The sequence below is a fragment of the Phodopus roborovskii genome, unplaced genomic scaffold (genome assembly GCF_943737965.1).
Source record: "Phodopus roborovskii unplaced genomic scaffold, PHOROB, whole genome shotgun sequence".
Taxonomy (NCBI): domain Eukaryota; kingdom Metazoa; phylum Chordata; class Mammalia; order Rodentia; family Cricetidae; genus Phodopus; species Phodopus roborovskii.
This window is the reverse complement of record NW_026126517.1, coordinates 21,638,514-21,917,836: the sequence shown is the minus strand read 5'-3', so window position 1 is coordinate 21,917,836 and position 279,323 is coordinate 21,638,514. Positions and strand designations below refer to the sequence as shown.

The 279,323-nt window shown below is 47.3% G+C and overlaps 15 protein-coding genes across 27 annotated transcripts; 9 read left to right on the top strand and 6 right to left on the bottom strand.

The window, feature by feature from the left end:
• The first annotated feature begins 64,738 nt into the window (after nt 1–64,738).
• Nucleotides 64,739–78,253, top strand: Cxcr5 (C-X-C motif chemokine receptor 5). Its single transcript, XM_051197256.1, has 2 exons — nt 64,739–64,863; nt 75,423–78,253. The coding sequence occupies exons 1-2, from the start codon at nt 64,807–64,809 to the stop codon at nt 76,488–76,490; spliced, it is 1,125 nt and encodes a 374-aa protein (XP_051053213.1). The 5' UTR covers nt 64,739–64,806; the 3' UTR covers nt 76,491–78,253.
• Nucleotides 78,254–80,084: 1,831 nt separating this feature from the next.
• Nucleotides 80,085–108,157, bottom strand: Bcl9l (BCL9 like). 4 transcript variants are annotated; one of them, XM_051197252.1, is made up of 10 exons: nt 107,288–108,157; nt 101,357–101,413; nt 91,885–91,986; nt 90,262–90,647; nt 89,502–89,621; nt 84,745–84,952; nt 84,528–84,612; nt 82,151–84,440; nt 81,528–81,809; nt 80,085–81,274 (listed from the first exon to the last, which is right to left on the bottom strand). In XM_051197252.1, the coding sequence occupies exons 3-10, from the start codon at nt 91,908–91,910 to the stop codon at nt 80,181–80,183; spliced, it is 4,491 nt and encodes a 1,496-aa protein (XP_051053209.1). In that variant the 5' UTR covers nt 91,911–91,986; nt 101,357–101,413; nt 107,288–108,157; the 3' UTR covers nt 80,085–80,180. The 4 variants fall into 4 exon arrangements, with proteins under 4 accessions (XP_051053209.1, XP_051053210.1, XP_051053211.1 ...); XM_051197253.1 differs by lacking the exon at nt 101,357–101,413; XM_051197254.1 differs by lacking the exons at nt 101,357–101,413; nt 107,288–108,157 and adding an exon at nt 92,879–93,145.
• A 26,372-nt stretch (nt 108,158–134,529) lies between these two features.
• Nucleotides 134,530–136,596, top strand: Upk2 (uroplakin 2). The gene is made up of 5 exons (XM_051196840.1): nt 134,530–134,984; nt 135,361–135,492; nt 135,615–135,753; nt 135,973–136,043; nt 136,383–136,596. The coding sequence occupies exons 1-5, from the start codon at nt 134,909–134,911 to the stop codon at nt 136,517–136,519; spliced, it is 555 nt and encodes a 184-aa protein (XP_051052797.1). The 5' UTR covers nt 134,530–134,908; the 3' UTR covers nt 136,520–136,596.
• A 6,606-nt stretch (nt 136,597–143,202) lies between these two features.
• Nucleotides 143,203–151,678, top strand: Foxr1 (forkhead box R1). Its single transcript, XM_051196926.1, has 6 exons — nt 143,203–143,338; nt 148,757–148,831; nt 148,939–149,198; nt 149,403–149,632; nt 150,986–151,224; nt 151,629–151,678. The coding sequence occupies exons 1-6, from the start codon at nt 143,203–143,205 to the stop codon at nt 151,676–151,678; spliced, it is 990 nt and encodes a 329-aa protein (XP_051052883.1).
• Nucleotides 151,679–165,970: 14,292 nt separating this feature from the next.
• On the top strand, nt 165,971–172,692 carry Cenatac (centrosomal AT-AC splicing factor). The gene is made up of 10 exons (XM_051197249.1): nt 165,971–166,195; nt 166,288–166,451; nt 166,835–166,933; nt 170,020–170,086; nt 170,160–170,222; nt 170,485–170,549; nt 170,664–170,772; nt 171,225–171,255; nt 172,050–172,139; nt 172,278–172,692. The coding sequence occupies exons 1-10, from the start codon at nt 166,076–166,078 to the stop codon at nt 172,466–172,468; spliced, it is 999 nt and encodes a 332-aa protein (XP_051053206.1). The 5' UTR covers nt 165,971–166,075; the 3' UTR covers nt 172,469–172,692.
• On the bottom strand, nt 172,617–174,720 carry Rps25 (ribosomal protein S25). Its single transcript, XM_051197250.1, has 5 exons — nt 174,597–174,720; nt 174,271–174,366; nt 173,414–173,597; nt 172,791–172,886; nt 172,617–172,705 (listed from the first exon to the last, which is right to left on the bottom strand). The coding sequence occupies exons 1-4, from the start codon at nt 174,597–174,599 to the stop codon at nt 172,795–172,797; spliced, it is 375 nt and encodes a 124-aa protein (XP_051053207.1). The 5' UTR covers nt 174,600–174,720; the 3' UTR covers nt 172,617–172,705; nt 172,791–172,794.
• Nucleotides 174,721–174,963: 243 nt separating this feature from the next.
• On the top strand, nt 174,964–178,154 carry Trappc4 (trafficking protein particle complex subunit 4). The gene is made up of 5 exons (XM_051197248.1): nt 174,964–175,201; nt 175,328–175,502; nt 176,754–176,857; nt 177,486–177,612; nt 177,818–178,154. The coding sequence occupies exons 1-5, from the start codon at nt 175,027–175,029 to the stop codon at nt 177,894–177,896; spliced, it is 660 nt and encodes a 219-aa protein (XP_051053205.1). The 5' UTR covers nt 174,964–175,026; the 3' UTR covers nt 177,897–178,154.
• Nucleotides 178,155–178,744: 590 nt separating this feature from the next.
• On the bottom strand, nt 178,745–184,810 carry Slc37a4 (solute carrier family 37 member 4). Of its 3 annotated transcripts, XM_051197247.1 has the most exons (10): nt 184,345–184,810; nt 183,186–183,525; nt 182,255–182,533; nt 181,736–181,979; nt 181,100–181,258; nt 180,798–180,883; nt 180,187–180,300; nt 179,975–180,040; nt 179,527–179,665; nt 178,745–179,418 (listed from the first exon to the last, which is right to left on the bottom strand). In XM_051197247.1, exons 2-10 carry the CDS (start codon nt 183,315–183,317, stop codon nt 179,252–179,254), a joined length of 1,386 nt encoding a protein of 461 aa, XP_051053204.1. In that variant the 5' UTR covers nt 183,318–183,525; nt 184,345–184,810; the 3' UTR covers nt 178,745–179,251. The 3 variants fall into 3 exon arrangements, with proteins under 3 accessions (XP_051053204.1, XP_051053202.1, XP_051053203.1); XM_051197245.1 differs by lacking the exon at nt 184,345–184,810 and having other exon boundaries at nt 182,255–182,487; nt 183,186–184,235; XM_051197246.1 differs by lacking the exons at nt 179,975–180,040; nt 184,345–184,810 and having other exon boundaries at nt 182,255–182,487; nt 183,186–184,235.
• A 3,129-nt stretch (nt 184,811–187,939) lies between these two features.
• Nucleotides 187,940–201,264, bottom strand: Hyou1 (hypoxia up-regulated 1). 5 transcript variants are annotated; one of them, XM_051197242.1, is made up of 26 exons: nt 201,106–201,264; nt 200,062–200,159; nt 199,766–199,859; nt 199,546–199,624; nt 199,270–199,424; nt 199,075–199,151; nt 198,608–198,789; nt 198,238–198,353; nt 196,745–196,937; nt 196,464–196,598; nt 196,258–196,340; nt 196,000–196,132; nt 195,653–195,840; nt 195,247–195,385; nt 193,499–193,559; nt 193,256–193,335; nt 192,671–192,856; nt 192,370–192,542; nt 192,182–192,269; nt 191,951–192,073; nt 191,654–191,787; nt 191,439–191,523; nt 191,038–191,278; nt 190,887–190,937; nt 189,412–189,462; nt 187,940–189,297 (listed from the first exon to the last, which is right to left on the bottom strand). In XM_051197242.1, exons 1-26 carry the CDS (start codon nt 201,225–201,227, stop codon nt 189,236–189,238), a joined length of 3,129 nt encoding a protein of 1,042 aa, XP_051053199.1. In that variant the 5' UTR covers nt 201,228–201,264; the 3' UTR covers nt 187,940–189,235. The 5 variants fall into 5 exon arrangements, with proteins under 5 accessions (XP_051053199.1, XP_051053197.1, XP_051053198.1 ...); XM_051197240.1 differs by having other exon boundaries at nt 201,025–201,242; XM_051197241.1 differs by having other exon boundaries at nt 192,370–192,539; nt 201,025–201,242.
• Nucleotides 201,265–213,947: 12,683 nt separating this feature from the next.
• Vps11 (VPS11 core subunit of CORVET and HOPS complexes) lies at nt 213,948–228,101 on the top strand. Its single transcript, XM_051197239.1, has 15 exons — nt 213,948–214,169; nt 215,465–215,609; nt 215,700–215,835; nt 216,374–216,537; nt 217,278–217,525; nt 218,810–219,011; nt 219,389–219,540; nt 220,024–220,210; nt 221,295–221,441; nt 221,536–221,724; nt 221,815–221,976; nt 222,468–222,810; nt 222,916–223,087; nt 227,087–227,309; nt 227,606–228,101. Exons 1-15 carry the CDS (start codon nt 213,979–213,981, stop codon nt 227,768–227,770), a joined length of 2,826 nt encoding a protein of 941 aa, XP_051053196.1. The 5' UTR covers nt 213,948–213,978; the 3' UTR covers nt 227,771–228,101.
• Nucleotides 228,102–232,138: 4,037 nt separating this feature from the next.
• On the top strand, nt 232,139–240,279 carry Hmbs (hydroxymethylbilane synthase). Of its 2 annotated transcripts, none has more exons than XM_051197236.1 (14): nt 232,139–232,325; nt 235,297–235,350; nt 235,665–235,737; nt 236,056–236,105; nt 236,196–236,251; nt 236,561–236,638; nt 237,505–237,582; nt 237,675–237,750; nt 238,562–238,675; nt 238,899–238,937; nt 239,140–239,259; nt 239,480–239,533; nt 239,623–239,709; nt 239,789–240,279. In XM_051197236.1, exons 1-14 carry the CDS (start codon nt 232,293–232,295, stop codon nt 239,960–239,962), a joined length of 1,086 nt encoding a protein of 361 aa, XP_051053193.1. In that variant the 5' UTR covers nt 232,139–232,292; the 3' UTR covers nt 239,963–240,279. The 2 variants fall into 2 exon arrangements, with proteins under 2 accessions (XP_051053193.1, XP_051053194.1); XM_051197237.1 differs by lacking the exon at nt 232,139–232,325 and adding an exon at nt 235,134–235,156.
• A 267-nt stretch (nt 240,280–240,546) lies between these two features.
• On the bottom strand, nt 240,547–241,868 carry LOC127231601 (histone H2AX). Its single transcript, XM_051197235.1, has one exon. The coding sequence runs from the start codon at nt 241,818–241,820 to the stop codon at nt 241,389–241,391; it is 432 nt and encodes a 143-aa protein (XP_051053192.1). The 5' UTR covers nt 241,821–241,868; the 3' UTR covers nt 240,547–241,388.
• A 685-nt stretch (nt 241,869–242,553) lies between these two features.
• On the bottom strand, nt 242,554–249,095 carry Dpagt1 (dolichyl-phosphate N-acetylglucosaminephosphotransferase 1). Of its 2 annotated transcripts, XM_051197232.1 has the most exons (9): nt 248,534–249,092; nt 248,077–248,197; nt 247,573–247,786; nt 246,653–246,799; nt 245,103–245,187; nt 244,139–244,327; nt 243,779–243,866; nt 243,462–243,617; nt 242,554–243,376 (listed from the first exon to the last, which is right to left on the bottom strand). In XM_051197232.1, exons 1-9 carry the CDS (start codon nt 248,692–248,694, stop codon nt 243,311–243,313), a joined length of 1,227 nt encoding a protein of 408 aa, XP_051053189.1. In that variant the 5' UTR covers nt 248,695–249,092; the 3' UTR covers nt 242,554–243,310. The 2 variants fall into 2 exon arrangements, with proteins under 2 accessions (XP_051053189.1, XP_051053190.1); XM_051197233.1 differs by lacking the exon at nt 242,554–243,376 and having other exon boundaries at nt 243,477–243,617; nt 243,760–243,866; nt 248,534–249,095.
• Nucleotides 249,096–255,149: 6,054 nt separating this feature from the next.
• On the top strand, nt 255,150–265,141 carry C2cd2l (C2CD2 like). 2 transcript variants are annotated; one of them, XM_051197230.1, is made up of 14 exons: nt 255,150–255,802; nt 257,742–257,837; nt 258,215–258,334; nt 258,489–258,599; nt 258,683–258,799; nt 258,894–259,005; nt 259,111–259,219; nt 259,894–259,958; nt 260,048–260,175; nt 260,271–260,445; nt 261,142–261,243; nt 261,379–261,515; nt 261,602–261,887; nt 264,080–265,141. In XM_051197230.1, exons 1-14 carry the CDS (start codon nt 255,449–255,451, stop codon nt 264,289–264,291), a joined length of 2,124 nt encoding a protein of 707 aa, XP_051053187.1. In that variant the 5' UTR covers nt 255,150–255,448; the 3' UTR covers nt 264,292–265,141. The 2 variants fall into 2 exon arrangements, with proteins under 2 accessions (XP_051053187.1, XP_051053188.1); XM_051197231.1 differs by having other exon boundaries at nt 255,151–255,802; nt 261,382–261,515.
• Nucleotides 265,142–269,686: 4,545 nt separating this feature from the next.
• On the top strand, nt 269,687–278,974 carry Hinfp (histone H4 transcription factor). The gene is made up of 11 exons (XM_051197229.1): nt 269,687–269,832; nt 272,025–272,199; nt 272,662–272,669; nt 274,339–274,629; nt 274,864–274,975; nt 275,149–275,301; nt 275,761–275,838; nt 275,923–276,043; nt 276,131–276,269; nt 276,345–276,469; nt 277,564–278,974. The coding sequence occupies exons 2-11, from the start codon at nt 272,034–272,036 to the stop codon at nt 277,973–277,975; spliced, it is 1,605 nt and encodes a 534-aa protein (XP_051053186.1). The 5' UTR covers nt 269,687–269,832; nt 272,025–272,033; the 3' UTR covers nt 277,976–278,974.
• Nucleotides 278,975–279,323: the final 349 nt, after the last annotated feature.

Sequence of the window (279,323 nt, the reverse complement as noted above, 5' to 3'; positions counted from 1 at the left end):
CAGAGACAAAATGGAGTCTGACAGGGTTGACATAAAGTGGTCCAGGTTGGATGGAGAACAGAGTTATAGGGAGAGAAAAGGCTGGAGAGAGGGAAGCAGCCTTGTGGGTCAGCTAAGGAGTTTGTTCTTTATCCAGTGGCTACAGAAAGTAATTAATGCAGATGGTCAAACTCAGGTGCCTTCAGGGACAAGACAGGTGACAAAAAGGAATATGATGCAAGGGGACTACAAGACTTCAAGAAGCACATGGTTCCTGGAAAACTTCACATTCAAATATTAAAACCTTTATCCTAGGAAAGGGCCTTAGGAGTGGCATATGAAAGGTTGGGAAGATGTCTCAGTGGATAAGACTGCTTGCTGTGAAATCAGAAGGACCTGAGTTGAAAGTCAATTAAGCCCACATGGCAGAGGCAGGTGGATCTCTGTGAGTTTTAATTGAGGCCAGTCTGATTTACATAGTGAATTCCAGGACAGGCAGGGCTACATAATAGAGCCCCTATCTCAAAAAGAAAGAAAAATCAGTCTATCATCTGTCATTCTTGTTCACACTTGTGATCCCCATATTTTGGGGGTAAAGGAAGGATGATCAAAAGTTCTAGGACAGCCTCAGCTCCATAGTGAGTTACATGAGATCCTGTCTCAGTAAAATAAACAAAAATAAAAAATAAGAAAGTTGGCCAGGTGGTGGTGGCACACACCTTTAATCCCAGCACTCAGGAGTCAAAGGGGGCCAACTTGGACTACAGGTTGAGTTCCAGAACAACTGGGGCTACACAGAGAAACAATGTCTTGAAAAAACAAACAAACAAACAAACAAATAAGTAAAAATTGGATTGCCATTAAGTTAGATTATAAAGTAAGAAGTTCAAACTCACTCCCAGGTTTTAAAATAATCCCACCAATTCCTGAGCTTGCCTCAAGATCAGGCCACAGAATCCCACCAATTCCTGAACTTGCTCCAAAATCAGGCTACAAAATCCCACCAATCCCAGGCCACCCTGGAAATCCCCACTCCACTCCCAAGAAACCTTATATATTAAGCCTGCCTCCCATTTAGTTCTTTGCTGCTTCTTGCCTGGACAGAGGCAGCCATCTTCTTGTGTCTTTCTCAATAAATCACTTGTGTGAGGTTTGTTGTGTGGTGTGACTTTGTGGTATTCCTTGGCTCCCAACTGCCTGATTACCCTTCCCCTCAGAGCTGTAAGACATACACAGATCTCCAGATGCCTTCATTACTCCAAGTAGCTGTTGCTTTGTAACTATCTCCAGACAAAGAGGTCTTCTGCCTCTGGATGTTTCCAAAAGTAACAATCCGGCAAGGTCTAATGACGCCCCAAATAATAAACAGTCCTTTCCCATACACAGCTACACTCAGGGATGAAGAGACAGCAAATAAGAAGACAGGAGGGAAAAGTGACAAAGAAACAGTAGGGGAAAAAACGACTTCCTGCCTGTCTTCCTTCTCCTTTCTCTGCTGATTTTGTCCTAAAGCAAAGAAGATATCAAGGTAGGCGTTAAGAGGGACAGAAAGGGCTAGAAGGGCTCCTGGGGCTGAGTGGGAGGAAGAGCAGTAGGGGAGTTAGCAGTGGCTGTTGGAGCAAGGCACACAGGTGCAGACACACTAATAAAGCTTAGAATCATTGTATAAAAATAGTCAACATTAACAACAAGAACAAAATATCACTTCTGGGCTGTTCCTGTCCAGCCCACAATACATAAGGAACCTGATCACCAGAAAACTCAAACAGGGGGATGTTGTACAAAACTTGTAAAACCAACCACAACCCTCCAAACTGTCACGATCATGAAAGTTAAGGAAACCCTAAGCAACTTTCCAAAGTGAAAAAATAAATTATATCTCATATTAAAATGTTATAAAAGTTGATACTATAACTAAAATGAGGAATGTACTAAACATACTTTACTATTAAGTTCTGGGGAGCAAAGAGACCTGCAGGAAAAGGAGGCTGTCATAGTGTACTGGGACCCACTTGAAGGAGTCACTGGCGTGGTCTCAGTGACTCAGTAACCTTAGTAAGACATTCTGAAACTGATAAATTTGTCCTGTGTGTTTCCACAGCTGAGTGATAAAATTTGGCTCAAGGTCACCTCTGTATGCAGCCAACTTCAGTTTAACTGTTAGTTCACCTGTCATTGCTTTCACAGATACCCGAGGAAAACACCTCACAGGGGGAAGGAGTTCAGTTCATGGATTCAGAGGTTTCGGCTCATAGTCACTTGGGCCCCATCGTTACGGGACTGAGGAGAACAAATGATAGAATTCACAAGCTGGGCAGTGGTGGCACACACCTTTAATCCAGCAGAGGCAGTGGATCTTTATGAATTTGAGGCCAGCCTGATTGTGAGTTCCAGGACAGCCAAGGATACATAGAGAAATCTTGTCTCAAAAAAAAAAAAAAAAAGGAACATAGAAGGCCTATGTGACAACCCCTACACATACTTCACCCCTACCCCAAAGTAGCAGACTAAACAGAAAGCCATTAAAGAGAATTCTTAAAAATTGTGAGAAGGTATCTGAGGGCCGTGCTAAGCTGGTACCACCTTTGGTGGCCCTGGGAGACCGTCCCTGGCCAGCTCTCCCCTGACCACTGCTGTAGAAGAGCTGGCTCCTGATGGGGGACATCCTTCTGTATATGTGTTTCTCTTATTGCTTGATGAACAAAACACTGTTTGGCCAATAGAGGCACGAAGATAGGCAGGACTAGGTGATGAGGAGATTTCTGGAAAGGACAGGCGGGGGCGGGGGATGGCAGAGAGATGCTATGTAGAGACTAGGAAGACAGGAAGTGCCAGGTGTTCTCTGGTAAGATAAGGCCATGTAGGAATACATAGATTAGTAGTTATGGATTAATAATTAAGACAAAGTCTGCCAATAAGAAGCCCTAGCCATCGGCCAACAGGTTAATGATTAATATAAGTCTCTGTGTGTTTATTGGGGCTGAAAAGGGAGGTGGAACCTGGCGGGACAAGAGAACCTCCAGTTACAGGCCCCATCCCTCACTGTGAGTGTGGATGAACTGCCTCTGCCTTTGCAGAGGGGACAAATGAGGGGACAGTCCCTGATGGGAGATGCCATTATGTGTATATGTTTCTCATACTGGTTAATGAATAAAGCACTGTTGGCCAATAGGAAAGGAAGATAGGAGGGACTAGGAGACAAAGGGGACTGGAGGAAGTAGTGAGGAGGAGTTAACATGGAGAGTCTGGAGAAAGCAGAATGCCGGCTGGTTCCCTGTAAGAGAAGACCACATGAAAATACATAGATCAGCAGAAATGGGTTAATACTTAAGACAGAGCTAGCCGATAAGAAACTAGTACCGGGCCAATAGCATTATATCAAATACAGAGTCTCTGTTAATTGGGGCTGGCACGGCGGCGGGACAAGACTGGAGGCGGTGGGGTGGGGGGGGGACGGGACGATGGGGGACCCCTTATTCCTTACAAGTCCCAGCAGCTTGGACTGACCAAATCAGCCACCACCCAGCTTCACATCCAGACCTTTGAGTTGGTGCACCTCAACATCAACCCCATCTATGACCTGCTGGTGTAACATGATAAATAAATGAACCAGAGACTGATACTGGAGTTCAAACTTCAAGATGAAGATCAGAAAAACAAAGCAGCCAGCCACTAGCTCTCACACTCTAGCTCAGGCTGAAACGGCTGATCCATGCATGAGCTCCTCACCAAGTCTCAAACTGCTGCCTCACCTCGGTGTGGCTGGAGAATGAATGTTTCTAATGAGACCTTGCTTCTGTCTTATATACTTCCTTAATGTTGGAATTAAAGGTGTGAGCTATAATTTTCTTTTAGATTGATTCGCTCTTATGTAGATCTGGGTAACCTTGAACTCAGAGAGATCTGTCTATCTCTTAATTCTGAGTCCTAGGACTAAAGGTGTGTGGCACCACCTCCTAGCTTCTGGCTGCTGGTATTAAAGGTGTGTGCCTGGCTTCTATGGTTTGTGGCTGACTTTGTTTTCTGAATCCTCAGGCAAACTTTAATAAATCATAAACAATATCTTACCACACACTGGAGTCATGAAGGGACTGGTCCTGTGGAACCATTGTTGCAGTGTCTCTATGTCTAGGGCAACAGCAGCACATCCAAGAGATGTTTCAGTGAGGGTCCAGTATTGATGGTATACCAGAAGCCAGAAGAGGTCTTGAACAAACTTATTGCAATGAACATTTGCAAGTAAAACTGAGTGGACAAAGGGTGTTGTTCTATGTGACATACCATAGGTTCAATGCCACTAAGATGAATGAAGGGATTTTTGGAGAAGGAAAGACAAAGAAGCAAAATATGTTTTTGTTTGTTTGCTTGTTTTGCTCCTAATTAATATTTTAATTTTTTCTTTTGGGGGGGGATACTATAGGGTGATGGGTATATATACAGGGACTGGGAAAGAAGCAGGACTGGGGTACATGATGTATAATCCCCAAAGAAACAATAAAAATTTATGTTAAAAAATTGTGTTGGAGCCGGATGGTGGTGGCACATGCCTTTACTCCCAGCACTTGAGAGGCAGAGGCAGAGGCAGAGGCAGGCGGATCTCAGTAAGTTCGAGGCCAGCCTGGTCTACAAGAGCTAGTTTCAGGACAGTCTCCAGCCTCCAAAGCCACAGAGAACCCTGTCTCAAAAAAAAATTTGTGGTGGGCTGGAGAGATGGTTCATCGGTTAAGAGCACTACCTGCTCTTCCAGATGACCCAGGTTCAATTCCCAGCACCCACTTGACAGTTCACAACTGTCTGTAGCTTCAGTTCCAGGGGATCTGACACCCTCACACAGACATACACACAGGCAAAACATCAATGCACATAAAACAAGAAATAACTTTTTAAAAAGTATGATAAGGAGGTTGAAGTGTAACTCTCCACAAGTGATGGCTTCTGGCAGGGGTACAGGTGGGGAAGGGCTCGGTTTTCTTTAAGAGGTTGGCCACCAGGAGTTTGACCATGGTTCAATTGAGTATATGGGCAACGTAAATTGAACTTGTTCTTTCTTTCTTTCTTTCTTTCTTTATTTCTTTCTTTATTTATTTATTTTGGGGAGTTGGGGGCAGGAAGAGATGACATGGGTGGAGGCTGGACCAGGGAGGACCAGGAAATGAGTGTGATCTGGGTTCATGACATGAAATTCCTAAATAATCAATTAAAATAGTATGAAAAAAAAAAAAAAACAAGATAGAAATCACAGAGGCAGGTTGATCTCCATGTGTTCGAGGCCAGCCTGGTCTATCTGCATAGTGATCTCCAGGCCAAACAAAACAGTTCAAGGGCTGGGGTGATTGCTTAGTGGGTGAAGTGCCTTCCATGCACATATCTGTATAAGAAAGGTCTTACTTGAATGAGCTGGTCTCTAACACCTCTATTCAAGTAATGTTCCTGCCTTCAGTCTGCCCACAAGCTGGCAAGCTACAGTGTTCTGCCTTCCAGTGCATTTTAGACAAGAGTGACCTTCCTGCTTACTGCTTCTTCTGGAGTTTTATTTGGTTGTTTTGTTTGTGGTGCTGGGTATTGAAATGAGCAAGTGTTTTCTTTACTGCTGAATCACATCTCCTACCCTGATTTTGCTTTTTCAAATATCACCTATTGGAGCATCTCTTAGGAAATATGGGGATTTGTTCCCTTTGCACTCGAACACACACACACACACACACACACACTGCCTCTGCAAGGATAATTACATCATAATTTTGGTTATTAAGCTGTTGAAAAATCTGAAATGAGTTAAATTTAATAAAGTTTATTTGAGAAATGAAAAGGTTTTAGGATAGGGCAGTATTCCTAACAAAGTTGGTTCCTTAAGTTGTCCCGCACATTTTTACATAGATTACATTTACAGAGAAGAGGAAATACACAAAAACCACCTGATTGGCTGCAATTACTGTTTGCCTAATATGAGCAGAATACAAGAGGCATTCATTTATCTTATATGGACAAGATCTCATCAGTTGGCAGACCGTGATTGGCTGGAGCTCAACATCTGTTTAATTGGCTGAATCACCTGAAACAAGACTATACCTGTTGAGACTAGGAGGCGGCTGGTTGAGTGCTCATTCTAAACAGGACATTTGAACCCTCCCCTCTAAGGCTCATGAACACTGTGCAAGGTGGGGTAACGGGAAGGAAGAGCCAGAAGTTGGGGGAAAGAGCTGTGATGTGCTGTCTTCCGGGTAGACACAGCCTGGGCAGTGAAGAACTCCCAGCAGCCTGCAGTGGATCTGCACAGGACTGGGCCTGTTAACTGGCAGTCACGGATTGGGAAAGGGCTTATGGGGCTCTGACTCTCCCTGCTAAACAATGAACTAGATATGGGACAGCCCTTGACCGAGGACTTCACCAAGCTCCCGTGGATAGTTCAAAACCCTCTGCCACACAGATGATCCTCGTGAAGTGGGTCTCAGGGCTAGGGAGTTGGCTCAGCTATTTAGAGCACTTATTGCTTTCTCCGAGGACCCAGCATCCCCACCGTGCCCCACAATCATCCATAACTTCAGTTCCGGGGATCTGATACCCTCTCTGGCCTCCATGAACACCACAGTGTACATACATAAATGTAGGCAAAACTCTCATACATATAAAATAAAATAAATAAATCTAAAAAGCTTCAGGGACACACACACACACACACACACACAAAAAGACAGTAACAACAACAATAGAAGTCGTGAAAGTGAGAAGGGAACTTGTAGGGAGGAGTGGGTAGGAGGCTGGGAAGGCGACTGGGAAGTTTCAGTAGTTAAAATGTACTTTATATATTGTGCTGGATACTTTATGCCATACATAAACTCATCCGAGAGGCAGGAACTTCAATTAAGAAAATGTCTTCATAAGACAGGGTTGTAGCCATAGTGAGTGGGCTGCTGGTCCTGGGTTCTATAAGAAAGCAGACTGATGTGGAGCACACCAGTGAGCAGCTTCCCTCTATGGTCTCTGCATCAGCTCCTGCTTCCAGGTTCCTGCCCTGTCTGAGTTTCTGTCCTGACTTCCTTTGATGATGATCAATGATATGGAAGTGTAAGCCAAGTAAACCCTTTCTTCTCTAACTTGCTTTTGGACATGTTATTCATCACAGCAATAGAAACCCTAAGACATATAGGTATGAAATTATCAAAGAGCAAAATCAATTGAAGGGGGTTTTCCACTATATTTGTATTTATGTGTGTGTGCACATGAGTATACATGTGCTCACGATGGTCAGAGACACCTTGAAGGAGTTGGTTTTTTCCTTCTACCATGTAGGTCCTAAAGATCTCACTCAGGTAGTCAGGCTTGACAGTGATTACCTTTACCTACTCAGCCATTAGATACATTAGGGGTGCTGTGTGTGTGTGTGTGTGTGTGTGTGTGTGTGTGCGTGCACAGGCGCATTCACCTGTGTACAAGTACATGATACATCATACATTTAGAGGTCAAAGGACAGCTTTGTGGAGTTGGCTCCCTCCCTCCACCATGCGAGTCTGGGGAATTGAATTCAGGTTGTTAGTCTTGGTGGCAAACACTTTTACTTGCTGAGCCACCTTGCTTTCCCTCAATGAGAAATTTTAGAAAACAATCAGGCCAGTTGGCTTACATCTCCCTCTCTGAGTATAAGAGGCTGAGGCAGGAGGACTGTCACTTATTTGCAGCTAGGTAAAAGGACTGAGACTCCCACCGTTACAGACTTACTTGTGTGTTATTTCCCTAGCAGAAATATACATGAACATAGCTGTTATCATCTATAAGAAACAAATACTCTATCCCAGCAGTCCAGAAGCAGGAGCAAGTGGATCTCTGAGTTCAAGCCCAGCATGGTCCATACAGCCAGTTCCAGGACAATGAGGGCTACATAGAGACTCTATGTCTCAATAAACAAAAAAGACCTTAATCATTAGGATAGTGAATAAAGGTGTATACTATTTTACTAATATTTTGAATAAATTCAGGGGACTGTATTAAAATATTTCTGGAATAAACTATGTAAAGCAGCAGTTCTCAACCTTCCCAATGCTTTGACCCTTAAATACAGTTCCTCATGTTGTAGTGATCTCCCAACCATAAAATTATTTTGTTACTACTTTATTTTGCTACTGTTATGAATCATAATGTAAATATCTGATATACAGGATATCTGATATGTGACCCCCAAAGGGTTAGTGACCCACAGGTTGGGAACCACTAATGTAGAGAGAACTGCTTTCTTTTCTTTTTTCTTTTCTTTCTTTCTTTTTTTTTTTTAATTTTTGTTGTTTTTTTTTCAAGACAGGGTTTCTTTGTGTACCTCTGGCTGTCCTGGAACTTGCTCCGTAGACCATGTTGGCCTGGAGATCTGCCTGCTTCTACCTCTAGAGGGCTAGTATTAAAGGCATGGCCCACCACTGCCCTGAGAGAGCGGCTCTCTTAGTGTGGGTTTATTTTTTATCTTTTTGGTTTTTTGAGATAGGGTTTCACTGTAGCTTTGGAGCCTGTCCTAAAAATCACTCAGTAGACCAGGCTGGCCTTGAACTCACAGAGATCTGCCTAACTCTGCCTCCTGAGTGCTGGGATTAAAGGTGTGTGCCACCATTGCCTGGCTCCAGAGCTGCTTTCTTGATCTGGCAAAAATCTCAGGATAGATTCTTACAGGTCAGCTGAGTCTATTCCTTGGACGTATTCCTGACCAAGTCTTTGGTAAAGGAGTTAGAATATTCTGATTGGCCAGGCTAATAGCAAAGTCCCAAGCCCTAGGGCTATGGCCCATAAATAATGATTACAAAAGTCAGGCCCAACATTTTAAATTTTATAATTGAGGAAATGTGATACAAAGGTGACAATTGTCATCCCCCACAAGAAGAAACTGGAGAAGGAGCCTTGTGTAGAGCTAGTCCACATCTGTAATTCCAGCAACCCAGAGGCTCAGACAGGAGGGTTGCCCTGAGTTTAAGGCCAGCTGTGATGTAGCTGTGTTACAGGGCCTCTAAAATAAAATAAATAAAATAAAATAAAAAAAAAAAAACTGCGAGGAGAGAGTTTGTCATAAATAAGCTCTACCTAAGAACAAAGAAAAGTGGGAGTGAACTACAGGGAATGTGGCAGGGGGAAAAACCACATGAAAATCCCACAGAAAAACTTTCTGTAATTGGGGGACTGGAAAGACCACTCAGAGGTTAGTAGTGAACACTGCTCTTGCTGAGAACCTGAGTTTGATGCCCGTCACCCAAATCACTTGTAATCCCAGCTTCAAGGGATCTAATTCAATGACCTCTGTGGGTAACTGCACTTGCATGCACACACCCATACACGCGGCATATAATTACAAGGGAAAGAACTTTTAGAAGTGGATGGAGAGATGACTCAGTGGATAAACACTCACTGTACAAGCTTGATGACCTGAGTTCTGATCCCCAGCACCCAGGCACACATTGGGCAAGTGTTGTGGTCCACCTAGAATCCTGATGCTTGGGAGACAGAGGCAGGATCCTTGGACTATGCCACTCAAATCAGCAAGCTCTGTATCCAACAGAAACACTCTGCCTCAATATATAAGATGGAGAATGACCTGGAAGCTACCAGATTTCAATCTCTGGCCTCCACATACATGGGTACCTGCACACATTCACACACACGTGAACCTGCATGCATGCATGCTCCCCTCCCCCATATACATATGCATGCCCCTTAAAGTTTAGAAGTATAAATTCTAAGCCAGGTGTTGGTGGTGCACACCTTTAATCCCAACACATGGGATGTGAGGCAGGTGATCTCTGTGAGTTCGAGGCCAGCTGGAGCTAGTTCCAGGACAGGCTCCACAGCAATACACAGAAACCATGCCTCGAAAAAAAAAAAAAAAAAATTCTGGGACATTTGGTGTTGAAACAAATGGTTTCAAAGCTTTATTCTATGCTATGGTTACCATTATCAATTTATAAAAGTTTCATATACAATATCTTTTCTTGTGTGTGGGGTTTTTTGTTTTGTTTTGTTTTTTCTTTTTGGACTTTCAAAACAGGGTTTCTCCGTGTATTGCGGACTGACCCTGAACTCACAGAGATCCTGCCTCTGCCTCCCAAGTGCTGGGATCAAAGGTGTGAGCCACCACTGCCCAGCATTGCTGGTGTTTTCATGTTAAGCTTGCTTGCTCAGAACATGCTACCCTAAAAATACACTTACACTACTCATGCAGATGTAAACACGTCCCTCATTGTAAATCCGCACTTCATCTCTTTAGTTCTCCTTTGCAGTTTCCTCTTTAGTAGGGTGTGTGTGTTGAAGAACAGGCAGCGTGACTGACAAGCAGGTGCCTGGCAAGCTGACTTCTGCTGCCAGTGACTGTCCCCGCAATCTTCACCCTTTGCCCCCCCCCCCCAGCACTGACATTAGAGACACCAGTTGCTTCAGCATCTTTCGGGATTCTGTTTAGAACAGTGGTCTTCAACGTTCCTGATGCTGCGACCCTTTAGTACAGCTCCTCATGTTGTGGTGACCCCTAACATAAGACTATTTTTATTGCTACTTCAGAACTAATTTTGCTACCGTTATGAATTCTAATGAAAATATCTGTATTTTCTGATGGCCTTAAGCGACCCCTGTGAAAGGTTCGTTTGACTCCCAAAGGGATCTCAATCCACAGGTTGAGAACTGCTGGTTTAGAGTCCCATCTACTCCCCCAGCTCTGTTGTGTATGAGCAAATCCTTCCCAAGTTAGGTAAAGAAGAGAGAGTGAAGAAGGAAAGACAGAAGATTGTTCATACACGAACTTTCCAGTTTTCACTAGCTTCATGGTGTTTCAAGACAACAGAATCCTAAGAGTTATTTGGCATGCATCATTTTGGACAACCACTCTGTACCAGTGTGTATCCCTCTCAGTACTTTTGTATGCTCTTTGCTATTTAGATACCCATGGACAAAAATTACTTTTCTTCATTTTTTAATGATTTATTTTTATTTTATGTGCATTGGTGTTTTGCCTGCATGTATGTCTGTGTGAGGGTGTCAGATGCCCTGGAACTGGAGTTACAGACAGTTGCTAGCTGCCATGTAGGTGCTGAGAATTGAACCCGGGTCCTCTGGAAGAGCAGCCAGTGCTCTTAACTGAGCCATCTCTGCAACCCCAAAATTATTATCTTCTTATACAGCTACCCAATAAGGAAACAAACAAACAAACAGGAATACCAATGTAGCCTTCATGCCAATGACCAATCAACATAGGTTCATAAAATATCTTGGGCTTTTGTAAGGCTTTTGTAGTCCCTAAATTGAGAGATTGGTTTGCACACTGAATGTGTGAGCTGAGGCAAATATTCACACAGCTCTCCACACTTTCAGGAGTGCAGCCAGACCAGGAGAGGGAGATGAGGAGACAAGGTTGGGGGAGGAGAGCAGTGAAAAGATGTAAAGGGTCACACAGATGTGCCTGCGGCAGAGCTCAGGGTGGAATCCAACAGCTCAATTAGAGGAAATTAGTTGTGTTTGTTTCTGTTCCTATGGCAATCAAGGTACCTTAGAGACAGGAAATAGGCCAGGTGGGGAAATAAAGAGACACACAAATCCCCAGGTTACAACATCCTTAATGGACCGTAAGAAAGCAGGTTGCAGACTTTCTTAGTTAACAGTAATAGAAGCTTCTGGTTTTATACACACCCTCAATTCCAGCATCAAAGAATTCTCAACTACAAAGCAAATTTGAGCCTAGCCTAAGCGACATGAGACTCAGAGTCTCAAGAAGGAGAAGACATGGAGGACCAGGAGGAGGCAACGGTGGCAGCTAGGCCACCAAAATGACTTAGTATATAGAGGTATTTGCTGCAAGCCTGACAACTTGAGTTCAATCCACAGGACTCCCATGGTCCTGCAAATTGTCCTCTGACTTGTCTCTGACTTCCTTGTGTGAGCCTTGGTATGAGAGTGTATGCATACACAATGAGTAAGTCTAAGACATTCGTATCTAATACTTTAAATATCTCTCTTCTGCAATACACCTTTAGTTTCTTCTAAATTTGATTTTTCAAGACAGGGTTTCTCTGTGTGTGGCTCTGGCTGTCCTGGAACTTGTTCTGTAGTTCAGGCTGGCCTTGAACTCACAAAGATCCACCTGTTTCTATCTCCTGAGTGATGGGATTAAACACACCACTGCCAGCCACCCCCTTTTTAGTCTTAGATTTATTTTATTTTATGTGTATGAGTATTTGCCTGCCTGTATAGATATGTACCAAGTGTGTGTTTGATGCCGTAGAGGTCAGAGAGGATGTCAAATCCCCTAGAACTGTAGTTGTGGATGGTTTGAGCCACCACGTAGGTGCTGGGAACCAAACTTGTGCCCTTAACCACTGAGCCATCATCTCCCTTGCCAAGTATACCTATTTTCTTTAAAGATCTGTTATTTTTAATTATGTGTATGTTCATGAGAGTGCAGGTAGGAGGCATCAGTTCCTCCTGGAGCTGAGTTATAGAAAGTTGTGAGTCGTCAAGTGTGGGTGCTGGGAATTGAATTGAAAGTTGTGAGTCGTCAAGTGTGGGTGCTGGGAATTGAACTTAGGTCCCCTGGAAGAGCAGTGTGTGCTTTCAACTCCACCTCCTGCAACACTTCTATATTGTCTGAAGAGGTTAAGAACAATCTTAGCCAGACATGGTGGCACACACCTTTAATCCCAGCACTCAAGAGGCAGAGGCAAGGAGAACTCTGTGAGTTCAAGGCTAGCCTGGTCTACATAGTCTACATAGTTCTAGGACTACCTAGTGAGACCTGTCTCACAAAAACAAAAAACTAACAAGCAACTGTCTCAAATGAAGGAGCCTATGCCATGATTTTATTTCTACAAAGTAGATATAAGTCAAAATGGAGAAGCTACTCTTTCCTTCTTGTTGTATTTACTTCCATTTTGAGTCTGTCTAGATCAATGAAAAGCAAGTCCCAGCCTCATCACTGCTGACATCAATGCAATGCTATCAACTCATAGTTGAACTGCACTCTCCTAATAGAGGATTATGTGTTTTCAATTGGCCCTTCCCCTTTTGGCGGCTACTCCTCCAACACACTGCCACCAGCATGCCTCATGGCTCTCCTTTGCCCACAGAAGACCCATACTACTGTCATTTTGCTTGAGTTGAGGGTCTCCCTTCTGGCAACTGGTTTTGATTTCTAGGCTCAAGGGCCCCTTGTGTGGCCGGGTCCCTGTGTTTGTAGCACTGCACCCAATAGCCTGCCAGGTTTAATTTCCAGCACCCACATGGTAGCTCACAACTGTCCCTGATATGCTTTGGGAATCCTCCCCAGTTTACCTTTATATTTATTTATTCATGTATTGGGGTGTTTTTTGGGGTGGGGGGTTAAAACAGGGTCTTATGGCCTCAGATTCACCATGTATCTAAGGACCACTTCAAACTTCTCATCGTCTTGCCTCTGTCCCCCAAATGGCTGGGTCATAGGCACACACCTCCATGCCTGGTTTATTGGGTGCTGGGGATAAACTTAGGATCACATGCCTTGTATACAATCACTGTAGCCCTCCACAGTGCATGTCCTCCTTCCTAGTTTTCACCATTCTCTTCCTTCTGTGTGGTCTCAAGGATGAGAGCAAAACAAAAACATGACCAGGAGCCTTATGTATACTTGTTGACATGTCTGTTTCCCCATTAGAAAAGAAGTTCTGGGGCTGGAGAGATGATGGCTCAGAGGTTAAGAACTGGCTGCTCTTGCAGAGGACCTAGGTTCAATTCCCAGCACACACATGGCAGCTTACAACTCTCTGGAACTCCAGTCCCAGGGAATCCAACACTCTCTTGTGACCTCTAAGGGCACTGCACTTACACACACACACACACACACACAGAGAGAGAGAGAGAGAGAGAAAGAGAGAGAGAGAGAGAGAGAGAGAGAGGAGGGGAGGGAGAGAGAGAGAGTTAAAATAAATACAATTTAAAAAAAGAAAGAAGTTTCATGAGAGCAACTGTCTGGGTGATGAATCTTTAAAACGACTGCTCTTCCATCTACCTTCCATCTTCCATTACTGATTAATTTTTTTCTTTCTTTCTTTGGTTTTTCAAGATGACAGGGTTTCTCTGTATTGCTTTGGAGCCTGCCTTGGAACTCGCTATGTACACCAGACTGGCCTCGAACTCACAGAGATCCACCTGCCTCTGCCTCCTGAGTGCTGGGATTAAAGGCATGCACTTCCCAGCTTTAATCCATAATTCTACAAATATTCATTAAGGGGACATGATCTGAAGAGAAGCCAAAGTATAATCAAAGTATATATTGACTGATTATGCAGTGTTAGACAAGAGTGGCTAAGTACTTCTGATAGTGCTGGGGCAATGACTCAGTTGGTGAAGTGCTTGCTTCAAACCTGAGTTTGACTCCTGCAGCCCACATAAAAAGATGGACATTGTGTCATGAACTTGTAAGCCTGTATTGGGAAGGCAAAGACAGGAGAATCCCTGGGACTCACTGGCCAGCCAGCATAGCCTAACTGGTGAGCCCTAGGTCCCTGTAGAGAGCCTGTCTCAAAAAACAAGTTGTAGCCAGTCAATAGTGGCTTATGTCTTTAATCCCAGCACTTGGGAGTCAGGCAGATTCCTGTGAGTTCGAGGCCAGCCTGGTCTACAGAGCTCAGGACAGGCTCCAAAGCAATACAGAGAAAACCTGTCTCAACCCTCCCCTCCAAAAAAACAACCAACCAACCAAACAAACAAACAACAAACCAAGGTGTATAGTTGGGTAGTGATGCACACCTTTAGTCCCAGCACTCGGGAAGCAGAGGCAGAAGGATCTCTGTGAGTTTGAGGCCAGCCTGGTCTACAAAGTGAATAAACTTGCCTATACCTACAGGAAATTTTGCTGGGTTCCTGACATTTATTCAAAAGATATTCATTCATTTGGATTCTACTGAACATTTCGGCACACTGTCACCAAACAATCCCACATACTATCTTTGCAAGTGTTCTTTAAACTTTATTGATCCTAACCACATACGAGGAAACTCAGGCATATATTCCATAATTTGTTTCATGTCACCTTGCTAGCAAGTGGCAGAGGTGGGATTTGAACTAAGGTAGCCTGATTCTAGAAAGCACACTCTTATCCTCCTTGCTACCTCTCTTTGAATATAATGATTTCACTGGAGAAATTTTTCTCATGTGGGTATAGTGGCACATGTCTGTAACTCTAACACACTGGAGGCTGAGACAGGAGGATCTGTAGAGAAATATCCTTGGCCTCAGGTCAGGTTAGCTAGGGTTACATGAGAACATGACTCAAAAGAAAAAAGTCTTCCTGGGAACCAGATTATTATGCACATATGACCAAATCCAAGAACCACACCACACACACCAATTCCCTGTGTGGCAAAGAAATGGTATGAAGAAACCCAATCACAAAGCTTTGTCTTGGAGTTCCTGAGGACCTTTTGTTTTGCCAAGAAGAGCAGGTAGGGCCCGAAGAAAAAATGCCAACAATGGCAATGGCAGGCCAGGCTGGTGTGACACCTCAGGAGTTGAATGAAGCCCAAGATGCCAAAGTCCCAGATGCAAGCCCTGCCAACTCGCTGTCAGAACCCACCCCAAGCTTGGGAAGCTGATTTCTGGCTAAGGGCCAAGGGCCACAGGCTCAGCCAACTGAACAACAAGGCTCAGTCTAAGGCTGCATTGGATCATTTCAGACTGCAGCTCCAACTTCAGTCAGGCTCCCAGGACTCTGAAGGCCCCATAGCAAAGTGCTCTCTCTGCCCATGTGACAATAAATGAACTGGGCAACAACACCCCCCCCCCCCCGACACACACAGTGCAGGCAACTGGTATCATATGCTGTTTTTATGAACTTGAGGCAAGAAAAAAAACTACAAAAATACATCTAGAAATTTTTATTAAGCCAAGTATGGTGGTGCAAGCTGTAAAGGGCAGAGGCTAGAGGGAGGATCAGGAGTTCAAGGCCATCCTCAGATGTGTATTGTGTTGAATGTAAGCTTGGGCTACATGAGGTTCTAGCTATAAAACAAAACAAAAACAAACAAAAAACAAGTTAACTCTATTTAGTTTGTTTAGTCTGGAGTGGTGGTTCACAATGTACTTGTAGCAAATGTTTGGCCACTAGTTCAAGGCCAGCTGGGGCAACAAACTAAAATCCTGGCTCAAAAAAGGGAAAATTTTATTGTTTGCCTCTCATATCCCAGGGACTGTTCTAAATGCTCACGGTATGGCAACCATGAATCAAATAAGATAAAGCAATGAATGAAACATGAAGCTCTCATGGGGCTTATGTCATGGAAGGTGGTGAAAAGTTTCTAGCCTGAGCGTAAGAAGTATTGTTTTGTTTAAACATTTTTCTTCGATTTATATGGGGAACACAGCTATTCTTAGTCATATATGCTGTGTTTTTACCCAAATGATGTGCCCATTCATTAGATAGAAATATGAGCCGCAGTTCTGTGACTGGAAAATCCCTTGGTTAGTAGACATGAACTGGGAAGACCCGGAAAATAGTGGGCCAGTCCTTCGAGGTGGCAGAGCTGTCTAGACATCAGCTCTTGTGTGGTTTGAAATCAGACCACACCTGTGCCCAGCAGGTATTCAAGGGACTGAGAAAAATAGGAACATATGCAAACTGCTTGAGCATTTACGCAGTCTCTGAGAATGGGCTCAAACCAAACTCAAGATTGGGTTGGTGATCAGATTGTTCTTACACTATCTTCTAAAAGACTTTTTAATTGAAATATGTTATCCACATAGAAAGTGTAGGACTGTAAGGGTGCCATGCCACAAATTTCTCTAGTGGAACCAGCACCCAATCAAAGAAACAGAGCATACTGATCTTCCAAGAGTCCTTGTGTCCTAGTCCATCATTAGCCTCAGTGACAGTCACTGTTGTTTTACTCAGATGCCATCTTCTAATGTGTCTCTGGTGCCTGGGTTCTCGACATGTGTTTCAGGCTGAGGCAACCATCCTGCTCCACTCCCCTAGTGTTGAGATTACAAGTGTAGACCACCATGGCCTGGGGTCTCAGTATCATAATGTCAGTCACCAGAGATTCATTGTAATGTTTGTGAATGTCAGGTAAATAGAACTGCATAGAGGATCTACTTTCCATGCCTCAGCATTATGTTGGTGAGATTCACCCTGTTGGCACACAAAGCTGCAGCTTGTTCACTCATGTTGAGCGTGCTGTCCCACTGTGTGAATTTTGTACCTGGGCTTAGAGGTTGTTTCCCGAAAGTAGTCCATGCAGATACATTGCTGAAATCATTCTGGCGTAGCTTGGTGGCAGTGGTGGCAGCAACGGCAGCACATGCCTTTAAATTCCAGCATTAGTGAGGCAGAGGCAGGCAGATCTCTGTGCATTCCAAGTCAGCCTGTTCTACAGAGCAGTTTCAGGACAGCCAAGACTACGCAGAGAAGCCCTATATTGAAAAGAAAATCAACAGAACAAAAGAACCTTCTGCCGCATACTTTGGAGGAACAAATGCATACAAAAATCCCATGTTGGATATAGTTCTAAGAATGAAATTGCTGGGTCTCAGGGATATATGTGATTTGACCACTTTTCATAGATATTATTAAATACTTTTCTAAAGTTATTTGATTGCTTTATATTGCTTTCAAAATATTCTTCTGGGAGATCCAGAGAGATGACTCAGTGATTAAATTTTTTTTAAATCTTAAAAACAAAATTTATGCTGGGTGGTGGTAGCTCATGTCTTTAATCCCGGCACTCAGGAGGCAGAAGCAAGCGAATCTCTGTGAGTTCGAGGTCAGCCAGGTCTACAGAACAAGTTCCAGGACAGCCTCCAAAGCTATGGAGAGACCCTGTCTCAAAAAAACCAAACCCAAAAGACAAAATTTATAATGTTCTTTTGTTCCCCTTTGTAAATGTAAATGGTTTTCAAAGTACTTTTAACGGTTTTTACTTTACTATTACTATGTGTAGGTGTACATGATGTCTGTGTGTGTGTAGTCAGAGGACAACTTTGTGGAGTTGGTATTCTTCTGCCTTAACATGGGTACTGAATTCAGACTCCATGGCAAGTTCCTTTATTATTTGGTCACGTTGCCAGCCCTCCACTGGTGACTGATCATCCACTATGAACAAGTGTGTCTCATTTACATGAAGTATCGTATTTAATGTTTGCAAGAGCCCTCTGGGACATATTTTTATCACATTCTCCCTATAAGTAAAGCAGATTAGAGAAGTGAAGCGAGCTGTCCGAGTGACCGGCACGGCCTCAGTTAAACTTAGGTCTAAGTCAAGACTGTGAGATTTTTGTCTCGCTTTTATGCAATCATAATTTTTAAACTAAATGGATCTCAGGAACACATAGTATCTTTGTATCTGATTCAATTAAGTCAAATAATCTGACGCTTGTTACATACTGGAAACATTTGTAAGGCTCAAGCTCATATTAATTGCTTTTTCTAAATATTCTACAAGTTTCCCTGAATAGGTGGCAACTAGGCTTCAATGAAAAAAGAAAAAAGTTTTTTTTTTTTTTTTTTTTTTTTGTTTTTTGGTTTTTTTTTTTTTTTGATACAGGATTTCCCTGTTGAGCCCTGGCTGTCCTGAAACTCACTTTGTAGACCAGGCTGGCCTCAAACTCAGAGATCTGCCTGCTTCTACCCTCTCCCAAGTGCTGGGATCAAAGGCATGTGCCACCATTGCCCGGCTTATCTTCTGTTTCTTTTTTTAAGGTTAATTTCTTTTGATTTTTATGTGTATAAGTATATGAGTGTTTGTCTGCATGTGTGTATGTGCACCACATGCATGTCTAGTGCCCACAGAAGCCAGAAGACACCAATGATTTCCTGGAACTGTAGCTAGAGATGGTTGTGAGCAGACATGTGAGTGCTGGGAAGTGAACCCAGGTCTTCGGCAAGAGCAGCAAGTACTTTTAACCACTGAGTCATCTCTCTATCCTGTTGAATGAAATCCGGCTGGGGACGACAATAGGAGAGACAATAGAAACTTGAGTGGGTAGATATTAGGGCACTAGTTTGGTTTAGGGGTTCTTTTAGGGGAGAGGTAAGAGGGCCAGGAGGGAGAGGAAAATGGCTTAGCCAGGGAGAGGCCGGGAAAGCCCTTTGATTTCTGTTGCTCTGATAAAACACTGACCCAAAGAAACTTGGGGAGGGCAGAGTTTATTTCAGCTTATACTTCCAGGCAACACTCCATCACTGAGGGAAGTCAGGGCAGGGACCTGGGGCCGAACTTTAGGAAAGACTGCCTACTTGCTGGTTCTCACTCACTCATGACTCAAGCAGCTAGCTTTTTTTATACAACCCAGACCCATCTGCCCTGGTGCCTTTAGTAGGCTGGGGCCTCACATGTCAATCATTAAAGACAATGGCTATAGTTCAACTTGACAGTTCTTCAGCTAAGGTTGCCCCTTCCTAGTGACTATAGGTTATGTCAAATTGACTATAAAAACTAACCAGTACATCCTTCAAGAGGGAAGCCTGCAAAGCCTTTCCAAAAACAAACAAACAAAAAACAAAAAACCCTACATTTTTATTAAAAAAAAACAAAAACAAAAACACAACATTTTTATTTTTATTTACTGTCCTATAGACCAGCCTGGCCTCGCACACACAGACATCCGCCTGCCTCCCAAGTGCTGGGGTTAAAGGTGTGCACCATGCACCACCACCACCACCTGGCTCTTTGGGTCTTTGTTTACTTATTTTGTGTGCCTGTGTGCATATGCACACAAGTACCATAATCTGTATGTGGAGGTCAGAAGACAACTTGCAGGAGTCGATTCCCAAAGATTAAACTCAGGTTGTCGGGCTTAGAGCAGGAGCCTTCTTCACTCACTGAGCCATCTCACAGCCTCTGCAAATTCTTCCCGGCAGAGCCACCCTGTTCTGGAAGGCCAAATACAACAGAAAAAATTTGAGGCACATTGGCCAACCTGGCATGGCTGGGACGTTGCGTATGTAAACACTCTGGGTGACTGATGACGATGTCTCAGCCACAGTCACTCTAGGTTGAGTGACACCAGCTCCCTGGCAGTCCCCAGTGCTGGGAATGGGAGGGACTAAACCCCAGGTGATGTGGCAGCACTGCCTCAAGAAACAGTTTGGTTCTGAGACTCCTGTCCTGGAATCCCTTGGCTGTGTGACCAAGGGGGCTGCAGGAAGAGGAGAGAGAATGGCTATGAATCACTGCTCTAGGCACGAACGGAATGCTCCAAAGTTCTGCCCTCTGGCCCAGCTCCCCGCATAGCCAGTGCCTAAGAGTGTCCAGTTATTGGACAGTTTCAACTCTTCATCACAGCCTGCTCATGGCCCAGTGTCCAGTTTCTTTTTGCCCCTGGGTTGCAGACTGCATGGTGGCCCTGCTCATGATTCAGACTGAAATAGCGGCCTGTTTTGCATGCCTGTTCAACCTGCATTTCGGTTCTCGTTTCTTTGAAAAGGATCTGTTAGAAAAGCAGCATGAAATGTCAGGTTCCGGTCTGGTATTCCCCACGCTTACCTTCAGCCTTAGAGCTTGACTTCTGTGGGGTTCCCGTTCATGCCAGGGCGCACTCCCTGCATGCTAAGAGGCTCTGATTTACAAGTGGCTGGGTGACTGGTGACATCATGGTGCTGTGAGGTCACACCTTTCCCCTTCCATGGTCTGGTTAGAAACTAAATCATTTAGCCCAGCCCAGCCTCACTTAAACATGCCTATTAAAGGCAAGAAACTACTTAGAACCATGAGCACATTTTCTCAATCATTTGTTTCAGAGCTGTCTAGCCTGTGCTAATATCTAACCCCTACCTGATTAAAACATCATAAATGTACTTTTTCTTTTCCTTGCATAAGTGGATGGTGACTGCTCATCTGCCTTCTACAGTCTTGAAGTCTTTTCCAAATACAAGACCATGTGAATCTTTATCACTACCTGGATGCTTAAGTTCACCAGGTACAATGCAGAGAATGACATTGGAAGTTGGTCTGTTTGTTTTGAGTCAGGACTTCAGGTATCCCAGGGTATTTGAGGATGGCTTGCCTCTGCCAGCCTCCACTCCCGAATGCTGAGATTATGTACGTACACTATCATACCTGGTTTGGGTGGTACTGGGGATCAAGCTTAGGGCTTCTTGCACTATGTTAAACAGGCACTCCCTCAAGAGAGTCATACCTCTTGCCCAACTTGCAGATTTATAAACACTTGATTTTTTTTTTTTTTTTTTTTTTTTTTTTTTTTTTTTTTTGAGACAGGGTTTCTCTGTGTAGCTTTGGAGCTCGTCCTTGAACTCATTCTGTAGATCAGGCTGGTCTCGAACTCAGAAATCTGCCTGCCTCTGCCTCCCAAGTGCTGGGATCAAAGATGTGTGCCACCAATGCCTGGCAAGCTTGAACATTCTTTCCTAGCTGTTGGAGCTGCTCAGAGAAGGCTGGTGTCCCTTTCAGAGTGGGTAGTTTTACCCTTCTTTTCTCTGAAGAGTCCCTTCCAATTACCTATATATTACTTATAGAGGTCTGTATGTGTCCACTTTATCCAGAAGGCCTCTTTCCATATGATGAGGTACAGACCCATATAAACTGAGTCAGGTGTGTGAGGGAAGTGACAGACTCCAGAGTAATTGGTCAGATTTGTAATATATAATGTATCAAAAACCCCACTAAAAAAAAAATAAAAAATAAATGAACCTGAACAGTTCACAAAAGAGGAAACATATTGTGCCAAAAGACACGTGGGAAAAAGTTCTACTTCAGTAGTAACAAAAGAAATGCAAATTTTAAGAAACCCAGGTACAATTTTCATCTGTAAAACTTGTACAAAAATTTTTTAAAAAGAAGAAGCAAGAAAAAAGAACACCCAGTAGCAGCAAGCATGCAGTGCAGTGGCCATCCTCATGCAGTACAGTGGCCGCTTTTATGCAGTGCAGTGACCATCCTCATGCAGTGCAGTGGCCATCCTCATGCAGTACAGTGGCCATCCTCATGCAGTACAGTGACCATCCTCATGCAGTACAGTGGCTAACATCATGCTGTGCAGTGGCCACCTTTGTGTAGTACAGTGGCCATCTTCATGCAGTACAGTGACCATCCTCATGCAGCAAATGGCCACCCTTCACACAGTGCAGTGACCATCCTCATGCAGTACAGTGACCATCCTCATGCAGTGCAGTGGCCATCCTCATGCAGTGCAGTGACCATCCTCATGCAGTGCAGTGGCCATCCTCATGCAGTGCAGTGGCCATCCTCATGCAGTGCAGTGGCCATCCTCATGCAGTGCAGTGGCCATCCTCATGCAGTGCAGTGGCCATCCTCATGCATAACAGTGGCCACCCTCACACAGTGCAGTGGCCATCCTCATGCAGTGCAGTGGCCATCCTCATGCAGTGCAGTGACCATCCTCATGCAGTACAGTGGCCATCCTCATGCAGTACAGTGGCCATCCTCATGCAGTACAGTGGCCATCCTCATGCAGTACAGTGGCCATCCTCATGCAGTGCAGTGACCATCCTCATGCAGTGCAGTGGCCACCCTTCACACAGTGCAGTGACCATCCTCATGCAGTGCAGTGGCCATCCTCATGCAGTGCAGTGGCCATCCTCATGCAGTGAGATGGCCATACTTACCCCTGCTAGCAGGATGGTGTGTTATGGTATAATCTTTTTGTACACTGTGAACATGTGTTTTTGACAAGTTGCCTTCTGATTGGTTTAATAAAGAACTGGCCAATAGCTAGGCAAGAGAGAATAGGCGGGACTTCCAGGGAGAGGGAAGAACTCGGGGTTAGAAGCTGGCATGGCAGGAGAAGCCAGCAAGACAAGGAGGGAGTTGGATATACAGAATAAAGGAAAGGTAAAGAGCCCTGTGGCAGAACACAGAGTATTAGAAACAGGTTAATTTCAGTTATAAGAGCTAGTTGAGAACAATTCCTAACCTAAAGACTAGGCTTTCGTAATTAATAATAAGTCTCTGTGTCATTATTTAGGAGTGGAAATAAGTTACATATGAAAATACTCTTATATTTTTTGGTTGTAAGCCTAGCCTAGCCATCCCTCTAGCATGACTCTTGTTCAAATAAGAGCATTATCTGAATTATTTAAACACTAATAATATTATTTTCATGTTCTGGTTAAATATGCTACAACATTCTCCCAGTAGAACATGAGTGAAATCATTAAGAAAGATGTTTTAGCTGTGTATGGGGACACACTCCCTTAATCCCAGCACTCAGGAGGCAGAGACAGTTGAATCTCCATGAGTTCAAGGCCAGCCTGGTCTACAAAGAGTTCCAGGACAGCCAGGGCTACATAAAGTTTTAACTTGGTATGGTGATACACTCCTAATGCCAACATGTGGGAGACAGAGGCTGGTGTATCTCTGTGAGTTCAAGACCAACTTCGTCTACAAAGTGAGACTCTATCTCAAAATAAAAAAGAGGAGGGTCCTGGGAGCAAATTCATGCTTCCAGCCTTGGTGACAGGCATGTTTACCCGATGAGCTGTCTCATCTGACTAAAGAACCATGTTTTTGAAGTTTCTAATACCATGAGAAAATGCTTTTTTGTTGTTTGTTTTTCTTGAGACAGGGTCTCACTATGTAGTACTTGGCTAGCCAGGAACTCACTATGTAGACCAAGCTGGCCACAAACTTCTAGAGATCCACTGGCCTCTATCTCCAAGTACTGGGAACAAAGACTACCCCATCTACTGAGAAAATGCTTTTATAATTTTTTTTTTTTCTGAGACAAGGTTTCTCTGTGTAACAGCTTCTGGCTGTCCTGCAACTTGCTCCATAGACCAGGCTGTCCTCAAGCTCACGGAGATCCACCTGCCTCTGCCTCCGGAGTGCTGGGATTAAAAGTGTGGGTACCTGACCTATGGTATCAAATTTTTATTCAATGTCTTCGTTGATTTTCTATTGTTGTAAAGAGACACCATGACCAAAGCAACTTATAAAAGAAAGTACTTAATTGGAGGCTTGCTTACAGTTTCAGAGGGTGAGTCCATGACCATCACTCACCATGGGGCCATCGCCATGGGGAGCATGGCTGCAGGAGGCAGGGCACAGAGCAGTAGCAGAGAGTTTCTATATCTGTATTTTGTTTTGGTTTTCGAGTACAGAGTTTATCTGTGTAACTCTGGCTGTCCTAGAACTCACTTTGTAGACCAGGCCGGCCTGGAACTCACAGAGATTTACTTGCCTCTGACTCTGGAGTGGTGGAATTAAAGGCACACTCTACCATGCCTATATAAGAGTGTGTATCTTATCAGAAAGTTGGAGGCAGAGATAGAGGGAGAGACTGGCCCTGGCATGGGCTTTTGAAACATTAAAGCCCATCCCCAGTGACACACCTCCTCCAACAAGACCACACCTCCAAGTCCTTCCCAAAACAGTTTCACAACTAGGATTCAAGCATTCAAATATATGAGCCAATGAGGGGTCATTGTCATTCAAACCACCCCATTCATATGAAGATATTTTGTTTATTGCTGTCCTTTTTCATGCCTATAGACTGATATAATGAAGTCTTTTTTTTAATTTGGACCAAAAGCTAAATGTTGGGATAACAGCTAAACTTGGCATTCTTGGCCAACAAGGCCCCACACTCTGCCCTGGGTTGCTGTATCTTTAGGTCCCCATATGAACGCCTTCCTCCATTGCGAAGCAAGGAAGGTCAGCTGCAGGTTTCACTCAGCCTATGAATCAGAAAGATGACACCAGAAACAATAAAAACAAGCTCCTCAGCAAATGTCAAGCTGCAGTTTAGGAACAATACCAAAAGCCCACCATCATAGCACTTGCCAGTGTTCACTGGGTACAACCACACTCAAGTCTAGTGAGGGAGAGGTCACCAAACCCACACAAGCAAGACAACTGTACCAGGACGAATGAGGACGAGGGCTGAAGGAATAATACAGGGCAGGAGAAGACTTTCCCAGGGGCCTAATTTTATATCTGGTGGAGGTCCAGGTGGTGGTTGGCCTAAGGAAAGCCTATAGGGTTCCTATTGAATTGAAAGATAGGTAAAGGTTAAGTGGCAAATCAGGGTTAGAATTCTGAGCTGACTAAAGCACGGCCTACATAAAAATATTACATAGATTCCCTTTCTTTTCTTTTAAGCATTTAGCAAAAGCCTTTGTTCACTGTTTAGGGAGTTCAAGGAAATAAAAGAATGCTAGTATCCCCAGCAGTGGAAAGATGAAGTCAGCTGTAATGTAAAGTGAGGAGTTGAAAGTTACCTAAGAGATGGGGAGTTAGTATAGCCAGGAAAGCCTGGGGGCTGGAGGTCAGACCCAGCACCCACCTCAATGAGGGGCAGTAGCAAACATGCACAGACAGGTAAGCACACCTCATACACACACAGGTTATGTCGTTTTAAGGGGAATGGAATGGTATACAGCTGGGCTGTGTTGGTTTTGTCCCACTGGAAAAAGAGTCCAGAGCCTGCGCTGCCAGATAGGTGGCTACCACTGAGCAGCCTGAGCTTGCCGTCTGTTTGTCCTTCAAGTCCCTAAAGGAGTTTGGGTAAGAGTATGAACATCTATATTTTCCCTTGGAGGAAAGGGGATTTTTTTTTAAACTCAAATTGTGAGAAATAATGCAGATATGGAAGAAGAAAGAAGCATTATTATAGAAATTTTGAACAAATACAACAATAGACACAATACAAGTATGGCTTGACATGTGCCTGTCACTGGAACAACAAAAGCATACACGCTAACATTGACATAGTAAGTATCACAGCATTTTCCTTCCTTCAGTCTTTAATTTTTTTTCTCTTAAGATGTGGTCTCAGCCAGGTGGTGGTGGCACACACCTTCAATCCCAGCATGAGGTGGCAGAGGCAGGTGGCTCTCTGAGTAGAAGGTCAATGTGGTCTATGAGTTCCGGGACACGTAAGACTATACAGAGAAGCCCTGTCTTGGAAAACAGAGAGAGAGAGAGAGAGAGAGAGAGAGAGAGAGAGAGAGAGAGAGAATGTTAAAGGGGAGGGGACTGAAGAGATGGCTTCAATGGAAGAAGTTTGGTGCCCAGCACCGACAGGCGACTCGCAGTTGTCTGTAACTCCAGGTCCGAGGAATCTGCTGCCTCTGCCTTCCACAGCCACCTGTATTCATGTACACATACCCACATGCACATCATTAAAAACAGTGAAGTTAAATCTTCACAAAGAGGGAAATGAAACTGGATGGTGTGGGCTGGTTAAGACCCTCAGAAAAGAGGGAGGGTGGGTGCCATAACCATGAGGCATGAGCAATGGATAAGAGCAATGGATGGGGAGAGGGAAAGTGGCGGTGGCAGCAAGAGATGACCAGCCTCAGAAACAAGAGTGACATCTCCTCTGTGTTTGCCTGTTGTCTGTAGGAAGTCAGTGGCACTTTCTCCTCTGAGATGAGCAGCACACACTTTGCCACTCTCCTTGCTCCTGAGGCTGTGACTGCGTGCAGTCTGCACTTGGCTGTTGGTGCAGGGACCATGTTAACACACTGGGAAGAACCTCAGGTCCAACAGTGAGGTATTTGGCGGGGTTCATGCCCGTCAGCGGGTTTGATCCAGTTCCACTCTAGGATCGTCTTGTCTATACTTTCAATTTGCTTCCTTGAACAGGCCAAGCCCTTCTTTAAGCTGGGACATCAGGACAGTCTCTTCCTGGCCAGCTGACTCTGCTGTCATGCCTGTAACACAAGGCTGAGCAGTTCGTACTTTGACCAATGAGTTGCCAAAGTTCCCTTTTGTTTCCTGCATGGATGGCTTCTCCACTTCCATGTTCATCCAATGCGGTCATTAAATAAATGAGTGCCCATCACACAACGGATTCCTGTGCCACTGGGTGGACAACGATGTCAATCTGTCTATGCACCAATTCAGTAATTCTCTGATATACCATTAGCCTTTGTAAAGGGGGGCTTGTGTGTAGCTCATCAGCAAGACATGTGCTTGGTGTGCAAGACACTGGGTCTGATACCCAGCACTGAAAAGGGGGAGGTCAGAAGGGAGAAAGTAGGTTATAACATTTGTAGCATATTGATAGGAATGTGTATCTGGGGTGGGGTCCAGATGTGGCATATACAGCTGAATTTATAATGGCATAGAAATAATTCTAGGTGAAATTTGAAACTAAATCTTTGCTCTTCATGTATTCATTTGAGCCTGAATTTGGTGGTAGCCCTGAGGAATATTCCTGAATTTGACCCTTTTCTGCTCTTCCCATCCCCAACTACTGGGAAATAAACTTAGGGTCCCCTGCACACCAGGCAAATGCTCCACAGTTAAACTGAACCTCTTGCTCCCTTTTAATTTTTTTCCCAGGCTAGCCTAGCATTTGCTTTGTAGACCAAGTAGCTGGGCTAACAGGCATGCGTTACCAGCTCTGTCTCCTTGGCCCCTGTGTGGCCTGAAAGAGGAAGAATAGGCTCTGGAGAAAGTGCTAAGGTCCAAGAGACAGCATACTATGTCTTCCAAAGACTTCAAGGCTTAGAAGAAGAGACCAGACAGCACAGGGCTAGTGCAGTGTGATGATTGATGCCTCAGAGCAGTGATGGGCTCAGGGAGGGAGGGAGGGATGGTGAGAAGCATCTTTGTGGGTACTGTAGAGGTTGTCTGGGAGGGGAACAAGAGAAATTGGTGTATTACAGAGAATGTCAAGCACACAAAGGTGACTAAGCCATTTAACAGGTGGTATGAATGAGTAAGAGTTGACCCCCTGAGAGTCCACCCTTAATTAACATTCAAGCACGTTATCTGTTTGTTTATTGTTAGTTAGTTTTTAAGATAGGATCTCAATATGCAGCCTCAGCTGGGCTGGAACTCACAATGTTGGCTCCAAACTCAGAGAGACCCCTATGCCCACACCCCAAGCGCTGGGATTCAAGGCAAGCAGCACCATGCCAGGCCTAAACATTTTTGTTTTGCTTTTTTCCTTCTTAGTAGTGGTGCTGGGGTTTGAACCCAGGACTTCCTAGGTGCTAGATAAGACTCTGCTACTGTACAACCTCCTAGCCCAAACTAGGAGGTTTCTAAAGATTATGTTCTCTTATACAACTACCAGGATATTGTCAAATACAGAATCACCCTTTTAAATCATCTCTTTAAAAGTAGTTCATGTAAAACTCATTGCAGAGCTGGGTGGTGGTGCACAACTTTCATCCCAGCACTCTTGAAACAGAGGCAGGCAGAGATCTCTATGAGTTCGAGGCCAGACTGGTCTACAGAGCTAGTTCTAGGACGGTCGGGGCAACACAAAGAAACCCTGTCTCCGGAGAGGGGAAAAATCCAATTTGATGAAAACAGCACCACCCCCCAACCCCAGCATACAGATGTGCTGACACCATAGAAGAGTTGAGGGGGATTCCTTACCCCTTAAAAAAACACAAACATCGACCTTTAGAACCACAAAAGACCCCTCCCATCTTTGTAGGTTTTTTTCTCACGATTCAGGATCCCCGTTCGGGTTCACATTTTACACAGCATTGTGGTTTGTAGTATTTGAACTTTGCTATGTTAGAGCTGTTTCCCCGAATGGTTTCAGGTGAGCGTTGACCTGAAGAGGAATATTCGTCAGATCGTGAAGGCAGAAATGAGGCAGCGGTTCTCTGAAGGTCGTCGTGGTTACCAAGGGGAGTTGTGCTGATGAGCTGACACTTGCTTTGCTCTGATTGGTATCAGAAGCCCTCAGATCCGTGACCCACCACTACTAGGTGCTCGGTGAGGACCCACCAGTGTGCAGCTTTCCCATCACAGTCCTCCCTCCAGAGCTGTGTGTGCTCCTTTCTGATCCTATGCCTCCTGGCCTTGTCCACTTCCTCACTCCTTCCATCAAAGCTTATAAAGAATTACCTCATGCCAGCCAGTGGTGGCTCGTGTGCACATTTTTAATCCTAGTACTGGGGAGACAGAGGCAGGGTGATCACTGTGAGTTCGAGGTCAACCTGGTCTACACAGTGAGTTCCAGGACAGTCAGGGCTACACAAAGAGACCCTGTCTTAAAAACAAAACAAACAAACAATCAAAAACCTCATGATTAGTTTAGCTCACCATTCAGTGGCTGTGCTGCCCTGACAATATACTTAGTAGTTCTGTGATCTTAGACACAGACCATTTTTGTTTGTAGGTATTTCTTTTGAGACAGTATTCCCAACCTGGGCTGACCTTGAACTTGCTGTGTAGCTGAGGATGATCTTGAACTTCTTATCTTCCTTTATCAGTGAAAGCCTGGATAAAGATGGAGCACCACCATGCCTGGTTTGTGTGTTGTGGAGGGATGAAACCCGTGGCTTCATGCAAACCAGACAAGCTCTCTACTAATTGAACCACTACTTTTTTTTTTTTTTTTTTTGAGACAGAACCCCTCTGGGTAGGGATGGCTGTCCTGGATCTCACAGAGATCCACCTGTCTCTGCCTCCCCAGTCCAGCATCCTTAAAAAAAAAAAAAAAAAAAAAAAAAAAAAACCCAAAACGAAACAATAAAATGCACGTACTTATTTATTTACTGAGTTGTGTCAGGTATGGATGTGGTTGTGCATGTCAGAGAAGGGCTTGTGGCTTGTGGGAGTCCCCTTCCACCACATGGGTCCTGGAGATGGAACCCAGGTGGTCAAGTTTGGTGGCAGGAGCCTTTACCTGCTGAGCCATTTTGCCAGTCCCCGACAAACATCCATTGTCTCTGAGCACCACATTTCGTTGATCCACTCTTTCATCGGGTGACGGGCAGCAGGACGGTTCCACTTCCAGCCATGGCAATGCGATGCCATATCCTGTGGTATCTCCATTGAGGTCTTTTTTGTATGTACCTGGAGTGGCATAGTTAGATCACTTGGAAGTTCAACTTGTAGCATTTTGAGGAACCTGCACACTCATTTCCTCAGGGGCCGCACCACTTTGATGCCTGGCAGCATACAAGGGCTCCTCTTTCCCCACATGATTGCCAACATTTGTTTTTGTTTTTTGTTGTTGTTTGAGTCAAAGTGTCACTATGTGTCCCTGGTTGGCCTGGAACCCACTTTATAGAGCAGGCTGGCCTCAAACTAACAGAGATCCCACTATCCCTGCTTCCTGAGTGCTGAATGAAAGATGTGCGCCACCCGTCTCAGATGTCATTTTCCAACGTTTGTTTCTGATACCGAAGGTGTGCTCTGCTGCACCGAACTTGAATAGCAAAAATTTTAAAATCAAGCAATCTACCAAAATACAATCCAAATATATATTAATTTGGTAATTATATGCAGAGCAATGACAGTCGGAAACTATTAACAGTCTTTGTGTTGCATAAGTAAAGCACTAAGTTACTATACGGGAGAACACTTTGTATGTACAGTAAGAACAGTGCAGTTTCTAACCAGGCTTGATGCTAACTAAGCCCAGGCGTTTTAAGCAGCATTGCTGGCATTGTGTGATGCGATGCACTCACAATGCAGAGTAAGTACATGTGTTGTGTGTTCAGAGCCACGGCTGCTGCACAGCTCTGCGATGGAGTACCAACCAGGACTGCCTCAGATGCGTCACACACTTGATTTTGAAATCATTTTGGGCAGGTGCACCTTTGGAAACTTTTAGTGGCTACTTATTTTTGACAACCTTCACATCCTTTGTTTCTTAGATTGAGACAGAGTCTCCCTACAAATCCCCAGCTGTCCTGGAATTTGATAGCTAGACCAGGCTGGCCTTGAACTCATGGAGATCAACCTGCATCTGCCTCTGAGTGCTGGGATGAAAAGTGTGGACTACCACACTATATCCTCACTTTTATTAATGAGAGTCATACCCATAACTTAAGACACTATGTCCTATTCTTTAAAAATATTATATTTCTTTATTATTAAAAAAGTTTCTGTATTCCATAAGCCTCTCTACCAACCAATGCAGCAATTCAAATCAAACAGAATTTTAAAAGCCCACATTTAATGGATACAAGCTCCCAGACCTTCCAGCTTCCCAGAGAGGAGATAGAAAAAAAGAGAGACTGGAAAACCACACATCTATTTTCTCGGGGTCAGTTTAAATACCCTGTGGGAGTGGTCTTAAGCATCTCTGGGGAAGGGGTCATCATTTGGCAGGCTTTCTGAGATGCAGCAGGGTTTGGAGGGAGATAGGGGAGGGAGACTTGGATGGGACCTCCACCATAACATCCCAGACTCTTTGAGTATGAATGCCAGGGGCTGGGGGCAAAGCCTCCACCATAACAAGTACCACATACAGACATGTGGCGGCACATGTAATCCCAGGCGGGATTCAGGAGGATCAGAATTGCATGGTAGTGGAAGGGGCTCACACCTGTACACCTAGCACTGGGGAGGCAGAAATAGGATTGCAGTGAGTTTGAGGCCAGCCTAGGCTGCATAGTTTGAGGCTAGTGTGGGTTAGTATGACTCAAAGGAACTGTGGCGCTCTCACCGATACATTTCTGAAGACCTTGGAAGAGAAGTGGACCCTGCCAAAACGGGCAGCTAGCTGATTTCACACTGTGAGTCCTCTCCAGCATTGTGTGCCATGTTGGTAGTTGTACCTCTTGGCCTCATTCCATCTTTGTGTATAACAGACTCTGGTCCAAGTGGTCAATCACCTTAACCTCAGAAACTCCACTTGGTCCACTGTCTTGTATTTTTCAGTGAGATAACCAATAGGTACAGCCAGAGAGGAGACAAGAAAGGCCTTGGCAGTCAGGTGGTGGAGTGTGAAAAAATGTTTTCCTTAGATCCTGGAGGCATGAGGCAGGGCATTCCAGACAAGGCGGCATGGGAAAGACAGGCAGGTGACTGGTGTGATGGTGTGTGTCTCTAAAGGTTTCTACCCAAAGCCAAGGGCAGGCTAAACAATGGAGGACAGGGTATATTGGAGAATCTCTGTGGTTTTTACCTGGGTGGGGGTAATGCTGACTGGCACTCCGACTCAGATATGGCAGAGGCATTTGGAGGTGAAGGAAGGCATCAAAGGAATAAACCCTACCAGGCCCTTTCTTAGATACCCAAAGATGCCAAAATGTCCCAATGGGACCAGTGATGCAGCCCAATATAAGGCTTTCCTTGTATGTCTGAGCTTGAGGAGGGGCACACACACCACACACACACACACACACACACACACACACACAAAATATTGAGTGAATTTATAACACAGTGCTCCCATTCTTAAGTTCAACCAAATCTGAAATTTTATTTCTTCTCGTATCTAACACTTTGGGACTCCCTTCTCATACACATTCCCCTAGTTTCCATTCATCGGCATTTCAGGGGTGAAAAATATTCACAAAACACACAGTTCTCATCTTAAAGCAGGGCCATTCATTCTGAGCCAAATATGAGTACATGGCTTGGGGATACAGACTCAGATCACATTGAGTAACACTCCCAGGTGGAATCGGGCCCACAAAGTTTTCCTACAGAACAAAAGGAGTCATAGACCAAGGCTTTCCCAATGGGAACAACCACAAGGCAGGACAATCTCTGTCATGAGTCTTGGATGCTGTCTGATCCAACCCTTAGCTGTTGGAAGAATGCACTCCAAAGATTTCACCTGATAGTCAAAAGGATATTAGGTTAGATACAAAGGTGGGCATGAACATCTGAAGTTAGCTCAAGATAATTTGACTTAACACCTGCAACATTCCAACTGTCCACAATCACCAACTTTGAATCAACCCTGGAGAATCTTTAATACATGTATAGCTGTTTTGTTTTTTTTTTTTTTTTTTTTCCCTTCTGTGAATTTCTGTTTAAGGGCTCCACCCCCATACTGGGAATTTCAGTTCACAAGCATAGAGAATTGTTAGTCCTGTTTACCTGACTTTTCCCTAAGAATAGAACTATGTCAAAACGAAAAGCAAAATGGTATTCTTACAAAAGGACCAGCTCTCAATAGTCTCTCGGTGTGTGTGGTGTCCTGCTGTGACTTGAATCTGAAAGCAGGTGACTGTGTAGGTTCCAAGCCTCCTGCCTCGCTAAGAACCCCCTGTAGGGGGCCATTGCAAGTTCTCCATGTAGGGCATCTAGCCAGAGAGAGAAAAGACCTTTTTTTTTTCTTTTTAAGTGATAGGGCCCCACAGAGCTCCCGGTCTGAGGGCTTCGGCACCCCTAGGTTCCCAGCTCACCCCTGTGTCTTATTTTAAAGAGGTCTTGCTGTTTTGAACATTAATCTGCTTTCTCTGGAGTTCAGCCTCAGGAAGGGGTGTAGGTTATGGTCTGGTTGTCTGAAGCCTTATTAACCCGAGGACACAGGGTTAGGACAGTAATTCAGGTGTTTATTTGTTTGTCTGGGGTCTCAAAGGATAGAAACGTAAAGTTCTAAACGCATTGTTTTCTTTGCCAAACTTTCCCCATAGTGAGACGCACCCTCACCCATCCCCATCACTCCCACCCCCACCCTCTCCAGGAGACACTGAGGACTGAACCCAGAGTTTGGCATACTAGACAAATATCATGCCACTAGCTTACACCCTGGTCTTGTGTCTTCCCAGCCCCATGCTGAGGCTTGAACCCAGGGCCTTGGGCATGGTAGGGAATGCTTTAACCACTGAACCACACCATACTACGTTTTCATTTCTACCAAAATGTCCTATGGCAGCAATTGTTTGGTCACCCAAAGCTTCACCTTCCATGAGCACCAACCACAGAAACTAGGTGAGACTAACCTCTCACCTGTGATATGGATTCATTTAAATTCAGCCAGATTCAGAGAATAAGATCCAAATTCTTACCTTTAAGAGCCTGTGGCTCAAGGTGCTTGCTGCTAGGACTGAGCACCTGAGTTCAGTTCCTGGAGTCCACAGGAGAAGAAGGAAAGAACCAACTCCTGAAAGTTCCTGAAAGTTGCCCTCCACCCTCCATACTGCCTGCCATGACACAAGTACACATGTACATACACACACACACACACACACACACACACACAGACTATAATAATAAGTCTGTGCCTTGTTGGGTCTGACACCACTAACCTTACTCAGAAGTCAGTGTTACTCTGATAACAAACCAGATGAGGGTATAACAGAAAAAGAAAACTATAGATTGTTTCCTCTGGTGAATATAGACACAACATTTTCAATAAAATAGTTACAAATTGATTTCAAGAGCACATTAACCTCCTGACATGGTGGGGGGGGGAACATGCAGGTAATTGCAATACATATGTGGAGGGAGTGGGGAGGCCAAAGAATTGGGAGTTCAAAGTCAACTTCAACCTTAGCCACATAATAAGTTTAAGGTTAGCACAGGCTATATGGACTCTATGTCAAAATAAACCTCATTAATTAATTAATTAAAAAACAAACTAAGACAATCATGCACCATGACATGGTTGCTTTCATCCTAAGGGATGTAGGCTTGGCTCAATGTAGACAAATGAAAGCATGTGGATAGACTTGAAGACAGAAATCATTTTGGTAGACACAGAAGAACCTTGGCAGAGTTCAACATCCTTTTCTGATTAAAAAAAAAATTGAAATCAAAAGGAATAGAAGAATTAGATCTCAACATAATAAAGATATAGAAAGCTGGGTGGTGGTGGCACAGGGCTTCAATTACAGCACTCAGAAGGCAGAGGCAGGAGGATCTCTGTGAGTTCCAGACCAGTCAAGGCTACACAGAGATACTGTCTCAAAAATCAAAAGGTTATCTATGATAGACTTCTAGACAACATTATAGTGAACATTTATTTGTTTGATTTGAGACAGGGTTTCTCTGTGTCGTTCTGGCTGTCCTGGAACTTGATTGAGATCCTCCTGCTACTGGAGAGTGCTAGGGTTAAAGGCCTGTGCTGCCACCACCCAGCCAACACACCATTTTTTAAAAAGCCCTTTTACAACAGCTTTAACATCAGCCCCACCCTACCCTGAAATGAGACCCTTAGGGATATGTCTAAAGGCCTCTGAGGTGAAAACAGCAAGACATTGAAGGAAGAAACTGGAATAGAGGCAAAGAGACAGAAATACACCTCCATGCCCAGTGCATGATAAAATTAATACTACGAAAATGGTTATGTAACTGAAAGTCATCTACAGAATCAATGTGATCCCCATCAAAACTCCACTGACACTCCTCACAGAACTAGAGAAAAAAATCCTAAAATTTAGGTGGAAACACAGTGATCTGAGTGACTGAAGCAAACCTAAGCAGAAGGTGCAGTTGGAGGTGTCACAATACCTGGTCTCAAATTATACCACAGGACTACAGTAACTGAAACTTCGATAGTGGCACAAAAACTCACCCAGACGACTAGGCTAGACTAGAATGGAACAAAGCACAGTGAGCTGCTGAGTTGGCTCAGAGTGTAGAGGTGGCAGCCACCAATTCCTGTGACTTGAGTTTGATTCCCTGGACTCCACAGGGTGAAAGTTATCCTCTGATCTCTACACACTCTCCATGGTACTTGCATGTTCATGGATGTGCACACACATACACACACAAATAATTGTTATGGTGGAGGCTTCATCCCAGCCCCTGGCTGGCATCCATATACCCAAAGAGCCTGGAATGTTATGGTGGAAGACCCACCCAAGCCCCCTCCTCCATCTCCCTCCAAACTCTGCTGCATCCCAGAAAGCCTGCCAGATGATGGTTCCTCCCCCAGAGATCCTCAAGACCACACCCACAGGGTATTTAAATTGCCCCCCAATAGATGTGTGGTTTTCTGGTCTCTCTTTCCCATCTCCTCTCTGAGGGGCTGGAAGGTCATCTGGGAGCTTGTATCCATTAAACACGGGCTTTTGAAATTCAGCTTGATTTGGTCTGATTTGGATTGCTACATCGGTGGAGATGCTTATTAAGGCACAGACACTTCAGTATTGCAGACAGTTTACAGGCTTGTCTGCATACCCTGGCCCTACAGAAGCATCTCTCTCTCTCTCTCTCTCTTTCTCTGTGTGTGTGTGTGTGAGAGAGAGAGAGAATGTGTGTGTATTGAGAGAGAATGTGTGTGAGAGAGAATATGTGTGTGAGAGAGAATGTGTGTGTGTGCGTGCGTGGGTACATGTATGTGTGTGCATGTATGTGCTCAAGCTTGTGTGTGATCATGTGTATGGAAGGTAGAGGATGATGTCAGATGTCTTAATTGCTCTGCACTTTAGTAGTTAAATCAAGGTCTCTCAACTGAACCTGAAACTCACCAATTCAGCTGGAGGCTGGCCAGCCTCAGAGAGCTCCTGTCTTTACTTCCCTGGTGCGGGGCTTGGACCACAGAAGCACACCTTCACACCCAGGTTATGGTGCTGGGAGAGATCACAGAACTTTGAGCATGCTAGGCAAGCACTGAACAAACTGAGCTACACGCCCAGCCCTGTATCAGCATCTTCCTTCCCCCCATTTCTTCCTCCCTCCCTCCCTTCCTCCTTCCTTTCTTCCCCCTCTCTCCTTCCTTTCTTTCTCTCTCTTCTTTCTTCCTTTCTCTCTCTCTCCCTTCTTTTCTCTCTCTCTCCTTCATTTCTTCCTTCTTTCTCTCTTTTCTTTCCTTTTCTTCTCTCTGTATAGGCCGGGCTGTCCTGGAACTCACTATTTAGAGCAGGCTGGCCTCAAACTCACAGAGATCTACCTGCCTCTGCCTCTTGAGTATGCATGCTTTTAATCTGTGGTGACTGTTCCTTGAGTGGGAAATTCAGTTATCAAAAGACTCCCTGAATTAATTCAGTGGGAATGATGGGCTATCAAAGGGTCAACAAGGAAGGTTATCATTACATAAGGCCCTTCAACCTCATACCTCGGAAAGAATAATCGAAAAGAAAACTTTTTCCTCACAAAGTAGCCTGCCTCTGGCATTTTATTATAGCAATAGAAATCAGAGTAATGCCAGCTGGTGGAGCATACCTTTAATCCCAGCACTCTAGAGGCAGGGTGTTAAGATTCTTTGAGTGAGGGACCTTGGCTGGTTGAGTCCATACACCACTCAGACAGAGCTTACATTGGGGGAAGGGAAGAAAAAAAGGGAGAGCAAAGGGGCTTCATGAGGAGAAAGAGAGAGTCAGGTAGACAGGGAGGGAGGGAGGGAGAGAGGGAGGGAGGGAGGGAGGGAGGGGAAAAAGAGGAAGGAATAAGCAGAGTTCTGCCTTTAAAAGGGACCACACAGAAAGCCTGTGTACTTAATGCCTGCCATGCACTAGGGGTGACACACTCTGCCAGGTCCCCAAGAGTCAGGGCGAGGTGTGCCTGGATGCTAACATAGGCAGGTAGATCTCTGAGTTCCAGGCCAGCCTGGTTTACAGAGTGAGTTTCTAGACAGCCAGGGTTACACAGAGAAACCCTGTCTCTGAAAACAAAAACACAAAACAAAACAAAAAAATCAAACAGACAAACAAAAATCAGGTTAATACTGTAAGTATTGGAGTAGCTAAAATATACTTCCCAGCTGGTGGAATCCCCACATTGATTTTCATACAAGGAAAAGCCAAGGGGAGACCATTAGAACAGTGCACATATTAAAATAGTGAATAAAACCACTCAACATTTCTGGAAGAGTTGAAGAGACTAGTGGTGACTATCATTGCAGATACTCGGTCAGCATGGTGTCCTTGCTAAAGCAAATCAGCATTCCCGTGGAATGTGGCATCCTGCTGGCCTGGTAAACACTTTGTACCCTGTACCTGTTGTTTAAAAAAAAAAAAAAAAAAAAAAGCCCATGCCATATTCTTACCCTTGGCAGAGTTACATTCCACTGTTACAAAGCTACCTCAGGCTACTACCACAGCACTACTTATGGGCCCTTCAATCTCTGTCTTTATCTAGCCCTCTAGGACCTTTTATCTCAACTAAAGGAACTCTGGTGGATGGCGCCTGGCGGCAGGTGACTTTCCCCAGGGACTGCCTTGTCAGTGCTGCTGGCTTTCCCCCAGAGGACTCAGATTGAGCAAGATGGAGGCTCCATATCTCTTATGACTCAGCCACCAAAGGAATGTGTCAGCTTTATCCCTTCCTTCACCAGACAGAGCACAGTGGAGGATGTGGGGGCGTCCACGGCTGTGGACCCTGGGACACAGGGGGCTGGGCCACCTTAGAGCCTGAAAGCTTTGGGGCTTATTTGCCTTTTTATTCTTGTTGTTTGTTTGATTTTGTTTTCCAAGACAGGGTTTCTCTACTTTGTAGACCTGCCTAGCCTCAACCTCACAGAGATCCAACTGCCTTTGCCTCTGCCTCTGGGATTAAAGGTATTTGCCACAATACCAAGCTGCTTTTTTTCTTTTTAAATCTTTTTTTAAACAGATCATCTGATTCATATGCATTATACATTTTGAAAATACAGGGTATCAGTGGTGTTCAGAAGACGTCATCAGAACCTCTGACATTGGACTTACAGATGGTTGTGAGCCACTGTGTGGATATTTGGAACTGAACCCCAGGCCTCAGTAAGAGCAACCAGCACTCTTAACCCAGAGCCATCTCTCCAGCCCACTTCTTACTCTCTTAAGCATGGGATTGTTTCAAAACCTAAATTTTTAAAAAGTGCTATGTATATACAAATGCTTTCTGGGACAGGGTCTAACCATGTATCCCTTGCTGGTCTGGAACTTGCTACTTGGACCAGAGCAGTCTTGGACCTCACCTCACAGAGATCTGCCTGCCTCTGCTAAGATCAGAGGAATGTACCAACGTGCCGAGCGCTTATTATTAACAAGCCCATTGTGAGGACTAAGCCCTAACCCAGGAGACAAAGGCCTTACTTCAGTTCCTGCCTCCAGAATTCACGTCAGCTAGACCTTGTGCAATTCTTCCTGTTCACACCTCTGGACCTTAACTTCCCTTTCTGTGAAATGAAGAACAAATCCCGCCCCCCTCTCCCTTCCTTCCCAGAAGAAATTTGTGCAAGTGACTTAGCCCTTCTAAACCTGAACCACACCCCAGGGATACAGCACTTAAACTCATTCCTTTTCCCGGGACAGAAGCTGGACTCTAGATGACAAAGAGTGTTCCCCTGATCCCACAGCTAGTTAGTAGCAGACCCAGGACTAACCTCTGCCTCCATAGCCTACACTGCCCCACTGTCAAGCCTCCACCTCAAAGGTACTGGAGAAAGACTGGGTAGGATTGTCACACTATTTACAACACCTTCTTAGCACCAGAACTAGAGGGACAGCTCTCCTGTCCCCATCCTTGAGCTTGGAGGATCTCTTTATAATCCTAACAGATACTGAGGGCACACCTCTTTTTTTTTTTTTTTTTTTTTTTTTTGCACTAGAAATGTAAAGTTTAGGGCCAATGGGATGGCTCTGTGGGTAACGGCACTTGCTGCGATGTCTGAGTCCTGAGTTTGATATCTGGGACCCACACTGTGGGAAGAGAGAAGCAACTCCTGCAGGTTGCCCTTTGACCTCCACACATGCACTGTGGCACATGTGCAAACATACACACAATGTAAATAAATAACTTTTCAAAAATCTGAAGCCAAACGTGGTGGCATACACCTGTAATTCCAGAACTCAGGAGGCAGAGGCAAGAGGATAAATGAAAATTTGAGGGTAGCCTCTGGTACATATGAAGATTCTATGTCAAAAAGTCAAAATAAGAAGAAAAGAAATTATAATTCGGTAAAAAATGAATGTTTTACTTATTAATTACTCTAATAACAACAAGACTATCAGCTGGGTATGGTGGCATACACCTTTAACCCCAGGACTAGAGAGGCAGGCCAATCTCTGTGCGTTTGAGGCCAGCCTGAGCTACATAGAGAGTTTCAGGACAGCTAGGACTGTAAAAAGAGACCCTCCCAAAATAGAAAATAATAATAATAATAATAGGTCTATCATCACTTAATATAAATGACATTTTGCTGTGGTCTGAATGTTGATGTCATTCCAAATTAATACACTAAAATTTAACACCAATCCAAGCAGTGGTAGTGCTCACCTTTAATCCCAGCACTTGAGAGGCAGAGGCAGGTGGATCTCTGTGAGTTCAGGGCCAGCCTGGTCTACAAAGCTAGTTCCAGGACAGCCAGGCTTACACAGAAAAACCTGTCTTGAAAACAAAAACAAAACGTAACCCTATCAGTTATGATGTGCACACCTACAATACCAGCATTTGAGACACTGAGGCAGGAAGATCCAGAGTTCAAAGTTAGCCCTGGCTACATACTAAGTCTCAGTCTCAAAATACAAAGGCTGAGATGTGTATGGGTGGTAGAGTGTGCTTAGCATGCTCAGGACACTGAGTTCTGCCCACTAGCATTGTAAAAAGAAACAAAAAGGAGGAGGGGACTAGAGGAGGAAGAAGAGAGAGAGCATGCTAAACCCCAAGGGGATGGTATTAAGAGGTATTTGAGAGGTAGTTATATCCAGAAGTGAAGGCTGAAGGAAACTTCTAGAATAAAATGGACACCCTCACAAATGAGGCTCCTGGGAGTTTGTTCTCCCCACCTCCACCACCATGTGAGGACACAAAGGATGCTATCTAGGATAAACAGGCTGAATCTGCTGGTCATCAGAAACTAAAACTCCAGGTGACTTGCTCTCAAGCTCCCCAGCCTCCAGAACTGTGAGCACTAAATTTGTTTCTAAGTTGCCCAGTCAGTCTAAGGTATTGTGTTAAAGCAATTTGAATGAACCAAGGCAACTTTTGATGAAAAATAACTATGTGACAGTCATAGTTAGCTTTCTGTTGTTGTGATAAACAGTGACCAAAAGCAACTTGGAGAAGAAAAGGGTTATTTGGCTTACAAGTCCTGATCACAGTCATTGCGAAGGGAACTCTAGGTAGAAGCTGAAACATCATCATCAGAGGAGTTCAGCCTGCGTTTTGTTTTTTGGGGTTTTTTGTTTTTTGTTTGTTTGTTGTTTTGTATGTTTTTGTTTTTTCGAGACAGGATTTCTCAGTAGGTTTTGGAGACTGTCCTAGAACTCTTTCTGAAGACCAGACTGGCCTGGAACTCAGAGATCTGCCTGCCTCTGCCTCCCAAGTGCTGGAATTAAAGGCATGTGCCACCACTGCCCAGCTTCAGTCTGCTTTTAAAATATAACCCAGGACCACAGTGGGAGGGGCCCTCTCATATCAGTCATTAATTAAGAGAATGCCCCACAGACACGCCCCACAGGCCAGTCTGGTCGAGGCAATTCCTCAAGTGTAGTTCTTTCTCAAGTGACTCTAGTTTACATCAAGTTGGCATAAACTAGCTAGCACAGGGATACACACCTCTAATCTCAATGTTAGGAAGCTGTCTCAGGTTTCTATTGCTGTGAAGAGGCACCATGACCACGGCAACTCTTATAAGAAAACATGAATTGGGGCTGGCTCACAGTTCAGAGGATCAGTCCATTACCATCATGGTGGGACATGGAGGCACTCAGGTTGATTAAGGTGCTGGAGAGGTAGCTGAGAGTTCTACATCCAGACTGACAGGCAGCAGGAAGAGAAAGTAAGCTAGTGCGTGAGCTTCTGAAACCTGAAAGCCTACCCTCAGTGACACACTTGCTCCAACAAGTCCACACCCAATAATGCCACTCCCTATAGGCCTTTGGGGACCATTTTCATTCAAACCGCCACAGATTGGTGATGGTGGCACACATTTTTGATCCCAGCACTTGGGAAGCAGAGGCAGGTCTACATAGTGAGTTCCGACAGCCAGGGCTGTTACACAGAGAAACCCTGTCTTGAAAAACAAACAGACAGTAAATAAATAAACAACAAAGCTATATTCAGACCACCACAGAGGCAGATCTCCATGTGCTCCTTGCTAAACTAATGTAGATAATCAATTCCAGGCAGCCAGAGTTACACAGTGAGAATGTCAAAATAAAATAAACAAAACAACAGCTAGGTTCACCCAACTACTCCTGAAGATATTTGTTGCCCTATCACACCATGCCACTTGTGGAAAACCTTACAGCTTATTCACAACAGGTGATTAATGAGAGTGCAATCAATCTTCATGATGAAAGTAGTTCTGACTGCAGATCTTCCTGTGTGTGTTTCATGTGCATGTATGCACTTGTAAATGTACACACATGTATTATGTATTTCATGTATGTGTTTTCACTTGTAAATGTGTGTACATGTGTGTGGAGGTCAGAGGACAACCTTGGGTATCAATTTTAGGGGTGCTGCCCACATCCTTGGAGACAAGGTCTCTCATGAGTGTCAGTATTCAGGCATCTGTACTGGCCTGTTCTTGGGGTTCTGATAGGATACGTCCTCAGCTGCAGGCACTAAGAGCACCACCTGTGCACATTCACTATGTTCTCTTTCAAAAGGACCCTGCCCACCTCCTCTTTCTCTCTCTCCCTCTCTCTCATCCATCACTTGTCCTCAGGGACCGGTCTCTGTCCCCCATCTTTGCCTCCCTCTCTGCCCCTTCTCTCCTCTTATGTGGGTTCTGTTGCATTACGTGACTTTTCTTCATGGGGTATTTTACATTACAACGAGACCTGATAATCACCCATTAGGCTGGGCAGGCAGGTCAAAGAGCCCCCGGGGCCCATCTGTTTCCATTTCCCTAGCTCTGGGATTACACGTATGCACTACCATGTCTGGCATTGTATGTGGCTTCTAGAGGTCGAACTCAGGTCCTAATGCTTCAGCCCCGAGCTGTCTCCAGCTCTGTTACCACAGACTCTGCAAAGGTATGAGGGATGGCCAGGAATCCCTGACTCACTTTGAGGGCTGCTGCTGGTGCATTGTCACACAAGACTCCCACCCCAATCAGCATTTTCATTGCCAACCAAGATGAAATAAGTCCTCAATGCTGATCACAAGTAATAAAATCTGATGGTCTTTTTTTTATTTAATATTTTTTCTTATTTTACATATCGATCCCTGTTCCCTCTCCCTCCCATCCTCCCATGTCCCCCACTGACCCCCCATCCCATCCCCCATCTACTCCCCATAGAGGGTGAGGCCTTCCATGAGGGATCAAGCCATTTGGGGTAGGGCCTAGGCCCTCCCCCATTAATGGGTAATTTTGAAAATAAAAGTCTCTTGAGTCAGCTTATGTTCAATTACAAACAGATGACATTGGGCCATGCTGCCAGTCTAGCCACCTGCCCACCCCAACTAGAAGCTTAGGGCAGAAAATGACTAACAGCCTAGGTTGCCTAATGAGTGACCTGCAGGCCAGACAAGGCTGTGCATCTGAAAGCTTTAAAATGAACAGGTTGTAAACAGTAGAGATCGACCCAAGCATGGCCTTTGTTTAAAAATAGACAAATGTACTAGGCAGGTTCAAGTTCTAGGACTCACACAGTGGCTCATAACTATCCACAGCTCCACTTCCAGGGGATTGGATGCTCTATTTTGACCCTGTGGGCACCAGGCATGCACGAATGTGCACACTCACGTGTTCGAGTAAAACACTCATACATGGAAAATAAAATTTAAAAACTCTAAAACAGTCGGGCAGTGGTGGTACAGGTCTTTAATCCCAGGCAGGTGGATCTCTGTGAGTTTGAAGCCAGCCTGTTCCACAGAGTGAGTTCCAGGAGAGCCAGAGCTGTTAAACAGAGAAACTCTATCTTGAAAAACAAAAACAAAACAAACAAACAAACAAAAAACTCAAAACCAAAATCAAAAACAACAACAACAAAAACCTAAAACATCACAAAAAAGGGGTGGAGAGTGATTGAGAAAGATCCCCAAAGTTCCATTGTTTATCTCTGGCCTCCACACATAAGTGAACAAAGACAAACAGTAAAAGCACCCAGCATCCACATGGTGGTGTCTTGCATTGACATTCCGCTATTACATATTTATTTATTTATTTATTTATGCAAGGTCTCGTGTATTCCAGATTGCTCTCAAACTTACTATGTAGCTGAAGATGGCCTTAAACTAACTTCTGAGTACTGGGATTATAGACAGAGGCTACCATCCCCAGGCCGTTTTACTCATTTTCACCCAGTTGCAGATGTACTAGAAGCAGAGATGGGAGGAACTGACCTGTGCCACAGTTTATTAGAGAAATATCTAGGAGTTTAGATCAACCACAAACTAAATATGAGCCAACTGTTTGTAACAAAATCTTAAAAATCATGAGTGAGCCAGCATGGTGGCCCACACCTTTAATCCCAGTACTTGGGAGGCAGAAGCAGGGGGATCTCTGTGAGTTCGAGGCCAGCCTGGTCTACAGAGTGAGTTCCAGGACAGGCTCCGCAGCTACAGAGAAACCCTGTCTCAAAAAACAAGAAACAAAAAAAGAAAACACACACACACACACACACACACACACACACATACAAAAAAACAAAAAACAAAAAAAAAACAAAACAAAACAAAACAAAAAAAAAAAACAAAAATGAGAGATAGTCTAAAGAGTTACCGGGGCCCCACCCTTCAGCTATCAGACTAAGAAATGGATCCCACCCCAGTTAAATTTCCCCAGAACCCTCATGCTAAGGCAGGGGAAAGGCTGAAGCCTTGTGCCAACCAGAGGAAGAACTTGCCACTCAGGGAGAGATTTTGCACAGTTCAGACAATTTATTGGATCACTTTGCAGGAGGAACAAGGGATTAGTAATGGGTGGGGCCAGCTCTCAACTAGGATGACTTGGGTATTTGTACCTCTTGCCTTCTATTTAAACCCAAACTTCTAGTCAATAATGTTGTTCTTTTGATGCAACTAATGCCTATAAAACACAAACATGAGACTCAGCGCCCACGTGGAATTTATTGAGAGAAGGGAGAGAAAGAGAGGGTAGCTGGTGGCCAACCGAAAGCAGGAGAGAGAGAAAGAGGGGGGGGGCGGGCAATAGGGGGCAAGAGAGAAACCAGAGAGGGCGCTTGGCGCGCTTGCTTTAAAAGGGGGTCTTGTGCATGCGGAACTGAGTCCTCTGGCAGCCAGGTAAAGCTTGAGCCGCCAGGTAAGGCTGACTTAGTGATGTGATGACATGGCCATGAGTGTCCTGCTGGCTGCTAGTTCCTAACAAATACTCTGAAGATGGACTTTGGGAGGTGGGTCTCAGCATTCACTCACTTCCTTCCCTTCATACTGTGGGCCACAGTGAACCAGTGTCCTCTTTTCTCTGTTACTCCTCTAACTGGTGGATTGTGGGTGGCAAGATAAATTTAGCTTTTTGGGGCCACCAGAGGCCAGGCTTTGCTTCCAGAAACCTGGTGACATTAGAACTTTTCCTTTCTTCCTCTTTTCTGATAACAGGGTCCTAGTATGCAGCCCTGTCTGGCCTGGAATTTGTTATGTACACCAGGCTGACCTCCAACACACAAAGATCCACCTGTCTTTGCCTCCCAAGAGCTGTGATTAAAGGCCACACCCAGCCCAAGCACATTTATTTATTTATTTATTTATTCATTTATGTTTTGGTTATTCAGACTGGGTTTCTCTGTGTAGCAGCCGTTATTAACAGAGCAGAGCCACTTCATAATTTTCAAAGGGAAAAAGGAGCTATGCTCATCTGTTTATTCTTTCACATCGTTCACAAATCTCTTGGACCCAACCCCTTTCTGTGAGTATCGATGTCTTCACTCTTTGAGTTTCCCCACCCTCATGGAAGCACACACAGTAAGCTGAGTGGATTCCCTTATGAGTCTCATGCGTCTCCCTATCAACGGCCACCTGAACCACATTATTTTAGTTCGGTGTTTCCACACTACAAAGCCCATGAAGACACCTTGGGTCTTTTTTATTTAGTTAAGTTTTGTTGTTGCTATTGGTTTTTGTTTTTGTTTTCTTTTGAGACAGGTTCTCACTATGTAGCCCAAGCTGGTACTTTACACACTGATCCCAGCCTGGTGAGTGCTAGAATCACAAACATGCACCCCATCCTGGAACTCTCTGAAAGCAGGTTCATTTAATAACTATGGTGGTGGGACCAGGGTTGGAGCGGCCGGCATCATGACCCTCAGCAGCTGATCTTGGGTGAACTGGGTCAGCAAGCTAGTGGATTTAGCCTCAGAACTAATAGAGTTGTCTAGAAAAGATTGTAATTAAAAAAAAAAAAAAACTAAAATTACATTATTCTAATAATTAACTTTTTTTTTCTTTTGGATTTTGAGACAGGGTTTCTCTGTAGCCCTGGCTGTCCTAGAATTCACTCTGTAGACCTTGAACTCAGAGATCCACCTGTCTCTGCCTCTCGAGTGCTGGGATTAAAGACATGAGCTGCCACCTGACTAACACAAATATTTTTCAGTGTGATGTTTTTATTTGTGAAAAGCTCGCAAAGTTTATTCTGCCAGTTTTGCATACAGTTCCCTTTCTGAACACAGGAGGTTTTCATGTTGTTGTGGAGATCAGCCACAGCTGCCAGGGGTGAGGAGGGAGTGTGGGGACAGAGCACTATCGTGCTAGTGTGAAGCAGGACCTACTGGCATCCATACAGGAAGTTTAAGTAATCAGCACCAGTTGCCTGGCAACAGCCCACTCCCACCCTGGCTCCTCAAATCTTACTCCTTAAGTTCATGTCAGCCTCAACCCTAGTGAACTCCAGAGCTTACCTGAGTAGGTGCTCAATAAATACTCAATAGGTGGCTGAGTGTGGACCACCACCAAGTCTTACAAAGAAGGAAATGGAGGTCTACAGGGAGGAAGTAGCTTGCTAGAATGAGAACTCAAGTTGCCCACCTTCTGCTAAGACTCCTATCCGGGCCCCAAGAGAGATAGCAGGAAAGTGTAGTCAAGGCAAGGTCCCAGAAACACAGCAGGTTAGAACTTAAAGGACTCCATGGTTGTCTTAGCAGGCATCTTAGCCACGCTACTGTCCTGCTCTTTCCAGAGCTTTAATAGTTCTGTGGTGGGCACTGTGGGAAGAAGTGGCAAGCGGCCATCCAGAAGCATTGGCTAGAGCTGGGGATGCAGCTCAGTTAGTAGCACACATACTTAGTATACGCTAGGCCTTGCATTACATCTGCAGAACACATAAACCAGTCAGTGGTATGATGTGCCTGTAATCCAACACTTGGGAGGTGAAGGCAGGGAGATCAGAACATCAGAAGTTCAAGGTCACCCATGGCTAGAGAGTTTGCCAGCAGTTTCTGGAAGTCAGGAGTCACATCCAATCAGGAGTCACATCCAACCATAGACCCCCTGCCCAGAAGAGGAGCCAAGAGTGAAGCATTGAAACTGACGGGACCTGCCAGTCCTGGATGTGGCGTGAGTGAGAGGCAGGAAGCTTCCATCCCATCTTTTTTGTTGTTTTGGGTATTGTTTTTTTTTTTTTTGTTTTGTTTTGTTTTTTGAGACAGGGTTTTTCTGTGGCTTAAGGGAAGCTGTCCTGGAACTAGCTCTTGCAGACCAGGCTGGTCTCGAACTCACAGAGATCCACCTGCCTCTGACTCCTGAGTGCTGGGCTTAAAGGCATGCGCCACCACCGCCTGGCTGCTTCCATCCCATCTTAAATGTCCTACAAGTCACAGAGTGATTTGAAAGAGCAGTGCTCTGCGGGGTGTGGTGGCCCATGCCTTTAAGTGAAGCACTTGAGAGGTAGAGGCAGGCAGATCTCTGCAAACTGGGGATCAACATGGTCTACATAACAAATTCCAGGCCAGCCAGGGCTACATGGTGAGATCCTGTCTCAATAATAATAATAATAATAATAATAATAATAATAATAAATAATAATAATAATAATAATAATAAACTCAGAGATCTCAGGCTGACAATATGGCTAATGCGTGGGTCAGAGGCAGTTGCCACCAAGCCTGACAACCCGAGATTGATCTCAGACGGTAGAAGAGAACAGATTGACAGATTGCACAAGTTGTTCTCTGACTGTCATAGCACATACCACCAATAGCACATGTGTCCCTACCACATACACACACATAAATAAGTGTAATGGAAGAAAAGTTTGACCGGACAATGGTGGTACACACCTTTAATCCTAGCACTTGGGAGACAGAGGCAGGTGGATCTTCATGAGTTCAAAACCAGCCTGGTCTACAAAGAGAGTTCCAGGACAGCCAGGGCTACACAGAAAAACCCTGCGCTGAAAACAAACAAACAAAAAGTTGAAAACAGAGATCCCTAGGTGGTAGAAGGCATGCTTAAGGCCTGGGATCAACTGTCCGCACAAAAGAAAACAGAAAAAGCAGAAGAGGGTTCCTACTATAGCCTTGCCACCGATATTAACAGATTACTAACCTTAAAACCCAGTTTCTCTACCTGGAAAAAGGGCCCACTGGACAGGGCACACCTCCATAACTCGGGGGCTGAGCTCATGATACTTGAGGCTTTATCAGTTCCAATCCCATTGACAGGTTTGTTTAAAACCCCTTTCACAGTGCAGTTTCATCACTTGTGAAGTGATGACATGAATAATGATTTCCGGAGACTGCAGAGATAGATGGCTCAGAAGTCAAGAGCACTGACTGATCTTTCAGAGGACCCAGGTTTAATTCCCAGCACCACATAGCAGCTCACAACTCTCTGTAACTCCAGGATCCAACACCCTCAACAGACATGCATACAGGCAAAACCTCAATAAAATAATAAAAACTTTTTCAAAGAATTTTGATTTCCACAGAAAGTAGTTAGGAGGATCTGGTGAATTTACATTATTCTGTCACCTCTGACCCCTGACTTGTCCTAGACCAAAATCTTTATTCTCTTCTTAGTGTAAAATCACCTTGTTGCCCTGAAATCCTGCTCATGTGCTGGCCAGGGCTCATTCTTGTCCTTGGAACTCTTCATTCCCATGTCCATCTGGATCTTCTTGATGGACTGCACCTCTACCTGGGGACCCACAAGACAAAAGCTGAACTGTGTATCCCTAACCTGCTTTTCCACATACCCGTCCCCATGCCATCTCCTACTTAAGGGCGATCCTTTCTTTCTAGATCCTGAGTTCAACACTCCTGAAGTGAGCCACCCTTCCAAAGTCCTTGGCTCAGTCTTCCCAAGTATCCTAGTTTTATTTCTACAATTGCAATAAAATTCCCTAACAAAAAGCAAGCATCATTCTCTTGCTGTAAAAGCAAGGGCTTCCCTGACCCCAGCTCCTTTCCCCTCCTCTCCGCTGTTACCTCTTTCTATTTCTTTCTGAGATGAAGCACCGGCTGGCCTGCAACTCATTTTTTAGACCAGGCTGACCTTGAATTCACAGAGATCATCCCACTTCTACTTTCCACATACTGGGATTAAAGGTGTGCACCTGCCTGTGTTACCTTTCCATTGATACTAATACCCTTCTGTTGGAAAACTAGTCCAGTACATTGTCCAGTTTATCTACCATCTGTCCGCTTAGAATCTAAGTTTCAGCAAGGCTTTGGAGATGGGATCTGGCATGTTCACTGCTACACCCTGGAAAATGAGAACAAAAAGTTCTTCATAATGAATTAAGTATAACTAAATACATATTAATTCTAACAATTAGTTTAATATTAATTCTAATTATTAGCTCTAATAATTATTTTAATTTTGGGAGGAATAGTGAGAAGGAGAAAAATGCTATTAAGTACTGACATTTCATTCAGAAAACCTCCAGTGTTTGAGTGGAAGCTTTACAAAATCACTTATAACTTATAATTAGTAACTTGCAAGATGTATATAGAAGAAAAAAAGTGAGGGCACTTGCTGCTCTTCCAGAGGTCCAGTTCAGCTCCCAGTACCCTTGTCAAGGATACAATTGTCAGGACCTCCCGCTCCCGGGGGTCTGATGTAGGCACCTGTATCACATGGATATAACACCCGCAGAAACATATATCTATGCATAATTTCAAAAACAACAAATTGAATATATTTTTAAAAGATGGTTGAGCAGGCATGGTGACACACAACTGTGTCTTCCTTCCTTCCTTCCTTCCTTCCTTTTTTCCTTTGTTTTTTTGAGACAGGGTTTCTCTGTGTAGCTCTGGTGGTCCTGGGACTTACTCTGTAGACCAGGCTGGACTTGAACTCACAGAGATCCTCCTGCCTCTGCCTCCCAAGTACTAGGATTAAAGGTGTGAGCCACCACCACTCTGCTGGTGGTACGTGCCTGTAAATCAACATTTAGGAGGCAGAGGCTCAAAGATTGGGAGTTAAAGGACAGATTTGGATGCAGAATGAGTCTAAGGCCAGCCTGGTCTACATGAGACCCTGTCTCAAGAAACCAAAACGGCCTCCAAAAACCAAAAATAAGAAAGATGGTTTCCAGGAGTTATGTTAGTGCTCACTGTAATATTATTTCTAGAGTTCGAGGCCAGCCTGGTCTACAGAGTGAGTTCCAGGACAGTCAGGGCTATACAGAGAAACCCTGTCTTGAAAAACAAAATTTTAAAAATTAAAATAATATGTAAATATTTCTTAAAAATCATATACTCTCAGGCTGGAAAGACAGATCAGTGGCTAACAGTGCTTACTGCTCTTACAGAGGACACAGGTTCAATTCCCAGCACTCTCACTGGGACTCACAACTGCCTGTAACTCCAGTCCAGGGGATCCAACACCCTCTTCTAATCTACAGGGGCTCCTGCACTCACCTGGTACACAGGCATACATATGAAAATAGATGCTCTCTCTCACACACATACATATAAAAAACAAATACATAAAGAGTTCTGGCTGATCTTCCAGGGGACCTGGGTTCGATTTCCAGTGTCTACCGGAGTCTGACAACCATCTGTAAATCCAGACCTGGAGGATCCAAGGCTCTCTCATGACATACTTATATGCATGTGGTGTGCACACAAGTATATGCAGGCAAAACACTCACGCACATCAAGTAATAAAATAAATCTTACTTTTTAAAAATGTCAATAACTTTAATGATGAAAAATAATGCGTGCTTATATTGAATAAGTTAGATTTCCCAGAAATAATTAGAAGAAGCCATTTGAAAGAAACAAAACAAATTAGAGTCTGTAACTAATAGCTCCCAAAGCAGCAAAATTCTTTCCCTACCGGGACTCTAGTTGCCTTCGCTTAAACACAAACGTGGAGCTCTCCGAGACCTGTGTCCTGCCCTTGAAGGGTATGGCTGAACTGACACTCCAATGCCCTTTGCCTCTTCTGAGAATACACCGAGTTCCCTTTGCCCTGTGCCCGGCGGCAGGGTTGTAGCAGCTACCGTCAGAGACCTCCAGATGATGGGCCTTCTGGAAGCCTCATGTACATGAGGCCAATGTACCTAGTGGGGGGAAGCCTGGAGTGAGATCGGCCTTCCCAGAGTCCCGCACTCATGACTGCAGTCGGTTTCCCTCAGCTCATCACTCGCATTTCACTAGCTGTGGATCTCAGAGATGCCCTACTTTATTGAGGCCACTGCAAAATTCTGAGACTTTCTCTTTGATGTCTTCCCAACTTAGCCTGCCTTAGAGAAGACAAAGCAGGGAGCTGGTGAGGACCACCCCAGGCTGCTTTCTCACCCTCGGGCACCCACCTCCCAGCCCCTTAACCCACCGTCTAGCTCAAGGAGCCCCTTCTGCAGCGGACCAGGGCTTGCCTCCTGGATAGCACGTTAATTTTCTAGGCACTGGGCTGGGTCATGGTGTTTAGTCCATTGTTTCTTCCTTTTCCCCATTCCACACTGGGGAAGTCTAAAGGGCTAGGCTGCACACACGGTTTATTCCCCGGCTCTGGCTGAGGACCCTGGAGGATTGTGGGACTGTCCCACTGCCTGAGGAATTCCTCTTGTTTATTTAGTTTCCTAGGCCCCTTGCTTAATTGGAAGTAAGGTGTCAAGTGTTTTTGTTTGTTTAGTTTTTTGTTTTTTTGTTTTATTTTTTCAAGCAGTTAGAGTTCAAACCCAGGGCTTCAAGCCTTCAAGGCAATGTTCAACCTCAGCCCCAGGATGGAAAGCCCAGAAATTCATTTACCAGACATGTGTTCATCCATCCATTCACCAAACTTTGTTGACTATTGAGTCTGCCTATGAGCCTGGCACTGTGATAATTGAGTAGAGTAGGAAGGCAGAGAGATGGCTCAGCTGGTAAAGGCACTTACCTACCACCAAGTCTGATGGCCAGAGTTTGCTCCTCAGGACCCCCATGGTGGAAGGAGAGAATCTACGCCTACAAGTTACCCTCTGACGTCCTCATACCCCAGTGTATTCACCCTCTTCCCACAATGACTTAGTGAATGTAACTTTTTAAAATGTTTTCAGTCAAGTAGGAAACAATTAGCAACTACACAGACATCTCTTCAACAAAAGTGAGTGAGGTCAATGCCCACCTTACCCCATCGGGGAAACTGGATAACTAACTGGATAACTCATGGACACACTTGCCCAGCAGTTAGTAGATACTGTCCGGGTGGGGACTGCACCACATACACATAAGGAAGAACGCAGACACTTGCCAAGCATCATCTGGGTACTGACTACCAAAGCCTCCATCCATGTGTTAAGTCCTAACTCCCAACCTTGCTGGGAGCTCTACAGGCCTTTCCTGGGCCTCCTGCCCCTCCTCCTTGGGTCCTACCTGCACCTCCCTTTCTCTCTCCACCCATCCATTCATCCTTTCACCCGTCCATCTATCCACTCAGTCAATCAAAAACAATCACTGAGTACCAATTAGATGGAAAGTGGGAAACACTGGCAAAGGTCTAGATCAAAGTAGGGCAGGTTCTCCTTAACTTTGGAGACTGTGGAGGAAGGGAGGAAAGACACTGGCAGAGGGAAAGTGATTTGTGTCCCGGTTGATAGACGGGATGTCGATACTTCCATTACCTGAAAAACAAAAGTGATACATCTGGGCCACATACAGAAGACCTAAAATGCCATGTCACAGAGCTGGCCACATCTGCCATTATTAACCTGAGCTGTCGACAGTATTTTCCACTGTGACCCTGTGTGAGGGAAGGCCAGACGGTCCTTCCATCTCTGCTGTCCCCGGAGCCAGTCTCACCGTGTCAGCAGCCCTGTCCCCCACTGCTGTGTCATCACTTACTCCCTTTCAAATGCCTGACCCACATGCATAGGCCCCCACTTGCAGCCCAGAACACTTCCTTCCTGGGGCAGCAGGGCCGAGTCATTTGGAAACCTCTCTCTCATGAGCCATGATCAAGGCACTGATAGCACAGGTGGCCCCTTCACCAGGTCCCGAAATGCGGTGAGGAGTTTCGCTGGCCTGTCACCTCCACCTGGGGCCAGCTTCACTTTCGCTGGAGGACAACCACATCAGGAAGCTGCTTTCAGCCATTTCCTGCCTTTGCTTCCAGGTCACCTCCTCCTCCTGCCCTACTCTGGGTTACCCAAGGCCCAAGCCTCCAACCACCCTGTCACTGGCCACAGTTCCGCTCACTAACTTCATGTGAAGGCTCTGAGGACTAAAAATGGGAAAGCCGAAGTGTGTACCCTCAAGTCGCTCTAAAAGCCCCAGGAGTCAGGCATGGTGGCACAAAATGTGATCTCAGAACTGAGGAGGCAGAGGCTGGAGAATCAGGTGGTCAAGGCAAGTTTGGCTATACATAGTAGACACTGTCTCAAATAAAAGAAATGTCGGTCAGCCCTTAGCTGCCTAGTTCAGCCAGGCCCAAAGAGGCCCACGTCAGAGCCAGCTGAGATTCCTCCTAGCTGGATAGACTTAAGTGTATAGGGGCTTCCTTCCCTCCTAAACAAAATATGCTAAGAACTCCCAGATGGCTTTCTCCACAGGCTGAGATGAGGTACTCTTGTGAGACAATGAATTCGAGAGAGAGTCAACCCCTAAATTAACCTGGGAGGGTTTTGTCTGGTTATTAGTTTATGAAGACTGAGTACATTGCTACTTCTCTTAGCATGCTGCCCTTTTTCTACACAGAATGTATAGGTTTTTACAACTACACCATGAGCTACTCTCAGCGCTAAGTGCATGGTTTATGTGTTTAATGCCATTTCCTCAGCAGGGAACAGGCTGAGCCAAATGTGGTTGTATTTCTCATTATTTTTCCAGTACCTGGTCAGCACCTGGAATAGTCAGGCCCAAGGAATAATTAATTGCCAGTTTATCAAAGGACCCACTGCCTAGGCTCACTAGAGACTGACTCGGGTGGACGGTTGAACCTGGCTTGTCATTGTCGATGAATAAATGGCTCTGGACATAAGAATGCATAAGCCTCCCTGAATCTCGGTGTCACCGGGAGACACTCAGTAGTCTCCTCTGTGATCCCATGGCCCTCAGTGTCTCTCAGTTCTGCCTTCCTCACCTTCTGGCCTCTCATGCCTGCTTCAGGCCATCCCAGCTGCTCTCTGTCCCCTCACTTTAGACATGTCCAGGCCTTCCCTCAGAACCGGGCTAACCTTCCTTCCCACCCCAGCCTTCTTTTCTTCCTTTAAAATTTTTTTTCACATAAGAGTGTCACTCTGTAACCTAGGTTGACCTAGAGTACTCATGGCAATCCTTCTGCCTCAGTCTCTTTAGTTCTGGGATTACAAGCGTACAAGTGAGAGGCACCATGCCAGGACCAAACCCTCTTTTAAAATTGTGTGTGTAAAGTGACTTGTACCTATGGAGGATTTCTATTTTGAAAAACAAAAAGACTCACACACATGATATTTCTCTCTGTGTAGGTCTGGCTGTCCTGGAACTCTCTGTGTAGAACATGTTGTCCTAAAATTCACAGAGATCCATCTGCTTTGTCTCTCAATATACAATACATATGTATTATTTTACTTTTTTCTCACAGTTTCAGACATACATAATCTGCTTTGATCCTATTTCCCCCAGTAGCCTCCCTTTCACCCCTGCCCTCTCTCCAAGCCCCTCTTCTTCCTAGAAAGTCCTTTTCCTGCTTTCAGGTTGTGTGTGTCTGTGTGTACATGCATACATATGTGAGTGTGTGTACATGCATACATATGTGAGTGTGTGCGTGCATACACACATGTGTGCACATGCACACCTGTGTGATCCCATTTAATTGGGGTCACTAGCATGAGCATGGGTGAAGTAGCTAAGTCAGCACTAAGGAATATAACACCTCTTTCCCCAGGAACCATCAACTGCTCCCTCATACATGACAGGATGTTGATGGGCCAATCTTGTAGAACTCTTCAATGAGTACATGCGTGCCATAGCCATGTCATTTCCCTGCACCCCTCCCCGCTCCCCACATCTCACAGTCTTTCCATCCTTTCTTCTGAGATGCTCCCAGAGCCTTGGAGGTGCTGATGCTGCTTACCCCACTGCTGCCCACCGATGGTGAGCTTACTTTCAGCTCTGTGACCGGTTAGTAGTTTCTGCATTAACCATCACCTACTACACACAAGAGCCAGAGTTGTATTTCTAAATTTGAACCCTAAGGATAACATCTTTTTGTTGTTGTTCTTGTTTTGTTTTTTGAGACAAGGTTTCTCTGTGGCTTTGGAGACTGTCCTGGAACTAACTCTGTAGACCGGGCTGGTCTCGAACTCGCAGAGATCAGCCTGACTCTGCTTCCCAAGTGCTGGGATTAAAGACAAATGATACCAAGCCCGGCAAGTATCTTATATGTGAATCTATAAAAGGAATTTGGTTGAGTGATCCTCATTTAAAAAGAACAGAAAAAATATAACTCACGGTAGCTTATGCCTTTAATCCCAGCACTTAGGAAGCAAGGAAGATTCTGAGTTGGAGTTCAGCTTGTCTACATAGTGAGTTCCAGGCCAACCATGGCTACATAGTAAAACTATGCCTCAAAAATAAATAAACAAACAAAAATAAAAAGCAAAAGAGTGAGGTGGAAGGAGTAGGAAGGAAGAAAATTATCTTATATGTACTGAGTATTATTCATAATGTTTATTACATGCTGTGTTGGATAGCTTTATGTCAACTTGATACAAGCTAGAGTCATCTGAGAAGAGAGAGCCTCAGATGAGGAAAAGTATCCGTAAGATTGGGCTGTAGCCAGGTGTTGGTGGTGCACGCCTTTAATCCCAGCACTACGGAGGCAGAGGCAGGCAGATCTCTGAGTTTGAGGCCAACCTGGTCTACAGAGTGAATTCCAGGACAGCCAGGACTACACAGAGAAACCCTGGGGCAGGGGGAGTGGGAGAAGAAAACAAAAAGAAACAAAGAAAGCAGGTTGAGCAAGCTATGAGGCTCAGTCCAGTAAGTAGCCCTCCTTCCTGGCTTCTGCATCAGTTCCTGCCTGGTTTGAGTTCCTCCCTCTGTTTCTCTCAGTGAACTATATATGACTCAGGATACCTAAGCCAAATAAACCCTCTCCTCCTCAAGTTGCTTTTAGTCATGGCTTTTCATCATAGCAATGGTAACCCTAAGACATAAGTACATGCATGACAAGTACATATTTCTGACTACAGGTCACAGGGTCAAAGTAACAGGATACATGGCATAGCTAGCCTTCAGTTAGAGCAGATGCTAAACTGCATAACGAGTGTCACACTCTGGTGACCTCAGCATATGGGAAGGTAAAGCAGGAAGAGTGCCATGAATTTGAGGCCAGCCCGGCAACAGGTTAAAACTGTGAGATATTGTCAAGCAAACAAACAAACAAATACAAAACAAGGTCAATGAGATGACTCAATGGGTAAAGGTGCTTGCTGCCAAGCTCGAGAAACCAAGTTCCACCCTCAGAACCCACACGGTGGAACAAAAGGACTCCTGCAAGTTGTCCTCTGACCTCCACACATGTACGTGTCATGTTCATGCCCATACATGTACATACAAATAAAGGAATAATACATAAATAAGACCACAGCAACAGAATGGAATAGAGACGAGGAAAGGCCAAAGAGGTGCCAGAGGTGTGGGCAGCCTGAGTCTGTGAACCCTGGTGAAAATCTCAGCAGCACCAGAGTGGGCCCCAGGGAAGCTTGATCTGGGGCAAGAAACTGGTGGGTTTCTGTGCTAGTAGTGGAAGATGCTGTCCTTGTTTTAGAAAGGTCTAAGCTGCAGTGATCTTTGGGTGGAGAGGCGGGAGCTCTGTGGGGATGGACTGGGAGCTCCAGCCTGGCACATTAGCTGTGTCAGAACAAGAGTGTCAACTGCTGTGTGAGTGAGGCGGTTCTGTGTGATCCAGGGTACCAGTTTTCTGAGCGCAGTTCTCAGGACAATAGTTCAGTTGGACACATACTAGACACATAGGATCTGAGGCCCACCCACACTGCCAAAGTCAGCCACTGGGCTAGGCCCCAGCCATGGTGTTTACCCAAGTCCTCCAGGCCACTGAGTCATCAAGTGTGAGAACCGTTGTCTGAGGAATGCTTTGTTTGGTGTTGAGTGTACATTAGAATATTGGGCAAAGCTGTGCCTTGCTGAGAAGCAGAAGTGCTGGGCCTTCCATCTGGGCCTTTGGATGCCATATCCACATTTTCCCATCAATCGTGTGGCCTCAAAGCTTACCTGGCACTTTCACACGCAGTTCTCCTGTGAGAGAAGGCTCCGTGTATCTTTCCCAAGCACCTTCCTTCCTGCTTGACTTAGCCATGCTGCTTTGACATGGTGCCATTGAAAATATTCTCATCATATGTATAGATACAAGTACAGATATGTCCACATGCCTGTCCTGCCCTCTCCATTAGACACACTGCCCCCAGTTTTATCTCGTCTCTCTCCAGGGCTCATTTTGCTACTTATCAGATAAACACCTGACCTAGGCATCTGCCCTGGGCTGAGGTGCCCAGACACACAGCCCCTGTAACCTTACGGTAACCTTGACATGCCTACCCAGCACCTGGACCAGGTTCCTCCCTGTTACCTAAAGGCAGAGAGTTGTGTGTGGGCGCTGGCTCGCAGCGATGACAACCTTTACCACCCACTTCCTGTGTTGATGGTGCTTTTGGGTCCTGGTACCTGAGTGAGCTGTTACCCTTCACACTGCTTCTTATTGCTGTCTGAAGCTCAGTTTCCATGTCTGTAATGTGGTGATAGAATTATTGCACTTAAAGGCTGCTTTGGAGGATGAAAGGAACTGAGAGTATGAAGAATTGAGCTCCGTGCATGGAACACAGCACTGAAAAAGTGCCCCTGGGAGGGGTAGCCATAGCTTTCCCCTGAGATAGTCAGGAAAGTACAAATTCTTTGCAAAGAGGAGTCTCTGATTTTGTGACCTTGTGTGGACTCATGTAGTCTCTGGTTGTGTGAACTCATGTGGTCTCTGGTTGTGTGAACTCATGTGGTCTCTGGTTGTGTGGACTCATGTGGTCTCTGTGTAGACTCATGTGGTCTGTGATTGTGTGGACTCATGTGGTCTCTGGTTGTGTGGACTCATATGTTTGAACAGTTTTATATAAAAAGTAAAGATTAAATGCTGGGGATACAACTCAGAGCACTTGCCTAGCTTATGGGGGGTGTCCTTGGTTTGACCTCTAGTACTAGAGGGGGAAAAAGAGTGAGCTGGGCTTAATGGCACATGCCTATTTTTCCAGCACTTGGGAGTCAGAAGTAAGTGGATCTCTCTGAGTTCAAAGCCAGCCTGATTTATGTAGTGAAAATAAAAACAAGAAAAAAGAAAGAGAGAGATTGGGTGAAATATAAAGATTAAGAAAAGCTCAATTTAGCCAAGTGGTACTGGTTCCCACTTTTAATCCCAGCACTGAAGTGGAGGACACCAGAGGCAGGCAGATCTCCAAGTTTGAGGCCAACCTGGTCTACAGAGTGAGTTGCAGGACAGCCATGCCTACATAGAGAAATACTCTCAGAAAAACAAAGCAAAACAAACAAAAAATAGCTAAATTTGTAGGACTGTGTAATTTGGTGAATGCTGTGAAAATGCTACTATGACCTCTTTTCTCTTGGGGACTTGAAGGGACACCTACTCTATCTGAGGCTGGTGAGCTATGAGGCTCTGTTGTTCACCATGGATGGGGCCCACAGGAGAAACAATGATGTCTCTACCCAGGAGAAGAAAACTCCAAGTTAATTAAAGGGCTGGGGTAGACAGGGACCTATCCCCTCCAGCAGCACTCTAAACCTCTGTGGAACGATTTAATTTTCCTGTGGATATAAGTGACTTATTTCTAGAAGGCGGAACAAATGGAAATGTAATATAATCCATTAACAGCAAGGCTTAATTACTGAGAAAAATCAACCTGAGCGAGGGGTTATGCAGCCACCCACACCTAACCCAGACACACAGCCAGCCCTGGTAAGACCAGTGCTGCTCATTTTAGTGAGAAACCTGGGATATTTTAATTCAGCCTCAGAGGCTGTCCACAGCAGAGGAATCACACACTTTCCTGATTTGTGGGAATCACACACAAACAGCAAATTGAAATATAATTTGGGCTGCCTTACCTGAAAGAGCCCCATCCCAGCTGATGGTGAAGCCTCTGTCAGCACACCTTTTAAGTCAAGGACTGTAGTGAGGTATTGCCTTCTCCATCCTGGGGAAGCTGGTCTGGTCCTATGGGTTTGAAGAACCTATGGTAACGTATCAGAAAGCTTCCTGCAATCGTCAGCTTATAAAGGCTCACAGTTTCCGAGGTTTCAGCTCATCACCAATTAACTTCATTGTTTTGGGCCTGTGGCAGCACTTTATGGCAGAACCATGGGGCAAAGGAGGCCTCACCTCTTTTTTTGTTTTGTTTTGGGCTTTGGTTTATGAGACAGTATCTTGCTAGGTGGCCCAGAATGTCCCTGAACTCACAGAAATCCTTCTGCCTCGACGCTCCATTCTCTGCATTAAGACTAGCTGGAGAGATGACTCAGTGCTTGAGAGCACTGACTGCTCTTCTAGAGGACCTGGGTTCAATTCCCAGCCCCCAGATGGCAGCTTGCAGCTGACTGTGATGCCAGCTCCAAGGGACCTGGCATCCTCACACACACATGCAAAATATCAATGCACATAAAATAAAAATAAAGTTAAAAACAAGATTGCAGATACATGCCCCTTCACAATCTGCTTTGGGCTGCACCTCTTTATTTTATCTATCTATATTTCTGCTTATTTATCTTTATTACTATATTAGTTTGCTTCTTTGGTGCTGTGATAAAGTGGAGGAAAGGGTTTATTTGACCTATACTTTTGTGTCACTGTCCATCATCCTGGGAAGCTGGGGCAAAAACTTGGAGGTGGGAACTGAAATAGAAACCAGGAGGGAATGCTGCTCTGTGGCTTGTTTCCTACCTCCGAGGACCACATGCCCGGGGGTGGGGGTGGGGGGTGTGGTACTGCCCACAGTGGGTTGGGCTTTTCCACATCAATCAACAATCAAGAAAATGTCCCTTGAGGCAGGAGAGTTGGCTAAGGGGTTAAGAGCACTTGTTCTTGCCAAGCACCCAGGTTTGATTCCCAGCACCCACATGTGGGCTAACCACCACCTTGGGCATCTGGCATGTGTGTGGTACATAGACTTACACATAGGCAAAACACTCATACACATAAAATAATAAAACTAAATATTAAAAAAAGAAAAAAAGAAAGAAAAAGAAAACACCCCACAGACTTGCTACAGGTAAACCTAATGGAGAAAATTCAATTGAGGTTCCCTCTTCCAAGTTATGTCAAGTTGACAACCAAGTGTGTGTGTGTGTGTGTGTGTGCGCGCGCGCGCGCACGCTCATATGCACTCAAGTGTGTACATGCATGCAACAGCACTTATATGGAGGGCAGAGGATGACTTGTGGGAGCCGGCTCTCTCCTACCATGAGATTCCTAAGGTTATAACTGGCAGCAAGAAACCTATGCCATCTTGCTGGCCCTAGCACTATATCTTAAAGGCATTCTACCACCTTTTTTACGAGACAGGATTGATATACCCCAGTCTGCACCCAAAGGATGACCTTGAATTCCAGATCTTGCTGCTTCTCCCTCCCAAGTACTAGGCTTGGTGATGTGTGTCACCACTCCCAGTTTATACAGTGCTGGGAATAGAAAATAGGACTCCATGCTTCCAGGCAAGCACTCCACCAACAGAACTACATCTTCCCCGTTCTACCACCTCTTAACAGTGGCACAGGCTAGGAATCAAGCCTTTGATACATGTGCCTTTGAGATCCACATAGGTTCCCACTACAGAGGCTGGAAATGTGGCTCTTCCTTCTTCCAAAGGATCAGGGTTCAGTTCCCAGCACTGAACTGGGAGCCACATGGTGGCTCATAATCCTCTGTAACTCCTAATCCAGGGTCTCTGACGCCCACTTCGAGCCTCCTCAGGCAGAGGCACACACAGGTACACAGTGCACATGTATGTATACATGCAGGGAAAACACACACATAAAATACAATTTAAATAAAATGCATCTTCAATGAGATCTAGCAGAGCCTTTTCCCAAACACAGATAGGGACCCCCTGCGGCTTCTGAAGCACTACCAAAGCCCGTGGATAGGTTGGTATTTATCCACTAGGGCTAACCATCAAAAGGGCTAAGATTAAAAGGCCTGGTAAGAGTAAATCCTTGTGAGGGCTAAAGGGATAGCTGAGCAGTTATGATTAGTAGCTGTTCTTCCAGAAGACTCAGGTTCAATTCCCAGCACCTACATAGCAACTCACAACTGTCTGAAACTCCAGTTCCAGGGGATCTGACACCTTCACACCAATGCACATATAATAATTTAAAAGAAAAAAATGTATCCTTGCATCAAAAGGGAGTAGAAGGGATGATATCTGAATGAATCCAGAGTGCGAGAAGCTTCGGGAAGTGGAAGGACCAGAGATGGGTCGGGTGACAGCCCAAGTACACCAGTTTCACAGGACTTGGCCCAGTCCTTGTGGAGATAACATGGGGACTGCTTTGCTGCAGCCAACACCACACCACAAGTAAATGTACTGGCAAGAGACTACAGCTGCTGCTACTAAGAAACAGTCCTGAGCCCTCTGACGTTTCCTCTGAGTCTACAACAGCATGGAAAGGGCCAGTGATTGAGAATAAGGGAGGAGACCACCCCAAGAGCAATTCCAGACTCTTCCTACCTCCTTACATTTTTGTCACCACACCACACCCCATTGCTGAGTCTACAGTGTGCCAGGCATGGCACAATTCCTTCCACACATTTGTTTGTTTGCTTTCGAGATAGGGTTTCTCCGTGTAGCTTTGGAGCCTGTCTTGGAACTCACTGATATCCACCTGCCTCTGCACCCACCTACCCCCACTCCCACCCCCAACCCCCACCTCCCACCCTGGAGTGCTGGGATTAAAGGCTTGTGCCACCACTGCCCGGCTCCACACTTTTTTTTATGCAACCCTCGGTCTTCATCATCAGCTTCCCATCACGCACCTCCCTAATGTCCAGCTTGGATCCTACTCCCATGAAGTCTCTGTGACCTTTGAGGTGCCTAGTGATAGGAAGCAGAATGCTGGCTTGAGCTGGACCCAAGGATGCCTTATTTATGTTGTCATCACAGCCACAGGCAACGAGTTCTTTTCTAAAATCAAATGATGTGTTAGAACCATCAGCATGAAACCCACTAAGAGGGTTTCATGAAGTCAAAGAGGAGAAGGAGCCCACAGGGATCATCATGATAGTTGCAACTAAGTATATGGAGCCTTGAACAAGGAAACTCAGTTTCCTAGAGTTTGTCTTAGTCACAGACTTCCTGGATCACTGACTGGAAACCACCCAGAGGTCAAAGAACAGGCTGATAAAGGATCCACAAATCAGTTCTTTGGAAAATAGTTGAAGACATTAGAATATGGGTTTGGGAAACGTGAGACTCGCAGCACATGATGTCTGTAGTCAGTGGCCACTTGGGAGACATGCTACACGGTCCTGTGTGAGGCCCTCGGACTGCTGGGACATCTCAAGAAGATACCTTTTGACTCAGCATGAAGCGTCAGTTTCTAACAGTAAACACCAAACTGTCCTACTCTAAAACAAGCTCCCTCCTCTTCTTTTTATTTTATTTTTGGATGAGTCTAGCCATGTAGCACTTTAATCTTAGACTCACAATCTTCCTGCCTCACCCCCCGAAGAGCTAGGGTTCACCCGCACATCTGAGGGAACAGGGTTTCACAGGTGACTCTCTTACCCCGTGAGTGGTGGTTTGATGAAGATGCAGTGGCCTCTATTCTTGCATTCCCTGGGGGTGGGGAGTGAGTGAGGGGTGACTGGCTTGTCTTTCAAAGTCTCTTTCTGGGCCTAGGAGATCTCATGGTCTGTCTTTTCTGAGCAGTGCGTTCAGGATAACAACTGACTTGTGTATGGGCCGGAGGGGTAAGATAGTGTGGGGTAGGGTTGGAAGGGGGAGCAGTGCTTAGTCATTTCAAGACCCAAGAAGAACCGTGTGTCCCAGAAGGGTACGGGACTAGAAGTGCTAAAGAGGCCCTCCAGCCCCTTGTCCTGGCCTTCTTCCTCCTCAAGAGCAGGTTTCAAGGTCAGCAAGATGGCTCAGCAGGTAAAGACACTTGTCTCCAAGCCTGACCACCTGAATTTGATCTCCGGGTCCCACATTTTGGAAGGAGAGAACCAACTTCCACAAATTGTCCTCTGACCTCCCTGTCTGTCCCTCTCTCCCTCCCTCTCTCTCTCTCTCATGTATGCACACACACACATACACACACAAACACTCACACACACACAAAATTTAAAATATTTTTAAAAAGCAGTTTCTGAAGATGGGAAATAGAGAATGGAGGGGAGAGACTGAGATAGCCCAAATAGAGCTTAAAAGTCTTCCCACTTTAAGCCTTGAGGAAGCTGTTTTTTATGTTGAGGACGAGAGGAGGCGATAAGCAAGGTGTGCAGGCTGGGAAAAGGGAGACTGGACTATGGAGGAGATGGTGAAGGAAAGCTCTGACCAGGGTAGGGTCCCCTTGAAAGGTAGTTTACCTAGAAGAGAAGGGTGATAACAATGGCAGAACAGGGAAAGGACATGTGTAGTGGTTTGGCTTGGAAGGGGAGGATGATTACAACACTGGGGCAAGACAACAAAACAAAACAAAACAAAAAAAATGAAAATGAACACACACAGGGACACACCAAAACAAAACAAAACAAAAAACCCAAAACCAAAACCAAAACAAAACACCCCAGTACACCATATGTAGGTGCCTTTTGGGTACAATCTTACACTGCTATGGACCAAGTCAGGAAATGGTCCCCCCCACACACATCATGGAAGAGAACCCACCAGAACGAGACCTGGAGGGGAGGGAAATGGATCAATGTCTACTACAGGTCTTCATGACAGAGGTGACACTCACGGTGGGGACAGAGCAGGGGGAAGAGCAGGTGCTGTGAGCCTGTAGGGCAGCTGCCTCAGGAAGCAGAGGATAAATATGGAGTCAGCACCCTTGGATGTAAGGTGGCTGCCATTGGTGTGTTACAGTTTCCTGGGTAAGTCTGTCTGTCTGTCTGTCTGTCTGTCTGTCTGTCTGTCTGTCTGTCTGTCTCTTGGCTATAGGGTCCTCTTGTGTAATACTGGAGGGAGGGGTGGTTTAGATGGCTGCCCATGTGCCTTCTAGCCAGGCTGTCGACAAGTTTACTTGTGGTTGAACACGTTATTTCTGAGTCATGGCGTTGGCTCTGTAGCTGTGTTTATGTTGTGCTTTCATTTGGAGTTTCGACGTTTGGTCTTCTGGTATTTTAGGGTTGTTCTCTTTGAAAAATTATAACTTATCTCTTTCAAACTTCAGCTGCAAAGGGAAGGGGGTACTCCTTCCTGGCTGGGCAAATGGATGGCAGTAACAAGTTGATCAAGTGTCCTGGTTTGCCTAGGACTGAGGGGTTTCCCAGGGCAGGGGACTTTCTTTTGGTTCTGGGCAAACTGGTATGGTTGGTCACCCTAGTGATGAGGAAAGTGAAGACCTAGAGGTGGCTGGAAGCACTCTGTTCTTGCCCCTTTCAATGAGGAGTTTCCCAAGGCTGTGTACATCCCTCATACAGCTCTAGTGAGCAGAAACGAAGGGCTGCCTTCACACCAGACCCTTGGCCCAGTTCAGACCACAATTGCCAGCAAAAGCTTGACTAATGCTGATGCTGTGGGGGAGTTTCCCTTTTTCTTAAAAAAAAAAAAAAAAGAAAAGAAAAAAGAAAGAAAGGAAGGAAGGAAAAAAAAAATACACACAACAGAAAAGACCCAGTGGAAAAAAAAAATTGATGAGTTGAGAGGCAAATGGCAAGCCCTACACAGCCTCAGGAGACAGCACACAGCTCATTTGTTTAAATTTGCAGCTGACGCCTGCCACCTCTCCATAGGCACCAGCAGAGTCTCAGCATCAGACAGTGGCCAGTCTAGTGGCGCAGAAGTGCAGCCATGAACTACCCTCTAACCCTGGACATGGATCTCATCACCTACAACCTGGATGACCTGGTGAGTAGAGACATGTGGCTCCCTGTTGTCTAGGTCCTGCTTGGAATTTTAAATATTCTGTATCAAGGGAGAGGGGACAGCTTGGGAGTCCATCTGCAAGGATTATAGACCATAGGTGAATGCATGGGTATCTGCACCTTTAGACTTTTATTGTCTACCCTATCTGCTTCCATTAACAGATAGCAGAGAGAGATGGCAGCCATAGAATCAGGCTCTGAATCCTGACTAGGTGACTAGGTGCGCACCTCCGCCTCTCAGTGCTTCAATACAGGCTCCTGTCTGTCTCTTTGGGTTAGAATGGCAAGACATTTTGGAAGTTCTCTGTCTGTTTGCCTTTCAAGACAGGGTTTCTCTGTATAGTTCTGAATGTCTTGAACATCAGGAACTTACAGAGATCCACCAGCCTCTGTTTCCCAGGTACTGTGATTAAAGGTGTACACCACCACGCCCAGTTGGAAGCTTTCTTAATGTCAGTATACCAGCCCTGCTAATCCAATCAGTCGATGTGTAGTTGTTCACTGGGGAAGAACTCAAATGGTAGAGTGCCAAGCAAGCATGAAGCCGGGTTTCGTCCCCAGCACACATACACTGAGTATGGTGGTACATGCCTATAAAGCATGTGGAGGACAGAAGCATCAGAAGTTCAAGATCACCCTCAGCTACATAACAAGTTTGAAGCTAGCCAGGACGTGTGAGATCTTGTCTCAAAAATATGTGTGTATTTGTTCATCTTGCTGTATGATTTTATCATCAAGGTAGAGCATTCTGTGTTGGATGGAGAAGTTGAGAACCTATCTTTGCCCTCAGATAGCTTATGGTCTAGACAAGAGGAAGGAATGAATCCTGACTGGAAGCTTTTAGACAGAAATAAAGATACAGGAAGTGTGAGAATAGATGGTTGTAGTAAGGAAGAGGATCCCAGTGGCCAGGGTCATGCAGCAGAGAATTCTAAACTGTGTAACTCTTAAAAGAGCATGTTATCATGTTGTCCAGGAAGGGACTAGAAACTTCACCATAGTCTTATTCTCTGTGAGCTGCTTTCTGGGCTAGGCCATGAAAACTCCAGACCCTGGGTGCTATCAGATCTGTCCTGAACACACCTTGAGGTGTTCTCCCGACTCCCTCAGCTCTCAAGAATCTATGGTCTTGCTGGGAGATGCTCCTTCATTCAGGTTTCAAGCTGAGAAGTGCCTGTGTCCTAGGGACAGATGTGAGTGCTAGGGTTCATCATAGTGGCTGTAGCCTCTACAGTCCAACCCTGGTTCAAATCTATCCATCTGTCTATTCAGGACCTGCTGTAGTTTGCAGGTCCAATGCAAAAAAATCAAAATATAAGGCCTCTTGTTGAAAAAAGAATGAAAGATGGGCATGGTAGCACACATCTGTAATCCCAGCACTCAAAAGATTAAGGCATGTGGATTGCGAATTTGAGGTCAGACAGCTACACAGGGAGACTGTTTCAAACAAACCAACAAACCAACAAATGAAAAACTCAATATGACAACAGAAAGCATTAAACCAATCCTGAGGTCCTTCTAAGTGCAGAATCCCCACGACTGCCCAAGGGGTACCTTCATGATGACAGCTGAGTGTAATCAGGATCTAGGCCAGAACACAGGTCAGATTTTAAGCTGCACTGTTCTGCAAGGCAGCATGCTCCACCCTCATCCTCCTCGCTACCACTGGCTGCCCCTGATTTGGTTAGTTGGTATCTTCAGCCCACAGCATCAAGCTGATCATCGGCTCTGACCCATTTGGATGCCTTTGTCACCACCTGGAGACCTGGCCGTTCCTGACTTCTGAGAAACCTCAAGAGTTTCCCCTAACTGCACGCCTCACCTCACTGGATGACCTACTAGAGACAGGTGGTAGTAGTGGGTGGAGGGACAGCAGAGGGTGTCCAAGGAGAGAAGCCTGGCAACTTTCTCTTGACACATATCAAACCAAAGGCCCTCAGCTATGTTCCTGGACATCAGCTGGGGTCTAACTAGAAGCCCAGGAATCCTAAGACAATCCTGGCTCTGGAACCCTTCAGTCAGGCACATCCTGCCTTCACCTACCTCCCATGCACTCTCTTCAGAAGGGCTGACGCTCTGGAACACAGATCCTCCTCTTTGGCCCTGCCCACCTTCCAAAAGGTCATGATTGGCCTTGGCACCCTGCCCCATTCTGTCATAGTGTAAGTATCCTAGACCTCAGAACAGGCAGAAAAGACTTGAATTAGTGTCCTCTGAATAAATTTGGGGGTTTCTCTTTTACTCAGTTTGTTTGTTATACTGGAATTGGACACCATGGCCTCATGTGTCCCCAGCTCTCCCAAGGATCATTTGCTGCCTTGTGGAAGGAAGTTGAGGTCTTAACTTGCACTGACTTTATTATCTGTTCCCACTCCTTGCCCTTGACCCAACTGACTACCTGCCTGCCTTCCTAGTTCACGAGGTTCGACACTCCAACTTTGGGTTCCAAAACAGGGATCATAATAAATCAAGCAACAACCATCCCTTTATCCTATTTTTAAAAAAAATTTTATTTGTTTATTTAGTGTGTGTGTGCACCTGTGTGCCTGTATGTGTGTGCATGTGCGTGTGTGTACACATGCACTTGTGGGATTTTGTTCTGTCTTTCCAGTGTGTGTGTCCCAAGGATTGAACTCTAGTGTTCAGGCTTGGTGGCAGGTGCCTTTAAGCCAATGAGCTGTCTCACCAACCTCTCTTTTTATTATTTTTAATTCATTAATTTTGAGACAGTATTTCTTTGTAGTCCTTACTGTCCAGGAACTTGCTATGTAGATGAGGGTCGCCTTGAACACATAGAGATCTGCCTGTCTCTGCTTCCCAAGTGCTTAGGTTAAAGGCTGTGCCACCATGCCCTGCCCATCTTTCATATTAATGAATTTTACTATTATTATTATTATTATTATTGTGTATGTGTATGAGGACACACATGTGCCATGACCTCTGCCTGGAGGTCAGAGGAGAAATTTGAGAATTCCTTCTCTCCTTCCACCATGGATTCCAGGTGTCAAACTCAGGTCATCAAGCTTGTATAACAGACACCTTTACCCACTGAGCCATGGCACCAGCCCCTTTTGTCTCCTTGAACTCAAAGATGACCTTTGACCTCTTGATAGCTTGCTTGATTAAGGTGGATAGCTAATCCTTATGAGTGCAAGATCTGAACAATACTTGTAGATGGCTAAGAACCAGGAAGGAGGTGCCTAAATCAGGTGTGTCAGGAAGTCACCCTACCAGCCATGGGTCTAGGTGGACCTGGGGGAGACCCTGCCTCAGAGAACCAGCATGGGTTGTTTCATTTCATACCTCAAACCAGAGATCCTCAGCTATGCCTGTCTGGAGACAGGGCCTTGGGTGGGCACCCACACAGGCCAGTGATGATGTAAGTCTCCAGCCCTCAGGGGGTGGGGCTGCCATAGAACAGGGTGGAGCTGCTCCAAGCTCCAAAGTTTGGCTGCTCTGACCCTTCCTCATAGACGATCACATGGAGCCATAAACTCAGGGTGACCAGAGCATCACCGGTCACAGTTTGTCTGCACACAACTGTCACATTTCACCAAGGGAATGAAAAAGAGGAACCAAAACTTGGTCAGGCTGTTTCTGGGCTTTACCTGGGGGGAGGGGAGGGAGGGTCCCCCTATTCTAACCACGTGAAAAGTCCCACAGAAGCCCCGGTAGAGGAAGCCTCAACTTGGGGGGTGGTTGGAGGGATCCGAAATGAGGGGAAACCTGAGGCCAGTCTGGGAGGAATTGCATTAGGGGGAATCAGAGACTGCGTTAGAAACACATGCCCTCCTACAGGACAGTCTGCCTGGTCCCATTCCTTTGGCAGATACCTAAAGAGCAATCACATATTTAGAATGCAGAGTCAGGACACAGGGATGAGTTTTCTTTTGGGAACGAAAACAAAATATTTCAAATTGACACTATCTCAGAAGGGCCAGCAGGGTGGCTCAGTGGGTAAAGGTGTTTGCTTTCCAAGCCTGAGGACCTGAGTTACTCTTGTGTCTCACAAGGTGAAAGGGGAGAACCAACTCCCCAAGATGTCCTCGGATGTGCTCACACACACACATAAATATAATCAAATTTCATTTTTAAAAACATTTAAAGCAGCTGGGCAGTGGTGACGCACGCCTTTAATTCCAGTGCTCTGGAAGCCGAGGCAGGTGGATCTCCGTGAGTTTGAGGCCAGCCTGGTCTACAAAGCTACACAGAGAAACCCATTTAAAGCAAGTGCTAACTCAGGAGGTGGTTTTAAGGGGTTACAGAGAGATACAGGCACGTGTACCTGACTATGTACCCATCTTTACAGTGTAGGAAAATGATGGAAGGTGAATACACCTTAAACCTAAAGATGTCACAAAGAGCTAGAGGTTGTTTAATATCTCCCCCAGAGCCAAGCATGAAGGTAATAATCCAAACCCCCAGGAGACTGAGGCAGCAGGGTCATGTGTCCCAGGTTAGCTTGAGTTCAAGGCTACACAGTGATATCCTATCTCAAAACTCTAAAACCTGGGGCTCAGTGGTTAAGAGTACTTGCTATTTTCCCAAGTTTAGCTTCCAACATGCACATCCAGTCAGATGCCTTCTTGTAGCCTCTGAGAACATGCAACATACACACTACACACACACACTAAAAAGAAATCTTTTAAAAAGAATACTAAAAAACCAAAAACACTGCACACTCTTAATGGCCAAAAACCTTAGGCAGAGATGGAAGAGGATTTGGTGGCCTTGCTCCTTTGGGAAAAAAGGATATAAGTCACATGTCACACCAGAGTCTTGGATGGTCTTCAGGGAGTTGGGACTTCTGAAGGAAGAATGTGTTGAGAGGAGAAGACCTGTACACCCACACCCAATCTCATTCCTCCAGACCATACCCCCCTCCCCCGTGAGCTGCCGAGGGCTGAAATGGGAGACAACCTCCCACCCCACTGCAGGATCAGATCCTCGAAGGGACATAAAAGGAGCCTCAGCAGGGCCTGGTAATCTCAGCACTCAGGATGCCATGGCAGGGGAACCAAAAATTCAACACATTGGCCATAGTTAGTTCAAAACCAGCCTGGGCAACTTAGTGACATGATGCTTTCTTAAAATAAGAAGATCCGGGTAGTGGTGGAGAGAGTTTCAAGCTAGCCAAGGCCACCAAAACAACAACAAAAACAAACAAAAAAGTAAGGAGCTGTGCAAAGTCCTTGCTGTGGAAGTGTGAAGAGCAAAGTTCAGATACAAGTGGACCCACGGAGGGATGGAGAGATGGCTCAGCAGTTAAGACAACTGATGCCTCTTCCAGAGGACCTGGGTTCAATTCCTAGCACCTACATGGTGCCCACAACCATCTGTAGCTTCAGTACACTCTCTTCTGGCATCTGCAGGCTCCATGCATGTGGGCACAGACATGCTTGCAGGCAAAACACCCATACACATAAAATGAAAATAAATAATTTTTTTTTGGTTTCTCAAGACAGAGTTTCTCTGTGTAATAGTGTGATAGCCCTGGCTATCCTGGAACTCATTTTTAGATCAGGCTGTCCTCAAACTCACAGAGATCCCCCTGCCTCTGCCTACTGAGTGCTGGGATAAAAGGCATGCACCACCACTGCCTGGCAAAAAATAAATAAGTTCTTTAAAAAAAAAAAAAAAAAGGATCCCTGGCACTTATTGGTCAGCAAGTCTAGCCAATCAGTGAGCTCCAGGCTCAGTGATTTCATTGTATCCAAAGACAAGATATAGAGTAATGGAGGAAGACATTTGATGTCTACCTCTGACCTCACAAAGACATGCACATGCACACACACACAATCTCTCTCACACACAGTCACACACACACACAGCAAAAGAGCAAGTGGAAAGACATTGAGGGATAACAACAGGAGATGTAGCTCTCCGTGGTAAAGCACTTGTCTAGCTTGTGAAATAGCCTAGGTTCATTCCTAGATCTGCAAAGAAAAAAGGCAAACGGACAGACACGAATCTTGTGTAGATGAAGGAGGAACATCTGTGGATCCCAACATAGGAGAAACACTTTGCATCTCTTTATCTCTTCTCCCTACCCCATCCCTAATACCAGGACCAGCTACCCATCCTCCTCCCCAGAGTTACCAGAACTTCCCTAACTACATTCCTAGCTCATGCCTGGCTTCATTCTAGGCATTGTATTTTCTGATAAGGCATGTATCCCTATAGTTTGCAAACTGTTTGTGCTCTGTCAGGTACCTGCTTATGAAGCATGCTGGTGTGGTCCCATCTGGACATGTGTTTATGTTTATATAGGGTTTGTGTTGTTATCACAGGGGGATACACATTATTAGGGTCTTTGCTGCTTTTCATAGCAAAGAATGAGTGAGCCACTCATGGCATTGTGCTCCCCTTTGACAGCATGAGTCCCACTATGCTCTGGATATCTGGATCCCCATCTTTCCACCAGGTCAGAGGCAACCTTACCTTATGTTTTTTTTTTTTCTCCATGTTTTGGGGAAGAGGAGTGTCCAAGCCCCTGTGTATAGGAAGTGGCTTTAACACTCTTGAGTTCAAAATCATCTTTTGATATATACCAAACTAGCTTCCTCCTCCTCTGAAGACTTTGCCAAAACAATACCTCTTGGCAAGGAGGAAAAGATAGCCCCTCATCCTCTAACCCTGTCTCAGTGGAGATGTCCCACTGATTGAAGTTTGAATGGACAATGAGTTGATCAACCTCGATGCTCTGTAAAGTAAAGACTTGAGCAGTCATCATCTTGGAGGACCACTTGGCCAGACAGGCCATCTAGACTCAGAAGAGGACAAGGGAGGAGCCAGGTTCAGCAGCTGCCAAAGTGAGTGTCGTCCAGGTATCTCCCTGTCCCAGGTCTTTATCACATCTCCACCACCTGTGCTTAGCACAAGGACAGCTCACCCCACTGCTTCCCCTCTACCTCCTACTGCAGAGTCAGAAGCAAAAGGCTGCATTCAGCTATTCTATTGGAAACAATTCCCTAGCGGGGCAGTGGTGACACACACCTTTAATCCTGGCACTCAGGAAGCAGAGGTAGTGGGTCTTCATGAGTTCAAGGCCAGCCTGGTCTACAGAATGAGTTCCAGGATAGTCAGAGCTACACAGAGAAACCCTATCTCAAAAACACAACAAAAAGAAAAAGAAAAAAGAAACAATTCCCTATAGAGATGGAGAATCCCATTAGGCCCCAGAGGCCAAATTTATAGAAAGATGAAAAGGAGATGTGAATCCCACTCTGCCCCAGGCATCCTGGAATTCCCAGTAGAAGGGAATTGATGGAGGGCAGGAGAGATGACTCAGCTGTTAAAGGCTAGGCTCACCAAAAATATAAGAATGTTGGAAGATGATTGTCTTGGGCCAGGAGTTTAGAGAGGCAGACTGGACCAAGGAAGAGGGCAAAGGTAGCAGAAAGCTGTCTCTGATGCTGGGGACAGGCAGCTGGTAGAGTGCATACCTTAGGCATAGAGTACCTGATACAATGAAGTAGGTAAGGTTTGATGCATCAAAGGAGTAGACAATTTGGAAAGTTTTATCTATTTTTATTTTTGTAGGGCTGAGGCTCAAACTCAGTACATGCTAGACAAGCATCCTACTTTCTGAGATATACCTTCAACCCACTTTAGAGGAATGTAAAGGACTTCTGTCTGGGGCATTAAGACCCCATCCCACAGCACCATTGTTTTCGAATGAGTATAGGACCATTTTCCTCACATACAGGTCCTGTTTTAGTACGTGGTAGACAATTGAGAAATGGACAGCCCTTTTTGTTTGTTTGTTATAGGAACCCAAGCACCACAGGTGGATCTAGAACTCACCATGTATATGAAAGCATCCTTGATCTCCTAATCCTCTGTCCTGTCTCCCGGTGCATATGCTATCGTGCCTAGACAATGTCTAAGGTTTTGTTATTTGTTTTAACCATGAAGTCAAAAGTGAAGAGCTCTGGTTCAAAGGCAAGGAGGGGAGCTGAGAGCCCTAACCCCAGGCACTCTTGTGATGTGTACAGCACCCCGGACCTTTGTGCTGTTTGGATGCCCTCTTGTTTGGAAACTGAGCCATGTGTGGTAAATGTCTTTCCCTAAGTGGACAGACACACCATAAACTCCATCTCCTTCCAAGTACATGTTGCATTCTGCTGTGTGAAGCTTGACCTGATCCATCTTTCTGCTGGCAGACATGATCACAAATGTAGCTTTTTACAAATGGTTTTATTATTGAATATGAAGTCAGAAAAGCAAGACAAGGACAAAAAGACAACTATTTCTTATAGGTGATGAGGAGTAACTAAAGCACTCTAAGTAGGACACTAGTGCTAGGGGTCTGTGTAGTTTTGTTGTTTGTTTTTGAGACAGAGTCTGACTATCTTGATAATGGAACTCAAATCCTGGGCTTAAGCTATGCTCCCATCTCAGAGTTCTGCATAGCACTGGGATCTGTGCATGAGGAAACCCACCCTGTCCATTGGGAAGAAAGTGGACAAGAAGAGAAGAGTTAGTAAGAAAAGGACCTGTAGGGCTGCAAAGATGGCTCCATGGTTAAGAGACCTTGTGGCTCTTGCAGAGGACTGGAGTTAGTTCCCAGCACCCACATGGTGACTTACACCATCTGTATTCATTTCGGGGAGCCAATCCCTTCTTCTGACCTCTCTGGGCACCAGGTACCACGTGGCACATGTACATACATGCAGGCAAAATACTCATACACATAAAATAATACTTTAAAGGCTAAAATATTAAAAAAATTCATAGAGCAATAAGATGAAGGGTGAGGCTGAGGTGATGGCAAAAGAAGGAGACATTGGAGAGGGTGGAAGGTAGCTTCACCATTGTTCCATGTGTCCCCATCCTTCTTAAAGAGCTACCTGCTCCAGGGACCAAATGAACAAGATGAGGTTTGCCTATCAGTGGAAGTGAGTGTGACCCACAACTCGTGTGCCTGGGTGGCAAGAAAGATCTGAGGTAACCAGTGAACTAACCACTGCATGCAGGAGGCCCTCACTCTCCTGAAAGAGGGTCAGCATGGATTGCCCAGAGCCTGGGGCTCAGAACACCCACTGTCCTTTGCCTCCCTGGGACCCACTGTTGGTTGGGTGTAATTGGTTTTGTATTGCCCAGGGAGGAGGGCAGGGGAGGGCAGGAAGAACGGAGCTGGGAGATGAGGAAGAGCAGGTGCAGGGCAGCTGTGAGTGAAAGGTAAGAAAACAATCACTCTGTCTTCCTCTGTGGTTAGCAGGCAAACAACCTGAGAGCCGGGCTGATGGAGGGCAGAGACAGAGGGGGAGGAGGATGTGGAGGTAGGAACTTCCGGACATGTAACGGGCACTCCCCCTTCTTTTCCACTCTGGACAGAGAGGCTCCCTCCCTTCCCTGTGCCCAGTCTCCCTGTGTGACTCACTTTTGCCTCTGCTGGCTTCTGTGCCCAGTGAGTTTGCTCTCTGGCTGGGAAGTAACCTGAAACTCAGTCTCTGCCCCCTTCCTGGCTGCCTTTGGAAGGAGGCTCAGGCAGCACAGATGGGGCAGAAGTATTGACTCTGGAGACAGGCAAGTGTGCCTTCAAGCAAACCTCTTCTTGAGCAAGACACAACTATAAAAATATTAGAGAGAGAGAGAGAGAGAGAGAGAGAGAGAGAGAGAGCTTATACCTCAAGCTCGTGTGAATTAAACCAGATGGGAAGCCATTTCCTCAATTTCAGCAATAATCAAGACAGGAAGGGAGGGTGGAATTAAGAGGGAATCAGCAATCACACTATCCTTTCAGAATTGGAATATTGGCTTCTTGTTCCACTCAAGTCCAATCCCCAAATATCAATACTGACTGCAATCCCTAAGCATACAGCTAAGAACACAAGATATCAACCTCAATCCCTACCTTTGGTGAGAAATCAGTAGATCCCTTTTGAATTAAAAAAAAAAAAACCAAAAAAACAAAAACAAACAAACAAAAAAAACCCTGAAGTTTCAGGCCAGGGATGTGGCTCAGTGACAGAATGCTTAAGTTTAGTTTGCATAAGTCCCTCTCCAGCACTGCCAAAAATTAAAATAAGAAAAATTAAATTTAAGAAATGTGGCATGGGGGCTGGAGAGATGTCTCAGCAGTTAAGAGCACTGGCTGCTCTTCCAGAGGACCTGGGTTCAATTCCTAGCACCCACATGGCAGCTCACAACTATCTGTAACTCCAGTTCTAGAAAATTTGACACATGCAGGAAAAACACCAATGCCCATGAAATAAAGACAGAAAGAGGGCATGGGCACACACCTTTATTCCCAGCACTCAATAAGCAGAGACAGACAGACCATCCAAATCGAGGCCAACCTGGTCTGCATGGATAATTCCGGGCTAGTCAGAGATGTATAGGAAAATCCTGTCTAAGATTAAAAATTGGAAGGAAGGAAGGAAAAGATGGCATGATTTATTCAAGGACATAACACACCAAGGGGAAATAGAATAGTGCAGACAGGAAGCCTAGAAGAACAGGAAACACCACAGGTAGTTTCCTCTCAGAGAGAAGATAGGGCTAGCCTTTCTTATTTCTCTCTCTTTGTCCTTGCAGTACAAGGAATTTGCCTTCTACAGCAACAGCACGGAGATGCCCCTACAGGAAAGTCACTTCTGCTCAACAGTGGAGGGACCCCTACTGACTTCCTTCAAGGCAGTATTCATGCCTGTGGCCTACAGCTTCATCTTCCTTCTGGGGATGCTGGGAAACATCCTGGTGCTTGTGATCCTGGAGCGGCACCGGCATACTCGAAGCTCAACAGAGACCTTCCTTTTCCACCTGGCAGTAGCCGACCTTCTCCTTGTTTTTATCCTGCCTTTTGCAGTGGCTGAGGGCTCTGTGGGTTGGGTCCTAGGGACCTTCCTCTGCAAAACTGTGATGGGGCTGCACAAGCTCAATTTCTACTGCAGCAGCCTGCTGTTGGCCTGCATAGCTGTAGACCGTTACCTGGCCATCGTCCACGCTGTGCATGCCTACCGCCGCCGTCGCCTCCTCTCCATCCACATCACCTGTGCAATCATTTGGCTAGCCGGCTTGCTGTTTGCCTTGCCGGAAGTCCTCTTTGCCAAGGTCAGCCAACCTCTTAACAATGACTCCCTGCCACACTGCAGCTTCTCCCAAGAGAACGAAGCTGAAACCAAAGCCTGGTTCACCTCTCGTTTCCTCTACCATATTGGGGGCTTCCTGCTACCAATGCTGGTGATGGCCTGGTGTTACGTGGGAGTAGTACACAGGCTATGCCAGGCTCAGCGGCGCCCTCAGAGGCAGAAGGCAGTCAGGGTGGCCATCTTAGTGACAAGTATTTTCTTTCTTTGCTGGTCACCCTACCACGTTGTCATTTTCCTAGACACCCTGGAGAGGCTGAAGGCAGTGTACAGTAGCTGCGAACTGAGGAGCTATCTCTCGGTGGCCATCACCGTATGTGAATTCCTGGGTCTGGCCCACTGCTGTCTCAATCCCATGCTCTACACCTTCGCTGGTGTAAAGTTCCGCAGTGACTTGTCTCGACTTCTGACGAAGTTGGGCTGTGCTGGCCCAGCCTCCCTTTGCCAACTTTTCCCCAGCTGGCGAAAGAGCAGTCTCTCTGAGTCAGAGAATGCCACCTCCCTCACCACCTTCTAGACCCCAGAACCTCCACACCTTCTTTCTGTTTCTGTTTTCCTTGGGAGCCTGGAGTGATGCTAGAAGCCCTTTCAACAAAAACTGGGCTTCTAAGAGCTTATTTGGGCTGGTATCCTCAGAAGGGACAGCTAGATGAACTCTTTCTAGAATGTCCCTAAGCTCTTCTGCCAGCCCTCAGGCTAAACTAGAGCCCTGGGAAGAGAAAGCAGCCCAAAGGCAAAACAAAGGATCTCTAGACTGTCCACATCACCTTAGGCTAAGAGGACTCCCAAAGCCAAAGCTAAGAATCAGCTTTACTTCTCCCCTGGCCACAGGGAACGCCACTTTGCTGGGAGCTTACAGTCTCATCTTCCTCTGGTTATGGACCTCTGAATCTCCTCCCAGAATGCACTCTGTCATCATAAAGGCTCCTGGCCATCACAGCTCCCCACCACTCCTATCTACTGAATAGCCAGCTGGTGGCAGAGTCTGACCTTAATATGCCTGTCTCCTAAACACAAACTTTGTGCCAGACCTTCAACTCTGCCATTCTCTTAATCAAGCAGAAAGCTGGACTAATTTTCTTTGGGTATCTGTCTAACTCCAACCAACCAGCATTGGGTCAGCCTCATGTTACTGGATCTTGGACTACAGACCAAGGTTAGGCTCCAGAATGCTCTGGAGGCTGGCCAGGGTCCTAAGAAGAGAGGGCAAGCCAGCAGGGAAACAACCCAGTGGAGAAATGGAAGGACACCTTCTCTCCAGGCCCCAAAGAGGGGCAAGTAGAATCAAACTCAGTGGGGACTATGCTCAGTGGTGAAGAGCACTGGCTGCTCTCCCAGAGGCTCAATGTTCGATTCTCAGCACCCACTGGCAGCTGTCTGTAATTTCAGTTCCAGGGAATCTGAGAGCATCATACAGAGGTATATGCAGACAAAACACCAATGCACATAAAATAAAAATAAATTTAAAAAAAATCAAACCCAGCAGTATTCTCTGCCCAGCCTGTCAGGGAGATAAGATCCAGGGCCCTCGTGGATTCTGGGCACTGATGGGGGAAAAGGCCAATTTGCCTCTCCTGAAATCCTCAGGGCCTGTAGAAAATAAAATAGCAAAGGGGTCCTAGATTCAGAAGAAGAGGTACTTAGCTAAGAAAATGAAGACAGAGATCCCTGTCTTCATTAGGCAAGGACAATGTGAGAAGCCAACCTGGGCAGGGAAATCCCCTATCCCCAAGGAGGCAGAGCTGTGCCCCTGGGAGGGCACTGCTCAGATGGAACCAGAGGAAACTGCTCCACACCAGCTTAGGGGAGCTCCTCCTCCCAGCCACTGAGCTGGGGATTGGGGGGAACTGGGGTGCCTGATACCACTCACACCGATCAGACAAGCTCCCTGGGGGACCACACCAGGGAGATCAGTTCTACATCAGAGACTGCGCCCTCACTGCAACATGGAGACATCTTGGGATCCCCTTTTCTGTTCCCAGCATCCAACAGCCAGCTGGGTACCAGAGAAACCCGACACACAGACAAAAAAAGCAAGAGATTACATTTTTGAATTTTCTCTTTTTAATAAAAAGGCACCTATAAAACAGGTCAATACAGTACACAGGCAGCACAGACCCCCCCAGAGCAAGCCTAAAAAGTGTTTCAAAATAAAAACCAAGATGTCTTCACATATTGTATTTATATATTTATATTTATATATATATTTATATAATGGTACAAAATGGCTGGGGTATGGCCATGGATGGAGAGGAGAAGGCTGGCCTGTGGGGATCACCGTGGGAAGCTAGTGGTAGAGGTGGGAGACAAGGAAACCAGAGGGGGCATCAGGCCCTTTGTGGCCTGAGCCCTCCCCTTGGAGCAGGACAGTTGACAGTCTGGGCAGGATGGGCACACGGGGGGTGGGGCACAAGGCCCAGATGGAAGCAGGGAGGGCAGAGTGTCTGGCAGGAAGGACAGGTTTCCACCCCTCTAACGCAGAGACCTTGGCTCTGGCCCCTGGGAGGGCAGGGGAAGCCAGGGGCCTGCAGCCAGCTCTGGAGGGGAGCGGTGCCTGACCTGGCTGACAATGGACAGCACCAGACTGGGAGAAGTGGGCACAGATTCCCTTTGTATTACAGCTGCCAAGGCAAAACCAGGCCCTGCAGGTCAGAGAGGCTGGGGACAGGGCCCTGGTAAAAGACACCCTGTCTAGAATGGCCCTTGGCCCTGGAGGCAGGGCAGACAGGCCTTGCCTAAGGGGCTGCCTGCCACCTTACAAGGCAGGAACAAGGAAGTAAGAAAATGAGAAGTATTTCACTCCTGGGGCCAAGGGAGACGAAACACCCATTCCTGTATGGCTTCAGTCTGACCAGTGGTGGGTGAGGGACTCTCCTGGGAAGTAACAGGGAGGCAGTGACTATGCCTGGGTGGGCATAGACAGATCTGGTACATGGCCCTGAGCCCTGGACAGAAGGACCTTGCCGGAGAGTGGACAGGCAGCAGGATGTCCTCCCCACACTGCCTTTCCTCACTCCACACTAGGGTTGGAAGCTGGAGGAGAGACTGACAGACTCAACCAAACGTTGTCCCTTCCTTCTTTGGTGAGAAGCGAGTGGTGCTTTCTAGAAGGGCCTGTGCCCTGAGGGGTTACCTGGCCCAAAGCCACTAAAGCCATAGGGCTGTAGTCACATCATGCTAACCCTCCACAGCTCCATTCAAAGGGGCCACACCTGCCCCTTCCTTCTTTATCATAGACTGGGGACAAAGGGCTTCAAGTTCTGGATTGGATGTAGCAGCAGAGGCACGGAGGGGGTATTGGTGGCGGCTATGTCACTGGTGTGGGTAGACACACGTTCATGTGCACACCTGCTCTCCAGAAATCACTCAGCAGCAGACAGGCGGCCATAGGAGGGGGAGGGGGAGGTCTCAGTCCTCCAGGGCTCACCAAATGGAAGCCTAGATGGTCTGACCTCAATTGATGGGGGGGGGGCATATGGAGGGTACATAGGGCTGTAGGTCTCTGGGCCCAGGATAACTGTGGGGGTGAACACTGGAAGGAGGAGGAGGGGTTTTTTTTTTTAAACTTTTTTTTTTTTTTTTTTTTGGTGTGTGACTTCTATCAAAACACAGAAATACGGCACACGCACAAACCGGCACAAAAGCCCAGCTCTATTTACAGCTCTGCTGGCACCCGCCCACCTGGCCAGCTGCCTGCAGGGGGCGCGGGAGAGGAGGTCAGCCATGACAGCAGGAAGAGGAAATGAGGAAGACCAAGGGGAAAACGGGGTAAAAACGAGAAAGTAGGAGGGGACAAGTGGACCTGGAGCACCAATGAGGTGACAGTTCCACAAGGGACAGAGGATGGGAGACCCCCTCCTCTCCTTCCTCTCTAAGGGCCCCAACACAAAGCTGAAGGTAGGGCAAAAGTATAAAGACCGGAAGAGAAGCCCCCACAGGAACAGGAAGGGGAGGGCAGAGGAGGGGCAGTCCTGGTGGCTCAAGTGGAGCAAAACCCACTTCCAACTCCCCTCCCAGACCCTTGCTGCTTTCCCCTAAGCTGCCAGCACACCAGTTTCCACAAATGCCACTCCCCACATAAGCCCCTTCCCACCCCTCCACCCCACCCCTGCACCCAGGCCATCCATCCCAACACTGGAGGAAAAAAAAAACTTCTTAGAGTTAACATAGTCTCAGTGTCCCCAGCTCCAGACCCCTGAGGGGCCTGCTAGAAGGGTAAGTTGGCCATGCTGCCCGGCGCTGGGAGGTAGCCCATCTGGCTGTCCAGAGACACACTGCGCTGCCGCAGAGGGTGGGACACCATGAGGTTCTGCTGGGGTGGGGGGCCCATGAGGGAGCCCTGTGGGGAGAGCATGTGGGGAGGCTGGGTATAGACCTCACCCCCCACACCCCGTTGCTTCATCAGCATAAAATTCTGCTGGGTCATGAGGCCTTGTGGAGGGGACATGACCCCCTGGTGCAGACCATGGGGCACCATGCCCTGCTGTGGGGGCACACCTGTCCTGCCCAGCAAGGACATCTGTCCAGGGTGGCACATGGACATGCTGAGCCCCCGCTGGACCCCCTGTTGGCCTGGGAGGTTGGGGGGCCGAGAGGGGGTCTGCTCCGCCATCATGTTCTGCAGGTTCATGAGATGCAGGTTGGGGGGCTGGGCCTTGGGGGGCTGGTTCTCACTCTTGGGGAAGTACTGGAGGGTGCTGCTTGGCTTCTCAGAGGGGATGATCCTGGATAAGTCGAACTCAGGAATGCCAGTAGGGGTGGGCCGGATCACCTCACTCAGCTCTGGGTCGTTCAGTACTGAGGCCACCCCGGGGAGCACGGCAGGTGGGTACGTGTCGCCCATGCGACCAGGCATGCCTTTGCCCATCAGGTGCTGCTGCGGGGGTATGGGACCAGGTGGCTGGTTGGGCAGGTCCTCTGGGGGCAGGGGCATGCCTGAAGGGTAGTGCTGTTGCAGGCCAGGCCCCCCACCCCCACCCCCAGTGGGGGCCATGGCACCATGGGGCTGCTGCAGCCGAGGAGGAAAGGGCATCATCTGGGAGGAGCTGGGCACGGGGCCACACGGGGTACTTAGGGAGTCTGGGCCTCCTGGGGCCATCATCATTGAGTTTTGAGAAGGGCCCCCTGTCCCCTGTGCATTGGGGTGCAGTGGAATGTTGGACCCCAGAGGGGTGGGGGAGGGCAACATAGTAGGTGGGGGCTCGTGGGACAGGGGCTGCTGGCCTGGCAAGTTCATGCCCATGGGGCTCTGGGCAGCAGCAGAGTTCAGGTGCATCTGGTTGGGCTGGTTATTGCTGATGCCTGTGCGGAAGAAGGGACCATTAGAGGCTGTGCCCACCCAACTTGGGGAGATGCCTCCCCCATCCTTCCCCACCCCCATGAAAGTGCTCTAGTCTAGATAACGACTGGAACAGAGCCCCAGAATTCACAACACACCCCCATGACCAGGGACTGTGGAAGTTTGCAAAAGCCAGCATGAGAATGTCCATAGGGGCAACTCGGAGACAAACCCACTGTTACCACTCTGGGAGAAGTTTGCCGACTCGACTCATACCTGGCCCGGAGCCCTGCGGTGGTGGGGGTGGGGGTAGCAGGGGCCGGTCAGGCAGCAGCTCGTCATCTGAGGTGGCGATGGTCTTGATGGCATTGTGGTATAGCGGGGTAGAGCTGGGCATGGCATACTTGGACATCTGAGACATCATCAGTGACAGAGGGTTCTGGGAAGGCGTGGGGTCTGGGGAGGATGTGAATGGTAGGCTGGGATTCATGAGGCCACTGGGAGGGTTGGCAGGCGGTGCTGAGGAGCTGTTACGGGGGCCGCTAGGAGGCAGGGTACCTACAGAAGTGGAGAGACAGAGCAGGGGTCACCAGGGAGGGCAGACTGAATTTGGCTACTCATATTCAGAGGGTCTAAGGATAAGTCAATTTCCTCCAGACCTCTACCTCACTACAGGCACACCCATACCCCAGTGAACAAGGGCTGCCTGTGATCACAATGGGCCACACTCCTTTAAGCAATTCCTGCAGTGGGGAGATCCCAAGTCCCAAATGGGACCCTTCAAGATGCCTAGACATACCTGGAGCTCTGTAAGGGACCCCAGCACAGCTGCCACCAAAGCCCCTACAGGAACCCATCCACCACAAAGGCTCCAACCCAAGTGCACCCAGGCGACTTACCCTGTTCCATGTTGCCCAGGGTAGAGGAAGAGTTTATGTTGAGAGGCGGCTGCTTATTCTGGGAGACCCCAGGGCTAGGCATGGCTGTCTTGGGAGAGGCAACCCAGCCTGGAGAAGGCACCGCCATGGAGGGAGACTTGAGCCTGCTGGGTGAGCCAGTGGGTGAACGCACACTGAGGGAAGAGCTGAGGACCTGGGGTGACTTGAGAGGTCCTGGCGGGTTGGCAGAAGGCAAGGGCACCATCTGTGAGGGAGTCTGGGGTGACTTGAGGTTGGCAGAGGGTGAGGTGACCAGGGGTGAATGCACCTGGCTAAGGGTGGGTGACTTCAAATGCCCCATACCTGGTGAGCCCATCTGATTAATACTGATGGTGAGGTCTGAAGGCCTTCTGCCTAGTCCCCTGTTGGGGGCTGGATGCACAGCCCCAGGAGGAGGATTGGATGCAGGGGGCAGAGGCATATGGCTGAGCCGGGTGGTGCCCACAGTGCCCATGGGCATTGAACTCTGATCAGGGCTGAACATGTCTTGAGTGTTGCCCATGTCCTGGGGCATAGCTTGGTAGGGTCCCTGACCCCCAGAGAATCCCTGCTGGCCCTGGTTGGGAAACTGTGAAGGCATAAGCATCTTCTGTGGGCCACCCATCATGCCACTGCTGTTCTGGGCCCGAACCCGAGCCATCTCTTCAGGACTAAGGCCCTGAGGCCCCATCATGTCTCCAGGGCCCCGCATCTTCTGTGACATTAACATCTGCTGCTGTGGTGTCATCTGCACATTCAAGTTCATGTTCATATTCATGTTCACATTCATGTTCATGTTGAGGTTGCCTGGACCCATAGGTGGGTCTACCTCCCTCAGCCCAGACTGTCCCATTGGGGGGCTGAGGAGGCCCCGGCCTCCACTGAACTCTATGCCCATAGGAGTGCCAGCCAGGCCATCTCCGCCAGCCATCTGCCCCGGAAACATGGTGGGATCCATCTGTCGATGTGCCTGTATCATCCGTTCCATTTCCATGCTCTGTCCCATGCCACTGCCTGCCATGCCCAGGGGGCGCTGCATGCCCATTGACCGCTTTTCCAGCAACTGGTGCCTCAACAGCTCCTCCCGGACACGAGGGGTCATGAATCGCTCTGCCTCACCCTGCCCACCTGGATAGGGCACGGCATTCTGGGCAAAATTGCTGGGTCCCCCAATAGGGGGCAAGTCTTCAGTCCAGCCCATGCCTGGCCTTACAGGTCTCTGCATGGCATTCATGGGTACCTCCATGGGCATACTCTGTATACTGCCAAATCCAGGCACCCTCTGCATCTGGTTGCCTGGGAAACGGGGGCCAGGGAAGGGAGGTCCAGCTCGGAGCTGCATGGGATCTTGGACATCCATAGGTCCCCGGAGCTGTGCACCCATTCCAGGTGGCCACTGATCCCCAGGTTTGCTGTGGTAAGGAGGTGGGGGGCCCCTCCCCATCATGCCCCCCATGCCCACCATGTCCTGCAGAGGGCGGCCCCCGTGCAATCCAATCTGCTCTTCCTTCCGCCGCTTCTCCTCATAGTACTCTTCCTGCAGTTTGCGCCAGGCCACCTGCTCAGGTGTCAGGCTGTCCTGGCCCAGCCTCTGCATCATCATGTTCATCTGTTGCCCCATGTCCCCACCCTGGGGGTGCCCGGGCACTTCATGCTCCAGTGGGGGGCCTCCTAGGCTCTGTGTCTGTGAAATCATTGACTGCAAAGGTTCCTCATACTTCTTCAGCCCACTGGGAGGGGCTGCAGGAGGCTGCTGAGTGGCAGAGGGAGCTTGTGCCGGTGGGCCCCCCTCACCAGCTCCTCCAGGGGGTCCCTTGAGGAAGGGCTCAGTCTCCCCGCTGCGAAGCAGCAGCCTCTCAATGTCTCGCAGTGTCTGGAGGGAGCGCTCACGGTGCTCCAACTGCTCTTTGGACAAGCCCTCAGAGCCCACCAGGTTCCGCTGCCCATTTCCTGTGGGGGTGGCCTCCCCCAGTAGGGTTGAGCCAGGGGCACTACCAGCCTCTCCTCCAGGAGGCAGGGGGTTGTTAGCAGAGGCAGCCGTCGGGGTGTTAGGGTGGGTGCCACCAGTCCCACCACCTGTGCTGGCCGCTCCCACTGAGTTGGGGGCAAGGTCCTGACTGGTATCTTCGGGGGGCCCCTCTGGGGGCAGAGCAGGAGGGGCACTGCCAGGAGCGGGAGGTGGCTGTGGCAATGGAGGCGGCTGAGACTGCGGTGTACCTGCTGACGGTGTGTTCAGGGGTAGTGGCTCTGGGGTGGGTGGCACTTTAGGGGCCTGCAGGAGGACAAAGGTAAAGAATTAAGACAGGTGAGGAGGGGACATCCCGATCTATCTTAGAACCAGGCAGGGCACTGCACTCACCTGATCCAGCTTGGCCCGGGGCACATTCTGCTGGTGGTAGGTGAGGATGGACTCTGCCCGGCCCTGCAGCACTGCCTCTGCAGCCCTGCATAGGGGAGCAGTCACAGGCAGTTCAGATGGATAGAAGAGAACCCACCCTCACCCACCGACCTTGCCCCCTGCATACGTTCAGGCTGGGCATGGACAGAACAAATCCTAGTCTCTCCCAAAGACTCACGTGTTGGCCAGATGGGTGGTGAAGACATACACAAACTGTGATGGGGGCTTTCCTGGGCCCCCGCCCCCACCCCCAGGAACATCTGGCCGAAGGCCTGGTGGGGGGCCATGTGGGGGTCCTGGTGCACTGCTTTCACTGAGGGGTAGTTGGGCAGTTTGGCTGGGACCCAGCTGTGGGGCCGCCATGGCTGGGTCTGCTACATTACAATCTGCAAGAAGAGAGAAAAAGGGTAACAGGTGAGCAGGCCAGAAGTGAGAAGAATCAGCTGGTACTGCTGCCAAGAGATGCTCACTGTCTCACAGCTCAGACCCCAAGGGTCATTTGTCTCCACAACCTCTGTGTTTCCATGCTCACTACACCAACCTTTGCCCAAGATGGCCAGAATGTTGACTATGTAGAGAGGAGAGGGGAAATGTGGCAGACACACCAAAGCTCCGCGGGCATGTGTTTACTATCTAATGACCCAGACAAGAAGGTAGGGGCAGGGAGGCCATAGTAACTGATGATTCAAATGACAGACAACTTTTCTTCCTACCCTATCACTCACAGACTGTGATTTTATAAGATATAGCATTTGTATCAGTTTCTTCATCTACAAAATGGAAACAATATTCAGCGCCCATGTGCCCTGCAAGGACAGGCCAAAGAAACTTATTCCCTACACAACAAAGCAAACCAACTATTTCAGTAACAGAGTCAGAAAGGCAATAAAGAACCAAAGTTCCGCCTCGGCTTTCACAAACTGATCAACATGAGATTTGTTACCTCTGACCACAAGAATCATATGGAGATGTGTCCCTGTCAACAACTGATCAGCAAACCCTGCAAGCAGTGGGCCCAGCAGGGTGGCCTCTAATAGTTCTAGTCTGATATTTATCTTTCCCACAAGTTGAGGGGCTCAAGCTCACCTCCCGCCTGCCAATGCCAAGCTCAGGCCAGTCCTCAGATTCAATTAGACGTTAGAGCAGCTGGAAGAAATACCTTACTGCTACTTATCAGTTTACCAAAAGGACAACACAGGAGCCTGAGATGGCTTAGTAGGTAAAGGCATCTGCTGTCAAACCTGACAGCCCAGCCCCCAGGACACATGACCCATATGATGGAAGGAAGGAACTGACACATGTTTTCTGACCACCTCACTCATGCTCATGGAGTGTACACACACACACATACAAACACACAGAGTTTAAGGGTACAGGGCACATTCAGAGGTCAACAGAAAACTTTGTTGGCTCAGGACCCTTGAACCTTTAGTTCAAGATAGGGTCTCTCACTAGCCAGGAACTCATGCACACAGACTAGCTTGCCAATGAGTTCAGAGAGCCTGACTGCCTCCATTTCCCATGTTATCACAACAATTAGATTAGAAGCAGGTGCCATGCATCCAGTGTTCTTTTTTCAGTCTTTGAGACAAGGTCTCTCTGTATAGTCCTGGATGGCCTGGAATTTGCTCTGTAAACCAAGCTGACCTTGAACTCACAGAGATCTACCTGCCTCTGCCTCCTGAATGGTGGGACTAAAGGTGTGAGCCACCACAACCAATTTTCATCCAGCTTTGTATGTACGGTCTGGGGATCTGAACTCAGGCCCTCATTCTTGCAAGGTAAGTGTTTCACCAAAATAGCCATCTACCCAGCCTTCTTTTTGGATTTTTACAGGCTCATCATTCATCATATTTAAACCACTAACCACAGGTCACCAATTCAACCTTCAGCCTCATTCCCTGGCCCACAGGTTGGAGTGTGGGACTGAAATCCCCAAACCTCTAATCCTGCTTTGATTTTTCAGTCATCAGGCTCCATCAAGAAGCTACCCCAGGGCTGGCAGCCATACCAGTCAACACAACACACAAAAAAGAACACTGACTGTTAGGAATAAAGTGTGAGGAACCTTGGCGGATTCCATGGTAGGTGAGGGTGACCAAGGCGGAGGGCAAATATGGCAGGCAGACAGAGCTTAAGTGAGAAGTTTTATTAGGGGAGGGAAGAGGAAGGAAAGAGAAAAGAAGTAAAGAGACACAGACACAGAGAGGAACGAAGAGGGAGACAGGAAAAGTTCGGTCTGCCTCAAGGACAGCAGGAAAGCGTAGGAAAGAGAAAGGAAAAGATATAAGTGGGCAGAGTCCTTGCACCTGTATGCAGACTACCAACCATGGAACCCTGGGCTGACCAGGGTACTACCTGAGTGCATTCTGCCAGGTGACAGGGGCAGGTCAGCAAAATGCCTGAATACTCACACTGATCATTCTGGAGATTCCCAGGATTTTAGAGAAGTATGCTAGAAAACAAGGCAAGGCCAAGTATATATTCCACAGTGCCACAAGCTGACACCCTGGGAACATTCCCAAAATAGCCAGGCCACACTTAACACCAAGACAAATTTTGCTCCACGGTCACAAACTTGGCTCTCCATTCTCATATGGATAAGACTGACAACTGGTCATCAGTGGGTTTAGGGGTAGATCCATTCTCATACCAAGAAAAACAAGTCAAAGCTCCTGGACTGAGTGACAGCACTTCTAGACGACACAAGAGTTTGACCAAGGCAGCAGCCACCTGAGGCTGAGTCAGCTCCTCTTGCATGAACTCCTTGCTGGTTTACCGCAGGAGCCACACATGAATGTGAGCTGGCATTGACATATATGCAAACACTGCCTCCAACGAAGAAAGGATGAATTAGAACATACAACGGGCTTCTACAAGCTGTGGAGGGGGAGGCGGGAGGCAGAGTTTATCACAAGAAGGAACTTTAGTACGATGATAGCAAAACAAGCTAATGCTGTTCAAAGTATGTCATATGACTGAACTCACTTTCTCCTTGTGCCAAATCTATACAGTCAAGATCGTTTTTACAGATGAGAAGTCAGAAATCCTTTGCCAAGTTCATACAAAAGCAAGTACATCCCTGGGATGCAAGCAAAGAAGCCTGGTCTCTGAGCTTATGCTATGAAAATCTACACCATCCTGCCTCTCCTTGAAGAATTCAATTGCATGGCTGAATGCTGTTGGATGGCATGGATGGCAAGACTATTATCCCAGCACTTGGGAGGCACAGGCCAGCCTTATCTATATAGAAAACTTGAGGCTAGCCTGTACTACATAAGACCTGGTCTCAACTGAATGGCAGACTAGCTAAGAGGCAGGACATGGGATCTTTTTATCTCTCAGTATCTTTCAAAGTTTCTACAATGACACAGTCTAATGGTATAGAAACAAACTCAGGGTAACAGGAGAGTTCCTGTCCAAGGAAGCAGCGAAAAATCCGACCATCCGGGTATTCATACAGAGACTAGGAAGCACTGAGTCCCATGGTAGCCTTCCCAGTCCCGCTAGCTGTGGAGGCTTCCCACTGGCCACTCCCCAGCAGGGCCCACTCACCATCCCAGCTTCATCATAGGCTGCTGTGAGGACTAAACACAGTAGCCAGCACATTCTTCCTTCTCCTTTCCCTGGTGTCTGCCTTTGAAAAGCCCACAATTTAACCAGGCATGGTGACAGATGCTTTTAATCCCAGTACTAGGGAAGCAAAGGCAGATGGATTTTTGTGAGTTCTAGGCCAGCCTGGGCTACACATTGAGATCTTATCTTATCTCTAACAGCCTACAATTTAACATTCTCTGGTTAGTTTCTTTTCTTTTTCAAATATTTATTTGTTTGTTTGTTTGTTTGTTTGTTTGGTGCACTTTTCCCCCCACAGGCCAGAAGAAGGCACCAGATCACATTATGGATGGCTGTGAACCACCATATGGTTGCTGGGGATTGAACTCAGGTCCTCTGGCAGAGCAGCCAGTGTTCTTAACCACTGAAACATCGCTCCAGCCCTCTTTTTTGAGACAGGGTTTTTCTGTTTAACAGTCTTAGCTGTCCTGGAGCTCACTCTGTAGACCAGTTTGGCCTTGAACTCACAGAGATCTACCTGCTCTGCCTCCCAAGTGCGGGATTAAAGGCGTGTACCACCACCCGCCTGGCATCTGGCTAGTTTCTTATGCATTAAGCTATGTCTTCTCTAAAACAGATGTAAGCATAGGGGGAACCACCAAGGACATGGATGTCTTAGATCTCTGGCACATAAGGATGGATTAAAGAATGAGATCCAGGTTGTGGTACACACCTTTGATCCTGGCACTGTGGAGGTAGAGACAAGTGGATCTCTGAATTCAAGGACAGCCTGGTCTACAGAGTGAGTTTCAGGGTAGCTAGACTACACAGAGAAACCCTGTCTCTTAAAAAAGAAGAGGAAGAGGTAGAAGTAGAAGAGAGAGATAGGGGGATGGGTATCAATTCACACCTACTTCTTGTCCTGACAATGCATCCTGAGTACTTTCTGAGAGTCATTCAGAGATGGGAGAAAGGAACCAGTCAGTGTCTGTTCACACCTAGGTTTAGCAAGGCTTTGCAAAGGCTAACCAGCAGATTTCCAGTCTAAGCCATCCCTGCCCATCTGCCAATGACCAGTAGGTGGCAGCATAGGCCATGAAATCTTTTATAAAGTGGGTGCCTTGTCCAGGAAAGAGATCACCTGAGAGAGCATACACAGCAGAGTAGAGAGGATAGGAGAGTGACTAAGGACCTGGAAGGCAAGGACTTGGCCATCACAACCTAAGCAGCAAAAAAGTCTCATGTAGGACTGAAGCAGGGCCTGGGTTCCTGGTCCTTGCCCCTTCTCCCTCAATTCCCCAGAGCCCCAGGTAGGGAGGTTCCCTTAGGACAGCTATCCCTGGAAGGGCTCCAGGAGGCACAGAATCAATGTGAACTCACTGTGGGCGGCCCCAATGGGCTTGTCGTCGTCCTCGCTGTCTGGTCCTGAGCACCATTCGTCCCCACTGTATGGCTGCTTCCGCTCTAGCACACACCTCCGTTTACTCCGGGGTGCCACTTCTGCCCAGGAAGAATACAAAAGAGTGAGTGCCAAGATGCCCTGCCCTTCTTCATGCAGAGGCCCTTCCAGATCATTCTCCAGAGTGTCCCACCCTAAAGGGCACTGCCCAGACCACGGTGGGCACTTTGCCAGTCCTTGGCCCCTACCACACCACCATTTGTTTCTGATTTCTTTCTCCAACCCGGCTGCCTGTCTCCCCTCCCCCCCCCCATACCAAGTAGAGCATAATCCCAACCACAACTGGTTCTAATTAGGGCTTGGGGGGGGCAGGGAGGAGCCACCATAACTTTCAGGCCCCGGTGCCTGTTCCCAAAAGGCTGGGGGGGGGGACTGCTATTTACCCAGGCCACCTCCCTCTCCCAATGTAGGGGCCTTGTTAGGAAGTCAGCAGATAATGAAATGAGAAATCCCATCATGGCTCTGTGGTCTGGCCCTCCATGGGTGACAGGCACCATGGCCAGCCCTACTCTGGAATGAATTGGTTGACTGATGGGACAGAGATAAGAGAAAAAGAAAGGTGCTAGGAACAATGCATATTGGATGGCAACATAGGATGAGAGTTAAGCAAGATGGTCTCTGGCCAGTTTGGGTCTTGGGCTGTAGATGATGCTAGCGTCTAGAGATGAGAGAACACAATACCTTTGGCCTCTGAATCCAGGGATGGAGTCCCAGCCTCCCGCTGTTCTCCAGAGTCTACTGACACACTCCGCTCACGCTTCACCTTGCCCTTGAGTGAGCTGAAAGGAGGCACCCCTGCTTGGGGGTTCTTCAGACTTGAGTTGCTAGGTGAGATCTGGTTGGCCTTGGCCCCATGGCTCCCCGCCCCCACACCCTTGGAGCCCAGGTTGCAGGTGGGTCCTTGGCTCACATTCTGGTGTTGGGATTGGGCCCCTCCATTCCCTGTCTTGCCATGATTGGTCAATTTATTTTCTGGGTGCATTGGCTTGGCTGGGGCAGGGGGGCAGTGGCCGCGAGGGGACAGCGGCGGGCTCCCTGGAGCTTCTCTCCTCCTGGGGTGGGGTAACCTGGGAGAAGGGAGGAGACACAGAAAAGGTTAATCCTTGGAGGAGTCAGGCATGTCTGGACTTTAGCTCCCTTGCCTCACCTAATGATGTAGGGTAGGGGGTGGCTAGGTGCTATCTTGAGACCACCTGCTATTCCCTCCCTCTGTGTGGTTCCTCAGATAAGAGCAGAGCCCTGTCCACCTAGGGGAGCGGAGATGGGAGCAGTGTTCCTTATCTCCTAGGCCCAATTCAAATGGAAACTAGGACTTTGAGTTGGCAGGATCTACCTACCCTCAGCCTCAGTGTCCACCAGCTTTCCCTAGCAGCCCCAGCTCTCTCTAGCACTTGATGAATTCTAGCACCTTCTAGGGTTGAAGACTCCTTCCAAGGCCCCAAACCTCAACTATGCTGTTCCCTAACACTAGCAGAGAAGGGCCACAGGACCTGTGAGTCACTGCTTCCCAGTCCTATTCCCTAGGGGAGTAGGAGAAAGCACAATCGAGAGTGGTACCCACTGGCCCAAAAGACTCTCCAGAGCCTGCGGGGCGGGCGGGCGGGCGAAGGCCTGAAGAGGGTGGGCCAGTAGGCCCTGAGGCAAGCAGGGACAGAAGGAGGGGGGAGGGGGTGGTACATCAAGCCGAGGAGTGCAGCTTGAAGCTAAGGATTCCTGCAGCCTAGGCTGCGGGCCCTTTAAGCTCCAGCCCGCTCCCCCCGCCGCCTCCCCCTCCCCGGAGACCTATTAATAGCCGCTGGAAAGATCACATCACGGGAGAGGATATTTATCCCCCCTCATTCCACACCAGCTCAGATTTATTTCAGCCCTGCTGTCCTGCTGCTGCCGCCTGGCCCTGTCTGCCCGATTCTCCTGGGGAGGAGGAGGCAGGCACCACCCCCACTCCAGCTCCTACTCTCACCAGACTGAAGCTGGAGGGGGCCATCACACCCCAACACTAGGATGGTGGGGGTCTGCTCTAACGGTTTTAGGAGGGAAGAGGTAGAAGGGACCAGAAGCAGCAGGCATAGCTAGCTGCCAGTCTCCTCTGCCCCCTGGGCCCAGGCGCTAAGGCTGGTTGCCAATCCTGCCTGGGGCCAGACGCTCCCACTCTACCTCCCTTTAGCCCACTGATGGCCAGGAAGCCAGGTGCCCAAGAAGCTCCTCTCCAAACCAGCAAAGCCTCACATCGTGGCTCTGTCACCATGGGCCCTTCCCTTCCCCGCTCTCCAAACACATATCCCACCCTCCGTGACACCCACACACCTTGTCTTGTTAGCCAGGATCCTCATGGCTCCCACACACAGTGGGGCTACGGCCCCTGTGCGTGCCCAGGGCCCAGACAGGTACTCGATACTGGAGCAGGGACTGCAGCAACAAGCCCCAAAGAGAAAACTTGTGACTTAGGGAGGGGGTGTATGGAGGGGAGGGAAGGGAGAACCCAACAGCCCCAGGACTAAGGAACTGGATAGGGTAGGATGGGATTGGGAAGAGAAGACTTCTCGATCCCAAAAACCAGTCCAATCTCTACTGCACCTTGTCCTTAGGGAGCTTGCAGTACCTACCAAGCTCTCCACCCACCCTGGACAACCCCCCCCCCCACAACCTAGGGCTGCAGAGTCAGAATTCACTAATAGGCTAGGTCGCAAAAGTGACGCGTGGGGCGACTTCGAGGTCTGCTCTGGCCCACTGGGGGACTCCCGCTCCCAGACACGCCCCTCACCCAGGATTCGGGAATCCCTCACGCCCCGCCCCAGCACTGCGCCCTGTCCCCGGGCGCTGTAGCCTTCCAGGGGCCGGGGTGGGGGCAATGCCCTGCCCCGCCCCCAGCTCCAGGCCTAGCCCGTGCCCATCCCGGCAGGCCCGGGCGGGCAGCAAGAGGCCTGGCGGGGCCCCGGGGCTGCAGCTGGGCTCTTCTGGAGACCAGTAACGCTGGCTCAGATTCCTCCCCGACCGCAAGAATGCAGGAGCCTCCCCTCCCCCTCCCCTGCACCCCCACCCCGCCCCCTTCGGCAGAGCCCGAGTGTAGAGACAGAGCGAGCAAGGAGCGAGAGAGCCAGCAAGGCAGTGAGCGAGGGTGAGGGAGGCAGACAGGGCTGCAGCGTGGATCTCCCGGGCCCACTGGAGGGCGCGCGGACAGACACACGGACAAGTCCCCCAGGGACTGACTGGGCACTAGCCGGCCGGGCAGACTGGGCGCGCGGAGCTGAGGCGTAAGAGACCCACAAGCACCCGAACTCTGACTCACACGCACACTTACAGCTCACACGTGGACAGGGAGACAAAGACACGCACGGAGCCCAGGAAACTAGAGACGCTCACGGCCAGCTGGCGGAGGTGTGCACGAGGGACTGGGCAGTGCGAACCAGCAGGAGCTGACGGGCGGCCTGGGGCTTACAGACACCCCAGCCGCCCAGCGCAGTGAAAGCCGGAGGACTCATTGAGCAGATCTGAAGACTGAGACCCAGAAACAAGGGAACCATAGAAAGTTGAGCCCGACAGTCACAAAGAATACACAGAGGGCCATAGATACACCAACAAGCTGACTTACACAAACACAGACGCCTCACCCAACCGCCCCCTGCTCTGTCCCCTTTCCCCGCCCCCAGCGGTGATCCCGGTAAAAGGTGGGGGAGGGAAAGGGAGGAGTCTTGGGCCTTAGAGCTTCTTCCCCTGACAGGTCCAGCTAGACACACCCATGCACACTCCTGCTCCCTGCTCAGCTGTGGGAAGCTGGGCTGAGACCTCCAAGTAAGGTAGCCCTACCAGGTACTCTGTGAGGTCTGAACTTAACTTAGCCCCCGTGGAACACTGGCCTTCCCTACTCCAACTCTGTACCTGGAAAAGAAGGTTCCAAAGTTCAGGCAGTGGCCGCTTGCCACTGCCTCCTCTACCACTACCACCACACACACACACACACACACACACACACACACACACACACACACACACACACACACAGAGAGAGAGAGAGAGAGAGAGAGAGAGAGAGAGAGAGAGAGAGAGAGGCACGGAAGATCAGAGGCAGGAATCACTGGGGAAACCAGTGGAGAAAACCAGCCTGGTCAATGGTGGCCATGAAGCTTAAGCTCTCACCTTCATCCCTGGTTGGTTCTTCATGCTAGCTATCCACTTTCACAAAGAGGAACTGAGGTCCAGAAAAAGAAGGTTGTATTCTCTTGGGTCACATGACAGTATGGGCAACCAGGACCCCCCATTCCAGGTACTACAGTGTTCCCTTGGAGCCATGACTGTTCATCTCAGCCTAAATCAAATCGGCCTTCTTGCATGTGAGCCCCAGAGCCTATCTATCACCTGTGAGGGGGGATGGGAATGCACAGGGCAAAGGCCATCTACTACTTTCTGTTAAGAGTCTCAAAAACCAGAGACTTAGCCTTGCCACAGTGACTCACACCGGTAATCCTAGCTGTTGGGAGGCTGAGGCAGGAGGATCATAAGTTCAAGCCCAACCAGTGTTACAGAGTCAGTTCCAGAACAGCCTAAACTACCTAGCAAGATTTTGTCTCAAGACTTTGCCGGAAAAGCTACCACAGAGGAAGGAGGGGGGGGAACAAAACAAAAACTGTAATAATCCAGGGAGAAGTTAGGAAATTAGTTCTCTTCAGTGGTCCCACTGAATCTTAAAGGTGTCCCCCAGGACTCTACCTCCTGCTCCCAACCAGCTACAAGGCAAGCTGAGTCAGGCATAAATGAGTCAGGACTTCATTTCACCTCCCTGTCTGCCCTTCAGGAGTTGGCCCCAGCTCCCAAAGACCCCTCTCCCTCTACACTCCTGGATGATGTCTGACATGTAGGGGAGCCTTGGGAGGCAGGAGGGAGACGGTTGGCACCAAGCCAGAAGCCCCTGGAGATGTGGCTTGTCAGGAAAGGCGGGAGCTTTGGGAACACAGAACTCAGAGTGGGGAAAGGTGACACAAACAGGGAACAGGTGCAAGTCACCTGAGTAAAAGGCCAGGGGCAAGCCTGTGAGAATGTGCCTGGAGCAAAGTAGGCCGAGGCCAGGCATGACAGGCACAGGTCTGTGGTCCCTGTACATGGGAGGCTGAAACAGGATCCAGGCCAGTTTGAGGACACTTAAGGAACTTCTAAAACAAAAGGCCTGAACTGGGGCCACAGATTAGGGTTAGTGAGAACACTCCCAGTTAGAAGAAGGAGTCAAGGAAGGCTCTATGGTCAGAGACTTCAGGTGTTTTGTACCAGCTGTTTAACACAGCTGTATCCCAATTGGGCCTGCATTCTGCCTGTTCCCATGCTGGGGGTCTGCATGACCAGACCAGCCAGCCCACTAGCCTCTCTAATCACAACCATCTCAGGGAAGCCAGGCATTGTGGCTCAGGAAGCTGAGGCAGGAGGATTTCTGTGGCTTCAAGATCAGCACAAGCTACACAATGAGTTCCACAACAAGGTACAGTAAATCTTACTGTATGGATCTCTACAAATAAATTCTTATGCATGGGTATGGTGGTTTACACCTTCAATCCCATCACTTGAGAGGTAGAAACGGGCTGGCTTTCTGTAATTTCAAGACTAGCCCAGGCTACATACCAAATTCCAGGCCATCTAGGACTATGTAGTAACCACCACTCACTCAACCACCACCACCACTACCACCACCAAACAAAATACATACATTTACTTCAGGGCCAATGATGTCATCAGTAAAGTAAATACTTCATCAGAGGACCTATGTACAATCTTAGCAAGACCAAGGAAACCAAAAACAAACAAAAGTGAGAAATGCTTTGGAGGGCCCATGTCCCTGCATGCAGTAAACAGAGACTTTCAGAAAAGAAAATGTGTTATGTGAGGACAAGGCCCTTGGCCTCTGGCTGAGGGATACTGTCCTGATCCCCCTTCCGCCTGGGTGTCAGGACTCCCCTGGTTCTCAGAAAGCCTCTTCCAGAACTAAGTTGCTCCCTCTCCCTGAGGTGGTGACTCACTGGGGTGGGGAGGTCAGGGATTTAGAGGGTAGCTCAAGGAAACCTGCTCAAGAATCCAAGGTGTTATCCTGATGAGAACTCTCTAGGTGGGGCCTTCTAGGGCTGGGGGTGGGAGGTGGGTTGGGGTCCCCTGGCCTGGATTCCTAGCAACAACTCCCCTCCCAGGAGTTCATGCAAATAAACAGTTTTGCTTGGGAGGTTTTACCTGGGAGTTTCCAGCCAGCCCATCCTACCTATAGCCCCAGGATAAGGTCAGCTGATCCTAATCCTGCAGGACCATGTAGTCTGCTGAGCCTAGATGAGCTGTGCAGGATCTTTGCACAGAGCGCCTGTGGGGGATTCTTCTTCTGGACCACTGGCCCTCTGAAGCTTGTGGGGACAAGTGGCTTTGCCGGAACAGGCCTAAGTCCACCTCACTTCTCTTGGCTCTTTCAGCCATTACCCATGAGTCCACACCTCAGGAAGCAATCATGCCCCAGGCAGTAGGGTGCCCCCAAAAGACTGCTGCCCAATCCCTAGCTACTCCCTCCCCCTAGGGAGAGGGGTGGGGAGGGGTGGGGGGGCACTAGGAAACAAGACAGGGCAGGAAGCCCAGGCAAGCAGCGGGCACTCTGGGCCAGGCACAAACAGCCAACACAGGAAACCACAGCCCACCCCCGCCCACCCCACCCGCCCAAGGCTCTGGGAGATGAGTGCCAAAAGTCTAGTACCCTGACTGAGGCCAGGGCCAGGGGTTAGCCCAGGGCAAAGGAGGTACCCAAAGCCTTCTAGACTGCTCTGCCCCAGACTCTATCTGGGGAGGGGGAGAGGAAGCTAGGCTGGCAGAGCTGGTGCTGCCTCTTTAAATCCACCGAAATCCTGAGCTAGGCCCAACCCATCTCTAGTTTCACAGGAAGGAAAGGAGTGCAGGAGCCAGTACAGCAGAAGGCAGCGGCTGGAATTAGCCCCACCGCCCAAATATATCTGGGCTCCACTGCCACCCCACTGGCACTTCCTGCCCCCTGGCACCTGCACCAGAGTGGGGGTAGGAGAGGGTCTAGGTGCTACTTCTCTCTGATGGGAGGCCCCAATTTCAGGAGGTGGCCTGCTGCTGTTTGGACAGGCAATGACTTCTCAAGCCAGCATGCCCACAACAGGGAAAAGATGAGCCAGGCAGCTTCCTGGGGGCCTTTACCTGGTCCCATCTCCCAAGGGGTTAATCTGGCCCCTATTTAGGGGGGCATGGGTGGCTGAGGAACCTCCTCCAAACTGCCTGGCTACTGGGAACAATGGGGCCATTGTGGGAGGAGTGGAGTGCGGGCAGGCTGCTGGCACAGCCAGCACACCACGGTGGCAGCGGGACCTCGCCCAAAGCCTGCCTGCCTGCCTGCCTGCCTGCCTGCCTGCCTGCCTGCCTGCCTGCTGCACTCTGCTCTCTACTCCAGGTACTGCCAGGGGCAGACACATCCTCCATCCCTTGCCTTGCCTGCCTGGCCCAAGCTCTTGGCACCAGCAGCACCTGGATGGCCATCTAACCCTGTCTTTGTTGACATGCGGATAGCCATGACCCTCCAGGAAGCAGGGGCTTCTGGGCCAGGGCTAGTGGGGGGGGGGGTGACATGACAGGATGTGTGCCTGTGATCCTCCTGCAGGCCAGACAGGAAGGCCAAACTGGGTTTCTAGTGTCAGTCCTGGCACCCTCAGGCAAGAAGGGCTTACAGGACTGTGAGAGCAGTGACAGGCAGGGTGTCCTGTCCCAAGGCCTCCTTTCCTATATACCCATCCCACAAACCTTCCCTCTGAGAAGGTAGGATGCCCACTGCAGCCTTGACCAGGGTGGGGACCCTGGCAGGCATGGGGCAACAACAGAATGAGAGTCTGCTTGCTATCTGTAGTTGGACGGATAGCATGCCAATCAATCATGCCACTTCTAAACTGTAGAACACTGGCCATCTCTTCATCCCTTTGAGCCTCAGTTGACTCACAGGCAAAATTACAAAGTGAGGTCTTAGCAGAAATCACCTAAAAATGTCTATGACGCATTAGCCCTCAACAAAGTTCCTTGGGCAATCTCTCTTTGCTAACATAGTACCCAAGAATGTGGCATGCCATGAAGGTATATTTGTAATAAGGCACCGTCTAGATATGTACCCTATGAGTATCCAAGCAAGCAAGGCCCATGGGCATCATTTTAGTGGTGCACAGAGACATGACTTTTCTTTGCCCTCTTCCAACATGGTCCCTGAGCATCCCTGAGTTCTCCAACTTTCTCTAACCAAGAGAATGGGTGTAGAGAGCAGTTATCCATAGCTCTCTCAGCTTCCAGTCTTACTCAGGAGGTAAGTGAAGCCCTTCTAGTGATCTGCACCCCCTCCAGTCTGTGTTGAGCTGGGAGGAAGCATGAGTTACTCTCTTGCCATGGTTCTCTGTAAAGAGTAGAGAGGGTCTTAGAGAGAAAGCACAGTGGACAAGTAGTTCTACAGGACAGGAGGACCCAAGGAGGAAGCCCTGTTCTCTTCTCAACCAGAAAGGGCTATACCTCTCAGGGGGGGCCTCACAAGCCCACAAAGGGTTAACAAGGTCCTAAAAATAATCCTGTTCCCAGCAGGACCCGCTGATCAGAACCCTCCAGCCATCTGTTCCCATTTTCTCCTGTTCACATTGGAACATCTGAAACCAGCCCCAGAGCCCCAGCCTGATCCCAAAAATAGCCCCAGCCTGCCCAAGGAGCAGACCCAGAGGCTGGGCACAGGACACCACAATTCAAGAGCTAAGCACGATGGTACAGGCAAGATAAATCCTCACCTCCAAAGCCCACGGAGCAGGGGAAGTCCTCAGTCCCAGAAGGTGGGCAGTACATCATGGGGGCTCTAGACCATCCCTCTTAGTTCCAAGGCCACAGAGAGCAGCTGCTAGACAGACTGGGAGCCCTGTAAGACTCCCATTTTGTAATCCCCAGGAGATCCTAACCACCTGTCGGCAAGGCAGAGATCCTTTCTTCTGTGGGTAATCTAGCTCAGCCATCCACTCCAGGCTCCTCACCCAGAGGTTCCCAAGCTCCACCCCCTACCATCCCAGCCCTAACCCACAGGCACTCATATTCCCTCCTGCTGACATCAGGCAAAGATTTCAGGGGTATCCCCCTGGATGTCAGGGATGCTGGCTAGCTTCCTTCCTTGCCTCTCTGTGAGGTGCTGGCCACGCTTACCTCATCTCCAGGCAGGGCCCCTCCACATTGGGAAAATGTTCAGGAAGGAACCCCAAGCCCAGAGACCAGCCTAACCACTGTCAATCACTTCACAACTCCACACTACCATATTTCTCCCTAAGGAAGGTCCCTGACTTCTAGCCCAGGAAAGAGAAGGAGGCCATTGAAGCCATTTAAGGACAGAGAATCTCCTTCGGCCCTATGAAAGAACAGAGCTGCTGGGGACAATGGGAGGGGCTCCAAAACTAATGCAAACAAACAGCTTGGGGGAGGGAGGAGGGCTGGGCCCAGAAATGTGTGTGTTTGGAGGGGGGTCCTCAGAACCCAAGTCTTTTTCCAGGTCTAAGGGCAACTACAAAACTTGCAATTACAGCATTAGCCAGCACCAACAGTGGGGAAACTGAGGCAACAAGGTGAGTATTGCCAGGTATGGAGGCCAAAACAGAGGCAAGCAGAGCTCTGTTCAAGGCCAGCCTGATCTACAAAGTAAGATCCTGCCTCAAAATACAAAAATAAACTGGGCAGTAGGTGTGCACACCTTTAACCCTAGCACTTACTCAGGAGGCAGACGCAGGTGGATCTCTAGAAATCTGTGGCCAGCCTGGTCTACAGAGGAATTCCAGGACACAAAACAATTTACTATGCAGCTAAGAATGGCCTTGAACTCATGACCTTCCTGCTTCTACCTGCAAAGTGCCAGGGTTATAGGTTTGTACCTCCACACCTGGTTTTCATCCAGTTTATGTCGCCCTGGGTTGAACTCAGAACAAGCATTCTATTAACTGAACTGCATCCCTAGTTTAGCCTTCTTTTTTTTTTCCTTGTTTTCTCAAAACAAGGTTTCTCTTGTAGCATTGGAGCCTGTCCTGGAACTCACTGTGTAGACCAGAGATCTGCCTGCCTCTGCCTCCCTAGTGATGGGATTAAAGGCGTGCACAAATCCCACCACCAGGCTTCTTAGTTTTTGGAGATAAGGTCTTAGTTGCTTAGGCTGACCTTGAACTTCTGAGGATGGGGAGATCCTCCTCAGCTACTAAATAGTGGCTCTTCCTACCACCATAGCCAGCCTTGAAAAATACTTTACTTTTATATTCTTGGGGTGTTTGGAATTTGCTGATCTGTTTGTCTGTTTGAAACTGGTTATCACTCTGTAACTCAGAATGGCCTCAAACTTAAAGAATGACCTTGGAGAGATCCTCTTGCCTCTCCCTCTTAGTTATTGGAATTCCCATGCCTGGTTTAGAAAGCCCAAGATACATAAATTACCATTACAAGACCAGAATTGGAAGCTCAACACTCCAGTAATCGGGTTCTTAGCCATGGCCCTGTGTAGATGCTGCATGGAGTCAGCTGAAGGCCCACTCAGGCCTGGCCTTCATCCCATGCACCCTCTAACCCCCCCCCCTAGGTCTGATGGGTACTAGATCCTGCACTAAAGGCCACAGTTCATGCCTGGGTAAGAGATCAAAGAGAACCCTGAACCCTGTGGCCTCTGCACAGGTGCCCTGCTGAGCCAGGCCTAAGCTCTCAAGAGAGCAAAGCTCTCACACCTCCCCAGCCCCACCCACCCCCATCCCTTACCTCCTCACCTATCCAGGACCCTAACAAAGTTAGCAAGGTCTCAAAGCAGGCTTCCAAGGCTCTAGCACAAGCTCCTGCCCAAGGTTAAGAGAAGTCCTGCCCCCTCCAAGCCCCAGGTGGGAGGCAAAGGTCAAGTGGGACTTTCCAGAGAAGACTGAAGTCCAAGCCCCCCTCCCAACCCACCTGTGCCCGTCCTTTCCACTTCTTTCACTGCTCAAGCTGGAAGCAGGGTCACTACCCTGCCCTAACGATACTGGCCTCCAGCAGCGAAAGTGGGGGGGGGGGGAGGAGATTAGGTGAAGGAACTAGACATTCTCCCTCAAGAGGAAAGTCCAGGAAAAAGAGGCACTTCCCCCTGGCTGTCCCTCCTTCCCTTCCCAGGCTTTCTCTAGTCAGACAGGAGCTCACAAGAGTGTTGTGAATTCAGAAGAGTTGTCACTAAGTAAGGAGGGAGGGGAAGGAGGAGAGGAGCTCTCTCTCTCCTCTCTCTCTCTCTCTCTCTCTCTCTCTCTCTCTCTCTCTCTCTCTCTTGTGTGTGTGTGTGTGTGTGTGTGTGTGTGTGTGTGTGTGTGTGTGCCTATGGAGCCAGGGCAGCAGAAACCACACTATGGTGGTGGCCAGTGGCCACCCTGGATTTGACTCAACAAGTAGAAGCCAAAGAAAGCCAAGGAGCAGGAACAAGTAATTGGGAGGACTAGAACATCTACCTTTAACTGGACAGTCAAGTCTCCCACCTCCAACCAGGAAAAGGGACTTAGAAAAGGCTGAGGACTTTCCCTGGCACCCAGCTTAACCCTTCCCTGTCCAACACACCCCTCACCCCAGTATTCTAAGTTGAAGGCTATTTACCCACCCAGAGACAGAGGGGAATGCATGAAGTCGGGGCAGAAAGCCAGGAGGAGGTAGCTCAAGAGAAAAAGCCAAGCAGGAGGCTAAGCAAGGGCGATGCCACTGCAGACAGGGATGGGGAAGCCACAGAAGAAGAGCTCACGCACATGGACCAGCTCACCTCTGAGTAATGTGTGTCAGGTTCAGGCTCAGGGGTGTGGTCTGGGATGGGGGCTCCCTGTGGAGAGATGGTCATAGCTAAAAGTCCCTGTCCAGTAACCTATGCCCTGACCCTCCCAGAACCCCAACCCCACCCCTCCCCACCATAAACACACACAATTTACAGACAACCTACAGCTCCAGGAAGTCTCAGAGTTGCTCAAACACCCCCCCACCCCCCCTTTGCTGTGGACTGGCCAGGAGCCAGGGCTGACCCAGCTGCCCTACCACACCACTCCCCCCTCCCTGTCCTGGAAGCAGGAAGAAGGCACTGGAAGACCTCGGAGTTAGTTCCCTGAGAGCTTGGCCCCACAGAAAGAGGGAGGGGTGGAGGACTCCCACGACCTGGCCTTAAGACCTGGGGGGAGGGGTGGATGAGGCTAAAGGATCCCAGCTTCCAGAACAGTCACCCCCAGGTAAACGTGTGGCAGGGGAAAGGGCTTAGGTTCCTGTGTACCTATGTGGTCTCCTTGGCTACAACCATGGTCCCTTGAGTCCTAGGGACCTGATCTAAGTACCAGGGCCTGGGGTAAGGAAGGTTAAGCAGTTTAGTAGTAGGCACTGGGTGAAGCTCCCAGAATGGGAGGGAGGCTGGTGGCTGGGCTCAGTTTGTACTGGGGGTCAAAGGGGAGTTCTTTTCCGAAGAATTCTGGGAGAGACGCCAACTAGAGCAAGCTGCTAACCACCCCTCCTCCCTCTCTCTCTTGCAGTACTGGGGTGGGGGGGTGTCCCTGCCAACCAGACTTAACCCTCTGCAGCCTGCATTGCTCCTTGGCTCAAATGGGGCTGTTAGAAGGGGACCTCTGGCTGCACCCAGCTTCCAGCCACAGAGAGGGCAGACTGCACAATGTGCCCTCCAGAAGGGGGCTGTCTCCACATGGTTCCATCTGCACCACTGCCCTGCACCATCTAGGTGGCTTTCCTAGACTCCCTAAGGTGTCTGAAGTGATGCATGTCTCAGAGACAAAGAGTGAGAAACAAACCAAAAATGCCTTGCCAAGGCCCTCCCCCTGCTGGGTCCCTGAACACTGTACCAACGTGGGCCTCTACTCCTCGCTTCCTCCCCTTCCTCCCACTGCACTGGGGATCAGAAGCCACTGGAAAGGACAGCGAATGGCTATCCTATGCCTGCCTCCGATGCTGTCCCCATAGGCCCTTCAACCATATAAACAACCCCTGCCCGTTCTCCTCCACACTGACATCTGCACGTACTTCCAGAAAACCAGCCTGAGATTCTAAGATGGGAAACTGAGTCCTATTGAGGAATCATAACTTCTCAGTGACCATGTATCCCCATATAAATATGCTCTCATGCTATCAACACTCAGGCTCTAGTCAGAAGAAACAAACAAACAAAAAACAAAAACCACATTCCGAATCTCTCCTCCTGTAGAACCTTACCATTAGTAGGAGGGAATGAAGCTAGACAGCAGTAAGAACTTCCCTGGACCAAGGCTGCAATGGTCCACCCCAAATGCCTGGATTACAGGCCTCTCTGCTTTTTGCTTGGAATTTAAAAAAAAAAAAAATGGCTTTTGGTTTGGGTTTTTTTTTTGTTGTTGTTGTTGTTGTTTTTTGGGGGGAGGGGGGTGTTCAAAACAGGGTTTCTCTGTGTATGTCTTTGGATCCTATCCTGTAACTTGCTCTTGTAGACCAGGCTAGCCTTGAACTCACAGAGATCAGCCTGTCTCTGCCCCCTGCAGAGTTGCAGAGTGCTGGGATTAAAGGTGTGCACCAGTACCGCCCAGCTAGGGATTAAATTTGGGGCTTGTTTTGATAAGCAACTGTAAATGGAGAAGTCAAGTTTTCTGAACCTGATACTCACCACCAAACTCCCAGGTAAATTGTGACTGATTGTTCCTGGTCTCCAGTGAAGGAGGTGACCCTAGAGGCAGAAGGGGCCTGTTTCCTCAGACACTAGGCCCCCTTCACAAGCCATCACTACACCCTCAGGACATAAGGCTGCCTGGTACTGCTGAGTATACAAGGCCAGAGCCCCTGGCAACAGTTTATCCCAGCTTCTCTCCACTCCACTCTCTCTCCAAGGCCTCAAAGCTGCCAGAAGCTTGGGCCTCACTCCAGGAAACCTCCCCTATCAAAGGGCAGAGGACTCCACGTCCCAGGGAGCTGCAGGAGACCTGTGACTGACTACACCCCCCAGACATGTTCCCAGGGTGGAGGAGGTGGCAGAACAGATGCAAAATGTAAGCCCACATCAGAGACACACCTCCAAACACATACAAGTGAGAGACAGGCAGATATACTCTCAAGAGACCTCCTAAAAATAGCCCAAACTTTCCTTAAGACCCAGGTAAGAGTGGCATATTCAGAGAGAGCTCAGGAAACAGCCTGACATCAGCCAGTCACACAGAACTACTGACAGACACACCCACTCCAGGACAGCAGAGCCACGGCATACAAAGTAATACAATTTGTGTTCATGGGCAAGCACACAAACTCAAATGGACTACCTCAAGCAATGTACAGCGTAAAGTCAAATTAGGAGACAGTTGCCAGTCAGGAGACAGGGAGAGGAGTCAGAGGGGTGGCAGGCAGAGAAGCACTCAGGATTTCAAAACAACCCCAGTTTCGAAATGCTGGAAATGCTGGATTCAGGGCCATTCCTGAAGCTGGGGAGGGAGGGGGAGGAGAACATAGGCCAACTTGGAGCTGCGGGGGCCCAAGGAGTAAAGAACCAGACAGAGGTGGTTCAGCCAGTGGGTAAGGGGACCCATAAAGGGCTACCAAGTTAGGAGCAGCAGCTGGCCTAGAACCAAGAGGAGAGGGCCCTGCCTGCTGGACAGAGGGCAAAGGAAAGGCCTCTATTGGCTTTTGCCACTGACAAGAAAAGTGGGGACCCAAAGGGAGCCTCCACTACCCTTCAGGATTGCAAATAAAAGGCCTCCACACCTCTTACCTACCCACAGAACAAGGTGATCCCCCCTTCCCTCCAGAACAGTAAGGGTAAAGAGACAGCAGGGGACAACTGCCCCCACACCCAGGGAACATCTCCTCCCTAGGAGTCTTCATGAGAAACTGCCTCAGTTTCCCAGGAGTACCCCCACACCCAGGAAGTCACCTCTCCCTGGTAGCCAGAATGTCCTCACTGTCCCTCCCCCAACTTTCAGGGAAAGGGGGGGGAGGGGGGAGGGAGAAGGTCAGGCCAGGCTGGGGGTGGGGTTTTGGCCCCAGCCCTGGCACCCAGCAGAGGAAATTCCAGGCTGCCTTCAGGGCCACCCATCCAAGTGACATGCAGCAAACAGTTCTAAAGCTTCAGGGCTATGGCCTTTTTCACCTGTCCCCTCAGCTCCTGGCCCTGGCCACCCGGCCCTACAGTCCCAGATCTGGAACTCAGAAGTCCAGACTTGGGGAAATTTAGTAATCCCTGGAAGAAATGCCCAGCCCTGGAAGGAGCTGCTACCAAGCTCCTTGGACGAATCTGTGCCTCTCTTCAGATCCCTGGGGGCAGTGTGGCTATGGGTGCGCAGCTGTTGGGGCTGGCAAGCAGGGGCACAGATGCCAAGCTACAGCAGCCAGGCGTTCAACAGGTTGAGCCAGTCCCTGGAACAGCCAGCCCCACCCCAGGGAGAGCGGGCCTGGCAAAGGCTCCCTGCCTGGGGCACCCAGCCTGTACCGCTTTGCTCCCACGGCTGCCCACTTTCCCACGGTGCCATCCCCCTCTATCCCCTCCCCAAACCAGGTCAGCACCCAAGCAGTGCCCAGGGCTTTGGTACAAGGAAGCAAGGGATGCCATTTCCCTGTCATCCTTGGGTGCCCAGGTTCTTCAGGTACCTCACTATCACCAATGAGACACTCAAGGAAAGTAAACAAGGCATCAGGGCTATATCGGTCCCCCACCCCCACCCCCACCTGGGCTTCCTTTGATCCCAGGAAGACTGGACACAGACACTCTGGCTCCCTAGAGCTGCCCCAGGGTGCTGGGACACAACTTCAGCCTGAGGCAGCACCAGAGGCGGGGTGAGGGTGCCCTCAGCAGCTTATCTAAGGTTCCCTGGATGAGGATGCAGGGTGACTGTTGACTCCCTCCACTTAGGCCAGAGCTTCTGCTGTTGGCAACCTGATGCTTCCACTCCCACAGCACTCCAGAACTCTCGAGTACCATCCCAGCCACATCCCCCAAAGGCGACCAGCCCCCTATGTACCACATGTCTTTTCCTCTCAAGCAGGTGCCAGGCATTTTAGCTGAGCTGCCAGTGCCACCCTGCCACCCACTAGGTCGCTGGCCAGTGCCCTGCATGGTTATTGAAGTTGATTGAACCCCCTACCCCATTCCAGCCTAAGGCTTCAACATAATCTAGGTACTGGGAACTTGCTAAACAAGCATAGGTGCTATGTGAACTTTGAACAAGTACTGATGCTCTAACTCCAGATTTCTGGGAGCCAGCAGCCTCTTCAGGGGTTCTCCACCAGAATCCCAAGAAAGAGCAAAAGGGCTTAGCAAAGAAACCCCTGCAGGGAGGCAGCCAGAACCCCAGTCCTCAAAGCCAGGTAGGTGGACCACCTGAGGGAAACAGTATTTTCCTTCCTGGTAGCAGAGTCTGGCTTCCCTCCCTGCTTTCTACCTTCCACCACCTTCACCCTGTCCTGAGGCTTCCAACTGTGGGGCCTGAGAGCTGACTGAGCATGCTCTGCCCTGGAGCCATGAAATCATGCTCTGGACCAGAGAAGACAGGCAAGCCCACGCTGGGGAGCAGCAAGGAACTCTGCCCCAAGGAAGTGACTGTCCCCTGCAGAGGCTGAGGAGATGGGGAGTAGGCAGTGGAAGTATTGGCACTGGTGGTGGTGTAGCAGATACAAGACAGGCAACATTCCCAGGGAACACACAACACCAAGCCGTTCAGTGGGAGGGAGGTGGGGCAAAAGATGGGGGGCGCAGATTCCCCCCTTCCAGGGCTCACACACATTGAGTGCCCACACAACACTACTTTCTCCTAGAGCAGAAGTCCCCCAGACAGGACATGAACATATACCCCCAGCAGCAGACAGAAAGAAGGAGGGAGGAAGGGGGGTGTCAGAAAAACCCGGAAGGAAGGAAGCTGGACAGACAGACAGAAGCTAATCCTTGCTTCATTGCTCCAGAGAGATACACTCTTGACTCCCAAACTTTGAGGAATGTTCTATTTCTCTGCCTCCAAGAGAGAAAAAGGAAGGCCGGATCCCCTGTTCCCGAAAACCAAATTCCAGCAGCCTTCATATAGGACCATACTCTAGCCATGCAGGAGGCCTAAGTCTTACTTCTCTTCCTCAAATCTCCCCTCCCGCCTCCCAGGAGCTCCTTCGGATCCAGGAAGGAGTCACCATCCCTGGGCAGTACAAGGAAACCTCCAAGGAACTGTGTGACCGCCCTACCCCCAGCCAAGCCCACACCACTCAGAATCCTAGGCAGGGGAGGCTCCCACGGCTCAGAGGCAGTGCCTGGGGGCAGAGGATGACCCCAGCTCTCACTCTTGTCCCAACCTTCTTCCCGCAGGAGGCTCCACGAGTCAAAGGAGTAACGCAGAGGTGCTGGGACCCACAGAGTTAGTGAGCCCAAGAGGGGGGGACTACATCTCCCAGAAGCCCCCAGGGCAGAGTTCCTTGCTCCAGCTGGCCCAAGGCCGGCCTTGTTCTCTGAGCTAAGGTAGTAGGGTCCCCTGGCTGCCCCTAAACCCTTCTCCCGGTGCTCCAAGGCTGCCAGCCTGGTCGAGGAACTAAGAATATCCTCTAATGACCCAGGAGGAATCCTCCGCTTCCTAAACAGTCCCAGGGTGCGTGCTAGAACGAAGGAGACAATCAGGCTGAGCTTCCCCTCCCCAATTTAAACTGGATCTCGCTTGGCGCGCTCCTGGTGGCCTGACATGACTTTAGCCCTCTGCCCCAACCCGACCCTCACCTCGCACTGGTTGGGGGTCCTCACGCCAGGCCGGAGCTGGACGCCATAACCAGGTCAGGGTCGGTGGGTGGACTGGGATCCTCCAGCAGGACAGTGGAGACACGGAGAAGGCGAGCAGGCGGTGATCTTTTGGTCCTGGACGCCTTGATCTCAATACCAGCCTGGCCCGTGAGCAGGTATCCGGGAGGCGCTGGTTGCCTGGGTTCCTGCCTCCCAACCACCGGGCATGATCATGGGCGCCGGCAGCGGCGGGAGAGCTAGCGCACCGCCCGGCCGGGGCTCCGGGCTAGGGTCTCGGCCCAAACCTCACGGCTCCGGTTGCTGCCGCTCCTGCTCCTCCTCCTCCCTTCCTTCCTTCCTTCCTTCCTTCGCCTCCTCCTTTCACTTTCCCCGAGGCCCGCGGGGACGGCGGGCGCGGGGCGGGGAGGGGGCTGTCTAGGCGCTTATTGTTGGTCGAATGCTGAGGGTCCAGGTCGCAGCCCCAGGGCGGCGCGGCGCCAGGGGACCCAGGCGTGCGGGCGTCCGGCCGGCTGGCTCCGGGCGGCGGCGGTGCTGCAGCGGCCCCGGATGCGGGGCATGTCCGGCCACTGGCTCCGCCGCGCGCCGCCGCCTCCCCGGGCTCCCCTGCACTGCCGGAGCCTCGCTCGCCCCTCCACTCGGCTCCTCTCCCCAGCCTGAATAAGCATCAGGGCTCTCTGGCTGCCTCCTTCTGCCTTCATACCAGAGCCGGGAGAGGCCCCTGTCAAAATAAGAGCTCCCCCATCTCGCTCGACTCCTCGCCCAACCCGGCTCCCCCAGCCTCCCAGTGGTCTGACTCGGTAAGGCGCCCGACCGGCTAGCAGGAGGCAGTTTGCCCTGGGCAGGGAAGGGGCCTTCCAAGTCACCTCTCCTCCCCCCCCCCTCCCGTTCCTGAAGACTAGGGAGAAGTACCCACAACACCCGAGGTTACGAAGAGGTCTGACAAACCTACCCTCCTATCTGCACGGCTTGGAAAGAGTGGGAGTTGCCTGGACACACACACACACGCACACACACGCACACGCGCACACACACACAAATGCACACACACACACACGTTTCCCTCTTTATTGTACCCACCCACATCCATTATGCACTGAGAGCACTCCCCCCTCCCCCTGAGGACATAGACTGAATATTTTTTCAATTAAACCTTCAGCAGTGCAAATTAGATGCTAAGAAAATGTTTGAGGAAATGAAACCTTTGTCCCTAATCTCAAAAGGCTTCATAAGTACATTCACAGCACACACACAAACATGAGCACCTTCCTATGGGACAGTAGACACATGGAAGAAGAAAAAATTCTAAGCAGTTTCTAAAAGAACATCCTATGTTATCTCAATGGTTACCACAAACCTACAGGAAAGGTGTTATAATATAACCCCATTACACAGATGAGGAAACTGAGGCTTGTACAACTTAGAGTTGCACAACTAGGAAGTAGTGAACCCAGGACTAGAATTCACGTCTTCTTATCCCAGGGCACTTTCCTTCTATCCCATTCCCCTTCGCCTAGAATGAATATCAACCAGAGACAGAAGCTGACTGCTTCAGAAAGGAAGGACACCAGCAGCAAGCTGTTTCTTCTGTTCGAATCTCACCCACCAGTACTGGCCCCATCCATGTTTTGTCTTGTTTCTCCTGTCTACACCTCTGGCTGGCACAATATTCCAGATCAACAACTCCCAGTCTCTTAAGTCCCAATATTGGGCAGGTTCACAGAGGGGCTTCAGTGAATATTGACTGGAAGTTAGTGGTGCCAGGAGCTAGGCCCTGGGCAAGATCTGGGAGGTCCAGAAGGAGGACGGGGCAGGGCATAAGCCCTGAATGAAGAGCCTCAGCATGATGGAGGTAGAGGCAGGAGGGCCAGGAGTTCAAGGTCATCCTCAGCCTAAGCTATATCTGGAACCTAAGCAAAACCTGGGCAGATTATGAAATTCTACCTAAAACAAAAACCCTGAAAGTTGAGTGAATATAATCCTATAAACCATGTGAGATCACATGACTTATAGAGCACTTTTGTGTGCATTATCAGCTGGCCATGTTTTGGGTTGTTTTTTGTTTAGTTGGCTGTTTTTGGGACAGTGTGTCTGCAGCGCTGGCTGTCCTGGAATTCACTCTGTGGGCCAAGCTGGCCTTGAACTCAGAGATCTGCCTGCCTCTGCCTCCCAAGTGCTGGGATTAAAGGAATGGAGCATATGCTCAGAGACTATGCCCATTTTTAATAGAAATATTTTATTTTTTATGTAGGTCTATCTTCATTTAAAGGAGAAAAAAAAAAAAACTTAAGCCCAGAGCTGATGATGTCTGTGTTCCCTCTACTTAGAATAGATGGGAGAAGTTGGGTTTCTTCTCTCTCTAGGGTCCATAGGCAAAGAACCAGCTCACAAACAGGACCCTCAAAGTTATTTACCGGGATCAGTCTTCCAACCTATAAATGACAAGCCACTTTGGCCTTGAGACAGGTTCTCACTACACAGCAGTGGCTAGCCTGGAACTGGGAGATTCACCTGCCTCTGCCTCCAAGTGCTGAAAGCATATACCACCAAGTCCAGCCCTTCTTATGATCCCTTTTGGCACAAGCCCTGTTCATAATAGGCCCAGAAATCAGTATAAGGGGAGTGGTGGCTGGGTTGCAGGGGTCTCTAATGTAGTACATAATACAATCCAAGAGTGTTTGGTATGTTCCGTGAAGCAGCCATGTGGAGCGCTCTCCTGGGTGTGGCTGTGACTCATTCCCCAACGTAAGTTCCAGGTCTCTGTACAGAGCCCAGCTTTGGGCAGCCACGAGTTCTGGGTGGAACCCTGGAACCAGAGACGGGAAGAGGAGCGGGCGGCCCTTTGCTGGAATCCAGCGGCTCCCCCTACTGGCCAATTAGGGAAGTCACCGTGCTTCCGTGTGTCGCTGCATCACGACGGATGTCACAGGTGTGCCAGTGAGTGTCCATGTCGGCTTTGGCCAGTAAAAGTGCGGCATGGATATAAGTGCACGAAGATACCTATTTCTAATGCCACGTCGCTGTGCCAATGCTGCCCGAGGCTGTTTCTGGAAACTACCCACAACCGCATCTTGTAATAAAATTTACTTTTGGACAGTGGGGAGAGGGCGTCCAGGATTGCTTGTTATCTGAGATTCCTGTCTCCATAGTGATCAGAATGCACAAGATAGTGCTGGCACTCCTCTCCAGCGTGCACTAGCCCGAGGAGGTGGGCGCCGTTAAGGGGAAATTCTGTGGAAGGGACTCTAAACTCTGAAGCAACTAAGGACCCAAGAAAGGGTTAACCTCAAGCCCCACAGTGGCTTCAATCATTGGCTCGGGGCACTGCCCGTCAGAGTTATGAGGGTGGGGTTTTCGAGGCTGCAGCCAGATTGCCCAGTACCCCTCACTAGTCTCTGAACACACGCTCACCCCCCATCATCTGACCGCTGGCCTGTGCCCATGCTGTGCCTATCTTGGTGGAGACACCTTTCTGGGTCCTGATGAAGCGCGGTTCCGGGCATCCTGGCTTCCCCACTCTCTCCAGCTGCCTGGCTTCCTGATAGATGGTGATTATTATATAATAGACTTTCTGGACAGAGCCTTGCCAGCGCTGGGAACACTGCCCCTCCTCGAAGCCTGACTTAGGGCCTGGCGTCTGCCGCACGGACCTTACCGCCTAGCTGTGCCGACGTCCCCAGCACCACCTCCTTCCGGGAGCAGGAGACCCCAAGAGCCACCTTCCCTAGTGGCCCAGAGGCCGAATCCTGGGATGGGACCTGCTCAGGCTGGGAGTCAGGCCGGCGCCCCGCAGGTTTTAGGGTCGGCCTGCAGAGCTAGGCCTCTCTAAGATTGTGGAGTCCACCTGGCCCCTCCAACCTGAACTTGGAACTTGGGAACCAATAGAGGTGGGGCTAGGGGGCGCTGGGGCCAGGGTCGGAAAGGGAAAGGAGTTTGGGAAAGCTGCGGGGGCAGGAAACTCCAGGCTAGGCGAGGGGGCCGACAGGGGCAGGGGGGAGGGACTTTTATCCTGACAGGGCTCCCGCCTTCTCCGGCTGGAGGGTTTGGAAAAACTGAGCAGGCAGCCAAGGCTTGGCTGGAAATCCTGCAGCCCACCCTCCTGGGGACACAAAGCTGGAGGGCGGGGGTGGGGGGCGGCAAGGCGGGGAAAGAGAGCGCGACCCTGGGGAGGGCAGGGCCCCTTTTGGGGCTGGGGGCCCAGGGGCCAGGTCCCTAGGGAGGGTTCCTGGCTCTGTCTCCCTGCTGTCTGCTTGCCCCGTCCCCTTGCTCCCCCATCTTCCCCATCCCCCCCCCCAGTCTTGCAGATTGCGGGCAGACTTAACTCTTAGCGTGCCAGCCTGGGTGGACTTGGCGGTGGTGACATTTGATTCACGAAGGAGGGAGGGACGGACTCCGGACCCCACTCCCACAGTTTAACACGTTAAGGCCCGGAACTCAATCCCGGAACTTCGGTTGATCTGAGCCCTGAAAGGCTGCCAGCAGCTGGAGGAACTACAGTTCAGCGCAAAGCCAGCACCTGAGAGCTGCCGAATCCGGTCCGCTCTCCAACCTGGTTTTCACTGCCTACCTCCGGGCTCCCACCCTCTATTATCTTTCCTTCAGTCGTGGGCTACCTCTCTCCCCTCCCTCTAGCTGAAGTCCCTTGACAGATTGATGGCTGCAGAGAGGCGGAAGTCTGGATTTTGAAGTTGCTTGAGCAGCCTCCACTAAAGCTTGTCCCAGGAGTTCCAACGCAGGTGACCACTTCCTTTGCCTCTCTTGAGACCTGCAGGGCTTTCACTGTTATGAGAGGTCACCTACCCATCTGAGTCAGAGGAACTCTAGTCTCCCCAAGCCCCAGCTAAGATAGGACAGGGGTCTGAATTGCAGGAAACCCTGTCTTCACCTCTTCCCTGATCTCCCCACCCCGGGGCTTGATACCCTATCTCCCGGCAAAATTGGCCCCCAGTTCTGCTAAGAATGACTGCGGGGGGGGGACGTACTTCAGATTAGACAGGAAGGGGTTAACGGAACTCTAAGTGAAAGCCAGGTGAGGCACCGCCCATCTTGGCCTCAGGTGAGAGTAGGTGGAAGCTGCATGGATACTGACCTTAAGGGTTGCTTTTCTGCCCCCTTGTGGTTGGATCTGGCTTAACACCCTTTAACAAAAACACCTCACTGGGGATGTTGTAGACTAGGGTAGAGATCTCTGAGATGTGGAAGAAGCCACCATGATCTTTGCCCCTCCGTCCACACTCAGTAGGCGGTTTCAGCCGCTTCCGGATGTGCATGGATTTGCCAGTAGCAAATGCAGCGCTGGAGAGCAGAAGCTGGAAGCCTCGCCTCCCAAATTCTCCATCTAATAGAGAGGGCTCAAAAGCAAGACTCTTCCTTGGCTGCTTTTCTGGTGCCCCAGTCCTTCGCAGATTCAGCATCAAATGCAAACCTAACGTCAGATTCAAAGCTCCCTTCACCTTGGCTCCCTTGTTTCCCACAAAAAAAAAAAAAAAAAAAAAAAAAAAAAAAAAACACACCAGGGTTTCTCAGTAGTTTTGGAGGTTGTCCTAGGACTCTCAGTAGACCAGGCTGGCCTCTGCCTCCCGAGTGCTTGGATTAAAAGCATGAGCCATCACCGCCCCGTGATCTGCCTCCTTTCTAACCAAGTTCTCTCTCTGCTGGATTTCTCCACTTTGAAGGATTCTAGCAGCTCTGCCATCACTGCCTTCTACTGCAGCAAGGCTGACTTTATGCAGGAGCCTCCGGGGTCAGGAAAGCCAATGACTTAGAAGGGCTAGCATCGCTCCCTGTAAATTGTCCTGCCTTCCTTCCTCTCTTTAGTTCCCCTTGCCTTCTAGCTTGGGCGGGGGTGGGGGGAGGGGTATTGGGTGTTGTTTGTATTGCCAAGTCCTGAATCTGGGGTCCCTCAGTGCTTACTAGTCAACACTTTACTACTGAACTAAATCCCTAGCCTTCTTCTTACTCCCTTTTAAAATATTAACAGGGTCTCACTAAGTTGCCCAAGCTAGCCTTGAACTCCCTCTGTAACCCAGGCAGGTCCTGAAGTTGCAATTTTCTTGTTTTAGACTACAAAGTAGGTGGGTTCAGGCCTGTACCATACCCAGCTCTCCTTGTGAGTTTTGACAATCAACTTGACTTTTTTGTCCCCCTCAGTGCTTGCTCCTCTGACCAACTCTGCCTGCTTAGTCACTCACTAAGTACTTATTGACGACCTACTATGTTCCAGGTGCTGGACTAGACACTAGATTTATGTTGGTGACAAGACAGATATGTGTAGTATGAATTCTAGTTGGTCTTAATAAAAACACAGAATCAGATATTGGGGTTAAAGCTGAAAATCAGAGAAGCAAAGCAATCAGCCACTAGAGAGTTTTCACCTCCACCAAGTTCTCACCTCAGATCCAAGGGTAGATCCTGTCCTCAGATTGCTCCTCCAGACTGCACTGCTATTCACCAAACACACTGCCAAGCTCCTGTCTCCTCCCGGCCTGTGGTCCTTTCCAGTGCTGAATTAAAGGCATGGGATCCCAAGTGCTAGGATCACCTTTGTTTCTCATTTAGACTGATTCACTCTCAAACCCAGGGTGGCCTTGAACTCAATAGAGATCCATCTGCCTCTGTCTTCTGAGTCCTGGGATTAAAGGTGTGTGCCACCACTGCTTGGCCTCTATGACTGTGGCTAGCTTTGCACTATAATCTTCAGGCAAGCTTTTATTATATCATAAAGTATCACTACAGATAATGTTCCTTGCCCTCACACACCCAACAGTCTTGCTAGGGACAAACACTACACTGAGAATTACAATTCAGTGTGAGGAGGGAGCTTAAGCTGCTGTCAGCAAAGATCCTATCCCTGAGTTAGGCATAACAGGGAGACAGTACACACCTTGCTGGAAGCCTAAGGATAGTGCAGCAGAATTCTACCAGATAATTGAGATTTCTAAGATCTTCCTCTCTATGCTCTCTGAGGAAATAATTCTCCCACAGAGAGAAGATTGGCCTGAAAGACCAGCACATGGGACCCTGACATGATCACTTTCTAGGCCTGTTTCTTCAAATGTTAAAAACCAAGGGGGCTAGCTGGGCTTTGGAGTCCCATGCCTTTGACCCCATCACTTGGGAGGCAGAGGCAGGTGGATCTCTGTGAGTTTGAGGCCAGCCTGGTCTATAGAGTGAGTTCCTGGACAGGCTCCAAAAATAAACAACAAAAATCCAAGAGGGGCTAGTGAGATGGCTCAGTGGATGAAGGTGCCTGTTGCCAAGCCTACCACCTGAGTTCAGGCCGACCAACCCACATGGTAGAAGAAGAGTACCAAGTCTCACAAACTGTTCTCTAACATGCATGTGCAGATAGGCACCCCCCAAAATAAAATGTTTTAGTGCTCACTTTGACAGCATATATATAGACAAAAAAAATTAAAAAAAAAAAGGAGAAAAGGAAAGCTACAGAGATCAGCAAGCCCCATTCTTCTTGTTTGTTTTTGTTTTTCTGAGACAGAGACAAGGTTTCTCTGTGTAGCCCTGACTGTCCTGGAACTCACATTGTACACTAGGCATGGCCTTGAGATCTGCCTGCCTCTGTCTCCAGAGTGCTGGGATTAGTCATGTGCCACATCTGGCACATTCCATTAAAAACATCTTAATAAAAGAAAAATAATTTAGTGAATTCATTTGCAAGTGCATCTCTTTATTTTGAGATTGTATCTGTTCTTTTTGTTTTGTTTTATTTTTCCAGACAGAGTTTCTCTGTGGTTTTGGAGGCTGTCCTAGAACTAGTTCTTGTAGACCAGGTTGGTCTTGAATTCACAGAAATCTGCCAGCCTCTGCCTCCCAAGTACTGGAATTAAAGGCATGCACCACCAACACCAGGCTGTCCATTATTATTATTATTATTATTATTATTATTATTATTTATACAGTATTCTGCCTGCATGCATGCCTACAAGCCAGAAGAGTGTGCCAAATCTCATTACGGAGGGTTATGAGCCACCATGCGGGTGCTGGGAATTGAACTCAGGACCTCTGGAAGAGCAGTCAGTTCTCTTAACCTCTGAGCCATCTCTCCAGCCCTGCATTTGTTCTTATATATTGGTGTTTTGCCTACATGTGTGTCTGTTTATCACTTTGTATGTAATGCCCATAGACACCAGAAAGGGTGTCAGATCTCCTAGAACTGGAGTTCAGACAGTATGAGCTGCCATGTGGGTGCTGGAAATTGAACCCAAAAGAGCAGCCACTCATCTTAAGCACTGATCCATTTCTACAGGCCCATAAGTACTTCATCATCCTGAAGAAAGTAATTCAGTAATAGGCTTGGCTATTGGTTAGTTTCATCCATTTTTGGGGGGGAAAGGAGGCCTTGTTATGTAGGCCTGACTGACCTGTAGCCCAGGCTGGCCCCAAGCTTCTTGAAATCCTTCTGCATCAGCCTCCAAAATACTGCAATTATGGGCATGTACCATCATAATTGGCTGTTTGAGAGAGGGTCTATGTAGCATAGGCTGGCCTCAAACCTGCTCTACACCCTGCACTCCCACCCCGCCCCCAGCCTGACTGAGCTTTAGTATTACAGGTTTATACTATCACCCCAACTACTAATAGGCATGTGAAGGGTAAACCACTTCATCCAGTCATACAAGATTCTTTTTTGAGACAGGGTCTCACTGTGTGTTGTTCAAGTTAATCTTAAACTCTTAGAGTGAAGAAATGTTCCCAATTCCTAAGAGCTCAACCTATGAGGGCTGCCCCCACACTGTCTCCCCCCTCCAGGGTTACTCTGTGCAGCCCTGACTATCCCTGGAACCAGGATGGCCTCCAATTCTGAGATCTGCCTGCCTCTGCCTCCCAAATGATGGAATTAAAGGTGGTGACTGCCTGGCTTTACTTGGACCTTTTAAAGCCCAGGAAAAGGGCTGATGGTGTGACTCAAGGGTAGGAGTGCCAGTCTAGCACCTTCAGGGTTCTGAGTTCAATCCTAGAGATAAACCCTAGAAAGATGCTGTCAGAGGCCGGGGCCCAGAAAAAGCTGAAGCCATTTTCCTCCTCTCTTGGCCTACTGCCCAACTGTTCTGCCAGCACTGTGTCTTGGAGACATAATTCCTGCCATTTAATCCTGTGTTAAGGGCTGGAGCCTTTCTGAGGTTGTGCTGAGAGCAGGGAATGCTTGCAGGATATGCTTACATACTGTCATTTTGAAGAGAGGGTTCACAGGGTGCTGACAGACTTATGCAAAATCACATGGCTGGCAAGTAATAGCTGGGAGGTGACCAGACCTTCTATATCCCCATCCAGACTCTTTCCACGACACCATGGCGATACTTGTTTCCAACTTTCCGTTGGATTTCTTCCTGTGCCTGGCTCCTTTCCCCGTGGGGCCTTCAGAGCTGGAATGGCAGTCTTGGCCTCCTTATCTGGATCTTTCCCAAAGTTTGGGGTGCTCAAGGCTCCCAGCCCCCCCCTTCTCTTGTCATGTCTCTATTTATATGCATGTAGCTCTCTAGTTCATTCTATAATCACTAGATTATAAAGAAAGCCCTGGGCCAGGCAGAGTCCACGTCCCAGCAAGATCCAAAACTCAGTGACATCAGACAAATAATCTCCCCAGACCTCGTGAAGATCTACAAGACCAGTAACTGATTCTAACTCATAGGACCTTTTTAACTCACAGTCCCAGGTTAGGAAGTGGTTCTAAAAGGCCAGGCATGGTGATACATGCCTGTAATCCCAGAATTCAGGATCAGGAGTTCAAGGCCTACTTCAATCAAAACCAGTCTGAGTTATGTGACACCATGCTTCTTTTGCTGTGTGTGTGTGTGTGTGTGTGTGTGTGTGTGTGTGTGTGTGTGTGTGTGTGTGTTGAGACAGGGTTTCTTTGTGTAGCCCTGGCTGACCTAGAAATGAGACCATGTCTTTAACAACAACATCAACAAAAACATACAACATGAGGAATGGGCTGGTGCTTCTGTCTTTCTACAGAGTCCACAGCCTCAGGGTCATATGTGTAGTATCTGTAGGAACAAGGGTGCTGTTCACTGGGGCACCCACACTATGGCCTCATACTTGGTCCTGTGAGAATTATGGAGCATGTGAACTGAATATATGTGAGGCCCCATAATTCAAATATTAATAACAATTGTAGAAAGAATTCATTTCGGGGGCTGGAGAGTGGCTTGGTGGTCACGAGCACTGGCTATTGCAGAGAAACACTGTTGGAGTCTCAGCAATCAAACGGTGGCTCACATTCACCACTAACTGCAGTCCCTCCCAGAGGATCTGACACCCTCTTTTGGTGTCTATGAGTACTGCACACAAAGTGGTACAGTTATTCCTGCAGCCAAAACACCCATATATATATAACATAGAAAAAAAATTTAAATTCCAGTTGCTCTAAATCACTGGTCATCTCGTCACAACCCACACTTGTACAAGTCCCTCTACCACTCTGCTCCACCTTGCAGCCATCAACAGCCAGTTGCAAACCCTAAGTCCTTACTATATGGATTGGGGGTGCCCCTCAGATTTTCTTTTTTCTTTCTTTTTTGTTTTTGTTTTTTAAGACAGGGTTTCTCTGTGTAGCCTTGGCTGTCCTGGAACTTGCTCTGTAGACCAGGCTGGCCATGAATTCAGAGATCTGCCTGCCTCTGCCTCCTGAATGCTAGAATTAAATACATATGCCACCATGCAACCGTTTAGGTTTTATTTTCCTTTTTTCTTCCCCGTATTCCAAGACAAAGTTACTTTCCCCTGCTTGGCTTATCCAAACTCTTACCCCCTGCCTTTTCACTTCTGTATTACAAAAGCCATGAAGAAGAGCAAGCCAAGACAAGAATTCCTAAGATGAGGGATAAAATTATCTTGGTAGGCCAGGCAGTGGAGGTGGCCTTTAATCCTAGAACTCCAGAGGCAGAGGCAGGTGGATCTCGTGAGTTTGAGGCCAGCCTGGTCTACAGAGTGAGTTCCAGGACAGCTAGGGCTGTTACATAGGAAAACCCTTTCTTCAAAAACAAACAAACAAATCACCTTGGTAGGGAGAGAAGCAGGCAGCCTGGAAGCATCAAAGATAAGATTTTTGTTATATTACAGACAGGGTCTCTTTATGTAACTCTCGTTGTCCAGGATCTCTCTACAAAGACCAGGCTAGCCTCAAATTTAGAGATCCACCTGCCTCTGCTGTGATTCATGAGCCACCATACCTGGCCTTTGGTATTGTTTGATGGGGTCTTGCTATATAGCCCTGGCTAGCCTCAAATTTGCTCCAAAGCCCAGGCTGGCCTTGAACCTGAGATCTTCCTGCCTCCATTTCCAGAGTGCTAGATACAAAGGTATGTACTGCTACAACTATCTGATCAGTACATTTTTATTCAGTAACAGGTAACTTGGGTACCTGTCTTCAAAGTAAGATGGGGGACGATCACAGAACAAGAAAGGACCTCACCACATAATGAGAATTTTATGCAGTAGGTGGCGGTGTTGTGGTGGAGGGGGGCTGTCCTCAGACCTGATGCAGAGGAAACAGATCTGGGTCTGGAATGTAGCCAGGTAGTTAGGGGAGCATGGAGAGCTGGGTGCCAGGCAGAAAGGAGCAGGTAGGAAAGACAGAGACAATCATGGATCTCAGTGGGACTGGACCTCAAAGACCAGCTAGCTACCTTACCTTATCCAAATCTTTTCTGATGCTGCACTTCCTGCCAACATCTCTGGCAAGCAGTGTTCCAGAACCATCTTGAACAGCTCCAGCAACAGGGAGCTTCTGGCCTCTAAGGCAGCTCTCTGCTATGTGTCTCTCCTCCTCCCTGCTCTGACCTGAACTCTCTTCTCCCAGTGATCCCCACGGACCTGAGCTACACACTTGGAGCTCTGAGTCACTCAATGGACATCTTTTATAGCCCTCCACATTTGACTTTAGCAATAACCAACCCTTCCCCTGAAACCCCAGGCTGGCAGCAAACTCATTATGCAGCTGAATATCACAAGATGACCTTCAGTTCCTTTGAATGTTTGTGTATTTGTTTTCGTGGTTTTTCAAGACAGGGTTTCTCTGTGTATCCCTGGGTGTCCTGAAACTCACTCTGTAGACTAGGCTGGCCATGAACTCAAAAGATTCACCTGCCTCTGTCTCCTGAGGCCTGGGAGTAAAGGTATGCACCACCTCCCCTGACCTTAAAAAAACTTTTTTTTTTTTTTTTTTCTTAAATGACAGGGTTTGTCTGTGTGTAGTCCTGGCTGTCCTGGAACTCGCTTTGTTGACCAGGCTGGACTCAAACTCACTGAGATCTGCCTGCCTCAGCCTCCCAACTGCTGTGATTAAAGGTGAGAGCACCACCATCAGGCCTTTAAAAACTATAAAAAGTCTATGAGTGTCTGCCTGTGTGCCCCATGTGTGCCTGATGCCCCCAGAGGCCAGAAGAGGGCATCAGAGTTCCTGGAACTCCAGTTACAGATAGCTCTGAGTCACCATGTGGGGTGGGTGCTGAAAAGCAAACCCAGATCGTCTGCAAGAGCAACAAGTTCTCTTACACTGAGCCTTCTCCCAGCCCCTTGCCTGTGTTTGCACTGGACTGGCCAATGAATCCAACGATTGCCTGTCTCCAGCCTGATACTAAAAGCACGCATTAGCTAGGTGGTGGTGGGTGGCGCATGCCTTTAATCCTAGTACTCAGGAGGCAGAGGCAGGCAGATTTCTGAGTTTCAGGACAGCCAAGGCTACACAGAGAAACCATATGTGTTGTATTTAAAAAATAAATTTTAAAAAAATGTACCACTACAACTGGACTTTTATTTGTTTGTTTGTTTCAAGACAGGGTCTGTAGCTCTATCTATCCTGGAATTTTTCTTTGATATATATATATGTGTTTGCCTTCATGCAAAATTTCCACAAAAGTCAGAAAAGGGCAGTGGATCCCCTTGAACTTGAGTTACAAATGGTTGTAAGTCACTATGTGGGTGCTGAAACAAAAGCCTGGACCTCTGGAAGAGCAACAAGCATTCTTAATCACAGGACCATCTATCTCTCCAGCCCCTAGAACTCACTCGTAGACCAGACCAGCTTTGAACTCACAGATCCACCTGACTCTGCCTCTCCAGTGCTTAGATTAAAGGCATGCACCACCACAGTCAACTAAAGCCTACTTTTCTTTTTATTCATTCATTTATTTATTTAGAAATAGTTTCTCTTTATAGCCTTAGCTGTCCTGGAACTCTCTATAGAGTAGGCTAGCCTCAAACTCAGAAATCTGCCTGCCTCTGCCTTTTAAGGGCTGAGATTGAAGGTGTATGCCACCACTGGCCTGCTTGTTTTAATTAAAAAATATATATATCAACTTTGTGCGGACTTTAGTCTCAGTACTTGGGAGGCAGAGGCAGGCAGATCTCCGTGAATCTACAGAGATCTATAGAGGGAGTTCCAGGACAATCAAGACTCCACAGAGAAACTCTGTCTTGAAAACAAACAAAATCTACTGAGTGAGTATGTATGTATGTGTGCCCCTAGTGCACTCTAGAACAAATGTCATGGATGGTCCCCAGCAAGGCATAAAACTGAACAGGGTAGGCCATTGTGGGGCACACACCCTTAATCTCAGCACAGGAGGCAGAGCAGGCAGATCTTTGTATGAGTTCATGGCTAGCCACATCTACAGGCCAGACTAGGCAAAAAACAAAAATTTCCCAGCACTCAGGAGGCCAGCCTGGTCTACAGTGAGTTCCAGGACAACCAAGGCTACACAAAACCCTGTCTCAAAACAAAACAAAACCAAAAAAGAAAACCAAAACAGAAATCACAACTGAATGTGGTGGTGCTCACCATAACCCAGCACTAAAGTGCTGAGGCAGGAGGATCAGAAATGTATTGTTGGGTCACAGAAGCAGCCCAACAGTAAAGCAGTCCCTCTAATCTAATGACCTGAATTCAATTCCTGGAACCCGAGTAAAGGTACAAGGAGAGGACCAACTCTACCAAGTTGTCCTTTGACCTCACATCCACACATGGCACACAAACACAGAATAATAACAATCCTTTAAAGTTCAAGGTCTTGGGTACATATTGTGTTGTAAGCCAGTCTGGGCTATACCAGACCCTGTATAAATAAATAAATAAGTGGAATTTGATTTTTACTTCCATATTATGCTAACGGCTTGCTCAGAACCCTGATTCTGTCTCACCAGGGCAGCTTCTATGCTATGCCTGCCCCCACCCCGCCGCGGTGTGCTGGAGGATCTTGGAACATTCTTGTTAGGTTTCTGCATCGATCCATATCTGGAGCTGATGTTTGGATCCTTACCCTGTCTTTTGCTGTTTACCGTCCCTCTAGTCTCGTATCTGAGAAATGGGATGCTACATCACTATATAGCCCGTTAATAAAAGCTTCTGGCCAGGCATGGCGGTGCACACTTATAATGCCAGCACTTTTGGAGGTACTAGGAGTTCAAGGGCATTCTCTACACAAGAAATTTGAGGCCAGCTTGGGCTACATGAGGCCCTTGGCTGTGGAAGGGACAAAAAGAATTTTAGTTGATAGAGATGAAGAGAGACAGGCGGCATACAAATGTTCAAGTTCATACCAGTTCATGTCACACTGAGAAATAGCAAGATACATGTAGGAGACACTGTAGGTGGGAGGGGCTAGGATCAGATGAGCCTTAGAGTCTACCCAGAATCAGAAAGGCTCAGAAGCTTTTTGAGTTGGGAGAGCCATGTGAGGACAGTGGGGTGTAGCAAAAAAAATTAAAAAATAAAAAAAAAAAAAAACCACACTAATTTTGGAGAGCTCCAAATCTGGATTTGAGTCCCAGCTTTTTGGCTGACTAGTTTGGGTGAATTAACCACTTTGAGCTCCAGCATCTTCTTGAAAAATGGAATAATAACTATCTGATCAAATATTCTGATGAAGTGAGGTATCATGTATGAAGTGGCTAGAACACAGTGGCTGTTCAATAAATAGTAACAAAGACAGAGCGGGAGGAAGGGATAGAAGGTGTGTTTGAGACCGGTCTGGTGTCTGAAGTATGGCTATAGCTAGGTCTTCCCCTGGGACCTTCGGTGAGCATGCAGAACGGCTTGTGGAATGCTTGATGCAGGGTTACAAGGGAAGTGGCCTCCCCAGGAAAACTGATGTGGAGAATAACAGGGTCACAGGTAGCAACCCTCTACCTTAGTATCTGAGAAATGGGTTACTATACCTCTCCCCAGTCAGGGCCTCACGTAGCCCAGAATGAAGTCCTGATCCTCCTACTTCCAGCTCCCAAAGTGCTGGCATTACAAGTGTGCACCGCCATGCCTGGCCAGAAGTCTTTATTAGTGGGCTATATAGTGATGTAGCATCCCATTTCTCAGATACAAGGTCAGAGGGATAGTGAGGTGGGGTTTTTTTGTTTTTTTTTTTGTTTGTTTTTTTTTTTTTTTGTTTTTTGTTTTTGTTTTGTATGCTTGGTTTGGTTTTACAAGACAGGTTTTCTTTGTGTAGCCCTGACTGTCCTGGAACTCACTCTGTAGACCAGACTAGCCTCAAACTCACAGAGATCTGCCTGCCTCTGCCTCCCCAGTGCTGGGATTAAAAGTGTGTGCCACCACCACCCTGGAGGGATAGTGAGGAGTTTACATTGGATAGTGACAGGGAAATCCAGAGGGGTGGTCTAGAGAGGGCCATTCATGTCTAGGGCCACTGCATTAGGACATAATAATAGGATGGACACACACACACACACACACACACACACACACACACACACACACACACACGGATATGGCCAGTGAAGCAATGAAGAGGCTTAACTGAACTTCGAAGAGAGAGAAGTCAGAGCCAGTTAGGCTTGGAGGCTATACCCCATACCCAAGTCAGCTGAAAGGCATTGGCTGCATGTCTCCAGGGTGAACTAGGGAGAATACCCTGCAGGGCACTCTCCAAAGATTGACTTTGACCCAGTGCAGGATATCAGGAGTGAAACGGTCCAGTGCTGTCCTGACCCCCATCCCCTTCCTTCTGGCCAGAGAAGTTCAATCAGTGCTCCCCCACCCCCACACACAGCAACAAAGCTCTCCCAGAACCCACTGGGAAAACCCTGTCCCTCTGAGATCCCAAAAGGGACCCCAGATGGTAGCTACAGTTTTAGACTTGAGGGGGGAGAGGTGGGAACAAGGCCCTGGAAAGAGATCTGCCCAGAGGGACCTGGAGAAGGCGAGAGATAGGAAGGTGAGCACCCTGTGCCCTGAAGAGAGCAGAGCAACAGAGAATGAGAAAGGAGAGATTGAATTGGGAGGCAGAAAAAAAGATTTGCTGAGAAGCTGATGAAGTGCAACTGAGAAAACTGTTGCCATGGTGACAGGTCCAGAGGAGGGAATAGGAATATAAATCGGATTATGAACTTTAGGGGATCTCGTATGTGCTGGGGTGGGGGGTCCTGTAGACAGCCCTCCCATGATGAGGCCCTCACTTTTAGCCTTCCTTCAGCCCATGAGTCACTCCCAGGCCAGACAGGACCCTGAGCTCTCCACACATGCACACTCGCAAACATGGAGGGAGACAGAATACACCTGTGTTCTTACCTCCAGGTGTCCCTGGCCTCTTCCAACACTCCCTCTTCCTTCAGAGCCCCAAAGAGGAGGAAGAAGAACTTGCCTCAAGCACCTACTATTTGCCAAGTGCTGTGTGGGCTCCCTCACCTCCTGCTCTTTCTCATCACCCCAGATCTGTGAAGAAGAGATTACAGCCACCATTCCTAGGCAGTCACCCAAGTTCAAGGTCAGAGCTGGAAAGTAGCATCCAGAGGGCTGGACCCTCTGCTCCAGGCTCGTTCATCCTCTTCCCAGCCCTCTGTTTACCTCAGGAGCCTGCTTCTCAGTCTTTAGCTTGCCCATGGGCAGACTGCACACTCTGGAAGCTGATCAGAGTTCTGCTTCTATTCTTGTGTGAGGCTCAGGATCTTTGCTCAGTGGGAGGCCCAAGGGTGCTTTGGGGAGCAGCCTTAGAAAAGTGGAGAGGAAGGGCTTGGGCTGAGAAATTCCTGAAGCAGGAAAAGGGCAGTGGGAAGCACAGACTGCTTCTAGCGGTCCTGAAAACTCAGAGCCTGAACTGGGGCGTGGGGGTCTGGGGAGGCAGCAGCCTCCAGGGTACGGGTCCAGACAGCAGCAAGAGTGACTGGGGTGGCATGTGCCTGCAGATCCCTGCAAGTGGAAGGGACGAAGGAAGAGAAGGAAAAGTGTTCCCTCTCCCCCTGTCCCTTGGGCTTCTGTACAGATAACAGCTTTGCAAAGGGCCTGGGGAGGTTGGAGGCCAGCTTTGGGGTTGTGGCCTGGGCAGCCGTACCAAAACTACCAGCCCACTTCAGGAGGATGGGAAAGGATTGAAAGCATTACTGACCCCTCCCTATCGCCCTTTGCTCTTCTTGCCAGTGGTAACCATGAACTATCAGAGCTGTGGATTGGTTTGGGCTACATGTTAACTGGAAAGTCCCTGCTGGTGATGCCAGCAGCTCGGAAACTGGCTAGAACTTCAGGAAGGGTTTAAAATGGCAGTTGGTTCTTGGGTCTTTTGGCCACTTGTCTGGAGACCTGGGGTCCTAAACCTTCCTCTCTAGCTGTGATTTCCAGGAACTGCTCCCTTCAGCTGTGTGGCATTTGGCCTTCTTTACCCCACCCCCACATCCCTGGAAGGCTCCTGACTTTCCTTCCTTGTGCCCATCAGAGGGAACTAGAGACAGTCTGATGGCACCTATAGATAGTTTTAGTCTGTTGCTGTGATGAGACACCATGACCAAAGCAACTTATAAAAGAAAGCATTACATTGGGAGTTTGCTTACAGTTTCAGAGTGTGAGTCTAGGACCATCACGGTGGTAAGCATGGCAGCAGGTGGGCATGGTTCGGAAGCAGTAGCTAAGAGCTTATGCCTAATCCAGAGAAAGACTGGGCCTGGCATGGGTTTTTGAGATCTCAAAGCCCACTCTCAAGGCCACACCTCCTCCAGTAAGGCCACACCTACCCCCAATGAAGTCACACCTCCTAATCCTTCCCCAACAATTCCACCCTCTGAGGACCAAACATTTCAATATATGAGCCTATGGGAACCATTCTCATTCAAACCACCCAGAAGGAGCCCTGAAGGTCTTAGAACTCTGACAGGGCTTAGGAGAGAAGATCCTTCTCTGATCTTCCTCTGGTCCTGTCCTCACCAGGCTGTCTGGCCTCATGGTCTTTGAGGGAGTCCTAGACCCATCTCCATGCAGCCATTTTGTTTGTCTTTGGTATCCTTTTGCCCATCTGCTCGTTCACGCCTCCAGTACAAGCTATTGTTGTCTTGCACTACCAGGGATGGGACACAGGGCAGTGCACATGTCAGGCAAAAGCTCTGTGATTGAGCCACATTCTCAGCCCTAGCACCTAGTCTGAAGAGCTCCCCAATGGCTCCCTCCTCCTTGCCAAAGCCAGGAGCAGATCTTACCTCTCTCTGCTTTCCCTGCTACCATTGCTGCTACTGGTTCACTCTACATGCTTTCTTCTTCCAGCAAGGGGAGAACAATCCCTCCTGCTCTTTTCTCTCTTAAGGAGGCTTCTCGACCTCCTTTACAAGCCTCACTCTTCCTTTGTCCAAGATGTCAAGGTTCCTTAGGCTCTTCTCATTTGCACACACTCCCCCCTCAAGGCTTCTGCCTGCCACCCCTGTACTGACTGTACTGACTGACTGCCCCACCTGCACCATAGATCACACATCCACCCCCCCACCCCACCCCACCCCCCCACCCCACCCCCCCCACCCCCCCACCCCCGCCACATGCTCAGTATCTTTAGGCACCTCAGCTAGCAAGTTTAAACATTTGCCTCGGCCTCTCAGGAAGGTGCAGTGGCCTGAGCCAGGACAGGAAGACATCCCTAACCCTGCTCTCCACTCTTCCATAGCCATTTAGCCTCACTGACTCCAGGCCCTGTCATTTGTCTCTCACAAACCCTTTTCCTGTCATCTGCTGTCTAGAATATGATCTCAGCAGCCTCTAAAGTGTCTCCCAGCTGCTCATCTGCCTCAGCTGCTACACCACAGTCATCTTTGAGAAACACAAACCTGAAGCCAGGTGGTGGCACACGCCTTTAATCCCAGCACTTGGGAGGCACAGGCAGGTGGATCTTTGTGAGTTCGAGGCCAGTTTGGTCTACAGAGTAAATTCCAGGAAAGTTAGAGCTGTGACATAGAGCAACCCTGTCTTAAAAACAAACAAACCCCTACACTACCTGATCATCACACTCTCCATTTTAAAATCCTCAAAGGCAATTTTATCCATTGGATAGAAACTGAAACTCCTGGGCTTGGGGTGTTGTTCAACATGCTTGCTCAACATGTGTAAAGCCCCTAGGTTCAGTTCCCAGATCAGGAGAAAAGTGGGGGGGGGCATAAGGAGCAGAAGGAGAGGGAGGATGGGCAGGAGCAGAAAAAGGAGGAGAAAAGAGGGGGAGGAAGGAGCAGGAGGAAGAGAAGGTCAAGGAGGGGGAAGAGAAGAAGGAGAAAGAGGGGAAAGAAGCATTGTTTAGGGATTTTTCCTGATTCCATTGAATCTGCAGTTTCTCAGTCTACAACAATCTCCTCCCTCTACTCCTCTCTCCAACTTTACTCTGCTAATTCCTACACTTTTAGTTCGCTACTTCTTTCCTGTTTCCTCCAGGAAACTTTATAGACTCCCCCATTTAAATTTACTCTTTGGCAAAAAATTCCTATTTGGCAAAATTTTTACAGAAGTGCAGCCTTAGTCTCCTTGACAACGGTCCCCAGCTACATGTGGAGAACATCCATGGGCCCAGCTCCCCTGGAGGCTGAGCCTACAGGAACTCCCTTTACACAATACAGTATATTAATTGAGATTATCCATTCTGTTGGTTCAGTTTCAGAGAGCCTAGTATAGTCTGTGCCCCTGAAGACCGTAGACTCTGGGGAAAGTGGAGTGATCTCCACCAATATAGCCTTTCTCGGGAGCCTTAGGAATCTTGAACCCCAACACCCTGAATGAGTATTTCAAAATTCTTTGTCTGCAAGCTCTTCTCTCCACTCAACTTTTCATTTCACTAAAAAACCAGAGGCTTTCAGGAAGGACCCCCTTAGTCCTTAGGACCATGCCCTCCCATCTCCTGCCTTTCCTACTCAACTTCCCCCAACAGCATTCTTCAGCAGGCCTGCCCTCATCATCTTCTGTCTGCAGGGAGACAACACTCTTGTGACATCAAAGGCCAGCGTGTTCACATCTCTGATCAGAGGTTCATATTCTCTATCTTCCAGAAGACTTTCATCAGTTTTAGCTATCACTTTCCTATATCTTTTTTCATATATTTTAATATCTCCCTTTGTTATTACTGCTGTTTGTTTATTGGTAACTTTTTTTAATTTTATTTTCCTATTTTGGTGTTTCAAGACAGGTTTTCTCTGTGTAGCTCTTGCTATCCTGGAACTCACTCTGTGGAGCAGGCTGGCCTCCAACTTACAGAGATCTACTTGGCTCTGTCTCCTGAGTGCTGCGATTAAAGGCCGGCACCACCACCACTGGTTCTTGGTAACTTTTAAAAAGACTTATTTGATTATTTATTTTTGGTTCTTTTGAGACAGGATTTCTCTGTGTAGCCTTGGCTGTCCTAGAACTCAATCTGTAGACCAGGCTGGTGTGGAATTCACTGAGTTCTGCCTGCCTCTGCCTCCCAAGTGCTGGGACTAAAGATGTGTGCCACCACTGCCCAGCTACAAGCCTGCTAGATACATACATACATACATACATAGATTCATCCAGAGCCGGGAAATAGCTAGCAGGTAATAGGTTTACCCCAAAAGCTGATGATCTATGTTTGGTCCCCAGAACCCACAAAGAAGAGAACCAATTCACAAGTTGATCCCACACATGTGATGTTGCACACATGTACTCACCAACATGCACACACACAATCATACACACACAATAACATATGTATGCATACCTTTTTTTTTTTTTTTTTGGAGGGTGTCTTTTGAGTCACAGTTTCTCCGTTTAGCCCTGGCTGTCCTGGAACTCTCTCTGTAGATCTGTAGATCAGGCTGGCCTTGAACTCAGAGATAGCCTGCCTCTGCTTCCCAGGCCTGGGATCAAAGGGGTGCCACCATCACCTAGCTTCGGTTTTATTATTTTTTTTTTTTCTTTTGGCTTTTCGAAACAGGGTTTCTCTGTCCTGGAACTAGCTCTGTAGACCAGGCTCTGGCCTCGAAATCACAGGGATCCACCTGCCTCTGCCTCCCAGGTGCTGGGATTAAAGGCGTGCACCACCAACGCCCTGCTAAGCTGGAATGGCACACATTGTGAGCTTCCCAGTCCTGGACACTGAGCTCCAGTGTTCTGGAAGAACAATCAGTGGCAACTGCAGAGCTATCTCTCTAGTCCTGACACACCATTTTTGAAACTCGGTCTACTCCCTCCTTCTCTCCTAATATTCATTTCCTCTACTCCCTCCCCTGCCACCCCAGAAGCCTGTTTGTGCTTTCCCTCTTTCCTTTTAGTGTCTTTGCAAGGGCCTCCTTCCACAGTCAAGAGAGGGGTCCTGTCACATGCCTGTCGTCTGTGCTGAAGACTCATGTGCCCCATTATAATGTCCTCTTGGCTGCTTCCCACGGCCATTGCATTGGTTAGCTATTACTGCAGGGAAGCTGCCACAAAAGTAGCAACTTGTAAATGCAAACATTTGTTCTGAGAGTCAGGTATCTGGGCAAGGCCCAGGGGAGTGCTTCTGCTTCAAGAAGGCATGGTGAGGATGTCAGATGAAATGCAGTCATCTGGTGACTTCCTAGACTTAGTGGCAAGCCTTCCCAGTCATACACTGTTTCCTGAGGCTTTAGTTTGTTTGTCATGGAGATCTCACCTCAGCATGGAAATGCTGTTATCTCCTCCAGAGTGAGCAAGGAGGAAAGTCTGAAGCCACCCTCAAGTGAGTCATTGCTTCTGCCACCCTGGGGGGAGGCGGCTTTGACAGAGTTTCATCATATATCCTATAAACCGGCCCTGGAGCTGCTATAGCTCAGGCTGTCCTTGACCTGTACACCCTCCTGCCACAGCCTCTTGAATGCTGGGATTACAGGTGTGCAGCATCATGCCTGGCTATTCTGAGTCCTGTTTCTTTCCCTGCCTCCCTCCTACCTACTTTACTCTCCTCTGTTTGAGGCAAGGTCTCAAGTAGATCAAGGTGGCTTCAAATTTCTAATCATCCTGCATTCAACCTCCCAATATTACTTTGACTGGCCTCAAACTCCTGGCTCAAGCAATCCTCCCGCCTCAGCCTCTCCAGTAGCTAGAACCACAGGTACACACCAGCATGCTTGTGTGTACTTCCATGATTATCCTATGTCCACACATACTAACTCCCACACAGTGGGAACGGGGTTTCACAGAGTCACAAACCCTGAGGAAACAGGAAACAAGGATCATTACGGGTCATCATGAAGGAAGCCTGCAATCATGATACCTCAGACTTCAGGGCTCCATAGGGAACATTTTCCTCCCACCCCGCCATTCAAATCTGTTCTGAACCATAACGCTGGAAATCATTTCTTCTTCTCACTTAGACATATTTTGCAGTCTTCACTGATTCCAGTCAATCTCTGTGACATGACTCCAATCTGCCCCTCTCTATGCTCATGCCCATGGCTTGGTCACACTTGTTTTTCTTTTCTCTCTAGGGTAATTTTGCTCCACAATCTCCTCACCTCATGTCTGACCTGCTGCCAGACTATCTTCTACATTGTTGCCAGATGATTCTTCCAGAATTTAGGTGAAGAATCTTCAATGCAAAAATTGGACCCTTGACAAATACTAAGTCACTGGTGGTCCAGCTGGTAGCTGTAGAGCCCATCAGGCCCCACCTCTGAGTCCTCCTTTTGGCCAAGATGTTTAATGTGCAATTTCTAGGTGTGATAATAATTCATGTTGATTTTCTTTTTTTGAGATAGGGTTTCTCTGTGTAGCCCTGGCTGTGCTGGAACTTGCTCTGTGGTCCAGGCTGGCCTCAGACTCAGAGATCTACCTGCCTCAGCCTTCAGAGTGCTGGGATTAAAGGTGTTCACCACCACCACATAGTGATTCGGCTCCCTCTTTCTAGGCTATCTTCCTCTACTTACTTCAGGCAGAGCAGCTTGGGTTCACTCCTCTAAATTCTGCAGGTGAGATCAGGAGTTGTCTCTCATTGCTTCAGTACCACCACAGAGGGATTTTTCTACCAATGTTTAATAAGTGAATGACTCAGACAAGCTGTTCCGCATGCCTGGTACTCTGTGGCCACTAACCCTTGGGTAAGCTTTGCCAGCCTTAACGTGTGTATCTGTGCCAATGACACAGCTGGAAAACCAAATGCTGAGCTATTTAGGCCACTTCATCCTTTTTGCTCTGTGACCTTGGGGATGTCATATATTATCTGGGTACCCTCATTCCTCATCTGAAACGAGGGCTAATAAAAAGGAGAGATTAAGATGGATTAATTAAATCAGTATTTATTGAACCAGATACTGTCCTAAGCACTATTAAATAAATCAACTGGAGTGATATACACCATATTCCCAGGAGACAGGTTTTACTGTCTCTATGGGAGTGGAAACTACAGCATCTGGAGAAACCGCTCAGCAGTTTAGAGCACTTGTTGCTCTTACAGAGGCTCTGGGCTCAATTCCTAGCACTCACATGGCAGCTCACACTCATCCATAAGCCCAGGTCCCAGGGATCCAATGCCCTCTTCTGATCTCAGAGGGCACCAGGCTCAGGAGAGGCACACAGACATACATGCTGGCAAAACACTCATAACCCATAAAATAAATTAATCCACTTGGAGTGGAAACTACAAGTGAAGCAACAAGTTAGCCAAGGTCACAAAACTGGAAGGTTTGGGGTAAATGGTTATGTTGACCTTAAAAAGAAAAGAAAAAAAAAAGTATCTAAGCCTGCACTGAGCATTTCCCAGCCTTAGAGCATCAAAGAACGTCTTCAAATTTTGCAACAAACTAGCATTTGGTGAACACCACTTCTGATCTGCAGATGTCTATTGCTTGCTGGGTTATAACTGCTCTCCACTCCACTTTCTATCTGCATCTTTGTCCATTCTGACACAGGGTTTCTCTATGTAGCCTTAGCTGTCCTGGAACTTGCTCTGTAGATCAAACTGGCCTTGAACTCAGAGATCTGCCTACCTCTGCTTCCCAAATGCTGGAATTAAAGGCATGTGCCACAACTACCCAATGCTCTAAAATCACTTCTACAATTGTCATATCTTGCTAGATCTGAGTTCAGAAGGAATGGGCATTACCATTTTTGTTTGTTTTGTTTTATTTTCTTTGTTGTTTTTTGGTTTTTCAAGACAGGGTTTCTGTGTGTACCAAGCTCTGGCTGTTCTGAAACTTACTTTACAAACCAGGCTGGCCTTGAACTCAACAGAGATTCACCTGCCTCTGCTTCTCAAGTGCTGGGGATTAAAGGCTACACTCAGCTGGAGCCTTCCTATTTTCAACTTGAAAAAAGAAATGAGGCTCAAAGTGGCTCATCTAGTTATAACGCATCTCTCATCATCAGGAGGTCACCATCAGCATCTGGCATGCCCCTGGAGACAGGCAGACATATTTTTTCTAATTGCCTGGGAGGTAGAGAAGTTGCCTAGTTGAAGCAGAACTGTGAACATGTCAGGAAGTCCTGGGTTCTGCTCCTGATTCTTCTGACTGCAGAACTACTGTAGCTGAAGAAGGTGGAATGGGGCTCTAGGCCAGGAAGAGGAGGTTTGTTTTAAGATCTGATTGAGCAGATGAGGGAAATGAAGAGCTACTCAAGGGCAAGAACTTATCTTACTTTTATGCCCCTCCTGCCAAGTTTATCCCAGGGACATACCTGGTACTCAGCAACTGCCTGTTGGTTTGTTGAGGGCATTTGGGAGGAGGAAGGAGTAGGAACTTGAGGACAACAGAGACAACAGAGATCAGGAGAGAGACTCCAGACATGTGACCCTGGTTCCCTTACTTGGCCTTAGGAGATCCTCCAGAGGAGCGGGGGTGCTGTGGCTTTAAATGATTTCCGCACTGTCAGTGAAGCTGCTGTTCTGAAAGAGTTATCCTCTTGCTCCTGTGCTGGGCCTCCCCCTCCTCTCAGCTCCCCAAACCCTTCTCAGCCACTGTGATGGGATAATTAGATGCGAGAGCTCAGCACAGATGATGCTCCAGTTGCTTAGCAACTAATGGTTTCCATGGAGACCGCAAAGCACAGCCTCTAGAGCAGCCAGTGAGCAGCTCGGCAGGGCAGGGAGAAGACTCAACTCTGCTCCTCCAGAAACCTGGGGAGGGTTAGGGTGGGGAAGGTGAGAGGGGGAGATGGGAGAGAGATGGGAGGGCTTAAAGGCACAGAACCCTCATATTCCTTTAAAATGGGACCAGAGATATGCCCTTTCCTATCTTACTTTGTCTCACTCCTAATTTCAAATGGGGCTTAAGAATGGACCAGTACAATCTGCTCTGCCTTAAACCCATCCTCTCCCTGATTCCTCCTTATCCCGAATGGGAGGAGATAACTCCCAACCCTGCTATGTTGAGGTTTTGAGACACACCAGGAAGATCTCCTGACCCTCATTTCCCACAGTTAGCCCTTGCCCCCGCTTCAAGTTCTCCCTTGTGTGTGGCTCTTCTTTCGGTGTGCAGAGTGAGGATAAGATCTCATCTAAAGGGGACAAAAGCCAAGGAGCAGGAAATACAGAAATCAGTTCTCCTCCCAAAGGTAGCCTGGCAACATGAGAAAAACCCCTGTCCTGCTTCCCATTAGGGGTGTGTGTGAGTGTGTGTGTGCGCGCGCGCGCACGCGAGCGTGTGTGAGTGCCTTAAAAACACCATTTTAGGAAACAGCTCAACAGGTAAAGGCTCTTGCTGCCAAGCTGGATGATCAGAGTTGATACCCAGAAACCACACTGTGAAAGGAGAGAACCAACTCCCACAGGTTGTCCTCTGCCCTCCATGTATGCTCTGTGCCACGTTAGGGCATGCATACACAAGATAATACACATAATTTAAAAATAAAGAAGTGTAGTTTCAAGCTTTACCCCAGACCCTCTGAATCAGAAGCTTGCTTGAACTGATGCCACGATAGCCCATTCATTGCACAGTAACTTTGGAGACACTCTGGTATTAGCTCTGCTGCTCTCTGCCTAAGCCCCCAGGCTCTGTCTGTACGTTCCTTCTCACATCCCAGGCTTTAAACCCACCCACCATGGGGGAAGACATAACCCTCAGCCCTTCACTAGTCCCCACCAGGAGTGACCCTTTCTCTGGGACTGAGGAATGTAGGTGGTCCCTGGAGCAGACACTAAGGGTACAGAGCTCAGGCCCTGTAGAGTACCCCAATCTGAAAAATCACACCCCCCCTCTGACCATTTTCTGGTGACAACCTGAGTCTCAGGTTCCACTTCTACGAAAGGCAATGCCACTCATGCCGTTGGTCAAGAGAGTGAGGGCATTCAGAGCCTCTCACTACTCAGTGTTCAGAGTAGGGGTGTCTAAACCCATGTCAGTCTCCCTCTGGTTGAAAAAACTTCCTTTACTTCTTTTATTTAGCCTGGGGTGAGGGACACTATTAATAGTGTTCATCTTGTGGTTCCTGGGACTGAAATCCAATGCCTCATGCACATCACCATTGAGCTACATCCCAGCCCTTTCCTTCTTTTTTGTGATTATCTTGAGGGTTTTAGTTGTTTATTCCGACTGATTTTTAGTTTTTGTTTTGTTTTGTCAAGACAGAGTTTCTCTGTGTAGCCCTGGCTGTCCTGGAACTTGCTCTATAGACTAGACCGGCCTCAAACTCAAAGATCTGCCTGCCTCTGCCTCCCGAATGCTGGAATTAAAGGTGTGTACCACTAACACCCCACTTGACTTGGGTCTCACTGTGTAGCCCAGGATGGCCTGAAACTCAGGATCTTCCTGTCTGTTGTTTTCTGAGGTTTTTCTTCTTCTTTATTCTCCACCAGCCAAACAAACGCTTGTTACCTGAGTAGCCCACCATCCTTGCTGGACTGAACCAGCATCCATCTCCCTTGTTCCCACCCTCTGCAGAAATCTGAAAGCTCACACTGACACCTTCAACTTCCCCCAGAGCCACAGTGTCTTGGACCTCAGTCAGCACCAGGGATTGGAGTTCTGACTCTGCTATCCCCACCCTATTCACCCAATCTCCCTCTCTTCCATTCTTGCTAACTAAAGCTCTTTCAACCCTTGGAGTTTTCCCTGCAGACCAACTTCAGAACTCATGGCCCTCCTAGGAAGACTCCTACCTCCTTGGGGAGAAGCTGCCTCTACCATCGAGGCTGCAGACACACATAGAAGAACCTCTGCTTCACATGGGAGTTCCCGGAGGAGTCACGCTCCCTGCTTCGAGCTAACTGCCAGGACCCAGCCAGGGCATCCCCCTTTGGTCCGGAGAGCCAGTTCTCCATCCTGAAAAACCTGTCTGGAGGGGGGCCTCCCTGAGGCTACAGTGTCCAAGGGGCAAGTTGGACTGGATTCCCAGCAGCCCCTCCCACCCCAAGACAAAACCAGCCACCCTGGGTCAGGGCCTCATTGGCCTCGGGAAGCCCCAGCCTGCTCCAGGATCCAGTCAGTTCCCAGCGCAGTATGACATACACGCTGCCTGTCCAGACCTTGCCCTTGTTCCTGATTCTGCTGGCTGTCCTGGCTCCAGGGGCTGCAGGTCTGTTTGTATTTCTGGTGGGAGCAAGGAGGGTTTTGGAGCTCTAGACAGGGAACATTGTCTCTTCCCCAGGGCTCTCAAAGAATGTGTTGGTCTATCTGGCAGGGGTTGAGGGCTAGTGATGGTAGTGACCCAGGAGTAGAGAAGTGTGGGAAGGGTCCAAGGTTTGTGTGGGTGGGGTGAGGTGAGGTTGGGAACTGACTGGCTGTTACAGTCTAGACTGTCTCCCTGGTAGCTCAGAGTAGCCACCATCTGAAGCTCAAGCCTGCCATCTGGTGGTCGGATTCACACCGGCCTGTCCTGACAGCGCCCTTTGCCAGATCTGAGTTGATAGTGGGGCTAACTCTTATCTGCTTTCCCCCTGACTTTCTAACAGACTTCAACATCTCAAGCCTCTCTGGTCTGTTGTCTCCGGCGCTAACAGAAAGCCTGCTAGTTGCCTTGCCCCCGTGTCACCTCACCGGAGGTAATGCCACACTGATGGTCCGGAGAGCCAACGACAGCAAAGGTCGGCTCCCCTGTACCTATTTATGCTTCCGCGTGAACCCCTCTTTCGATACCCAAGAGCTGCCTATTCTCCATGAAACTGCTAGAAAATTGACCTTGCCTTTCATTTCTATTTCCCATCAGTGGTTAAGTCAGTCTTTATGGTCCCTCCATGCCGCGGGCGCAGGGAGCTAGTGAGCGTGGTGGACAGTGGGGCTGGCTTCACCGTCACACGGCTCAGCGCCTATCAGGTGACAAACCTAACACCAGGAACTAAATACTAGTAGGTACCGGATGGACCATGTGGGAGTGGGATACAGAAAGAGAAGCTGGGGGATGCTGGCAAGCATGGAGAAGAGGGCACAGCTAAAGGATGTGAAATGTAAGCCTCGGTCCCAGGAGGGCACAGCTAGGGGCATAGCTATGAAGGTGAGGACCCCTCCTCCCAAGTGCCAGATACATCCTGGGGATCTCTGCTTTCTCCCAACTCCCACCTCTAAAGCATTTCCTACCGAGTGCAGAAGGGGACATCCACCGAGTCCAGTCCGGAGACCCCAATGTCCACGCTTCCTCGTAAGTAAAATGCCTACCTCTCTCACACCTCAAATGTCCACACACCTCCTTGAGCTCCGGGCTTTATCCCCTAGAACAAGTTAACTAAATTGTTTTCAGAAGGCTCTCTCTCCCCTGATTAATGCTTGCTATGGCCACCTCCTGTTCACTCTCTGTTGAACTAAAGGCTCCGTGTGTGGAGGAATGGTGTTCTAGTATATCTCCTTGGTGACTCCCACGTGTTGCTGCAAGATGTCCATAATTGTTGAAGTGCTGGCTGGTTGGATGGCCAGGCTAAGCTGTGAGCCCTGGTGTGGAAAGGGGCCCCTCCAATCCACAAAGGGTTTCTTCTTCTGACAGGAAGGAACATGGAGTCTATCGGCTTAGGAATGGCCAGGACGGGAGGCATGGTGGTGATCACAGTGTTGCTGTCTGTTGCCATGTTCCTGTTGGTCGTGGGCCTTATCGTTGCCCTGGCACTGGGTGCCCGAAAATGAGGAGGGCTCTTCTCCATCACAGGCTCCTCCAAGAAGTCCAGTCTGCTTTCTCCCAGGATTCAGTCACTGTTTTGTTTCTGTTTTTTTTCAGTGCCTCTCTTCCCGTTCCTTGACTACTTCCACTAAGTCATTTCCTAGCAGGTTCTCTCTCCCTGCTATGTCTCACCTTCCAATACTCCCTGCTGTCTTCATTGCAGTCCCGTGGGAGCTGATTTTCCTTTTCCGTGTACTTAACTCTCACAATAAAGGCTGGCCCACGTCTGTATGAGTTCCCCTCACGCACATGTTATGGCATCAATGTCAGTGACAGATGTATGTCATTCTCTCTAGCCCCAAGTCCCAGGATGACTTTCCCAGGAGGGAGGCAACCAGGGGCAAGGGCAACGACAGCTGAGAGACAGCTCCAAGCCCCAGACCTGGGGTATAAGTTTTACATTCTGCTCTCAGCCAGTCTCAGCCAGTCACCCAAGCAGGACTCTGGGTTGGGCTGTGGGTAGAAGTGGGATCACCACATGGGGACTTGGTATGGAAGCTGACAGAGCTGGGAGAAGTACTGGAGAAGACGGTAGGCACTGAAGCAAGGGTAAAGAGCCTTCCAAACAGCGCAAATAGTGTGTGTGTGTTGTGCATATACCATGTTGAATGTGTTGAGGATAACTTTTGGGGAGTCTATTCACTCCTTCCACATGTGTTCAAGGGTTTTAGGCTTTCAAATACACACACATACACTTTTACCCACTGAGACACCTCCCTGGCCTACCCTCATTCATTTTTGTCCTCTCCAGTATGTATTTCTGATGAGAGCTAGTGATCTTTACGTTGCTTGTAAGGTGAAAACCCTGGGCCGTAAGGTGATCTTAGGGCCAGATCTAAATCACATAGCACATAACCCTCATAACTCTTACCACCATACCTCAGTAGCTTGTTTTCTTTCTTACCACAAGGCCTTTGCACAGAGGGTTCCATGTTGTGCCTACCCCCAGGCCCTTATTACTCCTGTTTTCACAGTTCACTGTCCCTTTTCCGGGGACGGAACGTTCCTGACTTTCATTGACCTCCCCCATCCCTGCCCTCCTGTCTCACAGTGCTGCCATGGTTCACAGTTGTGTGTGTGTGTGTGTGTGATTAGTCAGCTGTCTCCTTCGGACTGCAAAGTCCCCGAGAGCAGCTGCTTTGGTTAGGGGCCTGCAATACCGTGCTCTACAGTGCCTATGACACAGCAGGTGCTCAGTAGATACTTGTTGATCTCAACTCTTGGGAGGTTGCTGAAGATCGCCCTCATTCAAGGCCAGCCTAAGCTATATGGTGAATCCCAGAACAACCTGGGCTACAGAGAAAGACCCAATCTCAAAAACAAAGGGGAGTGAGACAGCTCAGCAGGTAAAAACCTTGCCAGGCAAATCACAAGAACCAAAGTTCAATCCTCAGTATCCACATAAAGGTCCAAGGAAAAAACCTGAACCCACAAAGATGTCCTCAAACCTCCAACATACACTGTGACACAAGAGCCTCGCCCCATCACGCATGGACACACACACATACTAAAAAAACTTTTTTACAAAAGTTAAAAACAGGCTGGAGAAATCGGGCAGTGATGGTGCATGCCTTTAATCCTAGCACGGGGGGGGGGGGGGGGGGGGGCAGAGGCAGAGAGATCTCTGTCAGCCCTTGCTGCTCTTACAGAGGACCCAGGTTTGGTTCCCAGCACCAACAGGGCTGTAACTCCAGTTACAGGAGATCCATGGACTTTTGGCCACCAGAAACATCTGAGCTTATGTCGTTTGTAATAGATGTGGGAGGGTCTAACCCCTTGTGGGTGGTGCCATCTCTGGGCTGGTGATCCCAGGTTCTATAAGAGCACAGGCTGAGAAACACTGAGGAGTAGTAGCCCAGCTGCATGGCCTCTTCATCTGCTCTGGCCTCCAGGTTTTTGGCTGCTTTGAGTTCCTTCTGTGGCTTCCCTCAATACTCCAGATATGAAAGCTAAATAAACCCTTTCCTCCCTAAGTTGCTTTTGGTCATAATGTTTCATCATAGCAATAGTAACACTAAGTTATCTCAGATACATAGTACAATTCCAGCCTGGGCTATAGATGACTTCGTTGTAAAGAAAGAAAAAAATAGCCTGGGGAGATGGATTGGTGGGTGAGAGTATTTGTTCTGCACACATAAAGACCTGAGTTTCACTCGCACGAAAACAAACAAAACATGATCTCAGCACTTGGGAGGCAGAGCAGGCAGATATCTGTAAGTTTGAGTGAGTTCCAGGCCAGCCAGGGCTATATAGTGAGACCCTATTGCAAAAAAGAAATAAAGAGAGAGAGGGAGTGAGGGAGGGAGGGAGAGAGAGAGAGAGAGAGAGAGAGAGAGAGAGAGAGAGAGAGAGAGAAAGAGAGAAAGAAAGAAAGAAAGAAAGAAAGAAAGAAAGAAAGAAAGAGTCTGTTATGATTACATACACCTGTAGCTTCTGTGCTGGGCAGAGACAAGAGAGATCCTAGGAACTTGCTGGTCAGCCAGGCTAGACAAACATCAAGTGAAAGGTTCAGTGTGAGACCCTGTCTTACAGGAACAGGGAAGCCTTCGCTCGCAGGTGTGCGGCATATACAATCATAGTTAAATAAATAAATAAAAAGTGTGCTAAATGATGAAGATAACATAATAGGAGAGGAATGCAGAGGGAAAGTAGGGACCTTCCCTACTTTGTATGTGTTATGATAAAGCACGTGGGGGACCTTGGTGGATTCCATGGCAGGCGAGGGTGACCACGGAAGGACAAACATGCCAGCCAGCCAGACCTAAGTGAGAAGTTTTATTAGAAAGGGGTGGGAAGGGGAAAGGAAAGAGAAAAGAGGTAAAGAGATGCAGAGACAGAGAGGACAGAAGAGAAGAGGGAGATGGGAAAAATCCTGTCTGCTCCAGGGAGACAGCAGGAAAGAGCGGGAGAGCCGGAAAAAGAGCACAAGTGGGTGGGGTCTGTCTTTTAAAGGGGTCCTTTGCACCTGCGTGCAACCATGGAACCCTGGGCTGACCAGGCTGCCTGAGTGCATTCTGCCAGATGACAGGAGCGGGCCAGCATAATGCCTGAATCCTTACAGTATGGACCTGAGTTGAAGCTAGAGTCCAGGCTGGTCAAGGAGAATGTATACTGAAAAGGTGATGTTTTGGGGCCTAGACTTCTTGTATGGTAGCAAGAACACTGTACTGGCAAGCAAAACTACTGCACAAACAAGCACCATGTGCAGGGTTCTGATTCATACCAGGCTCAGAATGAAGACAATTCTCACCAAGGGATTCCACTGTGCAACCAAGTCTAGCAATGACCAACACACCTGACATGCGATTTGCCACTGTTGAGTCTGTTGTTGTTTTTCCCTCTGTAGGTTGTGGTGGTGGTGGTGACATTGGGGATGAACTCAGACAGTCTGAGCCCCATCCTCAGTTCTCGTAGTATGTGCCTTTACATTGTACTGTCACCTGGGCTGTAACCAGCCTGGCTGAGAAACCTGAGTCCCTCCTTTGTCTCTCTGACTCAAACCCAGTGTCAGGAGGAGAGAAGTCCTGGGAGTAGCCAGAAGAGGAATTTGTCTCACAGAGAAAAACTTAACTTGTCAGTCCCCCTTGCAGGAGACTGGAGCCCAGACAATGATGGACCTGTGTGTACAGAACCATACCTGACTGGGTTTCTCAGCCTCCCTCTGTATTAGATCCCTACAGATGGACTTAAACCTCCCGTTCATATTAGAATATTGGAGACAGACTTTGGGGGAGGTCCACTAGATTTCTGTCTCCTTTTCCAATGCGCCTATAATGAATAAGCCTCTTTTTTTCTGCTTTCTGACTTTTTTGAGATAGGGTTTCTCTATGTAACAGACCTGGCTGTCCTGGAACTCACTCTGTAGACCAGGATAGCCTCAAATTCACAAAGATCTGCCTGCCTCTGCTTCTCCAGTGATGAGATCACTATTAATTTAGCTTTTTAAATTGGCCCATTGAAGATGGGTAGCCAAGCCTGGCTTGTCAGGGCTGCCAGAGATCTGACCCCCAACTCTGATCTTACCACTATTCATATACAGAATTTTCCTCACCTCATATGGACAGTGAAGAGCAGAAAAAGGAGATATAGCATAGTAGCAATGGAGCCCAGGAACTCAAGGCCAGCCTGGGCACAAGAGTCTTCTTTAAAAAGGAAGGTTGTTTTCTTTTTTCTTTTGAGACAAGAGTCTCACTTTTGTAGCTCTAACTATCCTGAAACTCATTCTGTAAATTAGACTGGGTATGTACAGAGAGATCCTTGTACCTGTCTCTGTCTCTTGAGTGTTGGTATTAAAGATGTACAACACCAAGCCTAGTCCAGTAATGGGTTACAATTCACCTCAAAAAGTAAGAATCTGATCTGGGTGTGAAGGTGCACACCTTTAATCCCAGCACTCAGGAGGCAGAGGCAGGTGGATCTCTGTGAGTTTGAGGCCAGCCTGGTCTACAGAGTGAGTTCTAGAACAGCCAAGGCTACACAGAGGAACCCTGTCTGGAAAAAAAAAAAAAAAAAAGAAAGAATCTGGGCTGGAAGTTTAGCACAGTGCTACAGAACCTGCTATTAAGGCCCTGAGTTCAATCCCCCAGCACCACAATAAATAAGTTAAAAATCAGGTCAGCTGGGCAGAGGGTGGTGGGGCACGCCTTTAATCCCAGCAGTCAGGAGGCAGAGGCAGGTGGATCTCTGTGAGTTCAAGGCCAGCCTCCCATACAGATCCAATTCCAAGGCAGCCAGGGATACACTGAGAAACCTTGTCTCAAAAACAAAACAAATAAAAGTCAGGAGGTCATGCTGACTCATGTGTCATTGTTTGTTTTTATTTTTTGAGATGGAACTCAATATGTAGATACAATAGGCTGGCCTAGAACTCACAGAGATCCAATTGTCTCTGCCTCTCAAATGCTGGGACTAAAAGCATGGACCAACACAGCCCAGAGTAACTAATTTATTTAATCCCTCACTTGAGAGGCAGAGACAGGCAGATCTCTGAGTTCAGGACAGCCAAGGCTGTAGCATCCTTGCTACAATCTGTTCCACTAATCAATCGAAGGTCTAGAGATTTAAATAAGAGATAAGACATTGGGTCATTGATACAATGGGAATGCCAGATGCCTAAATGTTGAATGCCGTTTATTGAGGGGAAGGAGCGAGCTTATATACTGACTGACAGTGCAATGGAAAACAATCAAGGGTCAAGTGTTCAAGTTCCAGGACTTAGTTTCTCCCCAGCAGATGTGTGTTACCAAATCAGGGAGAGTACCAAGAACTACTCTGGTGCAAGATGTTCCAGCTAAAACTGCAGAAAGTTCCAGCCAACAGCTTAGGCTTGCTCAAGATGCCTTTGGGGGGGGGGGGGGGAGTCCAGGCAGGGCCCTACACAAAGACCCAAAGCCACACATTGAGCCTGTCTCAAAAACAAAACAAAAACATTATTGGGCTAACTGGTGAAGTTTGAGAATTTGAGTAAGACTTTTGTTATTTTTGTTTTGTTTTGTTTTGTTTTTTTGTTTTTTGAGACAGAGTTTCTCTGTAGCTTTGGAGCTGTCCTAGAACTAGATGTGTAGACCAGGCTGACCTCAAGCTTCCGCCTCCTGAATGCCAGGATTAAAGGCGTGCATCACCACTGCCCAGCTTGAGTAAGATCTACAAGAGTGGCACCAGATTACCAAAAAACTGTGTACATATACACATATGGGCTGAGGGTATAGTTGCATGGTAGAGCACTTGCCTAACACCAGTAAGGCCCATCAATTCCCAATACTAAAACAAATAGATGATTAAATGAATAAAAAGAAGGTTGTAAAGAAATTTGTACAACATACAACTTTTTTTGTAAATTTAAAGTTAAAAACAAAATTTTAAAAGTCAAATTGCTATTTAATCTCAGCTCTACCACCTACTATAATTGTAATCTTAGAAAACCCGCATAAAACTTTTATGAAATATAAACTTGATTTTTTTTTTTTGTTTGTTTGTTTTTGTTTTGTTTTGGGTTTTTTTTTTTTTTTTTTTTTTTGGCTTTTTCGAGACAAGTGTTCTCTGTGTAGTCCTAGCCGTCCTGGAACTCCCTCTGTAGACCAGGCTGGCCTCAAACTCACAGAGATCCGCCTGTCTCAGCCTCCTAAATGCTGGGATTAAAGGCCTGCAGTTAACTACTATGCCCTACTTTCTTTTTTTCTTTTCTTTCTTTTTTTTTTAAGGCCTGCTGGTCTAGCACCTTAGCCTGCAGCCCCCACCCCACCCCGCATTTTAACTCTTCCCACCCCCAACACCTTGAGCCAGGGTCTCTGGTAACTAGACTACTCTGTGTAGCAGAAGGTAACTTTGGATTTGTGCTTCTACCCAGTGTGATTATAGGTGTGTAGCACTACCTAGTGTGATTATAGGTGTGTAGCACGAAATCCGGTTTTAGGCAGTATGGGGCTTCGAACTTGATAGACACGCACTCTACCAGCTGCGCCACATCCACAGGTGGAGGAAAGCCTGGTGATTGCGAGCGCTGGGTGGACCCTGAGGCAGTCGGGAGTGACTGGAGGGGCTCTCACCCACTCAATTGCCAGCGGGTATTTGAGGAAGCACCTTCCATGCAGGCAGGCAGGTGAGTCTCCGCCTCTCGCACCCCGCGGCCAGGAGTCCTCTGTCCTTTAAAATGGACCCCAAACTCCAGGACTTGGACTTCTGGGCCAGCCTCCATGGCCAGGTTCCGGGCCTGCTGGACTGGGACATGGGCAACGAGTGTTTCTTGTCCTTCACCACGTCGAACCTGCCCCTGTCCACGCAGAATCGTGAGTGGGGCTGTGGGGGAAGGGCTCGTGGGTGGCGGCGGCATTGAGTGTGGCTTCCCAGGCTCACCACCTCACTGGGCTCGGGGTCTGGTCCCTCGCAGGAGTGGGATTAGCCCTTCGTACAACTGAGACCCCAGAGCCCACTTATCATCCCTAGGCTTTCGGCTCTTATGCCGACACACACCCACAGAACATTTCTAGGCCTCTTCTGAGCTTTGGTGCTGGGTGCATCAGAACTTGGCATACCGAAGGCTTTATTTTTCCGTGTAAAACAATCACTTTCCGGAAATGTCCTTGCCTCTTTTTGCTTGGTCATTGCTTGTTTGTTTTTGTTTTGAAGCCCTGGCTAGCCTCAAGTCTTAACAGTTGACCTACCTCCTGGGGCTCTAGGAGTGGGCCACCGCCCCAAGCCCTATTTGTGTTGTCTGTAGTACCAAATGGATTTAATATTGCGGAAGGGAGGAGGGCCAATATGTTCAGTTTTACTCTGCCTTGGACCTTAAGTTCAGTCGTTTGAGGGGAGTACTCTGGCAAGATGGGTGGGCTCACACTCGTTTTCCCCTTTAGTTAGTCACATCCTTAGCTCCACTTCCATATGTAAATTTTATAGACCTCTAAACTGACACTGGAGTCACTGAGCTCAGACTAGCCTAAAGGTGTCTTGTGCAGGCCCCTTGTCTTTGTTTCTGGGAAGGTCTTTTTGTTTTGAGATGGGTCTCACCGTGTAGCCTAGGCTGGGTCCTGAACTCTAGATCAGGCTGGGGTCCCTGACTTGGTCTTATTTATTCTAAGTAGGAAGGTAAGTAAGGAGGTGGTTAGATGTCAGGCCCTAGGGTGCTGGGGAGAGGGGTGGATTCGTGACACAAATTTTGAGATATGTGGTTGGAATTTAAGGAGTAAGAATAGTTGGACCAGGCTGAGCCCTTGAGGCATTCCAGTGGAGAGACTGAGGAAGACTAGAGATAGCCACCCCTCAGGAGATAACCAAGAATCAAAACAGTCCTGCTGTGGTGTGCAGGGACTTTGGCGATAACTTGTTTCAAGAATTGAGATTGAGATAGATGTGGGAGGTTCCTGAGCTCAAGGTTATCCTAGGCTTCTCCACAAGTTCAAGGGCTGGTTGGCCTAGAGACCAGCACCCCATCAAAAGAAATTTAAAAAGGGGGGGGGGAGAGGAAAGAGAGAGAATGAATGAGTGTGTGTATGTATGTGTAAATATCATGAACTTTTTGGTTTATTTTGAGACAGCATCTTGCTATGTAGCCTAGGCTGGTCTCCAAGTTAAGATCCTCCCACTCAGTCTTCCTAGTGCTGGGATTACAGGTGCAAGCCATTAGTCACAGCTTCCTACCATTTTTTACATTTACTACATGCAAATCAAGTTTAAAGAGCTAAGCACGGTGGTGCACACCATTAATCCCAGTACTTGGGAGGCAGAGGTAGGCAGATCTCTGATTGCTCAAGGTCTACTGAGGAAGTTCCAGGACAGCCAGGGCTAAAAGGAAAAAAAAAAAAAAAAGTTGCCTGTGGTGGCACACACCTGTGGATGCTGAGGTAAGAAAATCTCAGGTTCCAGACCATCCTGGGCTGCATAATACAACCCACCCTGTCTCAAAAGAATGAGGCAGGCCTGGGAGTTAACAGGGTTTAATTCCTGGAACTCTGATAAGAAAGTGGTCTTGATCCACTTGATCACACAGAGTATACAAAATAAGTAATTTTTTAAAAAAAAATCACTAAATTACATTTTCCACTTACAAAGCTTCTTGAACCTGGTCTTTCATCTAACCCAGGCTAACTTGAATTCAGTATGTTGTTGAATCTGGCCTGGATTCTCTGGCCTTCACCATACATAGGCATGTGTTGTCATCCTTGCTTTCATATGCTTTACATTTATTTACTTACTTACTCACTTACAGTTTTTCTTTTTTAAATTTATCAGGTATAATGTTCTGCTGGCATGTATGTTTGCAGGCCAGAAGAGGGCATCAGATCTCAATATAATTGTAGTTACTGGGAATTGAACTCAGGAACTCGAAGAGCAGCCAGGTGCTCTTAACCCCTGAGCTATATCCCCAGCCCCTATTTTTAGTTTTTCAAGACAGGTTTTCTCTGCGTAGTTTTGTAGCCTGTTCTGAAACTCTGTAGACCAGGCTGGCCTCAAACTCACAGAGCTCTGCCTGTTTTTATTTATTTATTTGTGGTTTTTCAAGACAGGGTTTCTCTGTGTAACAGCCCTGGCTGTCCTGGAACTGGCTTTGTAGACCAGGCTGGCCTCCGAACTCATAGATCCACCTGCCTTTGCCTTTGCTTCTTAAGTGCTAGGATACTTTTAACTTTGGAACCTGTCCTGGAACTCACTCTGTAGACCAGGCTGGCTCAAATTGAGAGCTCCACCTGCCTCGTCTCCTGAATTCTGGGATTAAAGGGCCATGGACCACCTCTGTCTGGCTAGAATAATAGAATAATATTTCTTAAAAGATTTATTTAGTGTATGTACATTGGAGTTTTGCCTGTATGTATGCATGTGTGAGGGTGTCAGATCCCCTGGAAGTAGAGTTATAGGCAGTTATGAACTGTCATATGGATGCTGGAAATTGAACTCAGATCCTATGGAAGAGCAGCCAAGGTTCTTTCAAGTCCTGGAATTCACAACGTAAGCCAGGCTGGCCTAGGCATGCACCACTACACTGATTAAATATTTTAACATAAAACAATCCAAATATATATCAATTGGATACTTATTGAGGACTGATGATAGGAAAACCTTAAGCCTTTACAACTGAATGTGGTATTAGGAGTCACAGGCAGACAGGTCTGTGAGTTCAAGGCCTGCCTGGTCTATGTATAGCAAGTTATAGGCTATCCAGTGCTACTTAATGAGACCCATCTCAAAACAATCTTTACAAGAACATGTTGTCTTCTCCTGAAATGATATTTTTAAAAGATTATCTTATTTTGTGATGTTGGAGATTGAACCCAGGCTCATGCATCTCAGACAAGGTCTTCACTGGTGAACTATAACCTCAACCCTAATTCTTTTGTTTTCCATAACAAAAACTTGGGGCCAGGGAGATGGCTCAGTGGCTAAAAGCACTTAACTCTGTATGTGAGATTGAGTTCATATTCCTAACACCTGCCTCAAAAGCTAGGCCTGGCTGTTTGTGCCTGTACTCTAGCATTTAGGAGTGGAGACAGGTGGATCCCATGAGCTCACTAGGTAGCCAGCCTACCCCAAAAAGGTAAACTTGTGGCTTAGTGAGAGTCCTTAAAAGGAGCAAGGGGCAGCTGGATGTTTAGCAGTTTTTCAGTACATGTCACTTGAGTCTTATATAGCAGAATGAGGGAACCAGTCCCTTCGAATTGTCTCGTGACCTCCACACACCATGACACATGTGCCCCACACACTAACTTTAATGCTTTAATATATATACATATTTATATACACATACATGTGGTGGAACATGAGGAAGACATTGGCGATCCTGACCTCCACATGCACACATACAGGGAGCGGCATGCATACAGGCCCCATACAGATTCATGTACTCCCACACACATAGATGTTCCACAACATACATCACACACCTAGGTACATGAACCTGCAATGCACATATGCATGTTCCATATCTCTCACATACTCATATACAGGTGTCCCCCCCACATGCTCTACACTACACATACATGCTGCACACATAAACCCACAATAGAAATAACAAAGGTGTGTCTGATGGGCACTGGTGGGCATGCCTTTAAACCCAGTACTTAGGAGGCAGAGGCAGGGGGATCTCTGTGAGTTCTAGACTGCCTGATCTACAAGAGCTGGTTCTAGGACAGGCTCCAAAGCTACACAGAGAAACTGTGTCTCAAAAAGCAAAAAAAAAAAAAAATAAAATAAAATAAAATAAAAATAAAAATAAAAAAAAAAAAAATAAGATAAAAAATAACAAAGGCAGACAAGATGGCTTAGCAGGCAAATGCTGTCAAGCCAGTTGATCTGAGTTTGCTTACCAGAACCTACGTGGTTGGAAGAAGAAAACTTCTGTAAGCTGTCTTCTGACCCCCACAACTGCACTTTCACATGTACACCCCAACATGCACACACATGCATGCAAATACATATAAATATGTTTAAGAACAGAAAATTTGCCAAGTGCGTTGGCTATGCCTTTATTCTCAGCACCAGCCAGGCAGAGATAGACAGATCTCTTGAGTTTGAGGCCAGCTTGGGCTACAGAGTTCCAGGACAGCCAGGACTACACAGAGAAAAACAAAACAAAACAAAAAAGAACAAGTTCCTTTGTAGTGTACACAGCAAGTGGGGGTTTGTTTGTTTTTGTTTTTTGTTTTGTTTTTCCAGACAGGGTTTCTGTGTATTGTTTTGGAACCTGTCCTACAACTAGCTCTGTAGACCAGGCTGGCCTTGAACTCACAGAGATCCATCTGCATCTACAGTGCTAGGATTACAAGCGTACATCACCACTGCCCAGTAAGTTTTGTTTTTTTATACAGGGTCTTTGTCTCTAGCTCTGGCTGTCCTGGAACTCTCTATGTAGACCTGGCTGGCCTAGAACTCAAAGAGATCATTCTTCCTCTGCCTTCCAAGTGCTGAGATTAAAGGTGTGTGCCATCAGGCCTGACTGTTGTCATTGTTTTAAATATAGCCTATAGATTGAAGTCACCTCCAAGTGCCCTGAGCAAGGAATTTATTTTTGGGTATTATTTCATATGCAGAGATTGTAAGTCACCATATATAAATCCAGGGCTCTCGAATCTATCTACAGACCAGACCTCCACTGTCTGTGACCTCTAGTTTCCATTGTGCCATTCCATGTGAGGTTGTAATTCACAGTTTAATGAGGTAGAGATGTATAATGAATGATACTTGGAGGCAGGACTAGTTGATAGCTTATCAGGTAATGTTCAGAACAAAACCTATCTTGCCAGCCCAAAAAAATATAATTTAATTTACAGATGTTAAACTTGAAGTTGGCTATAGCAATATGTCTGTAATCCAGGAGGCTGAGGCAGGGGGATAGAGAGTTTGAGGCCAGCCTGAGAAAGAAGAAGAGAGGAAGGGCAGGTAGAAGAGAGAGGAGCAGTGAAGGGAGATACTGAGTTTGAGTTTGAAGTACTTGTCAATCAAGTACACCCAGTCCACAGCGCTACTTTAGAGGCTAGCAGAGCCCTGGATTTATAGATGGTAATACAGCATGGCCTCTATGAGGTTGTCCAGAGATAGTATTTGCAGAATGAGAATATGGAAAATTCAAAGGCCAGAGAAGGGAGCACCAATCTCTGTGGCTTCATACTACCCAGGCTAGACCCACACCTGCCCCCAGAAATCTTCAAGCTCCTAGATAGTGGGGAACAGTGGAAATTCTAGAATGTCTTGACTCTCTCTTCTCTTTTTGCCAGTTGCCAAATACAGACTCCAGATTGTTGAACCACCAAAACTGCCTTTGGAAAAAAAACCCAACCCTGATAAAGATGGTGAGTAGTGAGCTTTGTGGACGAGGTTCTGTTTCCTGAGCTGGGATCACCTTGTTCCCTTCCCTAAAGCCAGTGAGTTAAGGGAAATCTCCTTTTCCTCTGCACAGGTCCAGACATTAAGCCGAATCTGTGGATGTGGGTGAACCCAAACATTGTGTACCCTCCCGGCGAGCTGGAGGTCAAGAAACCTAAAAAGGAAGGCCTGATACCCATGCTGCCTTCCTGCCATGCAGTCGTGAAGGACGAGGAAACCAGTTGTTCAGAAGAAGGTTCAGGGGCACAGTCATGGCCACCCTCTTCCAGCCATCTATCACATCCTTGTGAGCAGCAGCAGCACATTGCCTCTTCCCCTAGCACCTGGGAGGAGGTATGGATGAGTGGGCACAGGGCTGAGACATCAGCAGCTGGGTTTCTAAGGGCTGGTAAAAGATGAACAAGTTTAGAACCGATCCGTACCCTTGGGTTGGGGAGAAGCCCAGATGGAGGATTCTAGACTGCTCCCCCAACTGCCACTGGAGCCTGGAGCTAAGGCCAAGGAGTCAGGACCAGATCCTACTCTGTGCCCCTCTAGCTTACAGAAGAGGAGGAGGCCAAGGACCAGGATGACAGCTCCTCTGTGGCTCTCCCATCCCTTCCCACAAGGGCCCCCCTCCAGTGTCCGAGGAGGCTTCAACAAGCTGTCAGCCCAGAGGGGAGGCGCTGGTCCCGCCCCCCTCTCAATTACTTCCATCTAATTGCCCTGGCACTCAGAAACAGTCCCCCCTGTGGCCTCAACGTTCAGCAGATCTACAGCTTCATGCGGTATGTGCCCAGGGGGCCCTGTGAGGAGGGAATGGGGAGGGTCAGGGTTTAGTAACTTCCAACCTGGCCCTGGGCTGCTCACTCAGTTTCCCCACCTGGGTCTGAGGACAAATTATATGTCTTCCTGGTTTTATTTCCCCAGGCAAATGTCTGCCTGACCCCATGTTCAGGAACATAATCACTCCTAACCCCCCTCACCTCTTAAAATTCAGCCTTCCCTCCATGTCAATCCACCTAGGTCAAGTTGCAGTTTCTCCCATGCTGCCTATAAAGATCAGCCAGAATAAAAGTCAATATTCCCAACAGATCCCGCCTATTGCTCCTTAGACTGTCCTGCCTGCATAGAGCCCTATACTCCCTGGGGTCAGTGAAGCCTCACAGGAATTTGCTTTTAGTGTGTGTGTCTGTGAGGTCATGAAATTGAAACGATGGCCTCATTTTTGAGGCAAGGTCTCACTTTGTAGCTCAGGCTGGCTTGGATCTCACTACATAGACTAGATTAGGCTTGAAATCAGAACTACTTGCCTCTGTCTCCCTAGTGGCAGGGTTTCTCTGTAGCCCTGACTGTCCTTGAACTCGCTACATAGACCAGACTAGCTTCAAAATCATAGACCTACCTGCCTCTGCTTCCTTAAATGCTGGGATTAAAGGGTGAATCCATGACCAGATAATGTTTAGCTTTGATAGTCACGCAAGTCATGCGAGTCTGAGGGAGGCCTTCCCTGGTATTAGGCAAAGAGCCCAGTATCGGCATGTTTGTTTGTTCTCTCATGGTTTGATAGTTATTGGTTCTGTTTTGTTTCTGATGTCAAAATCCCAGCTCTTGTGGGAGTGGCAAAATGGGCCTGGGGTTGGGGACAGTAAACTGGGTTTAAGAGAAGAAAGTTGGCGTCTTAGTATGGTCTGAATCCCAGCTCTGTAAGTAGAGGTAAGAGGCAGACCAGAGGCTTAATGGTCATCCTCAGTTACCCAGAAAGTTCAATGTTAATCTGGGCTACATTAAGACTCTTAAAAAGATCAAAAGAAGCCAGGTGGCAGTGGCACACACTTTTGATCCCAGCACTCAGGAGGCAGAAGCAGGTGGATCTCTGAGTTTGGGGCCAGCTTGATCTACAGAGTGAGTTTAGGACAGGCCCCAAAGCTGCAGAGGAACACTGGCTCAAAAAACAAAAGACAACAAAAAAGTGTTCTATAAGCAATGTCTATCTAGCAAAGGGCCATTCCAAACCAGCCTGCTCCACTTCACCCTGCTAGGAAGTTCTGAGGCTGCTGGCCCTAGGGGAGAACAAGGACCCAGGGTATGCTCTCTTCAGAGGAACCACACCCTTCCTTAATTTTCCTCCCTGTCTACAGAAAGCACTTTCCCTTTTTCCGGACCGCTTCAGAAGGCTGGAAGAATACAGTTCGTCACAATCTCTGTTTCCGAGACAGCTTTGAGAAAGTACCTGTCAGTATGCAGCGTGAGGCCAATGCTCGGCCTCGATCCTGCCTGTGGAAGTTGACTGAGGAGGGACACCGCCGCTTTGCAGAGGAGGCCAGAAACTTGGCTTCCACTCAGCTGGAAAGTATCCAACAGTGCATGAGCCAGCCAGGTGTGAAGCTTTGTCATGAGTGGGCCAAGGGTGGGGGACCTGAGGCCCAGACTTTAGGCTGGAGGTGCCTGCCAGGGTCACACTCTTAGGGACATCTGTAGGAAGCAGAGAGAATAGGAGTGGAGCAGACCCTCTAGTGACGTCTGATGCTGAGACCTCTGTATACAAGGGATAGGTTGGACAACTGAGGTCTCTCCAGCTGGCTCTGCTCACAGCCCAGCATGCTAGGAAATAGCATGTGAGCTGGGTGAGAAGTACAAGGGGTTTTGTGCAAAGACCACTCTTTCTAGCAAGCAGAAAGGCTGCAGAAGAGGTAGCATTGGAGCCTTGAGCCCCATGGGACAGCAGAGCAGACCCAGGCAAGAGCAGGTCAAGGTTGCAAGCTCCTCTAAACTCTCTTACAGATGTGTTGCTCTTCCTCTTTGACCTTCAAGAAGAATCAGCCATGCCCTAATTAAAGTTTCTTTCAGCAACACTTGTGTATGTGTGATCTCTGAGGATGAAGCCAAGCAGATGGGGCCAAGTGGGGAGTGGAATTCTGCTCCAAGAATGAGAATAGAGGTTGTCTTGGGTAGTGGAAATGCACGACTTTAAATCCTAGCACCCAGGAGGCAGAGGCAGGCAGAGCTCTGGGTTTGAGGACAACCTGGTCTACAGATCCTTTCAGGACAGGACAGCCAGGGAAACACACAGAAAAACCCTGTCTCAAATAAAAAATTCCAGAACAGGTCCCAAAGCTACAGAGAAACCGATCTTCAAAAACAAAAAAAGAAAAGGAAATTATCAGATGCTCCTGAGGCACTGGGGTGGGTGCCTGATAAGCACGAAGGGAGATGCTTGGTTTTGGTCAGTGAAGGAAAATGAAAATATTCAACTCTCTCCAGGATCCTGGAGCAAGTTTTTTTTTTTTTTTTCTTCTGGGACACAAAGATCATCTTGGGAGATGCCAACTTGTAGCAGTCAGACCTGGAAGTCCACCCACTCTTTCAGCTAACAGCTGTTAAGCAGCTGCAGGTACTAAACTGAGGATGAAAGACGGGCCCTGCCTCAGCTGCAAGGGAAGGACGGGTGTGTAGGGATCAGGTCAGCTTGCTTGTTTGGGATGGTGTCTTGCTGTGTAGCAGGCTAGCCTTGAGCCAAGATCTGCTTGCCTTGGCAGCTGGGACTTCAGGCATACTTCATCATGGCTGGTTTATGTTTGAAAACTGGTGTACACCTTTAATCCCAGCACTCAGGAGGCAGAGGCAGGTAGATCTCTGAGTTCAAGGCCAGCCTGGTCTATAAAGCAAGTTGCAGAACAGCCAGGGCTGTTGCACAGAAACCCTGTCTCAAAATGTAAGTGGGGAAAAAAACCCTCACAGGCGAACCCAACCATTAATTCCAAACGTAGTCAAGTTGACAACCAGGAACAATAATCACAAGTTCACCCCTTGTCAAGTTGACACAGTCATATCTCCTGAAGTCATGTTTATTTCCAAATGAAAACGATGACCAGAGCTGGAGAGATGGCTCAGAGGTTAGGAGCGCTGGCTGCTCTTCTGGATGGACTTGAGTTCAATTCCCAGAAACCACATACATGGTGGCTCACAACTGCCTGTAGTGAGATCTGGTGCCCTCTTCTGGCTTGCAGGCATAAATGCTGACACAACACTGTACATAATCTTAAAAAAAAAAAAAATGACCAGGTCATAATTATGCCTGACATAACTATCCAATGTGCAATAGCAAATTCATTATATTTAACCAGACCATAAATGCTTAATATGGTAGATACAGCTATCCCTCCTAATGGCAAATATAAATTTTAGAGTAGGTGGCAATGTCCTTTGAGGAACACTTTCGTATCTCAAATGTAACCACTGATATCCTTATTTGATGTTGCATCACATGATAAATTGATGGAAACACAAATCTGTACAAACACATTCTTAACAAAATGACACTTGTCACAATGTTTCTGGGATTGGTCATGTGGCCTTAGCTGCTGTTTACAACTACATTCCTCTCCTACCCATTCTGTATTTCCTCTACCCTCAGCAAATTACCTCAACAGGTCTTGGCTCTTTTCCTGGAGGAGTGGACCATGCCTTCATTCCTGAGGGCTCTGAGCCCTTTGCCATCCTGCCTGGATTAGGATGTTGTAAATTTCCTATCCCAACTCTAATCACAGGACATGATAGCACCAATAGATCTCCTAAGGATCTCCTGCACTCAATCCAATTTCCCCATGGTAATCTGAATCAGTTACCCTTTCTAACACTGTTAGTCCTTTCTTAGTTTGTTGGCTTAAAGGCATTAGTAACCTTAGTGGCCCCGGGGAAAATGTGAGCTTCCTGATCAATGGAACGTTTGTTGTATCTCCCCCATCAGGAAACAAAACTTCCAGGCCAGCAAAATTTAGGATTATGGAAGAGAAAGCAAAAAAAAAAAAAAAATTCCTAGTGGGTCACTAAGGGCAATAGTGAGCAGAACTATTACCTTTTCTACTCCTTGATTCCTGGTAGAAACCATACATTATATTGGATTGTATTGGTCGCTGATTCAAAGCATATTCCATGTTCTGGAGAACCCTGCTCTAGCCCTCCAAGGCTGCTGCCACCTAGTTAGTGGAGTAGCTGTGTCATCAAGAGATCATTACATCTTTCTATTATATCAGGCCAGCTGCTTCAGAATGGTGGAGCATGGTAAGACCACTGAATTCCATGATCGTGGGCCCATTGTCACACTTCCCCTGGCTGGCTGTAAAGCCAGTTCCCCAATCAGAGCAGTATTGTGTGGAATACCATAACAGTGGATAAAACGTACTGTAAGTCCATGGATGGTGGTTTTTAACAGAAGCAGTATGTTCAGGAAAGCCAAATCCATAACCAGTATACATATCTACTCTAGTAAAGACAACGTTGTAAAGATTCAGGCATTATGCTGGCCTGCCCTGTCACCTGGCAGAATGCATTCAGGCAGTACTCTGGTCAGCCCAGGATTCCATGAGTTCTAGTCTGCAGGCAGGTGTAAAGGACCCCTTTAAAAGACAGACCCCGCGCACACATGCTCTTTTTGCTTCCTTTGCTCTTTGCTCTCTCTTTGCTTTCTCTCTTCTCTTTTGCTCCTGGTGCCTCTATGTCTTTCCTACCCCTCACACCCCTTTCTAAGTAAACTTCTCACTCAAGCTCCGTCTGCCTGGCTGTTTGGCCCAACCTCTTGGCCACTCTCACCTGTTATGGAACCTATGCTCGCCCATATGGTCCCTTACCCTGGGACCCCTACTCAGGACACAGCCCCCTCCAGCTTTTTCCTATACTTGAAACAAAAGAACAACAAAAATGTCATCCTTTCCATGGAGAAAGTGGTCCAATGTATTCAGCCTACCACCAAGTCACTCGCTGGCTAGTCACTCCAGGGAATGGTGCCAGCACATCCAGCACTCAGCAGCAGCTGTTGTAAGAGCAGTCTTGGTGAGTGTCAGTCCATGTTGTTAAGTCTATGCATAACCATCATCTCTGCCACCATGGCCACTTTGTTCATGGGCCCATTGGGCAATTACAGGGATGGCTGGAGAAAGAGTAACTGGACACCTATCTGCTTGATTACTGAATTCCTTCTCTGCTGAAGTTGCCTTTTGATGGACATTTACATAGGACATTTCAAGTCCCTGACCATCTAGTCAGTCCATTGACTATAGACAGACCACAAATAAGGGAACAGTGGCATATCTGGCCATTTCTTCCTCCAAGTGAAATGTACTGCCCAAAGTTCTGCTTACTGGTGTCTTACAGGGTTGTCCCAAAAAGGAGTTGTAATGCTGTAGCCGTCCACTTTTGGGAGTGGGGGGGGGTTCCTGCAGAGCCATCAGTAAACCAGGCAGAAAGAGGGCCCTAGTCTTCTCTTCCTCAGTCTATGATCATAGCACACACTCCCATGAGGCTACAGCTGCATGCTTGGCAGGAGACAGTGTTGTAATAGGTGTAGAAACTAGGCATTTGGGCAGCTTCTTCATGTACCTTGCTTGTACCTTCAGGACCTGCTTGGGTCCCATCCCTTATCTACCACTTCCGTTTGATAATTGACCTCTGCTGTGCACACCCTACTGATAACAAACAGCTCATGATGAGTGGCTCAGGTTGCATGGTAACTAGGTGTTCCATTGTCAAAAGTTTCCACTAATGCCCAATAGCAGACCAGGAGCTATTTCTCAAAAGAATAGTTGTCTGCAAATGATAGTAGAGCCTTGCTCCAAAAGCCCAGAGGTCTCTTTGTGATTCATCTATACAGGGACCTGCCAAAGGCTCCAAACAACATCCCTATCTGGCACTGACACCTCAAGTACCATTAGGTCTGCTGGATCACGTGGTCTAAGTGGTAAAGCGGCCTGCACAGCAGCCTGGACCTGTTGAAGAGCCTTCTGTTCCAGGCCTCACTCAAAGCTAACAGCTTTCAGAGTCTCTTGGTATATGAGGAGGAATAACACAATCAAGTAAGGAATGTACTGTCTCCAGAGTCTGTGTAGGCCCACTAAACAGCGTGCTTCTTTCTTTGTGGTGGGAGGTACCAGGTACAGCATTTATCTTTTGTCTTAGAAAGAATACCCACCACTGGGCTCCTAAAAATTTCACTGAGGTAGAAGGCCCTTGAATTTTGGTTGGTTTTATTTTTCATCCTCTAATGTGTTACCAACAAGTCCTGCTCACTTGGTCCAATCAGCATAATGTTGTCATGTAGAGAACGGATGTGGGAGAGACAAATGATCAAGGTCCCTTCTAACTGTTATGACACAAGGCTGGGAAGTTAGTATATCTCTGAGCTAAAAATGTAAAGGTATACTGCTGGCCTTGCCAACTGAAAGCAAATTGCTTCTGGTAGTCTTTATGGATAGGTACCAAGAAAGAGGAGATTTCTTTTTTAAATGTATTTATTTTTATTTTGTGTGCATTGGTGTTTTGCCATGGGTGTCAGGTCCCCAAAACTGGAATTAAAGACAGTTGTGAGCTGCCATGTGGGTGCTGGTGCTTGAACCTGTGTCCTCTGGAAGAGCAGTCATTGCTCTTAACCACTGAGCCATCTCTCCAGCCCTAAAAGGCATTTTCTAAATTAATAGCTGTATACCATGTATACAGCTGTTAATCTGCTCAAGGAAGGACAGCACACCTGGTAGAGCAGCTGCAAAAACCCATTGAGTTTTTGATAGCCACCTGTCATTCTCCTATGATCCATCTGTCTTTTTCACTGGACAGATAAAGTTAAAGGGCAATGCGGTGGGAATCACCACCCCTGCATCTTTTTTTAAAAACAAGTTTGGTGTGGGGGTGGGGGTTAGGGTCAGCATGACTTCTAGGAGTCAAGTACTGAACATGTGGGAGAAGTGACCAGATGTTTCCTGTACACATCCCATTGTACTTTCAAGACACAGCACAGAGTCCTCTGGCCAGCATCAGGTTAACTTGTAGCCAGCATTGGTAGCTCAGGACATGAAGTCCCCCCATCCAAACCTGTTCCACAGGCAGCTCCATATCAGAGCCACTTTAGGGGCATGCTGAACTGGGGTCCCAGGAGGGGGGTTCAAAGAGACGAGGGATCTTTAGAAGGACCATCTGTGAGGTCAGCATCAGAAGCACAAAGGGGGCTACCCCTGCATCTTTCATATCCTTGATAGTGGCATTAATTTCTGCAAATCCTCCAGGGATTTGAAACTGCTTTTTTGTTTTGTTTTGGGGGTTTTGTTTGTTTGGGTTTTTGTTGTTATTGTTGTTGTTTCCAAGACAAGAATTTCTCTGTGTATCCCTGGCTGTCCTGGAGCTCACTCTGTAGACCAGGCTGGCCTCAAACTCAGAGATCTGCCTGTCTCTACCTCTTGAGTGCTGAGATTAAAGATGTGTGCTTCCATTTAGCCTTTCCAACTATAATAGCCCTCACTCCACAGGTCAGGGCACCAATGTGAGACTTCTGTCAACTTGTAAGTATATCTATCCCAATTATACATTCTAGTACTTGGGGAAATAATCACAGGAAGAGTTTGGGGCACGCACTGGACCTACTGTGAGTCATACTCTAGCTGAAACTTCATTAAGCCTCTGACCTCCACAAGCCCCTACTTAAACTGGAAAACCACAAGGCTTCTTGGGATCTCTGGGAATCAGCATCAATTTAGAACCAATATTCAGTAGATCCCTGAAAATCTGATTGTTTCCTGTCCTCCAGTGTGTGGTTACCCTTGGAAAAGGCTGTGGGTCCTTCTGGAGAAGGACTAGAGTAAAGCTAACAGTAAAACTTTAGGCATTTATCAAGGTCCTTCCTCAGGGGAACCTGGTCATCCCTTCTTCAAAGGGTTCTGGGTCTACAGTGGAAATTGGTTCATGGCCCAAGATTCCCTTTTACCACATCCAGTGTAGCCTTTTTTATTTGTTTTTTGTTTTGTTGTTTTGTTTGTTTGTTTTTGGATAGGATTTCTCTGTGTAACAGCCCTGGTTATCCTGGAACTCACTCTGCATTCCTGGCTGGCCTCAAACTCACAGAGATCTGCCTGCCTCTGTCTCCTGAGTGCTAGGATTAAAGGTGTGTGCCACCAAAACCTGGTTCTTTCATTTGTTTGAGAAATTTTCTGCTTATACAGATTTTAAAAATGCAGTAGACTTCCAATGTAGTACTTCATGCTGGAAACACCATGATTGATTAGCCAATACCAAAGGTCCGTATGCGTCATGCCACCATAAAAATCCCTTTGCATGTGTTGCCCATTATGGGTGAGGCCATTATGGAAACTGCTTTGTCTGTGCTGCGCATTACAATAACTGTCATCACCTTGCCTTTGGTAATTCAGTGCTGCCTCCTGGCCCTTGCTACTTCAGCACCTAATTAAACCCATTGCATTTAATTTCTCCAACTGAGCAGCAGCATGGACCGTCAGGAATAAAGCAGAGGGTGACAACAAAGCTCTTCAAATGTGCAGGTGCACCCCCATCATTTTGCATCTTATAGGATTAATGAAGAGTGTGTCTCCTGGCCATTTTCATGGTGGGCCATTAGGTTTCACACAGTTTTAGTTTTACACTCCAGCATTTACACTCAGTAATTTCCCTGAACCTTAACATTCACTCATCAACACTAAGCCAAGGGATATATACATCTCCAACTCCTTTTCAATAGACCATATTTTGACAAATGCTTTAGTCAACCATTCTAACAACCCTTTGACTTTTTTTTTTTTTTTAACTGTGCCTCCTTAAGTTTGTGAAATAGCCTGGCGTGGTGCAGGCCTTTAATCTCAGCTTCTGGACACAGAGGCAAGTGGAACTCTGAGTTTGAGACCAACCTGGGCTATGGAGTAAGTTCTGGAACACCCACTTGGGTGTTAGTTAATTCCAGATGTAGTAAAGTTGACAACCAAGAACAGCCATCACGGTAGTAAGGAATACAGACGGAACACAACACAGCGTTATTTGGTGCTTGTTGGATTTGAAGTCTCCAGCCACATCTTGGCACAGTGAGAAGTTAAAGGGGAGTCCAAAGCACAGATCCTGCTAGTGGGGTAGGACAAATGGTATCTGAAGCTGCGGCTGGGACCAAGGGAGGACAGGCCTAGTATTGGTAGGGCAGTTGAAGGATTCTGCTCTGAGGCCAGGAAGGAACTGTAAGAGATGGGATGACAGAATGTCTTGAGAAACTCACAGGTTCCAATCTTACATGTTGCTGACATTTGGTCTCTTCTCTGAATGCCAAATCAAAATGTGCTCATTTGGATTAACAAGACAAGAGGGGGTGGGCCAGTGGAAAATGGGTGGGAATTCAGAACTCGTGGCCCCTTTGCTCCTGGTAGCATCTCAGTGACCATCAAGAGAAGGCAGGACACCTGCAGTGTAACAGTGTTGGAAACTACAAGTCTCAGCTGGGCTGTGGCCTTCCTAGCTGTGTAAGGCAGTCTTGAGTACAGCGAACTGCACCCCTCAAGTCTGAGGGGAACAGGTAGAGGACAGAGATAAGGAAAAAGAATAGGGCCCAAGAGTGGCTCAGTGGGCAGGAGCCCTCACTACACAAGCCTGATCCCATAATTGAAGGTGAGGCAACTCTCCAAAGTTGTCCCCAGCTCTCCCAGCATGCTGTGCGTGTGTGTGTGCATATAACACAATAAATGAAATGTTTTTATCTTTACCTGATGTGTATGTGTGTATGTGTACATGAGTGCAAGTGCCTGCAGAGACCAGAGGTGTTGCAGAGGCCAGACGTGTGGAATCCCTCTGGAGCTAGTTACCAGAGGTGGCAAACCATTCAAGGTGCTTGCTGGGAATCAAATTCTGCTCTTCTGGAAGAGCGGTAAAGTAAAGGCTCTTAACAATTGAGCTGTTTCTCCAGCCCCCAATAAAAATGTTTTTAAAAGATGTAAAAGCCAAGTGTAGTGGCTCATGCCTGCAGTCATGATGCTTAGGAGGCTAAGGCAGACAGACTGCTAAAAGTTCTGGTTGTAGCCAGTGTGGGCTGTGGTAGGAGGTAGAGGGTGTGGCTCAGTTGTCGAGCCATGAGCAAAGTCCTGAGCTTGACCACCAGCACCATGTAACACTGGTGGTCCATACCTGTATCCTCAGCCTTCTGGAAGTAAAGGCAGGAGCATCAGAAGTTCAAGGTCATCCTCTGAGTAGTGAATTTAAGGCCAGCCAAGATATAAGACTGTCTAGGGGCTGGAGAGATGGCTCAGTGGTTAAGAACACTAGCTGGTCTTCCAGAGGTCCTGAGTTCAACTCCTAGCAACCACATGGTGACTCACAACCATCTGTAATGAGATCTGGTGACCTCTTCTGGCCTGCAGGCACAGATGCAGGTGGAACACTGAATACATTAAAAAAAAAAAAAAAAAAAAAAAAAAGACTGTCTATTAGTAAATACATAAATAATAAGAAAAGGAACAGGAATGTGTAGAGTTTAAGGCATATCAGGCTCCCAGCATTCAAAAGCTCTATCTCTCCTGAATTAATTTGACTGTCTTGTCCTGCAGTTTATCCACCCTAAAGATTACATGCCTACCCAAGGCCAAGGCTGTGTCCTCAGAAGCCCCTCTCCTGAGTATCCTCTCCAGAGGCTCCCGTCTGTGTCTCTGCCTCCAGAGAATGTGCCCACCCACCACAGGGCTCCCAGGTCTGGCAGAGAGAATGTGCCCACCCACCACAGGGCTCCCAGGTCTGGCAGCGGGCTGCATAAGGTGGTCTCACTTCATCATTCCTTTGCCCTCCTTGCTGGTTGTCCACTCTGCAGTAGATCCTACCTCCTCATTCTAGAGCCTACCTTAGAAATTGAGGCCTCTTTCTTAGCCTGGGAAAGGAATGGGATCAAGTACTGTGCCTAGTACCAAACCTGGTTCTTAGTGGGAGCTAAATAAATGGAACTGTTTTTTGTTCACTGTGACATCACTGTTCTAGGAGGCTGATGGACTTAATCATGGCCTGGATCTACTTTTAGTCCTGGATGACTCCTACTGATAAGCAGAACCTACATGTTGCTTAGCAACATTTTTATTTTGGCTTTGACAACCCTCTTGGCTGTCTCAGTAAATAACCTGTCCTGAATTGAGCTATGCTTTGGGCATAAGTTTTCTTAACCTTTCTAAGCCTGTTTCCTCGATATGTAAAATGAGGATAATGAAGTAAAGTGGAGATTTGATTTGAGAACAAAATAAGATCATGGAAAGGTCATAGTCTGGTGCACTAACAAGTGGAGTGCTCCATCAGATCAGATGTCATCATATGTGTGCTTCTGGATTTAATACACCCCAACACCTTACCAAGTAGGTACTGTGTTGTAGAATATTATTTTAAGGTGTGATACATTTGTTTATGCTCTGGAACATTTGCTTAATGATGTAAAGATATGTTGTTTTTGTTTATGCTGCATTTGTTTAACTCTGTGCAGCTGTGATTCTTTGCTTAGCTAAAACACAGAGAAGAAACAATCCAAGCTAAGGCTGGGCATTCATAAATGAGACTAAGTCTCCATGTACTTATTTGGGAGCTAGGTGGTGGGCCCCCAAAGAGTAAAAAGAACAACTATATTTTATAATCAAATAAATTTATTTTATTTTTAATTATGTGTATAGGAATATGCACATTCATGTAGATGGCAGTTGGAGCTGGGGTTACAGGCCATACATGTGATGTGTTGGGAACAGAACTTAAGGCTCTCTCAAAGAGAAACAAATACTCTTAACCACTGAGCCATCTCTCCAACCTTTAAATACATTTTAAAAATCAGTATTGGGAACATAGATGAGAAAAATAAGTTAATACAACAAATAGCATTTTTTCTGCTTATTTGAATATCATCTTTGTTTTAGTCTATTTACATGCAAATGTCTAACCATCTCTTATTTTCAAGCACAGTTGTTCATTGCAATATCTTTTATTAATTTTCTTCCCTTGTTTTTCTGAGTTAACACAGCTAGTGAATTACAGTGAGATTCAGTTTTTTTTTTTCCTCTTATTGAGCCATAGGCTCATGTAACTCAGACTGACATTGAACTCTCTATATTGTTTTTTTTTTTTTTTTTTTTTGATGTAAAAGCATGAGGTCTTTTATATTCCAAGTGCACTGAGGTCCACAGTCATGCGCCACGCAGGGAGAGAGGACTGAGGACCCTCGAACTCTCTATATTGTTGATAGTTGCCTTAACTCCAGGTCATTGTGTGAACCTATGCCTCCTGAGTGCTAGGGTTACAGGTATGAAGTAGTGCAGCTGGCTCTGTAATAAGCTTTTCAAAGCTTCATGTGTGGTAGGTTATTGTCAGTATGATTCATTTCAGAGAAGTTTGCAGGATAGAGTGTACAGCCTCCACCACACTGGGGTTCCTTTTCAGTGCTCCTGGCAACCAGGAAGGACAGCACAAAGGAATAAGGGATGCTCATGTCCAAATCCCCAGAGCCTAGCATTGGGTCTCTTCTACAGCAAGCAGATTGCATATATTCCTGGGAAGCATAGAAAAAGAAACATTTACCTCTGGCTGCAGGAGCTTGAAGCAGCTTCTCACAGGAGGAGATACTGGCACTGAGTGTTTTCCAAGTCTGGAAAATAATTCATTTCCACTAGTGCTCTAAGCTAACCCTGCTCAGTAGGATTAGCTCATGTTCCAAGGAAGCATAGGTCAGGGCTGGGGAAGTGAAGAACAGCGATGAGATGGGAAAACATGGGTTATAGATGTGCATGGTCTATGTCCAGATAAAAGGATTCACACACTGTGAATTGGAAATGTACCAAATGTACCTAACACAGGGAACTTACTCATTCACCAATACAGTGTACGTTAGAGGATGTGTTGTTTATCTCATGATGCCAGGGCTATCTGGGAGCTGTGGTGCAGTGAGATATTCCCTTTGTCCGCATCTATGGCACTGACCACACCCAATGGGGTGGGAACAGGGGCAGATGTTACCTGGGGGAACTAAGTCTGAGGAGGGAGCTCTCTCTTGCTTTCAGCACAGGGACAGAAGAGCATCCGGAGGTAGGAGGCATCCTTGGGACCAGGAACCTGCTGGTGTTCATCTGTCTATGTTGTAAGTTATTTCTCCCTGAATAAACATCTGTTCGGCTTATTTGTTTCTCCTGATCCTTATTAAACCACAATATCTGGTGTCAGAAGTGGGATTCAAACCCAGGCCTCCAAGGGAGACTACAGCCCAGTATCAAAAAAAAAAAAAAAAAAAAAAAAAAAGCTGGGGAAATGGAGAAATGACTCAGTGGTTAAGAGTACTACTGGCAAACTGGGTGTGGAGGTACACATCTTTTATCCCAGCACTAGAGAGGCAGAGGCAGGTGGATCTCTGTGAGTTTGAGGCCAGCCTGGTTTACAAATTGAGTTCCAGGACAGCCAGGGCTGTTACACAGAGAAATTCTGTTTTCAAAACAAAATAAAACAAAATGGATCTGTTGGGGGCTGGAGAGTTGCTCAATGGTTAAGAGCACTTGCTATTCTTGCAAAGGACCCAGGTTCAGTACCCATCACCTACATGGAGACTCACCACTTCCTCAGGCACCAAGCATGTACATAGTATACATGCAGGCAAAATATTTACACACAAAAATAAAATAAGTCTTTTTTTAAGTTTTATTTATTACATATACATTGTTCTGCATGCAGGTATGCCTGCACTCCAGAAGAAGGCACTGGATCTCATTATAGATGGTGTGAGCCATCTATATGTTGAACTCAGGACCTCTGGAAGAGTAGCCAGTGTTCCTAACCTCTGAGCCATCTCTTCAGCCCCTCTTTTTTCGTGTGTGTGTGTAGCTTTGGAGCCTGTCCTGGAACTTGCTCTGTAGACCAGGCTGACCTGGAACTCACAGAGATCTGCCTGCCTCTTTGTCCAAAGTGCTGGGATTAAAGATGTGTGCCACCAAGCCTGGCAAGGGTGAGGGGTTACTTACAGAAGTTGAAATGACTCAACGACATCTGTATAAGAAAGCCTACCTCAGCATGGGAGATCACAAAATCTGGGAACTTGGTGCACACTGCACAACCTGCTGGGAGGAAGGGAGAGACAAAATTAATCCAGGGATTGGCAACACAGTTTATGTGAGGCCCCTGGTTCCATTCTCAGCTCCACGAGTGAATGAGATCAGAGGCACAATCATGGAAGGCTCTCAAAAATGGTTAGCATTTATTTAGTAAACACTGAGAGCTCACTGTGTGCCTCATAGGGCCACTTCATTGTAACCATATCCTGGCTCAGAGCCTTATAGAATAGAGGTGATATATGACACAGAAAGGAAAAGAAGTCAGTTCCAGGGATGGGGAACTGAGGGATAGAGATGCTAACATGCATTGGAGCAACAGGACTATTGAATATTGTCTGGAAGAAAGATGGGGGCCAGAGCAGAGGGAGGGATGAGTCATGGGAGTTGGGAATCACCTGGTAGCAAGCTTTGAATGATGTGCAGGGGAGCTGGTGTTTACTCTGAAGGCAATTTAGTCTTTAGATAATAATCAGGAAAATTGTTTTGGAGTTTTTCTAAGGGTGACTGCAGAGGGTAAATAATGAAGCAAGAAGAGACCAAATACTTGGAAACCAGCTAGATATTACAGGGCTGGTGGGTCAGGGATGCCCGGCTGGGCTGTAATCCCAGCATTTGAGAGTGGAGGCAGGAAGGTCAGGACTTGATCATTCTCAGCAACGTTAAGATTGAGACCAACCTATGCTACAAGACCCTGTCTCAAGAAATAAACAAAAACAAGACAGCTTTTACATGACTCAGAGTAAGAAAAGAAGGATGTGAAAGAGATATGCTGAGTGTATAAAAACACCTCAGGAGTCCAGTGAATAAGACTGGGTGCCTTCTGGCTTTAGCTTGGTGGCTTCATTCATTGGGAGATAAACTATGTCCGGCGACTATCAGTGCTACAGCTCTAATGGGAAAGGTTTCACCGATGCAAGCGTCGAAGCTCTGAAGGAAAAGGTAATCTGGCAGTCAGGAGCCAAGGAATACCATAAAGTCACACTGCACAACGAACCAGACTTATTGGGAAAGATACAAGAGGGCAGCAGCGAAGAACACAGCAGTAGACAAGCTTTATATGTTCCCTCCCACCGCACACCCGGCTTTCCTGGGCGGCCTGATCTGGGCCAAGCTCCGGGATTGGTGGGATTTTGTGACCTAATCTTGGGTTTTTGTTTTTTACTATAGGGCGGAGCTTGGCTGCCTGCTTCTCCAGGGGCCATTTCAGCTAGAGTAAGGGGTACTCCAGCCTAGAGTAGTCTGGGATTGGGCCTTACAGTCATGAAGAGGAAGACGTTGGATTCTGTTTCACAAGCCAAGTTCAAATGGGACTTTCATAAACCAAATTGCAGAGGCCCAGGAAGTGTATAGTAATTGGGGCAGACTGTGTAGACTACTTTGAGCAACTTTGGAACAAGTGAGGAAAACACATTCTTAAAATGACATATGACATACGAGAATTCGATTTTTCTTTTTAATTTATTTTAAGTTCTTTGGTGTTTTGCCTGCATCATGTATGTCTTGTGAGGGTGTCAGAGTCCTGGAACTGGAGTTAGAGACAGGTGTGAGCTGCCATGTGGGTGCTGGGAATTGAACCAGAGTCCCCTAGAAGAGAAGTCAATGCTCTTGTCGGCTGAGCCATCTCTCCAGCCCCGACAGACAAGAACAGGATTCACTTAACCATTAAAGTTTAAGGACTTAGACTGCCGAGCCAATGCTGGGAAAAAGTGGCTTACAAAGAATATTCTACTTCGGAGCACTTTTAAAGATTAAGGATTACCACCAGCAAGTCAACACTTCTGTGGGGGTGACTGTAAGTAGATCACAATCACTTAGACCTAGTGTTCCCCTGCAGGCTTGCTGGATGCTGACTCCGCTGCTTAACACCTCTGTAGCCTTCCTCAGTGGTCCTCATTTCTTCCGAGCCGAATCTTTCTTGCGCGTAAAATGCCAATAATGCTAAACTACAAAACGTCAACCTGAGGATTCAATAGGGTCGTTAACACAAAGCTCGGGGACAGTGTGCACCCTGTAATTACCAGTTCTGATTTGTTACGCTGTCTAACTGGGGTCTTTGTCAACGTCTAGAGAGTGCGTAGTCTGGGGTCCTAATGAGCGTGGATTCTGTCTCGTGTATCCACACCGAGTTCTTTCACATGCCGCAGAACACCTGGCATGTTACTGATTCTTCCGGGTTTTCTGGGGGCGCGTGGGAGGGGCGAAGTAGTGAATAGTCTGCGCAGTCGCAGAACGGATTGCACTAGCGCCTATGGCCTCTAGAGGAGCCAGAGAGCTCCCGAGAACGCCCCGCCCCGCCCCGTGGGGATCAGGGGTCAGTGGGTGGAGACAAACCGGCTGGTGGTGGAGGTGATCGCGGGTCCTGGGTCTATGGCGCCACCGCAGCGATGTCCTCTGTGTCGCCAAACTTTCTTCTGTGGTCGCGGACATGTCTACAGCCGCAAGCACCAGCGGCAGCTGAAGGAGGCTCTGGAGCGGCTTTTACCTCAGGTGTGGACGTGAGGCTGGGGGAGGCCGGGAATGCGACCCGGGCAGCGAGAAGCCTCATGGTTTCAGAGCCCTAGCTGGTTTCTGTCCTGCAGGTAGAAGCGGCTCGCAAGGCCGTCCGTGCCGCTCAGGTAGAGCGCTATGTCCCCGAGCACGATCGGTGCTGCTGGTGTCTCTGCTGTGGCTGCGAAGTGCGAAAACACCTGAGCCACGGAAACCTGACAGTGCTGCACGGAGGTCTGCTGGAACATCTGGCCAGGTGACAGCTGGGGAACACCCACCTCTCTGGTACACACAGAAATGCACGCACAAGTTGGAATCGAGGAGAGGAAGGTCGCTTTTGTGACTTAATTGGGGTAGATTGATTGAATTACTTTGCCAATCTTGGAGTGTATGGAGTCTTAGCACTCACTACCATGGTCTTGTTAGAAAAGCCTCACACCACCTTACACTTTATTGGAAGGAAGGAAGGAATTCTGAAATTGAGATCTTAAAGGGGTTGGTAATAAATAATATTCTTCTCTCTGCTTTGTTCAAGGAAGCAACCCAGATGGTAGTTTGCATTACTTCCCCAATGCAATGCTTTGATACCCAGTGCTATTTTATTATCTAGCTAACATTACTATCTCTCTCCGTTCTCAGCCCAGAGCACAAGAAAGCCACCAACAAATTCTGGTGGGAGAACAAGGCCAATGCCCAAATGAAAGAGAAGTTTCTGATCTCTCCCCAGGATTATGCACGGTAAGTGACCTGTTACAAGAGCCAAAGTAGCAAAGTGAACTCTCCAGATCTTTGTCAGGCACAACAGCTTCTTCACTTGCAAAGTCTCAAGGGATCATGATGACTGACATTTGTATCCAGGACTAGGGAGGCTGAAAGTGGATTCTAGAGAGTTCAAAGCCAGTCTGGGTTACAGAATGAGACCTTATCTCAAAAACAAAATCATATTTGGGAAGTTCAGAGTCAAGTATGTTGGTGCACACTCATAGTTCCAGTACCCAGCTGAACCAGAAGGATCTCAAGTTCCAGGACAGCCCAGGCTATATGTCTTAACACACCCAGAATAAGTGAATGAGTTGGGAAGTCCAGCAGGGACTTCATTATTTTCTACTGCTTCCATAGCACTTTTTATTAGTATACCCCCAACCTGCCTGCCAAGTTCTGTATTGAATGTGCCCACACAAAGGATGTGACAAGTGGTGTGGTTCCTTAGGTCTATAGTCCCTGCTGTTTGGAAGGCTGAAACAAGAGGATTTCTTGCCTTAGAACCAGAAGAGGGCATGTGATCCTCTGGAACTAGAGTTGCAGGTGGCTGTGAGCTGCAGTATGACTTTAAACCTGGGTCTCTGAGAGTGGCTAATGCTTTTAATCTCTGAACCATCTCTTTAGCCTCCTGCACACGATCTTTGATTAGTGAATGAAGATATATAGAAACTTATTAATGAGGGTAGTAATGAGTTCTTTTTCTTTTAGGAAACAGTTTCTTTCTTTTTTTTTTTTAATGAAGGCCTTTCTTGTTTTTTTGTTTTGTTTTTTTATTTTAACTTAACTCTATTTTATGTGCATTAGTGTGAGGCTGTTGGATCCCCTGGAGCTGTAGTTACTGACAGTTGTGAGCTGCCTTGTGGGTGCTGGGAATTGAACCCTGGTCCTCTGAAGAGCAGGCAGTGCTCTTAACTGATAGGCCATTACTCCAGCCCCTAGGAGACAGTTTCTTTATGAAGTCCTAGAACTCACTCTGTAGACCAAGCTGACCTAATACTGCTAGTAGGACAGTGGAAGCCAGAGATCTCGATTTAGAGGCCAGCAGGGATTACATAGTGAGATCCTGTCCTAAAACAGGCAAGGCTCCTGTCTTAGCCTTCTTGGTGGTGGATTATAGGTGTGCACCTATAATCTGCATTTGTACGCTCTTTTGCACCTTGCTTTTTTTTCTAAGTTAGAAGGTAAGTCAAATGTGGTGTGACACACATCTTTAATCCCAGCACTCAGGAGGCAGAGGCAGACAGATCTCTATGACTTTGAAGCCAGCTTGGTCTACAGAGCGAGTTACAGGACAGGTTCCAAAACAATACAGAGAAACCCTGTCTTGAAAAACCAAAAGTCAATCAACCAAACAAAAAGATTTATTTTTTTAAAAAAGGTAGTGGTGGCACGTACCTCTAATCCCAGCACTCAGGAAGCAGAGGCAGGTGGATCTCTGAGTTTGAGGCCAGCTTGGTCTACAAAGTGAATTCCAGGACAGCTAAAAAAAAAAAAAAAAAAAGAGAGAGAGAGAGAGACTTATTATTTTATGTTTGTGTATATATGTGTGTCTATGTCTGTTGGGTATATGCACATGAGTGATGCTGCACAGGGAAGCCAGAAGCATCAAATCCCTCTGGATCTGGAGTTACAGGTGGTTGCCAGCTGCCCAACATGGATGCTGAGAACTAAGGGAGTCCAGTAGTATGTGCTTTTAGAAAAAATTATATATATGGGTTTTTCCTAGCATGTGTATCTGTTTATCATTTGTGTCTGATACCCTCTAAAGCTAGAAGAGGGCATTAGATCCCCTGGAACTGGAGTGATAGTCTCCATGAGTCACTATGTTGGTGCTGGGCCTCAAACCAGAGTTCTGTGGAAGAGCAGCCAGCCAGTGCTCTTAACCACAGAGGCATCTCTCTAGCTCCATTTTTTAACAAATATAAATACGTTGTTGGGGACCATAGTTTTTCCACTGTGGCAGAAGGAAGATACAGGTAAAAAGTGGAGAGATTTAAATAGGAAAATATCCTATGAATTTTTTATGTATAAAGGCTAAGTGGTCAAGAGTGGCCTTGGTAACAACAGCCTAAGTGCTAACAAACAATGGGAGACGAGCAGTATAATATTCCTATCAGAAAATGTTAACCCGAATCTCACTGCAGGGAAACTGCAGGGCCTGGAAATAATGGCTCAGCAGTTAAGAGAACTTGTTGCTCTTGCAGAAGACTTGAGCTCACTCAAGTTGCACTCCACTAATTGTGCAACTCACAGCCAGCTTCAATGGATCCAACACCCTCTTTTGTTCTCTGAAGAAACTAGACATGCACATGGGGTACAAACATAACAAACATATATGCAAGCAAAACACCTGTACTCATAACAATTAAGAAAATCTGCTGGCCAGTGTGCTGCACAACTTTAAGCCTAGAACTCAGGAGGCAGAGGCAGGTGGATCTCTGAATTTGAGGCCAGCCTGGTGTACAGAGTGAGTTCCAGGACAGTCAGGCGACACAGAGAAACTCTGTCTTTAGAAACCAGAACAAACAAGTGATTTTTAAAAAGAAAATAAATGCAGGGTGAATAGTGGGCTGGCATGTCAGTGTGACCAGTGTACCCAGATGAGAGTTTTACCATTTTGTTTTTGTGAGTTGCAAATTCTCAAAATTAAACTGAGCATGTTCGTCCCTGTAATCTCATCACTCAAATGGCTGAGGTGGGAGTTCTATGCTAGTCCAAGGTATACATTCAGACTCCGTCTCAGTTTTTTCCCCCTCAGAATTAAAAGCTATCTTTACAACTAGTGGGGCTGGAGTTCTAGGCTAATTTATCTCTTTTCAATTTTTTGTTGTTTTGTTCTTGTTTTTTTTTTTTTTTTTTTTTTGTTTTGTTTTTTTTTTTTTTTTTTCTGAGAGATGGTTTCTTTGTATAATAGTCCTAGCTGTCTTGCATTCACTTTGTAGATCAGGCTGGCCTTGAATTCACAGAGATCCACGTGCCTCTGCCTCCCCAGTGCTGGGATTAAGACATGCGCCACCACCACCCAGCCCTTTCCAGTATTTTTATAATTTCTTTATTTTTAGGTTTAAGAAATCCATGGTGAAGAGCCTGGATTCCTATGAGGAAAAAGAGGATGAGGTGATTAAAGAGGTAGGAAGAAAGACCTCTGAAAAGGACCTCTCCCCATGATCCTGAACCACCCTAAGCATTCTTCCTCCCACAGATGGCTGCTCAAATCCGTGACATAGAACAGAGTCGGCAGGAAGTGGTCCGATCTGTCTTAGAGGTTGGTTTCCCTCGGAGGACCCAGAGCAGTATCCAAATCCACTGATGCCTGGTTTCCCCGGTCCAGCATTTCAACAGTCAGCTCTCTTCAGAGAACTAATGGGTCACAAGTCCATATGCCTCAATGGAGATGTGGGCAGGGCTGGGAGCTGGCAAAATGGGCAGTACCCTCCATAAGATACTGGGGTCTGGAGTGTGGGGGCATGGTCCAGGCAGGCTCTTAAGCACCTTAGACACATTTATTTTTCCTGAATCAAACTCAGCCTCAGGCAGAGCCAGATCCAGAAGAGGGCTCTTCAGCATCAGGAAGCTGGGAAGCAGCCAACGGGTAAGTTACCAGGAAACTCTTGAGTTGGATGCTGGAAAATGGGGACGGCTCTAATCTTTGTGATCCCCACTGCTCAAGGACCTCATCTGCCAGCCTGTCTCCCCTATTTTTCAGCCATATAGTAGTCTCCAGCTCACAGCAGGTATCACACTTGGACCTGGAACGTGTTCCAGAGCTTGACTGGATGGAGACAGGACAGCATCTAACATTCATTGGCCATCAGGTACTGTACGATGGACAAGCAAACCAAGAGTCACTGACCCCCTCAGGTCCAAGATAGCCCTGTTTTTTCCTACCTATTCTAGCCATCTGCAGCTCTTGTTGGCTTTCCCTTGCTACACCCTTCTGTGGTAGTGTTCCTAGACTCTATGCAGCCTTTACTCCTAACAGCTTCCACTCAGGAATACCAGTCTCACCACCTACTCTTCATATAGGGTATCCACACTTGGGTAACCTACAGGCATCTGAAATTATGCCCCTCCACCCTGCTATTGAGTCATAGCACTCACTTCTGTTCTCCATATTGCTGTGTAACTACTGACCTCTTTTACCTCCTGTTTACTTCAATCCCACCTTGGGACTGTTTCCAGTGATTGGAATTCTTCAGAAGTAGCACTGTCAGTTCTCTAGCTCTGAGTATTGTATCTCATAGTTTTCTCCCCATTTTTACCACAGGATACACCTGGAGTTGGTAATATACATTCAGGTAAGTTTCTGACCAGTGTTTCTATATCTGCTAGACAATTCTAGGGTTTTTTGTTGTTGAGACATGGTGTCAATTTGTAGCCATGACTGGGAATGGCCTTGAACTCAAGAGATTGGCCTGTCTGTGCCTCCTGAGTGCTGGGATTGAAGGTGTGAGATACAGGCTAATCCTTAGCTCATGCTGGCCATGAGCTCCTGAAACAATTTCTGAAGTGCTATAGAGTACTTTATCTACAAACATTGAGGACCCAGCTCCCAATCCCCAGCACCTCTCTATGCAAAAAGCTAGCTATAACCTTAGCACTGTTGGAGACAGATGAACCCTGAGAGCTTACTGACTAGCCAGGGTAGCTGAAACCAAGTGTTTCAGTGACTCTTTCCAAGAGAGATAGCTTTGGAGCCTATCCTGGAACTCAAGAGATCTGCCTCCCCAGTGCAGAAGATTAAAGACATGTGTCACCACCAACCAACCTTAACTCCAGCATTTAGGAGGCTGAGGCAGGAAGGTCTTGACTTTGAAGCCAGCTTGAACTATACCAGCTCCAAAAAAGAAAATGCCAACCAAAATAATTAGTCAAATAAAAATGAGCTACTGCCACATAAAGTAAGGTGGCTAAATGATGTTCTGGAACTCACTTTGTAGACCAGGCTGGCCTCCTATTAAAAGAAACACACCTCCTTCTGCTTCCTGAATGTTTAAAGGCTTACACTTGCACTCACAAGCTCCAGAAACCCCAGGTTTAAGCACTCCTGGCTGGAAAATGTTATATAGTAAAGGGTTTTCCTTTGTCTCAGGCGCCACACCTCCATGGATGATCCAAGAGGAAGAACACAGCTCTGGAAACCTACCGATAGGGCCTTCCTATGAAGAATTTCTTAAAGAAAGTAAGTTCTTTAACTTCACATTTAATGCCATTTGCTAAGCTGGCTGCAACGCAGCACCATGTCAACAGGTCCAATTACTTAGCAGTCTGAGACAAAACTACTTGAGTTCAGTCAGATCAGCATATTCCCTATTTGCAGAAGAAAAACAAAAACTGAAGAAACTTCCCCCAGAACGAGTTGGGGCCAACTTTGACCACAGTTCAAACACGAGTGCAGGCTGGTTGCCTTCTTTTGGAAGAGTATGGAATAATGGTCGTCGCTGGCAATCCAGGCAAGTATCCAGACTTTTAATTAGCTACCTCATATATTTTCTACTAATCTTGCTATGATTAAATTCCTTTCAGGCATCAATTCAAAGCTGAAGCTGACACAAGAAGCAAGCAGCCACATAAAGGAAAAAGCTGAAAGTCCCCATCAGATCCTCCTACAATCTCATGGCCAGCGCACCCATTCCAACTATTATTCCTGAGACCAAAACATCTCCAGTTGCCTTTATTAGGAAACAGAAGCACCCATGCATTTGATTTAATAAAGTTTTATTTTTCCAAATGTACAGCTGATTGAACCTGCAAATAAAGAAACAAAATCAGAATCAAAATATCTCAGAGGGAATACACAGTATTTCAAAGCTAAGAGACCTTAGATTCTCACCTGTTTATGCATCTTCAGCAGCTGGGGCATCTCCACCCTTTGTGTTTCTGGTGTAAATTACTTGGGCTCTGTGCTTTGAAACCAGCTTGATAAGCCCTAGGGAGAAAGGGTACGGCTTTTTAAGATTTTAATGGTTGAAGGTCTTGCTGCATGAATGTATCCGAGGCCACCTGATGATGCTCTGGAAGGGTTTAAGCCATCTCTCCAGCCCCAAGGATATTTTTCTTTTTAAAGATGGTTTTTCTATTTCTTTGCTAAAAAGAATTACTACTTAACAATTAGACCCTAAGTTCTTAGAGTGGTATTTGAAAGAGGGTCTTACTTCGTAGCCCATACTGGCCTGGATATTGGGATCTTTTAACCTTCAATGTGCTGAGATCACTAGTGTGAGCCATCAATATAGCTGCTTTTAGGATTTACTTCTACAAACTTAAGTGTGTCTGAGTGCAGGATGGTGCGAGTGGGGTGGAAGTGGCTCCTGCCCTTAATCCCAGTGCTCAGGGGGCTGGGGCAGGGGTATCTGAGTTCTAGGACAGGCTCCAAAGCAAAACCCTTATTATAAAAATAAAATAAAATAAACCAAACCAACCCACTCACCAAAAATACAGGACATTATGTTTTACCTTTACTAAGCAGCTCCTGAAGGGCTGCTCTGGCCAAGGACCCTCGAATCTTCAGTCTCTCAGAGACCACAGCCGGAGTAATAAGCTTATAATTGGGTACTTCCTTGCAGAGTTTGTCATATGTAGCTTTGTCAAACAGAACTAGATTATTGAGCTTGTCCCGAACCTTGCCTTTGGACCACTTCTGCTCATAAAAACAAGTAAGCACTAGTCAGGAATTCTGGTAGAACCATCCTTTCCCAAATAACACAAGTCTGAGAAACCCCTCCAGATATCAAACTAAGTGACATAGCTTTAGAGCCTGGTAACAGAAAATGTGACAGCAGCTGTTAGAAGGCTGTGGTTTGAACCAAAGACTTTATACACTTTTCCACTGTGGCTTTAAACCAGTGGTTCTCAACCTAGGGGTCGAATATCAAATATCTACACTTTGAGCCATAACGATAGCAACGTTATACTCTCGGTTCGGTGGTTGCGAATGAGAGGCAAACAGCCGGATCTCTGAATTTGAGCCCAGCCTGGTCTACTGAGTGAATTCCAGGACAGGCAGGGCTATCACATAGAGACCTTGTCTAGAAAACCCAACCAAAAACTACAGTTATGAGGTAACAACGAAATAATTTTATGGTTGGGGGGTTATCATAACTGTCTTGAATAAAGGGGTCGCAGCATTAGGAAAGTTGAGAACCATTGTTTTAAAGGACTATGGTACCACCATATTCTTGAAATAATGAAAAGAATGAGAAAAGTCAACAGTATAATTTTAGAATTCACGATCTGAAGAAAAAAATCACAGCACAGATTTAGGGAAGGTCTCCCCCAGAATCAGAATCTATTACAAATGGCTATCCCCCTACCTTCTTTTTGGCCTTGCCACCAGACTTGTTTACTGGGTCTTTGTCTTTCTTGGCCGACTTTCCGGCATCTTTCTTCTTCTTGTCATCCTTAGGCGGCTATGGGAATAAGAGGGAGTGCAGGATGGTCATAGGGTGGCCCGCGTCTCCCCGACTGCTGTATTTCACCCACCCATGGCGGCGCCGTCGGAGCACATGGACGCAGTGCCCGAGGCAGCCCTGAGACGCAGCCCCGCAGATCAGGAAGCGCTCCGTGCAGCGTTGCCTTCAGCGTCCCCCAGCACCGCTCGGCCCTCTGAACCCCGCTGCTCAACACTGGCGAGCCTCACCATGATGAAGCTCGGAGAGTGGCGACGACCACTGCAACCTCCCTAAGATGTCGGAAAAAAGGAAGACCGCCTCGCCAGCAATCCCAGAAACCTCAGCCTTGAGAAAGTACTTCCGGGGCAAGGGTGGGACCACGCTTTAACAAGCTCCGCCTCGCCCACCTGTGAGCCGGGATGGGAGGCGGGGCTTCTAACCTGCAAGCCACGCCCCCTAGGCTCTGCTGCGGGTCACCCCACAGCCACTAAAGCTCTCGTCTGGTACCGAGAAACAGTAGACCAGTTCCCGGAAACGTGTTTCTTCGAACTGTGGGCGTTCGGTCTGCGCGTGCGCCTCGGGCGGGGGGGAGGGAGCATAGGCGGAGCCATGACCGCAGTTCCGGGGCTGGGACGTCCTCAAGAGGCCGGGTCGTAGCGCCTCAGCGGTAGCGCAGGGATGGCGATTTTTAGTGTGTACGTGGTGAACAAAGCGGGTGGCCTGATTTACCAGTGGGACAGCTACTCGCCGCGGGCTGAGGCCGAGAAAACTTTCAGTTACCCGCTGGACCTGCTGCTGAAACTGCACGATGAGCGAGTCCTGGTCGCTTTCGGCCAGCGCGACGGCATCCGGGGTGGGCTGGGTTCGAGGGCGGGGCCGGCTCTGCAGAAGTGGGCTGGCGGGAGGGGGCAGGATTGGGAGTCGGAATAAAAGGGGGAGTGGACCCGAGCCTCTCTGATGCTTAGGCTCTCTTCTGTAGTGGGTCACGCAGTCCTGGCCATCAACGGCGTGGATGTGAATGGCAAGTACACGGCCGACGGGAAAGAAGTGCTGGAGTATCTGGGTAACTCTGCAAATTACCCGGTGTCCATTCGATTCGGCCGGCCCCGACTTACCTCTAACGAGAAGCTCATGCTGGCTTCCATGTTCCACTCGTAAGTCCTTTCCACGCCCCCCTTAAACGTTTACTGCCCAGAACCTATCTCTAGGATGGCTAAAGTGTTTAATGTGTACTGACGATCAGTTTGTATTTAAGAGATGGCTGAGTTTTGGTTTCATGAAGAAATAACTGATAGAATATATCCAGGTTTGAGGTAGTTTAATCTTGTCTAACTCAGCTTCTTCCTCTTAGCCTTAGTTTCTTTATATTTAACATAAGGTAATTGAATTCTGTCTATTTATCTATGCTGATTTTTTGAGAGGGTTTCTCTGTGTAGCCCTGGCTGCCCTGGAACTTGTTCTGTAGACTAGGCTGACCTCCAACTCACAGAGATCCACTTCTTTTTGCCCCCCCCCCAAGTGTGGGAAATAAAGGTAATTGAATTAAGTCTTCCTGTGACTCCCATGTGGTGTGAGGTTTGTTGACATAGGCATAGCCATGAACTAAGAGGGTATACACGTATTCCCTAGCTGTAACATTTTTAGTGTAAAATGGTTCCTATTTTGGCTGGAATGATGGCTCAGTGCATGTTGCTCTTGCAGAGAGCCAGTGTCCACATGGTGGCTCACAGCTGTAATTACAATTCCAAGGGGTTCAACGCTGCCTTCTACCCTCAATGGGTATCAGGCACACATGTGGTATGCACACATACAGATACTCACACAACTACCATAAACTTTTTTTTAATATATACATTTGTTTTTATTTTATGTACACTGGTGTTTTGCCTGCATTTGTGTCAGAATAAGGGTGTCAACTCACTTTGAGCTGCATTACAGACAGTTGTGAACTGTCATGTAGGTGCTGTGACTTGAACCCAGGTCCTCTGGAAGAGCAGCCAGTACTATTAATCTGTGAGCCACCTCTCCAGCCCCATAAACTCGTTTTTATTTTGTCCTTATTGCTACATAAAGCAGTCTACAAAGAAGGCTTAGAGATGAAGTGACTTCACTGCCGGCAGGTGACTGTGACCAGAATTAAGACCATAAATAAAATTAAAAACGATTAAATAAATCTTAGGGGAACAGTTTTTCATAGCAAAATGTATAGTGTACAATGTATAAGAAGGTACATGAATGTAAAAGAAACTCTGACGGTCCTGCTAGGTAGGTCACAGATTTTTCTCCTGACTGTCCCAGGCTGTGAAGTGAACTCAGAAGATTGGGTACCTGATTGGAAAAGTTTGAGGAACACTTTTCCCATACATCACCTGGTACATTTCCAACTTTACCTCCCTTGCATACAGGCTCTTTGCCATTGGTTCCCAGCTGTCTCCGGAACAGGGAAGTTCAGGCATTGAGATGCTGGAAACAGACACATTCAAACTGCACTGCTTCCAAACACTGACAGGTATGTCCCTACAGGGGTGTCAGAGTGATAGATGGGGCAGATGGGACCAAGGGATGGACCAGAGGAAGCTAGGGTAAACAAGGACAGGAATGGTGTCAGGTTTTCTAGGGACATTTGTACAAACACATCCATTTGTTTTGTGACTCCGAAGCCAATATTTAATCAGAGGCTGATTTTGTTTATGTCACCCAGTGTGCTCAACCCTGGTTATCCTGGATTTGGATAAAATCCACATGAATGTTAGGTTTCACACGTTTTGAAATGTGTGTTGTTCCAAATAAAATTTGAAAGCCAAATAGACATGGCCTTTGGATCCTGCTTGTCATTGCTTCACTCCTTGATGCAGATAACTGAACTGCCAGAGTTTTATCTTCTGCTTGTCCTGTTTCTGCTGAGGGATTCCAAGACTGAAAATGGCAGTTAGACCCCAAGTCTGGTCACTCATTCACCTGGTGACAGCGAAGTCACTTCATCTCTAGCCTCCTGTTAGCTGCTTGATATGGCAATAGAGACAAAGTAAAAATGGGCTTATGGAAGTACTTTACAAAATTGAAAGGGCCGCAAAAAATACAGGATGATATTTGCTGCATTCTCTGTTCGTGGGTAATTGTTCCTGGCCTTTCTCCAGGGATCAAGTTTGTGGTCCTGGCAGATCCTAGGCAAGCTGGAATAGATTCTCTTCTCCGAAAAATTTATGAGATTTACTCAGACTTTGCCCTCAAGAATCCATTCTACTCCTTGGAAATGCCCATCAGGTAGGTAGTCCCATTTCCCAGATACTGTCAAAGCTGTCTCCCAAGTCACTTCAAGTGTGATCACAGTCCCCAGCTCTATTCATCTCAAGAACACAGGGTTTCCTTGTGCGTCATGTTCTTTGAATAGTTTCTGCTAATTCTCCCTCTGCCCTTTGTGGCAGAAGTCTCACCTCACAATATTTTTTGTCTTCTGCGTCTGGCCTAGATGTGAGCTGTTTGACCAAAACCTGAAGCTAGCTCTAGAGGTGGCAGAGAAGGCTGGCACTTTTGGACCTGGGTCATAGGCTGAACCTGGAATGCACCCTCCAGCAGTCTGAGACATGCTGCAGAAGGGCTTTGCTGTTTATACTCCAGTGAGGATCCTATTGCAGTAGCCCTGGTAATATACTTGAAAATGGGAGAACACTGAGCCTGGTGATGGGGATGGATCCTGGAAGAGTGCCATGTTCTCTACCCTTCTGTATATATCACAGTCCCATGCCCTACTCTGTACAGATTTATTTATGGAGGAAGCTGGCTTAGCAGTGCTGTAAATAAACATTCCTTTGTTCCGGTGTTTGCTGTTCTATCTTATGGTTTGGGAGAAAGGCATGGGAGGAGAAGGCAGAAATGGCAAGGATGTTCTATGAAGGTGATCTACTCCCTTCTAGTAGAAAGCCAAACAAATTGATGTTCATTAACTAACAGAGTTTGATTCTTGAGCCCTAGATGCAGTCCCAGAATTGCTGCTTTCCTGGGAGCCTGAGGTGTGGCAGTGGACAGTGGAGCACTTATTAGCATTTAGAAACAAGCTAATTTTTAGCTCAATATACACTCTAACCCTAGGATGTACATCCTATTACAGACAGAATTCAGCAAATTACAAGATACCTGTGCTTCAAAGTCCTCAAGCCAGTTACTGATGGCCTGCCTGAATTTGAATCCATGCTTTTGGCCTCCCTCTATCAAGTTATTTAACCTGCCTGCAACCCTGCAAGTATAGTGTTCAGCTGAATGTTGAGCTGTACTTAAAAGTCTCCATTTATACTTCTGTCTCACTCCAGAGAAAAATCTTTCCTTTTGATTAGAATACTTTCCCAAGGAAAGCTGTTTCTAACTTGTGTCTCCCTTTGAAATGATGAGCCACTGACTGTTTAGTATCAAATCTAGTTTTATTAATCTATAACAAATTGGCTTGCCCACTATATTCCCCCCCTTTGTCCCAGGGTATTGATGAGAATGGTGGCTTCCTCTCTTCCCGTGGTGACTGAGGTATTGGCAATAACTTTGCCCCCTGCTAAGAAGCCTTGGGGTACAAAAGAAACCACAGGCATTAATGTTCTGCAGCTGCAGAGACAGGTTCACCTCACTAGGAGATGAGGACAGGATAGGACCTAGGAAAGGAAGAAGGGTATGCAGTTGCCTGTCTGCTAGAAGATAGAAATAGAAGCTGATGGAGTCTAAAAACAAATATTTAAATAGATCATAGGATGGGAGTTGGGATCTCATTAGCCACTGATAACTTGCAGCACCATGGAGGTCCAAGGGGACAGGGTAGACACAGAAAGGTGGAGGGTCTATGCTAACCAGAGCAGCTTCTCCTTTTGTATGCCCTGCCAGGGAGGCTGACATTGGGGATGTTCCATAATGAGTACTCTCTTCACTCTGCCTTCTTGGGTACTCGGCCCATCTTGGTGCGGATATTTCGAAGCAAGAAGAAGACAACTGTGCTGGCTATACAAATCACTTCTGCTACCCAGAAGGCTGTGCTCCAGCTATAGTGCTTGGCAATGGTGCTGAAGGGTAATCCAGCCAGAAATCCACCCACTGTTGGGGAGAGAGAAGAACCTGAGCCACATCTGAGGCTAAGGCAGGTAGGGAGTTCTGCCTCTAGCAGGCCTGAGCAAGGCAGCTATTCCAGAAAGTACTGCTTACCATTTGCCATGAGTCCCACAATAGCATGAGAGGTGCCACACAAGTTGGGAGGTGCACTCTCATTGGCTATGACTCCAAATAAGGCAATGGGTCCATAAGAAGAGAAACCAAACACAGCTCCCAACACCAGGATCCAGATCTGCAAGGGCAGGGAGAGAGAGCATTGAAAATTAGTGCCCACAGTTGCCTAAGGAGAAGAGTGCCTAGCCTTTAGTCAAGCCATAGTAGCCATCCTCACCCCACTCCCAATACAGCTGATGATACAGATGGCAGTGAGCCAGCCCCAATGGCTTAGGTGGACAGGGGGGGTGGAGATAAGAGTCATTCACCCCTCTGAATTGGATGCTGGCTGTTTCAGAACTTGTACAAGCTGAGCTGGTTAGGGGCAGGACAAATGAAACAAAAGAGAGACAGACCAGGAGGAAAACCAGAGATATCTTTAAGGCACCTCGTGCTCCGTAAAGCCTGTGAGCTCAGCCAGAGGATGGAGAGCAGGAGTCCAGAAAGCAACATCCTAGAGAGCAGAGGAAAGAGAAGAAAACCAGGCCCAGAGTGGAGGGGGACAGAAAGTACTGGAGAGAAAGTAAGGTATAAACACACTGCAAAGGGAAAAGGAGCTGGCCGGGGGACCTTGCAGCCTGTCAGGCTCTTTATACTTACCTTGGGTGAGTCACTGGTCACTGTTACCCGGAAGAGGAACATGGATGCTGCCATGCCAGCCATCATGAACAGCAACAGGCCATGACGAGGGTTCCCATACATAGAAAGCCCTGCCTGGGGATACAGTGCCAGCCATATTAGGCCCTCCAAGTAAGGCAAAACATCCCCACCCCTGGACTCTGACACAGCAGGGCTACTGCTGACAGGCCTTTGGCAGTCTGTCACAGTTCTTGGCCCCATACAGCTCTGGGAGGCCCTGAGAGCTGCTCGGTGATCTGAGGCCAAATTCCACAACATCCCTTCCTCCACCTTGGGGCAGGCATGGGACACGTGCTGGGTAGCTGCACCTAGTCCACCCCTAGTTGTCTTGGGGCACAGAAGAAGCCTACTGAGAGATATTGGTTTTCTTTGCCATCAGTTAAGACTTTTCCCACCAGTCTGTTCTCCACATCTCAAGCAGATAAGAGAAGCCTGGAATCATTCCTACCTCATGCAACTTCTGTGCTAAGCAGCCCATATGCCAGTACTCCCATCTCTCCATTGGGTAGCCTAGCCATGAAAGGAAGACACAAAGGGCCTCTCTTCCTTAACAGTCCTTCCTGTTCACTCACCTTTGCCATGGCCCGGTCTGACAGATAGCCAGCTGCAATGCTGCCCACAAGGCCTCCAACCTCCAGGGCACTCATGTAGGAACTACCTGCATGGAGAATTGTGGGGAGAAGGAAGGGAAAATGAGAAGGTGTTTCCCACCGAGGATCTCCCACAGCGGCTTATCCCAAGATACGGAGACCCAACTCCAAGGGTACCCAGCCTCAGGGAAGGAGTCAGTAGATAAACGGAAGCAGAGCCTGGATAGCCCATCTGCATTGGCTCCTGTTTTTCACACCCTTCCCTGTTCAAACACTCCTCTTACCCACAAGGGCAGACTGCCCTCTTTCCTGGATAAGAAAGAACTGGCCCCAGTCTGTACAGCAGGTCTTTACTCCAAAGACTACAAGGTAGCCAGTGGAGAGCACCCATAGATAGGGGGACAGCAGCAGATCCTGTAGGGTGCTCTCCTCCTTTGATGAACCTGGAGGTAGGAAGAGGCCAAATAGGATCTGGGCTCTGCTCCTGCTGGCCTGCCCCCACTGGACCACCACCAGCAGCAGCAGCCACTGCTCATTAACAGTTTACAGGGCCAGAGTCTATGGGTACGAGCAGGATTGATGTGAAGGGTAACCCCTTAAACCCCTGCCTTCCTCTCCTCTCCCTTACTGTAAAAGCCTCAGCAAATGAAAGAGACTGATACGGATAGAAGTAGGCACCCGACCCACTTAAACTTAGGTGTTATCCAGAATAGAGAGGTCTGTGCCACCAGAGAAGGCCCAGGATGTGCTGGTTCTGACTTTCAAGAATAGAATTTTACTTCCCCACCTGACCTCCATTGCCATTCCTTCACCTGCATCCAATGGCAAGCACAGTGCAAGGCTTAGGCTAGTCCTAACAAAATTGTACCAAGTAAAGGGTGAATGAGGGTGCCTTGGGGGTCAGCTTGGAAGAAGCTCACCTTTTTTGCCCTTGGAGGGGGTAGGGTCCAGATTTCGGAGTCCAACGTCAGCAGGTTCATTGTGGATGAGTAGCAGGCAGAGGAAGGAGACAGCCACACACAGTGCTCCAGACAGGGCCAGTGTGCTGCGCCAGCTGTAGCTCTGGGCAAGGATTGTTGCCAAGATAGGTCCCAAACCTCCAGCCAGGTTCATGCTGGTTGACAACACAGCCCACCAAGTGCCAAACTGGGATGGCTCAAACCACTGTGAGATGGAAGGGGGCAAAATAGGGAGCAGCTCAAGTGCAGCAGACTCACATTACAGGGATGAGGGAAAGAGTGCTTCTACTTGGCAGAGCCAATTCCCTCATCTGCCACCCGATCCCACCACTCTCCGTCTCCTAAAATATCCTGACAAGCAGCAGAAGCTGGCAGAGACCTCCTAAGTAACCTACTATGGGTTAGGGGTAAAGAGAGATGGAAGAAGGGGTGCTCATTAGGTACCCTCTGCAACCAGACAGGCTTGTCAGATGCACTCACCTTCCTCAGGATCTTCCCACAGGGGGGCCAGCCCAGCCCCTGTGCCAGGCCATTAAGAAACCAGAGAGCAGCAAAGACTGGTACTGTGGAGCTCCAAGAGAAGACTACGTTGACTAGGCCGACCAGGAGCAGCCCGGAGGAGAAGAGCCAGCGGGCACTCATCCGATCAGACAGCACCCCACTCACAAACTTGCTGATGGCATAGGCTGCCGACTGGCTGCTGGTGATGAGCCCTGCAGCAAAGGGGAGCAGGGAGCAGGACACCTGAGGGGTTAGGGACTGGGCAGAGGCATAGGAGGAGTGGAGGAAGGCAAGGGGTCAGGTGTGTACAGGTGCTTGGCAGGGTGAAACAGGTTTCTTCCTGGAGGACCCGTGCTGCGGATTCAACCCTTTCCTACCTGCTGAGCCATTCGTCATAGGCCTGGGCTGATTTGGAACGTCTCAGCCTCAGATAATTCTATCTGCAGCTTTCCAAACTAGAAGGATGATGATTTCTTCCCTGGAATTTGCATTTCTCACCCTGAATGCCAAACCAAGGGCCTCAAGTTCTATTACCCCACCATGTCTGAATGGGGAGGGAAGGGCTCTAGTTAAAGATCTTATTCCTCCTTCCAGTAGCATGACAGGTCACATCAAATCATGAGTGTTACCTTCCCAGTGATCACTAACCTGCAGGTAAAGTATGTACCCACCCACAGGTGTGAAAACCATGCTCGGAGTCCCCTCTAAATAGTGTCTCTGTGGTACATGTAGGTCACTGTCATACACACCAGATAAGCAGCTAGCCCCAGTCCTCCACACACATGGAACTCAGCCTCTGTACTCGGTACATGCTTGACTGACTCTACACGAACACTTCATGCTTATACACACCACACTCCAACCAGTGTATCAATGCCACAGCCCACTACCCTAACCTTCCAAGGCTCACCCAAATCATCTTTGTCCAGAGCAATCTCTTCCACCAAGGATGGCATGACAAAGGAGAAGGTTTTGCGGTTGAAGTAGTACAGGCTGTAGCCCCCAAACATAGCTGCGAAGATGACAGTGCGATAATAGCCATATCCTTGGGCTGCCATGGCAGAAAAAGCTGGCCCTGTAGGGCAGGTCACAGTGCTTCTGACCACAGCCTCTTGACTGCTCCTGCTTGCAGCTCTTGGTGCCCGGATCTGCTGAGCTGGGTTTTTCAGCTCCCTCCTCCACCCAGCCTCTTTATAGCCACCGTCTGGACAATCATTAAGCCTGGGGCAGCAACTAGGGAACCCAGTGTCCTGAGGGAGACAAGAAAACAGTAGATTACTGAAAGCCAAAGTGGGGGAGGAGAAGGGGGTCCCAGAGGGAGGCGTGCCTGTCCCCAGGATTTCTGCCTTTCCCTCCTTTTCCATGTCTTCTTGCCTGTGAAACCAGCTGTGATTAAAGACTCAGCCTAATTACTTTTGTCTGCATGAGCCCAGGGGAGGCAGGGGTAAAGATGAATGGAGCTGAGCTCAGTATTGCCCTCCTCCCTTAGTCAACTTTCTCATTCACTCAGGTTCAATGAGGGTTCCGGGTTGCCAGGCATCATGGAAGGTTTTTATGCTCAGTCTCTTTCAATCAGTGCACTAAAATCCCCACTTCTGAGCCTTCTAGAGCTCACTGCTCCCAAGGCTTAGCACACAATGGAGTATAACTTTCCTAATACGTATGTCCTTTATCGCGGGAAACATTCCATGACCCCCTCATGGTGGTCATAGTGAACAATGCATACACTTCCTTTATGTACACAATGACAAAGCTTAAATATATAAATTAGGGCTGGTAAGAAATTAATAGAACAATTACAACAATGCACCATAATAAAAGTTTCTTAAAGCCTATTAATGGTTTATTTCTATAATTTCCCATTTCATTTTCCCTCTTTGGCTGGCCTCAGTCACTGAAATGTACAAAGCACATCAGTGGGTAAGGGGAGCTAACTAGCTGCAGTAGTTGCAGAATTGTAGCGGGGGGGGGGGGTGTTACTCAGTTCAAGCCACGGTGACATATAGAAGGAGAGCTAAGGACTCAGGTCTGGGTGACAGCCCTCAGAGCTGCCTCTGGGTCCCCATTACCCTGCGACATTAGTCAGGCTTCGGTCCCGCGGGGGTGTGGGCACCGCAGCATGTCACCATGGCTTTCCGCTCAGCTGCGAGGTCGTAGGTGCAGGAGTGAGCGCAAGGGAGCGGCACGTAGCCTCGGGAGGTCCCTCGCTTTGGTGGCCCAGGCTCGGCCTGTCAGGATGGGCGGGCGGCGCCGATCGGCACCTGCCCAGCACCCTGTGTCCTCAAGCCACCCGGGACACCCGACTCCAGGCTGGGAACTGCGGGTCCTGGGGACAGGAGCAGGAGAGCCGCGAGCCTCGGTATCGGAGCGCTGCAGCCACGAGGGCGCGGCGTCTGCACTGCCGCTATCCCTGGCCCGTGGAAGTGTCGCCATCCCGGAAGGGCAGTCACAGGGACAGCTTCCTCCGCAGTCGGAAGTCAGGGGAGCCCCAAGGCCCCAGACTTGCCCTCGGGCCCCGCCCTCACTGACGCTGCTCCCTCGCATGCCATCCCTACCTGGACAGAGACTGTAACCCCACGGGGCGGGGGCGGGGCTCGAGGAAGGCTGGTGCGCACGCACAGAGGTGGGCGGGCCTCGGCTTCGTCTTGCGGCTGGCTGCCATCGGCCCTGTCACCGTGCTGCCCCTGTGACGCTTATAGGCTGAGCACAAGTCTCATTACTCTCCACCGACCAGTTTCCATTTACCGTGCACATTAAGAAAATTAAAGAAACAATCACTATTTGTAGGGGCTTGGTATTTTCTCTAAGAAACAAATGCAGTCTTCAGCACAATATGGAATTTTATGTCGTGGTCAGGCTAATGGGAAAATAGACAAAACAATATAGTCCTGAGGAAACTGGGTTCTTTTAAATCTTTTTAATGTATATGTATATGTATATGGGGGTGGGGTGAGAGCCCGTACTACCAACCCCAGGACTTAAATTTTTTTTAAATTAAGAATTCTCACCCTGTCAGGCAATAGTGGTGCACGCCTTTAATCCCAGCATTTAGGAGGCAGAGGCAGACAGATCTCTGTGAGTTTGAGGCCAGCCTGGTCTACAGAGCAAGTTCCAGAACAGCCACAGCTGTTACACAAAGAAACCATGTGTTGAACAACAACAACAGAAAAGTCAGCTTCATCTACATAGTGAGTTCCAGGTCAGATATACATAGTGAGATCTTGTCTAATGCAAAAAAGAGCCCACTAACACATCTCTCCTCTTTTTTTCTGCCTTTGTATTTGAATTTAGGACACCTCAGAATTTCCCACAGGAAAATGGCTGGAGATTTTTTAAGTACTCAATACTGGAGACCAAGATCTTTTAGAATAGTGAAAGCCAGAGAGGAAGAGGAGATAAAATGGGACTCTACTGGTGAACATTTTTAAATTTTTATTTAAATATTTTTTATTTTACATACTAAACCCAGTTCCCCACCCCATCCCCCTTCCCATCACAGCCCACTCCTCAGAGTGGGTAAGGCCTTCTTTGGGGAGACAACAAAGTCTGGCATACCAAGTTGAGGCAGGACCAAGCCCTTCCCCCTTATCAAGGTTAAGCAAGCTATCCCATTGTAGGGAATAGGCTCCAAAAGGCCAGTTTGTGCACCCAGGGATAGGTCCTGGTCCCACTGCCAGGGGCCCCCACAACAAATCAAGCCACATAACTGTCACCCACATTCAGAGGGGCTAGTTAGGTCCTATGCAGGTTTCCTAACTGTCAGTCCATAGTCTGTGAGCTCCCACTAGCTCTGGTTGGGGCTGAACTTTAATTCAACAAATATCAACTGAAACCTGGTTTATACCAGACTCTGCTCTTAAGCAGATGACAGAACCAAGGACTGTGGTCTTTCAAAAGCAAGCTCCAGGGGATGGTGGCACAGGCCTTTAATCCCAGCACCTGGGAGATAGAGACAGAGGGATCTGAGTTTGAAGCCAGCCTGGTCTACAAAGCAAGTTCCAAGGCAGAGAATATCATAAAACAAAAAGCAAAGCTGGGCAGTGGTGGTGCACACCTTTAGTCCCAGCACTTGGGAGGCAGACGGATCTCTGTGGGTTCAAGACCAGCCTGATCTGCAAGAGCTAGTTTTAGGACAGCCCCCAAAGCCAAAGAGAAGCTGTCTTCAAAAAAACAAAAGAAAACAACCCCCCCCAAAAAAACCCAAAAAGCAAGCTCTAGGTTAGAGTTCCTTTATGTCTAAGGCTGTATATTTGACACAGGAACCTGTGTGGTGTGTGTGTGTGTGTGTGTATGTGTGTTGGAATGGGAGATTCCCTTAGTCAGGCATGTAGCTCAGTAATCCCAGCAATTAGAAGACAAAGATGGTCTAGCAATTGAGAACATACTCTAGAGCACCCACATGGAACAGCTCATAACTATCTATATGTAACCAGTCCCTTTGGGGTCATCAGGCAACTGTACATATGTGTACATATCCACACATATACATGTAATTAAAGGAAATTTTTAATTGGGGAGGGGGACGAATGACTGGTTAAGAGAGCTTTCTAGGAGTACTTTATTCCAGAGTTTGGATCATGTACCTAGGCTGGGTGGCTTACAATCATCTAACTCCGGTTCCATGGGATCTAGTGCCCTCTTCTGGCTTCTATAAGCACCTGCATGAACAAGTAGAAAGCAGAGACAAGTACACACATGTGCACATAAAAAATGAATTGTAAAAACTCTGGCTTTTAAACTGGGTGTTGGTGGCACACGCCTTCAATCCAAGTGCTTGGGAGGCAAAGGCAGGCAGAGCTCTGTGAGTTCAAGGCCAGCCTGCTCTAGAATTTAGTTCTGGGACATCCAGAACTGTTTCATAGAAAAACCCTGTCTCGAAAAACCAACCAACCAAAAAACCCCCCAGACTCTGGCTTTTAGGGCTGGAGAGATGGATCAAAGGTTAAGAGCACAGATTGCTCTTACAGAGGATCCAGGTTTGATTCCCAGCACCCACATGGCAGCTCACAACTATCTTTAACTCCAAGATCTGACACCCTCACATAGATATACATATAGGCAAAACACCAATGCACATAAAATAAAAATAATTTTTTAAAATCTGGCTTTTACTTCATGTTAAATCTTAAAAATTAAAACACAAAAACTCTTACATTCATCTAATTGTGAGATATGGGGACAATTAAGTTCCCCCTACCCTGTGACTACCAGATTAATAGATATATTATCTATTTGGGGAAGTTTCAAGCCTACTTCAAAGTTTCAAGAATAATCTTGCCTTTCAACAAATGTTAACACTGTAAAGTTTGACTAATTTCTCTGCATATACATAAATATGCCCACTGTAAAGCCATATGAAAGCTAGTTGCTGGCATCATTAAACTTCAATTTCAATTTGGAGCTGTATCAATATAAAAAGAAAGATATTTTCCCATACAGCCACAACACCATAATCACACTCATCACATACACAAGTCATGAGTGTGTCAGAAATGTAAGTATGCTGGCAGGTGGTGGTGTTGCAAATCTTTAATCCCAGCACTCAGAAGGCAGAAGCAAGTGGATTTCTGTGAGTTCCAGGACAGCCTGGTTTACAGAACAAGTACTGTAGATGGCTAGGGTTACACAAGAAACCCTTGAAAAAGGGGGAAGCAAACCACAATCTATAGAAAAGAATATTTTATTGAAACAGTTTCTCAATTAACAATGGAACAAAGTACAATTTGATTCAAACCTGTCTAACCAGCCTGAACTGCTAATGAAAGAACTCAAACACACAGGAAGGGGACAGTGTTGGACCTTTAGGTCTCTCTGCCAATGTGGCAAAAAAGGGGGTGAGATGGGAGGGGGGGAAGAAAAGACAAAATGACTGACACACCAGGTTTGCTTTGTCCCGAAGCGGGTAGCCCTAGCCCCTGCTATAGGTGCAATACTGGAGGACAGGCACTCTAGACATGGGCATAATGGGCAAGAGGCTGCCCCTTCTAGCGAAGTACACTGGGAAGTTGGAACCCTGACCCCTCTTCTTTACCCACAAAGCCTGCCTGAGAGTGAGGTGGCAATTTTACATTCACACCATGGTGTCTCTGTCCCTCAGAGTCTTGGGAAAGGGGCTCACAGTAGATAGCACGTTTTTAGTCAGCCCGGGGGAAAGAGGAAACGAGCACGAGAGAAGGGTAGGTGTCACAGGAACTGGGGATAAGGATTCCAAGTGCCTGTAGGATACTTGCATCCTTGCCAGCCACTCCACGTACTTTCATGGGCCCAACAGCCCATAGTAGGGGCTACAGGGCTTTCACATTTTCTCTTTCCACTGGGCAGTGGATTCCCTTCTTACTTGCTCCCTGCTTGCTCTGGCCACCAGGGGTCGCATGAACCACGAGAACATATTTACACAGAAAGGCTTTGGGCTAGAAGACTACAGCCCTATCTGCACTGGGAAGGCATGGACAGAAAGAGCCAAGGAGGAAGGACAAGGGAAAGAGAAGACACAGGAGAGAAAAGAGGCACTGGGAAGCCAAAGGTGGTGACGAGGCTCTGCAGACACTGGACCAAACAGGACACTGATTTTGTGGAAGAGGAAAGAATGAAATGATGCTCAGAAAAGACTGAGCACTCTAGTGTCCCAATACCCTTCCCACTACCAGGTCTCCAACAACCACTGGCAGCCATTCTCTCATTTACCCACAGGCAAACAATTAAGACATAATAGTGATTTTTCTCAAACACAGGGCCAGAGAGTAGGAGACCAGAGGGTGGAGCTGGGGACAGAACTAGATCGTTTCACTCATGGAGCTATTCCAGAAGAACTGCTAAGCAGCCACCTCCTGTCACAGCTGAGAGAAGGAACTTGAGCCCCTAAGGGCAAGACCAACCCCCTGTCCCAACCCTGATGTGTAATAAATAGAGGTGGTAGGAGAAGGGGCTGGATGCGAGACAGCGGGGAGACAGGAGGTGGGGTTATAGTTCATCATTCTTCAAAGGCCGCTTCTGTCCTGCTGTCTGCTCTTTCTGTTCAGACTCTGTTGGGTAGTGGGGAAAGAAAGGGGAGAGAGGATGGGCCATAAGGCTCAACAGCCTGTTCTCTTTCCCTCCATCCCTAATAAGCTGCCCAACACCCCACACTTCATTCTTACCTGCTCCAGGACCTCCTAATTCCAGAGGCTCAGAGTCTTCTGGTTCCATAGCTGCAAGTTAAAAGGAAAACGTCAGTCACTAAAGAAGTGAGAAGCCAACAGAGGATACAAATCCAGATGGTAAACATGATACGTTAGACACATTTAGGGTCTCTGCCTTTAAAAAAAATTTTAAATTCAGTATTTATGGGTATCTTGCCTGCATATATGTCTGCACACTACTATGTCTGTGCCTCAGAGGCCAGAATAGGGCTTGGCTCCTCTAAACAGTTGTAAGCCATCATGTAGCTGTTAGAAATACAAACTCTGGAAGAGCAGCCAGAACTCTTAAGCATTGAGGTAGTTATCTCCAGCCCCTTCTCCCACACAGTTTTTAATTTTAAAAATTAGACACATTCATTTTATGTGAGTATTTTGCCTGCAAATATGTATGTATGTGTACTACACCTGTGCTGGATGCCTGCAAAAGACAGAAGAGAGCATTGGACCCCGAGAACTGGAGTTACAGAAGGTTATGAACCACAGTGAGGGTTCTGGGAAGTGAACCTGGGTCCTCTGCAAGAGCAGTTAAGTGTTCTTAACTGCTAAACACTTCTCAGCAGCTTTGGCTACCCTGGATCTCACTCTGTAGACCAGGCTGGCCTCAAATTCAGAGATCCTGTCTCTGTCTCTCCTGTGTTGGGATTAAGGAAAGTGCCACCATGCCCAGGAAAATCTTTGCTTTAAAAAAAAAAAAAAAAAAGCTGGGGGCTAGAGAGAAGGCTCAAAGGTTAAAAATACTGGCTGCTCTTTCAGAGGTCCTGAGTTCAATCCCCAGATGTTGGCTCACAACCATCTATAATGAGATCTGGTGCCCTCTTCTGATGTGCAGACACACATGCAGGCAAAATACTATATACATAATAAATAAATCTTAGAACACTGGATAGTGGTGGCACATGCCTCTAGTCTTAGCACTCAGGAGGCAGAGGCAGGCGGATCATTGTGAGTTTGAGGCCAGCCTGGACTACAAAGCTACAGAGAAACCCTGTCTTGAAAAAAAAAAAAAATTATGTTTTGCCCATGCATATGGAGGCCAGAGGTTGATGTAGGGCTTTCCCTCATTGCTTCCTACCTTATATATTGAAGGAAGGTCTCTCACTTGAATCCAGAGCTAGCTAGCAATTCATCTAGATTTGCTCACCAGCCTGTCTCCTCAACATTCTGGGAAATGTGGGCAGTATGCCTGCTGGGCATTTACATAGGGGCTGAGGACCTGAACTCTAATCCTCACACTGTTCAATTAAGCATGTTACTTACTGAACATTTCCCAGCCTATCTGTGCCTTTTTTTCTTCCAAAGAAAAAAAAATCAATACTTTTAAAAAATAAAGGCCAACCATAATTCATAGGCTGACCGGAAATGGGCCATGTCTGCCACTTTGTCTGCCTCCCACTAATGAAATGTTCCATTACAAATCAGTTTCCCCAACTCACCCGTCTCTTCTTTGTCAGGTTCTAAAATGGGCTTTGCCTCTTCAGTCTGACCTAGAGGGAAACCAAGAGTTAAGAGTTAGCGGCAGCCTAAGAGACATGGGTGGCTTTTCTTTGTTCACAGTAACTGAAACCAAGCACCCTCCCCCCTCACCTGCAGGTGGAATGACCTTCTCTCCTTGGTCACCAGCACTGGCATTGAGGGGAGGTTCTGTCCGGGTGCCATTCTTGTCCTTGGGCCGTGGCCGGGGTTTGGTAAACTTGGCCTTATTGAGCAGATACTGTACCTCACGGTCCAAGGCCATCATCTTGGCCTCAATGTCTTTTGAAAGCAGCACAGGCTTCTCTGTGGCAGGAAGCTTAGCCTGTTCAGCCAGAGTTGCATTCTTCCAGGCCTGTGGGTGAGGCCAGGGAAGACTCAGAACCAGCCATGGATTTGGTAAGTGACACTTTCAACCAGTTAAGGCAATTTCTGCTGATTTTCAAATCACTCTGCCACCCTTAGTGTCCCAGGGTACCAGCTACAGTGTCCAGTCACATATTCAAAGTAATTACCCAGGTGTCATTGATGACTTTCTCTAACGTTATCATCTCCACCTCAGTGAAGATCTGGTCCATCTCTGGGATGAGCCGGGCACCCCTAAAAGGCAAAGAGGGGAAGATCAGGCTAGTGCAGAGGTCCTGGGCCAGAGGAACAGGAAGTCAACAGAAAGGGGAATTGTGGTCTCAGCAGGACTACACAAAGAAGAAAGGATGCAGGGCATACTCACTTGAGGAAAATGCTGGAGTGGTTGAGGAGATTATCCAGAGCTGAAAGCCGTTCAGGCCATTTCTTTCTCTCTTCCACCCGAAAAAACAGCCCTTGGCACAGCTTTCTCAGCTCAGTCAGCTTTTCCTTCAACATCTGAAGGACAAAGGAAGGGGAGGGTTGAAGTGGTAGCAGGAGCTCCACAGACCCAGTTCTGCATCTTGCTTCATGGCCTGATACCCCAGCTCTTTGCACTCTGACCCTAGGCGGGGAAGACCAGCACTCCCATCTCCCTGCCATATCCTAGAAAGGCCCTCACCACAGTGGTGGCTCCGAACCCCTCATCCTCCAGCCAGGTAGAAGCAGCGCTGAGTTTCCCAGAGATCTCCTCCCGCTGTTCTTCAGTGGACACTTCCTGATACTCAGGTTGGTAGAGCTTATCCTAGTAAAGGACACAAATCCATGCACACAGTGAGCTTTGGGGTAAGGACCAGAGCCACAAGCCCTAAGTGCAAGTTCCAGGAGCAGGGAGTGCTTGCTGTCTGCTAACCTGGGTCTCAAAGATAAAAGCTTCCAAGCTGTTGGCAGCTTTCTCTCTTTCCTGCTTTTCTAGGTCTCGGAGGGTCAAGTCCTCAAGTCTGTGGGATGAACAAAGGTAGAGATAAGGTAGGGCTGAACCTTGGAGCCCTTCCAGCCATTCCACACCCTGTCCATCTTCCACACATATGCAACACTTACTTCTTCACAGAACGAGCCAGCTCATCCTCCGGCAAGTCTGCCAGGTCTAAGACAGCCAGCTCCACACCTATCTCCTCCACCATTTTCTGCTTCCGGGCAGGTTTCTGCTTTTTTTCTTCCTCAGGAGCTGGAGGGACACCCTCAGGCCCTGCCTGTCCCTTCTCTTCAGGCTTCTGAGTAGAAAGTATAGTAATGTCAGGAAAAACATAAGCTGCCCCATCATCCCTGGGGCATGGACAAAGTAGTTCCCATTTATTTATTAGCCCTTGGATTCCATTGTCTTCTGCTACAGGTAGCTTACCTGGGCCTCAGACTTTTCCCCACTTTCTTTTTCATCCGGTTTTTCTCCCTCAGGGGCTGCATCACCCTTAGGCTCAGGTGGTGGAGGCTGAGAGGTATCTTCCACAGGAGATTCAGTTTCCTCCTTAAGGTCCCCCTGCTCTCCAGGTTCATCCTTGCTCCCCTCAGTAGGGCTCTCCTCTTCCTCCTGGGAGACAATCACAGAAACCCAGAGGATATATACACTAACAGCTGAGTCTGTGGCCATACTCAGCCTTGACCACATCAAGCTCATCTGCTTGGAAAGGAAACACTGCTCAGGATAAAGCTTGGGGACAAGCAGATGAACACTTGTGGGCAAAAAGGGGCTGTTGGGATTTGCAGAGATACAGGTGAACAAAGGGAAGGAAGGTGAGAATAAGAACAGTAAGTCTTAGACTCTTGTACAGGCTCCAAGTCTAATGGAGCAAGAGAAGGGAACCTGACATAGTCTGAGACAAGATGATGTCTACTGAAGTCCAGGCGCTGGGATGCCCACCAGATTCTGCTTCTGCTACACTGCCCCAGCTCCACCCCCTTGCTATTCCCTATGCTTCCCGGCCCTTACCTGTACAGCATCAGTACCATTCTCTTTGGCATCTGAAGAGGTACCACCTCCAAACAGGCTGGAAATGGTGTTGCCAAGTTCTAGGATGAAGGAAGTCCGGAGATTCAAGAGAAAATCAAGCAGAGAATCTACCTCCTACCCCCAACAACAATGCCATTGTCTCTCCCCAAGCACACATGTATGTTTCCTCTTGCTTGCTCATGCACACTTGCATGCTCACACAGGAGCCCATTTGTATCTTACTGGTAAGAGTAGATTCTTCTTCTGGGCTGTCCTCCACCAGGGTCTCAAATACAGACTCCACCTATTTTGAAATAGGTTTGAAATAAGAACTGCATAGTAACCCACACTGTTCCTTAAGTACATTGCTTATGCATACACTAGGAATACAAAATGACTTGCAGCTATGTACAGGACCACTTTCTCACTTTCCTTTTCTGAGACTCCTGGATGGTCAACTCCCTTTAAGTGCCAGCTCTCCCAGGACAGGCTCTCACTCCTCTCCTTACAGCCTCCACTTGGTAAAACAATGGACCACAGTTTCCCAGTGTGCCAGAAGATATTAACTCAAAATTACTCTTTAGAAATGGGCTTATCTGGGGGCTGAAGAACTGGCTCAGCAGCTAACAGCATGGGCTGATTTTCTAGAGAACCTAGATATACTCCCAGCACTGACAAGATGGCTCCAACTCCAGTCCCAGAGGATCTGACACCCTCTTCTGGTCTCCTTGGGCATCAGACACATATATGGTACAGACATATGTGCATGAAAATATGCATACACATTTTATTTTACATTCTCTTTAAAAAAGTGGTTTCTCAGCTGGGCAGTGGTGGCGCATGCCTTTACTCCCAGCGCTTGGGAGGCAGAGGTAGGCTGATCTCTGAATTAGAGCCCAGCCCTGGTCTATAGTATATAAATAAATAAAATAATATAAATAAAAAATAAAGAAGGGAGAGGTAGGCGTTCTCTGGGCTACCAAGATGGCGTAGGTAAAGGGTGCTTATTCTCTTCAAAGGTTAAAGGGAAGAAACCAGTTCAGTCTCTCTGGCCTCCATGTGTACTGTGGCGTGCTTGCATCCCACCCTGTCACACACACACTACTCACAAAGTCCCAGTCACACACACACACACTCAAAGTCCTGTCACACACACACACACACACTCAGTCCCATTACATACACAACACTCAAAGTCCCTGTCACACACACACACACACACTCAAAATCACCATCACACACACACACAAAATCCCTATCACACACACACTCACAAAGTCCCGTCACATACACACACATTCACAAAGTCCCTGTCTCTCTCTCTCACACACACTCAAAGTCCCCATCTCACACACACACAAAATCCCCATCACACACACAAAATCCCTATCACACACACACTCACAAAGTCCTGTCACACACACAGAAAGTCCCGTCACATACACACACATTCACAAAGTCCCTGTCTCTCTCTCTCTCACACACACACACACACAGTCCCCGTCATACATATAGACACACTCACAAAGTCCCTGTCATATACACACACAATACAAAGTCCCTGTCACATACACACACACACTCACAAAGTCCCATTACATACACACAATCAAAGTCCTGTCACACACACACACACACAGTCCCTATCTCTCTCTCTCACACACACACACACTCACAAAGTCGGTCACATACACACACACTCACATTCACAAAGTTTTAAGGGGTTGGAGAGACAGCTCAACAGTTCAGACATACATGCAGGCAAAACAATGTAAAAAAAAAAATCTGTACTTCCCTCTAATCAAATTACAGTGACCATCAGAACATGTTGGCCACAAAGAGCCCCACTGTTTTCACTGTGTTTAAAACCAAGACTCATTAGATCAGTTCCCAAATGCTTTGTGCTTGGCCTACGGAACCTGCTCTGGGAGGGCTGATGGGGCCAGGGTTTACCAACTCCCACCCTGATAAGGGCTCCCTTTTTCTCTTACCCTGTCTAAACTGAGCACCCCACTCTCATCCAGGTTGAAGTGGGCCTTGATGCCTTTGGACTCATAGTCGGGATATTTCTTGAAGCTCTCTCCCACACCTTTTAGCTTCACTGTGGTCAAATTTTGAGAGCCAAATACCCTGGTTGGGAAGGAAAAGAAGAGTTTGAAGAGCTTCACCTGCCCCAACCCCAACTCCAGACCACATGGCCTGCTGGCATGAGGTATCTAGGGCCCTAGACAGGACACTCAGAATGGTGGACCCTCTCTCCAAGACAGGCTGTTCACACCTTGGCCCTAACCCACCTTCAGCCTGTAAGTCCCACAACCTCCCCCCCATCCTTGTCATTCATCTGGCAGGCACACCTCCCACACTCCCTGGAGGTGTCATCCTGCCCCCGCCCCTCACCGAAGATCCTCAGGCCCCAGGAAGCCCAGGTCACCGTAGTTGATGTGAAAGTTGAAATCATGGCTGTAGCGGTTAAAGGTGATGACTTTGCGCTGAGGATAGGGTCCCATTCGGGAGAAGAGCACACGTTTATTGTGCTTCACGCTTCGAACCCCAGGCTCCTCCTCCACTTCCCTTGTGAACTCCACCTACACAACAGGCAAACAAGTGCAGTGGAGAACCAGGGCAGGTTCTGTGGGTAGGAGTGAGGGTCTGGAATCTCTCAGTATAAAGAAAATGGGCAGGTTGAGGCGAATAGAGAGCTTACTTGGAGAAGCAAAGGGTGCATGTCACCTGGGCAAGCTTACCAGGATGGGGTAGATGACGGCATCCCGCACAACAAACGGCTTCACCTTGAAGGCTTTGCTGAGTGCAGCTGCCTGGTACACAGCCCCCATGGCAGCTGCTTCATCTGCATTGATGTTCTTGCCTAGTTCCTCCCTAGGAGACACAAGCTTCAGCATTATCCATCAGGGAGTGAGTTCTCCCTCCCCTCATTCCTGTCACTGCCCAGCCTACAGATAGGCAGAACTCGACTCCATGCCTAGCTCCCACACCATACTCACTTGCCCACAGCCTTTAGCAGCACCTCTTGAACTTTGGGAACACGAGTGGCCCCACCCACCAGGATCACCTGTTCAATCTCATCCTGCAGAAGGGGAAGGGGAGATGCAGGAGTTAATGCCCCTTTTCAGAACCGGCCTTTCCCTGTGGCACCCTGTGGGTGACCTATGCACTCCTGCAGGCACTCTGGCCTCCCTCATGCCCTCACCAAGCTCATCTCAGCACTCTGGAGGGCCTGCTGAACAGGTCCAGGCACTCTTTCAAACAAGTCTGCACACAACTCCTCAAACTCCACTCGAGTCACTTTTGCCTTGAAGTCCACGTCGTCCATTAAGCCCTCAATCTGTGGGGAGAGGAATCTGTTGAGAGGCTCTGACTAGATCCTGTTCTCTGGACAAAAGAAGACAGACTTCAAGAAGAAAGGCCCCCCATCCACCTTTGTGGAGAGGAGCCTCAAGCCTGCCCTCCACCAAGATCCCATGTGGGCACCTGTGCCATGTGATCAGCATTGGCGCTCAGGACGGTTTTAAGGCGATTGGCTTCCCGAAGCAGTTTGGCCATAGCACGTGGGTTTTCCCGAACATCCTTTGCTTTCTGGCCCTTGCGTTGCTCATTGAAGAGCTTCGCCAGGTGTTCTCGAAGTCGAAGCTCCATCTCTAAGCCACCCAGGGTTCGGTCAAACCTGTGCAAGAAAGAGAAGGAAAAGTGTAAAAAGAGAGAGGTCTTCCCACTGGCACAGGATACAATGGCATTCTGCCTGCAGTTCTCTATAGCACAAACATCAATTCAGAGCAGCAGCTCATCTACCTGTTCACTCAGCATGCGGAATATCAACTATTTGAATGTCAGTGTCAAGAATGTGAAATCACAAAAATGTTTTATAAAGAAGCACCCAGTTTAGGGAGATAGAGGCAGGGAGAATGAGTTTGAGGCTAGTCTGCTCTACATAGACTCCCAGACTAGCCAAGGCTATATAGTGAGACCCTATCTCAAAATGAAGAAACACACACACACACACGCCTGCAATACTCAACAAGACTAAGTATAAGAGAGAGCCAAGAGGCCAACACGGCAGTGGTGGTGCACACCTTTAATCCCAGCACTTGGGAGGCAGAGACAGGCAGATCTCTGTGAGTTCAAGACCAGCCCGGTCTACAGAGTTCCAAACAGCATAGAGCTATGTAGTGAGACCATCTCCAAAAAAGAGTCAAAGAGTCCAGCCACAGTTGCAGGAGGCAGGGCTGAAACAGGCCCAGAGAGACCACCGATGGATTACTATCATATTGGTATTTCATTTGTTTATCTCTGTAATGGTGCTGTGGACTGAGACTAGAGCCCATGAACACTAGCTAAGTTCCCACTACAAAGTTGCTGTCTTTACATCAGTACCTTAAGAGAACCTCCTAGCTGAACAACGAGGAGATGAAAAAGAAATATGTCTAGGACTCCATAAATAGCTAAAGATGATTTAGAACTTCTTGAGTCTCCTGCCCCCACCTCCCAAGTGCTAGGATTATACCTCCATGCCTTGTTTAGGAAGGTTTTTAAAAATTTTGTAGGTCAGGAGACAGAGGTAGGACTGCCAGAAGTTTTTCCACAAACCCAGTCAACACAATAATCCAGGAATATAGTTCAGTAGCAGAGTGCTTATGTAGCACTCTGTGGGAGTATTATGTGTGAGACCCTAAGCTGAACCTCCGGAAAAAGAAAGGGTGAATAAAGACAATGACAGTGATACAGGTCAAGAAAGGCAAGAAGCAATTGCACCTGAGCTTCAACCTGTATGTCCTCTCATGGATTTCCTTAGAACATATTCAGGAAGTTCCCTGCCTTTCGAAGCCCCAAAACTGTCCCCTGCTCTCTCCTACTTCCACTTCCTCTTTGGGAGCAGCCTCCCACAGTATCTGATGCTGTACCCAGGAAGTATGTCCCTGCATCTCAAATCCAGGGAGAAAGCACCTCCTGAGGTCTTAGTAACTTACCCCACACCCCGAATCTGCAGCTGTGGTTGCATTCCAGCCTCCTTAGTCTTCACTGTTTGGTAGGTCACAATGGTGCACACGGTGCTGCCTGAGCCCATGTCATAGAACATGACATTCTGTGGAGACACCGAGGGCACTGTCATGGGAACCTTATCAAATGCAGGATGCCTGTCCCGCTGCCTGCCTGGAAACAAAGAGCTGTCGTCTTTTCCCATAAAGCTGACTAATTCCAATGGGGACTGAAAGGAAGCTACTGCCACACTTTGTCAAGGGATGGCCAAGAAAACAAGATACACTACGGGCCAAAACCCCTCTAATCTCACACTGAGCCCCTTGGGTATCTAGTGGTCAGGAGGCCTCCTTGGCTCACCTGTGCAGTGGAATTGATGTCTTTCCGGCGGAAGACACCATAGCTGAGGGCAGTGGCAGTATTGTCATTGATGAGCTGCAGCACTTTGAGGCCAGCCATTCGAGCAGCCTGCAGCACAGCTCGGCGCTCAGCCTGGTTGAAAAAGGCTGGTACGGTGATCACAGCATCCTTAATGGGTTGTTCTACAGAGGACAAAAGATCAGATCTCACCAACTCCAAACCTCAGGTCATGGTTTCCAGACTGGGTATGACTGACTCTGAGCCAGGTAACTGTCTCTGGCTGGGGCCTATCTTGTACATTACAGGGTGTTTACTAGCCTCCCTGCCAGCAGCTTTTCTCCAGTTTGTGACAATCAAATGTATCTTCAGAGAGTCCAATTTTCACTAGGAAATAAAAGTGCCCATTCTTGATAAGTCACTGCAGATTTTTGGAGCCTCACTGCCACTGGCCCCACCCTGCTACTCACCTGCAAAATCTTCAGCCAAGGAACGGGAGTAGTTCAGAACCATGCCCAACACCTCCTCGGGGGAGAACTGCAGCTGCCTGAGGGAAGGAGATGAGACAAGGGAAGCCAAACATCAAGACCAATACTCATGAATACATATGCCACCAAGGAGCCTGGGAGGGCTACTGACCCCACCTTCCCCAACTGGACACTCACGGACTGATCTGGAAGCGCACAGTCTGCCTCTGTGGATCAATGTTCAGCTCATGTTCTGGAAAACGGTTCCGATAGAGGGCCACATGAGGGTTATCTGCCTGCTTTCCTAGGAGGTGCTGGAAATAACGGAGTGTAGCCTTTGGGTTCTTGATGGCCTGAAAGGAGAAAACCCAGCAGGTTCTTAGGCCCAAACCCAGCTTCGCCTGCCGCTTATATCAAGACAGACAAGAGACCAGCCTCTGGAGGAATCGATCCGGCTACGAGGTTGCTACTCACCATGCCTGCTGCACTGTCACCTAAAAACCTTTCGTTTTCTTTCAAGGTCACAGTCACTGGAGTTTTCCTCCGAGATTCCCTAAGAAAAAGCAGCATTAGCCTAGTTTCCTGCAGCATGGTATGAACCCAGAAGCCTCCAGCTCTCCCAATGGGTTCAGCTACCCAAGTCTGTTTCGGATACTACAAATTGTATACACACTCAACATAGATCTCTCCTTACTTGTTCAATACAATCTCCATGGGCACTCCAGGCTTGACAATGGCCACCTTCATGGATTCACTGCCCAGGTCCACAGACATCACAGCCAACGTGTCTGAAGGAAAAAAAAGTACGAGTATCTGTTAGTTCTCTGTTTCTCACATCTTTGTGAGTTAAATCAAATAAAGCAGTCTCTGTTCTATGGCAAAGAAAGAAAAAAGCCTAGATCCAGCAACCAGACACACTCAAGAAGACACCTTTTACCCTCTTTTTACTACTAATTTATTCTTCTTTTGATCCCTTTGCCAGATACATACCACTCAGTGCCAACAGGTCTGCCAAGAGGATAGCCACCAAGGCCCAACAGGATAGCCTCCTTGGCCTCTGCCTTCTTATTGTGGCTGCCATCGTGACCCTTACAGAGAAGGAAAAACACTTGTAACTGGATGCTCTGAGTCAAGAAGGAAATGGAATCACATCCCAGAACAGACCAGCTCTAAGATTCCTATCTGCTGCACTTCTGGCTAAAGGCAGAGTAGCCTGTGCTCCTTCCCTTCCCTCCTGAGAAATGTCAGTCATTCTACCCATCCTCCCAAGTGTCCCACGTTTGGACCTAGGCAAAGGGCCCCGGATCCTTAGCTCCACCACATCTTTAGACAGACAAATAGGAAGAAGACTTGACCTTCTTTTTGTCCACGCAAAGGCAAGTAACTGGTATACCACAGCACTGTGTGCGCGGTCAAGACACCTGGAGCTGGGTCAGGGACCCTCGAAACCTGTTCAACTACCTCATACCTGGAGCTCCCCTGGTGGTGGAGAAAGCCAAACTGGACTTGGACAGGAACTGAAAGGTGTTGGCGGTAGGGATGGTTGGCATAGAAGGACCTGATCCCTTCTCCGCATCCCTCGAGTATTGCCCGGCCCACCTTCCTTGCCCATCCCACTCCTGGGCCCTGCTGCCCACGCAGACGCGGTGCGGGCAAAGGTTACTGGCGGGGCGAGTGTTCACCTAAACCTCACCTGACGAAGGTGGAAGATCCCACTACCGGAAATGGATTCGGCCCACCCCGAGCGCGAGGGGGCAGCCCAGCGACTGAACTGCAGAGCCGAAGGCACCGGTATCTGTGCGGCCTTCACTCCCGCTACCGGCCCGCCCCCGAAGCTAGCACGCTGCCTCCCCTAGGAGCAGCGGCCGGGCTGCTGCTCCATCCTCACCCCCGCTCCCTCTGGTCTTCAGCTCCTGCGGCCCTCGCTCCGGGATCAACGCGGCGCGCACGTACCCACACAGCCAGCAGCACGACCCCAAACCCAGGCCCTTCACAACTCCCCTCCGTTTGCAAACTGTTACAGTAGCCACCAACCTCTCCGCGGCGTCTCGCGCACCAGCCGGCCCCGGACGCGGCGCACGCTCATTGGCGCCTTCGCAGCTCGGCCCTGCGCCGCACACCTGGCCCCACCCCTGCAGCCCGGCGCGCGTCGCCATTGGGCCACGTAATAGGCCCGCCCCTTCTCTGGCTCCGCCTCCGAGGCGGCCGCGGGGACTGAGCACCAGTTGGAACAAAACCGCCGGCGCTGTGCGCGGATTGGACCACGTCACGGTTCGCAGCCGGGTTGCTCCTCGCGGGACTTCTGCCAGCTGTAGTGCTAGACACTTCGTTGCCGAGGCCCAGCTGATCTCCGCGTGCGAGCCGGTGCCAGCGCAGTGTTCGGACCTCTTCAAATTACTTGGGGCGTCCGCGCAAAAGAATGGAACTACCCTGCATTCTCTGCGGCGACGCGGAAGAGACGCGTGCGTTTGGCGGCTCTAAACCGCCCCGGGCTTTGGCCAGACACCAGAGGACCGCTGTATTACTCCTAAGCCACAAAAATGATGTTCCCTGATAGGACCAGAGATAAACCCTGTTTGTGACAGACTTAGCTTTAACTCTAAACCCCATTAGTAGGAGGGACGATATTCCAATTAAAAGGCGTTTATTGACTTGACCATATTATGTACATCATCCATTTGTCTATTTCTGTTCCCTTAAGTCTTGTCTTTTCCTTTAACTGCTTGGGTCATGGAATTAAAGTTAAAATGCACCCATCTCCCCAGCCACTTTCACTCCTCATTCCCCTTTCTATTAAGTTATGGTCCGGTGGAAATCCGATCCTTGAAGAGTGAACAAACTTTACAGCACCATCCCCCCCCCTAAAAAAGTATTCAGGTGATATATAAATTAGAAATATGGGGACTGGAAAGATGGCTCAGCAGTTAAGAACACTGAATGTTCTTCCAGAGGATCTGGATGTAAATCCCAGCATCCACATGGTGGATAACAACTGTCTATAACTCCAGTTTTAGGGTATCTGACACCCTCACACAGACATACATGCAGGCAAAATACCAATGCACTTCCAAGACACCTAGGACTGAACAAAACAAAAAAACCACACACACACACACACACAAACACCAATGCACATAAAAATAAATCTCAAAAAGAGAGAGAGAGATCTTTGCTTAAAGGTTGGCTCTCTAAATTGGTGTTCGAACAGGTCTTTTTCAAAGTGTGGCTCTGCTTTTTTCCCTTCTGTTCTGGAGATGGAACCCTGGTGCTATTTCTGTCACTGCCAGATTCTGCAAAGCCGAGCTTAATTCAATCTTGTTCTCTCTACAGTTTTCATGACTATTAAGAACTAAAAGTCTGGTGTCTGTGCTTAAGGAAACTTGCAACTGTCATGGCTCAGGCCATCTATTTCTTTTTAGGAATGTTTCAGGCCTGGGAAAATGTAGCTCAGAGATACAGCTTTTGCCTGGCACACTTGAGGTTTTGGATCCCATCAACAGCACCTTTCGAAAAATAAATATTCAGGTGCTATAAAAATTAGAAACAAAGAGACCTTTGCTTAAAGTTGTAACACTGTAATCACACTAAACAACACAGATGCAACCTTGGAAATTATTCTAGATAAAGTTATATCCTCTCACATCAACCACAAATTACTCTCCTGCTCCTGGTTTACTCATTTCTCTTTCTCAAAAAAGCAGCTTAACATATTTTCTGAACAAAATATATAATGTTTGCAATTTTTTTTTTTTTTTTTTAATTTTGAGACAGGGTTTCACAGTGCATCCCTGGGAGTCCTAGAACTGAATCTGTAGACCAGGCTGGTCTCAAACTCAAAGACTCACCTGCTTCTGTCTCCCTTTGGAATGTTTGGAATGTTGGGATTAAAGGCTTGAACCACTACCACCCAGCCCCAGCAGTATTTTTTTTTTTTTTTTTTTTTTTTTTTTTTTGAGACAGGGTTTCTCTGTATTGCTTTGGAGGTTGTCCTGGAACTCACTCTAAAGACCAGGCTGGCCTCGAACTCACAGATCCGCCTGCCTCTGCCTCCCCAGTGCTAGGATTACAGGCATGCGCCGCCAATGCTCAGCCCCTGCATGGTTTTTCAACTAAGAGGATTTTCTATGTTGGTGAGTTTCACTTTGTTATTGCTATAAAACATTGCATAATGTGGGGTTTGTTTTGTCATAGTGATGAACATGTGAGTGGCCAGTTGTCCTGTTTTTTTCTTGTGTGTGGTGTGAGAACTTTTAGCGGGGGTGGGGGGTGGTGAACAGAGACCAGAAAAGGATGTCAGGTGTCCTACTTTATCAATTTCTGCCTTACTCTTTTAGACTAGCTCATGGAACATGGAGCTAGGCTAATGCGCACCAAAACTCAATGGGTTGACCTATCTCCAACCTCAGCAGCATGGGGGCTGTTTGTCTTGCTGTGCAGGAAGCATGATCACCCACTAGACATCTCTCTAGTGCACCCCTTTCTTTTTGACATGCCCCTTCATGTTTGGCATTTCTGTGTAGCCCTGGCTATCCTCAAACTCATAGACTGCCTGTTTCTGCACCCCCTGTGCTAAATTAAAGGTGTGTGTCACCACACCCCCATTGCTTTTTTAAAACGAATTTTTAAGCTAGGTCTCTATAGCTCTGGCTGCCCTAGAACTCACTATGTAGACCAGTCTGGTTTGAACCTTCTGCACCTACTTCTGAAGTGCTGAGATTAAAGGTGTATGCTATCACATCTGGCAAATTTTAAAGTTTTGAATTATTAAAAAGTAAAAAAACTTTTTTGCAACAAGTACATGTTTTAGTTAGAATGCTGTGAAAACAAGTCCTTTTGGTTGATTGTACCCAGAACTTGGCAGAAATTAAGAACAGTATGTAAAACAAAACAAGATTCAGTAATTCTGTCTTCCTGGTCTTTTGTTTTTAAAAAGGAGCTCCTGCCTGGCAGTGGTGACTCAAGCCTTTAATCCTAGCACTTGAGAGACAGAGGCAGGCGGTTCTCAGTAAATTCTAAGACAGCCAGGACTGTTACATACAGAAAGCCCATCTCAAAAAGCAAAGCAAAGCAAAACAAAACAAGCAAAAAAGGTAGCCGGGCATTGGTGGTACATGCCTGTTATCCCAGTACTCAGGAGGCAAAGACAGGTGGATGAATCTCTGGGAGTTCGAGGTCAGTCTGGTCTACAGGGCAAGTTCCAAAGCAATACAGAGAAACCCTGTCTCAAAACAAAAACAAACAACAAAAAGGTAAGTAAAAAAAGTACTACAGCACAGTGCTAATTTATATTGGACAGGTACTCACTATGTAGACTCGTTTGGCAGCTGACCATGAATTTGAGGCAACCACTTGCCTACAATTCTGCCACTTGAGTGCTGGGATTATGAGTATTTTCCACTGTCCCTATTTTATTTTGCTTCTATTTGATTTTTCATTTTTTGAGACTGGTTCTTAGTAGGCTGGCCTTGAACTCACAGTCCTCCTGGCTTCACCCTCAATTGATTAATTGCACAGACAAACATTTTGTTTCTCAACAGTAACTTCACTTTTGGTCAAAGAGGCAATAGATTGTTTCCATCTACTTTGAACAAAGACTATGCCTTTAACACTTTACTGGGCCTGTGATGGGCAAGCAGTGTTCTAAGTGCTAGGACTACAGAAAGGATATGAATTAATCTTTGCCCTCAGAGAAACTACAATCAAATATGTCCAACGATTCTGTATACTTTCTACCAGTTGATTGCTGATCTGGAGGCTGTTTCCTGTTCCTAGGAGAACTGTTACTCCCAAATACCCTTGATAGAAGCAGTGCTATTGTCATTCCAGTCCTCAGTCTCCATATCTGTCCCCTTGGGAGGTGTAGCAGGTGTGAGTGCCCTGGGGAGCCACCTGTTTTGTTCTTTAACCAGAAAAGAACAGTATTTCATAAGAACAAGTTATATAACAGTGGAAATTTTCCATGTAAAAGATGACTGACTTAGGTTGGCCTTGGCTAACAAACTCATTGTTAAAATGCAGAACAACTTGTTAATATAGCACTTCTCTGACACTGTGCAGAAATCTGAGGAAAGAACATCACTTTCATGCCAAGGATTGGGCTAAACTGACAAGATTAAAGTGAACACAAATGGATGATAGTAGTAGCACAGGCCTGTGGCACAGGCCTGCACTGCTGGGAGTTAGCAGAATGAAATAGGATTTAGAGTTCAAGACCAGACTAGACTACCTAGTTTGAAAGAAACATGCTGTATGTATCATTTACACAAAATTTAAAGGATGCAAAAGGTTATGGACACAAGGACTATAGTGTTCCAAATAAGTCAGTAGGCAGGCTTCTAGAGTACTGGCAAGTCATTGCTGATAGCAAAACATGTCTTGTGAGTACAATTTCAGTGGGCTCTAGCACTGGGTTTCTCTGTGTATCCCTAGATGTCCTAGAACTCACATAGATCCACCTGCTTCTGCCTCCTGAGTGCTGGGATTAAAGGTTTGAGCCACTACCACCCAGCTGAGAACTCACTTTCAACAGAACTAGAAACCAGAGTTGTTTTATATGCTTCTAGAATACAAACAAAAAAATTACACCATAGTTATTGAAGTGGGGAGCTGGAGAAATGACTCAGAAGTTAAGAATATTGACTTCTCTCCCAGAGGTCCTGAGTTCAATTCCCAGCAATTACATGGTGGGTCACAACCACCTGTGAGATCTAGCACCCTGGTGGATGCACAAAAACATGCAGACAGAGCACTGTATACATAATAAATCTTTTAAAAATCTGGAAAAGCATTAATAAAAGAACACAAAAACAAAGTTCAGGCACAAAGGAGGCAGAAGCAGGGGGATCTTGGTGAGTCCAAGACAAGCCTGGCCTTCTGGAATAACAGCCAATGAATGCCCATCTTCAAAGCTGAACCGTCTAGCTAACCCCTGCTTACTTATGTTTCTAGGTATTTAATTATTTGTTCTTGTCTATTTGAGTTAAAGTCTAACTGTATACAATGAGGGCTTGGAACTCTCAGCAGTCCTCTTGCTTAGCTTCCTTGTTACTGCCCTAGTTGGCAGGTGAACCCGGGGGAGTAGAGCCTAAAAATGAGGCAGACCAAAGTCTCATGCAATAGCCAAATTTATGCAGATCAACAGGCAGTTTATATTCAGGGGGTTAAACAAGGTCATATAAGCAAAGTTCACCTGAGTTCAAGCTGTATATACTTATAAGGGCAAGGCCTATTCATGAGTGTATACACTCACAAGGACAGCCCATGCTAGGAATCACTGCATATCAAAAGTGGCAGTGTATAATCCCTAGCAAATCCACTATTTACTACACTTGGGAAGGGTGTGGAACTGTAACAAGTCTGTTAATAGTCTCAGGCATTTATTTATGTATAGGATAGGATAAACACACGATACAGGACCAGTTAGATGACACCACTGATGAGATGCTTTCATCTAGTCTGCCCAGGAGTAAATAGATAGGACCAACAGCAAGGCTCTTCTCACGAGAGCTTGTGGCCCCAAAAGTCATTGGCTAAACTGATGGAAATCCCAACATATTCTTCTAATCATAACATAAAACTATTTACAATAAGAACAAGTATAAGTATTATGCAGAAGAACAGGTAATAGCATAAACAAAAATGAAGCTGCAACCAACAAGAACATCAAGCAGGAAACACACAATAAATGCCCAGATCATGGATAAATAGCAAATTAAAGATTTCTCCAATAGCTGTCCTATCCTGGAAAGTCTAAGTCACATACCTAATATGCCCTAGCTAAGATATGATAGGACAGTAACGGTAACTATCTAATCTTCAACACCATCGAAGACCTGAGAAGGCAAATCATTACCTAAGCAGGAAGTGCCAATAAGTGACTTGCAGAAGATGCAAAAAATGACAGAAACTGGCTGCCTGGACAGTCACCCAATGTTTCTCTGTAGCATTGGGGCATCAAACTTTGTCCACAGGCCTTGAATATCTAACAGACCATTTTCAGAAGCAGGAAAATTCAAGACTGTCCTACCCTGTCTCGGTAAGGTTCAGCAGTCACATTTCCTTGTTTCCTGCTTGTCCAGATTGGACAGTGTGCTTACTGTCAGCAGTTGAGGCAAGGGCAGTTCTTTGCCCAATAGGCCAGTTTTGCCAAAAAGAAAACAAGCTCCATACGGAGTGTCTTCTGTGCCCATCATTCTTTTGGGAGTGGATCAGTGCTGCCAGGAGCAGTTGTACGTCAGAATTTTAAATTATTAAAACATTTAAATGACAAATTCTGTAGGTCTTTGAAGTGTTTGAAGATTACCTATCTATATGGAATACATCTTTATGTATCTTGAGAACCTACCTTAACTATAATTATGACAAACATGTGACTATTAACCTGTAATTTTTTTGGTTTTGTTTTTCAAGACAGTGTTTCTCTGTGTTGTTTTGGAGCCTGACCTAGAACTAACTCTATAGACCATACTGGCCTTGAACTCAGAGATCAGACTGCCTCTGCCTCCCAAGTGCTGGGATTAAAGGTGTGCGCCACCAACGCCCTGATTTAACCTGTAATTCTTAATAACCTATGTAACTTAAAGACTAAAGCTTTGTAGTGAGATATCCAACCTGCCCACACCTGTTGCATACATGGGCGTAGTGACAGGTGGGGACGTGATGGGGAAGGCTAGGTTTGGGGTCCCAGGCCCCAGTTCTCACTCTTGGTTCCAGTCACTTAGAGCAGCCTGGGGTGGATCCTTGGAATGGTAACTTGCAGGTCATCAGTTTCTCATGTAAGTGACTTCTCCCTGAATAAAATATAATAACCCATATTATTAAACCTGGTCCCTTGTATCCTAATCTTTGCATCACATTTTGTAAACAGATATACACTGAGGACAATGACCTCGAAACTGTGGCAATATACAAAAATAAAAATATCTTAATCAAAGGTAGAAATGTATAGTGCAATGACAAAAAAGTCCTTAATTTGCATAAACACACAAAATATCTTGAAAAGTAGAAACATAATATACAATATGACAATAATTACATTTGTGTCAACATACAAATATTGTAAGCAGAAGTAGGAACATGTATTACAAATATAATTCAGAATTATCATAAATAGGAATGGGAAAATAATTTTACATTTGTATCAATATACAAGAATCCACACCACTGCAAATTATCTAAAACTGATAGTTGCTATTTTAAATTGTAAGTAAATACAATAATTGACCTTATTGTCCTAGCCTACCTCTTCCTTTTTTATTCCCCAACCCCAGCCCTATAACAACTTGCAACCAAGCCTTATAGACGATAATCATCCACAACCCTGAGAAAAACCAAAACACCATCCATCCCATCTATTGGAGCAGGGGGCATGGCATTCTTAGAATTGCTTCCTGCTGTCTAGGGGACGACAGTATCTCTATGGAATCCTGTAAAATACTAAGGCAATGGTTAAGTCTCATGAGTACTAGATGTAACATTTATATCTAGCCTTTGAAGTTCTCATCCAAAGTTTCTGGCTAAAGTTTTGTAAGAAGGTGGAGAATCTCAGCTAGCCACCTTGGAATTGTCTTGAGCAGTTTGTAATCCCAAGTTGGTCTTTGGTGTTTATGAATGAGATAGAATTGTTGTGGGGCCCTATCTTCCTTCTGGAGACTTCAAGAGATCACTCTTAGAATTTATTGCTCACTGTGGAAAACTTGATTATTATTATCAAAATGGAGAGATTAAATTTTAAGATAGCACTATATCTAAAGAGTATACATATAAGGAAAAATAGAATTTTGGGGAGACAACAATAGTCCAATACTAGGTGGCTTTTCTGATGAGACAGAAACTTGGAATTTTTTTTAACAATCAGCTTGGATTTAGAGGAGAAAGCCACACCCCAACTCCAAAGCCAGCTTTAATTTTTGAGTTACAGCTACATAAAGACCACCTGTTAACATGACTGTAGAGACTAGCAAAACCAAACATTTCAAAGGTATCTGAAATTTTACCCTGTTTAAAGTATGTTATACCATTAGGTCAGATTATTCTTTTTCTTGACATTTCTGGGTTGCTCTCCCTTTTTCAGATACTTATTTGTCCAAAAGCCTTTAAATTCCTCAAGATGGATGATTTTCCTAGAAAGACAAAACAGAGTCCTGCCCTGAACCTAATTTTTTGAGTTTTTCAACAGGTTGAATCACCATGCAGGTAAATGAATCATCAGCTCTTCTAATCAAGAGGTCTCCTACTCAAATAGAATTTGTATTAATTTTGATGGTGTCCATAGCTTTTCTTTTCCTGTGGAAACAAAATTAAAACAACAAATATGCTCGTTTCCATTCTGAGGCCAACACATCATTAAAGTATACAGGCAAAAAAATCTTGTCCAAAGCATTTAAGGCTGCTGTATGGCATAGGGACAAAATGTGATTATCAAATGTAGCTTGACTAATCCACATCAGCATAACTAGTATTTAATCTTCGGAGCCTCAAAACATCTAGTCTTACCTTGGTTTTTAAAAGTCTTAGCTTCTCTCCAATAATTTCCATTGTAACTGATGAACATATTCTAATACCGCTGAGACTAATTGTTTTTTTGTTTTGAGACAGGGTTTCTCTGTGACCTCTGTAGACCAGGCTGGCCTAGAACTCAGATCTGCCTGCCTCTGCCTCTGCCCCTGCCTCCTAAGGCTGAGATCAAAGGCACACACCACCACTTCCCTACCTGCTGAGACTAAATGATTCCAGTCATATGTATCGATATCATTGTTGCTAGTAGTTTTTCCTGCCAGCCTGGTCAGTCCCAAATAACACACAGAGACCTTGTATTAGATGTAAAGCCTGTTACTAGTTGCCTCGACCCTTGAGACTTCAACCTAGAACCCAAAGACCCAAGGGATGGGGATGGGGGCAAAAGACGCAGAGATTGACAAGACAGAATTCTGATCAAGTGGCAAATTTTATTTTTCTACCTGGAGTTATATAGGCTGGCAGAGCAGGATATAGGGGAGGGGGCAGGGAGGTAAGAAGAATAGTTGAGGACCAGGTGTTCTTGCAAGCAGAATATAGAAAATCACAAAGAATGGATATTGGCAAGGTGGAAAGATCAAACAAGAAATGGTACTATAATAATGAGGCTACTGGTTCTATGCTAGGCTGATCTTACTAAATAGGGCTAGTTACTAAATCATCAAACCTTTATGGTATAACTGAAGGCTCTAAATATACAGCCAAGAGAAACAGCCAGAGTTCAGCCAAGATTCATTCCATAACTGATCACAGACCCAGCCTCAGTTCCCAACAACTAGTGTTTCTTATTGGCTAGCTCTGTCTTAAATATTAATCCATTTCTATTAATCTAAGTGTTTCCACATGGTCTTATCTTACTGGAAAGAGGGTCCAAACCTCTTCCTTTCAAGCCTCTACATCTTTTTTTTTTTTTTTTTTTTTTTTTTTTTAGACACAATGCTTTATTTGTTCTATTCGTAGCCTCTACATCTTGACTCTCCACTACTACATCTCCCAGAATCCTCTTTGTCTCCTAGTCCCGCCTATCTTGCCAATAGTGCTTTATTCATTAATCAATAAGAGAAGCATATTTACAGAATGTTATCTCCCATCATACCATTGCTAGAAGACCACATATTTAACAACTAACTGCCTCACACATGCAGAATGAACACCATAAGAAACCTTAATATTGCTGGGTTCTTCTAAGGCTCGGAATCTATTAGTAGTTGCTCCCTGTAATATCTGAACCTTTTTAATAGTGAATGCTTGTAAAGCCTTCATTAAATCAGCAAGTTTCTTGTTTTCCTCATTCATGTATGTCTCTAAAGTTTTTAACTTGTCTCTCAAGTCTGCCTTGTCTTCTTTATTGATTATCTGTTCGACATGCAAATGACTTTCTAAATTCAGAGCTCTTTCTAATAATTTGTCATAACCTTTTTCAATTGCGTATAGTTTATCAGCCAACTTCTCATTGCCATACTGCAAAATCAGTACCATCTTAGTCAGATTCTCATTTTAGCACTGTTATCAAACCACTTTATAAAGGATATGAATTACCGGACTAATAACAATTATAACTAAAAATGTACCCATCACAGCTAGATATCTCTCTTAGCATTCCATCAATAGCAGAAATGAGATGTCTACTTGCGTGCAAAGTGATGTTACCCGCCATTGGCGTGGACATTTTAAAATTATTTATTAATCAGTCTAAAATTTAAAGTTATCAAATAACTTAGCTTAGTTAAAAATCCTCGGAAGATTGTTGTTGTAGGTTTGATTATCTCGATCGACTAGCAGGCACAAGATTTTGTGCTGTAGTAAGGATGTTTGGCCAGCAGACGTCGCAGTTGGGGCGCCAAGGCAGGTCCTAGCAGAACTCTGCTCTGGCTTCGTGGTCCCGTTTGACTGACCTGTGTTTCTAAGCAGAATTGAAACTACAATGACCAATTTTGGTTCGCCTCAGACTGAGTGCAGGGTGGGCCGCTGCTACACTTGGCCGGAGCCGAGCCTGTAGGCAGCTCGGAGTGGGGCGGGATATAAGCTGCTGCAGTCATTGCTGGGCGGGTCCACTGAGTCCGCTATTCAGGCACAAACCCGCACGCCGCGGCTGCCCGAGGGGCCAGGGGTTTAGTGCCGCTGATCGGCAGGCGCTGCTCCTACGGCGGCGGGATACACCGAGGCGGGAGGCAGCTCGGAGACTATGGAACACCGGCACCACAAGCCGCAATGGGCCGGATGGAGCCACGCGCGGGACCTCCGTCCTGACACTAATGCAACCACGAAATACCTCTGGCGCGGCGGGGGAGAGTTCAGCTGCGAGCGCTACCTTCCTCCTGACCCCGAGCCCTCGTGAACTCGAGCCGGACTTCTCCCGCCCTAGTTGGAGGAGAGAGGCTTGGGCCTCCTGAGTCGGGCGGACCGGCTCCGCGCTAATGCACGCTGCAGAACCGTGTGTGACCAGGGAGTGCCGGGGTGCGTGCTGGAAGCTCCGAGGTGCTGTGCGGGAGCGCAGGGAGCTCCGGGGCCGAGGGGCTGGTGCTCGGAGAGCGCTGGGGAGGCCTCGGGGGCGGTAGTGCGCCGGCGGACAGCCCCACCGCCGCCGTACAGCCTATCCATATGGGCGCCAGATGATGAAGGGAGTCAACGGATTACTTTACCGTTTGTCATCAAGTAAAATCCGTGCAGTAGTAAAAGAGAAGGGAGAATGGAAAACGCTAAATAGGTCACCAGCTGCTGTGCAGCTACAGCCACGCTCCTTCCTAGTTTCAAAAGGACCGCCCGCCCCTCGACTCCGCCTTCTCAATCAAAACTCCGCCCTTTGGACTTTTCATTGGCTAGTAGACGGGCGACAGAATTCCCGTACTCAAGATTTAGAGTAACAGAGGTAACTTGGGTTTTTTGTTTTGAGTTTTCTCCCAAACTCTCACAGCTTCATTCATGGACATTTTCTGATATTCCCACATGCTAAAGTTATATATTAGCCCCTCCCCTCTTCCCTCAGACAGGATTTCTCTGGGTAAGGGCCCTATATTGGAACTTGCATTGCAGACCAGGCTAGCCTTGAACTCACAGGTCACCTGCCTTTGACTCCCAAGTGCTACATAGTGAGTCTGAGGCCAGTTTGCACTAAATGACAGGACCCTGACTCAAAAAAAAAAAAAAAAAAAAAAAAAAAAAAGTTTTTTGAGACAGGATAACTCTGTGTATACTGGCTGTCCTGGAATTCACTTTGTAGACTAGATTGGCCTTGAATACACTGATATCTACCAACCTCTGCCTCACAAGTGCTGGAATTGAAGACATGTGTCACCACTCCTAGCTTTAGGAGTTATGAATCAGTAGATTCATAACAATAGCAAAAATGCATGTGCCACCACCATCCTGCTAATTTTTTTTTTTTTTTAAAATAGGGGCTAGCTGGGTGGTGGCAGTGCATCTGTGCCTTTAATCTCAGCACTCAGGAGATAAAAAATTGGTTTTGTATACCTGCTTCCATTTATGACCTAAAATATTTCTGACAGGTTAAAAATGTGTCCCACCTAGGCACAGCAAGATAAAATTCACAAAATTCGTGACATCCTTCAAGAGCCATCAGTGTCTATTTTACTGATTTGTCCACGCCACTTCACCCCTCCACAAAACAACAACCGAAACTTACTTTGTTGGAATAAGATTTCTCATTGGTATACAGGAAAGTATTTACTAAAGAGACCTGTACAGAAACTACATACTGCCTGTCTAGTTGCCTATTGATGGAATAGTTCCATTTGTAAAGGTTTTTTCATTTTATGTGAATTTGTGTTTTGCTTACATATCAGTCTGCGTGAGGGTGTCAGATCCCATGGAACTGGAGGGACTGACAGTTGTGAACTGTTCTGCGGGTGCTGGAAATTGAACCTAGGTCCTCTAGAAGAGCAGCCAGTGCTCTTAACCACCGAACATCTCTCCAGTTCCCTCCATTTGTAAAGTTTTATATATTAAAAAAACTCTAAATTTGATCAGGCTGTTTTTTAATCACTTTTGGGAAAGTGGCATTTAATTTCAGCTCTAATCAACATTAAAAAGCTGAAGCATTAGAAAGCTCCCTAAAACATGACTCTGCACAGCGACACCGCACAGAGCTGACTGGGTTTTTAGTTTTGAGGCACAGTCTCGCTGTGGAGGGCATGCTGGCCTCGAAGAGGTCCACCACAGGTCTGAAAGGGAAAATCGCAGAAGTCATAACATCAAAGGACTAGGGAGCTGCCAGCAAGCTCCACCCCCACCCCACCCAACCCAGGGCTTTGCGAAGCAGCCACCGCCTACTCAAGGGCACCTGTGCGCGCATGCGCGCACAGGATGCCTCTCACATGACTCGCCTGTGCTGTTCACGTGATGTTGCTTCCGGAGGCGGGGCCCTCGGCTAAGATGGCGGCCTACCTTCAGTGGCGGCGCTTCGTCTTCTTCGAGAAGGAGCTGGTGAAGGAGCCGCTGGGTAATGATGGGGCCGCTCCCGGAGCCGCGCCGGCGTCTGGATCCGCTGCTTCCAAGTTCCTTTGCCTCCCTCCGGGCATCACTGTCTGCGACTCTGGCCGCGGGAGCCTGGTCTTTGGAGATATCCTTCTTGTGGAGCTGTCCCTTTCCTCCACGGAAGCGCTAAGGGATTCCTCCAGCTGGAATGGAATCTGTCAGTAGTGCTTTGTGCACTCGCAATTAGATGCGAGCCCAGACCTCCTCTGTGGTCTGATGGGAGAAAGAAGGAAGTCCATTTTCTTCTAACTTGTCAACTGAGCAGTCCTGGGCAAGTCATTTAACTCTTGGCTTCAGTTTCCTTTTATGTAAAAGGTTGTTAATGCCAATTTGACAAGGGTAAGATCAGTCCGCACCCAAGCAGATGCAAGTTTGAGACAAGGAGTTTGTTTGCTTTGTTCTCAAGATACATGGGGAAAGCCCTTGGAGATTTAGAGGTTATGACCATGTTCATTGATACCTAGATTCTGGTGTTGTGAGTACAATCAGCCCTCGGGTGATGTCTGAAGCCATAGGTAGTAATAAACGACATGGGTGCTACTTTTTCCTATAGAGATGATCCTCAACTTAGGATGGGTTACATCTAGGCGATTACATCATAAATGGAAAGTACTATACACCAAAAATGCTTTAACATTCCTAGTCTATCAGTGTAAATAGCAACATGGTACGCTGTACTATATCAATTTTCTGATTCCATAGCTGACAGAAAGTTAAATCAGTGAAAACACATATTGACCATACCTTTAATTTCTAACTTAAGCTCCATACGAGATTAGAAATGGTAATACTAAAACAGAACAGTTGTTATAGTGTCCTATAATTTGAAGTTATAGGAATATGATTTCTCTTAAACGTATGTGCTCAGTGTGTTTAATTTTCTCTCTCTCTCTGTCTCTCTCTTTTTGTCTTCGGTTTTTTGAGACAGGGTTTCTCTGTGTAGCTTTGGCTGTTCTGAGACCTGCTCTGTAGACCAGGCTGGCCTCAAACTTAGAGATGTGCCTGCCTCTGCCTCTCCAGTGCTGGGATTTAAGGTGTGTGCCCTATCACTGCCTGGCATTTCTTTTTCAGTTACAACTTTTTTTTTTCTCATAAAATATTTTAATTCTTCATCTACTATAGAAATATTCAGAGGCCAAGTGTTGGTGGTGCACATCTTTAATCCCAGCACTCGGGAGGCAGAGGCAGGTGTATCTCTGTTAGTTCCAGGACAGGCTCCAAAGCCACAGAGAACCCTATCTCAAAAAGCCAAATAAAAATAAATACTTTCAGAGTATGGTTGTCTGCAGGTGATTTAAAGCATAGAAAATGGAGCCACAGAGAAGAGGGTGGGTGGGACCTGTCACTCCTTAGAAAGAAAGCTTCTTGACTACCCTGCACATATGGAAGGCCAGATCTGGTTCTTGCCACGTTCCCTACAGCTTACAGGCTTCCAGGCCTACAAACTGCGTGTGACTCATCTTTATCAGCTAAAGCAGCACAATATCTTGGCATCAGTTGGAGAGGATGAGGAAGGTATTAATCCCTTGGTAAGTCCCAGAAAAGAAAGCTCCAGAAGCCTAGGACTGTGTTTTGGTTGGAGGGAAGCTAACACTTACGTATCTTTGGTCTGTCCCCAGGTTAAGATCTGGAACCTGGAAAAGAGAGATGGTGGCAATCCATTGTGCACTCGAATCTTCCCTGCCATCCCAGGGACGGAACCAACTGTTGTGTCTTGTTTGACAGTTCATGAGAATCTCAACTTCATGGCCATTGGTAAGCAGCAGAAAGGGGAAAAACCAACATTCCTAGATTTTTTTTTCCTTTCATTTTTTGAGAACTCCATTTAGAAATTTTAAGTACATTTTCTTTGAAGTAGTCTTTGCAGTTCATTCGTGGTGTTCTCGTTGCACTGATCCAAGGCCTTGTAGATTTATTTAAAATTTATAATGGGAGAATATTTAGTTTTGTTCTCTGAAATGAATCAGTGAATGGATGATGGTACTCCCCTTTAATCCCAGCACTGGGAGACAGAGGCAGGCGGATCTCTTGAGTTTGAGGCTGGCCTGGTCTACAGAGGGAGTTCCAGGACAGCCAGGGCTACACAGAGAAACCTTGTCTTGACCCCCCCCCCCAAATCAATAAAAAAGAGAGAATGAGTCAGTGAATACAGATATGATCTATGCTACCATTAGTGTAATTGTAGGCACAGGAAAAAGCATGTCATTTCTCGTGAGTGCCTCTGGTGGCCTTTTCTCTGTTTCCACTCCTGTTTCTTTTCATCCACCCTGAAACACTGTTTTGTGGCCTTCAGGTTTCACAGATGGCAGTGTTACTCTGAACAAGGGAGATATCACCCGGGACCGCCATAGCAAGACCCAGATTTTGCACAAGGGCAACTATCCTGTCACTGGGCTGGCCTTTCGCCAAGCAGGAAAGACCACTCACTTGTTTGTTGTGACAACTGAAAATGTTCAGGTATGATTAAAGTCATACTCGGGAATCAACAATAGTAGGAAAACAGAAGAGGTAGACTTAAGAAAAGAACTCTCTGCTTGTAGGAGAAGAACTTGATTCTCCACTGTTAAGCACAGTTAGAGAAATACCTTCACCATTCTGGTTTCTGATGTTCCTAATGCCAAAAATTTCTCCCCAAATTTTTATTTATGTATATGTTCCTAAGTGTAGGCTATATGTGTATATTTGCCTTCAGAGGCCAGCTGCAGTTGTGAACTGCCTTTGGAAAATGTTTGGTACCAAGGATCAATCCCAGAGCCCCATGTTCACTGTGCTCACAGTCACTGAACTGCCTCCCCAAACAAGGAATACACTTAGTAAAACAGCAAAGAATCATTGTGTTTATTTAGCTCACACAACTCTAGTGATAGCTTGTGATAATATAAAAAGAAAGAATATGGCACCACAATACATTCATGTAGTAGCTAGGTGATGGTGATTGGAGAAGGCAAGCTTATGAGGGGAAATAGAATGCTAGTTGAAGAAAACTGGAAAGAATCTAGGTAGAAATGAATGTTTTAGCTGGATATGGTGGCACACACCTTTAGTTCCAGCCCTCAGGAGGCAGAGGCAGGTGGATCTCTTTGTGGCCAGTCTGGTCTATAAAGCAAGTTCCAGGACAGCCACGACTACAATGAAAAACACTGTCTTGAAAAAAAGCAAAGAAAAGAAGCCTGCTAACTTTTTCTTCCCTTTGGCAGTCCTATATAGTTTCTGGAAAAGACTACCCCCGTGTGGAGTTGGACACCCATGGTTGTGGCCTGCGTTGCTCAGCTCTGAGCGACCCTTCTCAGGACCTGCAGTTCATTGTTGCCGGAGATGAGTGTGTTTACCTTTACCAGCCAGATGAACGAGGGCCCTGCTTTGCCTTTGAGGGCCATAAACTCATCACCCACTGGTTCAGAGGCTACCTTGTCATTGTCTCCAGAGACCGGAAGGTTTCTCCCAAGTAAGACTCCAGGGAAAGGGGCAAAGAGAAAACTGGACTTGTGCCTCAGAACTGCTATATTTTTAAAACCCTGGATCCAGCCAGTCTGTCATTTGCATTTTGTGTATGTTGATCTTCCACCTAGATTCAGTTAACTATTTTTGCTGAAAAATATGGTTTTATTCCAGACATTTGCTGTGAAAATACTGTGTAAATGTATAATGCTTCAGGGAATCTGGACTTAGGATTGGATTCTTTTGCTCTTTGGTTAAAGTACATTAGGTAGAGCTAGAAACAATTCAGTGACGAGCAACTGCAAAGTGCCAGGAAGTGCATGGCATGGGTTTTCTTGTTTGGGGTTTTTGTTGTCTTTGTTGTCATTTTCTAGGGACCTAGAAGTGAATAGTGGGTCTTTTGCATGGTGAATGCGCTTCCGCTTGGGGTTTGTGTGTGTGTGTGTGTGTGTGTGTATGTATATGTTCATGTGTGTGCAGGCCAGAGGACAACCTTGGGTGTTGTCATTTGCTTATTTTGGAGACAGTCTTGGCTTGCCGGGAGCTCACCAAGGATAGTAGACTGTAGGTTGGCAACCAGTGAGAGCCCAGGATCTGCCTCTATGTACCTTTCCAGCACAAGTGTGTGCCACTGTACCTGTTTTAAGTTTTTTAATCTCTAATTATGTGTATATACTTATATCTGGGTTTGTATGGGTTTTGTGCATACATGTACAAGTGTTCATGGAGGTCAGAGGCATCCAGTCACCCCCCTCCCCCAGCTAGGTTGTGAGCCACCTGGTATGGGTCCTGGGAGCTGAACTGGGGTCCTCTGAAAGAGCAGTAAGTGCTCTTAGCTGCTGAGTTATCTCTCCAACCCCTGTATGTGTTTTTTTTTTTTTTTAATTTGGGAATCTAAGGATTGAACTGAGGTCCTCGTGCTGCAAAGCAAGCATTTTAATCAGCAGGGCCCTCTTCTGGCCTCTACTGGATTGTTTTCATTCAGTACCAAGTACATTGTGTAACGTACTAGGCACTGGGTGATTTTTTTGTTGAGTGGACATCTGAATGTTTAATTTTCTACTCTGTTGGCTAGGATCAATGATAGGATACTAAAGGGTAAGACCAGGATTATGTTCTTTTCCACAACTGTCAGCACAATTCTGTATGTATGAGATGAGCTGCTGGAGGGGCCAATGAGGTGATTTGTTCTAACTGGAATGGGACAGCACCAAACTTGTCATGGGAAGGAACCATAAGGAACAGAGACAGAAGTGGTCTAAAATAGTGGGTGCTTTTCTTTCCTGTACAGGTCAGAATTTACCAACAGGGACTCACAGAGCTCTGACAAGCAAATTCTCAACATCTATGACTTGTGCAACAAGTTCATAGCCTACAGCGCCATTTTTGAGGATGTAGTGGATGTGCTCGCTGAGTGGGGCTCCCTGTACGTGCTGACGCGGGATGGGCGGGTCCACGCATTGCAGGAGAAGGACACACAGACCAAACTGGAGGCAAGGCCACCAGGTTCTCAGAGCTGTCACAAGCATCTAGAAGTAGCTATAGGAATGGATTTCTTAGGTCACCTGGGCCCAGTGACTTTCTTTCCTTTGGGTCATAGTCTTACTCAGTTTCCTCAGGAAAGGATTACAAATAAATGGCCTAGGCTGTGGCTTTGGAGGGAAGTAATGGCTGGGAACTCGAGCCAACCCTCCTTGTTTACAGAGGCTTGTATGAAGTGAGGTGATGTTGGTATTGGTCTTGGGGTTACCTTGAGGTCTAGACTGTAGGCAGATTATAACTCCAGGACTATCTGCTATGTCTGCTTATGCTTTGGGAGGGTATACTCTCAGGACTGTTTCTACCAATGTTCTAATCTCTCTTCTTTTAGATGCTATTTAAGAAGAATCTATTTGAGATGGCAATTAACTTGGCTAAGAGTCAGCATCTGGACAGTGACGGGCTGGCTCAAATTTTCATGCAGTATGGAGACCATCTCTACAGCAAGGGCAACCATGATGGAGCTGTTCAGCAGTATATCCGGTTAGTTTGCATGGGCCATGGGATATAGCTCTGGATACAAAACAGGCGGGCTAGATTGCCAAAACCCATGCTGGAGGCAAGGGCAGAAGTAGCAGGCTGTTGTAGTTCACTTGGAGCTGTTCACATTTACTATGGAAACTGGTGCTGCCAATGAGAGGATAACTGGCCATGTAATACGTTTCTATAGCCCCAGGACTGAAGCAGAAGGATTGGGTGTTCCAAGGTTAGACTTGTGCTACACACTGGACCTATCTTAAAACAAAAGAGCAGGCATAGTGGTACAAGCCTTTAATCCTAGTACTTGGGAAACAGAGGCAGGTGGATCTCTGTGAGTTCAAGGACAGCCTGGTCTACATAGAGAGTTCCAAGAGATGACTTTGTTAGAAGTGAGTTACCCAAGGCCCACTAACGTGGTCTACAGTGATCCCTGTGCATCAGACTTGACAAAGGACTCTAACCCTGAGGATACTGATGTTTCCCTAGAACCATTGGAAGGTTGGAGCCATCCTATGTGATCCGTAAGTTTCTGGACGCCCAGCGCATCCACAACTTGACTGCCTACCTTCAGACCTTGCATCGGCAGTCTCTAGCTAATGCTGATCATACCACCCTGCTTCTGAACTGCTATACCAAGCTCAAGGACAGCTCAAAGTTGGAGGAATTCATCAAGGTGAAGGGTGGTGTTGGATGGGATGGTTCCTGGTAAGCCTCACTGACCCTAGAGTGGCTTACCAGGATTCGATGGTCTTGTACAGGACATGGGAAGGCAGGTGTCAGCTTTATCTGGGAGCCAGTGTTTCCTACTCTACTAACAGAAAAAGAGTAGCTATTCCTGCTAGCTGTCTACAACATTCTATGATGCTGCAGCCCAGGAAGTGCCATTGAAGAAGCCCTCAATTCCTAGAAATGCCTTCCTTTTCTTTCTTTCTTTTTAGATTTAATTTTACTGCCAGGCATTGGTGGCTCATGCCTTTAGTCCCAGCACTCGGGAGGCAGAGGCACAGGCAGAGGCAGGCGGATCTCTGAGTTCAAGGCCAGCCTGGTCTACAGAGTTAGTTTCAGGACAGGCTCCAAAACAATACAGAGAAGCCCTGTCTTGAAAAACCAAAAGAGAAAAAAGATTTAATTTTACTTCATGTGTGTTGATGGAATTGTAGTTATAGATAGCTGTGAGCTGCCATGTGGGTACTGGGAATTGAACCTGTGTCCTCTGGAAGAACAGCCAGTGCTCTTAACCACTGAGCCATCTCTCTAGTGTCTTTCTAATGATAGAGACAAAGGAAAGCCTTGGGTTTTTAAGCAGAAATTGCCAGAGGCTGGCTAGCATGTTTTTTGTTTGTTTGTTTTTTGTTGTTGTTGTTGTTTTGTTTTGTTTTTCAGGTTTTAAAACTTTATTTGTATATTTAAAAAAATTGTGCATTCCTATAATTAAAATCATTTGACCAAAAAAAAAAAAAAATAAATAAAATGTAAACTGCATTTACATCCTGCAGGACACCTTAGACCTCCCACCCAGAGGTCCATGCAAGTTCTTTCCTCTCCCTGCCAGCCAGATGGACAGATGGGTGGGGGAGGCAGGGGAGGCCTTCCTGGTCAGTAGTTTTGATTCTTGGATGTGAAAGGGGCAGCACGCTGGCATGTTTTTAAAGTCAAGTTATAATTGCTCTTTAGTAACATGCCTTAAAGATGACTGTTTGTTCTGCCTTCTCCAGCTACTTCTGTGCAAGTGATCTTGTTTAATGTCTTGTTGGCAGACAAAGAGTGAAAGTGAAGTCCACTTTGATGTGGAGACAGCCATCAAGGTCCTCAGGCAGGCTGGCTACTACTCCCATGCCCTCTATCTGGCTGAGAACCACGCACATCATGAGTGGTACTTGAAGATCCAGCTAGAGGATATTAAGGTGGGTGTGGTTCTTGCTTTGGGCAGTGTGCTGCTTTGAGGACATACTGGGATACTAAAGATGCATCCTTCTGGGTGCCTTTATCTCTCCACAGAACTATCAGGAAGCCCTTCAGTATATCGGGAAGCTGCCTTTTGAGCAGGCAGAGAGTAACATGAAGCGCTATGGCAAGATCCTCATGCACCACATACCGGAACAGACAACGCAGCTGCTGAAAGGACTCTGTACTGACTATAGGCCCAGTCTGGAAGGCCGGGGTGATCGGGAGGTTCCAGGCTTCCGGGTGAGACCTGGGAAAACAGTTTGGGGTAACAGGGATCACCGTAGAGGCCTGCTCACCAGCCACCTTGCCTCTTTCTTTCCTCCATCCTAGGCCAACTCTGAGGAGTTCATCCCCATCTTTGCAAACAACCCAAGGGAGCTGAAAGCTTTCCTGGAGCACATGAGTGAAGTGCAGCCAGACTCACCCCAGGGCATCTATGACACACTCTTGGAGCTGCGGCTGCAGAACTGGGCCCATGAGAAGGATCCACAGGTGACACCAGGCCAAAGCCATGGGAGGTGCTGGAGAGACAGCTGGGGTGCTCACTGGTCTAGCATGTGTGAGGCCCTGGGTTCCTTTGCTGGCAGTGAATAAAGAAAAGAGAGTTCTTTCTGTGCCTGTCCTCTAGCTTTGTGGCTGCCTTTTGTTTATTTAGAACAGTGGTTCTGAACCTTCCTAATGCTACGACCCTTTAATATAGTTCCTCATGTTATGGTGACCCCCAACATAAAATTATTTTCATTACTACTTCATAACAGTAATTTTGCTACTGTTATAAAGCATAATGTAAATATTTCTGGAGATAGAGGCTTGCCAAAAGGGCAGGACCCACAAGTCAGCCACAGCTGATTTTGAGAGTGGCACCTCACCTTGGGCTCTATGGGCTTCACTGATGGGAAATTGGACTGAGAGACATAGATCTGCCTTGTCTGAAAAATCTTGTGTCCTCTGATGACTAACAACCCAACCAACTTCTCTTGTAGGCCAAGGAGAAACTTCACGCAGAGGCCATCTCCCTGCTGAAGAGTGGCCGATTCTGTGATGTGTTTGATAAAGCGCTGGTACTGTGCCAGATGCACGACTTCCAGGATGGGGTCCTTTACCTCTATGAGCAGGGGAAGCTGTTCCAGCAGATCATGCATTACCACATGCAGCATGAGCAGTACCGGCAGGTGATTGCAGTGTGTGAGCGCCACGGGGAGCAGGACCCCTCCCTGTGGGAACAGGCTCTCAGCTACTTTGCCCGCAAGGAGGAAGACTGCAAGGAGTACGTGGCAGCTGTCCTCAAGCACATCGAGAACAAGAACCTCATGCCACCTCTTCTAGGTACTGGGAGGACAGGCTGGGTGAGGGACAGGCTGCTGCACTTGTGGGTGTTTAGTGGGTGCTCCCTGGTTCATTATCATATTTCTTCCTGGCCTCAAATCACAGTGGTACAGACCCTGGCCCACAACTCCACAGCCACCTTGTCCATCATCCGAGACTACTTGGTCCAGAAACTGCAGAAACAGAGCCAACAGATTGCACAGGATGAGCTTCGGGTGAGGCGGTACAGAGAGGAGACCACTCGCATCCGCCAGGAAATCCAAGAGCTCAAGTCCAGGTAGCCACATCTGGATAGGTGGAATGGACAGGGGATGACTTAGACTGTCACAGTGTGGTGTTCCGTGCTTTCCAGACAGAGGATCTGTGAACTGGGTTTGAGCTTTCTCTTTCTCTCTTTCCCCTTCTTCTTCAAGGATTAGTCTAGGGCAATAATTCTCAACATGTAGGTCATGACCCTTTTGGGAGTCGCATATCAATTATCTTATATATCAGATATTTAAATTACAATTCGTTTATTCATCCTTTTAAAAATGTTTTTTTTTTTGGGGGGGGGCGTGGAGGGATAGGTGTTTTAAGACAGGGTTTCCTGAGTAATAGTCCTAGCTGACCAGGCTGGACTTGAACTCACTGAGATCCGCTTGCCTCTGCTTCCCAAGTGCTGGGATTAAAGGCATGAGCCACCATTCCCAGTTTTACATGGCTGATTCATAACAATAACAAAATTATAGTTATGAAGTAGCAACAAGGTAATTTTATGGTTGAGGTCACCATATCATGAGGAACTGTATTAAAGGGTCACAGCGTTCAGAAGGTTTAGAACACTGATTTAGGGCTCCTTGCACATGCTAGGCATCTACTCTACCATTGAAACTATACACCCCCAGCCCACTGAAGATGTTTTAAGAAGGAATTCTAAAAAAAATGATTCATTATATACCCCCCCCCTTTTTGTTTTTGTTTTGTTTGAGACAGGGTCTGTCTATATCTCCTTAGCTGTCCTATGACAAAGATCCACCTACTTCTGCTTCATGAGTGCTAGGGTGTGCCACCATGCCTAGCCATAAAATTTTATTTTTAAAGATTTTAGTATTAAAAAAAAAATAAATGTACCATCACTGCCCAGCTTAAGGCAGCACTGATGGCACTTACCTTTAATCCTAGCACTCAGGAGGTAGAGGCAGGTAGAGCTCTGTGAGTTCAAGGCTAACCTGATCTATAAAGTGAGTTCCAGGACACTTAAGGCTGTTACACAGAGAAATTCTGTCTCAGAAAATCCAACAAACAAAAAAATTGAAAAACAGGAAAGAAATTTTAGTGTGCGAGTGTGCTTGTGCTTGTATAAGAGCTTGTGCCTACAGAGGCCAGAGAGGCTGGCTATTGGGTCTCCTAGATCTGGAGTTATAGGCAGTTGTAAGCCCCTTAATGTAGATGCTAGGAACTAAATTCGGGTCCTTTTCAACAGGAGTGTGTGTCTGTGTTTGTGTGTGTACCTGAGTGCAGCTGCCTGCATTTGACCAAGACATCAGAAACCCAGATATTGCAGTCACAGGCAGTTCTGCGCCCACCCGTACCTCCATGTGTACTGGGAATTGGGAATTGAATTCAAGTCCCTCCTCTGCAAGAGCAATATTTACTCTTAGCTGCAGAGCCATCTTTCCAGCCCTGTAAGTCATTATTTAATGGGCTTTGTAGAGGTTATTTTAAAACTAGGCCAGTTCTTCTGTGAATACATAATATTTACGTTTTCTAAGCAAACATCTAAGTTGTGAAAATGTTCTGAAATAAAATTGATTTTAGGAAGTGAATAATTTAATCTCAACATTTTTATTTGTTTACAGTTCTGTTGATTGAACCCGGAACCACTTAAAAGCTGAAAGAACACAGCACCACCAAGCTGTACCCCAGCACTCTTTTAAAAGCAATTGTTTTTGTTTTTTGTTTTATGTGTGTGCGTGTGGGTACATGTATGCCATAGGGGCCTGTGGAAGTCAGAGGACTGCTTTCAAAAATGTTTGCCTTGTTGAGGCAGGGAGTCTCCTATGTCTTCCATGCTGCATACTCCAGTCTGTCTTACCCACAGATATGCACTATCATATCCCATTTTCCACATGGGTTTCAGGGCTGAAACTCAGGTCAGCAAGCACTTTTATCTGCGGAGTCATCTGACCAGCCTTTTAGTTTTATGGTCTCATGAAATTACCCAGTGTCATTGTGAACCACATTGTAGGCCAGGCTGATAGAATTTTTGATTCTGTTGCCTTGCCTTTTCAATAGCTGTGATTACAGGCCTCTAACTCTAGGCTTTGTTTGTGTTTGTTTTTTTTTATTTTGCTGCTTCTTCTTTTTTCTATGTGCATTGGTATCTTGCCTGCATGTATGTCTGTGTGACGATGTTGGATCTTGGAACTGGAGTTGCAAACAGGTGTGAGCTGCCACTGGGTGCTAGGTAATTGAACCCAGGTCCTTTGGAAGAGCAGCCAGTTCTCTTAACCACTGAGCCATCTCTCCAGGCCATAGTTTGCTTTATTTTTGAGATATAGTCTTACTCTGCAGCCTGGGCTGACCTTGAACTCAAAGCAGTCTTTCTGCTTCAGCCTTATAAGTGCTTGGATTTTAGGAATGAGCTATCATGCCTGGATAGAGTTGTTAATAATAGAAGTTAAGTTGATGGGGGATGTACTAACCTCCGCAACATTAAGTCTTTAGGTGTTTGGTTTGTTTGAGGTAGTCTTACATAGCTGATTCTGACCCTGAACTCCTTCATCTTCCTGAAGTGCTAGGATCATAGCTATTTACTGCCACACTCAGTTATCAAGTGTTCTGTCTATTCTGCCCATTACATTGTAAATGTTTATTATGGAATGTTTCTTCATTCCACTCTGCCTTCATTATGTCTGAAGCCTTTAATGAATAGTACAAACAAGAAGCCCTGCCCTCATGGGCCTCATGTCCTAGAGATATACAGTAAACATTTTAAAATAAATGGCTTGGGACTGTAGAGATATCTAAGCAGCTAAGAGTGCTCACTGCACTTACAGAGGGCCTGCATATCAGGTGGCTCACAGCTGCTTGTAATTCCAGCTCCAGGAAATTTGATGTCCTATTCTGACCTCAGCAGGCACCCAAACTCTAGTGGCACACAAATGTACACTCAGACACACACATACACATAAAATAAATCTGGAAAACAGATAGGCAGATAGTTACAATGTTTGAGATAGTTGTAAATTCTGAGGAGAAAATAAATGGAGAAAGAGAAGGAGACTAGAGAGATGGGTCAGTGGTTAAGAGCATGTCCTATTCTTTCAGAGGACTCAAGTTCAGTTCCCAGCGCTCATGTTAGGTACTCAAAATCACCTTAACTCTGGGGGATCTGATACCTCTTGCCTGGTAGATACCTGAACTTAAGTACACGTGAGTTTAAAAAGAAACATTAAAAATTAAAAGTGGTGGGAAGGGGCCAGAAGATGGTTTAGTGGTTAAAAGCACTTGGTCCTCTTGCAGAGGACCTGGGTTTGATTCACAGCATACATGATCGCTCACAGTCATTTATAAATTCAGTTCCAAGGGATCCACACCCTCCTCTGACCTACTGTGGTACATATTCAAATATAGGAAACCCACTCATAATCGTAAAAATAAATAAAGCCAGGTATGGAAGTCCTTAAAGAAAATAATAATAAAGGGAAAACAAAGTGTGTGTGTATGTGTGTGTGTTGAATACCAAAATACTGTATATTGAATGTTGAATGCAGGCCAGAGTCCTTACTAAGGAAACACTTTGCTAAACTAGATCTGTACCTCCTTCCCCCTATTGCAAATATCTGCCACAATTTTAGTAAGGTTGGCAGGAATGGCTCCTTTAAAAGGATGTGATAGCAGTTTGAAAACTGAGAGAGGGGCTGGGAGGTGGTGGCACATACCTTTAGTCCCAGCACTCGGGAGGCAGAGGCAGGTGGATCTCTGTGATTGAGACCAGCCTGGTCTACAAGAGCTAGATCCAGGACAGCCTCAAAAGCTACAGAGAAACCCTGTCTCAAAAAAGAAAAAAAGGAAAACAGAGAGAGGGCAACATATATCCTTCTGAATTACTTACACTTATACAGCTTCACTCCAAGTTGGAGCTTTTGTCTCTATTTGATTCCCTTTGGGTGATAAAAACAGGCAAGGCTTCTGTGACATTTGCAGGGACCTTCTTGTTCATCTGTTTCCTCTCTTTCCTCCAGACCCTTGGCCCTGCCCTCACTCTTTACCACTCTTTGTCTCCTGCCTATAGTCCAAAGATTTTCCAGAAGACCAAGTGCAGCATCTGTAACAGTGCCTTGGAGCTGCCCTCAGTCCACTTCCTGTGTGGCCACTCCTTCCACCAGCACTGCTTTGAGAGTTACTCAGAAAGTGATGCTGACTGCCCAACCTGCCTCCCCGAAAACCGCAAGGTGATGGACATGATCCGGGCCCAGGAACAGAAACGAGATCTCCACGATCAGTTCCAGCACCAGGTGGGGATGAGTAGGTTAAGAAGGGTAGGGAAGAGGGTGTGCTGGAGTCAGTAGTTAAAAGCACTTCCTGAGTCCATATCAGCAGGCTCACAATTGCCTGTGATTCAGCTCCATGGTATCTGATGCCCTCTTCTGGCCTCTGTTGGTGGACACACACACAGACACACATTTACACAAGACCAAGGCCACCACCATCGCACCAGTGTCACACAGTGTCTTCGGATTACCAGAGGGTTTGTTTCCTTTTCAGTTATCAACTGAACACTGTAGGTTTGATTCTTCCTTTTTCCTTCTAGCTCAAATGCTCCAATGATAGCTTTTCTGTGATTGCTGACTACTTTGGCAGAGGGGTTTTCAACAAGTTGACTCTCCTGACCGACCCTCCTACAGCCAGACTGACCCCCAGCCTGGAGGCTGGGCTGCAGCGGGACCTGCTGATGCACTCCAGGAGAGGGACTTAATTACGCAGCTCCTGGGAAAGCCTGGAACTCTGGGCCCCTAAAGCACAGGCATGGTCCTTCGTCGAGCTGTTGTAGCAGACATGACCACAGTTCCAGACCCTCGGAACTCAAGATGGGATCTGCTTTTCCTTCCTCTCCTGCCAGCCTGCTGTCCTCCTGCTGACCAGCAATATAGATTATTCCACACCAGTGAGGAAGGGCACCTCAGCAATCTCTCTGTGAACAATAGCTGCTTTATTCTCTATTCAAGGGCACCAGGCTGTGCTTGGTTTCTTGCTTTCAGAGCTTATAAATAAAGAGTATAATGACTTGAGTGTTGAAGAATATCTTATGAGGACTCTTCAGGTGAATTTTTTTGTTTTTGTTTTTTGTTTTGTTTTAGATAGGGTCTCACTGCATAGACCAGGCTGGCCCAAAGATCCTCCTGCTTCTGCCTCGTGAGTCTAGGATTAAAAGTGTACACCATCACACCTAGCTGTCAGGTGATTCTAAATTATGTCTAAGAACCACCCTGTGTTGGAGAATTCTAGTTTCCTGTCTGTCTTCCTACTGGTTGCCCCACATCATTTCAGTAGTGGGTGGGGCCTGTGGCAGCTAGGAAAGTTAAACTCACTGAATACTTCATTGTGTTGGGACTTGAACACAGGGCTCTACACATGCTAGGCAAATACACCACTATTCTCTATCCTCAGCCTCCTGAAGAACTTCTTCAAAAGGCCTAATGAGCTGGGTGTAGTAAACTAGAAACTGAGACCAGAATAACACAAGTTAGGAGGAGCAGCCTTCAACACAGAGCAAGTTCCAGGCCAGGCTAGGCTAGATGCCTGGTTACTTAGACCTTTATCTCAAAACAAAAAGTGACTGAGCTGTTCTGTCTCCTGCAGAGTGCTTAGTCCAGCAGAAACTGGGATGATACTCTTCCCATGTCTATAACCTAGCACTCTGCAGGCGACAGAACAGTCAAGAGTTTAAAAGCCAGTTTCAATAGATAGTGGACTGCATGAGCTTGTCTCAAAACCTACAGATCCAGTGAGATGACTCAGCAGGTAGATTCATTGCCCAGCCAGAGAATCTGAGTTTGATTCCTTGGGGCCACAAGGTGAAAGGAAAGGACTCCCTCAAGTTGGCCTCTTACCTCATACACATGTGCGCACACACACATAATAACATTTAAATGTTTTTAAATAAACAGAAGGCAGATAGCCTTGGGCCTAGTCATGATAGGTTAGTATCTTGTATTCAATATCAGATAAGCAGGATAAAAAGATCTTTTGTTCAAACATTTTTACCCCTTTGGAAGTTGAGCTAAAGGTTATATCACTGTGATTGTTACTTGGGTGATGTTATTTGGGGTCCTGTCGGTAAATTGTTCCTAAGAGATTGTTTAAAGAAAGTAGCAGGCCAGGCATAGTGGTGTATGTCACACTAAGAGGGCAAAGGCAAGCAGATGTCTGTGAGTTCCAGACTAGGCTGTGGCTACAGTGAATGACCTGGTCTCAAATGAGAAAATCACAGGCTCTGTGATTGGAGCAGCTTTGTTTTGTTTTGTTTTAAGCTTTTCAAGACAGGGTTTTTCTGTGTAGCTTTGTAGACCAGGCTGGCCTCAAACTCAGTGAGTTTCACCTACCTCTGCCTACCAAGTGCTGGGACTAAAGGCATGTGTCACCATCACCTGGCTTGAACAGCTTTGTTAAAGAGGCAGCATGACAGATTGCCCAGCACAAGCCTATCTGTGTAGCCCTGGCTAGCCTTGAACAGTTTCCCAAGTGTTGGGTTTACAGGCACCACTACCATTTCTATAGCAGGTTGATGACTGGATCAGATGGCCTGAGATTGAATCCTAGTTGTATTATTTGACTTAGGGCTACTCTTTTTTTTTTTTTTTTTTTTCCTGGACAGAGATAGGATCTATCCCTGGAACTTGCTCTATAGACCAAGCTGGCCTCAAACTCACAGACATCCCCCTGCCTCTGCCCTCTGCCTCCCAAGTGCTAGGATTAAAAGAGTATACCACCACCACCACCACACTTTTTTTTTTTTTTTTTTTATTGCTTTAGAGCTGGTCCTGGTAGAACTACTCTTAATTTTCTTTTCTTTTCTTTTTTACATTCATTTAGTATGTGGTTTGTGTGTGTATGTGAGAGAGATGTGGAGGTAGGATGGGCATGTGATAGTACGCATGGTACACTTCATGGAGTGAATTCTCTCCTTCCACCTTTACCATGGATTTAAACTTGGGTCCCCATGACTGCAAGTACTTTACCAACTAAGCCATTTTGCCAGCTCCAAGGCTATTCTTTTTCATTTTGAGATAGGGTCTTCCTGTGTTGTCTAAGCAAGCTTTGAACTCCTGAGCTCAAGCCATCCTCATCCTGTCTTCACTTTGCCTATAGCTGCTATTAACAGACTTATGAAACAAATGGCTATCTATGTCTTTGTACAATGCTTAATTAATTACTGTTAATCAAAGTAGTGAGAAGAGCCATGTGTGTTTCTTGGAACTAACCCAAGACTTTGGGCATGCCAGTCCATCGTGCGTGCGTGCGTGCGTGCGTGCGTGTGTGTGTGTGTGTGTGTGTGTGTGTGTGTGAGTGTGTTCTGTTTATTTTTGAGACAGGGTCTTGCTATCCAGCATGGCATTGAATTCAGAATCTTTTTGCTTCAGCCTCCCCAGTGCTGGCATACACCTAAACAAGCACTTTTCAAGGCTGAGGATATAATATGCTTAGTGGTACGATGTATGCCCAGAATTTCATCCTCATAAGTGCTGCCCTCCCATTTGTCTTTAGGGTTGCATACCCCACACACCCTTTTTGAGAAAGGATCTCACTATGTGGACCAGTCTGGCTCCAAACTTGCAGAGATTTGCCTCTCCCTCTTGAGTGCTGAGAATAAAGGTTTTTTTTGTTTGGTTTGGTTAGGGTTTCTTGTAGCCCAGACTAACTTCAAATTTACTGTGTGACTTAAGATGACTTTGAGATCCTGACCCTCCAACTCCTAAGTGCTGGGATTACAGGAACACTACCATGTCTGGCTTTTAGCATGACCTTTTTCTTCAGGATAGTTTTATTTTTATTTCATGTGTGAATGCATGCCTGTATGTATGCATACCTCATGCATGCCTCCTCAGGAAGACTAGAAGAGGGTATCAGAACCTCTAGACCTGGAGTTTCAGCAGCAAATGCTCTTAACCACTCACAATTCATCTCTTTGAACTAGTGTGTGTGTGTGTGTGTGTGTGTGTGTGTGTTTTGTTTTTCCAGATAGGGTTTCTCTGTGTAGCCCTGGCTATCCTAGAACTCACTTTGTAAGATAACACTCAGAGATCCTCCTGCCTCTGCCTCCCAAGCTCTGGGATCAAATGGTGGTACATGCTGTAATCCTATGACGTACCTATGTGGAGACCAAGGTCGTTCTGGGCTACATGGCAAATTTTTAGCTGGGCTACATGAGACCCTGTCTCAAACAAAAACAAAAAATACTGTCTACTCTTGAGAGGCTGAGGCTGAACAATGGAAAAGTTAAAGGCCAGCCTGAGCTCATAATAGCCCAAACCCTGTATTTAAATAAAATAAAATGTTGGCCAGGTCTTGGTGGTGCACGCCTGTAAAGAAAAGAAATACCACTAATTGCTTATGCCAGTACTGGAGAGGTGAAGCTAAAAATACCATGTGTTGGTGGTGCATGCCTTTAGTCCCAGCACATTGGGAGGCAGAGGCAGGTGGGTTTCTGTGAGTTCGAGGCCAGCCTGGTCTACAGAGCGAGTTCCAGGACAGCTAGGGCTATTACACAGGGAAACTCTGTCTCGAAAAACCAACCAACCAACCAACCAAACAAACAAAAAACCCCAAAATCAAAAAACAAACCTGAGGAGCCTTTTGGAGCCCTTTTATCTGTCGATAATGAATGCACCCCAGCAGGTACAGTAACTTGTTCAAATCCTCTGAGAGGATTGGAGAAAACCAACTTCCTTAGATTAGCCTCTAACCTTTTCAAGGCACACGGGCACACACACTACACTACACACATTTAATAAATGCAACAACAACAACAAAAAGTCAGGCGGTGGTTGTGCACGCCTTTAATGCCAGAACTAGTGGCAAAGGCAGGCTCATCTCTGAGTTTGAGGCCAGCCTGGTCTACATTGTGAGTACCAGGATAGCCAGGGCTACAAAGAGAAACCCTGTGTCGAAAACACAAAACAAAATAAGAAATAAAAACAAAAAATATTTAAAAACAAACAAACAAACAAACAAAAAAAACCTGAATTCTGTGCAGCAAGCAAGGTGAATGCCCACGATGAGGCGAGCTATGTCGCAATCCTAATTCCCGCCCAGAGGAAGGTGCCGCCCCTTCGAGGGAGGGCAGCGGACGTGACGCAGAGCTCAGCAGGTCCTGCCGCCCGGCTGAAGTGCGGGCTCGGGCCCCATGTGCCTTCAGTCCCCGCCGGCCCAGGTCGCCGGCTTCTGCAGACCTCAGGGGACCGCAGCGGCAGCGCCGCGCCTGCGCCCTGAGCGGAGTCATGTCCGGTAACGGCAGCGCGGCTGCAACCGCGGTGAGTCCTGAGCCGGTGATCTGCACTTCTTGGCTTTTTTGGATGCAACAATTGGTCCGGGGCTGCCATGCTCCGTCGTCTATTGGTCAGAATAGCTGGCTGTCATTTTGATCCCGCCTTGTTGACATTTTAAAGGGCCAGTAACTCATTTGCCCCTAGGAAGGGAAGAGGGTTTTCCTGGCCGGGCTCAGGGTTAGAGGGCCAGTAGAGGTGTATATACAAACAAGATCCTTTCACAAAGTAAGGGCAAAGGCAAATCCAGCTGCCTTGAAACATGATCCGATTGATTCATAGGAGAGCACACCCCAAGTCTTAGAATTATATACAAACATCTTGTATATCTCCCTCTCTCCGTTATCAGAGTCACCCGGCCTCAGCCACCCACAACAGCCCAAGCTGAGACACACCTGAATTACTATTGTGAATGGAGAACCACTTAGGCCTTGTCATTTCTTGCCTACTGGAAAGCTCTGGACTTGTTGGCAGGCATTGAGCCGAGCTCTGAGGCCACTGGCTGCCTGAGTGAGATAAGGCAGAGCCGAGAGACTGCTTATCTTTTGCCCAGGCTTCAGAATCAGGAGGCTTTGCTAGTGAAGACATTTCAGAGCTGTGGGTTAGCGGGAGGAAGGTCTGGATTCTAGTACCCACTTTCTACCTGTCTGTTGAGACTTTTAGCCAGTCATTTGACCTCTCTGCATCGTTCTTTCTGAGACACGTGGTGGAAGTACCTACCCTGTCTAACCTTGTAGGGTTGTTGTGAGGACAATATGCAAAGATGATGGCTCAAGCTTGTAAGTGATAATATTCCCTTCACCAGGTTGGTCTCAGACTCCTGGGCTGAGCCGTTCTCTTAGTTATCACCTTATTGAATGTTGAGACTACAGACATGTGCCACCATGCATACCTCAGTGCAAGCGTGGAACAGAGGATAACTTTTGGACATGGGTTTTCCTTCCACAGAATCTGAGGATAGAACTTAATGGCTTCAGGTTTGCACAGCAAACACTTCGGCTGTTTTTTGTTTGTTTATTTTGGAGACAGTGTTTCTCTGTAACAGCCCTGGCTGTCCTGGAACTCACTTTGTAGACCAGGGTGACCTCAAACTCAGAGATATGTCTACCATACCTCCTGAGTGCTGGGATTAAAGGCATGTCACACATGCTCAACTCCAGTTACTTTTTTGTTTGTTTGGTTTTTCTTTTTGTTTTTCGAGACAGGGGTTCTCTGTGTAGCTTTGGAGCCTGGCCTGGAGCTCTGTCTGTAGGCCAGGCTGGCCTTGAATCCTCAGAGATCCGCCTGCCTCTGCCTCCTGAGTGCTGGGATTAAAGGCATGTGCCACCCACGCCTGGCCTGAAAATACTTTTTTAAAAAGTTAATTTATTATGCCTAGCAGTGGTGGCATGTGCACACCTTTAATCCCAGCAGAGGCAGGCAGATCTCTGAGTTTGAGGTCAGCCTGGTCTACAGAGTGAGTTCTAGGACAGCCAGGACTACAGAGAGATCTTGTATGGAAAAACAAAACAAAATTAATTTGTTTATTTTATGTGTATTTATGTGTATTTTTATGTGGATTTTGCTTAAATTCATGTCTGTAGACATGAACTACATGTGTGCCCAACAGAGGCCAGAAGAAGGAACCAGAGTTACAAACATTTGTGACCTCTGTGTGGGTGCTGGGAATTGAACCTAGGTCCTGTGGAAAACAGCCAGTGCTTTATCAGGGAACCATCTCTTCAGCCCCTCACCTCACAATACTTTTTTTGGTGTGTGTGTGTGTTTTGAGACAGGGTTTCTTTGTGTAATCCTGGCTGTCCTGGAACTCGTAGTACTGAGTGCGGAGATTAAAGGTGTATGCCACCACCCGATACTTATTTCCAGGACAGGGTTTCTCTGTAGCTCTGGAGCCTGTCCTGTCAATACTTATTTTTTAATGGAACAGTTGGATTTGAAAATATTGTACTGGTCAGTCAATTTAAGGAATTGCTTGAACCTAGTAATTCCTTTCTGTGGGCTCCCTGTGGCCTAGAGTTTCCAAGTTGAGTATTTCAATCCTAGCTAAACTGCAAAGGCTGTCTCAGAGTCATTTGTTGGAGGAGTAATCACAGTGGAGGACTGGAGTTCAGGAGCAAGTTTTCACTGCCTACAATGACCAGGAAACTGAGTGTTTGGCTGCAGAAGAAGCTGTGAGATGAGTGGCCCAGCGCAGGGAAGGTGGACAGTTTCTAGAGTGGCTCCAGTCAGCAGAAAGAAATCAGACCTTTGTGTCAGATTGCAGATCCCCGTTCTACCTGCTCGGCATTAAACACCTTTATCCAAGGCACCATGACAGGAGGAAGAGGCGTGTCCTTTGAGCTCTGGCTCTGACATCAGAGAAAGCATTTAGACAAATGAATGTTGGGCAGTTTATCATAAGCTTGAGGCATTAGGTGGCCTTTCATTTAACAGGCTCTTGGTGGGATGATGTCCCCAAAGTCACCTAGTCAAAAGGATGAACAGTACTATATATTAGGTTGGCTGACCTCAGTCTTTAAAGGGGCACATCCTGTCTCACCTAGGGGTTAGTGGGGCTTGCTCAAGTGCCTGAGCTGGTGTGGACAGTGAACCTGTCCTCTAGTGATGTGGCTTCAGCTGTGCTGCCCCACCCTCCAGCAGGGCCCACCCTCACTCTGCTTGAGCTGATCGGCCTTATCATTGTACCCACCTGGCTGTGTGCAGCCCTCCCACTGAGAACGGCCTTGGCCAGGCTGGCTTTGAGACTCAGTGTCCTAGTTGCTGCTGCTACCACAAAGAATCCTAGCTTTCCTCTTCTGGATCCTGTAGGAGAGCAGAAGGTACTGAGGAAGGTTAAAAGACCAGTCGTGGGAGTCTTTCCCTGGCCAGGGCCTGGGGTTCCTTTCTCCTAAGCCTGGGATCCTAGCTCTTGGATAAGCTGTTGTGGAACAGACTGTAACCTGGGGACTTCCTTCTGCAGGAAGAAAACGGCTCAAAGATGAGGGTGATTCGTGTGGGGACCCGTAAGAGCCAGGTGAGTACAGACAGAGGGAGTTGCCAGAAGAGTTCTAACACATGCTCACAAGGTCATCAGTTGAGGGGACCCAGAAATAAGAGTGCCTGGGAGTCAATTTCATAGGGAATGGTAGCTTACTTCCTCTGAAAAGAAAGTCCCTAGGCCAGGGAAGTGGTTGGAGTACAGAGAAAGGACTCCCACACCAGGCCTTTCTAGGAGATACCCATGTGAGAAGCCTAGTCCCTTTTTTAATCTTTCTTAACCCACATGAGGATTTGGGTCTGGGGCAATGGCCAGGCAAGGGTAGGAACAATCTGACTTTCTGTCCCCAGCTGGCTCGAATACAGACCGACACTGTGGTGGCGATGCTGAAAACTTTGCACCCTGGCATGCAGTTTGAAATCAGTAAGTTTTCTTGAGAGGGGTGAATGGGAAGCCAATGCATGGGAGAATATGGCACATTTGGCTTTGCCATGGTCAAGGCCTGCTTGTGAGAATCTGTTTTGGCTGCTTGCAGACTGCCTGGGCTAGCCTGGTATTTAATGCCTTTTGCCTTGGGTCTTTTTATGAGCCTGTCTGCTTTTTCTGTTAGTGTGTGTGTTCCCAGAGGGTAGGAGCTGGGGCCTATGGGCCTCTGACCCACTGTGAATCTTAGTCCAGTGCTGAACTCCTGAGGACTCAATAGATGCTGACTAATGGGTACCTGATTGATTCTCTCCTCAGTTGCTATGTCTACCACAGGGGACAAGATTCTTGATACTGCACTCTCTAAGGTAATGACAGCCCCTATCCCTGCTCTTCTAGTCCCTCTCTCCACTTACTCACCTAAGAGGGTCACTCTGAGGCTCTTTCTTCTCTGGCAGATTGGAGAGAAAAGTCTGTTTACCAAGGAGCTAGAATACGCCCTGGAGAAAAATGAGTAAGTGAAAATAGGAAGGGTGGTACTCCTCCAGTCTCTTGCTAGAACCCCAAAGTGGCTCCCCAGTATTAGCAGGGCTGTTGATAAGCTTTCACAAAGCAGAGTGTCTTGCTTTGGAGCCACCTAACTGCATGGAGTATAAGATTGGCTGGGAAATGGGTAGAATAGTTGAGAGGAAGGCAGCCTTCAGGGTCTTTAGGTCTTAGGACCATCACTTCCTGAACAGCTGTAGTCGCAGCTCAGGTAGGTAGAAGAGTGTAAGGTCAGCTACTCAAAGCCTCTTTCCATGTCCTCCCCTCTCGTCTCTAGAGTGGACCTGGTTGTTCACTCGCTGAAGGATGTGCCTACTATACTACCTCCTGGCTTCACCATTGGAGCCATCTGCAAGTAAGAGTTATGCATGTGAGGGGGGCTGGGCCAGGGATTGATCACACCATGGGAGTCTGACTTTTTTCACTCTGCTGGGAAGGTTGTCAGTCATTAAGCATGGCAGAAAATGCTGGAAAAACAGATTGGTTGTGTAGTTAGTATGCATGGAGTTGGGTTCAGTGGCACAAGCCTATAATCCTAGCTACTAGGGAGGGCTAAGACGGGTTCACAGCCTGAAAACTAGGTGAGATTGTGTCTCAAGGTGTGGGGTGAAAGAAGGCTTGCTTACCATGGGTTAGCTGGTAAAGGCATTTGCTTCCAAGTCTGATGACCTGAGTACAATACCTGGTGTCCACATGGTGAAAGGGAAGAATTGAATCCCATAAGTTATAATCTCTCTCTCTCTCTCTCTCTCTCTCTCTCTCTCACACACACACACACACACACACACACCATGCCATGCATACTCTCCCACCCCATAAATAAAAACTGTAGACAATCAAGAAAGCAAAACATTGCTGGGTAGTGGTGGTACACGCTTTTAATGCTTTTAATGCTAGCACTCAGGAGGCAGAGGCAGGTGGATCTCTGTGAGTTGGGCCAATCTGGCCTGGTCTACAGAGAGAGTTCCAGGAAAGTTAGGGCTGTTACACAGAGAAATCCTGTCTTGAAAACAAAGGGGGGAAAAAAGCAAAACACAAAACCCTTTAAAAAGAAAATAAAGTGTCAGGCCTGCTGGCTCACACCTTTATTCTTAGCATCCAGGAGGCTGAGACAGAAGGATCATTGTGAATTAGAGGCTAGCCTGGGGTACATAGTACATTTTAGGGCTAGAGTTAAACCTTGTCTCCAAATAATAGTTTTTTTCATTACTTACTCTCCAGACGGGAAAATCCTTGTGATGCTGTTGTCTTTCACCCAAAATTTATTGGAAAAACCCTAGAAACCTTGCCAGAGAAAAGGTGAGTGGACCTGGTGTACAGAAGACAGGGACGGGCAGTGGAGAACAGCAGGCAGTCCATGTTAAATTTAACTTTAAACTCTCTTTGAGCAGTGCAGTGGGAACCAGCTCCCTGAGGAGAGTGGCCCAGCTGCAGAGAAAATTTCCACATCTGGAATTCAAGAGTATCGTATCCTTTCACAAGAGGGAAGGGCAGTGGGCAAAGAGGAAGAGAAGGTCCAGAGGACTCTTGAGAGTCCTGAGTATAGAAGGGCTCTCCAAAGCAAGTGGCCCATGGGGACAGTGGGTTATCCATCCATCCATCCATCCATCAATCCATCCATCTTTAGTGTTTTCTTCAACTCTGGCAGGTGCCTGGCAACCAGGTTGATTATAAAATAAGCCTTGTTCCTGCTTATATAGAGTCTGCATGTTAGCAAGACAGATAGGCATTGACAATACAAGTGGTACTGATCAGTAATTACTTCTTGGTGACTATACAGTTTTGATTTTTACAGTAACTATGTTGTGTGTTTCACAAAACTAATTTTAAAAACAGTATGTTCTGGGCCTGGGGAGATGGCTCAGTGGTTGAAAGCACAGGCTGCTTTTCCAGAGGACCCTGGTTCAACTCCCAGCCACCCACTTGGGTGGCTCACAGCTGTTTCTGACTTCTGCTCTAGGGGATCTGATGCCCTCTTCTGGCCTCTGCAGACACATGCATGCAAAACACCCATACACATAAAGCTGAAATAATTAGAAATAGTATGTTCTAGTCAGGTGTGGTGGCGTATGCCTTTAATCCTAGCACTTTGGAGGCAGAGGCAGGCAGATCTCTTTTAGTTCAAGGTCAGCCTGGTCTACATAGTAAGTCCCAGTACAGCCAGGCTACACTGTGAGATCCTGTCCAAGTATCTTTAAAAGTCAGCTAAAAGGGGAAGAGACTATGGGGAAGAGGGTGTACTGTGTGGGTCATGATTCTCCTTAGCATCTCTCCACAGCGGGGAAACCTCAACACCCGGCTAAGGAAGCTAGATGAGCAGCAGGACTTCAGTGCGATTATCCTGGCTGTGGCTGGCCTACAGCGCATGGGCTGGCAGAACCGGGTGGGGCAGGTAGGAGATTCCCCATTCCGTTTTCATTTTAATCTGCCTCTCTCCTGCTATCTTTGCGACTACTCTGCCAATAACACTACGAGCCAGATGTAAGCCCAGGCTAGGGAGAGTGGGATTAGAGGCTGGATTTCTGCTTGTGCATTCCCCAGCTTCCCAGTTGGCAAACTGTAGTTCACTGCTTTTGGACAGCCCATCATTCCGTCTGTTCTGTCTGCTTCCACAGATCTTGCATCCAGAGGAATGTATGTATGCTGTGGGTCAGGTAAGTTTGCCTAGTTTGGCTTTGTTCATGTGCCCTTTCAAGAACCTGGGTTCAGTGCCATTATGCTTTGGCATCTACTTCCAATCAAATAAAATATTCAGGGAGGGGCAGGCTTTGGCAAGCAGAAGACCCTGGGAAGCAGGTAGGAGTGGTTCCCATGTTCAGCCATGACTAGAGAAAGATTAGGCCTGTTTTTCCTTAGGGAGCCCTAGCGGTGGAAGTCCGAGCCAAGGACCAGGATATCTTGGAACTAGTGAGTGTGTTGCATGATCCTGAGACTGTGCTTCGCTGCATTGCTGAACGGGCATTTCTGAGGCATCTGGTAAGACTTGGGCTCCTACTATAGTGGTATGAGGACTTGGAATCAGGAAAGGCAGGAAGATTTCTCAAGTAAATGCTCTACATGCAGTAGTAACTCAAAAGTTAGGGGAAAGTGTAGGCGTTGGTCTGGCCCCAGTATCCTTTTCAGTGAATATCCTTAGAGGTTTGTGATCAAAAAGTGGTGTTAAAGGCCCTTAGAACTCAAAGGTCTGTCATTGCAGGAAGGAGGCTGCAGCGTGCCAGTAGCAGTACATACAATAATGAGTGATGGGCAGGTAAGCAGGGAAAATGGATGAGGGAGGGGAAGGGATTGTGGCATTTCTTTGTGCACCCAAACATGTAAGCAACCCATTTTATCTCCTAGCTGTACCTAACTGGAGGAGTGTGGAGTCTAGATGGCTCAGACAGCATGCAAGAGACCATGCAGGCTACCATCCAGGTCCCTGTTCAGGTATTGACTGGGAGATGAGGAATAAGCAAAAGTACTTTAGTATCTTCCCTCTCACCAAATTATAACTTCTGTCATCCAGCATGAAGATGGTCCAGAGGATGACCCCCAGCTTGTTGGAATCACTGCCCGAAACATTCCAAGAGGGGCCCAGCTGGCTGCTGAGAACCTGGGCATCAGCCTGGCCAGCTTGCTGCTTAACAAAGGAGCCAAGAATATCCTGGATGTTGCACGGCAGCTTAATGATGTGCACTAACTGGTCTGTAGGATACAGGAAACCTGCTGCCACTTTCTAGTGCCTACATCTGGCTTTCAAGTGCCCTGTGCTCCCTAACTTGGAAAGGAGTGACTAGCCCAGGAGATTGAACCACAGGGTGTTGACACTTCCAGAGACATGCCTCACCTTGGGGCCTTGATGACTGCCTTTTCTCCTCAGTGGTTGGGGCTTCATCTCTTTAGAAAAAGTCCACACCAATATCGAATGTAACCAATGCCACTAATAATTAAACCAGTTCTGAATGTGGTTGTTTTGGTGGAGTTGGGGAATAAACACAAAGCCCATTTAAACCCGAATTCTAAAACTTCTGTTAAATACTTTCTGTAATTGACTCATATTTTCAGAATGTATCCCAGGAAGCAACACAAAGAAAACAGCCTTCAGGCTGCCTTCAGTTACCAGGACCTACTTTTATTACACAGCCTTGCCCAATCCCACTGCCTGAAGGGAACTTAAATTTCACTCCCACCTCACAACACATGCCAGGTACATGGCTCTACCACGGAGCTATAAAACCCCAGCCCCGGGCCTACAGCAATTCGAAATTAATCAAGACACTCTGCTTTTTAAAAAACCAAACAATCATTTAATAAAATTAGCCCATTGAAATTCCCCACTACCTAAGGTTCTAAACTTGGGATAGCTGCAAAATTCCAGTTCAGAAGCCAACAGAGGCTCAGTCCACACAGGGATTCACCGACTTGTGCTGGTATCTAGGTATTTGGGTTGTGAGTTGAGTCGCTGTGGAAAAAAGGGGATGGCTAGGCCTGGCTGCCAGCCTCCTGCGGCAGGAACACAGCTCTTCTGTCCACAGGCCTGAAAGCTTCTCCCAGATCCTTTCCAGGAGGTATCCTGGAGAAAACCGGTTCATATTACAGTGATTTTTGTCCTGGCAACACCACACACCGGCCTATGAATGAAGATGGGGTAAACTGGTATGAGGCCAGCAAGGAGGACATACAGGACCAAACAATATGATCCATTTCTCTTCACCAAAGCCTGGTAATCAAGTCACTTCTGCAAGGTCCGTCCAGGCGAGGGCTAAGCACCAAGCTGAAGAAAAGACGCCCAGGTTGCAGCTGCGGAGGAACTCACCTTCAGGCCCACCTCGGCCGTACGTCACAGCAAAAGGCCGAGACTTCTGGAAGGTGTCGCAACCGCTCCGCACGGCCCATCGAGACGGAGACCGGAGAAGCTCCGGCAACCGCGTCCTCCGAGGCTGACCCGGAGGCCGTGCAGGGAAGGGGAGGCAGGAACGCGCGATAGCAGAGAAAAGGGAGTGGGGACGCGGCAAATCGGCCCGCAGCCCTAAGTGGCTCAGCTCTTTCCGTGAGGGAGGTGGTGGCCCTTAAAAGGGCCTTTGTGGAGGTGTGGGGAGGGCTGGGCGGGCATGGAGCGTGCTCCCTTAGTACTCCTGAGAGGCCTGGGTGGCCTTCTTGCCGCCCGCCGGCGCCTTAGGCCCCACGGTGGCGCTCGTCTTCTTGGGCAGCAGCACGGCCTGGATGTTGGGCAGGACGCCGCCCTGCGCGATCGTCACGCCGCCCAGAAGCTTGTTGAGCTCCTCGTCGTTGCGGATGGCCAGCTGCAGGTGGCGCGGGATGATGCGCGTCTTCTTGTTGTCCCGCGCCGCATTGCCCGCCAGCTCCAGAATCTCAGCGGTGAGGTACTCGAGCACGGCCGCCAGGTACACCGGGGCGCCGGCGCCCACGCGCTCGGCATAGTGGCCTTTCCGCAGCAGCCGGTGCACGCGGCCTACCGGGAACTGTAGGCCGGCGCGCGAGGAGCGCGACTTGGCCTTGGCGCGGGCCTTGCCTCCGGTTTTGCCACGACCCGACATCGTACACGAGGTAGAAAGGAAAGAGAGCAACAGCGACGATAGGAAACTGCCAACCGCCGCAGTAAACCGTCACAGCGCGCGGGCGAGCTCGTCCTTATAAACTCCACGGACACGCCCCCGCCTCCGCCTGATTGGCTCTTTTCTTTAGTACCGGCCACTGGTTGGCTGCAATTAACCCTTCGGTGACGCGCCTAGGCGAAGAGAGCTCGCCCAGCGATTGGTCCAATTTGAAAACCTTTTACCCGGGGAAGAAAGCAAGGCGGAGTGGCCACAAACAGCAGGCTAATCACCCATGGAAGTGGCCAATCCTTATTAAGCGCGCGAAATTTAAACTCTGCTGCGCGCCACCAGCACTAGAAGACAAGGAAGGTGGAGTCCCTAGCCACCTTTACTATCTCTGGGCAATCTGGGCCGGCCGGCCTAGGGTTTTTAAGTAAAAGGGTCAGCCGGACGATAGTAGTGCATGCCTTTAACTGAAGCAATCGGGAAACAGAGGCAGGATAGCCTGGTAACAGAGTGAGTTCCTGGACAGCCACCGGAACCGCTGGCGGTGGGGCGGGGATGGCGTGGGGAGGGTGGGGAACGCGGGGTGGGGGAGGAGTTAAAGGGGAAGAGTTCTCCTTCCGGGTCAGGGGCACTCCCACTCTCTCTTCAAATTTGGCAAAGGGAGTTTAAAAGACAAAAAAATGAAACCTGAGAGTACAATCCTATGCCAGAAAACTGAGCACTGTGATCCTTTGTGCTACCACAAGTTAGTATTTTAATATTTATTCCACATGTTCTGTCTGGTTTCAGTTCTGTGGCTTTCTTGCAGGAAAGGGTCTGATGGGGCAAAGGTAAGTAGGTATCCTATTGGAAAAGGTACCCACCCAACCCTTCCAATCGATCCTAAAATGCCCATATGAATGATAAATACATCATGCTGGGATAGGTGTATAGTATTCAGTGGCAAAGCATAAGTACAAGGAGTTCGCTCCTCAAGCACCTCAAAGGCTAGAAAGAAAGGGAGAGGAGTGTATATACCTATAGGAGCAAGTGAAGGACAATCTTTTATTGTCACCATTTTGAGCACGTGGCCCTGCCTCTGCTCTTCCTAATCAGAACACTTAATTTTGAAATGTGGGGTTACCTTGGAAGATAGGGCCCTAACAATAGGCCCTAGCCCAGCTTCTCTCAAGGTCCAGCAAATTCAGGGCTCTGAAAGTTGAGTTGTGAATATCTGCTTAAAGGCTGCTACATCCCTTATGAGGTTGCAGATGGGACAGAAAGGGAGAGAGTAGCAAGATGAAGAAAGCCATAGGCAAAGTCCAACCAATGGACTTTTAAGTCCAATAAGGTTCAGGTCAATAATCACAGATGATGGGAGAAGCTGAAAACAAAACTGAAAAGTGGACAGTCAGAGAGACCTGGACAGGAAGGCAGTCTTGGACCAGACAGGCTGGTCCTGGGTGAGGTCCAGACTATGTGGTAAAGGGCAATCTTCAGGGAACTCAGACATCATAGAAGAGTCTGACGAGCTGGTATCGAATGGAGAAGGTGACAGCACTGCTCAGGATCTAGAAGGAGAAATGGACTGGAATAAGAACCAAGGTGAAATTGAGATAAGGACATTGACATAATTTACCCCACCCTCAATTTTACCTGTAAAAGCAGCAGGAGAAGTGTGAGGTTTCTCTCATGTATGGGCCCAAAGACTTTGAGTAGCAAGTTGATGAGGGTCATGTTGTTACATTCAGTGAAGGCACCATCCTCACTCTCCCCTCGGTGAACTGTCACTAGCCGGAGGCGCTCTGCTACCTGGAGGGGCCAGAGGTGAAGACAACTTCAGTTATAGACATTTCATCCACAGGGGATCTTCTTGATGTTTCCAACTCCCCTTGGGTCTGAGAAGACCTAGGTTTCCCTTTTCTCAAGTTAGGATGGTGGCCTGGGGCCTTACCTCCTTGTTACCTTGTTACCTTTAAAATAAAGGTGCCCAAGAAAGAGAGGCTCTTGGTCTTGAACTTGGAATAGCTCATCTCCAGTTTGCCCGTCTTTGTATTGAGTCTGCAAATAGATGATGTCATGTGATTAAATCACTACTCTGAACCTTACACCCTGCAGTTACTAAGAAGACCGACACTTAGCATTGAGGTTTGTTTCTGGCTCTGCTGCTTACATCTGGGTTATATAAGTAAATGTGCTTCATAAAGTAGAATGAACTACCTACATACAGTTACCCCTTCTTTTCCTCCACTTCTTACAAAGGAAATGGACAGGCTGTTTAGCTTTCCCAGGTGAAAAGCTACAATGACCCTTTGAAGCTCCAGAGTGCCTACCTGGGTATTCGGTGTCTCGGGCAGGGGATGACATGAAAGAGCTGAGGCAGTGAGTACAGGAAATTGAATACTTGTGGAATAAAGAAGAGTAGCATGGTCTTGCTGAAGTGTCCCAAGATTCCCACCACGGCAAAGGTCATGCCAGCAAAATAACAGAAAGTATCTCCCACAAACACCTGTGACGGATACCTGTATGGGAGAGAGGATCTGAGGATCTGAGCCAATGGCAAGAATCATTACCGACCCTTTTTTTCACATCACACACACCAACAGGCTGGTCCTGACCCTGAGCTCTAAAGGAAAGGCTGTCCCAGAAACTCTGCAGGGCCCAAGGCTCTAAATTCATCTACTCCTGGGGGTTCCATAGCATTTATTCCCAGCTACTGCAGGGGAGACAGCAATTCTAGAGTAACTACCAGGCTGGCTATGTGACTCAGTGATTAAACAGTCACCTAGCATATACAAGGTCATGATTTTGAATCCCAACACTATGGCTGGCATGCGTGCATGTGTTTGTGTGTGTGTGTGTTAGGGTTAGTATCTATTAGCACATGCCTATAATCTCAGCAGTTATAGCAATTTAAGGCAGGAGGATTATAAGTTTGAGTCCAGCCTTGACAATACAGTAACTTCAATGTCAACTTGAATAACTTAAGTGAGACCCCCCTACCCCCACCCACCTCAAAAGAAGAAAAAGGGGGCCAGGGGTATATCCAAGTAGTAGAGTGCTTGCCTAGCATTTCGAAGATTCCAGATTCAATCCCCTGTACCATAAATACATGAATGTTCATGCTCACACACAAAACAACAGGAATGACAAACTACTACCAATCGAAGACCCAGAGAATACCCAACAAAGGTATGCACAATTTTAGTCTCTTAGTTTCTTCATTAGAAGCTGGGTTATGTCTAGACCATCTCTCCCACATATGCCAATCACTTTCTTATCCATAGGTCTACTTACCAGTTATGGTATAGCAATCCCAAGGTGGTAAAAAAAAATGGTATCATGAAGTAGAGGGAAAAGACATGATCATCCCGATAATCACCTTTGGAGCAGAGTAAAAAGAAAGAAGTTAGTACCCACATTAGTACCCACATATCCTATGCACCTGGGTCTCATCTGTGTCTAATATATATTCATGTAGCCAAATCTGGCCTCCACCTCCCATGTGCTGGGATTACAGGTATTCACCACCATGTCCAGTTCTAACTTCTTTCACCCTTTCACATCACCCAGGCAGTTCCCAATACTCTAGCACTTTTATTGAGCCTTCAGAAAAACTAATGACTGTCTTAATGTGGTTTAGAAATCCAGCTGGGGTTTGGATACCAGTTTTACTTCTTAGCTGTGTCAAACTGGATATTGCTTGTTACACAGAGCCATCACTTGATTTAAACAAGATAATGCTTTAAAAGTGCTTAGCTTTAGCTGGGGCCAGGTAAGCTGCACATGCCTTTAATCTCAGCACTTGCATCTCTATGAGATCCAGGGCTACATGGTACAGCCCTGTCTCAAAACAAAGTTGTGAAGGGTGGTGGTGGCGGTGGCAGCAGCAGCAGCAGCAGCAGCAGCGGTGCACACCTTTAATCCCAACCCTTGGGAGGCAGAGGCAGGTGGATCTCTGTGAGTTTGAGGCCAGCCTGGTCTACCGAGCTAGTTCTAGTGCCAGGACAGCCAGGACTGTTACACAGAGAAACCCTGTCCCGAAAAAACAAAAACAAAGTGCTTAGGTTTAACAAGCACTTGTTGATGTCCATTAACTAATGACAACCAGAAATATCTAATAGTCAGACTTGGGTTTACTTAGAAACTAAGACTTCCGAAACCATATACCACAGGGAACCATAAACCATCTCTTTCAAGGGGTGCTGAGGGGCTTGTTTTAGGATTTGTTTTGGGTAATTTGGAAAAGAAAGTAAGTAGAGATGTGCCCTGAACTGGGAGCCCTCAGAAGGCATGAGTTAAAAAAAAAAAAAAAAAATAGTAAGCATGCCTATAATCACGGTGCTGGGAAGACAGATAAAGATGTCATATGAGTTTGAAGCCAGCCAGGGTTACATAGCAAGAGTGTCTCAAAATAACAAAACAAAAAGAAGTAGGAAGAACTGAACTGCTATTGGGAAAAATCTGTACCCTCTCATGTTAGCTAAGAGGGAATCCTGGTCCTTTTTATATTGCTCAGCATTGTGGGTTTGCCTGTCCTCAGTGAGAGTCTCTGCTTTTTTGTTTTTTTGTCTTTTTCCACTGTGGTCAGAGGGTGACTCTGATGCTGGGGTTCTGTGGAACTGTATGTCCCATTGGAATCCTTGGTCTAGCTATTCATGGCATTCAAGCTATAAACGACAGCACTGCTGTTTTTCTTTCTCATGCTTAACTCCTTACAGCTGTTTAGCTTCCATTCTGAAATCGCTTTTGTGTTGTCGCCTTCCCCCAGGAATTATCTAGATCCACACTGGGCAATCCCCTTAACACTCAAGCATCTTTTTCTCTCCATTTTCAATCCCACCTACCTTCCAGCTCCACCAGGTTGAAGACAATGATAGAAGCAGAGATGACGAGTGACTGACCAGCCTCTAGGCCATTAATTCCTGCTAGGATATTGATGGCATTGGTACAGAACACTGCAAGCAGTCCCATGTAAACGTAGTACAGGATCCCTGGGGAAACAGAATCAGATAGTGCTACCTAGGGAAGTAGGATTTGTTTTTTTGTTTTGTTTTGTTTTGTTTTGTTTTGAGAACAGCACAGGATGAATGAAAGAATCTGAATAGGCAAGGCCTAGTAGTACAGGTATATAATTCCAACTACCTGGGAGGCTGGGATAGAAGGATTACCAGTTTAAGGTCTGCCTGAGCTAAGTAAGTTCAAGGCAACTTAGTGTGTGACCCTGTTTTGAAAATTTTTGTTTTGTTTTCAAGACAGGGTTTCTCTGTGTAGCATCTCTGGCTGTCCTGGAACTCTGTAGACCAGGCTGGCCTCGTAAGTGCTTCCCAAGTGCTGGGACTAAAGGCATACACCATCATATCCAGCTTTGAAGTTTTTAAAAAGGCGTATTAATGTATTTTATTTATATTGGTACGTTGCTTGTATATGCACAGTAGAAGAGGGCCATGTGGTGCTGGGAATTGAACTCAGGACCTCCGGAAGAGCAATGAGTGCTCTTGACTACTGAGTCATCTCCCCAGCACCCCTGTTTTGAAATTTTTAGAAAATGGAAAAAATAGAAAGGAAAAGCTTTGGTATAGCTCAGAGTGCTTGGTACAGGAAGGAAAGAATGAATGAAGAAAAAAGAAATCTGGGTTGATACAGGGACAGAGAGGGAATACTTGATGGAAAAATATGAACCACCAGGAAGGGTGTTCTCCTGGGATCTCAGAGCAGAGTTCTCTGAAGTGGGTTTCACAGGGGCAAGAGTGATAGGGCTACTCACCCAAGTCCAAATGCAGGCCAAGAATCCAGCGGAAGGGCTTGGGTACCACAATGGTTGTATTGCCAAAGTTAGTGAAGTAGACCATGAGGAGAGGTAGTGAGGCAGCTGTAGGCAGCAGCAGCTTATGGCGCCAGCGCAAATTGAGTACGTCATCAGCGAAGCCCAGGAAGATCATGCAGCAGATGGCAAGGAGGGCACCTATCAGGGCCACAAACTGGGGAAGGCTCAGGCAAGTCATGACTCGCGCCTACTTACTATTCTGCATTTCAAGAATTCCTGCCTCCTGTCTTTCCCATTTTTTCTTTTCCCATCTTTTTCTTTTGGAGTTGAGAATTGAACCGGCAGCTTTGGGCATACTAGGGAGGCTTTACCACCGAGATATATCACCAATCCAAGTATTCCTGTCTCTACAGTTGGACCCACAAGCACCTTCTGCCCAATCCAAATAACCCCAACTCAAGCAAGTACCCGGCCCCAGCCAACTGTCCCCACTAATGCACTTACTTCATGGTGGGGGAATGCCTTACACTGCTCCTCCACAAAGCAGTTCAGGAAGGGGAAAGGGATGAAGCAGAAGAGGATGATAAGGAAAACAGCACCGCTGATCACTCCCTGGGACTCTGGGCTGCGGCCCAGCAGCAAGGGGTGGAGGAGGAAGAGGAAAGGGGCGTGGTCACTCACTATTGCAGGGGTAACAATAACCCCAAGTGACTTTCTTCCCAGGATTGTTTGTTGGGGAGTAGGGAGAGTGTGCACAGGGAAGAGGATACTACTGCTAGAAGTCCTGACACGCAAAGCTCCCATTCCATCCTTCCCAGGATAGACAATTTTATCACCCCCAGAGTTCTGGGTTGCCTGGGTTAGCTCTCTCCCGCCAGCGCAAAGCCAAGCACCTCAGTCCTCGCCCCTGTCTTGTACAACCTGACACCCTACCCCAGCACATTCGTGCACCGTTACTCACATCTGCTGCCGGCTGAGCTTGTTGAGGTCCTGGCCACAGAGGCGCGCGGCGATAAAGTGGCTACGAAAGGCAGGGATGAGGGTGACAGTAGCCACAAATCCCAGCAGCGAGCCGATTAAATTTACCAGCAGCGGCAGCGGCAACTCCGGGAAGGCCCACATGGTGACCCGCCAGGGGCTGCCGCTCCGCCGCCTACTCAGCTAACTGGCAAACCAGGCACAACCCCACAGGCCTCCGCAGTAAGGAGTGCCGCTCCCTACACGCAGAGTATTCCGCGCCAGCAGGAACAAAACCCAACTATGACCTGACCCTCCCTCCTGACCTGCAAGAGGCTCTGTGAAGCAACCTCCGCTCTGCTCCGGTGCGCCTACCAATTGTTTCCGCCCGGATCTTAATTGCAAAAGAACTATCGCTGCTGAAGACCGAGGCACCATTTTTAAAATGGGCACCAGAGCCGGAAGACTGGTGTTATTTTTAAACTAAACTTTTGTTCTAGAGGAGCGTCATCATTAGATTTTTGTAAACTCAACCGAAGAAAAGATAAATGGATACCCTCGGAACATCATACTGTACACCTCAAAGAGGAAATACGCTTTGCCCTGTTCCAACATGAATGCGTCCTCGTACCACGTGGCCGACCCAGCTTGTTCTGTGGTTCCACGTCGTCCTCTCGTTGGTCAGGCTTAAAGGGCTAGCAGCCTGAGCTTAATTTGGGATACCCCGGGGCTGAAAACATGGCAACTGAAAGCCTTTGGTCAGGAGGGAAGAAAGTGTGGAACCACACCTGCTCTTTGCAGGAAAACTGTTGCCAAACAGTAGGAAGACAAGGTAAACACTGCCTCCTGAAACGCAGCCACAATTTGAAGGGATTTTATAAATTCGAAAGCTCTGACACTCGAAAAGCTCCTCCCACTTTTTTTTCTAGTTCACGATCCAGGTACTTTTCCCTCAACAACCCACCCACCTTCTGCCTCCACGATAGCAGTTTGTTGCTGGGCAACCCACTGCTGCATTTCGCCACTGAGGGAACTGTTTGTGCGTTCGGGTATTGGATTAAAACAGGGACTTGAATTTGGTGTTGGATGACAGCACTGTGCCAATCTCTGAAAACAGGGAGACAGACTGTGAGGCATTGGAAAGAGCTAATGAGGCAGGAAAGCTTAACCACACCTCTGGTGAGCCTGTGGGTCTCCAGTCAGGTTTCTTCCTCTAAGTCACTAGCCTTTGGACACCTGTTCTTCATGTAGCATTGCACTGAAACATTGATCTCGCAGGTGGCAAATGTTTTCCATTCCTCATAGAGGAATCCACCACAGAGAATTGGTGACAGTAGCATGGCATTTTGAGTTGACAATAGCATGGTATTTTATCCATTCTTTTTATTTTGTTTTGTTTGTTTGTTTTTCGAGACAGGGTTTCTCTGTGGCTTTGGAGACTGCCCTGGAACTAGCTCTTGTAGACCAGGTTAGCCTTGGACTCACAGAGATCTGCTTGCTGGGACTAAAGGCATCCGACACCAAAGCCCAGCTGTCCATTCTTTTTAAATGTAGCATGCTCCTAGAGTCAGGGTGAGGTTGGCATTTTTTAGGTCAAAGGATAATCTTTCTTTTTCCTCAAAACCAGATATGAAATGTCCCTTCTACTTGAAAATAACTCTTAGTAATACAAAAGCTCAGTATATGTGTGTGTCTCTCTCTCATACATACATACATACATACATACATACATACATACATACATATAAATTTACTCAACAGTATACTAAAGTTTGTTCTTCTATGTGTGTACACATTCAAGCAAACACCAGGGAGGCAAATGTTTCTCTTTCCACTGGTGTCCCCTGAGGGCTAGGACACAAAGAGATCTATGTTCAAGGCATTAGTGAACATGGTGAGTCTAGAAAAGATACAAAGAGCGATAAAGGTGCATGGAAGTGAGAGGGCCTGGGGGTTATTATAATATTTCTGTAGTGGAAGGGTAAGGGTCTTCCAAACAGGAAGACTGAGACACATGGAGCAGGTGGGAAGGTGGAGCTTGCAAGATCCCCAGGGGAGGGAGCATTCAGCTACCTTGTTGATCAGGAGTAGGCTGAGATTCCCTGGAGGTGTGAGGGACATTCTGTATCTCTCTTTTTTTTCTTTAATTATTTTTATTTGGAGGCAAATCCTAATGAATCTTTACCAAAATGGGTTAAGCCCTAAGGTCTCTTTGTGTCCGGAAATCACTGTCTTACTTACCACCTGATGGGAGATGTCATTGGCCAACAGCTTTATAACAGTGTCTGTGTGTTATTTTGGGACTGAAGAGGCTCTGGGATCAGACTGGCAGGAAAGTGCTCGTAACAACCACCTACCTAGAAGGGCGAGAAGGCTCATCTAAAGACAAGGCACTAGGGATTCATCAGCTACATGTACATGTTACATCAGAAGTGGTTACTTGAATACTTGTCATATAGTCTGGTTAATTTTGCTCCCTTGATGGTAATGTTCCCTTGATTAACAGAGAAAGAAACACATGGCTCCCTTGAAACTTGTGTCTCTCCTGCCAATAGTCTAAAGATGCACATGAATCCTGAAGAGTCAGTCATCAGTCATCACAGGAACTCACAGATCTGCTGAGTTGCGATTGTCCATGTGCTGAGCAGACAGCACGCATCTGCCAAGCAGCAGTGAGCCTCCAGTAAGCAAGGCCAACCTACTATTAAATCAATACCCTGCTCAGAAATGTTTCACTGTGTGTGAGAAGGACCACAAGAGCTCTGCAAAGTTTGGGGCTCTGAAACTTGCAGCAATTACTGGTGGACCTGGCCTTTTCTTCCCACCTTTCTCCTTTCACTTCAGCAAAACTCATTAACTGGAAGTAAAACCTAACATCTTCCATTCCACTGGGTCAACATGGATTTTAAAAAGTGGAAATAATATAGAAATTCTTAAGGTCTGCTTGGCTGGTCTAGAATTCACTGTGTGGAGCAGCTTGACCGTGAACTTGTGGCAATCCTCCTGTCTCCCTTCTGAATGTTGGTATTACACATACTGTCACATCCAGCCTAGAGTTTTTTTTTTTTTTTTGTTTTTTTTTTTGTTTTGTTTTGTTTTGTTTTGTTTTTGGTTTTTTTTTTTGTTTTTTTGGTTTTCAGAGACAGGGTTTCTCTGTGGCTTTGGAGGTTGTCCTGGAACTCACTCTGCAGACCAGGCTGGCCTTGAACTCACAGAGATCCACCTGCCTCTGCCTCCTGAGTGCTGGAATTAAAGGCATGAGCCACCAACACCCAGTGAGTTCTGGCTCTTAAACTTGACTGACAAAAGGAATTCTAGAGGTTGGGAAAGATGCTGAAACAGATTTCTGAACATGGCAGAAATTCCCAATATTGCTACCAATAAAGGAAGGAAAATATGGATACAAGTGATACCCCTTTCCTTTTTAAAGAGCTTGGACAAATTGAATACTAACAAAGGTCAACCTGAAACCTAAAATGAGTGGTAATCATCAACTTAGCTTTACACTACTCATGATATTTGGTCTTAGTGTTCCCTTTGTAGTAAGATATCTTGTCTTCTCTAATTTTTGTTTATTTGAGACTGGATCTTGATATGTAGCCTAGATTGGTCTTGAACTCAAAATCTCCTTCCACTGCCTCCCATGTGCATGCTGAGATTATAGGTGTGAGCCACCATGCCCTGTCCAAGTGAAGCTAGCCTCTGAGGCTATCTGAACCTCAGCTACTAAGGTACCTCTTATGGTAGGTCGCCTCGATAGAACCTTTGTCCCCCCTTTTTGCAGTGCTGGGGGAGGAACCCATGGTTTTATAATGTTAGGCCAGGCCTCAACCACTGAGCTATACTCCAAACCCCACTGGACTATTTTCTGTTAAGACATTTTAAGACAGGGTCTTACATATCTGGGCTGGGCTTGAATTTACTAATAGTCCATATTGCCAGCCCGGCCTTGAACTTCTGAAACCCTGTCTTGAAAAACAAAAACAAACAAAAAAAGACAACTGGCAAATCTCTATGGCATAAGAAACTCCTAAGTGCTCTAGGAAATACAGTGATAAAAGTGCAGTTGCTGCCTTCAAAGACTACTTCAGCATAATGAAGATGCATTCATTGAGTATGAGGGAAGAGAGATGAGTATGATAGAATCTCTATTCTGAGTTTCCTGATGAGTAAAACAGAGTGCTCATATAAGCACCCAGCTAAACCATAAAGCAAAGAGACCCAAAGGCTAAGTAATAGGTAGAAGGGAGGTGTGGAAACCAGGAAGATCATGCAAGACAATTTTGAAGCAGGACCTGGCAACTTAGGACCAATTGTCTGGTAAAGAAATTGAAGGTATAAACCTAAGATCATAAAGAACATTTTTTAAAAGATGAATTTATTATGTATACAGTGTTCTGTCTGCATGTACACCTGCATGCCAGAAGGGGGCACCAGGTCTCAATATAGATAGTTGTGAACCACCATGTGGGTGCTGGGAATTGAACTCAGGACCTCTGAAAGAGCAGCCAGTGCTCCTAACCTAGGAGCCATCTCTCCTAACCCTGAGAACTTTGTTTGTTTGTTTGTTTGTTTGTTTTGAGACAAGGTGTTAATGCACAGTTTTAACTGATCTAGAACTTATTGTGTAGACCAGGCTGGCCTCCAAGTAATAGAGATCAGCCAGCCTTATGCCCCCGAGTTTGGGCATAAGACAGCATGCCCAGCTTCCCTATATATCCCAGGCTGGCCTTGAATTCACTACCCTTCCTCAGTCTCCAGGGAGCTGGGCTTATAGGTGAGCCCCTACTCATTACTAGATTGCTAGAGAACAGAGTTCTTGGAAGCTCCAAATGTTCCCGAAGAAGAATTCTTCATGGAAAACTCTTCCATTTCAACAGTTTCTCACATTGCTTGCTTCCCTGAACACGGTTCTTCTTCTTACTGGTTCCTTCCTTCTAGGTTATGGCCCAGAGTCCCGTGCTCCATTGATTCCGTGTCTTCTGCTCTTAAAAACTGGGGCTCTAGGGATCACCATTAGTTCTGGGGTTCACTGTGTAGGGCAGGCTCATGGAAAAGTTGCTTCACCATCTCTCCTCTGCCCATCATTCCTTACAGTGAAATCAGGATCCCTCAAGCTACATAACCTTTCCTCTTCTAGATCAGACAGATCTGTTGCTGACAGTGTTCTACCTAGCCCTACAACCCTCGACCATGTAAAGCACAGTCTCCTCTTAGAGGCTTTTTCCTTAGACAAATGGATTTGAAAGATATTTAACATCTTCTCACCCTGTCTGGAGTGTAAAAGGCAGTGTGTGAAAATCCTCATCATATGTCAAGAGGATGTGCTCTTGAGGAATAGCGTTCCTCTGAGTCTTTTTTTTTTTTTTTTTTTTTTTTTACCAGCCCTGGCTGTTCTGGTACTAGCTCTGTAGACCAGGCTGGCCTCAAACCCACAGAGATCCACCTGCTTCTGCCTCCCAAGTACTGGGATTAAAGGGTTGTATTGCTACTGCACAGTCGTCTCTGAATCTTTTTTATAGATACCTTTCCTTGTCCCCAAGAAGCAAAGATGAGCTCCAGTCTTTCAGGAATCTAAAGAAAATTGTGCATCCTGAGACTGTAAGTTGTTCAGTGTTCCTGGAACAGCATTTCTTTGGAGTTGGCTGGAATGTCACATATTTGGTTTGTGGGCTGGAGATTGCTATAACAAGGTCTCACCCAGGTTGGTTTCAAACTCCTTGGCTAATATATCATCCTGCTTCAGCCTCCTGAGTAGCTAGGGGTACATACAGTCAGGTGGCACTACATGAGATGCCACATATTTGGACGAGAGTCTTTTGACCAAATCTATAGATAGTCCAGTGCTACAATGCCAGCTCCCGTCTCATTACCAATCCCTCTACACGTGCTCGACAGGCAGGAGCTGTTACTATGGAAATGTATTATTTTTAAAAACAGACAGCCCTAGGCTTGGGAAATATCTCGAGAACAAACCCACGCAAGCAAGGAGGTTAATAGGGGGGTTCCTGAATCCTAGCTGCAAGGGGAGGAGGACGATGGTAGTGTTCTATTCTCAACCTTTACCAGATTCAGGATCATTTTTCTCGCCGTTGGTACTGGCTTTGGACTTTCGCTAGGCACCTCTACCTGAGAGGGATACCTATCTGCTCCTTATTCAGGGACTAGCATCATCCAAGGAATAAAACCAGAAGTTGCTAAGCCAGATATTGGAAGTGGGTGGTGATTTCCACAGGGACCAACTCATTCTTAACCCCACAGGCGTCCAACCTGTAGAAATCTAAGAAGCTTAAGGGAAAACAGGCGGTATCTCAGATAAGTGAAGTTCCTTTGCCTGGTACTTAAGGGGTGCGCCCGGATTTCAAGGCAGGGCGGGGCGGTTAAAGACTCCGCCTATTTTCATCCCGGAACTCTCTACGTGTACAGTTCAACTCCCTGCCCATCCTCTAGCACTGAGCGCCGGGCTGGCTAGGCCCCGCCCAGTGCGGGCGCGGCTCCTTTAAGGGTGGGTGGGGGCGGGGCACTGGTGGTGTTGTCAGTGTCAGTTCTGCGCACGCAGCCCTCCCGGCGCCGGTGCCGGCCCGCGAGCCCGAGTGTCTCTGCAGACCAGTCCCCGCCCGGGTCCAGCCAGGCCCGCGCTGTGGGAGGAGTCTGGTGGTGGCTGGAGACTAGCTTGGGTCACATCGCAGGACCTAGGGACCCGGATCCCCGGCTACGGAGAAGAGCCCAGGCGTTGCGACCCCGAGGACTTCTGCTCTATCCGTGGTACCTACTGGTCCTGGGATCTCCGCGGCGCCTGTGAACCTCGGTGCCCGCGCGCTCAGCCCCGGGGGAGCTCGCCCACGCCCCGCGGTCCCCCTGGGCCATGCTCCCCCGGGGCAGCGGCTGAGCCCGAGCCGGGATCCGAGCCCGCGGGAGTATGGATCCGGGCTGGGGGCAGCAGGACGTGGGCTGGGCGGCCCTGCTGGTCCTTTTTGCCGCCTCGCTGCTCACGGTATTGGGCTGGCTGCTGCAGTATGCCCGGGGTTTGTGGCTGTCTCGGGCCAGTGGGGGCCAGGACTCCCGAACCACCTCAACCGCTGAACCCGGTGGTTCACTCCGGGAGCTGGGTGTGTGGCGTTCGCTGCTGCGTATGCGGACGACCCGGACCGGAGCCTCGGAGGAAGCCGGCGTCCGGGGCCTCCTGGCTTCGCTCTTTGCCTTCAAGTCTTTCCGGGAGAACTGGCAACGGGCTTGGGTGCGAGCTCTGAACGAGCAGGCCTGCAGGGACGGGGTGAGTCTCACGGAGTCCCTGTGTCTTTCCTTAAGCTTTGCCTCTTCTAAAGAGAAGAGCCTCCTCGTGTTAGGAGGGCTGGATTAGGGCTGGGATCAACTGGAGAACCCCATAGCTTTCTCTGATCTGAGAAAAGCGTGCAGGTGAGGCTGGGGATTGTAGAAGTCCAGTTATGTACCAAATATTCTATTTTTATGTGCAAGGTACTCTGGTTCCAAATCCAGTACAAATTACTGTTCTCATAGCAACGCTAAGCCGTGTGCCTGAGGGCACTTCCGCCTAGACTGGGCTGGCTGGGCCAAGAGAGACAGGTGCACTTGCAGAAGGAATTTGCCTGGTCCTCATGCCACCACACCCCGTTAAGATTTCAGGCTCCCAAACCCTAGTGGTCAGGTAGATCCCACCCTCCATCCCTTCACCCCCTCGCCAAAGTAACTGAATCATTCCCCCATCTATCAGCAATTTAACTACTTCAGTTAAACATTCTCCTCGTCCAGACTGGCCTGCAGTGTAGTGTTGAAGGTAAAGGAGTTCAGTTAGAGGGCATGTTGATAACCTGTGTCCTTTCTAATAAATGAACTTGGGCTGCCCCTTGAGGGTCAGTCATAAACTAGCTCAGCCTGCCTCCACCCGTTGCACCATGGGCATCTGGCCTCCCAGGAAGTGGGTAGGAAATAGAGTCATAAGACTGAGGTTGGGTGGAAGGCAGATGTCTCTCTTTTCTGGCCCAGCAACCTCTCCTGGCCCTCAGTCTATCAGCTCCTTTCTTCAAGGCCTCTCTGTGTTTCTAGCTATAAGAGCTTAAATGCTTTGCCCTACTCATCCAGATGCCTAGAAACAGAAGTGGCTTCAAGAAGTTGTCTTGGGTTTGATTCCCAAATGGCCAGCTGAAAACCAGATGACATCTGTCAGTTTACACACTGAACCTACCCCTCCAACCTGGCTCTTCCTGTACCTTGTCCCTGGGTCAGAAGTAACTCCCTGGGACAGCTGACTCAGCTGGACATTGGCCTCTCTTGTGAGGGGGGAGGGGAAGAAGATCTAGATTCTAAGAGCTCATCTCCTATCCACTTTAGCGTGACTTTAGAAGAAGACAGCTACCATAGCAAGGAAATTGTCTTCCCCTGATTCGCCAGGAAAGTGAATGAACCCTGTGAATTTGTTTTCTGTATCTCAAACCTTGAGGACAAATTGGCAACCCAGGCTGTGCCCCCTCCTCAACTCTCCCATACTGTTGTTCTCCACTGCTGTAGAAGAATTAGGGGGTGGATCTGTTGAGAGCTAAGCAGCTTTCTGCACCCTAATACCATCCTGATATCCTGTCTGCCTTAAGGAATTAACCAGGCCTGGGAGCCCTGAGCCCTCCCTCAAAGCTTGCTTCTCGTTCCAGCACTTCTGATCAAGTTTCCCCAAGCCATGCTAAGTTAGTCTTCATTTCTAAGAATTTAGGCAGAGTGATATATTTGACCATTCACATCCTATTTATTTGTGAAAAGCCCTAATCTTATTTCTCGTTCTAATTTTATAGTAAATGACACAACCAATTTCACCCTTAGCTTAGCCCTGCCCCTAGCTACCCATGGCAATGAACCTGTCAGTTTGTTGTTGTTTAGCTTTATTTGTTATTAGAGTGAAGAGTTAGGTGGGGGGAGAACAGGGAGATTCCTGGGATTTGAAGAGATATCCAAGGTTCAAGGCAAGCTCACCTCCAAGGTAGTCTAGCTTCCAGGTTCTCAGCAGCCACTTAGAAGCTGCAGATCCCTGGAGATAGTGGAGATTAAGAGGAATACCTTCTATTCTCAAGTCCTGAGCCAAGGAAGGGCCAGAAGCCAGCCTGTAGCTGAGGCCTCTGCAGTGTGAGTCCAGCCAGCAATTGAGCAGACCAGCTCTGACGAGACAGCTCCAGAGGCTTGATCTTGTGCCCATATTACTTCCTCAGAGCTCCATCCAAATCGCCTTTGAGGAGGTACCCCAACTCCCACCCAGAGCCAGCATTAGTCATGTGACCTGCGTAGACCAATCAGAGCGTACCATGGTAAGGGTCTGGTGGGAACTACCTGATAGAGCCAGAGGGGAATTGACCCCAAGGCTCCCTATAATCTGAGGGTTCTTAATTTTGAGTTTCTGTGTGCCTAAGGATTTGTTTCAGGAGGTCTAAGAATCTCACTGTGTGTCCATGTGAGTGTCCATGTGTGTCCCTGTGTGTGTGTGTGTGTGTGTGTGTGTATCCCTGTGTGTGTGTGTTTACAGGAGGAGTTTTGGCTTTTATCTAATCACTGAGAAGCTTAGGGTTCCCAAAAGGTGACATCCCAAGGAAAACAGAAATGGGGAAGGGTCTGTTGAAGCATGGTGGGGCAGGAGAAAGCAAGGTAACCGTCTTCTTCAATGCCTGACACTGCCTCTCTGTCTTAGGTGCTGCACTGCCAGCTCTCTGCTGAGGAGGTGCGCTTCCCAGTCTCTGTGACCCAGCAGTCCCCCGCTGCCGTCTCCATGGAGACCTACCACGTCACTCTGACACTGCCACCAACACAGGTGGAGGGGAATGTGGGAAACTGAGTTGGGCAGAGCACTTTTCCTTTGGCTGCCCTCTGGGATGGAATTTAGGAGGGAAGGGTCCTGAGGAGTTAGCAATGAGGTCTTGGAAGAATGAGGCAGGTCATCCTAATCCTCTTGTCCTTGTCTCTAGTTGGAAGTCAGCCTGGAGGAAATCCCTGATGAGGGGCTGCTGGTATCCTGGGCCTTTACTGACCGCCCAGATCTCAGCCTAATGGTGCTTCCTAAGCAGCAGGCCAGAGAGGTAAGGAAGAAGGGGGCAGGCAGACAAGAGCCTGAACTTGCAGTGGAGCAGGGCACAGGCTCCACCTCCTCTCCTCTCCACAGAGAGATGAGGAACAAACAGAACTTTCAACAGTTGAGGAACTGATCAAGGATGCTATAGTCAGCACTCAACCCGCCATGATGGTCAACCTCAGGGCCTGCTCTGCCCCAGGAGGCCTGGTGAGTGAACACCCAAAAGGCAAGACTTGCACATATCCCATCCCCACGGTATTCTATCAGGATTATTGCTTTTATTACCTCCTTCTGCTCTTAGGTACCCAGTGAGAAGCCACCCATGACGTCTCAGGCCCAGCCACCCATCCCCAGACCAACCCGATTATTCTTACGGCAGCTTCGAGCATCTCACCTGGGAAGTGAGCTGGGGGGTAAGAATGCCATTGCCTTCGCCATAGGTACAGGCAGCCTCTTCCCCTCTGCCTTAGACTTTGTGTCTTCTGCCTGAGCATGCTCTGACTTCTAGTTCTTTACAGGCACTGAGGAACTATGCTGTGCTGCTGAGCTTGACAACCCCATGCAACAGAAGTGGACCAAACCCATGAGGGCTGGTCCCGAGGTGGAATGGACAGAGGATCTGGCGCTGTAAGCCATGCCCTGCTCCCAGCCTGTTGCCATAGGCAGTCAGGAAGAAGAAACCTTTCCAGAATAGTCTTGGCATGAGTCAGCCAGCCCAGTTTCAGTAACCTTTAGTGTAGACCTCTATTGTATGCCAGGTCCCTGGGGATAGAGATAAGGAGTAGTAGATATAGCCCTACCTGTGGGGTAGATCCCAAGTCTGAAGGAGAGACAGTTGTACCCAGGGCAGATAGAACGGTGTGCCAGTTGAGATGGATGCACAGCACATGGGAGTGCTTAGATAGGGGAGATTAATTCTTATAATGGAAGAAAGATCTGATGAGGCTTCATGGAAGAGGTCCGTTTAAAACATACTTTCAAGCAAGCATAGCACTGACCAGAATGTGAAAGTCTTGACTGGAAACAGCTTGAAAAAACGAAGGGTACCTTCAGACTGAGAGAGACACAAGATGGAAAGGTGAACAGATATGAGTATCTGGCTGAGGAAAGTGGTTTCCACTCAAGACTTGATCCATACTCCTAGGAAAATGGACGACTTGGAGAACAGGACAGTCTGGTTGAAGCCCGGGTTCTATCTTATTTGCCCAGGTCTCTGCTTCTAGCCTTTGACTGACTCAAGGGTGGGTTCCGTTTGCTAAGGCCCTTCTACCATGACCTGTCCATTCTCTTTTGTCATTTAGGGATCTGGGTCCCCAGAGCCGTGAACTGACCCTCAAAGTGCTCAGGAGCCGCAGTTGTGGAGACAGTGAGTGTGGGGCAGAGGGGGTGCTTCCGAGTGGGTGCTAAGCCGGTCCTGCTCATGCTCCCAGCTCACAGTGTCACCCTTGTCTCTAGCTGAACTCCTTGGCCAAGCCACACTGCCTGTGGGCTCCCCCTCTAAACCACTGTCACGAAGACAAGTGTGCCCATTAACTCCAGGGCCCGGGAAATCTCTGAGCCCAGCAGCCACTATGACAGCAGAGGTGAGAAGGTGGCCACTTTGGGGAGATGGGTAGACCTAGGCTGGGCAGTCTCTGAGATCCTAACCCCTTGTTGCTCTCTCCTCACCATTTGGCAGCTGCACTATGAGCAGGGTTCCCCAAGGAATCTGGGCACGCCCACCTCTTCCACCCCTCGCCCCAGTATCACACCTACCAAGAAGATTGAGCTGGACCGGACCATTATGCCCGATGGCACCATTGTCACCACCGTCACTACTGTCCAATCCCGGCCCCGTGTAGATGGCAAATTAGGTAAAAAGGAGTAGTTCTAGTCAGGGTCTTAGACTATAACCCATTGCCTGATGGGGAAAGGGGGAGGAAAGGTCTTAACACCAGCAGCACATCTTGTTTCCCGATGTCCCATTCTGATTCGACTACTTTCTCGTCTTTGTCTCTCAAACTTTCCCTTGCACCTCTGCATTCCATCAGCAATCCTCTCTACATTTGGTCCATTGGAAACTGCTAGTCTCTCCTCTTGCTCTAACTTCCCTTCTATCTTTCCATGGGTGTCTTTCTTTCCTTGAATCTAGCCCCAACTGGCTAATTGTCCCACCTCTATTCCCAGTCCTATGTGGTCTCTGGGCTCTTCTTGCAAACCCAGGGGCTTCTGTGACATTTTTCTATCTCCAGTGGCCATACATCACACTTGTTCCATCTCCAGGAATTCCATTGCAATTTCCCTGTCTCCAGGGGTCCCGGAACATTGTCCATATACATTTGGTATCTCCCTATATACCCTCCCTATATACCCTTTCCCACATTGTCATTGGTTCTCTAGCATCCTTTCCATTTGTACAGCATCTTCTTAATCACCCTTGTGATTAATCTTCCTTAATCATCCTTGCCCCCTGAGTCAACCAAAGTCTCTATCTCAATAAAGATAGTAGGGGTGGGGGCCATTCTAAAGCACTTCCCAACTCACTCCCCTTCCCCTCCCCCACCCACCAGAATCCCCCTCCCGCTCCCCATCCAAGGTAGAGGTGACTGAGAAGATGACAACCGTGCTGAGTGAGAGCAGCGGCCCCAGCAATGCCTCCCACAGCAGCAGCCGTGAGTGGGGAAAGGGAATGAGCATTTGTGGGCCCTAACGCCCCTGTAGTCAAGAACTACTTTGGGTGGAGCAAGAGGAGTTTGAGTAGAAGAAGTCAGGTAGAAGTCAAGCTATGTATCTTCTGCATCCCCCAGCAGGGGAGAGCCACCTTTCTAATGGCTTGGACCCAGTAGCAGAGACAGCAATTCGCCAGCTGACTGAGCCCAGTGGGCGGGCAGCCAAGAAGACACCCACCAAGCGCAGCACGCTCATCATCTCTGGTGTTTCCAAGGTAACAGAGCTGTGGGGAGAGAGCTAAGATGGGGAGAAAGCCCTAATGGGTCATTCTTGCCCGTTAAAACCTGTCCCTCCTGGCAGGTGCCCATCGCTCAGGATGAGTTGGCACTGTCCTTGGGTTATGCAGCTTCTCTGGAAGCCTCAATTCAGGATGATGCAGGAACCAGTGGTGGTCCTTCAACACCTCCCTCAGACCCATCAGCCACATCCCCAGGACCCCTCGATGCCCTCTCCAGTCCCACAAGTGTCCAGGAAGCAGATGAGACGACACGTTCAGACATTTCTGAGAGGCCATCAGTGGATGATGTTGAGTCAGAAACAGGGTCTACTGGTGCCCTGGAGACCCGAAGCCTCAAGGATCACAAAGGTGGGGAGCAGAGGACAAGTCATCCCCCTTACATTTTTTCTGAGGGGCAGGGCTGGGACAGACCCTGGCCTAGAACTCACCATGTTGCCCAGGCTAGCCTCAAACTTGAAATAATTCTTTGCCTCAGTTTCCCAAGTGCTAAATTCTAGGCATGGGCCACCACACTCAGCTGTCTATTGCTTTTTTTATATCACCGTATCATCACCTCAGTTCTACTAGACAACTTGAGGGCATGGCAGGCTCAGCCTTCAAGGGTCAGGCAAACTCCAGTAGAGCAAGGAACTTGGTGCTTCATTCCTAGCCTGGATATGACAAACTGGAGTGACAGCAAAGGAAGTCACCACATTTGCCTTTCTCTCTGAGCTAACAGCCTTGTTTTCTTCCACTCGTTTTTTGTTGCTTGAAGACAGGGTTTCATGTAGTTCAGGCTGGCTCAAACTTGCTATATACCTAAAGTCAGCCTTAACAGTCATCCTTATGCCTCTACCTCCCAGTTGTTAAGATTATAGGTAGACATCAACATGCCCAGCCATTCTTTTTTACATTTAGTTCTTTGTGTGTGTGTGTGTGTGTGTGTGTGTGTGTGTGTGTGTGTGCATCACAGCACATAATCGGAAGACATCTGGCAGGAATTTATTTTCTCTCCCTACCATATAGGTCTCTGGGATTGAACTGTAGTTGTCATGTTTGGCAGCAAACACTTTTACCTGTTGAGACATCGTTAACAATTTTTTAAAAATGTGTATGGGTGTTTTACCTACATGTATGTCTGTACACCGCATCTGTTCCTGGTGCCCAAGGAGGTCAAAAGAGGTTGTTGGATCCCATGGAACTGCGGTTATGGACAGTTGTTTGAATTGCCATGTGAATGCTGGGAATCAAACCTTAGCTCTCTGGAAGAGCAGTCCCTGTTCTTAACCACTGAGCCATCTCTTCAGTGCCCTGCTGAGATATAAGCTAACTCTTGTTTAGTTTTTATTTTTGTTTATATCCAAGGTTGGTTTGGAACTCACTGGCTTTTTCCCCCTCTCTTTTACTCTGTATGTATCTCCAGTTGCATAGATACAAGAAATTCTACTCCATGCCAATCTTAAAATTGTTCCTCTGAGCAAGGCATGGTGGCACACATCTTTCATCCCAGCAATCGAGAGGCAGAGGCAGGTGGATATGTAAGTTCAAAGCCAGTTTGGTCTACAGAGTGAGGTCCAGGATGGCAAAGAATACAGCGTGAGACCCTGTCTCAAAAAGAAAAAGGAAAAAGATAGGAAAAAAAAAAAAAAGATTTTTCCTCTGAACCAGAGATGGTGGTATTTAGCTATACTCCCAGCATTTGGGGGCTGGAGCATGATTTTGAGTTAAGGCCAGTTTACAGGCCATGAATTGAAGGAAGGAAGGCAGGAAGCATTCTCCCTCTGGTGGTGACTCAGGTGCAAACAGCATTCCTAACTTCAAAGGACAGAGTTTGCTGTCACACACTCTTTGACCAAGGAGCCTGTCAGCTGTGGTCTATTTGTGATTTAAAAGCTAGTGTGGTAGTGCATGCTGTAATTTCAATACTTGAGAGTCTGGCAAGAGGGTGGCTGTGATCAGCCTGGGTTACATAATTAGTTCAAGGCCAGCTAGGGCTACAAATCCACATTCTGCCTCAAACAAAACTAACAAAAAAAAAAAAAAAAAAAAAATCCAATTGTGGCTTGCATCCCTTCTTGAGATAATGGAGTTTTTAAGCCCAAAGCCTGCTGTGTAAGCACCTTCCTCTCTCTTATAGACCCATATTTACCTCTTTGAGGTTTCTAGACTCCCCACTGCTCACACCCTGGAATGCAGTATGTTAACCCATCTTTCCTTTTATGATTTATAGGCTTTGTGGAGCACCCTCTGTGCAGCCTTTGTTTATCCGCAGAAGGAGGCTCAGTCCCAGAGTGTCCTCCCAGAACAGCAGCCCCTGCCCTTGTTATTCTCCCTGGGGATAGGGTCAGAGGTGCACACAGATTCCCTCCCCCAGGATGTGGTTCCTTCCTCAGGATGGGCAAAGCTGGCGGGTGCTTCCACTTCCTTTCCTGAGAAAGGCAGTCGTTAGGCAAGACACTTTCCACTCTTCATCTTCTGTCCTAACATCCCAAGACTTTTCTCCATCCTCGCCCCATTCCTGTGCCACCCCATCTGCTTCAGTTTCCCTTTCTTCCCCACAGTGAGTTTCCTGCGCAGTGGCACTAAGCTCATTTTCCGACGGAGGCCCCGACAGAAGGAGGCTGGTCTGAGCCAATCACACGATGACCTCTCCAACACAACGGCCACACCTAGTGTCCGAAAGAAGGCTGGCAGCTTTTCTCGTCGCCTTATCAAGCGGTTTTCCTTCAAATCCAAACCCAAGGCCAATGGCAACCCAAATCCCCAGCTCTGAGAGCCCTCCTGAACTAGGAGAGGGCAAGAGTTCTCTGAGTCCATTCCCCACATCCCCTTCTTCACCCCTTCCTGGATTCCCAGTGCTGGGGCCAGGAAAGCCCTCGGGTTCTAAGAAGCCCCAGCACTCTGGGCTGTGGGGTAAGTTGGAAGGATGTTTGACATGGGAAGCATTTGAGAGGCAGGCACTCTGTGTTGGACATAGGAGAGAGTTTGGCAGCTGGGAATGAGGGGCAGGCTCTGTCTTAGCATGAATGGGCATTCTTCAGAAGCCTATGCCCTCTGCTGGTACTGCCCTCAGAGAGGAGCCTGGGGCGCTCATCTCCTCGGCAGATCCTTGTCCCTTATTTATTCTCTTTTCTATTTATATGTGAGGTCTAGGACCCTTGGTAAACAGATGCTAGAGGGCATCTCTCCCAGGTGACCCTTTTCTGTCCCAGCAGGGTAAGGCAAGTTCCAGGAGGGGTTTCTACACCTCTCTTGGGTCCCCACGACGAGCACCAGTGTCTGTCTCAGGAAGACACTGGCAGGTCACAGGAAGCCGGGCTAGTGCTCAGGATGGGGGGCAGGTACTCCCCACCTCCCTACCTCCCACACTGCTCCTCTTCTCTCCTTCCCTTTATTACCATTTTGTACTTGATGCCTTCTCCATGAGCAGTGGCTCAATTAGAAGGAGGGAGCCAGGAAGCTGGTAGGAAACCTTCCCTAGAGAGATAGCTTTAGGAGCTTTAAAGACAGTATGATCATAGAGCAAGGTTGCACCTCTGTATGTTGGGGGATGATGATGTCCATTGCTGTGTGATGGCTTGAAATTTAATTTATTTAATTAAAGTCAAATTGGAGTTTATAAACGAGAACTGCTGGTTATCCTTTGAAAAGCAAACAGGCAGCGAGGCTGTAATATTGATAGAGGAGGGTCAGTGGCACTGACTGAAGTAGTGAGGAAGGACAGAAGGCAAAGAGACATGCAGAGAGGTTTGGGTAACAACACTCCGGGAAATAAAGTTGCTGAAAGAAAAGCTAAGCATTGCTGTTGGTGGTGCACTCCTTTAATCCCAGCACCTGGGAGGCAGAGGCAGAGGCAGGCGGATCTCTGTGAGTTTGAGATCAGCCTGGTCTACAGAGCAAGTTCCAGGACAGCTATAACTATTATACAAAGAAACCCTGTCTGGAAAAACCAAAAAGGCGGTGGCGGGATATGGGCTGGGGACATAGCTCAAAGGTAGAGGACTATCCTAGTATACCCAAGGCCCTGGGTTTTGTTTAATCATTTAAAAAAGTGGGTAGAGCCAGGTGAGGTGGCATAAACCTTTAATCCCAGTACCTGGGAGTCAGAAGCAGGAGAATGTCTGAGTTTCAGGCCAACCAGCGCTATATATAGTGAGACCTGCCCCCCCCAAAAAAAGTCTTAAAGTCCTATTTCTAACATGGGGAAAGTATTAGGTATCTATAGATATGTCCCTGTTTCCTGTCCTTTGGGATGTCACAAATGACTTCTTGAATCAGGTAAGCTGCTATAGAAGGTTGTGCAGAATGCAGGACCAAGAGGCAGGAAACTAGGCCTGTCGCAAACATTTCTTATCTGGTTCAAGCTACTTCTCCTTTCTGGACCCCAATTTCTTCATTTCTATAATGAGAATGGCTTTGGCTAATCAAGTCACTTCTGACATTGCTGTATAACTAACTCTGGACTGGGTTTGTGAATAGACAGCATGGACTCCCCCCACCCCACTCCATACAGGGTTTTGCTATGTGCCTTATACTAGCCTTAGAGTTTCCCAGTGCTAAGAATACAAGTATGTGCCATCATACTTGTCTGTAACTTGTTTTGAGGCAGGGTTTCTCTGTGTAGTCCTGGCTGTCTTGGAACTTACTTTCTAAACCAGGCTGGCTTCGAGCTGACAGATATCCATCTGCCTCTGCCTCTCAAGTACTGGGACTAAAGGTGTGCACCTCCACCAACTAGCACACATAAACTTTTCCACTTAATTGTGTCCCAAATCCCTTTTTACCTTTTAGAGATAGGGTCTAAATTACCCAGACTGGCCTTGGACTCTGTGGCTCAGACTGACCCCTTTCCTCTCTAGTGCTAGGATTTAAGATAAATTCTCAGGTCTGACCCAATCCATAGCTTTTAATGAATGTAAATGATGATGGGTGGGTGGAGTTTTAGAAAACAGATTTCAGAAAATGTCTAGATAATCCAGCCAAAATTGTGGTTTCTTCTCAATAAAAGATGAAAGTTGCCAGATGGTGGTGGGCACACCTTTAGTCCCAGCATCCCAGCACATGGGAGGCAGGAGGCAAGCAGATTTCTGAATTTGAGGTCAGCTTGGTTCCCAGAGTGAGTTCCAGGACAGCCAGGGCTACACAGAGAAACCTTGTCTCAAAAAAAGGGGGGTAGAGTAGGAGAGGGGCTGCAGAAATGGTTCAGAGGTTAAGAGCACTGACTGCTCTTCCAGAGGGCCTGAGTTCCAACAACCACATGGTGGCTCACAACCATCTGTAATGAAATCTGGTGCCCTCTTCTGGTCTCTGGCCTGGAGGCACACATGCAGGCAGAATACTGTGTACATAATAAATAAATCTTTAAAAAGGGGGTAGGGGATAAAAAAGGATAAGTTCTGTGTTTTAATTTAGGTAGGTGGATCGCTGAGTTCAAGGTAAACCTGGTCTACAGAGTGAGTTCCAGGGCTATACAGGAATCCTGTTTAAAAAAAAAAAAAAAGATAAAAGATAAAAGTAAACTGTAAGCTATACTAGGCAGCAAGCCTTTAAATCTGGATGCTATTTATTTATGTTTTTGTTGAGACAGGGTCTCACTGTGTTTACCTCTCTGGCCCCCAACTCAGATCCAGAGACCTGCTTGCCTCTGTCACCCACCCCCACACCCTAGTGCTAGTATTAAAGGCATAGCTCACCACAGCCTGATAATTAAAATCTGGAAACATAGATCTATAAAAATACTGAGATTTGTGCCCTGAAAACTATTTGAGTTCACATATCTCTATGACAAGTTTTTCTTCATGGAACTACTAAAACAGCTAAGTACCATTTTCAGTGCTATAACTCTAAGATGAGGGCAAGCATTTTATGAAGTAGTGCTAGGATCATGAGTTTCTAAATAAGTAAGGCTGAAAAAAATAACTGGGTGTGGTGACACACACCTTTATTTCTAGAACTCTTAAAACAAGGAGTGGTGGGACTAAAAGAGAAGGTTAAGCCAAAAAGAACACTTGCTCCTTTTACAGAGGACTCAGGCTCAGTTACCAGCACTTACATGCTAGTTTATAACCATTCATAACTCTAGTTCCTGGGGATCTGATGCTCTCTTGTGGTACCAGGTCACACATGATACACATACATTTAGGCAAAACACTTATAAATTTTAATTTTTGAGATGGTACTGAGGAGATTGGCTCTATTTAAGAGCACTGATTCCTTTTGCAGAGGACCCAGGTTTGATTCCCAGTACCCACATGGCAGCTCACAACTATCTGAAACTCCAATTCCAGGAAGGACCTGATGCCCACTTTTGGCCTTTACAAGCTTGGCACATACATGGTGTACATGAATACATATAGGCAAACACTCATAGACATTAAATAAATAAATCTTAGCCAGGTGTGGTGCATTCCTTTAACCTCAGCACTCAGAGGCAGGTGATCTCTGTGAGTTCAAGGTATACATAATGAGTTCCAGGACTGTAGGGCTGTTTAACAGAGACCCTGTCTCAAAAAAAAAAAAAAAAAAAAAAAAAAAAAAAAAGTTTAACTAAAAAACTTTTAAGTGTGTGTGTGTGTGTGTGTGTGTGTGTGTGTGTGTGTGTGAGGGGAGAGGGAGGAGGGAGGGAGGAAGGGAGAGAGAGAGATGGGGCACCACGCCCTGCAGTTTTAAATACCTATTGAGTTTCCCTCTCTGGACTATGTGGCTGTTGACTGGTTTATCAAAGTGAAGAAATAGACACAACTGTTCTTCCTCACTGACTTGTATAAAATGCAGAGTAGTAAACAACACAAGTATAATAGCCATAATAAGGAGATAACCGAATATAAAAACAGAAATATACCATAATAAGGAGAGTCAATTCTTGAAGAAGGAACCATCACCACTGGAAATGCAAGAATGGGTAGGAAGTCAGTTAACATAATTGGAGGGGTAAGGGGAGATTTTCATTCAGAGAAAAACAAGTGCAAATCCTCAGAAGTAAAAGCTGCCCTGGGGTAGGGAAACAAATTTGTGGCTGAGGTGCAGAAATGATGTAGAAGACTCAAGATAGGATTTGTTGTGGGCAGGTCCCAGATGTTGGAGTTTGGTTTGGAAAATTTGTACTGAAGGTAATAGAATGCCTTTGAATATTTTCACAGGGTAGTGACTTGATCACATCTGGTTTAGTTAAAGACCACTTTGCTGAGCTCTGTGAAGGATACCTTATAGGGAAGAGCAGTGGGATGTTTAAGTGAGTGTGGAAATCTGAAATGAGTGTCGTTCATGGTCTAGAATGAGAATGAAGATAAATGAATGAGTGACCATATGTTTAAGAATCCAGGGCTGGGTGTGCGGCTGTTGGTAGAGCACTTGTCTAGCAAGCAGAAGTCCTTGATTGAATCCCCCAGCAGCACATAAACGTGGTGAAGTGGCAAAATTTATTATCTCAGCATTTGGTGGTAGAGCAGACGGATCCAAAGATTAAGGTCACTGGGCAAAAGTGTTGGCCTATGCCTTCAATACCCATGCTTGAACTGCAAATACAGGAAGATCTCTTTGAGTTCAAGGTCCGCCTTGGGTACACAAAACAGGGAAGACCAAGAAGATCCGAGATAAACCTAGGGCTCCAATGTAGATTTACTACCCAGCCAGCTGACTAAATACAGAAACAGTAAGGTGGAAGGCATCGCAGACAAATATGGGCGCAGGCCCAGTACGTGGTTGACACGGAGTCTGCGCAGTAGCGGCCATTCAAGTTTCACAAATTCCCGCCTGCACACAGCCTAGACAGGCCCCCCACCCCCACCCCCTTTGCGGGCGACGCTAAGTTTTTCCACGTCCGGTCGTCCCTCACTCTACCCCTAGTGACACAGAGCCCGGTCCCCTACGGTTCCCGCCTCTTCCGTGTTTTGGTGCGCACGGGTTCCGTCCGGCGCAGCGGCCATTGGCTGTCGGCCGACACGAAAGCGGCGATTGGCTGTCGCTGGCCGTCTCTCAAACGCCTCCGGCTATGTGGTGTGAGGTGGGTGGGGCGCAGGGCAGCCCGGTGGCGCTGGCAGGTGAGTGCCGTCTCGCAGCTCTGGTAGCTTGGCGGTTAGGGATACTCTGGAGTCTGCGGAAGGCCAGGCGTCCTGGAGCGGCTTGGCGAGGCCTCCGAGCCGGCGCTCGGCATCCGAGCTCTCTGCCTAGGGGTCGCTGCGGTTGGACCCGGTTAGCGTCACGCTTGACGCCGGGGATTCCGGGAAGCCCTCCCGCCTTGGCGCTCCGGGACGGTCACCTTTCTCCTCGGAGTTCTAGCCATCTTCTGAAGCTTGGCCCCGACCTCACCGCCTAGGTGAGCCTTCCCCGGGGGCCTGCCTACGGTCCGTTTTGTGTCCTGGTCGCCCTCGTCGCGCACTTTGTTTTGGTTACTGTGTTCAGCCGTCAGAACCTCGTCTGTGAGTCCTTGCTTAGAACCTGGGCCTTTTTCTGGATTACGGCTCAGAGTTCATTGGTGCCGAGCGATACTATGTACTCTCTTGTTGAGGGACGGTTTCTTACTGTGACTGCTGATGAAATGATAGAAACGTTAGCTAGGGATCCTGCGGGTCGGGTACCAACCCTCACCCCCTCAATCAGCTCAGAAACAAGGATACGTGTAACCAACCCTTATTGATCCCTAGAAGTGTGTTAGCCCCACATGGGTTAAGTAATTTATGATCGCAAAACCAAGGAGTTTGGTTCCCTTTTCCTTCTCCATCCATTTGTCTGATCCTTTTACCACATAGACATACCCGTATACATAATGTGTAGTACCTGGTCTTTCTTTTTTGAGACAGTCTTTGTAGCTCTGGCTGGCCTGAAAGTCTGAAGAGATACCGCCTCAAAAACCAGCACCACCATTCCAAACTCCACCACCCTCTTTAAAGAAAACTTGTTTTCTCTGTGTAGATTTGGCTGGCCTGGAACCTTTGTAGACCAGGTTAGACTCAAACTCAACAGAGATCTGCCTGCCTCTGCCTTCTGAGTGCTGAGATTAAAGGCATAGACCACCACCACCTGGCTCACTGAGCCTTAACATCCCTACTAGAAATTTTTCATGGACCTTTAACTTTGTTCTCTTTAACAAATGTTTACTATATCCTTTTTAAAATTATTTATTTAACCTTTATTTTATGTGCATTGGGGTGAAGATATCCGATCTCCTGGAACTAGAGTTACAGACAGTTGTAAGCTGCCTTATGGGTGCTGGGAATTGAACCCTGGTCTTCTGGAAGAACAGTGCTCTTAACCGCTGAGCCATCACTCCAGTCCTTATTTATTATATTCTTAAGAATACTTAGCAAAGGTAGACACTGAAGATAGAGCATAATCAGATAGGGCTCCTACATTCCAATGGAATCTTCATTTTAACATTAAAGGAGTTGTAGGATCAGGCATTGGGTCTGGTGGTGGTGGCGCATGCCTTTAGTCCCAGGACTTGGGAAGCAGAGGCAGGTGGATTTCTGTGAGTTAAAGACCTGCTTGGTCTATAAGAGCTAGTTCCAAAACAGCCTCCAAAGCCACACAGAAACCAAAAAAAAAAAAAAAACCAGACTATAGGTCATTGAAAGTCAGGCAAGAGATTTAATGACATAATCCAGTAAGTCTAGAAAGCTTCTGGGTTATCTGTAGGCTGTATGAACTTTGGGCTCATCCTAACCTGTCCTACCATCATTAGGTGGCCTTGGATAAATTAGTTCATCTTTGTCAGCTTCAGGTTATCCATAAATGAGGTTTAAAATAGTGCCTTCCTCATAGGGTAGTGTCACCAATTACATGATGCAAATAAAATGCTTAATGAGACTGGAGAGGTAGTTAGTAAAGTGCTTGCTTCACAAATGTCAGGAGGCCCTGGGTTTGATCTCCAGAGCTCACATTAAAAGAAAAAAAAAAAAAGTTAAGTAGCTGACAGTGGTAGCACAGGCATTTAGGTCCAGTATTTGAGAGACAGGCAGGCAGATCAGGGCCAGCCTACATAGTGAGTTTCAAGACAGCCAGAGGTACAAGATAGAAACTACATTTTGTAAAAAGGTCAGTGAATGCCTATAATCCTATCTTTGGGAAGTACACTATGTTTGGAGCTCACTGGTCAGCCAGTGTAGCCTACTTGGTGAGCTCCAGGGCTCTAAACCAGTGAGTCATCTCTCTAGCCCTAACAAAATAATATTGTATTTGACATATAGTAAGTATGAACTGAGAACAAAGTTTTGTTACCCCATTTTTGCCAAGGCCTCACAGATTGTAAGGTGGTAGGCCTCCCCTTGAAATTGAGCATGGTTCTATCTCCCACAGGAATATGCTCTGAAGCTATTTGAGAAAATGTCTGTTGAAGTGTTTAGCTTAGTGTTTGTCACATACTCAGTGTAGTGTATTGTCTTTTCTCAGGAAGCCAATCAGCACTGAAGAATCCTTGCTGACTCTCAGCAGGCTGCCTGTCCATTTCTTTGTCCCCAGTAGCACTGGAGTGCAGTCTTACAGCTCTGGATTTCTTCCCCTTCCTCTAAGATAAAGGCCATGTCGCCCCCGGGAAAAGTTCCTCGGAAAGAGAACCTGGGGCTCCAGTGTGAATGGGGGTCCTGCTCCTTTGTGTGTTCAGCCATGGAGGAGTTCTTCGAGCATGTCACTCAGCACCTGCAACAGCATATGCATGGCACCAGGGAAGAGGAGGATGACCCACTTGGTAAGGGAGCAGGGAAGAACTCAAGTGCAGCTGGGGATCCCACTTCTAAAGAGAGGACAGCTGGGGAAACAGTGGTTTATATTCTCAATTATGCCTTCTTCATTCATAAAAGCATTGTGAAGTCATTTCTAGAGAATTCAGTTCACAAGGATGTAAAGAATGATTACCATTAGAAGCCATTTGTATTTTTGTGTGTATATGTGTTTGTGGACACATGCATGCCTTAGATCAAGAGTGGACATCACAGAACAACTTGGAGGAGCCAGTTCTTTTCTTCCACTATTGCCGGTTCATGTCATCAGGCTGGACACTAGCTTCTTGACCTGCTAAAACATCCTTTTGGGGGGGGTGTGAGGGGTGTTTCGTTTATTTTTTAATGTGCGTGTAACTGGTGAGCACACCATGGCATATGTGTAGAGGTCAGAGGACAACTTGTGGGAGTTCATCTTTCTTCCATGTGAGCTCTCAGGGTCAAACTCAGATAGGTTTGGCAGTAAGTGCCTTTACCTGCTGAGCCATCTTGCTGTCCCCTGTCCCCGTTTTTTTGAGACAGGGACTCACTGTATTCTTGGCTGGTGTGAAATTCACTATATAGCGCATGCTTGCCTTGAATTCATAGAGATATTAGTATTGAAGTTGAAGGTGTCTCACTGCTTGCGCCTCCCAAGTACTGGGATTAAAGGTATGTGTCACCATGCCCAGCCTCCCCTGTCTTTCCTTTTGAGACAGGGTTTCTTTGGATAGCCTCAGCTGTGCTGTAACTTGCTCTCTAGACCAGGCTGGCCTCTAACTCATGATCTGCCTGCCTCTGCTTCCCCAGTTCTGGGATTAAAGGCATGGACTACTACCATCTGCCTTTCCCTTTTTGTTAACTTAATTATTTACATTTTTTTGTTAATTTATTTTGTTTTACATGTCTCAATGTTTTGCTTGAATGTGTGTATGTATACCATGAGTATGCCTGGTGCCTGCAGAGGTCAAAAGAGGATGTTGAATTCCCTTGAACTGAAGTTATAGATGGTTATAAGCCGTCATGTGGGAACCAAACCCAGGTCCTCGGCAAGAGCACCAAGTACTCTTAACACTTGAGCCATCTCCTTCCCATTTACTTTTGAGACACATCTCAGTAATCCAGACTAGTTTCATACCCACCAAAGTCCTCCTGCTTTAGCCTCCCAAAGGCTGGGATTACTAGCATGAGCCACCACACAGGCTTGGGAGCACATTTATGTCATAACTGCACATCATAGCTAAGAGAATAATTAAACAGCTTTATTCAGTATACTCAAAAATGTTCCTCTGTTCTATTTACTCTTTTTCCTTTCCTTTGGTAGTCTCATGTAGCCCTGACTGACCTTAAACTTGTTATGTAGCTAAGGCTGAACTTGAAGTCCTGATCCTGCTAAGATTCTGGGATTATTATAGATATATACCAAACCTGTTTCCAAAGTCAGATAATACACAGAAACGAAATTAAGGATGGTTTTACTTTCTGAAGTTTTGGTGTTTCAAAGTAAGCAAGCTCCCATTGAACATTGAGAATGGTGCTTAGAGGTGCTGGAGAGACAGGAAGAGGGTTGAAATAAATAATGGGCCTGTCTTTGAAAAAGCTGATTAGAAGCAAAAAGAAAACTGGAAAACCAGTGTTGGGAGGTCCTCTTTCTCAGGGGCCGTGAGAAACCGAGCACAGATTGTACATTTGCTAAGGGTTACCCTAACTTGTTCTTTCTGCATCTCTGAGTCCCTGGGTCTTATATTTTGCTCTTAACCTCTCTTTTACATTCACTCTTAATGCAGGAACTCTTTCTAATTTCAGTCAACATCGCTACTTCTGTTTAACACTTCATTTGTGACAGGGTCTTACTCTCTAGCCCTGCTTGACCTCAAAATCATGGCAGTTGACCAGTCTAACCTTTTGAGTGCTGGTATTATAGATCAAAGCCAGTGTACCTAGTTCCATAACACTTATCTGCTGCCACATACACTACCCCATATCCCTTGCCACTAGTTGCAGTTTTGTAGATTTGTTTACTTAAAAGGACTGGGACTCCATGATACCTGATTCAGATGAAAGTCATTAAACACTGTTACATACTGAATGGACTGGTAACTTGGTCAGGGTCTTGCTTAATGTCTAAGATGGAAAGTAAACTGAACCTTGGAAAGTATCAGACCATTCCTTCTCAACCCCTTTCTGCAGAGGAAGAATTTCCCTGTTTGTGGCAGGAGTGTGGCTTTTGCTCTCTGGACAGTTCTGCTGACCTCATCCGCCATGTCTATTTCCACTGCTACCACACCAAGCTGAAACAGTGGGGGCTGCAAGCCTTGCAGAGCCAAGCTGACCTCAGTCCCTGCATCCTGGACTTCCAGAGCCGGAACGTCATTCCTGACATCCCCGACCATTTCCTGTGTCTGTGGGAACATTGTGAGGTCAGCTGACAGTGCCAGAAAAAGGGGTGGAAGGAAGCTGGGGATCTGGAGTCAAGATCTTTCTGGGTTACCTTATGTTTCTCAGACTCCTTGTTTACCCCCTCTACTCCTGTATTCCTTTATCTTAAAATTCCCATCCCCACAAGTTAATGGGGGAGAATAAGAAGTCCCCTTTGGCATGGGTAAGAGTCCTCCAACAACCGTCAGTCCTCACCCCAAGTTGCCCTGGCACAGAGTACCTTCGACAATCCTGAGTGGTTCTATCGGCACGTGGATGCGCACAGCCTGTGCTGTGAATACCAAGCTGTCAGCAAGGACAACCATGTGGTGCTGTGTGGCTGGAAAGGTAGGGCCACCCGCCTGTTCTGGCCTCTGGAGGTGTTACGGGTCTAGAGGAACTAGGGATGGGACCAGTCCTGCAAGACAAAGCAGGCTACTGGCTGTAGAAACTCAGGGGTAGCAGAGCCAAGTTGGGGAAGGGGATTCAGGGATGGAATGTGATCAAATCTTTCTTCCCAGGCTGTACCTGTACCTTCAAGGACCGGTGTAAGCTTCGAGAACACCTCCGCAGCCACACCCAGGAGAAGGTAGTGGCCTGTCCCACTTGTGGGGGCATGTTTGCCAACAACACCAAGTTCTTAGATCACATCCGTCGCCAGACCTCACTGGATCGTAAGCATTTGGAGAGAAGAGGGAGAGTGTGGGCTATCCTATTTAAAGTGAAGATGAGAATGTATTCCCAGGGGAGGTGGCTGCTGAAGAGATCTGTACCCTGGCTCTCTTCTCCTTTTGGGATCAGGCATTCCTAGACTTCTTTTAGACATTGTTTAGCACTTGCTGTTTGTGGTATCAGTTATCTCAGGAATCTTCACAGCAGCCCCATGAGGTAGGCTTCTTATTCCCCTTTTTACAGATGAGGAAACTGAGGCTCAGAGAGGTTAAATCACTTACCTGAGATCATACAGCTAGTAAGTGGTAAAGCTGGGCTTCTAACTCAGGTCTGGACTCCAAATCCTGTCCGTAGCTTCCCTTTGTTCCTTGGGTGGCTCCCTTCTGTCTGGGATGGTTCCCCTGTCCTCTGCCCTTCGATGTTCTCTCCATTCACCCTTTGTTCTGCCCACGTCACCCCAGAGCAGCGTTTCCAGTGCTCTCACTGTTCTAAGAGATTTGCCACAGAGAGGCTGCTGCGTGACCACATGCGGAATCATGGTGAGTGGCCTGCACCCAAGCCTCCCTGCCCTCCTTTCGAGGTCCTGTGAGTCCACAGATTATAGCTTCTTCTCTGTTCCGCAGTGAATCACTATAAATGCCCTTTGTGTGACATGACTTGCCCACTGCCTTCCTCCCTCCGGAATCACATGCGATTTCGACACAGTGATGACCGGCCCTTTAAATGTGACTGTTGTGACTACAGGTAAGGGAACCCAGGGTTCAAAATACAGGGCTCATCAAGTTTCAGGGTTCCCTGTGCTCTTCAGCCCCTCCTAATGTCTCCTGGCAGTTGCAAGAATCTGATTGACCTCCGGAAGCACCTGGACACCCACAGCAAGGAGTCAGCCTACAGGTGTGATTTCGAGAACTGCAGCTTCAGAGCTCGGTCTCTCAGCTCTGTCAAGTCCCATCACCGTAAAGTGCATGAAGTAAGTGCTGATGGGCAGGGCTCCCAGGAGTGTGAGTGAAGAGCTGACCTCATTTCCTTCTCCATTCCTCATCAGGGAGACTCAGAGCCAAGGTACAAATGTCATGTCTGTGACAAATGCTTCACACGTGGCAACAACCTCACTGTGCACCTTCGCAAGAAGCACCAGTTCAAGTGGCCATCAGGACACCCTCGTTTTCGGTATATATAAATCTTTCCCCATGGGCTTATATACTTCCCTTGTGTTTGTTTACTACTGTGTGCATATGGGGTGGTGGTGCCGACAGTCCTATATAGGTTGGGACACAACTTGTGGAGTTGTTTCTCCTCTGTCGTGTGGATTCCAGATATTGAACTCAGGTCATCAGGCATGCATGACAAGCATTTTACACTCTAAGCCATATGACAGACTTTTTAACAAGGAAAAAAAAAAACTTTGAATTTTATGGTACTTTCATGCCACCATCTATGTACAAACTTAAAAATAGTGGTAAAGCAAAGGTTGTTTAGTGTTTTATTAGTTTTTGTTCTTGTAGACCAGGATGGCCTTGAATTCACTGAGATCTGCCTACCTCTGTCTCTTTGGTTCTGGAATTAAAGGTGTGTGCTACCATGCCTGTCTCTTGTTTGTTTTTGAGACAGGATCTCTGTATAGTCCTGGCTGGCCTAAAGCTTGCTATGGAGATCAAGCTGGCCTTGTACTCATAGAAATCCTCCTATTTCTGCCTCCAGTGAGATTACAGGTGTGTGCCCCCCTGCAAGGCTGTGATTTTTTTTTTTTTTTTTTTTAAATGAAGCTCGGCTTCAGATTCAACAAGTAATGCCAAAAGTCCAGCAGCCAGAGCAAGAAGTAAAGGTGAAGGGTCCTGCCTTTCAGCTCCATGGCCTTTTCATAAACGTTGACACTCCGGCCTCTTACAGAGCCAACATCAGTCTCTGCTGGGTTGGGCTTCTTCATTCATTTTTCAGTTTTGAGTCCTCAGTCCTGAGGTGGGTGGTGGCACACACCTTTAATCCCAGCACTCGGGAGGCAGGGGAAGGTGAGTTCAAGGCCAGCCTGGCCTACAAAGTGAGTTCCAGGACAGCCAGGGCTTTTATACAGAGAAACCCTGTCTCAAAAAACAAACAAACAACAACCACCACCACCCCCCCCCAAAAAAAAAAAAAAAAAAAAGGAAAGAGAAAGCTACTGTCCTGTCACAGTCCTAAGTTGTCTTCCAGCTAGAAAATGTGTATCTTCACCCTCTGTATCCAGGCCATTTCTTCATCCTCTACTGGTTTGCTGCCTTCTCCAGGTACAAGGAGCATGAAGATGGCTACATGCGACTGCAGCTGGTTCGCTATGAGAGTGTGGAGCTGACACAGCAGCTACTACAGCAGCTACAAGAAGGATCAGATCCAGGAGCGGCACTGAGTGAAAGCAGCCTGCAGGGCATCGTTCTAGAAACAGTGCTGGGGGGGGCAGGACCTGAGGAAGAGGTGGAAGAGGAAGATAGGGTTGAGGGAACAGCCACCTCAGCTTCTCAGGACAACCCCAGTTCTGCCATCCATATGGTCAACCAGACAGTCAGCCAAGGCCAGCGAGAAATGGTCTACTATGTGCTATCTGAAGCCCCAGGAGAGCCCCCACCAGTCTCTGAACTATCCTCGAGAGAGATGGAAAAGCTTCAAGGAATGCCTGAGAAGCCAGAGGCCCGGATGGTATGAGGCTGCAAAGCTGACCACTCCTCCAGATCTTATAGTTTGAGCCAGACAGGTAGGGGTGCCCCTGGTGGGCAGCCTTTGTTTTTGGATGCCTTTAGAAGCGGTGCTGAGAACAGTATGTTCCCCTCTGACTCAGGTGGCATCAGTCTATAGACTCTGAGTACCCCCTCCCCCCAGTACTGTTCTTTGTGGGGAACCTGAGGAGTTGGATTCATTGAAGAAATCCTACATGAATGTTCTCAATAGAGGAGCTGTTACCAAGTTTAAGTATACTCCCTTGGCATGCTAGACTGAGTAAATGTGTAGTCTATACCCATTCCTGTTTTTAGGGGTCCAATGGCCCAGGGATGATTGGCTGTTCCTTATGAGAGCTGTCTCCTCTCTATAAGTATTGAGAACCAGGTGCCATTTCTCTCAAGGTTTCCTTTTACATTCCAGGAACACTTGTGGTTATCTTCAGGGATAGGATTGGAGACACTGTGTATGTATGACAGTTTTTTTTTTTTTGTTTTTTCTTTTTTTTTGGTAATAAAAGACTACGACTACTTGGGCTCTTATTTCTCAAGTTTGGTGGCAATTTAACTAGGTAACAGAGATATAACTGTCTAGAAGTAGAGCTGAATCATTAGGCTTACCCCTTTAGTGACCAGGGTGGTTTAGCTGTCATGTACACATTTACTGGAGTAAATCCATTGCTTCTTGAGCATCTACCAGCTTTGTGGAAAGAGGCCCCAAGTACTTGTCTATGAGTGACTATGAGCAGTGTTACAGAATGGATATGAACAACACCAGGACCGCATCATCAGCCCTAATTAGAACTCTGTACCTCTAGGGCAGGTTGGGGTTCTGGGACTGCAAAGGAATCTGATGGAGAGGTGGGTTGGGTGGTGATCCAGAGAATGCCAAGTTCTCAAGGGCCAGGAGTCAAGCTAGAAAATTGTGTCTATACATTTTCCTAGAGAGTAGATCTATTTTCATTGGATAAAAAAAAATTCTTATGTATTTATACATGTATGTTCATTTATTTTATGTGTATGAGTATTTTGTCTACACAAATGTAAGTGTACCATAGTCTTGCCCATGAAGTTACAGACAGCCATGAACTACCATGTAGGCACTAGGAACCGAATCCGAGTTTTTGCAAGAGCAATAAAGTTGAAACTACTCAAAATAACTTTTTTTTTTTTAGGTTAAACTTAGCTGGGCATGATGGCACATCCTTTAATCCTTGCACTCAGAAGGCAGTTGGAGGAGGATCTCTGAGTTCAAGGCCAGCTTGGTCTACAGAGTGAGTTCAGGATAGCCAGGGCTACACAGAGAAACCATGTCTTAAACAAACAAAAAATTGTGT

Coding starts and splice junctions, on each gene's coding strand:
- Rps25 (XM_051197250.1), bottom strand. Junction 173,598..174,270: donor GTGGCAAGGCCAAAAAGAAG/GTAGGGGGATAG, acceptor TTTTATGAGCAG/AAGTGGTCCAAAGGCAAGGT. Junction 172,887..173,413: donor TCAGGAGCTGCTTAGTAAAG/GTAAAACATAAT, acceptor CTTTCTCCCTAG/GGCTTATCAAGCTGGTTTCA.
- Hinfp (XM_051197229.1), top strand. CDS start 272,034: ATGTCGCCCCCGGGAAAAGTTCCTCGGAAAGAGAACCTGGGGCTCCAG. Junction 274,630..274,863: donor GTCTGTGGGAACATTGTGAG/GTCAGCTGACAG, acceptor GCCCTGGCACAG/AGTACCTTCGACAATCCTGA. Junction 275,302..275,760: donor TCGCCAGACCTCACTGGATC/GTAAGCATTTGG, acceptor ACGTCACCCCAG/AGCAGCGTTTCCAGTGCTCT.
- Trappc4 (XM_051197248.1), top strand. CDS start 175,027: ATGGCGATTTTTAGTGTGTACGTGGTGAACAAAGCGGGTGGCCTGATT. Junction 176,858..177,485: donor CTGCTTCCAAACACTGACAG/GTATGTCCCTAC, acceptor GCCTTTCTCCAG/GGATCAAGTTTGTGGTCCTG. Junction 177,613..177,817: donor TCCTTGGAAATGCCCATCAG/GTAGGTAGTCCC, acceptor CGTCTGGCCTAG/ATGTGAGCTGTTTGACCAAA.
- Dpagt1 (XM_051197232.1), bottom strand. CDS start 248,694: ATGTGGGCCTTCCCGGAGTTGCCGCTGCCGCTGCTGGTAAATTTAATC. Junction 244,328..245,102: donor GGATTGCTATACCATAACTG/GTAAGTAGACCT, acceptor TCTCCCATACAG/GTATCCGTCACAGGTGTTTG. Junction 243,618..243,778: donor TGGGCACCTTTATTTTAAAG/GTAACAAGGTAA, acceptor TGGCCCCTCCAG/GTAGCAGAGCGCCTCCGGCT.
- Vps11 (XM_051197239.1), top strand. CDS start 213,979: ATGGCGGCCTACCTTCAGTGGCGGCGCTTCGTCTTCTTCGAGAAGGAG. Junction 216,538..217,277: donor TGACAACTGAAAATGTTCAG/GTATGATTAAAG, acceptor TCCCTTTGGCAG/TCCTATATAGTTTCTGGAAA. Junction 217,526..218,809: donor GACCGGAAGGTTTCTCCCAA/GTAAGACTCCAG, acceptor TTTCCTGTACAG/GTCAGAATTTACCAACAGGG.
- Slc37a4 (XM_051197245.1), bottom strand. CDS start 183,639: ATGGAAAAGGAGGGAAAGGCAGAAATCCTGGGGACAGGCACGCCTCCC. Junction 181,259..181,735: donor CCCCTCCAAGGGCAAAAAAG/GTGAGCTTCTTC, acceptor TCCTACCTCCAG/GTTCATCAAAGGAGGAGAGC. Junction 180,301..180,797: donor CAGACCGGGCCATGGCAAAG/GTGAGTGAACAG, acceptor CTGTATCCCCAG/GCAGGGCTTTCTATGTATGG.
- Foxr1 (XM_051196926.1), top strand. CDS start 143,203: ATGGACCCCAAACTCCAGGACTTGGACTTCTGGGCCAGCCTCCATGGC. Junction 143,339..148,756: donor GCCCCTGTCCACGCAGAATC/GTGAGTGGGGCT, acceptor TCTTTTTGCCAG/TTGCCAAATACAGACTCCAG. Junction 149,633..150,985: donor CAGATCTACAGCTTCATGCG/GTATGTGCCCAG, acceptor CCCTGTCTACAG/AAAGCACTTTCCCTTTTTCC.
- Cxcr5 (XM_051197256.1), top strand. CDS start 64,807: ATGAACTACCCTCTAACCCTGGACATGGATCTCATCACCTACAACCTG. Junction 64,864..75,422: donor CCTACAACCTGGATGACCTG/GTGAGTAGAGAC, acceptor TTGTCCTTGCAG/TACAAGGAATTTGCCTTCTA.
- Cenatac (XM_051197249.1), top strand. CDS start 166,076: ATGGCGCCACCGCAGCGATGTCCTCTGTGTCGCCAAACTTTCTTCTGT. Junction 170,087..170,159: donor AGGATGAGGTGATTAAAGAG/GTAGGAAGAAAG, acceptor TTCCTCCCACAG/ATGGCTGCTCAAATCCGTGA. Junction 172,140..172,277: donor TGAAGAATTTCTTAAAGAAA/GTAAGTTCTTTA, acceptor CCCTATTTGCAG/AAGAAAAACAAAAACTGAAG.
- Hyou1 (XM_051197240.1), bottom strand. CDS start 201,227: ATGGCGACGCGCGCCGGGCTGCAGGGGTGGGGCCAGGTGTGCGGCGCA. Junction 193,560..195,246: donor GGGTGCTCAGTTTAGACAGG/GTAAGAGAAAAA, acceptor ATTTCAAAATAG/GTGGAGTCTGTATTTGAGAC. Junction 192,270..192,369: donor CTGGCTCGTTCTGTGAAGAA/GTAAGTGTTGCA, acceptor TTCATCCCACAG/ACTTGAGGACTTGACCCTCC.
- Hmbs (XM_051197236.1), top strand. CDS start 232,293: ATGTCCGGTAACGGCAGCGCGGCTGCAACCGCG. Junction 236,252..236,560: donor TACGCCCTGGAGAAAAATGA/GTAAGTGAAAAT, acceptor TCTCGTCTCTAG/AGTGGACCTGGTTGTTCACT. Junction 238,676..238,898: donor GGCAGAACCGGGTGGGGCAG/GTAGGAGATTCC, acceptor CTGCTTCCACAG/ATCTTGCATCCAGAGGAATG.
- Bcl9l (XM_051197252.1), bottom strand. CDS start 91,910: ATGAGGATCCTGGCTAACAAGACAAG. Junction 84,441..84,527: donor CCCGGGCCAAGCTGGATCAG/GTGAGTGCAGTG, acceptor GTCCTCCTGCAG/GCCCCTAAAGTGCCACCCAC. Junction 81,810..82,150: donor CCTGGGCAACATGGAACAGG/GTAAGTCGCCTG, acceptor CCACTTCTGTAG/GTACCCTGCCTCCTAGCGGC.
- LOC127231601 (XM_051197235.1), bottom strand. CDS start 241,820: ATGTCGGGTCGTGGCAAAACCGGAGGCAAGGCCCGCGCCAAGGCCAAG.
- Upk2 (XM_051196840.1), top strand. CDS start 134,909: ATGACATACACGCTGCCTGTCCAGACCTTGCCCTTGTTCCTGATTCTG. Junction 134,985..135,360: donor CCTGGCTCCAGGGGCTGCAG/GTCTGTTTGTAT, acceptor ACTTTCTAACAG/ACTTCAACATCTCAAGCCTC. Junction 136,044..136,382: donor CCCAATGTCCACGCTTCCTC/GTAAGTAAAATG, acceptor TTCTTCTGACAG/GAAGGAACATGGAGTCTATC.
- C2cd2l (XM_051197230.1), top strand. CDS start 255,449: ATGGATCCGGGCTGGGGGCAGCAGGACGTGGGCTGGGCGGCCCTGCTG. Junction 258,335..258,488: donor TGACACTGCCACCAACACAG/GTGGAGGGGAAT, acceptor CCTTGTCTCTAG/TTGGAAGTCAGCCTGGAGGA. Junction 261,516..261,601: donor TCATCTCTGGTGTTTCCAAG/GTAACAGAGCTG, acceptor CCCTCCTGGCAG/GTGCCCATCGCTCAGGATGA.